This window comes from Melanotaenia boesemani, chromosome 22 (assembly GCF_017639745.1).
Source record: "Melanotaenia boesemani isolate fMelBoe1 chromosome 22, fMelBoe1.pri, whole genome shotgun sequence".
NCBI lineage: Eukaryota > Metazoa > Chordata > Actinopteri > Atheriniformes > Melanotaeniidae > Melanotaenia > Melanotaenia boesemani.
Genome location: NC_055703.1, coordinates 4,141,811 through 4,391,978, shown reverse-complemented (window position 1 = coordinate 4,391,978; position 250,168 = coordinate 4,141,811). Strand labels below are relative to the sequence as shown.

The window sequence follows — 250,168 nt, the reverse complement described above, 5'->3', positions numbered from 1 at the left end:
TCAGTAACAGATGTGATCTGTAGTTTAAACTGACCAATGCTCTCTCCCTCTCCTCTGGATGACTTCTTTGCTTTACTGAATTCAGAAAACCTGGAGATGAACATGGAAATTATTCAGATTAGTAAATATGTTCTTAACATAATTTATCTAAGAGTTTTAATGTGAAACAAATTCCATCTTGAACCAGAGAAGTTTATAATAATAATACAGCGTTTAATAGCAGTTTTTCCTGAATATAGAGAGGAGGGTCAATAGGCTGCACTTTAGTGCAGGATCTGTCTATCTATCTATCTATCTATCTATCTATCTATCTATCTATCTATCTATCTATCTATCTATCTATCTATCTATCTATCTATCTATCTATCTATCTATCTATCTATCTATCTATCTATCTATCTATCTATCTATCTATCTGTCTGTTTGTCTGTCTGTTTTGTCATCCTAGTTTAATGTCATTATGGTAAACCCGCTGTTTATGGAAACTGCAAGGCAGAACATCGTCATTGTTGACACCAGGGGAGAAGCCACACCAGCAGCCGAACCAACCAGGACGCTGCACAGAACTGGAAAATGAAAGTAAAACTGGGGAGGCAGCTCAAATCCCTGGAGAACATCACAGTGATCACTCAGGTATTCTACTCAGGCCCTGTTTACACAACACCATTTCCAGGCAAAACGCAAATAATTTTCCCTTGCGTTTCTGAAAATAAAACTGCATTTACATAACAAAACCATGTCTGTGCAGGAAAAAACACAATGAGGACCAGAAATGATGTAGTGCGCATGCCAAGCTTCTAGTGGGCAGTGAAACTTTGAAACGACACCCAGGTGTGTACAGCATCCTCACAAGACCCCAAAACACCACAGAAGCATTACAAGTCAGCCGCTAGTTATCTGAACCAGAACCAGGGTTTGCTTCGACAGACCAAATAAAGATGTAGCAGCGCCAACATGACATGGAGGTCCACCATTTCTTTGTGCTTTTTGCAGGTCCAGCAGGTTCTGAGTGTGCAAATGCAAGATGACTTGAAATATGTCATTGTTGCCAAAAGATTCCACTTCCAGTTTACAATAACGGGACTCACATTGCAAGAAAATTTCACCCCGGAGGCCGTTGTTAAATCTTTGTGGTTTTATCCACTGAAAACTCTGTTACCATGTAAACAAGAGGCCAGAACTCAACAAAATGTTTGCATTTTACTGTCTCAATGTAAACGAGTCCTGACCCTGTCCCTCTCTGTGGAACCAGCTCCCAGTTTAGCTTCAGATCATCTTCTAACTTTCCTTCCTGATAAATCTCATAGTAGGTTTGACTTGGTGACCCTGATCCATCCTTTAGTCCTGCTGCCATAGGCCGAGGCTGCTGGGGATGTGTCCCATGATGCACTCTGCTTCTTTGTCAGCAGGAATCCCTGGATTAGAACCCCTCTTTCCTGTCCTCTCCACTCCCAACCGGTCCAGGAAGATAGACGTCCTTCCTGGTTCTGATGGAGGTTTCCCATCCTGGTTCTGGTTCTGATGGAGGTTTTCCATCCTGGTTCTGGTTCTGATGGAGGTTTTCTTTCCTGGTTCTGGTTCTGATTGAGATTTTCCTTCCTGGTTCTGGTTCTGATGGAGGTTTTCCATCCTGGTTCTGGTTCTGATGGAGGTTTTCCATCCTGGTTCTGGTTCTGATGGAGGTTTTCTTTCCTGGTTCTGGTTCTGATTGAGATTTTCCTTCCTGGTTCTGGTTCTGATGGAGGTTTTTCATCCTGGTTCTGGTTCTGACGGAGGTTTTCCTTCCTGGTTCTGGTTATAATAGTAAAGAAAAAACCCTGAATGAGTGGATGTGACATTTCACAACACAAACGTAACCCTAAAGCCATGAAGTCTCCGTCTCTGTTACCAAATGTGTTGCTCTAGTTGCTCTGGATGATTTATACTTTGATGGTTCTACACCTGAACTCTATGTAAGTACATTTTAGCATCCATGACCTTTGACTTCCTATACACAATCCTGCTATTCACAGGCAATCTTTGCACTGGAAGGAACCATGTTCACATAATTACTTTTGTAAGAAGACAAAGACAGTAAAGACATATGGACATGCATCAGTTCTTTCAGTGTGAAGAAGCTGAACTAGACAGACTTTGTTCATCCTCATGTTCTCCTCTAAACCCTGTTGTAGTCATGCTTCATGAAACATGGCTGATGTACAGGTGGATGGAGAGACGGGGGAGCTGAACAGATCAGGGCCATGGCTTGTTTGCTGAAAAGATGAAAAGATGAAAAGATTCAGCGTTATCCTCTGCCAGCCATTCTTCTCACGCTGCCATGGACCTGACTGCTAATTGCTCCATGACGTCAAACAAATATGTATACTGAGAAAAAACTTTGTTAATATCAGTTTCTGTAATGTTTACAGAACATTTAAACCAAGTCAGCCAGGAGATAAAGTAGTAAACAGATATTCTTAAAATATCTTCTCACTTTCATCAACAATATATAACATTTTCATTTTTGCCTGCATGTTGGAGTTTTGGTATGAGGGACCGTTTGGGATATTATTCCGAATTACCCTCTCACTGACACATGAAATTGAAGTTATTCACACATTATACTAAAACCTCTCATATAGCATCCTGAAATCAATCACACACTATAGTGTCAACCGTCTCAATGCGAATATCAGCATGCCCTGCAGATATCTACGCATGGATGAAGGATCGCCACCTTCAGCTAAATCTGTCCAAGACCGAGCTTATTGTCTGTCCAGCCAATCCTTCCTTACCACCACAGATAAGCGTGCAGCTTGACTCTATCACGCTTGTGCCTAAGTCTTCTACCAGGAATCTTGGTGTCATGGTAGATAACCAGCTGACCTTAAAGGACCGTGTTGTCTCGGTCAGGACTGGAGGATCAGACCCTACCTGACTGAACACACGACCCAGCTCCTGGTCCAGGCTCTGGTCATTTCACGCATTGACTACTGCAACTCCTTACTGGCTGGCCTGCCTGCATGCTCAGTTAAACCTCTGCAGATGATCCAGAACGCAGCAGCACGTCTGGTCTTCAACCAGCCCAAAAGAGCTCATGTCACTCCACTGCTAATCGCTCTTCACTGGCTTCCAGTTTCAGCACATCAGATTCAAAGCTCTGCTTCTGGCTTACAAAACAGTAACCCAAACGGTTCCTGTCTACCTCCACTCCTTAATCCAGAGCTACACTCCCTCTCCACAGTTAAGCTCTGCCAGTGAAAGACGCCTAGTGCTCCCACCACAAGGTGGCGCCACATCAGTAGCTAGACTCTTCTCCTCTGTTGTTCCCCGGTGGTGGAACGATCTACCAAACTCCGTCCGATCCGCACAGTCCTTATCCACTTTTAACAGCAAGCTAAAGACTCAGTTGTTTAAGGAGCATTTCCACACTTAGCTTAACTAAATGAGTTAGAAAGGTTTGTCCAGCTCTTTGGCTCAACCAAGTACTGAAGAAGCTGTGTGCACTTATGTCCAAGATGATATTGTTTGAAGAAATCGTGATGTTTGTATTTAAACAAAATGACTTACAAAAACTACAAAAAAAAAAAAAAAAAAAAAACTAAAAAAATTATATGCACTGCCTCTAGCCTACATGACAGCACCTGGTCCAACTAGACTCAGAGCAATCTGTCACTTAATGATGACGTCCCATCTTGTTTGAATTCTTGCTCGTGTTGTTCTTACTCTCAAATGTAAGTCACTTTGGATAAAAGCGTCTGCTAAATGACTGTAGAATAGAATAGAATAGAATAGAATAGAATAGAATAGAATAGTGAAATTTCTGAAATCACATTTCACTTGTGTGTATGGAAGGAATTCTATTAGTGTGTGTGTGAGAGACAAATTTCTCCTGAAAAGGAAGTAATTTCAGTTGAAACGGAAGTAGAAAAAAACAGGAGCGCATTTTCATAACAAACTGAAGAGGAAGAAGTTGGAGAACTCCGTGACAGATGCTGTATTAATATCTGTTCAGTTGCCTGGAAGTAATCTCAGTGAAGCAGCTGGCATCTCCAACACTATTCTGGCCTCTGCAGAGAATATTAAGAGTTAACGCGACATCAGCCGGACAACCGACAGTATTAAGTCTGAATGAGGACATGCTAACTAGCCACCTAGCATAACTCTGCCATTAGGATAGACAGTGCTGTCAAACGAAGACCTGGACAGCACTGTGAGTCATATCCTGGAGAATACTCCAAACTCAGGTGAAATGTATGTTGTCCAGTACTGTCCAGGTCTTCCTTTGACAGAGAGGGTAAGTCTGAATAATGTCTCAAACGGCTCCTCATATTTTGGGTACAGCTCATTTACAATGTGAGACTACTAAAACATAATTGTTGTTACCAAAATAAAATTAAGTTTAATTCAGTTCAGTTAAATTCCTGGCTCGCTAAGCAGATGATGAAGCATCTGGCCTCATCATGCAATAATATAATTTAACCCTTAAAACTCCACTAAGTCACCAACATCCCCGAGGTCCATCTCTTCTACCATCATCAGTGTCTCAGGAGCAGTAGTGTGTAGCTCTGTGGGATAATGGATAGCTACCCTGTAGCTGATCTACGGACGTTTTCCAGGCATTTCTATCCTGTCCAGGAGGTTTACAGTCCAGCCACTAAATGTAGTTTTATTCAGAGACTCTATTTGGTAAATCCACAATGATCCATGATAACAATCTCAATCAGATATCAATCAGACAGCTTAGATTGACGGTAACGTCCAATCAGGAGCAGCCAAAGATCAACCAGTGAGCAGAAAGTTCTATGTGTGTGTGAAAAGAAGAAAAATAATGCTCCTCTATGGCTGGAATAAAGCCAAGAAGAGGTTTCTGATGCACGGTGGCGCCACAAAGTAGCTGAGCTGGAGTTGGTTTAGTGAGGATAGCAGGTAAATAGTAGCAGGAATAACTGGAAATGAGCAAAAAGTGGAAACATGGAAATAGTTTCTGTTGTGTGTTTGTTTCAATGCCATTTTTTTTCTTCTGAAATCCAAGACTTAAGAGAATGATGAGATGAGAAAAGGCTTGGTGACTGTTGATCTGTGTGTTATTTCTACAAAGTTCTGTTAGTAATAAATTGTGCTTTCTTCTTCTGGTCGGCCTTTATGCTGCTATATCTATTCATACATTCATTTTACATCATTTTAGCCTCATAACCTGACAGCTGAGGCTGTTTTGTAATGTAAAAAATCCCCTTAATATTGCATGAAGCATGATCTTCCAACTCTTTTCTCATCCAGTGAGTGGGAATCTATGAATATGTTACTGAGCTCTACCCACTGTGCAGCCTCTCAACGCTTCCTTGAAGTCTCCTCTGAATCTGCAAAACACACTCCACTTCACTCATGGTAGAAAGCAAGCAGTAATAAAACAATAACCAGGGCTGCTAACTCAGTGCATCTCTCATAAGCTGCAGCAGCCTCTTCCTTCCTCTCCAGCTACACCTGTACAGCTGCACAGGTCTCATTGACTTTCTGCTCAGGACTCATCGTACCACAGATGGATTTGAGAGAAGCCACTTCTGCAAGAAGACCATGTGTCCTGTAGTGTAAAAAAAAGGTAATATTCTCGATTATTCATTATTCATTCATTCATTAGATTACAAAATAGACAGCAAATTACATGTCTAGTGTCACAAAACGTGTAAAATCTGTAACTGTGAGAACATAAAATGTCTAGTATTTATAATATAGTATAATCTAATATATATATATATATATATATATATATATATATAAACTATTTATTATAATACATTTTCTAATTCATCATAATTACATTCATACAGTGTTGGCCCAGAGCAGGGGTGCCAAATGCATGGCTCAGGGGCCAAAACCAGCTCACCAGAGGGTCCAAACCCAGGATGAATTTGGTAAATATAAAAATAACATAGAAGATATTAACTGTAATAATTAATTAAAGTTACTGTAATATGTTTTCAAAGGTAACTATAATTCCTAATTTGTCCATGTGAGTTTTCATTTATGTTTAACCCTTTAAAGCCTGACCCTGACTAAAAATGCTAAGAAAAGTCAAGTTTTAAATTAAATAATGCAAATAATAAACTGAGGTGAAATACTGTTAAAACTGTACTTATTTTCTCCATAAATTTACTGTTGTTCATAATTCTTTCTAAAAGCATTAAAATGAGTACCAGTACAAAAATGTACTGGTACTTCTTTGTACTAAGATAAAGAGAAAACTTGTAGGTTACTATGCTGTTATTTTATTTTTCAGATTGCTCGTTCTCTTCAACTAAAAGGACATTGAACCCCTCACCCCGAGGTTCAAGGGGTGGACTTGGAGCTCATGGACCCAGGTTCAAATATCTAGACTAGCAATGAACTAAATTGTTCTTATACATGCTAGTGTCTTTCAATAAACATTAAAAAGCTGAAAAAACAAACAAACAAATAAAAAACAAAAGAAACAAAGCCAAAGAAGAAGAAGAGAGAAACACTGCACTAGGGGTCTGTAGTTTTGTGTGAATGTTGGTCTAGAATAATGAGCTTTGGTGATTAATTAGTCCGTATTTGTGTGTATGTAAACTTGTGCGAGTGTGAGCATATGCATGCAGTGTAATAGGCCATGAGTGCATGACTCCTGGCCTGACTTTGTGTCCCAGTCCAGCCTACATGTGGACTGACTTTGCTTGTCTCATGTCTTGTAACACATCAGAAACACCATATGGACATGAGGAGAAAGCTGATTTTACAAGGTCCTTCTGTAAAACGAGCAGTCTCTCCTGAAGAGCAGACCATGATAAGAAAATGAGATGTGAGAGCTCAGGATGGAGGGTTGATCAGCATTCTCCTGTCTCCTGGAGGAGCTGACATCAGGCAGGTGGGAGAAAGGGCATCTCTCTTTACATGATTGAGGTGAGGCGGGGTGATCATTGGACGTGAATGTCATGTATAAGAGATCAGTGGAGTGACAGGAGCCAGCAGAGAGCCGTGGCATGCTGACAGCTCCACCATGAATATTTACAGCCTCGCCCTTCTCTGTGTCTGTGGGAGCTCAGCTCAGCCTCTCGTCTTTGACTTTGACATCGATGTGTGTGTCATTGTGTGTGTTCTCACAAGCCCGTCAGACCAGTGTGTACCGTTTGTAGTTCATTATCTAAAAACCAGTTTGGCAGAATAAAAAAAAAAAACACAAAAACCATGAAAATTAAAGTGAAATATGATTAACTTTTAATTTAAACTAGTTTTGTTTCCTTATTTTACAACACACATATTATCTATACCTGCTTAATCCCGTTCAGGAAGCCAAGGGGCGGGGCTTATCCCAGCTGCCCATTGGGTGCCTCTCACCTGGTTTGTGACGATAACATTGGTTCAGTTTCAGTCTCACCCCCACTTTCATGGCTCTCTTTAGCTAAACATGTTCTGTTCTACGTTGCTGATCAGTTTCCTTCCTCACTTTTTGGTTTTATTGGTGATAATCAACCATCTTATAGGCTCCCACCAGCCAGTGGACAGGAGGGTGCTGATACACAGCTGGTCCTGTGGAATTTAACAGGCCCTTTAAGAACACTTTGGCTGTCCACTAATAGCGATGTCATGGCTGCCGGCAGACTGGGATGCGCCCTCATGGACGATGGATGCACATTTTATGAACACGCTCTGCTCATGCCTTCCCACCTTCATTGTGATGTTGTGGTTTATTCATGTATGAAAAGACAGCAGCCGTCCAACCGGCCTTCTCAAGGTTGATGGACACTTCAATAAAACACAGAGAACCGTACCAGTGAGTTCATAAGTTTCTCATCACCAGTTTAGTTTATATATCTTCTCAGCTAATTTTCACCACAACACATGACCCGTACATGTAACATGACGAACGATTTAAAACGTCTCAATCTGATCAAGAACTATTTTAATTCAGTGGAAATCTGATGTTGAGATGCAAAAATAAAGATGTGAAAAGCTGCTGTGTTTGGTTTGTCCTCTCGGAATTGTGATGTGACATGGTGTGCTTCGTGGAAGAGGACATGTACTGTATTTTGCTTCTGAAACATGTTTCTATATATAAAAGATGAAAACAGATAAAAGGCCCAACTTTTGTCTGGACTACTTTAACTGGACCTTTGTTGATGTAACAAGTGTTTCTGTTGCAGTATCATCTGCTACTGGAGTACAGTTTGGCTTCTAAAATAAACTGCATCTGCAACTGGTCTGAAATAAGTGTTTACTGAAGCTACAGTTCTGATTGTAGCCTGGATGCTATACATCATTCACATCGCAAAAATCTGAACTTTCTAATAGTGTATAACATGTGGAGGTACTTCAGGGAGACTGAACCGATCCAAGACGGTGGAACTTCTCCCTTCATTTGCTCTCCTTTTTTTCTTTTCTGGTAACCTGATTTTCCTTTCTTGGGGAAAGACGTGACTTTTCCCTCCTCCTGTGGCTGTTCATCGTAGGATACCTGCAAGATACTTAGCTCAGGTGAAACAACCAGTGCAGGTGTGGACTAAACCATTGTACACTGTTTTAAAGGGGTTAGAGCTAAGGTATTACAAACACAGTTGATCCTAATTCATATTTGGTTCTACACTAAGAAAAACAGGTGGGAAAACTATATTCCTTTTCTAACAATAGATTCCTTAATCCGGTCTTAAATAACCTCATTTCCCAGAGACTCTTGTCATGTGTAACAGGTGTGTTAAAATACTATACATTTCACTAAAAATCCCCCTTATATGCCTGTATATATACATATATATATATATATATATATATATACATATATATATATATATTGAACAAAGACTATATATATATATATATATATTCTTTGTTCAGTATTATTTTATTATTTTTTATATTTCTTTAAAGCACTTATTTTATTAGAGGGCTTTTATTTCTTTGTTTGATCCCAGTTTCCTTTGGTGATGTCACTTCCTGTTCGCGCTTTGCTCCTCAGTTTGCCCGCAGCCACGTTGAGGAGAGGTGTGCATGGTGAAGCCAAGTTAAACCGAGTTGCTGTACTGATCAAAGCTTATTTTGTACAGAATAAACCCACCAACCAGTTGCAAGATTGCAGTGGTATCCGCCTCTTAATTCTTCCAACTACCCAACGCAGATAGACGGTGCCGAGTCAGACCAGTTACACATGTACATTACAAATATCAGTATTACTGTGGGTCAAATGAAAAAGACCAAGTGGAACAGGAAGATAGGTGATGCTTTGTAAGAGAATAATGCTGCAGCACCAAAGGTATCCATCATATGGATTATATTCAGGTGTTTCTTGTTTAAATGGGCAGTACTCCCTTTTATTGCCATTTACTGTTTTTAAATAAACTCACATTCACTTTACTTGTCCACCTGTTCAAGTGCTGTTAGTACAAATATCTAACCAGCCAATTGCATGGCACCAACTCAATGCATTTAGTCATGTGGACATGGTCAAGACAACTTGCAGGAACAGGGAATCAAATAAGCACTAATTCCAAACAAGGTCTGGAGGATATGGCAGAAACGTTGCTGGTCTGATGAGTCTCCATTTCAGCTCCACATTCAGATGCTCGACTCAGAATCTGGTGGAAACATCATGAAAACATGGATCCATCCTGCCTTGGATCAACGCTTCAGGCTGCTGCTGGTGTAATGGTGGGGGGAGATTTTCTTGGCCCACTTTGGGCCCCTCAGTACCAACGTGTCCTGGTTTAACCAGCACAGCCTACCCAAATATTGTTGCTGACCATGTTCATCCCTTTATGACCACAGTGGAGCATCTTCTGATGCTACTTCCAGCAGGATAATGCACCATGTCACAAAGCTCAGATCATCTCCACCTGCTTTCTAGAACATGACGATGAGTTCACTGGACTCCAACAACCTCCACAGTCTAGTTAAATGTTTCATGGAAGACCTTCACAAACAGGACAAACTGTCAGAAAACAAACTGTGTTGTTTCAAATTATCTTAAATCTGTAGTGTTTCATTTTTATTGACTCGAGTTAACAGATAGGAATTATTATTCAGATGAAAGTAGGGCACATTTTCTGTAAAGATATCATTAAGCGCCATTAGTGTGAGGATATCATGCAGGTTGTTCTGTAGAGTACATAGCTACCTAATAGACCTCATGTAGAAAGATCCTCATCTATTATTGAAAATGAGCCTCTTGTCTCTGTGCTGTGTACAGGTAGGACATACCTCTTGACTCAAAATGTCCTGTTAACCACTTCACATGATAAGATGTCTCGGGTGTAATTTTGGAGTGATTCTCAGTGGAGGAGGTGTGCTAGAGAGATCAAAGCTGGATGGATGTGGCACTCTTAGGGTTGTTACACCACACACCCTCCACATTAGCTGGATTTCTTCATCGTAATATGAAAGGAAGCACACAGATAAACACACACACATATTCGGACCACAGGTGTGTCAGTCAGGTCAGATTGTTTCAACCTTGACGAGGTGAGGCGGGTTTTAGCTGAAAGCAAATGAAGGAGGCATGAAGAGAAGCTAAAATATGGATCGTCTATCATTTTTTAATGTGGTGATATATATTATACAGCAGTATTTTGTAATAGCAGTGTAAAGTGACAGGAGTTATCTTGAGAAATTATGGCTCCCATCATGATCCCTGCCATCAGTAAAGCTTCACTCTAATATCACTAATAGCCAGGACGGTAATTGTGGCACATTAAATGAAGCACATTATGTCTTCCAGAGAATTTATGATCGTGTTTTGGTTTATAGCTTCTTGTCCAACTTTAGTCATTTTCATAATTGTGTTTGACACAGTTTGACTTATTGTGATGAATTAAAGAACGCCACAAACGGATCGGGTGTATCTATTAAAACAGCTTAACGGCTTGTTTTCAGATGCTGTGTGCTCAGCATTCACACATAAAAGCTGAATTGGGTGAATAATTTATGATTCTCATCCCTCTCTGGGAGATTATAACACACTCTGAGTGTGATCAGAGAAAGAAGAGAGTAAAAATGTTTCATAGCTGCAGTAAACCATGAAGCTGAATGTGGTGTTGCGTAACCCAGTCGTGCCTCTGCAGCTGCTGGTCGCGCTCATCTGCTGGTGTTCCCCTGTGCAGGAAAAGGCCAGCCAAGCTGTCTTACACATGACAGCTTCAATCTGCTGTGGGATGGCTGAATAATTCAAAGTTTTAACACTGGACCATCTGGCAGCCCAACGCAGAAGCGAGACACCAGAATTCCTGAAATAGTCTCTGTAAATCTGGTGGTGGATGAAGCAGCAGGACCTCGGCACAGGCTGCCTTAGCTGCTTACCAGCTAACAGAAATGTGCTGTGTCAGACTAATGGCTTATTTGAGAGGATACAGGAAATCAGAGAGGGAGCTCAAATACTGTTGATGTGACATAAAGGCAATTTTCACTCCACACTCAGGCTGTACATCAGCTGGAATGTCAAACCTCCGTCTGCCTCCTCTCAGGTCAGGAGTTTACAGCCTACCAGCACAACAAAATCATCCTGGCTCTGAATGCTTGACTTTTTACTGACCTCACAAAGCCAATCTTCTCTTCCTTTTCCTGGAAAAAATAATCAATATTTCTACATGGCCTTACAAAATTTTATCCAGTCCACATCCTTAAATCCTTCATTTGCGAGCAATCCTCACAACTGTTAATTGTTTTATAAAACACTGACTGCTTCCCGTACAAAAACCCCTGGATTTAACTAAGCAAACAAGAGCATCCCATTGGATAATTTCTGCATGGATGATGTTTCAACTACAAGTTATTTACGTCTATCTGATCCAGCGAACAGCGTCTCATTTCTTAAACAACCATGTGGGAAGACACATCCTGTGGGCAAAAGAAGTTCATCAGTCTCAGAAGAGTCAGATCATTGGCATCAATCAGAGAAAACATCTAAGGAGAAGCAGAAACTACTAGAACTGGGTTCAGAACTGTCCAACCATTATTAAACAATGGAAGGTGGGGAACCATTGTCTTCCAGGAAGAAATGTGATCAGAAAAACATCCTGAATGATGGTGATCAGTGACCACTTAAACGTTTGGTGGAACCAGATGGAAGAAAAACAGCAGTAGAACTCGGGACAATGTTTAATAGTGAAAGTTAGAACATTTCCACATGAACAATGTGAAAAAACTCAACGGACTGAACAGCTGTGTAGCCATGAGAAAGTTTACTTTTAACCTTTCGCCGGGAATCCACCTCCTGTCTGTCCCATGTGTTTGTGCACCTGCCCGCTGCAGGTTTGAAAGGGGGTGTGTGAGATTGGCGGAAGAGCTGAGGAGGAGGAGGAGGAAGAGGAGGAGGACAAAATCATATCATATAATGATATGATATCATTTTTGTCTCATCTTTGTTTGTGAACTAAAATGTCCATAGATTTTAGCCCAGCTTTTATTTAGAAAACTACATTTTTGTCTCGTCTTTATCAGTCCATGAAAATGCATTCTGATTTAGTCCCAGTTATTGTTCAATAATGGGGGTTTTAGTCTTGTCTAGTCTAGTTTTTGTTCGATGAAAAATGTGCGTTAACGAAAATATTTTTGTTTAGTTTTTGTTAACTAAATTAACACTAGCAGACACCAGTAAGCAGCAATGCTAACATGTAGCATAGCAACATGACAGAGAGAAACTCAGCTAAAAGACTCTACCAAGCATCGGCATCCAAACCAAACACAGTTTAAACCCCAAGCAGTTATATGTGAATGTAGAAAACCAGGAGAACAGCTCTGTCCACTTTAGAGCTTCTGCTAATTTCTCCACACAAACAAGGAGTCACATGACAGCAGAGACTCTGCTGGTTACAGAGACGTCTGTCTCATCACGGTGGGACAGAAACTCTGGAGCTAGCAGCCAGAACCAGAAACCAGGTCTTACTGTTGCTGTTTGTGGTGAAAAGTTTGATTCCAGCTCTAAAAACTCTGCTAATGTTTCTCCTACGACTCTGCCTTTGTTTGAAATGAACCATGAAGGTCCTCCTGGTTCCATGGAGATGAAGGAGGTTTTATAGTGAAGGATTCACTCTTCCTATCATAGACTATCTTGGGCTTCACTTCTTTCTGGACCCTCATGGTGTTTCTAAGGTGAATGTAGGGCTATCCCTGGATCCTCCTGACTCTGACCATTGATAGAGGTGTCCATCGTCATCATCATCATCACCGGCTGATATTTACCTGTGATTCTGACACGTCTGTAGTAATCTCACATGTCTCCACTTTCTTTTAAGACCAAGATTATTTAAACAGACCTTGTAGTCATGGAGATATACTTAATTTAGGTATTTAATTTCAGACTGGAGGCAGAAAAAATATGCCTCATGAAGAAGAGGTTAATAAAATCACATTAAGCAAAATAAGGATGTTGGCTACTTGAGCTAAGACAATCAAACATGCCAGAACCACAATTTATGTAAAATGTTTTATTTAAACTGATTCAGAATATAAATGGACTGTGTCTCCACATAGCTCCACAAAATATCTTACTGTAAAATTATTATGATTTTATGGTCTGCAAGTTTAATGATTTAGCATTTAAGCTGTAGCTACTGAACTTTGTCAGATTCTCGTAGTGATTCTCCCCCAACCACGGCTAATCCAGTATCATCTTCGTCCCGTCTCTTCTCTGAGATGAAGTCCTCAGTGTGCCAACAGAGGTGAATCGCTGCGCTGCAACATGGCAGCCCTGAATTAATAAAATAATTATTGTTATTATTATTGACAGAAACATGGTTGTAATATCCTTCTAGTAGTGAGTGAGCAAGCAGCCATTTGTTTACATTTAAATCTTAAACTGCACAGTCTGTGAAAATCCCCCCCCCCCCCCCCCCCCCCCCCCAAAAAAAAAGAGGGCGAGAAGGTAAAACTAGTGGTGGGATTTCCCCAAAGTATGAGGAGAAAAGGAAGAAGCAGGTCTCTACAGCTCCTATCCCAAATCAAGATGTCCTATAGACAATACTGACCAACAGTGTGTGACTAAGTGAAGATGCAGGACTCCTGGAACAACAAAAAGGACGTGGTTAAAGTGTAAAATGTATTTTCTGACAACAGCAGAACTAATCTGTGAAGTTTTACTCTGAGTCGCAGAGATGTCACAGCATGGGAATGAACACGACATGATGACACTGGAAACCTGAGAAGGCCTCATAAAATCATGTTTCGGGTCTGTCTTGTCTTATGATCGTTTAATTGATCACTTTCTTTGCTGGTTCCTCTGTTGCACAAGACACACAAAATCTTTTCGATTAAATCTTGGCTAAACAAAATAAATAATGAGTTAAACAAAACAGTCATTTTCATCATGCACGTGTGCAGTGGAGGGATGAAAACAAGTTTCACTTTCCAAACTTTTCGTCTGTTTCTTCATCTTTATTCGTCCCTCCTCCTCTCTCTCCTCCCCTGCTTGGTGAACACGCCCAGCTCTCCTCGTGCAGCCTTCACCTCCAGCAGCATCAGCAGCAGTGCAGCCGGATCCACGCGCCACCGCCGCGGACCTGCTGGAGGAGGTTTCTCCGGGACATGTGGACTTCAGAGACGGCTTCTGCGTGTTTCCTGTTGACCTTCAGAGGAAGCTGCGTCCGCCGGTAGAAGACGTGACGCAGACTGCCATTTTCTTCTTTTTCAAATTTATTTCAAACGCACCTGGTTCACGGAGCGCGCGCCCTTCGTTGAACGGAACATCCAAATCGGAGCCCACGTCCACGCGCACACCTGCCTCCAATTTGTCCTGCGTTTTTCAGCTCCGCAAACATCAGATGCGGACCAGATCTCGAAGCTCCGGCTGAGTCCCGCTGCGTCCCGCTGTGGGGAGGATGCTGAACAGGTAAGGACGCGCTCATCAGAGCTGGTGTTTCCAGGCTGCAGCCATCCTGTCACCATGTTCCACTTCATCTGCTCTTTATGAATTCAACATGCCTGCTGTCTCTGAGCTGTGGAGTTCATGCAAAAAGAAGTTTGTTCATTTCTGAGAAGATTGTTTTGATGAAGATCAGAACAATAAACTTGCAGAAAAACTAAAACATGGCTGTTTGTCTGCAGCTTTAGCTCAGTGAAACCCTGATAGATGTTTCATCCAGAGCTGAGTTCAGTCTTTGGTGAGGTTCAGAGAAGGGAGGCTTCGTCCACAGGTATAACTTTGTCACCTGAGTTAACCCTCATTCCATCAGTCTTGTCTTTATCATGGTCTCAGGTGACAGATGGGATTTTCCCTGCAGCTGCTTGTCATCATTTCTCTGCATTAATTCTGTTCTGTTAGTTAAGCACCAAACTTTCATGTCAGCCTTTGAGAATGAAGATGAAATGGGTCGCTTCAGGAGATCTGCTTGCAGTTTTTCACCAGCACTGCTCATGTGATTCCCCTTGGTATTCCAGCTTCTCCCAGTTCAGCAAAATATCAGTTCAACTCTGAACCTCTGAAGGCAAAGAATGATCAGGGATTAAAGGATAGACAGTTTTATTTTTGCTATAAATCTTCAGAAGTAGATGAGAGGAGATTCAGGTGCACCCACCTGAATGGTACTTTTAGCACCAAAACAACATTATATATCATAATTTTCTCATCTGAACTAGAGTTTAAAAGAAATAAACAGATCTTCAAAAGTTCCCAATGTTTAAAATAATTTGTTATATGAAAAAAAAACAGCCATTCTAGGTCATTTTATTAATATTACAACCTGTATAAATACCAGAGGAGGCTGTAATGCCCCCTGAAACAGCTGCGTCTGTAAAAAACACAGGCTACAAAACTCAGGTCTTCTTGTTTGTGTTGCACTTTAATGGACCAAAAATGTTGAGTTCACTTTGCTGTTAAAGCACATTTTCTTTGCTTTATGATTTATTATGTCAGAGACTTAAATTCTCAGCTGAGGCAGTGGTCTGTATTTGCAGGCTTTCAGAACGCTGGGTCATAATATGAGTGATGATAAATTTTATTTTAATCTCTGACACTGAAATGCTGCAGGGGGGAGGACACTGTGCTGGTCAGACAGCGGGTGTGATTCTTTGGAACATTTTTATGGTTCAGAATGTCAGTGCTTGGAGAATTAAAATAATGTTTCCAATCATGTTTTAACCATATTTATTGCTTCATTGGACATTCTGCTGTACAAGAGCCAGAGAAACAGGACAAACTGGTCTCTCTGATCATCCTATATTAAATGCTTTAATTCCTGATGTGATAGATGGAAGCAGGTGGTGGAAACCTTCCTCAGAGGTTTTCTCCATATTGGCATGACAGCATCACACAGTTGCTGCAGGTTTGTCGGCTGCATCCATGATGAGAATCTCCCGTTCCACCACACCCCAAAGCTGCTCTACTGGACTGAGATCTGGTGGCTGTGGAGGCCATTGGAGTCCAGTGAACTGAAGGCTGTGGTGGTTAAACCAGACCACGTTGGTACTAAGGGGACCAAAGTGGGCTAAGAAAATGTGTTTCAAGAGAATAAAAACACAACAGTCATTTTAGTGAAGTGATTTCAGTGAGCAGTAGAACCACAGTTTTTAATGATAGATTTAATCCTAGATTTTTCTGGTATTGATCTTTGATTTTGTTACACGCCCGCACCTCTAAACAACAAAAAAGGGCCTAAAATGTTTTTGATCTCAGTTTAAAACTGTCAAGGTTGTGATAAATGAAAAGGCTGTTGCCTTTAATGTCTTAAAGCATTGAAAACAAAACATTTTGTTGTTTAAATGAGTACTAAAACAATCAGTTAACATATTTTTGTCAGTTGCAGGTAAACACAAATGATCAGGTAGAGAAGAGAGTATATTTACCATGAAGTTTTACTGTAAATGGAAACACTGACGTCTCCTCAGTTTCCACCTCTGGTGCCGACAAAGTTTGAATATTTGTTTACACTCAGTTTCACTTCTAGCAGGAACTTGTGCATCACCTCAGGGTGACAGCCATGCATTGCGATCTCTTTGTGGTTTAACAGCAGTTTTGTTCCGGAAAGTCTAATCTGAGCTATCAGAGGTTGTGATATCGCGTTGCTCCCTGCAGCCAGGACAGCACACCAGCCCATTCATCTTCCTGACTCCTGTTGGGAGGGCTGCAGCGGACGTTGGGAAAGACCTTAAAATACTGTCCCATGACCTTCTGAGGGTAACGAATGAAGCGCCTCATTCCTGGCAGACCATCCACCCGAACTCGGCTGCCAACTCCAGTAAAACTGAAGGGAAAGAGAGTCAGTCGCTCTCCCTCGCATCTGAGCCACTTACTGCATTTCAGTCACGTTCATCTTTGCAGAAGTGCTAATTGAATGCATCCAATATTCAGGCAAAGACCCACTAACCTGACCTTGGTTACTGCTTCCTGATAACTTTAGCAAGCAACACACTTCAGTGGAAGTGGGGCCTCATGGCATGCTGTGTCATCACTCAACTTTCATGATGGTCAAACTTGCTATGTCCAGTTTACACAGGCATGTTTGTGTGGCTGCGACCTGGATTCATTTCTAGCTCGGAAAGCAATTATTAGAGGCGGGAGGGGGCAGATGCAGGACGCAGGGGGGTTGACCGTGGGATTGAAATCTGAGGATGGTGCAGAAATTTGTCAGGCCTCTGTGCTGACACCCTATCCCTGTTATCTTCTTACGGATGGTGATATATGACTAAGGTGACCGTAATCATTATTCACAGAGCCGTCCTCTGCCTCCCCCTGGCATCCTTTCCTCCCAGGCCTGATCAGCTATGTTCTATTTTCCTGCAGTAATGATTTGTGGAGTTCTGTGTTGCTGTAGCATCTGAAGGACACCGTGTTGAGGAGCTTTCCAAAACAATATCATAACCCACATCCATTAGCCATATGGGTTCCATTCCCCAGATTTGCCTGATGTAATTTTGACATCCTTCCACGGCAGAGCCATGGTGCAAAGCTGGGATTCATTTAAATATTCCTTCTTTTAACTTTCACACCCTTCTGATGCCATCGTATGGTTTCTGTTTGATATTTATCCAGAGGCTGAAATAAAGCTGGGTATAATGTGCTATTAGATTACTTAATTAATGATATGGTTCAATCTGCTTTTATAATAATAAATAAATAATAGTAAAATAAAATAATGTAGTTTAATTTTTCCTTTTTCCATGAGCAAGTTGGAAAATTGATCAGTACACTGTAAAAGTTTATTTTGTTGATGACAACAATTTGTCACCCAATGAAATAAATTTAATTAATAAAAAATTATATATGTTAATACTATTCAATATAGATAATAATAATACAATAATAAAGAAATAAATGAAATAAATAACAAAATAATGAATAATTACAAACAGAGTAATAGTTATACACACCTTCACGAGGAATTAGTGCCTGTTTTGTACAATAAATGTATATTTTGATCTGAATTTGTTGGTTTAAACAGTCTGATCAGCGCTGGGAACATTCAGCATCAGGAAACTCTTTGAGGGGGGATCGTTTTTATTGCTGCACCATTAAACAAGCATGCAACAGAGCAGCTGTTATTGGAGATGTTGAACCATCTATTCGACTCTGGAAAGCTGTGGAGACTGGCGGCAGGTTGTGGCAGCTGCAGGAAGAGTTGCTGGAAGTTGCTGCTTCTACGATTAGAGCTGCTGTCTGTCGCCAGATGAGAATCAGCAGGTAAAGAATAAAGTCCGGTGTTACTTTCACACCCCTCAAAAGCACAAATCTGTCCCATTGCAGGAATATTTCATCAGAAACTCTATGAAAGCCTGGGATCCTCCTATCAGCTGCTGAGCTCCCTGCGTACCACGCTGGGATGCTGTCTGCAGGGTGCTCTCTGTGGTGGCTCTGTAGTATGGGGTGCCAAGTGTAAAAATTCAGTATAAAAGTTGTAGCTGACACATTTTCATTATTTATCTCACTTTTCTCACATTTAGCACATTTTTCCAAATTTAAACCACATATATATAATGGTCAAATAGAACATCTAAATTTAAATTTTAAATCTAAATGTCATGTGTTATATCTAAATGTTAAATCTTAAATATTATATCTAAATCTTGAATCTGGGCCCGTCAGGCCCAATGTAGAGATGCCTTTTTTCTAGCCTCACCCCATTACTCTCCCTCATGTTATCTTTTCCATCTGTGAAAATGACGCGTTGCACGGCGGCTGCTGCCTCAGTCTGCCTGATCCTGTTTGTTTATATGTTGTTGTCTACTCTTGGACGGGTTTGTACAGGAAAAAAAATTAAGTGGAATTATAATTAAGTAAACCTTATAAATCTGAGTTTGCTGGAAGTTCAGGAGGTTGTGGAAGAAACTTAAATTCCTCATAAATTAAAAAAGAAATTTAAATTTCCACCTACATGATGATTCCAGTCCAGCTTCCTAAAAGTAAGCAAAGAGTAAATAAATGCTGCTTTGCAGCAGGAAGTTGGTGTGGACATGGGATGGACTGATGTCCCTGAATGCAGCAGAAAGTTGGTGTGAACATGGGATGGACTGATGTCCCTGAACGCAGCAGAAAGTTGGTGTGAACATGGGATGGACTGATGTCCCTGAATGCAGCAGAAAGTTGGTGTGAACTTGGGATGGACTGATGTCCCTGAATGCAGCAGAAAGTTGGTGTGAACATGGGATGGACTGATGTCCCTGAATGCAGCATGAAGTTGGCGTGAACATGGGATGAACTGATGTCCCTGAATGCAGCAGAAAGTTGGTGTGAACATGGGATGGACTGATGTCCCTGAACGCAGCAGAAAGTTGGTGTGAACATGGGATGGACTGATGTCCCTGAATGCAGCAGAAAGTTGGTGTGAACATGGGATGGACTGATGTCCCTGAACGCAGCAGAAAGTTGGTGTGAACATGGGATGGACTGATGTCCCTGAATGCAGCAGAAAGTTGGTGTGAACTTGGGATGGACTGATGTCCCTGAATGCAGCAGAAAGTTGGTGTGAACATGGGATGGACTGATGTCCCTGAATGCAGCAGAAAGTTGGTGTGGACATGGGATGGACTGATGTCCTTGAATGCAGCAGGAAGTTGGTGTGAACATGGGATGGACTGATGTCCCTGAACGCAGCAGAAAGTTGGTGTGGACGTGGATTTTAACGTCAAACCAACGGCCTCTCTGTTACACTGCAGCAGCTGTCTGGATAACTGGTTTCAAACTCAGGGATGAGCAGGAACTGGGAGCAGTCACATGACACTACCATAATTAATTATGCATCCTTCATCAACATCATCATCATCATAATCATCGTTCTAAGTAAACTGTATTCTTATGTCTAGAGCATGTCGTCTATACACTGAGACTCTGGGGAAAGGTTGATTATTGCTGATATAAGGTCAGCATGGAGACCAGACCGTAGAACTGGTTTTCTCCCAGCAGGAGATCTGGAATTAGAGATCAACAAGGAGGCATGCAATTAATTTTATAATCCTGAATAACTTCAAATTATTCATCATAACAGAGAAACAAGAAGATAAAAGAAAATGAGAAACTTTAGACCAAACTACTAGTTACTGAAGATGAAGTCCAGATAAAATCTGTTGCACCAGCTTAGCTGCTACCAGATCAGGACCCTCCTCATCATCAGGTAAATCTGGAAAAGATGGAGGACATTCCTGTCAGATGTCACTGGTAGATGTGTTTACTCGAGGAACGGACCAACACCACCACGGTCAATACAGCCAAAGACCTGGTTCTAGTCAGTTCTAAGGAGAAAGAAAATTCAGGATGAAGATTAAAGTTGTGGATGTGAAACTCTCATGATGATAGAACAGACTATTCTTAGTTAGTGTACTCAAGTCATTCTTATCCCCTTTGGCTGTATGCCCATCCCGCCTCACTTTAACCCCTTCGCAGCAACTTCAGTCCAACAAAGAACAAACAATGCTGTGGTCCAGGAGGAGGACGTGTTTTCTAATAACACATTATCTTCCATCTGTCCTTGAAGATTGTTTATGGGACCATGTTGCTCAGTTCAGATCGAGGGTGAGAAGTTAAATTCCCACCGGGGTCACTCATGCTCAAAGAGCTTCACAAGGCTCAGCTGGCATCAGCTGCAGCTGGATGGAGTTTATTCATATCTGAGTGTGTAAAAGTGAATCAGTTCAGTTTATCCATTTGTTTACATGTACATAAACATGAGGGGTGTATATCAACCCATATGAGCCTGACGTGACATATTTGTCACATATAGTTTCTAAGACATTTTGCTTCAATTTATGATATAAACTTTGCTCAAAATCCTGTTGAACACCATCTGATACTTGTCTTCTGTCCCCCAATAGATACCCCGAAGCAGAAAACCATATTATAACATTTTTAATATATCACATGGTAATAAATGGTAGATATCCCTTTTTTGTTACATTTTGTTAAAGGGTCAAATAAAGACCTCATATTTAAAAAATGGGCCTTTTCTTACCATTTTTTCATGGGCCAGGTCTTAATGGGTTAAAAATGTGATGAGGATGCAGTGTCAAATCAGTTTAGTGGATTTTTGTCTGGATCATAGGCAGGATGATTCACAATTTCTGTTCGACTGGATGGATATGAGATGATGTCACATAACACAGTCACTTCCATCCGTTTCAAATCACATCAGTGGTCATTGAATCGACGTCTCAGTGCAGACCAACAGCTAGTTACAGCCAAACTGGACTATGTTTTCTCGTGAGGGAATTTACTGGAATTCGGAAATCCCATTAAATGCTCTGTGAACATGCCCGGATGAACGATCGAGCCCAGAGTAGTAGACCAGTAGTGGTAGTTTTCACCAGGTGCGTGTGCGCTGCGGTTTTGTTCCGACTTCCATGGCACGACATGGAAATCCATTTGACTGGTTTTAAACTTGTTTTAACAGAAATAATTTCCTGTAACTTAGTGTTTCACACATTTTAAATTAAATTTTTGTCATAAGTGGTGAATTAACCATTTTTTCATTCATTCTTCATTCATTCTCTCCCTAATATGAAGTAACAGTGTCTTATTTCTGTGGTAAGAATACATATTTCAACTTGTCCCAGGATCAGTTCTGGTCTACTGTCTGGTGGTGGTAGACTGGATCCTGGTGTGGTAGTAGGGGATCAGTTTTGGACTACTGCCTGGTGGTAGTGGTAGTAGACTGGATCTTGATGTGGTAGTAGGGGATCAGTTCTTCTGGACTACTGTCTGGTGGCGGTGGAAGACTGGATCCTGGTGTGGCTAGCTCTACATTGGGAGCTGTGGGGCTGCTGATACTGGGTCTGGGGTCTGTCTCCTCCAGATCTGTGTCCTTCCTCTTTACTAAAAGTCAGAAATATCTCCTTCCTCTTTATTCTTATATGTTCCTCTACTAAACCAGACTGGTTACAGGATCATTTTCTCTATATGTTTATGTTGTAGCTACTTTAAAACCAACTAGTTGCCTTGCTAGCCTCCTGTTTACATGAAACTGGATCATGTAGTGCTAGCTTAATCAGCGCTAAGTAACATGAATGCTGACCTTCTCTTTGAGCATCTTTATAGTTTATTTTCATCTCCAGTGTGAAAATGTTGATGAACTGAGTTGATGTGTAGACCCTAAATATACTCACTGAAAACTAAGTATGGCCTGGTTTCCCCACATTATCTAATCTAGTGCTAGCATTGAACTAGATTAGCACTGCTACGTAGCTTCATGCTAACATCAGGTTAATAGCCTTAAATGTTCTTGCACAGGGACAAAACCTCTTTGAGAAATGTGCAGCCACATGCTATTTTTTTTATAGGATGAATAATTAGGAAACTACTTGAATATGACCTTAACTGGTGTAGAGTGACTGTTGATCCATGCAAGGCTGTTTCTGTCCTTCTCCAGTGACCTGTCAATCACCTGAAGTGGCACCTGGAGTGTCCAGATTTCAGATGTGACCATTGTCACCCTGGACATCCCTCTAGCTCCACCGCTGTTTGTACAGTACCAATTCACAACAAAGTCATCTCAAGTCCCTTTTACAGATAAAGTTCAATTATAATCCAGTTAAAATAAATCCATTCTATATCCACATCAGTCCAGTTTATAATCACAATACAGTACAATACAATAACAAGTACAGACCAAGTATAAGTACCAAGTACAGACCATAGTAACTGTCTTCACATAAACAGTTCATAACAATAATGACCTGCTAAGGAAACCAGTGGATTAGATCTAATCTCTTTGATTCAGTCCTCCATCCTGAGCTGCATGAGAAGACAGTGGAGAGAAAAACCTCCATCAGAACCAGGACCAGGAAGGAGAACCTCCATCAGTTATCAGACTGATCTAATTTCTTACCAGCCACCATCAGACCCAGAGCAGCTGCTGTTCTCCAGCACCGAAAGCTGCTGCAGACGTATCAGACTCACTCTTCTCTCTCTCTGAAACCTTAGAAAGTTATAACATCATCACAAGCGGAGGGAAAGCTCGCTGATCTAAATTTGATTAAATGAATGTTGTTGGGTTTTTTGGGGGGTCTGACAAAGCACCCAGCTGTAATAATAATAATAGTAATAATAATAATAATAAATAAATAAACAAACACATAAATAAATAAAATTAATTTAACAGAGACTAATATATTAAGAGAAAAGTAAAGTTACTCATGATGTAACATTTAGTTATTTTTTGGGGGCACATGCAGCAGTACGACTCAGGCAGATGCTTTTTTCTTCTTTCATCATCTGACATCTTATGCAACACCAGGAGGGAATAAGAATAAATGTGTGTGTGCAGAAAACTCTCGCTCGCTCTTCCACAACAGTCCCAAATTTCTAATGAGTGTGTAAAATCAGCTGGTGTTCTCGGTTTGAAAAGCAAACTCCTCCACAGATTCTGGCATGAACATTCTCCCTTAATAAAACGCTCATTTTGACATGAGCAGCATTTGTTGGAGAACCAGCGTGAACATTCAACAAACTTTAAAGGTGGATTTTCTAACTTTCGTCTTCAAAAATTCACCACTAGGAGTCAGAGTTTTACCAGGTCAGGTGTATGTTTTCCTTCCTGCTCAAGATTAATTTACTCAAGAACGAGTTTTGGGTTGTCCATTGATTCACCCTGACCCCTCATACTCATAAACAGATGATAAACAAAGCCTCTTTCATCACCATTAAAGGTACAATTCATATGTAATATTTTACATTTCTGGAGTATCTCTCATCCCTCAAACTTTGTCGTCTTCTCTGGCTGTGGAAGCTTTTCCAGCCAGCTGTGTGATAGAAAAGCTGCTGCAGCTGTCTGCAGACAGACACGTAGAGCAGCTGAGGAATCTTATTTTTCCTTCATGACTTGAGCTTCTGTTGTATCACGTCTTCATCTCGTCTGAACGTTGCTGGTGCTGTGAGAAAAGACTTGTTTTATTGACATGCAAGGACATAATGCTGCAACAGTAAATGCAAAAACCCTTCTACAGAAGTCTGAGATCCTCATTTCTGCAGAGTAACGACCTCTGTGAACTGAACGAGAGTCATGTTCATCACATTTTGCTGGAAGGGCTTTTCCTTGGTGTCTCATTCAAACAGAAGAAACATATTTTATGTTGAGGAGAAACAACTCTGCTTGTAGAATGAGTTTATTTGTTGGAGACGTGTCCCAATGGAGCGAAACATGGATTCACTCTGTCCGGCCATCAGGGCCTTTGTCTGCAAGGTGTGATGCTTAATTCCTCGCTGCTATCTGCTGGTATCAATTAGAGCTTTTATGGGGAGGAACTGTCTGTTACCATAGCAACCAATGTTGGCTGTGCATTGCATCCCATGTGAATGCTGTGAATAAGTATCACTACACATTTAAAGATGTAAAACCTGAGCATCAGATACTCAGCAGCCTTCCTGGACCTCGTTTTTTCCACTTCTAGATTTTTCTGGAACTTGCTGGGTTTACTTTGAATCTTAACGGATGGTTTGGACGGCTTAAGGATGCTGCAGACGTGTCCAGCAGGCAGGAATAGTGATTTAATGGAAGCGAGCCTGGATTATACGCCATCCTGCTAATAAATTACCTGCTCCCACATTTTCACCAGCAGCTTTAGGATTGTGTTGAATGAAAATGTCTCACATTCTTCCATAAAACACATTATGAGCCATCGTGTTCTCTAAATGTTTTATTACACTGTTGCGTTTCATGAGTGTTAAAAAGAAAATGTTGGCTTTGTTTTTTCAGGAACTTGAGGAAATGAAGTTCTTTTATTTTTGTTCATTTCAAAGATAAAACTCATGATTTATTTTCTTTCAGGGAAACAAATGTTTCAGTCAGAATTTCATTGACGGATAAAGTAGTCTGTGTTTTTATGGATCTTTAAATGAACATCTCTTGCTTATGCTGGGCTTCATTTAGTTTATGATTCAAGATGTTAACACATTTACCGCCCATCTCTTTTTTCATGAATTTGCTCCCAAATTGAAAAACCCACATGTTTTCACAGTGATGTCCTGATGTTTCATACAGGCTGAGATGAAGAGTTGTTGCCACGACACCCCAGCAGAGGAAGTGGCTTTAAGTCCCAGGATCCGAGGGTCTTCATTTGCCTCTTGCACAGAAAAACAGGGTGAACCTGCAGGGAAATGAGGGGGTGTTATGTATCCAGATGGCCAGCGGGGAAAAACTTGAACTATCAGTCTGAGTTGTGGCTGCTGTTGTCTGCCTGGTGTGGGTGGGAGATGTCTCTGTGGATGTTTTCATACCTTTCGTGGCATCAGTATCCTGCATCCTAGTTGCATAGTGTGCTGCCACATTTCGATGTCTGGGGAGTAGGTGGGGATTAGGGGCCTTGCCCAGGGGCCCAGAAGGTTTTTTTGTTTTTGTTTTTTATGTTTTTGACTGACTTAATTAGTTTGTTCATGAAAAAAACAAACACAAAAAAACTTTATACTTAAATAAGAGTCATGCAGGGATTAGGGTGAAAGTGCTAGTGAGCTCCACCCACAGACCGCCCTCTCCACACTCACCTTGCTGCTAGAATAATGTCGGTCGATATTAGGGCTGAGCCATTTATCAAACTCATTAAAAGCGTTTTATTTATTTATTTATATGAATGAATGACAGCAAAAAGAACGTAAATAGCACCCTAACTTTTCAACCATATAAGCAGCTTCATATCTTGCATTGAGAGATGCAACACAACTGCATCGGGGATCTCTTTCCATCCGGATACTTATTATATATCCACTGTGGAAATAATTCCCTGAGAGTTTGTGGGCTAAAGCTGTCTTCTGCACCTCGTAGAGAGCAGCATTTCTCAATGCGGATATACACACAGCTAAAAGCCCGCTGCTAACTAAGAGAAAAATCCAGATTTTTATAAAGGTAAATCATCAGAAATGGGAAATTTGATTTATAGATTGTACTGATTAATCGCCTCGCCCTAGTCTCTATAACAGGTTGTCCAGCTATGTTTAGGTTATTGTTGTGGAGAGAGAAGTTCTGGTCTGAATAAGAGCTCCACGTTGCTTGTCCTGGTGAGAGTCTTTATTATTCTATTAACGTCAGGCTGTGAGGATCACACCAGTCTGAGGCTATGTTCACATTTCAGGTTAAAACAGCCCAAACCTGACTTTTCTGACACCTTCATGTGTGGTCCTACATCAGATCCATGGGTAATGTTTCTCTTAAGGGCTACGCCAGTCTGAATGATGTCACATTTTATCCAAATTTTACTTCATCAAAATGAGATAGATGTCTCAGTTCTGCACCCTGACTGTTCACACTGGAGTCTGATGGAGTCTGATAGAGGCTACATTTCAATTATAATGTGGAAAACCAAAAACAAAAAAAAAGAAAAAGAAATCAGAAGTGAGCATTAAATCCTGCAGTGTGAGCACAGCCTCAGTGAAACACTCTTGTGGTTCATCTGTGGAGAGGTGGTGGAGGCCCGGCACCTGTAGTGAGACCAGACAGATGTTTTTAAACAGACCATCAGCCCGACGTTCTGTACATGACAGGAAGAACCCTTCAGACAGAACAAATAGACCGACTTTCACTCTGGCCAGACTTCAGCTTTTCTGGTATTTTGTTCCAGATATCAGGACCAATGATCCAGATGAGAGTAGATATATATTCTGGACCAGAACCAGGCCAGACCAGAGTCCAGATTAAAAATGGAAAAACTGAACAGAGGCTACAGCTCCTTGGAGCAGCCAGTCGGGGTTCGAGTCCCGGCCCAGGACCCTTTGCTGCCTGTCATTCCCCACTCTCTCTGACCCCATGTCCTGTCAAGTTACTGTTGAATAAAGTAAAAAATCCTTAAAAAAAAACAAAAAAAACAAGAAGGCATGGAGATGTAGTATTTATCTGCCAGCGGAGATGCTTTTAACTTTCTAAATCCAGGGTAGAAACGTCTGTTCTCATGTGCATGAAATCTGCATAGCCTCTGTTAACTCATCTGGACTGTTGCTGCTTTTAATAGTTTTTATTTATCATTCTTTCGTTGTTTCATTCATTTTTTACAACGTTTACTCCAATCCAGGGTTGCGGTGAAGCTGGAGTCTATCCCAGCAGGAGGCAGGTACACCCTGGACAGGTCGCAAGCCCATTTAATTAGATTTAGTTTCTCTTTATATTCTTTTACGCTTCCTCTGCCCCCTGCTGTGATGTTCTATGTGAAGGACTTTGAATTGTCTTGTACATGAACTGTGATGTATGAATTTAACCCGCCTTGGCTTTGGTCTTTGAGCAGCAGTGACCTTCGGCAGTGAAGGAGGATCAGCCCGTCATCGTGTTGATGACCGACTGATGGTTTATGGTTTAATTTTAGCAGAGGGGGGAGCTTAAAACAAGGTGGAAATGAATATTTCCTGAACCTGTTTTCCAGGTGGATGGAAAGATTTTGCACAATGATGTGAGCCGGCTAAGAAAAGGACGTGATCATTTCTACAGGCCAAGATCAGAAAATTAGATGGAAATAAGACGTAAATGTGGTTAAAATTAAGCAGAAGTCAGATTTCTGTGTAAAATCCAGCAGATAAAGAGGAGTCAGCTGTCCAGTCAGAAATCTGAATGTTCTCTGTGGTCGATAAAATCACCACCAGCCTCCTCCTGTTATCTCCACGGTACTGATGTGCGATACCATTCATTTTCTTTCCGATCCAACACCAATTAAAATACAAGCCAGTATCGGCGATACTGATCCCATACCGAGACTTTGTACAGAAATTTAAACTAAAAATTGCATAAATAAATATATAAATGCCAGAAAAGTTACATGTTTATCAACAACTACATATAAAAATGTTTAGCTACCATCAGTCTAAACAAATGAGAGGGGTTGATGTTATTGTCTTTCTATCCTGTTAAATATTTTTCATCCATAATTTTATTTTTAAAATCCCTAAAATGGCTGTTTTACTGAATATTTAATGACAGCAGCCTCTGCAGCATCCTGACCCTCTAAATCTAGGCCTGTGAGCTGATGTGAGCTGGTTTAGGGATACTTTTCACTCCAAGCTGAACTCATACTGATATTTATTGCAGCATTTTCTTATTTCATATCCACATATAATGCTGTACATAACTAAACAGTCTTCAGAATGAGGGGAACTCCTGTTGTTAAAACATCAACACAAACCTGAACCTAGCAGACAGATGAAAATTACTTTGCCATAATGTAGCATCAGTGGTCCACAGCTCCACATTCCTTCCTCTGAATAGTGGTTAGTACCTGCTGCAGCATCAAAGGACTCCAGGAGTGACGTGTCTCGCTCCTGCAGCAGCTGTCCTGCTAACTTCCTCCTCTTCCTCATCATAATTTAATTATATTCTGTGTTTTTCAGATGTTTGAAGAGGTTTGTGGTGTTGCTACAACATCTCTCTGAATGAAAGACGCTGCTGTGCCCTACGCTGGGCCATTTCACATGTGACTTTGACAGGCGGAAGAAAAAGTAGTTCCTGCCAACTGGGTATAATTTAGAGGAGAACCTGATATTATAGCTACTTTCCACTGGAACTGCATTTTTACCCCAAATCAGTAAAATAGATATTCTAACATGAAAATCAATTATAGAAAATAAAAGTATCAGTAGTATCGATATTTTGATATCGATCTGCACGTCACTACTCCACGGTGAGTTATGGTCCTGCCTGGCTCACTTAGTCTGCAGCCCAGCCTTGTTTTCAAGTATTCTTTTCACTTACGACCGATCGATCGCTGCTGCCAAGTGTTAATGATGAGTCATACTATTAAATGTGATGACCTGCAGCCGTATTCTATTACCTTGCTGTCTTGCACAGGCAGACTGCTGTAATTAAGGTTGGAGTAGATGCTGCTGGAGAAGCAGGTTGGCGCCAGAACTCAGTTATAAATAGCCTTTCATGCATGCCACCAAAGAAGAAGAGTAAATGTTTTGCTGGTTTCTGTCACCAGAGGAGACGAATCTTTTCTTTAAACTGATTCTGAGAGGAAACAGTCGTACGATCATTTACAGGAACGAATGGCCAAGTTGTGTCCTCATTTACACTGTTTTCACTTTTTATTGAGTCTGTTGGTAATGTGAGATGGAGATGTAATGCAGAGGACAGGAGGTGTTTATACTGCGGAGTGATGTACTATAACTACGCTGGACGTGACAGTGGTGTGTAATTACTGCTGGGTAATTTTAATGATCTGTTCTTTAACTGACTGAAATGTAAAGGAGTATTTCAGGTTTTAAACACCATCATTGCTGATATTTGGGCAAAATTACCCTCTTGTGAACTGATAGATTGTTTTTACTTTGCTTTAATTTATCTGTTAAACTGTTTCATTACATTTACCCTTACATCAGTCATCCTTTTTTATAATTTGTGCTATTTTTAAACTAAATCTGGAAATTTTAGTTTGTATTTTAGGAAGCGTTTATTTGTGTGATCTTTATATCCTGCTCTTTTCTGTTCATGTTATTTTAATGTATGTGTTTTATGTCACTTACTACATATTTATAATATCCATGATTCATTTACTTTTACATTTCTCTTATGATTCCCAAACAACATACAATTAGTTTTATTCAAATTTAAAGACTATTTATTTATATCAAAGCACTTTTTTTAGTTTATCTGGCTCCTCTGTGAACACCTCCAGAAGCTGCTGCAAATCTACACCTGAATGATAAATATGTATTAGCAACATTTAGACCAAGACATTAGACCTAAAACTGATCCTTACTCCACATGTAAGATTATGGAGTCTGGACTTAATATAACCTTTGTCAAGGTGGATGTTCTGTTTTTCAGTGGTGTTGGTTTGTCTGTCTGTCTGTCAGCAACATAACTTAAAGAGTAACGGGCGGATTTTGACTACATTTTTAGAAAATATTAGAAATGGAATAAAGGAACAAGTGATTTGATTTTGGGGGTGATCCGGATCACCGTCTGGATCCAGAAATTTTAAAGGATTCTTTACTGTATATTGCCATTAGACTGACTCATCAGATGACGCCCAGAATCACTGGCAAAACTGGTGGAGGTCTAAGTGCTAGAACCAGAGGACGGAGACCTTTCCGCTGCTCATGGATCTTTTCTCCACCTCAGTTAATCACACAATATTCTCGGACTCACTGTATTTGACTTTCGTTGCTTTGTCCATGACTGGGTGGTCACCACATTCCCCAACTGTTTGAGGGAATTGCTGCAGTAAGTCCGACGGTTGGGTTGTCATGAGATTTTAACATCCACAGAGTCTTGATCCTCCCCCTTTCTCCTCAGAACTGATCAGGACCAAGTCTTTGTATGGATTGTGGTGGTGCATCAGTTCTTCTAGAAAACACGTCTACCAGTGACATCTGACTGGAGTATCCGCCATCTTTTCCAGTTTTACATGAGGATCAGGAGGGTCCTGATCTTAGTTTCAAACATTCATGTTAGCAGCTAAGGAGACATTGTGGTCCAGGTCTGACCTCTTAAAACCAAAGTATCTCTAGACAGCAGATACGTCATCATGTTCAACGTCTGCTCCAGATTCTTTTTTGGGATTTTGTCCATTTTCACTGCTCAGCATCTCCAGTAACACGTCTGCTCTGCTGCAGGTTTAATGGTGCAACAGTGAAGGAGCTGGTATTTTATTATTTATATCATCAGAAAAAAAACAGACATGTTCATGTCAAAACACTAACAAAAAGATAAAAATAAGTCACTGTAGAGCAGAAATTATTCTTTCAGTTATTATAATCACAATTATCCTTTTTCCATAGTTTTTTAAAAATAATTTATTCACCTTTTTTCATTCTTGACTGAAGATAATTAAAGAAAATTAACTACAAACTGTATTTAATTACTATTGATGCTCATCTTTGACCATTTAGAAACATCTGAGGAGAAACTCTGGCCTCCCTGCAGTGCATTCAGCTCTCAGCTTGCAGCCTTTCCACAAAGAGGGAGGTACTTCTTGCAGGGTTATTGCTTTCATTCCTCCAAGTCTGCATCCAGGTCAGTTTAAAATGCTCAAAGGGATTTAATAAAAAATACCCGTCAAAGTCCATAAAGGCTGTGAAACTGGAATTATTCTAAAGTTAAAATAAGAAAATTCTATCAATATTTAATTTGTTCAGCTGTAACAGAACTGGGTTGGATATTTTTACCCTCTTTGCAGGATTAGACTCTCAGGTCTTCTAGACTGGGAGATAAATTTATACAAAATGCACAATAACTTCCATCCATATACCTTTAGTGCTTCATTAACCAGATTTCTTGCCCATAAATTCTCTAACTTTGCATTCTTAGCTTGACTGTTTAGCTTAACTAGACACATTTTAATTTGATAATTAAAGAAAGAAAAAAGTTCTGTTTTAATTTTCAGCCTGGTGACACTCAGGAACCCATCATGACAGACTGAGCTGCTCTAAGCTAAATTATCTGCATAACCTTCCGCTGTCTTGCTATCTTTTTGCTTTTTCTTTTTCTTTCTTTTGTCAGAAAACTGCTCTCTGTGCTAGTAAACCTGCTCACCACTGCAGCAGGATGAGAGGTGGGGGTGGGACCACTTTAGGGAGTTCTCCGCTGTCATTGCAAACTCTGCTCATTTTCACTGCTCTGTAGGCCCCCTTCTGGCTCAGGGCCTTAAACATTACCTCTGTATGTAACGCATGGTCTCTCTGAGTGTTCAGAGCCAGAGAACAAGCTTTAACTGATGCTGTCTCCACATTAAAGCAGAGTATTGAAAAGTCTTCACCACTCCACAGAGCGGCCGGTTGTAACTGGCAGTAGAGAAGCAGGAGGAGTTTTACTCCCAGGATGAAGCTTTTACCTCAGAATCACACACAATACATCAAGAGGTTTTGCCACGGGATAGAATGAGGTGGAAATGTGCTTTAAGTCAGAGTACAGAAGCTCCTTCGGGATGTAACCTAGATGTTTTTATCTGCTGTCGTGCCTACTATATCCCTGTCTCAGTACTGCTGCTCTGATGACCTCAGGTGGCACAGAAGAAGGTAGACACATCTTGCATATCATAAATAAAAGTCCTCATACCTGTTGTGGATCTTATTTATCGACTTTAGGGGAATGGTGAGGACAAAAGCAAAACTTCTTCTAGGAGGAGAAAAAAAGAAAAAAAAAAGAAAAGTTTTGATCAGTGAGAGGTAGTCATTTATAAACAGTTCCCTGGAAATGTAAATGTTAATACCAGTGGTGTCTCTCAGCATGTCGCAGAGAGATCCTGGTCACAGTGGGAGTCCACCACTGAGAGTGTGGACACCTGGAAAAGAGAAATGAGACAATGTGGTGTGTTATTAGTCGGCCAGGATGGAAGACATTTTTTAGGTTCACCCTTTTTTTTTTTTTTTTTTTTTTTAAATAAACCATTCTGTAGAAGCTGGAGCTTTTAATCCCAGTCAGCATCACACATGATGTTTCCAGCCTCAGCTGTCAGGTTATGAGGTAAAATGATGTAAAGTGAATGTATGAATAGATATAGCAGCATAAAGGCCGACCAGAAGAAGAAAGCAGAATTTATTACTAACAGAACTTTGTAGAAATAACACACAGATCAACAGTGACCAAACCTTTTCTCATCTCATCATTCTCTCAAGTCTTTCAGGAGAAAAAATATTGTTATTGAAACAAACACACAACAGAAACTATTTCCATGTTTCCACTTTTTCCTCATTTCCAGTTATTCCTGCTACTATTTACCTGCTATCCTCACTAAACCAACTCCAGCTCAGCTGCTTTGTGGCGCCACCGTGCATCAGAAACGTCTTCTTGGCTTTATTCCAGCCATAGAGGAGCATTATTTCTCTTCTTTTCACACACACATAGAACTTTCTGCTCACTGGCTGATCTTTGGCTGCTCCTGATTGGACATTACCGTCAATTTAAGCTCTCATCACTGTTCCTGAGACACTGGTGATGATAGAAGAGATAGACCTCGAGGAAAAGTGGAGTTTTCCAGATTAAAGGAAGAGTTTGACCTGAAATTTGTCTCAAGTAATATTTTTCTTATAATGTAACCTGTAAAGGAAGGCGCGAGAACCTCAGTTTGTGTGTCCTTCATGAGAGATTCAGCATTCAGACCTGGGTATTGCATGCAACCATCTGTTGCTTGGTAGAAGTAGGAAGATGAAACCATTAAATCGAAAACCAAGTTTTCAAACTTTAACTTCAAGGTTAACAAATAATTCATAAGAAAAAAGCGTTCTTATCCTCAACACTGGCATTCTCCATGATTAGATGCAGTTTTTTCCTCTCAAGCACAATAAAAAATGGAGAAATAAAACAGGTGGGTTGGATGTGACCACGGGGGCCCATCCATTCTGAAATGGCAGCGAGAGCCCAGATTAGTACATCTAAAACCCACATATTGTTCCAACCCTCAGTGGTTATTTGTAGAGACCGCTGACCCTGCACATCACCCTGCTCATCATAGAGGTTTGCTCAAAGCTGCCCTCTGCAGGACTTTTATGCAAAGATAGAAACATTTCTACCAAATTGAAAGAGGAATGGAAGGTTTCTGAAATTAAATTCCTATTGCAGGCATGAAACATGTTCATTAAGGATGAAATCTGGGCCGATGTAGTCCTCACTCAGCCCCAGGAGTTACAGTTTGTGCCAGCGACTTCTACTTCTAATGATTCACTTCCAACAACTGTTATTTTTTTTTCTTTTCTTTTTTTATTTACCTTTGACTGACCTCTTTCTGGTTCCTGCCTACCTCTGTAGAGGACTGCAGAGTCTCTGGTAAAGTCTCCATTAACTTTCTGGTAATCCCAACTAAAGAGCTGCTCTTTTCACATACATTAATAATATGATAGTTGGTCAGCATAATGTAAACTCTTGGCTACAGCGTGAGATTTTGCTGCATATTGACATGACCGCATGACACAGTTGTTGCAGATCCATAATGAGAATCTCCTGTTCCACTACATCCCAAAGCTGTCAGCGGCCTCATTTATAAAGCTGGCATATTACCAACAGCTGGCGTACACCAATTATAGCCAACTTTTGGGATTTCTAAAAACCAAACTTTGTGGGAGAATGTACCTACCCTACCTCCACGGCAACTCTGACCCAGGCGTATGTACAAAATCTGGAGAAACGGGAAACTAGCGGTACAGAATGAAATCCAGGAAATGATGTGAAATGTGAGACATTTGTGCAAAATCAAATATTACCTTTGACACCACATGTTATACAAGTGAAACTAAAAGAAAAAATAGACTATCATGCAAAACGTAACTTCAGCTTAAAAAGGTGAAACTAATATATAGACTCATTATATGCAAAGTGAGATATTTCAAGCATTTATTTGTTGTGATTAAGATGATCATGGCTTACAGTTTATAAAACCCAAAAATCACAATCTAAGAAAATAAGAATATTATATAAAATCAGTAAAAAAAAAAAAAGAAAAAAAGAAAAAAAAATGGTTCCTGCCTCCATGCGGCGTGGCATGGATGTGATCAGCCTGTGGTCCTGCTGGGTGGAATGAAGACCAGGATGCTTCAATCCTTCAGCTCTTCTGCAATGCTCGGTCTAATGTGTCTCATGTGTTTTGATGGTTTTTTGTGCTGCATTTCCTTATGTACACCACCTGTAGTCATCTTTGCTATGCATGGTTTTTTAAATGAAGCCCCTGGTGGCTGTGGAGGCCATTGGAGTCCAGTAAACTCATTGTCATGTTCTGGAAAGGGGTTGAAGATGATCTGAGCTTTGTGACATGGTATGTATCTTTTTGCGTTTACACAGGCAGAATCTGGGAAGGGTGGACCCTAAAGGGTGGAGCTTGACATGCTACAATCCACTGATTGGTAGAAAGATTTGTCACTTACTGTGTGATAAGTAATAAGAACAAAGCAGGACCAGCTCCTCGTATATATATCAGGCCTTTGTGGCCTGTGGGACTCCAGAGGCAGCTGATGGGTATCGGTGGGCTAAGCAGAACGCAGCTTCGGCGGTCGCTTAGGCAAAAACTCGGGCATGGGAGGAATTTGGAAAGGCCATGGAGAATGACTTCCAAATGGCTTTGAGGGGATTCTGGTCCACCATCCACCGGCTAAGGAGGGGAAAGCGAGTGCTCCGTCAACACTGTGTACAATGAGGATGGGGGGTTGCTGACCTCGACTCAGGACGTTGTGAGGCGGTGGAGGGAATACTTCGTAGACCTCATCAATCCCGACAACACGTCTTCCGATAAGGAAGCAGATTCTGGGAATCCTGGTGTTGGTTCTCCCATCACTGGGGCTGAGGTTGCTGAGGTGGTTAAAAAGCTTCTCAGTGGCAGGGGTGGATGAGGTCCACCCAGAGTTCCTTAAGGCTCTGGATGCTGTAGGGCTGTCTTTGATGACACACCTCTCCAGCATCACTAGGCACAGCCGAGGTGTTGAGGGGATCCAGTTTGGTGGCCTCAGGACTGGGTCTTTGCTCTTTGCAGATGATGTGGTTTTGTTGGCTTCACCGGGCCGTGATCTTCAGCTTTCACTGGAGTGATTCGCAGCCGAGTGTGAAGCGGCTAGGATGAGAATCAGCACCTCTAAATTCAAGACCATGGTCCTCAGCCGGAACATTTATGCATGAGGCCCCAGGCCACGTTCAAAGTCTCTGAAATCCTCTTTCTTCCTCATTCTGATGCTCAGTTTTAACTTCAGCATACCATCTTCACCATGTCTACATGACTACATGCTGCCATGTGATTGTCTGGTTAGAATTCCGTGTTAACAAGTAGTTAAACAGGTCAAGCTGATAAATGAAAATGTGCTGAAACACCAAGTTCTGTATAAAACCAAATATTTTTAACATAGATTTCAGTCTGAATTTTGATATATTTTATTCATCTTAGCATTGGCCTCAACATATCATATTAAAGCTGACTAACATGTCTTTTTTTTCTGTTTGTGATAAATTTGTTGCATACTGAACAGATATGGTCCCAGTGGTGTGATCATTTTCCACTCCATTGATCTGACTTCTGTTTAATGAGCCTGACACCTTCACGCTCCACATAATGAACCCACCTGTGACTTTGCTAACTTAAAGGTCCCATATTATGCAAAATTCACTTTTTAATGGTTTTGGAACAGTCATACTGGTCCCCCCGCATGTGTAGGAGACCCGTAAGTGTGAAACTCTTTCAGGCGCTCTCTCTCCCCCCTGCTCCACCTCTAGGGAAGTAAGCGCTGAATTGAGCGAGTTTGAAAGCCTGTACGTTAAGACGTCATAAGGGACAATAACCACTCCCCACAGAGCGATGGACCCGTCTACCGGCTCTCAAAGCCCGCCCTCTAAAAATCACCTAGCGCCCAGTGTTTTTCCCTCTTCGGCAACCCTCGTTAGCGGACATGGCTAAGCGACAGAAGCACTGTTCTGTTTGTGGCTGCATAAATGAACACGAAAACGTTTTTTTACTTCCATCCACTGAACCCACGAGGACTGAGTGGATTAATTTTATTTTTGGAGGAAATGTACCCGGAAAACTTCCAAAGGTTTTGCATGTCTGTGGCCAGCATTTCAAAGAGGACTGTTTCCACAACATGGGGGCATGGAAAGCAGGCTTCGCCAACCGTTTGAAGCTGAAGCCAGGTTCAATACCAACTGTCCGTGACACAGCTGGAGAGGTAAGAGCTGGCAGTTATTTTATCGTTTCGGCCTTATTAGTCTGATAGCTTGAAAATATATTAGCACTGTTTTAAATGTAGCCAAGTCACTGTTTCTACTGTTTGTATCCGGTGCCATTGTGCATCAGATTGATGAGCGTAGCTAGCTGTGTTCTCCGTGCGTCGCGGTTTGGGTCGGTAATGGGGGCTTCAGGAATGGGTTCCGGTGTTCCGGCGTTTGTTTATCCTTCACTACGCTGTAATCAGCGTCTAGTTACCGCTAAGGCCTAACCTGTCAATCACCTCATGACGGGCGATGCGATGGGCGGAGCCAACAGCTGAGCTGCTCCACCAGGGTTCCGCCCACCATAAACGGCACATTTCTGAAGCTGCTAAAAAGAGGGAGGTGAAGAGAAGCCGCTGCACTCAAACTGAGGGTCGATTTGTCCATACCATGGCGGAAATATTTCATTTAGATATTAATGAATGGTCTCAGATTGGGAATAAAGTGTATAATATGGGACCTTTAAGCAGTCTCAGCCTTCACGTGGGGGTGGAAATGCTTGCTGCTGATTGCACTGGGGTTGCAGTGTATCTGGGGATGTGACTCTGCAACATCCATTAGAAGCTGTAGTTTTTGAGCTTCTGATAGAAATTTGTGCTTCATGTTGGTTTTTAATTTCTCTCCGTGGGAAGGATTTTCCTCCTCATAAAAACCCTGTTCCTCATTTAAATTAGAGAGGTGTAAATGCTGAAACTCAGAAGGAGAGTTTGTGTAACTTCATGTTGTATCTGCAGCCTGAGGCCGCTGTCCGTGGTGCTGAATCAGCCCGTCCTGCAGGATTGCGCTGCATGCTGACACATAATGAGAGGAGAGCTGAGGGCAGCCAGCTCATTGCTGTTTGTCACAAAAATTACTTTCAATGTTTATGAAAATTAATGTGATGATTCTTCACTTATCTGGGTTCACTAAAAAGATATTTATACCCTTGATGAAAACATTTTTAGTCCGTAGTCCCTTGGATTTGGATGGCTGGCAAATGAAAAACTTGTATGTGTTGTAACAGTAACTTGGGATACAATAGCTTGTTAGTAATTTATTTTCTTTTATATGTGATATGTACAGTTTGTTCCACATATTCTACCTTCACAAAAAAACAGTGGTTCTCAAACATTTTCTGCAGGGCCTTCCTTTCATATAATATAATATCAGCCCCCCATTCCCTGGTCATGACCAGGGCAAAACATTTTCATGTGGTTATCAAAAGGTTTTGTGTAAGAGATGCACCAATACTTGTATCAGGTACCGGTCCAATACTATGTGCTTGTTCTCGTACTCAATATTCCGATAATACAGAACATAATACCAATATGACAAAACTAGGGCTGTCAAAATTTACACATTAATGGAAAGAGCTGAATTAACATGTTAATTTGTTTTATTACTTATTACTCATGCTATTTAAAACTCAGTTAAAAAATTTGGCATTATTTCAGTTGGGGGAGCTCATTTTTAGCATGCAGGTGTCTTGTCCCAGCTCTAAAACAAATCCACCAAAAACCACTTTATGCACTTTATATATTAAGATTCTAATAGTTTTCAAGCCTTGCATTTAGAGGATGGCTGCAGGATTACCATTTGCAGCCATTAACCAGGAAGGAAAACCTCCATCGGAACCAGAACCAGGAAAGAAAACCTTCAGCAGGACCAGGACCAGGAAGGAAAACCTCTATCCGAACCAGAACCAGGAAGGAAAACCTCCATCAGAACCATGACCATCTTCCAGGAGTAGTTGGGGGTGGAGAGGACAGGATAGAGGGATCAACCAGCAGCAGAACTCTAATCCAGGGATTCCTGTTGAGAAAGAAGAAGACATACACAAATGAATGAACAACAATGTCAGATATTTCTACATGGAGAGTAAAAAGAGCAGATAGGAACCCAGTGCATCATGGGACGTCCCCCAGCAGCCTCGGCCTAAAGCAGCAGGACCAAAGGATGGATCACTGTCACTGAGCCAGTAATGCTAAAAGATTTGTCAGGAAGGAAATTTTGAAGATAATCTGAAGGAAGAGAGGGGGTCTGATACCTGAAGCCATGTCTGTCTCCAGACCTGAGCTCAGTGAGCACCTGTGAAGCATCCTCAGGTGGAAGGTGGAGATGCAGAAGGTGTCTGACATCATCAGTTCTGTGATGTGATAGAGGACTCCATCACACCTGTTACTCTCTGCAGCTCTGGTCAACTCCATTATGATTTGTGACCATCCATCTTCATGCTAATGTCTTTCCAGAAGTTTTTAACAGATCTGGAGGTTGAAGTCACCGTGACAGGCTCTTGATCTGGTGGTCCTGCATCTAGACCGTAGTTGTGGCCTGTGTGGCCTGGAGGATTGTCCTGCTGTGACCCTCTGAGTTGGGGGCACAGGCTTAGCATAAGGAAGCAAATCTTTTTCTGCTTTATTAATACATGCTTCAGAAGACACATCTGCCTACACACAGACTAAGGAGACAAACTCATCCTCCTTATGTGTGGCGTGATGTTTCACCATCTCAGCTTGGATGATCAAAAACAACAAAAAACTAGCTAATTGTTGCCCTGGAGACCAGGAGATAGAGGATAGATCCACTCCGACTCAAAACACTAACAATGTTCTCTTAGAACTGATGCAATGACACAAGAAAACAGAAGAATATAAAACATATTGTCTTCTCACTAGTTTTTGTTTAAATGCTTGAAGAATTCAAGTTAACAGTCAGAAAAATGTTCAGTCTGGAAGAGAATAATGCACCAGTTTGTTCCACATAGTTTAACTGGGCCTTTGGTTCAGAACCTAGTCCTGAATGCAGTCCAGTCCAGCCTCAGCATCCCTGTCTCACATTGCTGCAGTGTTTCCTGCTTGTGTTTGCTGTGTTCACTCTGAACTGAGACATCTGTCCTCCACAGCAAGCTGCTTCTCCTGACACATTAGCAGCTGATGAGGCATAGAGCTATAAATCACACGTTTGATCAAGATGTGATCAGTGAATGACCATTTGATCCTTAATGATATCAGAAAATCTGCCAACACTCACCTTTCGGTGTAGACATGTCCTGATTTAAACATTGATTAAAAGGACAAGTTAAAGAAGCTGGACGAGCTGGAAGGGTTTGTAATCTCCTACTCAACACACCAGTTCTGAAAGTTTTTCTTGGATTAGCTTTTTTATTATTTATTTTGAACAAAAAATAAAGATGAAACAAAACATTTGATCAAATTAACAATGTCAACCATTATTGTGGGTAGATGTCTCCAAACCTTCTGGTAGTGTATACATTTATAAATAAATATGAAAAAACTAAATATACCTCTGTGTGTATTCTGTATGAACTATCATCATCATCATCAAACTTTATTACAGACTCGTAGTCCAAAACAACACACAACACAAAACAAAAATACAAGAAAATACAAGAAAAAAAAAAAAAAAAAAAAAAAACTTACTTAGGGCAGGCCTTGATAAATGTACACCACACACCCTACAGAAGACATCTATACCAGTGTCTCCATAACTGAGACTGATAGCGTGTAACACTGAGTCTTATATTAGTCAGGCACATTATGATAGAATTACAACAGTCATTGACACGACAAATAAATGTATACATCAAATTCCTTAAAACTGCCTGAAAGGTTTTAAGCCCTGATGACACAAACAACTGACTTGCACTCTCCCATCTCGGTTTCTTCAGTAAAAGTCTGAGACAATCATTATACGCCACATTCAATTTGCGCATGCTTGCTCTTTTATAATTTGACCACAGATGTGAAGTGTATAAAGGTGTACAGTAAGCTTTAAACAATGTCTTTTTCACCTCATCTGTACATGGACCAAACCTCCGGATGAGCATGTTAGCCTGTGCATACATCAGGCGACACTGTCTATAGATGTCCGCACCATCAGTCAGATCATCAGTAATAACATGACCTAGATATTTACATTTGTTACAAACAGACAGAGTATTCCCACATAATGTAAACTGGGGAAATGTCAACCCTTTATCATCTTTTGTTCTACTGATCATAATAACACTCTTACTGGCATTATAAATGATATCATGTTCCATGCCATACTCAGAGCAGATGTTGAGAAGGTCTTGGAGACCAGCACTACCAGGACTGAATACAACAAGATCATCTGCATACATTAAATGATTTACAAGAGTCAGGCCAATACTACAGCCAGTTTTACATGCATTTAGTCTCTGTGACAGTTCATCCATAAACAGGTTGAAGAGACCAGGAGATAAAATCCCTCCCTGCTTCACTCCATTACTAACCCCGAATGGAGCTGACCGGTTACTCCCCCAACTCACCTGCATAACCTGGTGAGTGTACCAATAAGCCAGTATTCTCAGTATGTACTGAGGGACACCTCGCTGACTCATTTTAATAAACAGCTTCTTATGATTGACACGATCAAACGCTTTGGACGCATCAATAAAACACATAAGCACAGTAGAGTTCTGACTCCTATATTTTCTCACAATTTCTTTCAAAGCAAAGATACATAAGTCAGTACCATGTTTAGTTTTAAATCCAAATTGGTTATCTGAGGTATTAATTAGCTCTTGGATCCTACTTAACAGAATCTTTTCCAACACTTTGGACAAAATACTAGCCAGGGCAATAGGCCTGTAGTTGTCTGAACTACCCACTCGACCAGCTTTGTCCTTAATAACAGCCTCTGGAGGCTCTCAAGATCCCCACCATAAACCTACTGGGCAGTCTGGTTCTGGTACTGCTGGCTCTCCGGGATTTTACTTCATTCCATTCCATTTCCATTCTGTACATTTCCATGCCCATGTAAATACCTATATATACACATATGTACAGTATACAGACTTACATGGATTAACACATATACACCTACATGCATGCATACAGGGTACACATGTGCATGCACATATCATATGTGCATATTTGCATTTTTGTATTTTTGTAACATATATTTATACACCCCCCTCTGAAGCCAGGCCTGGAGGTGGGGCAAGGAGGTCGGGCCCGGTCGGGCTCAGTCCGAAAGGGTGTCATGCGCCTCTCTTCCCGTGGGCTCACCACCTGCAGGAGGGACCATAGGGGTCGGGTGCAGTGTGACCTGGGCAGCTGCCAGAGGCAGGGACCCTGGCGATCTGATCCTCCGCTGCAAAAGCTAGCTCTAGGGACGTGGAATGTCACCTCTCTGGCGGGGAAGGAGCCTGAGCTGGTGCGCGAGGTTGAGTGCTTCCAGCTAGATATAGTTGGTCTCACCTAGCCCTCTTCCATTCTGGAGTTGCTCCTGGTGAGAGGCGCCGAGCAGGTGTGGGCATACTCATTGCACCCCGACTTGGCACCTGTACCTTGGGGTTTACCCCGATGGACGAAAGGGTAGCCTCCCTCCGCTTTCGGGTGGGGGGACTGTTCAACTCCAGACTGTTGTTTGTGCTTAAGCACCAAATAGTAGTTCAGAGTACCCACCCTTTTTGGAGTTCTCGGAGGGGATGTTGGAGAGCATTCCTTCCGGGGACTCCCTCGTTCTGCTGGGGGACTTCAATGCTCACGTGGGCAATGACAGCCAGACCTGGAGGGGCGTGATTGGGAGGAACGGCCCCCCTAATCTAAATCGAGTGGTGCTTTGTTGTTGGACTTCTGTGCTCATCATGGACTGTCCATAACGAACACCTTGTTCAGACATAAGAGTGTCCACATGTGTGCTTGGCACCAGGACATTCTAGGCCGCAGTTCGATGATCAGCTTTGTAGTTGTGTCGTCTGACTTGCGGCCGCATGTCCTGGACACTTGAGTGAAGAGAGGAGCGGAGCTATCAACTAATCACCACCTGGTGGTGAGTTGGCTCAGATGGTGGGGGAGGATGTCGGTCAGGCCCAAGACCCAAGCGTGTTGTGAGGTTCTGCTGGGAACGTCTGTCAGAGTCCCCTGTCAGAAAGAGTTTCATCTCCCATCTCCGGCAGAGCTTCAACCATGTCCCGGGTGAGGTGGGGGACATTGAGTCCGAATGGGCTGTGTTCCGTGCCTCTCTTGTTGAGGCGGCCAGCCGCAGCTGTGGCCGTAAGGTCATCGGTGCCTGTCGTAGCGGTAATCCCCGAACTTGTTGGTGGATACCGGCAGTAAGGGATGCCGTCAAGCTGAAGAAGGAATCCTATTGGGCGTTTTTGGCATGTGGTACTCCAGAGGCAGCTGATGGGTATCGGCGGGCTGAGCAGAGCGCAGCTTCGGCGGTCGCTAAGGCAAAAACTCGGGCATGGGAGGAGTTTGGAGAGGCCATGAAGAATGACTTCCAGGCGGCTTCGAGGAGATTCTGGACCACCATCCGGCGGCTCAGGAGGGGAAAGCAGTGCTCCGTCAACACTGTGTACAGTGGGGATGGGGGGCGGCTGACCTCGACTCAGGACGTTGTGAGGCGGTGGAGAGAATACTTCGAAGAACTTCTCAATCCCACCAACACGTCTTCTGATGAGGAAGCAGAGTCTGGGGTAGCTGGTGCTGGCTCTCCTATCTCTGGGGCCGAGGTTGCTGAGGTGGTTAAAAAGCTCCTCGGTGGCAAGGCCCCGGGGGTGGATGAGGTCCGCCCAGAGTTCCTTAAGGCTCTGGATGCTGTAGGGCTGTCTTGGTTGACACGCCTCTGCAGCATTGCGTGGACATCGGGGACAGTTCCCCAGGACTGGCAGACTGGGGTGGTGGTCCCCCTCTTCAAAAAGGGGGACCAGAGGGTGTGCTCCAACTACAGGGGGATCACACTCCTCAGCCTCCCCGGTAAGGTCTATTCAGGGGTGCTTGAGAGGAGGGTCCGTCGTATAGTCGAATCTCGGATTGAGGAGGAGCAGTGTGGTTTTCGTCCCGGTCGTGGAACAGTGGACCAGCTCTACAATCTCTTCGGGGTCTTTGAGGGGGCATGGGAGTTTGCCCAACCAATCTACATGTGTTTTGTGCATTTGGAGAAGGCATTTGACCGTTTTCCCCGGGGACTCCTGTGGGGGATACTCCAGGAGTATGGAGTGCCGGACTCGCTTGTACGAGCTGTCCGGTCCCTGTATGACTGGTGTCAGGGCTTGGTCCGCATTGCCGGCAGTAAATCAGAATCGTTTCCAGTGAGGGTTGGACTCTGCCAAGGCTGCCCTCTGTCACGATTCTGTTCATAACCTTTATGGACAGAATTTCTAGGCGCAGCCGAGGTGTCGAGAGGATCCGGTTTGGTGGCCTCATGATTGGGTCTCTGCTCTTTGCGGATGACGTGGTTCTGTTGGCTTCATAGGGCCGTGATCTTCAGCTCCCACTGGAGCGATTTGCAGCAGAGTGTGAAGCGGCTAGGAAGAGAATCAGCATCTCCAAGTCCATGATCATGGTCCTCAGAAGGAGAAGGGTGGAGTGCTCTCCCCGGGTCTGCAATAGGGTCCTGCCCCAAGCGGAGGAGTTTACTTTTTTAGGGGTCTTGTTCACGAGTGAGGGAAGGATGGAGCGGGAGATCGACAGGCGGATTGGTGTGGCGTCTGCAGTGATGCGGACTCTGCATCGGTCTGTCGTGGTGAAGGAGGAGCTGAGCCAAAAGGCAAAGCTTTCGATTTACCGGTCGATCTACGTTCCTACCCTCACCTATGGTCACGAGCTGTGGGTAGTGACCAAAAGATGAGATAGCGAATACAAGCGGCAGAAATGAGTTTTCTCCGCAGGGTGGCCTGGCTCTCCCTTAGAGATAGGGTGATCCGGGAGGGGCTCAGAGTAGAGCCGCTGCTCCTCCACATCGAGAGGAGCCAGATGAGGTGCCACGTCCCACCAGAAAGAGGCCCCGGGGAAGACCTAGGACACGCTGGACGAACTACATCTCTCGGCTGGCCTGGGAATGCCTTGGGATCCCCCTGGATGAGCTAGTGAATGTGGCCGGGGAGAGGGAAGTCTGGGTTTCCCTGCTTAGGCAGCTGCCCCCGCGACCCGACTCCGGATAAGCGGCAGAAAATGGATGGATGGATGGATGGACATTTATACACATTATACACACCTTTATACCTATATATGCAGTTAATTGTATGGATTAACATATTTCCTTATTCTTTGTACTTTTTAAATACCATTTTTCCTTGTTTATCTTTAACTGAATGATTTTTGGATTTTGACTTCTGTCTGACACATTTATTTTTTTCTCAGATTATATCACTCTTCATATTTTATATGGAGTCAGGTAATAAATTAATTCTTGCTTTGCATTATTATTGTGGTTTGTACCTCTACCAAGTCACTGAACTGTACAGTTTTTAACTTCCAAAATAGTGTGTTTATGTTTCAGATATCCCAGTTCACAGGCAGCCCTTTTTGCTTTTCTATGTTATATGTATAATGGTTGCAGAGAACTCTTGTGTTTCCCCATACCACCATACAATATTTAAAAACATGGCTAAATAAGTGAACAGCACAGATCCAGTGCATGTTTTGTTTACCTTATACTGAAAAATCTGTTGAAAATGTTGAATGTTTCATATTTTCACCATCATGGAAGCACGGATGAAAAGTTTGTGCTTTTCCACCAGAAAAGTGAAGTGTTAGACATGTTTTTGAGACAAAAGCACCAGTCCAGAAGGAGCAGAACGGCTCCTCTACCCATGTTAACCCAATGCTACGGGTGCCCGGTGCTTTAGGCTGTTCAACTCCTGATATTTCTAAACTGTTGTTTATTGTTTGAACGTTTAAAAAAAAGGCAATGTCTCCTGTGTCATTTACACATGTAATTGGTGCATTTTCAGGGACCTTGTGGATTCATTGCTTGACGCAGCAAACAGAGCAATACCACTGGAAACTGCGGGGGCAGTGTTGAGCAGTATAGCTAACATGACCAGTGAAAGGAAATAACCAGAGAAGAAGAAGAGGAACCGGAGGAAGCAGAAGAAAAAGACATCTGTAGAGATGCATGAGCTTTGGAAGAAAAGCTGTGTGAGTGTGTTGGGCGTGTTGGAAACAACTTTATAGCAGCACATTACCACCACCAGTCTGAAACTGATGTCAGAACGCAGGAGGGAACTCTGAACTCAGCACTGCCCACTAGTGGAGGAATTGACTTCATAACCATGGCAACGTACGTAAGGGCGGATAAATGGGCCTTAAATGTTGCAATTTGCTCATGCAATCAGCATGTGGAGAACATAATGGTGGCTTGAGGCTAAATGACTGGTACGGACCCAGGTGTCACTCTGAGGGCAGCTCGGTGACGTTCAGACTGCCAGGAGACTTCAGAGCGCGGTGGAGACACGTGTCCTTTCTGGTTGATCAAACAGCAGCAGTTCCACTACTTCCTGCACCATCTGAAGGACGCTGCATCCTCAGTGACCAGCTTAAGGAAGAGAACTGCTCATCAATCATTCAGTCATGACACACAGGTTGCACACACACACAGAATCAAATGTATGGTGACAGGACCTCTAACATTTTCCTTCTTTTAGACAAAAAGGCCTTTAGTTGTTTGACTTGATATCTTCATCAAGATATAAAATGAAAATGGTTCATTTCAGATATTTGCAACTGCATGGACACACATGTACACAAGCACACGCACACATACTCTCTATTCTTTTGACATCATCTGTAAAGTGTGAGAATGTAGATGTTGTTACGACTTTATGAGTCCTGCCATCATCACAGCCTGCAGCTTCATGTCATTTACTCTGTCAGAGATCTAACAGTCAACAGGTGAAACTCTGGAGGATCTGGAACTCTGATCATGTAAATTTAGGAGGGTGAGTCTGAAGATGAAGACCATCTTGTGGGACAGTGGCTGAGGTGTTAGAGCAGCTTGTTCGATAACAGGGGGGGACGATTCGAATCCTACTTCATCCCAGTCGGTCTGTTGTTGTGTTCCTGGGTGAATCACCATTGCACTAAACATGAACTGGAATGGTTAATGATAGAGTTAATAATGAGAGATAAATAATTTTATTGGGATTTTTTGGGGGCTGCACGGTGGGGTGGTGGTTAGCACTGCGGCCTCACAGCAAGAAGGTCACTGGTTTGAGCCTCGGCTGGGGGAAGGTTCAAAGATGGGGGAAGCGTTTCTGTGTGAAGTGTGGAGTTTGCATGTTCTTCGCGTGGGTTCTCTCCAGGTTCTCCGGCTTCCCTCCACCATCCAAAGACAAGCAGTCACTCTCCCTAGGAGTGAGTGTGTGTGTGAATGGTTGTTTGTCTCAACCTGTCCAGGTGTACATGCCTCTCACCTGTTAAATGCTGGGTTAGGGTCCAGCTGTCCCATGACCCTTAATGGATGAAGCGGTTCAGATAATGAATGAATGGAATAGTTTTGATTTCTGATACTTCTGGATTCAGTAAACAAAAGATCAAATTTGTCCAAAAAAGGCAGATTTGGATACGGCCACAGCTGTTATTAAAGCACAAGTTTAGAAAGAATTTTCCGATGCTTAAAAAGTTTCACATCAGTCCTGAAGGTGGCTAATTGCGGAGGGTCAGGGGAAGCAGGACACCATCCAGTTTCTTCTGCACTGCTTCAGTCAGTTTTTTCTTTATCTTTTTTGTTTGTTCACGGCTTTCAGAATTCAGAGTTCCTTTCTATGAGCTGTAATTTCATTGTCTGCTCTCTTAAACTTTTCCATCACTGGTGAAAAGTGAGAAGATACTGTAGACTGGTTGGGAGAACACACGTATAATAAAGATTAGAAAGGGATTGATTTCCAACAGCTGTGTCTGTTTTCATTCATTCATCCTAATTATGGTCATTCAAGTGATAACACTTTGTTTTCTCTGAAACATCAAACTGTATCAGCAAACAAGCCTGTGGAGAGCAGACACTAAAGCAAACAAGGAGACATACTATCCTAACTGCTCTGACTGCTGGCATCTCTGCAGCCTACAGAGCGAATAAGCTGAGAAGATCAGCAGGAGTCGGTGTGGAAGCCTGACGCAGCAGAATGTAGGATGGTTGTGGGGAATGTCGGAGCAGACCCATCTCTGGTGCACTGATCCCAGGCTGGAGACGAAGAGCCTGTGGTGTTGATTCTATATGAAGAGCCTGAGTTACTGCTCGTTTAATAAGTCACCTGACTCTGATGGTCTGTCTGTGCACGTGTGACTGTGGTGTCTGAGATAACATTTTTCACTAAAGCTTCACACGGCCGCCTGGACTGGAGGCAGATCTGCGCATCAGCCAGAGATTGCTTCGTGTAATCACATGTCAGTAAACCGCAAACAGAACACTCACATTTCCAAAGAACACAGTGAGATGATAGGTGGAAGATCAGAGCCTGGAGAAGGTCTCTGTTATGTAGCAGAAAAACAGGATTAACAAAGTCTGCAGCACCAGACTCACTCAAAAAGTATGAATGAACATAGAAAAATCATGGAAAGGATTTCCTGGTGAATATAAATGTATTGTAATATGAAAACTGTGTTTTTTCTTTCAGTATAAAAGTTTAGATGTTAATGAGAAGTTTTTAACACGCAACATAAAGCGCCTCCTTAAGGGATGTTTGTAAGGTAAAATCTTTCCCTCCACTCTTTCTGTCATGGAGATGTCCCGGAAACGGCTTGTTTAGCTCTGTTCCTCCAAGTATCAACGAAAATCCAAACAAACCTCCTGACTTCTGCACATCTTTGCAATTTTGTCCAGTAACCACAACTTAATGCAGCTTAAAAAATGACAGTGCTTCTCCTTGTAGCCTGATATACACATGACATCGTTTCTGATTATGAACATGGAGATGTACGTTAATTAATGTGATCAGTCAATTAACAAACTTTTTTTTACAGCACAACATTGCCAGAGAATGTTTCAGTCGTCCCCACCAGTTCTTCCTGGCAAACACACACTCTGGCAACTTGTGAGGGTAAGCCATCGAGAGATGCTTCCTGGCAGTGTTCATTTAGCCTAACAGACCATGGTACTGCAAAGGATGCGCTGGGAACTGAACTGCCAGATTCTAGATCCTAGAATAACTTCAGCCATTCTGTCCCTGTTTTCAAAGTGTCTTTGCTAATCTGTGCAATTCGTCCATAGTAGTTATTGTCCATCAGTGAAGTGGAGAGTTCCTCATACCGTTCACCACAATGTTGAGGTATTGCAGTGTAGCCTTATGCATCCACATAAAGCTGCGACAATGTTTGCGATGAATCTTTTCCAAATGTACAGAGTTTTTGGAACAGCAGGCTCTGTATGTTGTCATCTGTCTTTGGCATGCCACTTTCAAAAGGAGCCATAAACAGCAGCCCTGAAACCAGATTAAAGTCATCATTTATGTAGTGGAAAGTGCTGGATATTAATGATGTTTTGTGGTAATCTTCCATCCATATGTCCGCTGTAATAGCACATCCATAATTTTCACTGATGGGTTTCATCTCTGCTGCCACAAGCACCTGCTCCTCTTTTTCTCAACATGTCTTGATAGAATTGTTGGATGAGGCAAAATGTCTTTCACATCAAACTGGCCATGTTTAGTTATCGACGTGAGTATGTCAGCAAAACCATCCCCGGCAACAACATCATAAGGATTAATGTCCTTATAGCACAGTTCAACACATGTCTCAGTGGTTTCCTGCTTGACATTTGCATGAAGAATTGCTGTTTTCTCCCTAAAAAAAGCTTCCTCCGACCAGGCAGTGTGGAACAGGTGTGTTGTCTCAACAACAAAGTTCCAGATTTGTGCCCGCTGTATACAAACACCCAGGGGACACCTAGGGGTGTCATTCATAAACATGGCATACGCAGACCCCAGATTTTTACCTTTTTAGTTTGTATCAGTTTTAAAGTTTTTCCTTTATGTCTGATTTTCCTTTATTTTCTTTAATTTTATGTTCTCCAGCCTTAATTTTGTTACACACCTCAGTTGCCCTCTCCATCAGCTATTAAATTCAGGACCAGATGTTTATTCTTAGTTGCCCGCTCTGATCCAATGCAGCCTTAAAACTGTCCACTCCTGCAAGATTTGCTTTGGGTTCCATGAGATGGACCCGCAAAATCCCAGTCCCTGTGCAGGGCTCTACCCTGATTAGCTTATAGTAGCTGAGGCTAATTTATTCCAGTATCATCCTCCTCCTCTGCTTATCTGGGGTCGGGTTCTGGGCGCAGCTGCCTAAGCAAGTAGGCCAAACTTCCCTCCCATTTACTGTTGCCAAGGAAAGTAGCTATTGGCTGTCCTAGAAGTCGCTAGAATTCACAACATGACGTCATCATCTAACTTGCATAATTGTCATGGTACATATAATTGTAATGGGGGCTGTAGCAGAGAGGAATAATGTCGTAGGAGAGGCATAAAGTGAAGAAAAGATACCCTAAATATGTTTAGAACAGCAACAAAAAAACTTTTTTCTGTCATTGATTTCTTTGTTTTAAGTTTAGTTTTTATTAAGTTCATTCATATACCATGCCTAGGAGGACCAGCCCTCCCCCCAGACAACCACCCTGCGTAGGCCAGCACACACCCCGATGTTCCAGCCGCACACCCCGGGAACCAGGGCGCCATCAACCCCCACCCTCCACCTACTTCAAACTGCACCCCATATAACCCCACACTCATGCCCTCCCCTGTGCCGTACCCACAAGCACTCACTATCACACAGTCACGTCACACATAACCCACCCACCATGCACCGTGGGGGACACCCAGAGGACAGCAAGCCCCAAGAGACCCCCCCACAAGTGCGGAATCCCGGGGAAGAGGGGTGTGAGGTGTCCCCATTGTCCTCCTCCTCCTCCCCGCTCATGACTGTTTGTGGTGAGTGTGTTTTTTGCAAGTAAAACTGGGGAGCAGTGACCATACCGTGCTGGGAGCAAGGTCATATTAGTAGTCCCGATCTCCATGCATCACATGACACACCCCCCAGAAGTTGTTTGTGTGTTGTGTTGGTGTTTTGATGTCATAGTGTAATTTAAATTGAGAGGCAAGTCGCCACAGGGTGCAGCCAAGAAAGCCACTTGGATGGCCCCCCCGGCTACACCCCGCATGACATGCACGCCTCCCAAATCCCTACGTGTGTGTGTCTATGTGAGTATGTAAGAGAGATAGAAAGAGTGGGGAAGAACGGGGGTCCTGGGATGTAAGTCTGAAGGGAAGAGAACCTTCCTCCGGATGGTGAGCTGCTAGCAGCGCTAGGCACCCCTGTTCCCCAGGATGCCCCCCAGGGCAAGACAGGCCAAAGGCAGCCTCCCCCCACGACCAGGCCACGCAGCGACTGCAGCCAATGAGCCGCCACCGACCCCAGAAGACACCCACCCACCAGACACCCAGGGGGGAAGGAGAGGAGCAAAAGGAGAGTAGCGGGAGAGCCCAGATCCATGGCGCACCACCCCCAGGCCCACCCAGCCCCCCCCACAGGGTCATGTCATCCCTCCCCACCCCACCTACTCACCTATGACCTTGCACACTCCCACTCATCCTAGCACATGCATACACACACAACACACAAAACACACCTGCTCTGATTTAGGCTAAACCATTTCCTTAAGTTACCCACACCTGTAGCTCTGAAGTGCTGGGTTGGCCACTCCCAAACTCGAAGCCTGTAATATGGGTTCAAACACAGAACAATGTTAAACATGAGTCTAACATTTTTTTTTTTTTTTTTTGTTTTTTTTTTTGTGGCAACTTAATTTTCTATCAAACTTTAATGTCCTTCATTCTTTTAATGCCCATACATATAGCTCAATAACAACACACTAGAGTCCCATTAAAGTTATCTAGATATAATATACCTTATTAGCACTACTCATCTTCTTCCTCCTCCGTCATGGCCTTCAGATCAGACATCGCCAACATGCCATTTCTTTTTCCCTTCCTGCTGCTGTTCCATTCCTCCGTCAATCTCTCCTCAATGAGTTCCTTCTCTCCACACTGCACCTGAATACCCATCTCCCTCAAAGTGGCAGCTGCACTGTCAGGGTGGGAAAGGTGCTTTCTCCCGAGACCATCTTAAGTTTCAGTCCTGCTGGATATAGGCATTTTGCCTGTATGCCTTTTTGCTTTAACGGTTTTACAATTGTGTGAATTTTAGCTAGGTTTTTTTTGCAGTTCTGGAGAGTAATCTTGATCAAAGAATATTCTTTTGTCTTTAAACTTCACCTGCCTTTGGCTCCACGCTTGCTGCACTCACGATAACTGTTCTTGGAGGAGCAGCTGTATTTGCTGGTCAGGACTGGGGCGAGCGCTGTGCCCTTTCGATTTTAATATCCAGATTGGGCAACAGTTTCAGCACTTTGGGCAGCAACCATTTTACAAACGTAACCAGATCTCCTTGTTCACTGCCTTCCGGTATTTGGAATATTCAAACTTTTATTCTCCTCAGCCAGTTTTGTAGGTCATCACAAACCGCTGCAACTTGTTTGTCACGTTGCAGTAGAACCCGGAGTACTGAGTGCTGCCTTGCTGTCGTATCTTCAATCCCACTCGCTCTACCTTCCAACTCTCAAATCCTCGGTTGGATATCACCCAGTTGTCTCTTAATTTCAGTCACAGCCTTTTCCAAGTGCTCCAGGGTCTTTGTAGTTTGTTTATGTCCCTGGATATGTTCTTCACGAAGTTTTCTCATTTCCTCTATCATTGAACTCTTGGCCTCTTGGTTAGTAGCATGTAAGCTAGCACTGTCTAAGGTTGATAAATTGTCTATTTCTTTCAAAATCCCCTTCTTCCCGTGTCTTTTATTTTTTGAGGAGGTTGCCACCCCCCTCAGAAGTTGTTTTTCTAGTCTGACATTCTTAGATATCTATAGTTGCTACTGTCTCCTAAGTTTTACTGACGGAGCTTTCGTTTCTAACCTGTTGGTCTTACCATGACGTCACTGGAAGTCATATGTTACTGCTTATCGTAGCATGGAACATCCAACTACAGGCAAAAGTCGAGCAGAACTCCCAGAAAATGAGAGGAAAATTATTGGACAATTGTGAGACAAAAACTACTGCTTTGGATTTACGCGACAGAGATGCTGAACAGCAAGAAAAGTGTAAGGTTAATGCTGATGTGCGGAGAGGAGCTCAGTATTCAAAAGTGGACATAGGAGACACACTACTGGTTCAACAATACAAGACAATGACACCTGAGAGATTTCATGATTTTGTAATGAAACAAGGAAAACCAAATAAATATAGTGTGACGGAATGGGGTTGCTGATGTTTTAAGTGACCAGTAAATGGTCACACGGAATAGTTGCATGACAATGCCACCCAGAGGGAATACTGCCTCTGGGAACACCCCTAACTTCCAAACAGTGGTTAGGCACACCAGGTTTGTTTTACCACCGGGCAGAGACAGTTCAGGTTATAAACACTGTTTGTTTGGGCACCATGAATCAAAATAAAATCAAGAAAACTCAAATAAAACCACAGCTAATTAAAAGTATGGGGCTGGAACCAGCAGCAGCACTAAACCAAAACCACAAACCACCAAACCAGATCCTCTCAACACCTCGGCTGTATGAGGCCAGATCAGTCTCAATAGGAATGAACTCACGCCAGGTTTTTCACAAATGCACATGCTCTGGTTTGCATTTGTATTTCAGAATCGGAAATGCACACTTGCTGTTTCACAAATGCACATGCTCTGATTCACAAATATAATTTTGAGGCACACTTGTAAGATTATACGAATTGCTGAACGTGCATTTACGAACTGCTTCTCATTTGTGAACATCTCTGCATTCGTGAGAGAATTCTCTGCGGTGGATTTTGAGACTCCCCTGACGTCGCAGGGTAACGAATGTCACCATTGGTTGACTAATCTGTCAATCAAATTTCCGAGTGTGATTGACAGATTCATCAGTCAATCAGGTGTGTTTGCATTCAGCCAATCATACTGCTCCTTACATTTTCTCCATACTTTTAAACCTGTCGCAGAGCTATTTGAGCATGGTAGTTCAAGTCCAACTAGCGGGCAGACATGGAGGAGACGCAACAATCACAACCTGTAAGTAACACATTTATCTTACATTCCCTCGTTGTAAATCATGTAATTGTTAATTCGATAACATTACATGATTTACCGGGACCAAATCCACACTGCTCCTCCTCAATCTGAGGTTCAACTATCCGACGGACCCTCCTCTCCAGCACCCCTGAATAGACTTTACTAGGAAGGCTGAGGAGTGTGATTCCCCTGTAGTTGGAGCACACCCTCCGGTCCCCCTTTTTGAAGAGGGGGGCCACCACCCCAGTCTGCCAGTCCAGGGGAGCTGTCCTTGATGTTCACGCAATGCTGCAGAGGTGTGTCATTCAAGACAACCTCCGGCCACAATGGTTCTAAAATAAATTAATAAATAAACATGAAAGTACGGGGTATATGGTTATAAAAGAATATTATACATGTTGTGAGGCAGTTAGAAAGATAATTGTTAGAAAGTAAGACAAGAAGATGATGGAAATAAGAATGAATACATGTAAGGGTAAACTTTAATTCTAAGGAAAATGGGGTGTTCTCTACTGATATCAGGTGTTACGTCCTACGTGATAACATAAAGAGAAAATAAATCAAATCAAACTATATTTATAAAACATTTTTCATGCTGAAGGCAACACAAAGTGCTTTACATGAAAAAAGCAATTCATGCATATTAAAAATAAATAAGCCTTTACACACATAGAAAAATATTACATAACAATAAATTATATAAAAAAAAAAAAAAACACTCAAAGTCTTTCACAGTCTGACACCCATCAAACTCCAAGCTGCCTGTAGCTGTAAGAGCTAACCGCGGTAACCTGGAGTTATCAGTAGCTAATCAGCTAATGGAGGTAGGCGGGCTAAAGCTAAGGCGCACTGTTAGCCAGCATAAAACTGCGGTTGTGCTGGCAGAAGGGGCGTGTTCGCAATCAAAAGGACACGCCCCTAATTATGCCGAATTTCAAGATTAAATAACATCCAAACGGATGAGTTGGAAAAAAATCCACCCCCCTCATAGTTGTCATGAAGGTAAACTTGACCTATTAATCCTAAAATGGATATTTGTACCAGGCTTTAAACATGTTTATTTCTGCTGTGAAGTTGGTCTTTTTTAACATGGAAGTCTATGGAGATTTGCTGTTTTGGAGCCCCTAGCGGATGAGGGGTGAAATGCAATTTTTTTACACTTCGCATAGGCTTCACATTTTACTGCGGGAGAAGAAGCTGGACAAGTCATCAGGAAGTCCAGCTCTGTCCTGGGCTGTTCTCTGGACTCACTGCACGAGGGAGGTGACAACAGGGACCTGGCAGAACTGACCTCCATGCTGGACCATGAGTCCAGTCCACTGCAGGACACCCTGTTTGCTCTGGAGAGCAGCTTCAGGGACAGACTGATCCATCCTCGCTGTGCGAAGGAGAGATACTGCAGGTCTTTCCTCTCTGCTGCTGTCAGACTTTACAATCAACACATGAATCTGTCTTTACATTCTTATATACTGCACATACTCACCCTGTCAGACCATATACTGTACGTATTATATTTTATTATTTGTGTGTGTGTGTGTGTGTGTGTGTGTGTGTGTGTGTTCGTTCTTTTTGATATCACCTGTGTGCATCTGCTTTCTGCACTTGTACTATTGCAACAAATCAATTTCCCCACTGAGAGACTAATAAAGGTTTTCATATTCTTAAATCTTGATTTTGTATACGAGATGCATTAAACACATGACCGGCCAAGATCATGGGTGTAACAGATGCGTGGGACATGTCCTGCGCACTTTCCGTATCTGCACCCTGTCCCCCGCACTTTTTTCAGCCGTAACAAGTGTTTGAACCGTTATTAACATTAATGTGTTTGTCTGAACCATCTTTAAATACAATGTGAGCACCAGCGGGAGACGTGCTGCTAAGCAGTCCTGCATGGTGTATGTCAGAATCATGTTAAGTAAACCCGCAGAGCCTCCTCTCTGTGCAATTCTGGTGCTTTGGAAAAATTAGAACCGGTTCCTGAGTGGAACCAGATTTCACTTCCCATCAGACGGACAACTGGACACAAAGTTAGCACTGCAGACAGGAGTATTGCCTTCCATTTTGCACAGCTGATAGCATAAATCCAAACTGCTCGCTGAGGTTTCTTGATGGGAAATAGGTGAAAACTTAGTCACTGTTTGCATGACTTCTCACCTCACCGATTTGATCAGTCTGGCATTCATCTAATTTCCTCAATAAAGATGAACACATAAACTAGTACCTCACCAGGAAGGTGCCCAGGATCTGATCTCCTCTTAGATGACCGATATTCTCCACCATCTCCTCCATTGTCAATACATATGGTTTGAATAGCTTATGGTGACTAATGCTGAGTTACTCCTCCATGGAAAATGTTGGAGAAACAGGGCTGGTTCCACCCTCAGGTGGAAGGTGAACCAAAGACATTCTGCTAATTTTAGTGTGTAAAGTATTAAATATTTGGTTACCATGCAGCATCCTGGTGCACGCAGTTCAAGTTAAGAGGTCAAGTTAATCAATTTGAGTTTAGTGCCAAATTTTCAGAGACAGACAGACAGACAGACACATTTTTTTAATATAAATGGATTTTAATGGACAACTGAATCAAATATTAGACATTATTATTGTAAACTCAAGCTCTAGTAATAGGTTAGAATAATTTTCTAATGTAAATAATATTTCTCCCGATTTTTTGAGGAAGACGAATAAATTCTCAACTCAACGATGGAGTGGATTTGTTTGTTTATTTATTTATTTACTTAGTTTTCATAATTCCATGACTGAGATTTTCCCACAGTGACCAACTGCAAATATCAGATCTGGATACATTCTGCCTGGCTCTGTTCATTAACTACATGATACAGTGAGGCTGGTTTGATAAGAAGATGTTTATTTATTTTATTTGAAAGGGACAGAACATATTGGTAAATGGTAAATATGCTGGATTTAGCCGCTGTCCCTGGCCAGATCTTACATAGGCTCCCTGGAATAAGGAAAAACCGTTATCCACAGTTTTGTGCATCTGAGTCTCTGCTTTGGTTTATTTTCTATATTGACCAAAAATTGAGCCATCCTTGATTAAAACAACAGGAAGCATCACTTCTCACATTTTTACGGGTCAGTTTAGCAACTTCGCATCAAACCTGCTGCACAACAAACATGGGAACACTCTTTTAACCAAATGGTATGAAAATGAAGGTTATAAATCACACTTTGGGTGTTCAGCAGATGAAGGTCCTACAAGAGCAACCGAATGCTTTTTGGTTAACTACTGCTCTGCTTCATAAAGTAGAATTGGAATATAAGAGTCAGACCGTCCCCTGTGGACCACTCTGTCTGATCACTGCTGTCATAATCCTGATTGGAACAGCCTGTGAAAATCATGCCAACCTATTTTATTCTATTCTATTCTATTCTATTTTATTCTACAGTCATTTAGCAGACGGTTTTATCCAAAGCGATTTACATTTGAGAGTAAGAACAATGCAAGCAAGAATTCAAACAAGATGGGACATCATAATTAAGTGGTAGTCAGACTGCTGTGAGTCCAACCTTACTCCTTCCAGGGGATTTAGGGAAGAAATCTGAATAATGCTGACATTAAATATTTGAGTGGCGCAACCACATCCATGTTTTCATGACATCTCCTTTGACAGTAGTGGGCTGCACAGTGATGTGGTGATTAGCACCGCAGCCTCACAGCAAGAAGGTCGCTGGTTTGAGCCTTGGCTCTGGGGAGGTTCGAACCTGGGGGGACGTGGCCTTTCTGTGTGGAGTTTGCATGTTCTCCCTGTGTATGTGTGGGTTCTCTCCAGGTACTCCGGCTTCCTCCCACTGTCCAAAGACATGCATGTTAGGTTAACTGGTCACTCTAAATTCTCCCCTAGGAGTAAGTGTGTGTGTGTGAATGGTTGTTTGACTATCTGTGTTGGACCTGCGATGGACTGGTGACTTGTCCAGGGTGTATCCTGCCTCTCACCTGTAAAATGCTGGGATAGGCTCCAGCTTTCCTGCGACCCAACAAAGCGGTACAGAGAATGAATGAATGAATAGTTCTTTCATAAAAAACCTCTAAGACCTGCAGAGTAGTCATTTCATAAGGTATCAATAAACTCAGATAAGGTATCAATAAACCCCTCCTGCCAGGGGCCAAACAAGACCAAATCAGCCCTTAACTTCAACCTTTTAAATCTTAATAGTAGCTGACAAGTAACTGGCTGTTTCCAGTTATGAGTCCTCAGCATATCTGCCTGGAGATTGGCCTTTTTACTGGCCCAACCTGAAAAGGCCTTTACAGCAGACGAGGTCACGCTGCCTTCTGAACTGGATGCCGACATGACGGGCAGTGTGACGGGCCGATGGATGAAGGCTCAGCTATTGCTGATGAGCTGGACCGGGCCTGTCACTTTTACAGCTGACCTTGAACAGAGATCCTCTCTGTAATTTATAGCAAATAATGTTCTAAGGAGTCCCATTTCCAAGATTCACTGTCGCTTTGCTTTGAACCATCACTCTGCCTCACAAGTCAATGTGCACTCCTGACATGGCGCTTCCATAAAAAAATATAGCCCCCTACCTTGGTGTCCCATCCAATTATGTGAAGAGGGAATAATACTTTTAAATCAGCTGTTTTTCAGGCTCGAGGCTTCATTACATTCTGTGTTGTTGCTAGAGTGGCAGTAAACTGATTTAAAAAGCACTGAATATTAAAATCCTCTCCCGTAATAATCTTTCTGTTAGCAGCATGCTATTACTGAAGCAAAAGTCTGTTCAGAGACAGGAATGATGCTGGGAAGTGTGGATAGGAGGTGAAGGTGAGGGTAGAACATCCAAAGCACACTCTCAGGAAAATCACCAGAACAACAAAATCAGTCAAACGCAGCTGAATCAACAATGTCGACGGGGCAGAAAATGACTTTTTAAATCTTTTAGAACAGTTACACTTGGCCTGCATTTTAGTTCACAGTAAAGGATTTTGATAGCGCATCTATACTCACCGTCCTCTTCATCAGGTCCACCTTCTAGTACCATGGTGGACCTTTTTAATCCTTGGTGTGATAGATGGAAGCAGGTGGTGGAAACCTTCCTCAGAGGTTTTGCTCCATATTGACAAGACAGCATCACATAGTTGCTGCAGGTTTGTCGGCTGCATCCATGATGAGAATCTCCCGTTCCACCACATCCCAAAGCTGCTCTACTGGACTGAGATCTGGTGGCTGTGGAGGCCGTTGGAGTCCAGTGAACTCATCGTCATGTTCTAGAAAGCAGGTGGAGATGATCTGAGCTTTGTGACATGGTGCATTATCCTGCTGGAAGTAGCATCAGAAGATGCTCCACTGTGGTCATAAAGGGATGGACATGGTCAGCAACAATACTCAGGTAGGCTGTGCTGGTTAAACCAGGCCACGTTGGTACTAAGGGGCCCAAAGTGGGCCAAGAAAATCTCCCCCCACCATTACACCAGCAGCAGCCTGAAGCGTTGATCCAAAGCAGGATGGATCCATGTTTTCATGATGTTTCCAGCAGATTCTGAGCCTAGCATCTGAATGTGGAGCTGAAATGGAGACTCATCAGACCAGCAACGTTTCTCCATCTTCTATTGTCCAGTGTTGGTGAGTGTGTGTAAATTGTAGCCTCAGTTTCCTGTTCTTAGCTGGCAGGAGGCACCCAGTGTGGTCTTCTGCTGCATTCTAGTCCAGACAACTGCTGCTCGCTGGATATTTTCTCTTCTTCAGACCATTCTCTGGTTCATCCATGCAGTGACTCTGCAGTTTTTCACCCAACTGGTCTCTCTCTCTTTCTTTCTTAGAGTGATTGCAGCTCATGCTATAAATAAAGGCATTAGCAGTCTGTGAGGCTGTGACCAGATAGAATACAGGCTGTATGTGTGTCTAATTCTGTTTATCTGCGATGTTACGATTGTCATGAAAAGCGACACTGTATCAAAAAGATAACTTCTTTTTTATCTAAAGTCAGATAGTTTGTGTTGGTAACTAAAGATCTACTCAAATAGAAATAATATGTAGAGTTCCCGGAGGCCGTGTTGGGACCCCTATTCAGTATTTTGGAGTCAAACTCTCTCTAAAGAACTTTCAGAATAATCCCTTGTATGACTGAATCAGCAATGTCCACACCCCTAACGGGGAATGAGAGGATGGGGACAGCGGCAGATCCACGGCCCACCACCCCCAGGCCTGCCCAGGCCCCCCCCCCCACAAGTGCACTTAACCCCGCCCCAACCACACACAGAAACACATGCACACACCTATTTCCTTGCACACTCCCACTCATCCTAACTCATATATGCCCTCTCAGCCCCACCCAAAAAATATAAACACTCACACAGCATCCAACCCTCCCACTCTCACTCCCCAGACACACCCCCACTCATCCTAACACATGCATACGCACGCACACAAACATACCCCCCCATTCACACAAACATCCAAAGTATAGACACACACGCAACATACAAGCATCCCTGCCTCACACCCCAGCACCTCCCCCTATAATCCCCCGAATCCCACTCAGCACTCCTTCAAACCCCTACACCCCCCCTGCCCCCGGGCCATACCCTGGGTCCCAGGGTGTCAACCAGACACCAGGGCATGCACCAACCCACACCACGGCAGCACATCCGGGCTGGCCCAGACCCCAGGCACATACGGAGCCCACCACCCCGGAGGGAGGAGGACCACCCCCGGGCACCAGAGTCCAGAACCCCCGCCCAGCCCGCCCCGGAATAGCCCGGCCGCCCGGCCCAGGACCGACGCCCACCAACCCAGGCACCACCAGTGGCCAAACCCCCCGCCATGAGGCGACTCCAACCGCTGGCCCCCACAGCCCCCGACGGGGCCAGACCCAGAGCCACCCCCACCGCAGAGCAGCCCGGTCCCGCACCACGGGCAACCACAAAGAACCCGCAACCACCAGTCACTCCCGGCCATTTCTCAAACCCCCATAGCAACGAGGTCACAGTCCTCCACCTACACTAAGTGATGGAACTAAGCACAGGGGACCAGAAGCAATGAGATTCAGCCAAATAGTTCTTTGAGGAGGCAGACATTGTCTCACTACTGATGTGGTCAACTAAGAGATTCCTAAACTGCTGAATACACAGATTATTTTTGTTTTTCCAGTTCACAAGGATAGTTTTCTTTGCGATGCATAATGCTGTGCGTATCATGTGTGCAGAGTTAATTGCCATATTAATGTCACCCAAGTCACCTAGTACACATAGTGCGGGGATTGTAGGAATATTACATTTAAACCATGTTGACATGTCCACACATACCTGAAGCCAGAACCTGCGGACAGGTGTGCAGGACCACAAGGCATGGAGGTAGTTGTCTGGTGTGTTTTCACTGCAGTGTGTGCAGATGTTTGATTGTGACAGACCCATCCTGAACATCCTTTGTCCTGTATAATGAGTTCTATGCAGAATTTTGAATTGTATTAGTTGCATATTTGAATTTTTAGTCATTTTAAAGGTGTTTAAACATATTTGTGACCATTTATCTTTATTAAAGTTACTGGATAAGTCACCCTCCCATTTTGAAGTTGGAAGACAGATTGAGTCTTCTAGTTTAGATAATAGTCTATATGTTTTTGATAATAGCTTTGGGGCATTGAGATTCATGAATTCTGCCACCCTAATAGGTAGCTGTAAGTTTAATTGATTAATGGTATATTTTTTACATATAATAGATTTAAGCTGGTGATATTCTAAAAATGTTTTGCTACTGATTCCATATTGTGAAGTGAGAATATTAAATGATAAGAAGTTTCCATTTTCTATTATATGTTCTAACTGTTTTATTCCTTTATTTTTCCATTGAGTAAAACTGATAAGCTTTTTGTTTTGCTGGATGTCAGGGTTGTTCCAGAGGGGTGTAAACTTACATGGAAAAATTGAGGATTTGGTTATTTTTAGAAAATCCCACCAAGCCACCAAAGAGGAACTGATATTGATGCTTTTAAAACACTTATGTGTTTTGATGGTTGAGCTGATGAATGGCAGGTCAGAGATAAACACATCCTCACACAATGCTTGCTCTACATCTAACCATGTTTCAACCATGTAACATCTCAAACTCTAAAATGGACACATATATAATGAATTAACATTTTGAAGACTCAAATCTTTTTTTTTGTTTTTGTTATGGTGTCCAGAGGGGAAGTGTGCGAACCCACTTGCAGAAAGTAGAGGACAGGAGGCAGAATAGTGCAGACGATAAATGGTTTATTCCAAAACTCAAACTAAGACTTGACATGACATTGACCAAACAATCAGAATAACTCATGAAAACTGACCAACCATAACAGGGAAACCAGGTGAAACCATGAAGAAACCACGAGGATATGACAAGGAATGACTAGAACCACTGGGTATAAATACACATCAAAGGCAATTAACAGCAGGTGACATGAAAGACAAATCAGACCAGGTGTACCCGTCAACCATGAACAGAAAATAGTGCACATGGAGGAAGACTATCACCCAGGAACCTGCTGAAGGCTGAAGGTGTGGCTTTTTCAGTAGTTTTTATTTAATATTTCTATATATTGATTTACAGCAATAAAAAATGGACAGCTCTTTAACTTTTCCAGGAAATCCTCAGTTATTAGAGGGTTTTAGTAAAACAAGCTAAAGGCAGAGAGGTGAAGACAATGTCCAGTCATTTTTTGTGAAGGATTTGATCTGTACAGGGTAGAAAGGCTAATAATGATTAACCAGCGTTTGTTCTGTCCTTGAGAAGTAAAAGCTGTTCTGTCCAGTGACTTTCTCAGGGTGGAAACCAACACTTGATGTGATTGCATGTAATAAAGTTTCCTATTGTTACCAGTGGGAGCCTTTTTTTAATAATGCAAGATCTGCATCATCACAATAGACTCCATTAGAGCACTCTTCTAAATAAAGTGTTATTGTGCAGCTGGAATGTGTGTTGAATTAATCTCACTAATGCTTTTCATAGTAACAGCAGGCATGCTTTTCTATTTTTGTGCTGTATAAGTGAGCTTATTTTTCATTGGGAGAGAAGAACTGTTTTCAGCAGTGCAGAAGTGCTTTTCTTTTCTCACGCTTTATCTCTAACCCGGCTGCTGCCTCTTTCATTTATGGTGCTTTGATATCAGCAAAAATTAAACTTAGCCATGGGACAAAACTGAGCACTCAGATGAAATCGTGAATGAAGTACAGATAGAATTTGCATCATTTAATGGACCATCTTGGTTCTTTAGACAAAGAAAATATTTAGCAGGATAGTAACTTTATATGTCTGCTGTTTGGTGCTGGAATACAAACAAGTCCGGAGCAACACACTGAAACAGTGCATCTCTGCAGGAACAGAGACTACAGTCAGTATATTTGCCACGTCTCTTCAAAACTCCAACATCCACCTGCATTAGAAACATTCAAATTTGCATTAACAATAGAATTAAAACTAAATAATAAAAATGAAATAGAAACAGAACAAGTTAAAATAGAAAATACATACCGTGGGTTGGATATGATACAGACAGCCATCAGTAGAAAATACATCATCATCATTATCATCATCATCACCACCACCACCATCGCTGTCAGTGTCAATATGGAATAAAATATATTCAAAATGAAAAAAAAGCAGTGGCAACTAAAACAGTTATATCAGGTTTAGCAGAACTCAGGTTTGGATCAGACTTCAGGTTTTCTGGTAGTTCCAGATGTCAGGAGAAGAAAAACTACATGTTTAGTCTGACTTCTCAGGATGGAAAGCAAACTGCACCCAGATGATTTTAGATGTCTTGGTGGCTCATATGGCGTCAGCAGATCACCAAAATTTAGGATTCACCAAAATCTTTGAATCTTGGATTTGATCTTAGCTGAGAACAAATTGGACCAACACTCAGGAGTACTCTTACGAACATCTGAGCGCTGACATGTTTGAACAAAATCAGCTTGTGCGGGTTTTTCTGCTCTTTAGTTCATTGAAATATAATGATAAATGTCTGTGGCCATTTACAAATCATTTCATCACATTGAAATAAATACACTAACACATTAAGCTTATAGGAAACTAGAAGTTAGTGGATCCACCCTTTATATAGGCTAACCAAACTGGTCTTCATCGCAGTTCTGCAAAGAAAAAAAAAGAAAAAAAGAAGCATATCTATGTCCCCTACGGAGGGAACAAATCTTTTGTGAGCATGTGGATTTTTTTTTTGCAAAAAAGGATGAATATTTATTAGGACGCTTTAGTTTGTCTAGAGCTGTCCTCGTAGATTTAATGGTTTGGAGTCATTCACAATGGTCCAACCCTCTTCCACCACAAGTGCAGGTTCTGTCAGCTTTGGGCTTTTTTGCAGCTGGAACATTTCAGCAGGACTTGGGAGAGACGACAAACATATCACAGCCGTCCATCGTGCCCCCAAAGTCATGGATGCAATAAATCAGCTGGCCAAACAAAACATATACAGCTGAAGTTGCAACCAAGAGGGGATTTAATGCCTTTGCCAGTCTTCCTAACGTCACTGGTGCAATAGATCGCACAAACATGGACATTAAAGCACTCTTGCCAGATCCAATCCCATACTTACCATACTCCCATACCACAAGCAGTTTCACTCCATAATTGTACAAATCACCTGCAACTCCCAGAACCATCTACTGGTGTGGCCTCCGGCTTCCCTGGAGGAGCACACAGCTCATTTATTTAGTTTAACAGCTCTGTGGGCGTGCACCTTGAACAGGGGGCAGCTGGTGACGCTGGGCTCATAGGCGTGTAACCCACACAACTATGACAACAGTGACTTCATCTTGATTTGTTTCATTAGGAGATGGTGTATATTCCCTGCCCCCCTGGTTAATTACACCACTGACCAACCCTCAGACTCACCTGCAAACTTCATTTAATCATATGCATGCACGCACTCGGTCCACTATCAAGTGTATGGAAGGATGTACGCTGGATGTGTCTGGACAGAAAGTGGGAATATGTTTTATAGACCAGAAAAAGTACCTGAAGAGAGCGAATTTGCAACAATACATTAGTCTGCTTCAGATTGCAGTCTCTTAGCATTTCCAAATTCATGACACTCCTTCATTATAGACCTGCTGTGTACTGCACATCATAGCTCAGCCACTACACCATGAGGGTATGGTGGGAGCACTCACTCTTGAGAGCAGGCTGTAGACACACTGTTCAAGTTCGGGCACAGTTATTTGCTCGTCTACAGCCTCAATAAAGCTGATTTAATATTGTAATTCCTCCAGGTACCGACAGACACAAGATGCTTTCTCAACTGATGAGTTTATTGAGTCCATCCTCATTTAGCCTCATAAACACACTATTGCGGTGCACCAACTTTAACCTTTACCTTAAAACGCCGCGACAGGCTAATACTTGAGGACTTGTCCAAAATGCGTCACGCTAAAACAGTGCACATGTCACAATGCTTTATTGTTTTACATCCATATCACAATCTCAAGAAGCATACACTTACTTTGTTTGATGAGCTTCAGGATGTGTAAGGTTGTATCAAAACAATGCATTTAAATGATGTTAATAATTTACAATGACAGTGACAATGATAATAACAATGACGGTTAATAGAAAGTTTCACCTCAAGCTCACCCTGTCTCCATGCTCCAGGCCCCAAACCAGCACACTCATTAATAACCTCAACACACACACGGTGCCACCCACAATCACCGGTGGTGTCACTACGCATGTGCACACATATTTCAAGTGGGAAATAAATAACTTACATATGGCTCCTACACACACCATGAAAACTAAAAGGCACAGATAATACAATAATTAGCTTAAAGGAAAATATGTAATTAACAGATGAAACTGCTTTTACAAAATAAACAGACAAAAAATATTCCGTTAGCTGAGTACCGAGAGAGAAATGAACCTTGGTTTTCTTCTTTTTTTCTTCTTTATCAGTTTCTCAAACTTTGGGCGCAGTGTCCATGCTTTTAATCATGCTTTCTTTACTCTTCTAGAGCGCTTCTTCCAAAGATATTCAGCCTCTACTCAGCTTACAAAGCATACGTTTGCTCCACAGTGGTGGCACTCAACCATAATAAAAATTAAATGCACAGAAAATATACTGAAATGAAAATGTGGCAGTTATAAATATGTTTTGAATGTTTCCATGTGAATTATAACCAAACATCACTATTTTATTACTTTTTTAGATTATCAATAATTTCCTTTAGTGTGTTTGATATAACAACAAGTGTTAAAGCAATTTGATGAAGTGTGGTTGCCATTTTTCCTTGATTTTCCAAAACTAATGGGGGCTGTGGGGCTGAACGGGACCTGGGAATATGGTTGGAGGTTCTGCTGCAGGACTTTTCCAACTCTGCCTCACAGGGCGGCCAGCAGGACCTCATCTCTGATAAAAAAAAATAAAATAAGCCAATGATGCAGCACTATCCATTTAATATATTACAAAAGAATAATAACAATAATAATAATAATAATAATAAACACAGGACTTTAGACATGTTTTAGTAAGACTACAGGCTTATTGAAACATGATTACCCTCTGATTCCTCTGGAACAGCAAGAGGACAAGGGGGAGGTGACCCAGTCCTCTTGTTGATGGTACGCCTAAGTAGGACATTTATAGGCCAATTTAATTTCCATTTCCATAATACAGGTGATTTTGATTTTTACTGTAATCATCCAGCCTTTCCCAAAAGTGCCATCTTCCCAATGACGACCAAACAAAAACAGAGGAAGCGTTTTAATCTGGAACCTCAGACATCACTTTTCCTCACAGAGATAAAAGACAAGAACGTTCTGAGAAACGTTCATCATGACCAGAAACAACGTTTTTTTCATGGTGGCTGGAAGCAGGTAGAATCAGGTGGAGCTCCTCCTGAGGAGGAGACGGAGACGACCTCCAGCAGCCTGAGATCAGCGGCCATGATTTTTCTGTTTATTTATTCCTCCGGGTTTCTATTTCATTCGTTAGTCAGATCTAATATTCGGTTTTATAATGAAGAAATGATGATGCAGATGGATTTGAAATTTTGTTAAAGAGAACATATTTAAACATTTTTTTAAAAAAGTAACGGAATAGTTACTTTTCCGAGTAACTGATTACTTTTATAACGCTGTAACTCCATTACTAATGCTGTTACTTTTTGCATTAAGTAATTAGTAACTATAATTAATCACTTCTTTAAAGTAACGTGTCCAACCCTGATTATTGCTTATCCAACTATTGATCGCAGTGACTTCAATTTTAACATCAAACCAACTTTTGTTGGAACAAATTTCACAATTTCTGATAGTCAGCATTCTGGTAACTGATGGTGTTTAAACAGGAAACTACCTCCAGGTGGGAAACTGCCTGAACTGAAATAAAATTCTTGCATTGAATTTCATTTTTCTTCTGATGGACTGGAAGTCGACCCCTCCTCCCTCTTCCCAGAAATGGCTAGCCGATGTGGCTTAAATGGAAAGACTCAGATCTGTGAGGACTTATTTACTTGGAAAGTTCTTGCCTACCTAGACATGACCAGGGCGACGTGAGGGCTCCATGGCCACGCTTCCTGGGACTTTAGACAAAGTTATGTTTCTGTGTGACTGGTGGTTTGTTTTCCTGTGTTGGGTTTTTTGTGTTTTGTTTTGTTGTATATGTCTGAACTGGAGTGTAGTCTGTTTATTCTCTTCAACAAGTGCTTTATACAGATTTCTGTATTTCATATTCATCACTTTATTATTTTATTTTAATTTATACTAATTTGATAAAAAATGTGTGGGTTTATTGAAATAATGTCATGATGAATGTTTGCAGAAATCAAAGTTACAGGTGGTCCAACAAATTGGTAGAGTGTGTTTGTTGGGTTTTATTTTCCAGGCTGTGTATTTCTGTGAAGAACCAATACCAGAGAGGCTCATCAGGAGCTCTAAGGGGGACCCAGCAATCGGTGGAACCCCAACTAATATTTACATTTTACACACAGACCAAACGTTTTTGGAACTGTGGATTAATATGTTTAAGTTGTTAAATCAGTAGTTCAGAATTGGTTCAGAAAAATAAATCCACATCCAAACAATGAAGCAGTGATAAATAAAGGCAGCAGAGAAGTAAAATAATAATAAACTTTTATCAATAAATCTTAAAGGATAGTAGGAACTGGTGAACTTTATTTTATTCAGTGTCCTCCACATCAGAAAGAATCAGAGATGTGGCCTCACTCCAAGCCTGACTGCTGCAGGGAATCATGCTGAGAACTAAAACAAACACTGGGAACGAGGCTTTATAGATGCAGCCTTCCATGATAATTATCTTTGAATACGATGATAAGAATTTATTTTATACTGTTTGAACCTCCATACAAAAGGAAGAGAAAGATGAGTGTTTATCTTTCCTAATGTTACTGTGATGCCATCATGGACTCAGCAGGAATAACAGAAACTATGAAAGTGAAACTACTGGAATTATTTATATAATTAAAACCAACTTTGTTCTTCAGAGTGCAGCAGGTGGACTTAAAGATGAAGAGAAGAGAATCACGGGCAGTGAGATCACAGCATCAGAGTGAGAGAAAAACACGGAACTCTGTGTAGATTCCTGCTGTCTCCATGTTTCATCCCAGAACAGCACCGCTCTGATTAATTAAAGACAACACATGAGATGCCACTGATTCATCAGCTCAGCGATCTGTTGCACACAAAGCTGTCTCATTTCAGTGATTAAAATTAATCTGTTCTCGTGCATATTTGCATGAAATCAAATAAACACTTGTTATGTGAGACTTAGTTAACATATTCCCACTACTGGAATGTTTCAGCCTAGAAACATGTTAGCTGTGGAAGCAGGAGCCTGCACACGGTGGCTTTACATGGAGCACTTCTGATCCAATCAAAGGTCCAATCAGAATATTAATGGATCAGACAGCCCACCCTGATGCTTTTTTTATCTTTGCCTCTCTGATGTGACCTGTCACATCACCTGTGGCAAGGGATGCAGACAATCATGGACTAAAAGCCCCCCCTGCAGACCTGTCACAGCTCCACCTCTCTGCTAAATGAGCTACATGACTTCTTGGCTTGTTTTGAGGCACACAGCTTCACACCTGCACAGAAGTCTCCACCTCCTCCTGGCGAACAGGTGTTGACGCTGTCCCCGGACAGTGTGAAGACACTCAGCAGGATCAATGCTCGCATAGCTTCTGGTGCTGATAACATACGTGATTGTGTGCTGTGGGATTGTGCTGGGGAGCTCACAAATGTCTTCACAGACACCTTCAACATCTTGCTGAGTATGGCTGTCGTCCCCAACTGGCTGCTGGACTTCCTGACCAGAAGACCACAGGCAGTTCGGGTCGGCAGGAACACATCCAGCGTCACCACACTGAACACGGTGCCCCTCAAGGATGTGTGCTGAGCCCCCGCCTCTTCACTCTGCTGACGCACAGCTCCAACCTCCTCAAGTTACTGTGGTGGGTCTCATCAGCAACGACGATGAGACAGACTGCAGGAGCGAGGTGAGATCATGGAGAAGACGAAGGAGATTCATGTGGACTTCAAGAGAACATCAGTATGCACCTCTGACCATCAATGGTGCTACGTTGGAGAGAGGGAGCAGCACCACGAACCTGGGTCTGGACGTCACAAAGGACCTTTCCTGGACCATCAACACCACATCACCGGCCCAGAAAGCCAACCACCACCAGTATTTCTTCAGCAAATGCTTAGATAGCTGGTTAGATATCTGTGTGAGAATCTTTCAGTGGGATTGTTCAGACATGTACATGTAGTAAATAGTTTCTCTGCTAGAATGGAAATCAGTAACTGAACTTTTGGCTTGACTTCAAGTTTCTCTTTATATCACAGATCCTGGATCTGCAGGTCTGCTTGAAGAAGTATCCAGGTGCTGAACACCACCTCTGGTAGTCATGAGGAATAGAGGGTATGTACTGATCTTTTCTCAGTGTAAAGTTCCTCTCATCCTGTTGAGGGACCGGATGTTCCAGCTGATCACACACCTGCCAGACACTACCTTACAGGACAACACATGAACTTCACATGTAAACCCTATGTGATTAAAATGTGAAAAACATGTAAAACACCTTTGAATCACATCCTTCACAAGTGAACCATATGAGGATGTGTGTTTCACATTTTTTTTTCACATTTTAATCATATGCGGTTCACATGTGGTTTACACGTGTTTGTTTGCACATTTGACCATTTTGTCCACACACGTGACACTTGTAATTCACATGTGGTCCACATGTTTGCACTTTTGATCTACATGTGCTTCTTACGTGGATTATATGTGGTCTGCACATACTTGCACATGTGGATGACATGCAAATGTTCCCAAACCACATGAGCTCCGCTTGTGGGTTTTCTATAATGGTGCAAACACAAAACAACATCAGAGTTTTCACAATGTTTAGGCTAATTTAATATTGATTAATTGGTGTAATTTGTAATCTAAGTGCTTGTCCTGCTGCTGCTGTTAGCTCAGCTCAGACCTCAGCTGGATGGAGCTGAGCTGAGTATAGGTAGGCAGTAAATCTGGAACCCCATCCCCCCCCCATCCATCACTGTGGCCGTGTCTCAGACTCCCTGCCTCTTTCCCTTCAGCTTAGCTGAGCTCCGTTCCTGCTTATACACATTCCATGGCACATGATTAATCCTGCCTCTCATATCTCTTCTTATGTGTCAGCATCTTCGCTGCTTTATAGGCTCATTCTGAAACGAAGTGACAGGTCTGCCCTGAAATATCACCAAATTAAGAATGCTGGCATGTGTAAACAACACAAATATACATCAAAAACCACAAATCAATGTGGGGCAATGTCTAGCTTGCCTGTTAAAACTTGGTTGACCCTGTAATATTTAAAGGTTGTTTTGTGTAGTTGAGCCTATTTAGCTGATTCGTCATCTCTCAGCTTCTTTCAGCAAGCTGATGAATTATTTCTCTGACGTGCATTCATCATTAAAGAACAGCATTCATTAATCCCAGTAAAGTAAAAATAGGACCTGGAAAATTCATTTGACAGATAATTCGTGCAGTTTACTGCAAACATGCGCCCTAGTTACGATCATATGTGCTTATTGTCCTGCTAGCATTTAAAGACGTCTGTCTCCAGACATCCCATCACATATAAGCCTGCATTAAACTAACAAAGGTTTTATATCTCAAAACAACCTCTGCATCTGAGCCTAACGTTGATTGTTAGGGCAGTCTGACTTGGCCTGAAAACTGCTCACTATTAAGGGAAATAAACAGGAAGTGATGATCAGGAACATGGTTGTGGTTTCTGGCACAGATATTGGGACAGGTCTGCCGGGTAAATTAACAAGTGACCAGAAAGAGTCCAGAAAAAATGTTGATGGGAGTTGCCAGTTTTGGAGGTGATCTATTAACACTACACAGACACAGCCAGCTCATTTTTAACAAAGAGCCAAGAATGTAATTGGATGAGAAGAAATTAATATAGTATTTATGTCAATGATCAGGAGCCAGACATAACCTGCTTCCCTAAGGAGCTAAAACAGTGAGAGCTAATACTGGTGCATGTTATGACCCCAGCTCAGTTAGGGAAACACAGGTAGTTAAACCCCAATTCCAGAGAAGTTGGGACGCTGTGTAAAATGTAAAAAAAAAACAGAACCCAACGATGGAAAAGCTCATCCTGCATGTGGGATAGAACGATGTGAAGCAACAATCTGAGGAGCTGAAACAGGACTTTACTGAACTGCTGGATACGATCAGCTGACAGCTGTCATCAGTGTCCAATCCCTCCAATCAGAGGAAGAGTGAAGAGATTCAGCAGGCTGTTTCAGCTTCTTCTGGGACTGCAGGCACTTTTTAAGCCAGGTGGATTCTGACTGAACAGGTCAAGAGTGAGACTGTTCGCCTCCAACCTCTTTTATTTTCTGAACAGACCCTCTTCCCTCGGACAAGGACACCAGACAAGAGAGACCAAAACAATGTGATGAGACAGAGCCTAGAGGAAACCTGTAGAAAGACTACCTCAGCCCCCTCCTGAAGAAACCCCCAAAGCTTCCAGCGATGACCCACCCCCTTCAATCTCATCATACTCCATCCAAGTCACCCTCCCTCTCCCCATCCTCCCCACCCCTCCTGGACTTCACCTCCCAGATGAAGGAACTGGTCACTATTGCGACCCAAATTACCCCTTGCCTCAGTCAATCTTTTCACCCCAAAACATCCCACATCATCCTCCCCCACCAGTTCCCCAGCGAGCTCTGACTCAGTCGTCCCAGCCTTATTACAGCGTTATTGATGTCACTGCTCCCACCAAGGTGGAAGTGATCACTGCCAAAAAGAGAGCTCCGTGGAAAAATGCCACACTGGCAAGAGCTGAAAAACCAGAATGTGGAAAAGCTGAACGCTGGTGGCAGAAAACAAAGCTGCAGGTTCACTTTCAGATCTATAAAGAGAGACTGAGGATTTATAACCTAAAGCTGAGAAATGCAACACCATTTTTCTTTCTAACATCATTGCTAAGAACAGCAATAAAGCTTGCGCTTTGTTCATTACTGTAGACAGACTAACTAATCCTCCTGGGTCAGTAATACCAGAACTTCTATCTAACTGGGCTGGAATGAGTTTGCTTCTTTCTTTACTGGCAAAATTCACAAAACCAAGCAGTCAGTGCTTCCATGCCAGGGGCAGGACTTATATGTCCCTGTGTCCACTCAGAGACTTGAACACCATGACACACTTTTCTCCAATCAGTCCTAAAACCCTGGATGAGATCATTGGCCATCTGAAAACCACCACTTGCTGTCTTGACGCCCTGCCAACCGGGTTTTTAAGAATGTTTCAGGGTGCATGGCCTTATCTTACAGATTGTAAACACGTCTTTGCTTTCAGGCGTCTTCCCACACACCCTAAAAACAGCCGTCATCAAGCCACTACTGAAAAAGCAAAACCTCGACTCATCACTCATGAGCAGCCACAGGCCGATATCAAACCTCCCCTTTCTTAGTCAGATTATAGAAAAAGCTGCACAGCTTCCTGACTGGTCTGATGTCTGCTGTAACGCTTGTTTAATGTAAAGCACTTTGAATAGTCTTGTACATGAAATGTGCTTTACAAATAAATTTGCCTGTGTTATGGAATCATTGTTGGCATGCAGTTAACCTCTGTGAGATGGGGGGGTGGGGGTGGGGGGGTAGAAGAATATGAAGCTGCATCTTGTTATTGTGGAGATTTTTTTTTATTTACACGTCTTTCTGAAATTATGGCTGGAGGTTGAAGGGTTTAAAAGCAGCGTGCCCCTCAAGCCCACCCCGAGCCACCAGAACAGAAACAGAGCAGATACTGAAAATCACCTTCACTGATAATGAACGTTTAACAAATAAAAACATTGTCAGCATAAACAGAAGTTTAAATTCATTATTACTCTCACAGAAAATACACAGATGGAGCACGTGTGTGGGAAATTTTCATGTAGGTCACATGTTCAGTACATACTAACCCTAACCCTCAATAACATGCTCATTCAGTATATTCCGGTAGTCAGCTGACCTTATTCTTTGGACTCATGATTGATTTACTAAGAATCCTGGTTAAAAAGTAGGAGCAAAATTGCATACGCAGGCAACCAGATTGCACATCTGGTTTTTTTTTTTTATGGTTTGCAGGTGATAAACTAAGAAGCTAAGCAGTAAATGCAGTCGGCAAAACCACAAACACCAGATGAGGTTAAGACAAGGAGACAGGACATAAGACCAAGTTCCAAAACAAAAACGTCAGTAAATAAGACATGCGGGGGCCAGTACAGGAGATGCTGCTGACCAATATTTAGCAACTGGTGCAGCTAACTTACTGGGAGGAGCAGATGACTGATGTACTGGGTATGACACACCAAAGCTGTTTGCAGAGAAAGGTTTGTGACAAAACAATAGTTTTATTGAGGAAATAAAACTTTCCACCCAGGACGTATTGATCAAACAAACGTGCCGCCTATGGCACCTTTTATTACGGACGAGGTGTGTTCTGTGTGCACTAATGAGGGCGCATTGCAGCGCACACTCGGCAGCTGGTCAGTGCTAGATCTGGGCTGATGATGGTCATTAGTGCCGTTAAGAAAGGGATGGAAGATGGGGTAGAGGCGGTGGTGAGGGCTCTGAATGCCAGCAGACCCAAAGCGTAGCAGCAACAGCCCATCCTGTGTAACAGCATTCAGCACATTAACACAGCCTTATGTTTCAATAATCTTTGCTTCTAGGACTCCAAAAATATTTACCCAATAAAAAAAGACGTGTTCTGTCCGTCGCCTTTAAGGTGTTGCCTCCTCCTTGCAACAATAACTGCAGACATTTCTCTGTAAAGTTGTGCCAGTTGATACCTGCCTTTCAGAAGTGCTAAATTTAGACACAAAAACAGCCAGTGCAACCAGTCTCATGTTTGGTAAACCACACTGCGCTTGCTACGTTCTTCCATTGCTCCAGAGTCCAGTCTTTGTGCTCCCTAGCAACCTGAAGCCTTTTTCTCCGGTTAGCCTCACTGGTTAGTGGTTTTGTTTTGGCTACACAGCTGTTCAGTCCCTTGAGTTTTTTCACATTGTTCATGTGGAAACATTTTAACTTTCACTATTAAACATCGTCCTGAGTTCTACTGCTGTTTTTCTTCCATCTGGTTCCACCAAACGTTTCAGTGATCATCGATCACCATCATTCCGGATGTTTTTCTGATCACATTTCTTCCTGGGAGACGATGGTTCCCCACCATCCTTCCAGGTTTTAATAATGGTTGGGCAGTTCTTAACCCAGTTTTAGTAGACCCTGCTTCTCCTTAGATGTTTTCTCTGCTTGATGCCAATGATCTGACCCTTCTGGAACAGACTAACATCTTTTCTACAAACTCAGGATGTGTTTTTCCACATGGTTGTCTAAGAAACGAGAAGCTGCTCATTGCATCAGTTTAATCAGGGTTAAATATCCTGTTGCAGCTGGAAAATGACCACTCGGCAGGAAATATCTAGTAGGAGTCTCCAAGCTGTTAGCTTAATTAAAACCAGGTGAAATTTATTTATTATTTATTTATTTTTGACAGGGAATGTGTTTGTTGCCTTTTAGCAAAACAGTTAATTCCTCAGACTGGATTTTTATTTCTTTTATTTATTTATTTTTTGCATTTTATTATTCTCTATTTTACCTTTTTGTTTAATGTTTTTTTTTTTGAGTATGTTTTTAGTGTACCCTTTAATGCTTCTCCTGCACCCCGCCGTAGTGCTTTAATGTTTTATGTAAAGCACTTTGAAAAGTCTTGTATATGAAATGTGAAATAAAAATAAACCTACCTACCTTCAAATAGAGTTTTGGCCAAACATTTAGACCAGTCGAAGTCATCATGTTTGTAGAAATTTCACTGCAAAGACCTTTTTCATCTCAGTGAGACTTCAGCACCATCATCAGACTTTGCTGAAACACTTTTTAAAGAAAGTTGTTCATTTTAAGACAAGGACAGCTGCAGGATGGGAGAGGATGTGGAATTTGGAGGAGGAGGGAAGGAACATCTCTGGAGCTGTGAAGACGTCAGTATGCAGCCTCTGAAAAGCCTCCTGAAGCTGACTCCTCTGCATATGCATGAAGTCAAACAATGTGAGCAGATAGAAAGGAAATGTGACAGGCACACACACACACACACACATACAGACTACTCGACTGTGAGGTGCAGCTTGCAAACCAGCTGTTCTACTGTGTTTAAATTATTACCTGTCAGCACAAATTCAGCCTGGTCTTGAAGGAGCTGGAATTTAAATTTTCAGATCAACTACAGAGTAGAAATCCCCTCCACCCCTCCCTCTGCTGTCATCCATCACAAAGTACAAGCCGTGGAGGTCTAGCTATTAATTGTCCTCATTTCCTAACTTCAGTTTTGCTCAGGCAGCACTCCATAGACTTTAAAGATGGAGTCAGGAAAAATGCCATCGAGCAAAATCATGACGAAGATAACTGCATCATTTTATGTTTACTTCGTGCATGAATAAGAAATGTATTCACCCTTCAACAAAAACTGTACTGACTTTAAAGGTGAAATAAATAGCATTGACACCTAGTGTTTCAAATCAGAACTTGAAAGAGAAAAACACGGAAAGCGTTCTTCCTCCCAACCCCGCTTTCCCCCCTTGAGAGTTTCAGCAGGTTGCTGTTTGGTGAGAGGACGGTTCTTTTATACAGTCTATGAAGGACGGAGAAAAAAGCGCCAGCAAACATCATGATGACGAGCAAAGATGATTCACACAGTAAGTTGCTAAGCTTTGTAATGCTAGCGCTAATATCACACGCTAATTTACGTTAGCAAGAAACAGAGTGTAAATAAAATCTACATTAATCAACAAATGCCATGCAGTGGCAGTTTTCCCCTTAGTCTTACTTAATAAATTAATTTGATAGTAATTTCATAAGTTTACCTGGACAAAAACACACCATTCACTTGGTCCAAACATCATTACATTTGTTGTTGTAAACTAACAGGCCACCAATTTACTCCACTAATACGTCCATACAGTCACACAAATTCATTTAATGAGTGCCGAGAAATAAATTAAGCTAAAATCTTTGTAAATCAAAATAAACTTTTTGGTTAATTTAAGCAAAATTCCGGTGCTTATCTTTTTTTACTGGCTTCCATACCTTCACGCTGCTGCTCTTTTGCCGACATAAAATACAAAACGCTGCGTTGTTTGGCAACCGTGGGGAGTTGCATATGATTGGTTAAGAAACCAGGAAGTAGGAAAAAGCAACACAATGCACCGAAGTTATTCCGGCACGGAACTCTTACTTTGAAAGGAAAAAACTTGACAAAAACTTTGTTAATGTAGAAGCCAGATTGTTTATAGGGAAGCTTCCTTTTATCCCTCACAACAAATGAGGACATTTTAAATTATTTTTACCGAAAAAAATCCTAATTATTTTGGCCTTTAACTACAACTCATACACGTTGTTTAAAAATCAAGGAAACTGTGGAGCCATGTAGTGAGATCGGAACATATGAACCTGTGGCCTGTTCCTAATACCTGGGAATGAGATAGTTACTTGGGGCCACACTGTAATGACTACAGCACACATTTTACATTGATAATTTAGATTTAATTTAATCTTAGAATTATGTTTCTAAGCTCGCTGTGTTCACCCAGCTAAACAGCTTTCTACAGACAGGACACCAGGTACACCCTGGTAACCCTGAAGGGACATAGTGCAGGGGTTAAATTGGGCTGGGGCACATAAACCGGGGCATCATCATGGCAATAACATTTTCTCAGGAGGTTTGATTCTGAATATTTAAACAATTTTCTTAACAATGAGGATTATGAAATTTTTTGGGTTCTTTTTCTGTAGTGAAATACCTGATACAGAACCAGTCAGTAAGTCATGGGAGAGAATCCAGTACATGCTCGCCACGACTGATGGCCTCTCATGATGAATCTTCTCTGTACGTAGACACCGAGTTGTTCCCTCAGTACAGAAATGCCTCCTCATGATGTTTGTTTTTACTCATGGTTACTACTCAGCCATAACACACACTGTGTGCACACTGAGTTTAGGCCATAGCTATGTTACCAACAACCAGTGCAGAGTCAGTTGATGGACTCCTGGATCATTTCAATCTGAAAATCTTGAATGTAATGGATGCTGTTGCACTGATAAGAATTAAGAGCACCTTGAGCAAACAGAAAACACCATGGAGAAACACCACTGTGGTCACCAGCCTAAAAAGAGAATGCAGAAAAACTGAGCGGAAATGGCGGAAAAATAAACTTCAAATTCACTATGAGCTGTACAAACAAAGCCTGCGTAACTATAACAATGAGCTGTGAAGGCCAGAGAGCTGCATTTATCTGGAATGATTAACAGGAATGTCAACAATTCTCGCATCTGTTTGCTATGATTGAAAAACTTACTAATCCTCCTACACAGATAAGCCCAGAGCTCCTTTCCACTGAGAAATGCAACCAATTTGCCAACTTTTTTGGCCAAAAAATTAAAACAATTAGACAAAATATTAATTCCACACAGTCACACAAGAAAAGTAGTCTGTGTCTAAAATAATTCTGATGTCATGTCGTAATTTAAAATGGTGAATTTAAAAGTCCTACAAGAAACACTTTGGCATTTGAAATCAACAACATGCACTCTGGACATGATACCATCCGACTTTTTAAAAACAGTTTTTACCTCAGTAGAAAGTGATCTCCTACTGATAGTTAATAGCTCACTGGCATCAGGCATTTTTCCCCAGTCACTAAAGATAGCTGCTATTAAGCCACTCCTAAAGAAAAGGACTCTAGACGCCTCTATAATGAACAACTATAGACCTGTCTCTAAACTCTCTTTTATTTCCAAGATTATTGAGAAAGTTGTATTTCACCAGCTTCATGACTTTTTAAATGAAAGTGGAAATCTTGATAAATTTCAGTCCGGCTTCCGACCTCATCACAGCACTGAAACAGCTCTGGTCAAAGTGTTAAATGACACCAAGGAGGAACACTGGCCAATCAGAGAGCAGAGGAGAAATTACATGCTATCATAGCCAACAACTTAAACACGGTAAATCTTGGTAAACAGTTGTCAATCTGAGTCTAAATTTTACATTTCCATGTTGTTTAACACGCAACGGGTAACATTTGTTATGCTACTTAATGCTAACAGACTAAGAGACAAAGAGTTGCAGTGTTGAGTTCGGAGATATTGCTAAATATAACATTATTTTCTCTTATCAAGGCAACGTTGTGGCCAGAAAAAATAAAAATAAAAAAAACACTCAGTAACACAAACATATATATATATATATATATATATATATATATATATATATATATATATATATATAGGAATGTATAGGAATGTATAGGAATATTTCACCATAAACTCTGTGAAAGAATAGAAGTCTGAAACTAGCAGATCTACACCAGATAAGTTTACATCCCTTTATATGCGTTGGTGGGCGTGGTTTTCTATGCCTGCAAGGCGAGGACCCGCCTACCTGCATCTGGAGGGAGGGGCTGTGGGGTTTTTAAAAAATTTTCTTGATGTAGAGACGGCTCTACACCATGAATAAAAAAAAACTGGTTTTGTCCTGTAAGGGGCACATAATCCTGTTTTTTTTAAAGAAATTTAAAAAATAGAAATTTTATCAACAGTATATACGATTTTCATCACAATTGATAATCCTGTGTTATTTACAGCTCAAAAAACACATTTTTTGGTGCACTTTCCCTTTAAAACCACCAAAAACAACACAAATCTTCACAAAACTCACTCTGGTCTACAATCAGCTGGTTGAGCACCACTTCCTGTTACTCAGAACCAATGAGGAGGATGTGAACGAAACCCAGCCAATAAAAGAGTCGCACATTAGGACAAATGAAAGAAGCTTCAGGGTTTCAAGTTGGAATAAGAACAATCCCACTCGTCCTCCCAGTCTCCAACATCGGAGTACCAAATTTGAGTAAAAATGGATAGTTTCTTGTTGGAAAGTCTTCCTGGATGATATTGTAAATTATTTAGTTACTCATGTCTATGTCTTTCAAGTTATTTATTTTATTTTCATGTGCAAATCAATGAACAGATGATTCCTCCTCATAAAAGCAACATCCAGCTCTGCTGCCTCAGGCTTTGCTGCTTTTTGTTGCTGCATATCACTGTTGGTGTCCACGACAGGCTGCTGGTGTTGGGCCATAATTGAGGTTGACGTTAAAAGACAGGAGGCATCTGCAAGTCATAAAGCTACGCAGCAGGGTCCTCGCAGCCTAGCAACGCATCACAAACTGCTGCGCAGAAAGCGCTGTTCTTTGAGACGCCATCGCTGAAGATGTTCTTACAGGACCATGACATGAATGACAGAGTCAAACAAGCACATTGAAGAGTAGCTCCCTGTCGGCCATTAAAGCACCCATCCATCATTGTTCAGCAACATTCATTTTTGGCCATGTTCTCCTCAGCCTGCATCATACTGGCGACATGACTTCTACCGAGTGGGGGGAAAGGGAAACGAACAGCAGCACAGCAGGTTTACAATGACGTGTCACAGAGCAGTTCAACTCCTGAAGGTGGAAATATTTAGCATGCAAAAGTCTCTTAATGATTTTTCTCCTGGAAAGTTAAAAGCAGGATTATTAAATCTGATCTAATTTTGCAGCCTGTTTTAAAATGTGATTAAGGTCTTTGTTTTTTTCTGTTTTTAAAAAGAGGTTTTGCACGCGTCTAAATGGCAGTCCTAATCCAATTTCCAGCTGTGCTTTATATCAGTTAATGCTGCAGAGCAGAAATCTGGACATGACATCATCATCCTCTTTGATGCTCCAAGCACCTTCACCCTCAACAACAAAGCCAGAGCTTTCTTTACAAACAGGCTTACAGAGCAGAATAAAGTTATAATACCTGTTTTCTAAGTTGATTTAAACTCTAAAACTCATATTCCAGCAGCTGGGGCACCAGAAACATATCACACAAACATAAACAAATCTTGTTTTTTATGTCAGCTTTTTTATATTTAATGAATGAGGGTGTATAATAACAATTAAACTCCCTCTAAATACGGTCAAAGACAGATGAGTCAATAGCAATATGAATGAATGGCACAGGACTGGGATGCAATTTATCAGGAAGTGCATGTAAATAATGCTTACAATAAAGTATTGACTACATGTACTTCATTATATGATAAGCACTGTCTCATATAAGAACGGTCTGTCGGTAACTAAAGGTTTAGGAAAGGCCTGTAAAAAGATAAATTTACTCTACAGGAACTTCATAAAGCAAAGAACAGTTGATACAGTAAACTGATATTATACGATCATGCAAAACAAAATCAAATATAAAGAAATGAGGGGATAACATAGAAATATTAAGGGGATATGGATTATAATGAATAATGTTATTAGAGATGGTGTTAAATCAAAGCATTTCCCTAAATATTTTGTTATAAATGATACTGAGAATTATAATATGGGTGGGGTGGCATACAGTTATCTAGTCCAGGCCGGATGGGGACCACATGGATAAACTAACAGAAAGGAATCCCCACGCAATGTTTTTTGAAAGCAGTCGAGGAAAACTAAATTATTAACTCAGTAATAAAGTGTAAAAATAAAACTTCTATGGACTACAATGGCACTGATATGTCATTAATTAAATGGGTGATTGAGAGGATAGCAAAGCTATTAGCATGAGACTAAAAGTAATTAAAAAATGATCTATTACCATGATGCGCACAGCATTAAAAGAAATTCTGATAAATAAAAAATGTATTATAACAGTTTTAAATGTGAAATTATTATTATTATTTTTTTTTAAACGAAGGTTTCGTGTATTTTTCCAGTTAATGTCTGTTTCCCTTAGACATTTAAATTTATAGTCTTTTTGTATTTAAAACGTTCAGGAAAACTTAAATAATGCAGAAAAAACTGCAAAATTACAGTTTTTAACGGGATGGGGTCGCATTTGGGGAAAAGGTGGAATGAATTTTGTGCCTGTGTAACCTTAAATATTTATTTAAACTCTTAACATTTATAACAATGTGAGATTATAATAATCTCACGCTAAAAGTCTTAGATGATGTAAATCCAACCTCAGATGAAGAAAAACATAACACATTACACCATCTCATTATTTATTCGTCAGAAAATGAAACTTCAGATCCAGTGAGTGAAAATTTTAGTCTACTATCATTAAAGGCAGATGGCTCACATCTGGCTCTGATATCCAGAAGAGTTCATGGTCCACTCACTGACTGCCAGGTGTCAAGACCATCATCCCTCCACCACCGTGCTGACAGCTGCTATGAGGTGTTTAAGGACCAAACACTTTGGTCTGGTTTGTCCAGAAGGACCTTGTTCCAGAAGTCTTGTGGTTTATTCAGATGCAGTTTGCCAACCTAAGCCGTGCTGCCATGTTCTTTTTCTTCTGAAATCTGCTGAACTTTAACATTTAACCTGCTGACTGAGACCTGGAGAGTCTGGGACTGAGCTCCAGGGGTTTTTCTTAGATTCTGAACTTGTTGGGACGTCCACTCCTTGAAAGTTTTGCAGCTGTCTTAAACGTTTTCCAGTCTGCAGAACGATGGACTGCAGATATGTTGGAAATGGCCTGAGCCTTCCCAGACTGACGAGCAGCAACAGTTGCTTCTCTACGATCTTCACTGATGTGGTTGTGTCCAGAGCTCAAAGGTCAAAGCCGCTTTGTTGGCAGGTGCTTTCCATGCGTCGGCTGATCAGTGCATGTATCTTGTATAGCAGGCCACGTATAGTGGACACTGGGCTCAGATATTAAATGACTTTCATTCAGTAAGTCCCATGTATTATTCATGGCCTGTGCACTTGCTGCAGTCTTCATTGGCAGTAGGAACCCCTGTGGCTCCATCTTCTCCGGCTCAGATGGTGGTGGCCCTAGAAACACACACATACACCCCTCACACTCCATGCCTGTCATGTAAAATTGTGGCTTTCACCTAGTTAATGAAGTCATATAAATTATTAATCGTAATAAGTGACGCTTCCAGGCTCTGTGCTTTATTACGTCCTCCTTCACAGCTCTGTGACTTACAGAAATGGTAAATGTGTCCAAGACAGAGAGAGCCATTAATAACAGCGATGAGCTTTGTTTCCTTCATGACTCCAGATGTGGCTGTGTAGGATCTGGAGTATTTAATCAAGTCCTCAGCAGCCCATGTGTTATAGTTTTATATTGGTTTATATGCAACATATTCTCATTCCCTTTTCGAAGAATATTGTACGACAAGTTAGGCCCGATGTTTTGTGCATTTTCATTGTTTTCAGCTTTTTCATTGTTGTTTTGATCATAGTCACAGTTTAAATGTCTTCATTTTTTTGTAGTTTGTAATGAAAATGCGACGTGTTGTGGAGGATTTGAGGTCTGACGGGATCGAACGTCTTTCTTTATCAGTGCTGTTGAATCGGGATCCCCTTATTACCAAAATTACTGGTGCACAGATAAGAAGAGAATAAAAATATGTTTTTAATCACGTAAATGAAACTATTCAAGAGTCAGTGGGTTTCATTTAAAATGATCTGATTATGTAAACACACACACACACACACACACACACAGCATCACACAAAAATGTTATTACAGAATAAAACTTTTATAGTATACATGTTTGATATAATATATGATAAAAATATTTTTTTTAAAAAAATTAGCATTTTTTGTTGTTGCTTCAGAACCAGAAAAGTCCTGCAGACAACACGACAGAGCTCCTCTGTTGATTTGTCATTGCCCTGATGGGCTCAGGATTTCGTAGGATATGTACGAATATCTGTGCATCATTTTCATAAGAAATCATATGGACCAAAAATGAGAGCAGCCTGTTATATGAGGGCAACAAAAATGTTATAAAAACAGTTATTTGCTCCAGATAGAGGCCCTGTGTTGTTGTTTTATCAAGGTCTGGACATGTGACCAGATGGTGATGAAATGATGGGCGTGCCATAAATAAATAAATACATACATAAAAAATAAATAAATAAAAAAAATTGGGTATGTAAAGAAATAAACCATCAATGGTCCACTAATTTTTTATTATGTAGTCCATTTAATCACATGCAGACATGATGTTTCCAGCCTCAGCTGTCAGACTATGAGGCTCAAATGATGTAGAATGAAGGTGTCAATATAGAACCGGAGGTCAGGAAACTGTCTGCTCATTGTATGGATAGTTTGATTTTTCACCAATCAGATAGTAAGTAAAAAAGTTATGGACATAATTCTCAACTTCAGTTTTGTGCTTTTCATCTGTGAACAGGGTTTTTGCTAAAGAACTTTATTTTTATTTCCACAAATACAAATCTTTTTTACAGCCATGCAAATTCTTTCTGCACATTTGCAAACTTAAATTTTTCCAGCAGATTGTTTTTACAGGGTGACCAGCTGGATTTACTGAAGTAAACTCTGAAATTATGTGCAAACATTTATTTACAACTGCAAAATCTGGATGGATGGATGGATGGATGGATGGACTGATGGATGGATGGATGGATGGATGGATGGATGGATGGATGGATGGATGGATGGGTGGGTGGGTGGGTGAGTGGATGGATGGATGGATGGATGGATGGATGGATGGATGGATGGGTGGGTGGGTGGGTGAGTGGATGATGGATGGATGGATGGGTGGATGGATGGGTGAATGGATGGATGGATGGATGGATGGATGGATGGATGATGGATGGGTGGGTGGGTGAATGGATGGATGGTTGGATGGATTGATGGATGATGGATGGGTGGGTGGGGGGGTGAGTGGATGGATGGATGGATGGGTGGGTGAGTGGATGGGTGGGTGGGTGAGTGGATGGATGGATGGATGGGTGGGTGAGTGGATGGGTGGGGGGGTGAGTGGATGGATGGATGGATGGGTGGACATATTTTCTGAAAGCTGAGGCTCTCAGACTGGAAGAACATTTCTGGGACCCAAGCGGTAGACCTGGTGGTTGATGAGTTGGGGTCTTTGTGGGTTGGGTTTGCTTTAGATCTCATCAGACGGATTGAGCACCTCAGACTCTTCATCACCTTCTTCCCATCGAGAATCCTGTCTCTCACCACTTTTGTGACATTTAATTCCACATTGAGCGTTTCAGTAACAGAAACTCACTGGTAAAATCAGGTAAAGTTTGCTGTTGTATCTGAAGTGAAAGGATATAATAAGTTACCATGAACTCAAAATGTCATTAAGTCAACAATGAATATGCACAAAAATAAGCAATTTAACTTCATAACTGCAGCTCTTTTATGAAAACGTTAAATAGATAAAGGTGAAAAAGATTTGGTCACCTGTTTTTGGAGACTTGATCTTTGAATATTTAAGACTAATTGGTTGGTAGCTCAGCTTCGTGAGTCTGTAAAAGTTCCAACATGTCTGTTTTCACACAGAGTCTGAAGAACTGGATTCTACAGCCAGGTCAGCTGGACTGGAAACCAGTAGAGAGGCTGCTATTCTGTAGCCGTGGCACAGATTTTACATGAAACCATATCAGCTGCTTAGATCTGAGGCACATTAAATGAGATTCAAATTAAAACCACTCTTCAGATGTTATAGCTTGTTTTAGCTCCATGAAACAGTGAAATGAACTTAAGTTCAAGTCTTTATATGAGATCAGGAATCAGAAAAGCAACCACATGCTGAGGTGTAGAAATCATTAATCTGAGTCACATCTAACATGAGGGAGGATCATTCCACGAAGGTCTGTGATTTGATTCCTTAGAAAACTAATCTGTGTGTGTCCTTGAAGAGGCTGCAGCTCCTGTTAGCTTCCGGACGTCCCTCCTGCAAGTGCAATTGCGATTTGCAGATGTTTCCAATGAATAGTGTTTCACGCATTAGCCTTTATTCTCGTAAAATCTCGTCCCTCGAGACTCCGCTTTGAGGAGGACAGAGATTTATAAATCCTTGTAAAACTCTGCATTTCACTGTTGTTTGCTATCAGGGATGACGATTATATTTTTTCTTTAATTATTTTTAAAAAGATCTTCGTCTCCTTCGCCTACTCATACTGCGCCATCTTTATTTAAAATAAACTGGTCAAGCAACGAAAAATGTTAATGCGAGAAAAGTGTTTCCATTACAGTGTTTTTTTTATTGCGATATTTAGCTTTTGCACAATTTTTGGGGTAATGGAAACACACCTAATGTCTCAAAGTTTCTCTTGTTTAGTTTCCTTTATCTTCTAGATTCTCTGTTATATTCTAATAAATCAAACAGTTATTTAGGAAGAATAAAATGCCTCAGCATCATCTCATGTCTCCTGGATGATTTCCAGCTCCGAACCTCCCGGTGGGAGGAAACCAGTAATCATATCCATCTTTCCCCAGAGTCTCAGTGTTTAGACATATACACATAAAAATACAGTTTACTTGTCAGAATGATGATGATGGTGAAGATGAAGGATGCATAATTAATGATGGTATTGTCATGTGACTACTCTCCAGTTTCCATTGTTTAAAACCAATTCTCCAGTCAGCTGCTGCAAAGTAACAGAGAGGTCGGTGGTCTGACGTTATTTTAGCGAAAACCACATCCACACCAACTTCCTGCTGCATTCAGGGACATCAGTTCATCCTGTCCACTCCAGCTTCCTGCTGCAAAGCAGCAACTATTTACACTTTAATTGCTTTTAGGAAGCTGGACTGGAATCATCATGTAGGTGGAAATTAAAATTTCTTTTCTATGAGGAATTTATCAAGTTTCTTCCACAACCTCCTGAACTTCCAGCAAACTCAGATTCATTAGGTTTATTTAACCATAATTCCACTTTATTACTATCTCAGCTTAATGAAAACTTTATTTTCTGAGGCAATGACTTTGTAGATTTTCCTTTAGTGAAGCCAACTTCTTGGATTGGACAGTGTGGGCTCATGTAACGACTGCGGGTTGTTTATAGATGTGGTGTCATGCTTTCTAGGCCTTCCATATCCTCGAGTCCAGTTTACTAAACAGGTTTAGTTTGCTTCCTGTGTCTGAGTTTGCTTTGATAAAACTCCTAGTTTTTCTCTAGCTTTTTTTTTTTTTTTTAAGCTCACCATTTATTTTATTTTTTCCTAAATGGTGAACTGGATTTGTGGGTGTGAAAGTTTTTTTTTTTTTTTATGGTATTATTTCCAAATTAATGGCCTCTCCCTTTTCAGATGTCACTTTTATCCAGATAAAAATGTTGTGCTATCGCTACTGATTGTAGAGAGGACTAGCACGTCATGATGGCTGGGTCCTGCTACGCTGGATGGCAGTAAAATGTGCTCTAGCACTCGAGTGCAGGGTTACGCCGTTGTGTTGCAGTTTCTCTTTCACAGTAACCACACTTCAGCCATAACTCCAGAAATCCGGAAGCACGGAATCACAAACCGACCAATCACAAGGGAGCGTAACAGCGCTGAAAGCAGGGGTCTATGTCAGATCTGGAAAAGGAGCGCATCGAGCCTCCGCGGACCTACGTGGCAATGCCGTAACGGTAACCAGATGCCATAACCGTGTGAGTGGGGATTATGGGAATCTGCTGAAGAAGGCAGATGAAATTTTTAACACACACGCTGGTGGGTTTATAGAGAGCAGAGCAGAGGGAATCACACAAGGCTTCATGGTTGGAAACAGTTAAAAGGTTTACTGCCTAATTATCTCTCTCCTACACCTACATCCACCTCCAGGCCTCATCTTCTGTCATCCCCATGATGTTCACAAAGGCTGTTGAACCCTGCAAACATCCTGGACGAGCATGGTTCCTGGATGTGCCCTACCCCTCTGTTCCAGCGAAGGTGGAAGTGTTGCTGTTCTGCAGCTTAACGGCTGGTCACATCTAGACAGTCATCTAGTCTAGTGCTTCCTCCAGGCACATCGCAGCTTTTCTGAAGCTTTTCTGAAGCTTCCCCAACAATAAGCAGCTGTTCTATTTTTTGTGCTTGGAAACCGAGTCAGAGCGGATAATTCAGGCAGGATGTCAGTCAACTTTATTTATAAACCATCTCTAAAAACCAGAAGGGACCAAACCAGTGATTTAAAAACTAATAATACATCAAACTCAGATTCATCAGGTTCTTTTAACTTCAACTAACTCACATGATTCTGGTTAATTAGACTCAGACACTGAACTTAATAAAGCCTCATTATTTTGAGGCGAGTTTGCAGTTTGTTTTTAGGTTGAGTATAGTAGTTAGATTTGTGGTGAGGAAGACGAGGGTATTTCTCGCTGGCTGCAGAATGTTTGAGACGTCTCCGACCGGTTCTGACTCCCTGCCTGGAAGGGAGAAGCAGCTAGGCATCATGTGAGGGTGGTGCAGAGAGTCCTGGGAACTGAGCGCAGAAGTGGCAGGCCTGAAGGTTCCCGCAGCTCCACCTCTCTGAGGGCCACATCCAGGCTCCTGCAGCTCCCCTCAGAGCTGGATGGCTGCTAGGCTCCTCCGGGTGGTGCATGTTTAACAGCAGCAGACACACAGACCTCACTTCCTGCAGGTGTTTATACCTGATGTGTTTCTGAATTGGCCCAGAGGTGCAGGGAGCCCAAAGCCCCTCTCATAACACACACACACACACAATCACACACACTCACGTTTCATTTGCCCTCTAATAAATCCCATTAGCAAACTGAACTGAGAGGATAAAAACAGCCATTCTTTCTTGATCCTGTTAGTTATCGTGGTGTAAAGGGAAGATGTGACATGAAACACAACCAGGATGAAAACAGACCTGCTGGAAACGGTTTGTAACGGATTAAATCTGACACGCGGTCGTCTTCAGCCGGGTAACTGCTTCCTTTCAGGATGTTCAAGGCTTCATCTCACAGAAATGTGGAATAACTCTAGATTCATGAAAAACAGCAGCTTGATGGAATAATTTAGATGAGGAAACATAATTCTGCTTTAGCCTGAGTAAGTAAGTAGTTTCTTCATATGTAGAGCAGCTTTTAAGCTCTACTGCAACGCAAAGTGTTTCACACTGTTTTAGAAATACAGTTAAACTTTACAATAACAGATAAAGGTTAATAAATACAAACAAAATATAACATTATGATTCATTAAAATCATATTTAAAAGGTAAAAGATGTCATCTTACTACAGAATTTACAAACTGTACATACATATTATTATCTCTCATTATCATTATAATTATTATGATTCTAATATTAGATATTATTTTCTCATACCATTGAAAAGTCTACTCTTCATCCACCCATTTTCTATGTTGCTTATTCCAGTGCTGGCTTTTGAGATAGCTGGAGTATATCCCAGCAGCCAGTGGCATCAGACTGGGTACCATTTACCCAGGGCCCAATGCAGGGTGAGGGCCCTTGAAAATCCTGAAATTAAGAGTCTTTTCAGTTCCATATTGAACGAAGGTGCAGAGAGAATGAATTTAGGTTTAAACTGGTTTAGTCCCCACCTGTACCCACACACAGAGCTTTCCAAAAGAAAGTGAAGTCTGGAGAAAGAGGAGAGATAAAAACAATACGAAAATGAAGTGAAGAGCAGCAGCTTCTTAGAGGAGAGATGAGCAGAACCTGAACTAACCCACAGTGATATCAGCAGCAGCTGTCTGTAGGCAACAAGTTAGGATTCATTTAGGGACACAGATTGATTACCACCAGAAATTCATCGAAGTTATTGCTGCAAATCATTTGACTTTACGGACCTCCCGATAAAAAAAACAGACACATATATATATATATATATATATATATATATATATATATATATATATATATATATATATATATATATATACTTTTCACGCATTATGAAAATAAATCAATACATTTTTCAGTAGTTTTTCACAACTTTTTCACTGTTCTGTCATCTCCGACACCTCAAAGTTTTGGGACGTGCTTGCTAAAGTTGGCAACATTATCAGTCTCATGTAAATCAGATCCGTGTCACTGTCACGTGAAGCTGAAGATTAAAACATGCTAATATCAGCAGCCTGTTTCTGTTAGACATTGTCATTATTTCATATAACTTTTTTTATAAGTTTTACTAGTGAAGCAGTAAAATCTACTAGTCATCAGGCAGCCAAACACACATCTATGAAGATAGATGAATTTATACTTCAGCTATGCAGGGGCGGGTCTAGAGCGGTTTTAATGGGGGGCCAGGCAGGGTTACTGACCGGAAAAAGGGGAGCACAAATGAAATAAATACTTTTTAAGGTCTTGATTTTAGGTAATATTGAACTGATTTTTTACAACTAATGTGATCATCCAATGTAAAAAATTGAAGAAAAAACTCACATAAAGGTCAGAAAACATAAAATATTTGGCTTGCTCTTCATGTTGATGTAATACAGTAAAATGGGCAGATTGATTAATTTATGTTTAATGTGACTAATCTAATTAAAAATGTATAATTTGACAGCCCTAATATATAGATAGATCGATAGATAGATGCAGAACAAATGCATAGAATAAGTGAATACAGGAATGAAAAGATGAAGCTAATGTTTTTTTTTTTTTTTTTGCCTTGAACGTGTGAATATTCGTAGTTTGTCCGGTTTCCAACGTGCCCCCCCATCTGTTTGAATCTGTTAGAATATTTTGTGTAACCAGTATAACAGTGACAGCCCACTGAAACAGGAGTCTCAGTGAGTTATGTGAGGTGTAGAAAATGGCATTGATCTGATGGATCTTGGCACAGCATGGCACCAGTCCCTACCAGACCCTCTGCTCCACAGCTTCCAGCTGATGTGTTAGACAGGTAATCCAAAGGGATTAGTGTTTTTCCTGCAACAGCAGTTCTTTCAGTGACACAATGACTGAACATCGTAGAAGAGAATCTCCACAGAACTAAGCTGCAGTGGCGCATCTCTCAGTGATCTCAGTGCACATTGTTAGCCAAGCCCAGCAGTGTCTGAATAACTGGACACGTTTTCATGTTTATTAACATAAATAAGCTTGCATGTTCTGTTCCGCTATATTCAGAAACTAATTATACTTGTTGTGGTGCCTGTAAACAGTGCTTTAATTACACACACCATCCCTCGTCGTTCTACAAGACAAGATAAATCTACAGCTAACAGTTATCGTCATGCTTGGTTTTCTTTGTCCTCATCAAATTTACCTCTGTCTGGTGACCTTTGTGGTCAGTTTTGTTTTATGTCCATACACAACAAACTGCTATAAAATCATTAATCATTTTTCAGTGTTTTCATGAATCACCTCAACAACTTCAGACCTGCTCAAATCTATCAAACATTCAATAATAGTTTTAGGAATTTAACCCTTAAAATGCCATTTTACTGGTGATTAGTCTTGGACATGTCGGTTATTAGCAAATAAATTGATTTGATTAACATAGTATTTGTATGTGGTGTCCCCCTCTGGTGACCTTCGTGGCAAAAAATGTACATGCATTATGCAAAATGTATGTTAGACATAAGATTTATCAGGAAGGTAAGTTTGAAGCCAAACTGGAGCTGCAAGAGGGTCCGATAACTGGAGGTTTTGCCTCCCATTCTACTGTTAGAACTTCTAGGAACCACCAATAAACCCGATCAATCTGAGAGTGAAGCTCTGATGAGAAAATCTGGAACTCTGAGATCTTTCAGATCCAGTGGATCTTGGTCACTAATAACTTTATATGTGAGGAAAACAGTTTTAAATTATATTCTGGATTAAACGGGAAGCCGATAAAGAGAGGGTAAAACTGGAGAAATCTCGTCTCTTCCAATCTGGATGGAGCAAATCTATGGACTAGTTTTCCTGCATCACTCTGAGACAGGATGCTTCTCATTCTATGAATGTTATGTAGGGGGAACCTGGTTTATATGTGAGTCCGAGGACAGATCCTTTTCCAGAATCACTCCCTCACTGTAATACTGGAAGCAAAGGTAAAACCTTCCAGAGTAATTCCATAGCTAGATGATGTCTCCCTGAGGTATGATTGTCCATTATGAATATAGAAAGAAAAAATTCTTTCATGACCCCTATGATAAGGGAAGGAAATGGGACTCACATGCAGGAATCAAAAGGAGCAAGAGTAATAATTTTTCATAAAGCAATAGACACAGCAGGGAATACATGAACTAAACAAGAAGTAGTGAGAATAACTAGAAAGCCTGACAAACTGCATTTAAAATAAAATAAAATAAAATAAAATAAAGTGAAGTGAAGTGGAAATGAACAAAGGTAAACCTGGAGCACAAAAACTGAGGAATTAACCACATGTGAGAAGCAGGTGCAACAACTAAGAACCAGAAAACAGGAAGTCAAACAAACAGAATACACGATGGACTCAGAACAACAAAACACAACCAAAACCCACAGACCATGGCAAAAATGTAAATATTCATCATTGTGGTGCCTTTCATGTTTAGTCATTAAACAGTAATTAGACATGGGTGTCGTTAGGCCTCTTTTAGTGGCTCTGGACCAACCCTAAAGTGTTAATTAGCCTGCTTAAAAAATCATTAATTCATTGATTGAACACATGTGTGTTCAAATGCACACACAAATATCTAGAAATTACAAAAACATCTACACATTCACAAATTACGAAAATGCACAAACATTATTACTTTGCACAAATGTAATAATTTTGTGTTGAAAAAGGCTTCTACGCAGACAAGTCATAGTTTACATGCACACGAACTGCTACGGACAAAACTGCATAGAAAGAACTCAGCTGGAGCATGTCGTCATGGTAACTCCTCATGTCCCACACAGGTTTGTGACATTACAGTAACTAGAGCTCATCGCAACAACTGCACTCCGTCGTTGCTTTTAACGTTTTGTTTACCTGAATTCACTGCTGGCTGATAGGAGCAACTATGAATGTCTTCTCCTGAGGGCTAAAATCCTAGAGACGTACCTGTCTTCAGACGTTCATGAAGTTCTAATCTCATCCTGGGACCTAAAATAAGAACAGAGTGGACTGAGATTGACAGAACCAGAGGGAGCAGAACCCTGTATGGCTGCTGCAGCTCCCTGAAGTCTCTGAATTTAACTCAGGCAGCCGTGGGCAGCCTGGGGACTTTAGTGAGTGATGTAGTAATGTGACATTCTTGGCTGATTAACACCAGACATGATGTTGTGTTCTGGGCCAGCTGTAGGGGTTTTACTGTGTTTTTCTAGGACACTGCAGTGGTCATGTGACAGAGAAGAAGCAGATATACCGACAATAAAATTAGATTAATTGTTTCCTCAGATTATTTCATCAGTGTATCTTCGACAAAGTTCATCATCAGGAAATTATATATTATATATATGTATATATTTTAAAAGACTTTCACTCCAGTGAATTGCATTTTCTGTCTTTGTGTCAAAGGAAATGAACTTGTGGATGTTTGTGCTCTCAGTGAAGCTAATGTGGAAAATGTCCAGGAGATTTTAGTATTTGGGTCTGTGAGGGTTGTGTTGTGTTTTCTAACGTCTGATATAACCCCAGCAGGTTACACCAGACTGATCTCAGCAGTTGATTTAAAGCTTGTCAGCACTTTGTTTTCCTCTTCTGGTGTTTGCCACATTCCCGGAAGCCTTCCTGGAGAAAAACAGCGAGTTTATTTAGGTCATGATGGATGACAAGATAAAGAGGCAGGAGCAGCAGGAGCACAGGTGTTATTATAGAAGGCAGGTGTTTTACTCCCGATCAGAAGCATAGGGTTATTTTACTGCTGACTTTTTCTGAAGTATCAGGTTTTTGTGTAACTGTGAGGCTCACACAGCCAGAGCTGAACTTTTTATAAACAGAGCTTATGAACATGAACTTCATGATAACTAATATTTCTGTGCAGGTTCCTTCTTGTGCTCAATGCCTAGCACAGCTGCTCCTGTAATTCAGGCCTACGTCTGCTTATAAATGAGTCATAAAGAGCGTGCAGCGCCTTGTGTTCATTAGTACTTTGTAGTCTCTGTCCCTGCAGGTGACAGACTCGATGGAGTGGGAGCTGTTCCACAGTTCTGCATTCCCGCACAGTTGCCATTGTTAATGCGCTTGAGTTTGTAGCCTGTTACATTCCTGTTGTTTTCTTTTTATGTTGTTTTGTATGCATATTTTTGTTATCAAATAAATTAGCGATATTTTGTTTTTTTCAGTGTCCGACTCACTATGTTACCATCCTTTTACCCCTAGACAAACGGGGACGTAACAGCCTATAAATTAGCTTGGGTAACAGTTGACTGTACCTCCTGTGATCTTAAGAGAAAACTATTACATAACAAAACTGATCATGCTGGAAAATGTAGCTGCTGTAGGTGTGTTTATGACTCTGTTAGGAGTGTTTTCTAACTTTCTAACATGTCTGTCCATCTGTCCTCTTCATTAACCTAAGGTGCTCCGTCTGTCTTCTGCCTCCAACATAGCAAATGCAGTAATACCCCTGGATACCATGGGGGCAGTGTTGAGCAGTATAGCCGATGTGCAACCAGCGAAAGGAACAAAGAAGAAAAAGTGGAGGCAGTTCTCTCAAACCCTGTCTAAGCTTGTCTGCTTTTTTATTCACCTCATTCAAACAAACCACTATCTTCCTTATTTATGAAGATTTTGACAATTTCTAAGCCTTACATTTAGAAATGTATCATTGGGTTCCCAGATACAAAGTTATTAATGGTGCTATTTTAGAAATCTGAAGATTTTGGAAGAAGGTGACCATGTTTGCATTTAAGCCTGCAACACATTCTAGAAAAGTTGTTACAGAAGCAGTTTAGGGCAGGTAAACGGTACCTGTCCAGATTATATGTGATTTTTCATCTGATGGCAGCTGGGATGCAATGCTGAATTTGACTAAAATGGGCGATTGGATTTGGTTCAAATGCAGTATCCATCAAAGAGGATCAAAGATGTTTAGAGGATCTCCAGTTTTTCTTCACATGTTTTAGGGAATCATTGAGTAGTTTAAAAAAGGAATGATGGAAGAATTTCCATATTTCTCCCTTTACAGTGCAAAACATAATTAAAAAACATAAACAGGAATTTCAGTGCATAAAGGACAAGGGAGTAAGTCTGAGCTGGCCACGGTGATCTCTGATCCATCAGACGGACCTGCATCAAGGACCATCTTTGATCAACAGCTGATAGAATCCCGTGAAGAAGGATTACCATAGAAGCCTTCATCAGCGCTACGATACAGTCACAAAGTAACTTCAGGCTTTACTGAGCAGAAAAGAATCCACACGTTGACCTGGTCCAGCGTTCCAGAGGCGGCATCAACTTCCCCCATCTCACTGTGGGAATGATTGTGGTCAGACCAGTCAGTAGCTGCGTTTCCATTACAGTATTTTGCTAAATAAAAACGATATTTCTAAGATTTCAATAAAGTGCAGCTGCGATTTGCAGGTGTTTCCTTTGAACGGTGTTTAGCGCATTAGCTGTTATTCTCGTAAATTCCCGTCCTGCGAGACTCCACTTTGAGGAGGATAGAGATTTCTAAATCTTATAAAACTCTTGCATTTCACCATTTTCTGCTATCAGGGATGACGATTATATTTATTTCTTTAATTATTTGTAAAAAGATTTCCGTCTCCTCCTGCGTCTACTCTGACTGCACAATCTCTATTTGAAATGATTTGGTCACGTGACCCGCTACGTCACGTCCGGTGAAGCGTAAATGTGAAAAAAGTGTTTCCATTACACTTTTGTGATACACTTCTATATCGACACGTCTGAAAAACCACCTCATGACACTGTAAAAACTTTTTAGCGATATTTGAGTTTTTTTTTAAATGTAGGTGTTTTTTTCCATTACTGGTTTTTTTATTGCGATATTTAGCTTTTGCGCAATTCTAGGGGTAATGAAAGCGCACCTAGTATTCCCTTGCTGGTTAGTAATAGTTTTCAGTTATTAATCCCAATCTGGAAATTTAGCTCTGTGTTAGACCCATCTCTGGTACATTTGAGAGAAATGTTTTCCAGCAGTCAGGAGATTTTGTGTTTGTGAAACTCTCTGCAGAATCCTCTCCATTGGTAATAGTGGTCCATTTTAGAAGCTGGATGAGAGTCAAGTTAGCCTTTTGATAATCGTGTCATTATGGAGCCGTTTTACTTTAATCTGATTAATTCAGTCTCAGTGTATTAGGAATGGAAAAAAATCTCCTTTCATCACAATGAGATGTTTCTGTGTTAGTGTTTGTAAGGTTGTGGTGCCCTCTCATGGACGAAGAGATTAAAAGCAGCACCATGATGTTAACTTTTATATAATAAGTCTCCTTTTTGTTGTGTTTTTAATAAATCTAAGATCTCATAAGAAATAACATGTGGAGCAGGTTCTTCTGCTCATTTAAGATCATGATTCTGTTTCATTTTTGATAGATCAGCCACAAAAACACTGTAAAAAAATTTAAATAATACAAATAAAGAAACAACTTCCAATTCAGTTTTCTAACATTCAGAATCAGTTCAGCTTGGTGGGGGCAGACTCACTGATTACAAGTTTGAAGACACACACACACACACACACACACATATAAATGACCAACATTAATGAAGAAAGTCTGATAAAACTGATGATCTGGATAAAAACAGCTTTTTCCTGTTATCACTGAAGTGTGCGTGTTTGTGCAGCAGTGATAAAAGTCCCACAGCAGCATCTTCCAAAGTAAACACCTGCTGATAAAACACATCATTGGCTGTTTGTTTTACTAGTTTTATTCACTGTTTCACATTAGATGATCACTATAGTTGTAAAAATCACTTCAATATTTCATAAAATCTAGACATTAAAAAAAGTTCTCATCTGTGCCCCCATTTTCCTGGTCAGTGCTCCTGCCTGGCCCCCCCATCAGAACTTTTCTAGACCCGCCCCTGCATAGCTGAAGTATAAACCCTGCCTACCACCAGCCAGCTGCTGTGTTAGAGAAGATCTTGCTCAGAACCTGTTCGTAATGTCTATAACCACATTCATGGCCACTAAATGATCAGACTTGTGTCTCCAACATCTGCACAGCACCAGTGATCTAGAGAAGACGTCTCCTCGCTTCATTTTGCTGTTTCACTCTCACTAGAAATCTGAACCTGATCATCTTCACAGATGTGTTAATGGCTGTCTGATGACTACTAGATTTTACAGCTGTGTCACTGCAAACCTCATTTATACTGACAAGTTATATGTTTCTCTTTTATTTTATTTTACAGAAGCTTGGTCAGTTGTTATGTTGTTTTTAAAGTGCTTTAGAAACAAAATGGTATAGTAGATGAAATAAAGAAAAACATATTTAACTGAAATAGACTGCTGTTATTAACATTTTTTATTCTTTAGCTTCACATGACAGTGACATGGTTCTGAGACTGATAAAAGTTACCTAGTTTTGCTGGCGCATCCAAAAAATAATATTTTGGGGTAAATCTGTGCCGGTTAATTATTCTCAGCTGAGCAATTAACAAAGAGAAAGAGAAAAACTGATAAGCTGATCACGACAGCCGTCATGATTCACGGAACAGGAGGAGGCAGCGCAGACACAGATGACCACTCGAGCAGCCATGTTTGTGCCAAACAGCGGGAAAAGTTTTTTTTTTTTTCAAATGTAGGAAATGTGTGGGTCCACAGGTGTGTCGATCATGTGTCGATCCATTAATGTTCTTTTTTTATACTTAAATCCACCCATGGAGCCGGCCGGCTCATCTTGTTCCATGTTGCCTCTCGACGCCTCCATGTCAAACAGAGAAGTGACGTATGGAGCTTGTCATGCTGCACATGTGTTAACACATTATCTTTGACAGCCTTAATACACACACACACACACACACACACACACACACACACACACACACACACACACACACATGAGACGGCCCCACCACCTCTTGAGTTTGTGTTGCAGGTGCCGTTTGGTGATAGGTGGCACGAGCCACACCTGGCCTGGGGTGTTCTGCCTGCTATTTAAGAGCTTCAGCCTGAACCCAGGATGTCTCCCAGGCTTGGGCTGGGAGATCACCTGGGTTTTTGTTCAGGAGGCACGATCTGTTCTATTTTCTTGTTTGGTTTATGTTCTCACTAGGGCTGGGCGATATGGCCTAAAAATAAAATCTCAGATTTTTTTATAACCAAATCCATTTTCCGATTTTAATAGATTTTTTTTCTTTTACAAAACATAAGTAAACTTATTAAAAACACTTATTTGTTTATATAGATGAATGCCAGCAAAAATAGAGCATATAAGCTTTTCCACCATATATACGACTCTTACAAAGAAATATGCAATAACATGATGCATCCGTGATCTCTTTCCATCTGGATCCTTATCATACAGGATCCACTGCAGAAATAATTCCCCTGATGAAGGTTTTCTCTTAACTAGGGTTTGTGGGCTAAAGTTGACTTCTGCATCTCGTAGAGAGCAGCATTTCTCACTGCAGTTATATGCACAGCTAAATCCCAGGCATGAGTGAAGGACCACTTCACTGAGAATCTGTCAGACAAACAGTTCTGGTGTGGAGGGAGGGCTAAGTCTGCTGCTAACTAGCTATGGAAAAAAAATCCAGATTTTCATAAAAATAAATCTCCAGAAATGGAAAATTCAATTTATCGATTTTATCTATTAATCACCCAGCCCTAGTTCTCACATACATTTCCTTACATGTTTCATTGGTTTTGTGCCTGCCTCCCCTTATTTGCTGCAGCTGGGCTCTAACAATGATTAGAGTAACACTCCAGAGCTAGAACAAGACGTAGCGCATGCACAGATAATGACATATCTGCTTGCACCTGCAGCACTGTGTTGTCAAAGCCGTACATTTTGGTGCTAAAGCTGTACACAAGCCAGGACTGACTGGAGCAGCACCACAACACAGCTGGTCGCAGATACCATCATTGTTGTTGTGTTTGGCGCACACAACCCCACGGCCTTACAGGATCAGTGGTGAAAATGTTGACTTCCCTATCCTCACCACCTGGGGCCCAAGACTTGTAAGACTTATTTGTGTGTTAATAAATATTAGGTCCTCCCTGGTGATCGGTGGTTTATGTGCTCTGGTCCCTGCAGGCTGATGACGCAGTCCTAAAGATTGATGGAGGGCCATGCTCTTCAAACAGCAGGCATTGCTGAGACAGAAGCTCTTTGTTCTGGGCAGCCTCGCTATTGGTAGTGTCCTGTACCTCGTAGCCAGAGTTGGGACTTTGGATAGGTAAGTCATGATCTTTTTCCTTTTTTTTTTTGTCTTTATTAACTCGTAGTAACTCGTCCTCCAGTTAGTGCAGCTCCTCTGTTTTAAGATGTCCACCTTCCCATGATACATTTGCACTTTTGTTAAACTGAACAACTTAAGGTCTGGTTAATGCAGATGATTTATACTCTCTGTTTAAATAAAATAAAAAAAACAAGCTTCCTCAGGGACCCAATAAAGGCCAAATTTCCTCAATGTGACAAAACAGCAGTTCATTAGAAAATTGCATTAAAATATCAAATTGATGATAAAAATAATTTTGTGTTTGTCAGTCGGTTTGTTGAGTCTGCTACTTTGCTACATGGTAGATGAGATGCTGTTTTTAACCAAGACAGAAGTTTTTCTGCCTCAGAGCTTGAGCATATAATCTGCCTTATATGCTCATGCTCTGTGTTGTGTGCATGATACTGCAGGTAACTAAAGGTACTGTGTCGTATGGAGCAGACAAACCTCCAGGTTTTCTTCCGCTGAGAATTGACCTCCTGAAAACAAACTCGTAGCAACCGAACGCTAAAAGTAAATCAGCTTTCTGTGCTGATCTGTGAAGCTGCCGCTACAGTTTGACTTGGTGCTTGTAAATTTACAGAAAACCACAATTAAAAAGGGAAATTGGCTTTTTCACCTTCAATTACTGCGTGATGTGATCAGTGAGAAACCATGTGGACTGATGCTCATGAATACTGACCTCAGAAATAATGATACAATTTCTATTATAACTTAGAGACCTAAATAGCAGCATACCTGCAGTGGTGTGATGAGTCAGAAAGAGTGATAGAGGATTCGGGTCTGTTCAGTTTTTATTCCTTCATCTTTTAATCCACAGTAATTACAGGTGAAACTCAAAAAGTTTGAATATAATGCAAAACTTCAGTAATTAAACTTAAAAAGGGGAAACTAATATATAATATAGACAGACTTATTACATGCAAAATAAGATATTTGAAGCATTTTTTTTCATTATAATTTTGTTGATTATAGCTTACAGCTTATGAAAACCATCCAGCATGGATGTCTGGACTGGCGACAGTTACTGTTGAGGGAGTCTTATCTGCAGCTCTGTCAGACATCAATGCATTCTGATTTTAATAACTGACAATCCACACTAGAATATAAAAGGTAAATCTCACCATAAGTCCCTTTTCTCTTAGTTCATTAGCTAGAATAACAAACGTTACCCATTGCACCACATTAAGTTTGACAGTGACATGGATACGCGGAATTAGTGTCAGATTGATAACCAAAGCCCCATTTCAACATGTCTGGGTTTGGAGGCTTGGAGTTGGGTTAAAAGACTGCTGCTGAGCATGCGGTTTTCTTCTTCTCTCTTTCAGGCTACAGCCCATTTGCCCGATTGAGAGCAGATATTTATCCCCCGAGCCAGAACAAATCCCTCTCCGGAACCTTCAGTTTAAGCGTGGGCTGCTCCATGAACTACGGAAGGGCAATGCCACCAAAGAGCAAATACGTCTGCACAACCTGGTCCAACAGCTGCCTCGAGCCATCATCATCGGGGTGCGTAAAGGGGGCACCCGCGCCCTGCTGGAAATGCTCAACCTGCATCCGGCAGTGGTCAAAGCCTCGCAGGAGATCCACTTCTTTGACAACGACAGAAACTACGCTCGGGGCATTGACTGGTACAGGGGGAAAATGCCCTTCTCCTTCCCTCATCAGATCACCATCGAGAAGAGCCCCGCCTACTTCATCACAGAGGAGGTCCCTGAACGCATCTTCAAGATGAACTCCTCCATCAAGCTGCTGATCATTGTCCGAGAGCCCACCACCAGAGCTGTGTCCGACTATACCCAAGTGTTGGAAGGCAAGGAGCGCAAAAACAAAACTTACCACAAGTTTGAGAATTTGGCCATCGACACCAGCACTTGTGAGGTGAACACCAAGTATAAAGCCGTGAGGACCAGCATTTACACCAAACACTTGGAGCGCTGGCTGAAGTACTTTCCAGTAGAACAGTTTCACATTGTAGACGGGGATCGCCTCATAACGGACCCGTTGCCGGAGCTGCAGCTCGTTGAGCACTTCCTAAACCTTCCCCCCAGGATCAGCCAGTATAACCTGTACTTCAATGCCACCCGGGGGTTTTACTGTCTACGATTTAACATTGTCTTTAATAAGTGCCTGGCAGGCAGCAAGGGTCGGATCCATCCGGAGGTCGACCCATCTGTAGTGATCAAACTGCAGAAATTCTTTCATCCATTCAATCAGAAGTTTTATCAAATCACAGGTAGAACATTTGACTGGCCGTGATGACATTTAAACTTCTCCAATCAGATTCCTTCTGAAGGTGTGTGTGTATATATATATCTATATATCTATATATATATATAGATATATAGATATGATAAAATAAGCCTTAAGTGCAATGCTCTTATTCAAGACTAGACACCTTTAAGATGAACAACAAAACAACAAAAATCATGTTGTTTACTTGATCTAAACTGCATGTGAAATACAGAGTCCATGACATCAGAGTCGACTGTTGTGTTAGTTGTTTTCTGTTCAGTCCTTCATTTAAAACCTTCTATAATTTGTCTGTTAAAAAGTGTCCTCCATTAAATCTCAATAAAGTCCCCAAGTTTAGACGGGGTTTTTCAGAAAATGATTGATTATGTCCATATCAGGCAAACCTCAACCTGCAGAAATTAATAAAAAGTTCTCTGATCATGATGATATGATGATGATCAACATTTGTCTGTTTCTGTGCAAATATTCATCCTGTATCATAGTGTGTTGCTAAAAATGTTCAATAAAAACAACATGTAAACATTATCAGATGACTTATTGTGTTGTTTTTAACACATTAAGGATTAAAATTTGTAACTTGTTGCCTGCACATGCTCCCACCCAGTGTGGACTGATGTGCCACGGAGGTCGGTACAAAACCGTGGTGCATCACTACAGACATATGATCTCAGGAGGACCAGAAGAACCATTTTTACCCAACAAAGTAAAACCCTAAACCAGATCCTGAACCTGAAACTGGATTATACAGCGGTATAAGATCAGAAAGATCATCCGGGCTGTTATCACAGAAAGCTGTGATGGTTTGGAGGACATCAGCATCCATGGAGGACGTCATCAGTGTCCGTGGAGGACCTCATCAGCATCCATGGAGGACGTCATTGGCGACCATAGAGGACCTCATCAGCGTCCGTGGAGGACTTCATCAGCATCCGTGGAGGAACTCATCAGCGTCCATGGAATCTTTTTATCAGCGTCCGTGGAATCTTTCATCGGCGACGGTGGAGTCTTTCATCAGAGTCCGCGGAAGACGTCATCAGCATCCGTGGAAGACGTCATCGGCGTCCGTGGAGGATGTCATCAGCATCTGTGGAGGAACTCATCAGCGTCCGTGGAATCTTTCATCAGCGTCTGTGGAATATCTTTCATCAGCGTCCGTGGAATCTTTCATCAGCGTCTGTGGAATCTTTCATCAGCGTTCGTGGAATCTTTCATCAGCGTCTGTGGAAGACGTCATCGGCGTCCATGGAGGACGTCATCAGCATCCGTGGAGGACGCCATCGGCGTCCGTGGAGGACGTCATCAATGTGAAGATACTACTGATGTGGATGTGGATGTTGGAGTTCTAGGGACATTTGCTCTCTTCAAGGTGACATCATGAGGAGGAGAATCAGGAACTGTTGATAAGCTGAAAACAGCTGTTCAGCAAAGCTGGACTGAAAACTAAAACAACCAGTATCCTCTATTCCAAACATTAAAGTCTTAAAAGGAAGCTGGTTTTGAGTGAATTCTATTGACATCGTGTTTTATATCAGTTTAATTCATTCATTTTATTTCTAGCAGATAGTGTTCCAATATGATGCAGAGCAGTAGCTGTAGAGTTAAGTCCACAACTGACTTAAATCAGGCGATACGAAATAAGAATCATACACTGACGCTTGAAAAGGAGTGGGGAGAAGTAAAAAGTAAAACTTATTGAACCCCACCCCTATCTGCAAAAGAAAATACATATGTAGTGGTGAACACATGACTTCCTGCATCTAGCTCAAGAACTGGCTCCTCTTCTTAATTAGAGCAGCAGCATATAAAGCATCTGTTGACCTCTTTACTCTCTCTGTTCCCTGTAATTGCTGTTGGTGGTGGTGACTGCCTTTTGAGCCCCTGGCTTGTCGTCTGCTTTTGCCTCTAATAAGTAGTGGTGAGTAGGGTGGCAGGCAATATTTATTAAAGCAACCTTTTGGGATTTGCACCGATTTGTTGCTTTTTACTTGCAGGTTACCTGCTGCTGTTTTGTGCTGCTTTGTTGTGTATTGGTTATTTTGTTTTGTTTGTTTCCCTTGTTTTGTTAGTAGGAATTGTGTTTAGTTTATATTTAGTAGTAGTTTTCTTTTTCTGTATAAGTTGATTTAAGTTGGATTTATTTTGTTGTGGTTTTAACTTGTGCTTTTCTTTTAGACTGCTGGGAGCCATAAGGTGGATGGGCTAGGCACTCGCCATTGGAGATCCCCACTTTATACATGGTTTGGCGTTTTATTGTCTTATTGTTTAGCTACTTAGCTTTAGCCATTGTTTTTAGCTGGAATAGAGTTTTAATATTTGTATGATTTCAACTTTAGACACATTCTTTTGTATTAAATAAACATTTACTTTGCACCCCACGTCTCTGTTTATTCAACAGGAGCAAGCCTGCGTCCTTCTATTTCCTGGGGCCTAACACCCTAGGTGGTGTTGTCGGACTTTCAAGTCCCACCATTTTAAATAAAGCATTAATAACTTTAATCTTTCATCTCTTTATTTCTTGGCAATACCACTCATCACCCCATACTACTACGCCACACATACATTCACAAAAAACAAAGAGCAGCTTCCCTATTCAATCATCTACGAAAAAATCGGCAAACCAGACACACATACTTACTCATATTTATACACTGATATTGCCACATATATCATAAATATAGATATTCTCCATACCACTTTGTCTAATTCAGGATCACAGGGGCTGGAGCCGATCCCAGCAATTAGCAGGCAAGAATTTTTAGCTTGTCTGTTAAATAACTTTTATCTAGAAAAGGAGTTTACAGGTTTGTATGCTGCACAACACAAATTAATTTTATGGTTTCAGTGGAAGGCGCTTTATCAGTTAAAATCAAGGAAGTTTGTGGAAAGTTTTGCAGCGGCTGAGTGTAAGATCTGCAACTTTACAACACAATGTTCTCCTGAAACCTGGTTCCCTGGAGACCGTGACCTATTTCAGGTAGGGCATTATACCAAACAAACACAGTTTCAAGGACAGGGCTTTGAGTAAACCAGGACCAGGCCTTAATCTGAAAGTTGAACTGAATGTGAAGTTGGAACAGAGAGATGTGATGCAGAAAATAAACAAACAGTAATGACACAAACTGGTTAACCATCATGATGGATAAATATACATTTTCCTATCTAAATATTCATTGTTTCAGTGACTCTAAACTACATTTAAAATTAGCCTTGTTTAACTCTAAAGTCTCACACTTTTATTTTGTATATAAGAAACACAATTAAATACATTTTATTGTATATTTGATTAGAAAGTAATAAAAACAAGCAATACCTTCCACGTGTGAATTCTGCTGATCTAACTGCAGAGCTGCATTGTGAAAACATCTCTGAATCAAGTCTTTGTTGATCATTGCTCAAGAAGAGATTTTAGCTCGAAAGTCCTTTGAACACATGCAGGTCACCTGAAGTTTTACACCCCCCACATGATTAGACATATCCCCCCAGAAAACTGTGTCCTTGGATCCAGACACGTCCCCCTCCTTGCCTCCAGTGTCGCCATTGCTGGTGTGTTGTGGTGGTTGGAGAGGTCGTTGATCTGATTGGCTGCCACATTTCCCTCAGTCTGCCCCGGGACAGCTGTGGCTACAAACATAGCTTACCATCACTAAGTCTGATGAAGAGTCAATGAAAAATGGATTCACTGTAAAGCACTTTGAAAACCTTGAAGAAGTGCTGCATAAATCTAACCCATTATTATGATTAAACCATGGAACTTAGAGTATATGGCCCTTCAAATGTACATATGTCAGAGAGCCCTGGTTGGTAAAGTTCTCTTCACTGTCTTTATTTTGTCATTCTTTTCCAAGAAAAAAATTACTGAGATATATTTTGTATGTCATCAACTGTAACAGTCTGTTACAGTAGTTTAACTCTGTCATTATATTTTACTAATCACCTGCCATATAAACCCAAAACATAATCTGTCTCATGTTTAACCTCGACAAGCACAGATCAACTCGTGGAAATTATTAACTGACTTGCAGAGGTGAGGCTGTTCTCAGTGCTGATACCTGGTCATCTCCATACCTGAGCAGACAGTCAGCTGACCCGCAGGTGGGACAAAGCTTCTTTGTAAACATTTTAGTAAATTTCCAATCTCATTAAATCAACCACATATTTGTATGTAATCCTGCCATAACTATCAACCCAAATTTGCTTTGCAAAATATTTCTGAACCCTCCAGCATCTGGGGCCAGTTGGTCAGAAAATTTATTCCAGATTAAAGCTACACTATTGAATATATATTGAATCCAATGGCAAAGTGACCCCAAACTTTTGAATGGTAGTGTATCTGGATTTTTTTTCAGGACGGCAGATCACATAATCCAGCTTACCTTTACCCCAGTTGTTCAAAAACACATTGGATTGGATCACCCTGATCCAGCATCCCTTTTTCAGGGTCGCCAAATCCGGATTTCCAGCATGTAAATCAATGTGGGCTTCTGGCCATGTGAAGAACCACAGGTAGAAGAGCCGGCATGGGGTCACTTTTTTCCTTTGTGACAACACACCGGAAATCATGAACATCCACTTCTATGTAAATTTTATGACTTCTCATCGGAGCCACAACAAATAAAAACTAATCCATTAACAACTACATTGTGGATATTTTGAGAATATCTTAATTAAAAAGCACAATGTCCCTCTTTGTGACGATGTTAATGACGCACCTGAGCCCCATGTTGAGGACCAACCCCTGGGACGGATGAGATGTGTAGTGAGGGATGCAATCTTCAGACTTTATTTCTGACAGGTCCTTTTCTGATCATTCAGTGCTCACTGACAGGAAGATTGATTATTGTATGTGTGTTTGTTATAGAATTTGTTTGGGGTTTATTTCCATGGGGACAAGGTGATATATTTTATTCTTGCTTTACTACACTGAAAAGCTTAATAAGAGCATATCCCTATGTTAACCACTTTATTACTGTAATGGTTAAACAAGTCAGGTGCAAAATACAAATAAGCATATGCACCAAATAAAAAGTTCTATTATTTGATCAGCTGTTAGGTTGTACCCATGTTCTTCCTGAAATCCGCCTTGTATCCTGCCCTCTGTTGGGATCAGGATAATCCTGTTTTTGTGGATCAAAGTTATCTGGATTCTACTCAAAAATTTTGAACAGCCCAAACTGAGAGTTTTATCCTGATAACAATCAGGATTGGATTACGTAGTCCAAGCTGATTCGGAATCTGGATTTCCCTTTTGAACAAGTCATCCTCAAGTTTTCATCCTATCTGAAAACCGAAAAACGTTCGGCTTATGTTTGAACAACCCTGAGCATCAGTGTGAGCAAGGTGGGATGAATTTTTAATTCATATAGTGTCACTCTGAGTGTGTTAAAATATCAGCATATCGTACTCACAATTAGGCACAATTTATAAGAAATAACCAAACTTTCCAATGGTAGAAGATTTATTATCACAAGCATTGTTACAATAAAGAAATAATCCACCAAACACTTATTTACCTATTTTTTCTGCTAAGTTTAGTAATAATTTTTTGTCTATAAATAAATAAATAAAGGCTGTTTCTCTGGGAATTTCCAGCCCCCTTTGCCGTCTCCTGACGTGTGTGTGTGGACTCCATGGGGCCAGGGGCCACAGCACGTCGCCGAGCCCCCATCCAGGCCCCTCCCCGTCAGCCTTGTGCCTGCCATTCAGCTAGGCTGTGTGGATGTCGTTCATCCCATTCTCCGTCTGATAAAACAAATTCAAAACAACTTTGTTTCTGTCAAAGTGCTTCCAGTATGGCTTACACGGCTGCAGGGGGGACCAAGAAGAAGGTCTGCTACTACTACGACGGTATGTGGCGGACTAAATGTGTGTAGGGAGCTCAAACCGCTGCATCTGGAAGGCCAACGTTAGCCGCATGGCTAATGTTTAGCTGTTGTAGCTGATTGTTGAATGAAAGCTAGCCAACTAGCTAGCTCGCGGCTAGCCTAATTATCCAACGTCTGAATGGCGCTTAACGATGTTATATATTGCCAACCTAATAAAGTTTTAAAAACTACAAAGCTAAAATTAAAAGCACTTTACATAGAGGCATCAAGTGTAAATGAAATACGGCAATAGAAAAGTTGAGGACAATTAGCTAGCTCTACTATATTTATCATCATCTCTGCGGAACCATAATTAAACGCATGGATCTGGGTTTTGCGTCTGATTTTTTTATTTTTTATTTTTAAACTGATGCACAAAACTGACAAGAAACTTATGCATATTTTAACTCAAGTATAAATTTTACAAACTGTGAAGAGGAATGAACAACTGTTTAATTCACAATGTGCTCAGGCCTGATTGTTCGGCCGAGGATGACCCTGTCCTCATCCCAGCACCAGGTTAATAAGAATATCATAATGTGTGCGGAAGAGGCTGCCCTCCTCTTATATTACGCCAAAGTGTGGCTTAATGGCTTAATTTACATTTATATTGGCAGCAGATTTTTACAAAAATGACTGAATTAGTGAATTTACGTGTTTATTTACACATTATGTTGATCTGCTGCCACACAAACACCTCAGTCTATCTACAGTATGTACATCCATTTTTCCTGCCATATCAAATGTGGTCCGGGTGGCAAAATATTCCACATAATATCCTTATTCAATTTATATTAAAGCAAAAGTTTCACAAATCATAACTGGTTTGTTAATATATTTAATTCCTCTAGAATAACGCAGTCCAGATTTAATCATACTAAATCTGGTAAAAAAAAAAAAAAAAGACCAAAAAACAAAAGACAAACAAACACACACACACACATATATATATATATATATATGTGTGTGTGTGTGTATGGTGCAGTGTCTGTATATTTCAGTATTTATAATTATTTTACAAATCAGAAACAGTGGTAATTAATTTACTTTAAATAGAAAAATACAGTGAACCAATCTGCAGTGGAATTGCCCTTTATGCAGATCATGAATTGGAAGCTGAACTCAGCGTAACCATGTTGTTAATGCTTGCAAATTAATATGTAAAGAATGAGCAGACATTAGATCCAATGTGCCATTTGTCAACCTGTGAAGATAAGCCTGGCTTTATTCTACAGCTTGGATAACTGGAAAGTAAGAAAACATCCAATCAGAACTTTATCCAACTAAAAAGTGTTTCATAGCATAAAATGTATAATTTAAAGTTGCTGCTCCAACACAAACTGCACTTCGTCCCTATACGCTCTCCATTTTTATCCACCGCTGAAAGTAGAAACCTGATCATCAAACCTAAGTTTTCACTCACAGCTGTTTCAGGACGTTTTTTAAGTCTATATAAAAATGAAGAAGTTATGATCCATGCAGATTTTTTAATAGTATGAGACAAACCACTAGCAGTCCATCACTGTTGACGGCAGTAGGGATGTAAGACGAGTCCTCCTCGGGTCATCTCCATGGTCTACTTGGTAAAACAGCAAACATGGTGAAGATAAATCTAAAGAGAAGACAGGAAGGGTAAAGTCTGTGCTGTCAACGGTGAGTGCCCCCTGCTAGCAGCTAACTCACGGTCCTGTAAAATTCATGCACATGTTCTTAATTTATAATGCAATTAATAACAGTATGTTGCATGTCAAGGCCTGTAAGTCTTCAGATGTTGGGCTTCATCAGCATCTAAACAGATGGTGGTATAGCTAAACCAGTGCAGACAGAGGAGGCAGATAATGGTGGAGGACGATGAGGAAATGGTGATTAAACTAGTTCTGGGGTTCTGGGAGTTAAATGTGAACACAGATTACGCAAACATAAAGCAAGTATTTATTTACTAACCTAATTAATTTGCAGTCTGATGGTTGTGTAATAATGGTGACAGACTTGTTGCTTATTGATCAGGAAATTCTCATGGTAGGTTCTTATTTCAACAGTTACCACTAAAATATATGTGAATATTAATATATTTAGTCGAGAATCTTGTGTTTTTTCTTTTATCATCACCTGCAATTTGCAGAAAGTTCTTCTAGGAAGGAGTTTGTTTACACGTCCCACTTTACTTTGCAGGTGACGTAGGAAATTATTACTATGGACAAGGACATCCCATGAAACCGCATCGTATCCGGATGACTCACAACCTGCTCCTGAACTACGGACTTTACAGAAAAATGGAGATTTATGTAAGTTTCAACAACACTGATTGGTTTGGCCTCTGAGGCCCTAACACCATGGGGGCGATGGAGGTAACATCTGGTGTGACAGGGTGTAACATCAGGTCTGGTATGTTAATATTAACTTGTAGGATCCACTGGAAGTCCAGAATCTCAGCTAAACGCTCATTAAAACCATTTCTATCACCACCAAACACAGTTCCGACAACAAAGAATTAAAAGAGTAGGTAAACACAGATTATGGCTCCATCTGTTCCCCCCACAGCATGAAAATGGACCAACGGTTTCTCTACTGAAAGCAGAACACTGGAAGTTTCATCTCCAGCAAATATTTACTGAACCGGAGGAAGCAAAATTCTGCTTCATCGTCACGAATTCTGTCTCAACTTTTCTGTCAAGCCTCCAAAACTTCTATCCACTGGGAAAAAACCAAGCGGCAAGCTCCACCTGTAAAATGTGAAGCCTCTGCGGAAGTGCAAAAAATTGCAGTTCACCCACCAGGGGCTGGCTCCAAAAGAGAGCAAATCCCACAGACTCCCACGTTAAAAACACCAACTTCACAGCAGAAATAAACATGTTTAAAGCCTGGTACAAAAAACATTTTAGGATTAATAGGTCAAGTTGCCTTCATGACAACTGTGAGGGAGGTGAATATTTTTCTAACTCATCCATTTAGATGTTATTTAATTCTGAAATTTCGGCATAATTAGGGGCGTGTCCTTCTGATTGACAGGTATCCAATATCCGCGGCAAGAAGGGAGAGTGCAGCACAAGCACGGTTTTTAGCCAGCTAACAGCGTGCCTTAGCTTTAGCCCGCCTACCTCCGTTAGCTGGTTAGCTACCTTTAGCTCAGGGTTAGCTCAGTTAGCTCTTAGCTACAGGCATCTCAGAATTTGATGGTTGTCAATCATCCACCCCACCTTCACAGTTCTCCTCTCAGCTCCGCCACTTTGCCCGTTTTTGGATTTTCCGGGACTAATGCTGCCAAGATGGCGACGTTGGGAACCGCCCAACAAGCTTCACTTTTGCTCTTCAGAAACCTACGGGTGACATCACGGAGGCTCTGTTCATCTTTTATATAAAGTCTATGGATAAAACCACATTTACTGGAAAACTCCTTTTCCCTGAGTCCTCTGTAGTTTCTTTCCAAAATCACTATTTAAAGGCCCATTAATGCTACCTTTACCTTCCTAAACTGGTACGTCCATTTCAGACGTCACTGTTCTCATACTTCCATGCGTCCTTTACATTGTCTTGGTTGTTAGGCAGAGTTCCGAGTTCACCTCAGAGTTCCAGCGTCCATTTCAGACAATAACCAACATGGTGATGATGGAGGCGGTCATGATGATGTTCATTCTTAGAAAGAGACATAAGAAGAGGCAGCGCAGTGACGAGGATTGTTTGTGCAGCCATTACAGGTTCTTGTTCTTTCTTCGTTTCGTGGAAACCGTGGGGGCAGTGTTGAGCAGTACAGCTGACATGTGGTCTGTGAAAGGAAGAAAGAACAAGAATGAATTATACAAGTAAATTTCGCAGAAGATGGACGAAATGCTCGTATCCATCTATTGCATAGAGTTTAAATGGATCTTTAGGACTCATTCAAACCAGCACAGTTTAGCCCAGGTGCATCCTGGTCCGCTTCCACGTGTAGTCCGGTCTGTTGGGAGTAGTGTGAACTATCATTCAGATTCTGCTGCATCCTTTGGTCTGCTTAAAAACCAGGGGTTACAGTCCGTTTGAAAGTGAACTCTGGTCCGGTGCACTGACAGCGTGGAAGCAAGCAGTGACCAGAGACAGGAAGTGACGTAGACCAACATGGTGGATATCTGGCTGCATCTTCTGCTGCTCATACTGGAGACATTCTGGTGACAACTGGATCAGGTTTGAGCACCAAAGTAAAACCATAAAACAGACTTCAGGAATTTATTGTTGCTACATTGTTTACTAGTGATGAACGAGACGTTTTTGGTCCTGGCCAATCAATGTGCTGGATTTTCTTCTTCTGTCTTCTTGGTCAGTGGTTGTTTCAGGTTAATACCTCCCCCTAGCGAGCAGCTGTTGTGACTGCGTGACATGGTCGAGGCGGTTTGGTGAAACCAAAGCTAACAAAAAAAAATCTGCCAGACTGTCCTGGTGCGAATGTGCTCTTACAGCATTTATTTGTTAGGAGGGCGTCTCTCTAAGCCATTCTTCCAGTTTTTCTCCTCAATCAAAGCCCCTGGTTTAGCTTTAATAGCAGCTGTTAGCACTGAGGTCAGTGTAGTTCAATGTCAGTTAGTCTGGTTGTGACTTGTAGGTCCGGGTAGTTCTAAAAGCTTTATGTTCCTACAGCTTTATTTGTACTGGTTTTTATCGTCCCAGTTTCCATCCAACTTGTTTTGTATTTTAGAGACCACATAAAGCAACGGCAGAGGAGATGACGAAATACCACAGCGACGACTACATCAAGTTCCTCAGATCCATCCGGCCAGACAACATGTCCGAGTTCAGCAAGCAGATGCAGCGATGTGAGTGTCTCTACGGGACATTGCACGACACTTTTAGTACTGGGACGCTAACATTTTCTGTATTTGTGCATAAATATAACTTTAAACATGAAAAGCAAAGTATTAACGAGGTAAATATTGCTAATATTCATCCAGAAATATAAAATATTTGCTCTTGTTTATATATTGTCTGAATTTAGATGCAAACTTAAATCTGAATATTGTACTTTGTGAAAACTGTCTGGTCATGAAAAGGATTGAAGCACTTTATAAAAGCCTATGGTTCATGATCCATTTAAATCAGTTAATGTAACTTAATACTTTGTTTTTGTTTATTTTTACAGTCAACGTTGGGGAGGACTGTCCTGTGTTTGATGGGCTGTTCGAGTTCTGCCAGCTGTCTGCTGGAGGCTCTGCTGGTAAGTAAAACACTTAGAAAGTTGATAGACTTTTTACCAGGAACCTACATAACAAGTACAAACAATATTCAATTTTTAACAAGAGGTTCTTAGTTGGTTTCTTCCACTCTTTAGCATACAAAATTCAAAATAAGAGTTCCGTGCCGGAATAACTTTAGTGCACTGTGTAGTTTGTATGGGAGTACCGTTGGCGGCCTGTGGGGGGGGGGGGGGGGGGGGCTTGTCCCCCTGCTAGAATGTCCAGTCTAGATGCAGGCAGGACGCTCCTCTGCGCACCGGTGTCGCACAGAAAACGGCGCCCCGAGATGACGTCATGGATGAACAGCAGCCTGTCAATGGAACCGGCACTCATGGCTACTACTGAGCTCCGGCTCTGGCATTTCCCGTCCCCGTGTAGCCGCAGGGAACATGGCAGCGCTTGGCCTTGGATCCAAAACGTGCATGATAATAACACCAACTCTGTCCGGAGTGGTGGCGGGGGGGCACCGTCGCTGCATTGAGCGCCATGTCGCCGGAGACCGTTGCAGCAGCAGAGAAATCCGTGTCTGGTGCCGCAGCTGCGAAGGTGGCGAGTGCAGAAGGAGCCGGTTCGTGGTGTCGGCTTGCCAGAAAAAAGCGATCGGCTTCTTCAGCCAGGGCACGGCAGTCCGTGATGCTGGTGTTAGCCAAAGCGGCTCGTACTGGGGAAGGCAGCTGTCTCAGAAAGAGTTGGACGAAGAGGAAATCGGGTGCATGGTCGTGTTATTTTATTCAAAACAGAAGAAGAATAGAGTGTTTTGGAAAACAATATGGAGGTGCCCGTGGAGAGAGAACACAGGAAACCCCAGATACTGTCTTGGGGTTACCGGGCAACAGTGAACAACCTGCTACAACGTGAAACACCAGTCTATATTATTGCACGGTGAATAATGTAATTAAGAGTCCACTACAATCTTATTTAAACAAAATTACTTTAAAAAAAATATAAAATAAAATTATAAGCACTGCCTCTAGCACTACATGACAGCACCTGGTCCAACTGGACTCAAAGCAGTCTGACTACCACTTAATGATGATGTCCCATCTTGTTTGAATTCATGCTTGTGTTCTTACTCTCAAATGTAAGTCGCTTTGGATAAAAGCATCTGCTAAATGACTAGAATAGAGTAGAATAGAATAGAATAGCCTGCAGGTATGGAAGCTAGTAAAAGAAACGGACCAGAAATAGTTTCCACAAAACCAAAAAAGCCTCGGCATCCTGCTAAAAAAGTAAACGACCAAAAACGGAATAAAACGAGGACTAATACTGGAGAATCTTTTGAAAGGTGGAGAAGTCTGAGCTGGCAAAGTTTCTCCTCGACAGGTAAACACCGGAATTTTGCTTAAATTAACCGAAAAGTTTATCATGATTTACAAAGATTTTAGTTTAATTTACTTCTCGGCACTCATTAAATGAATGTGTGTGACTGTATGGACGTATTAGTGGAGTAAATTGGTGGCCTGTTAGTTTACAACAACAAATGTAATGATGTTTGGGTCAAGTGAAAACTGTGTTTGTCCTTATAAACTTATGAAATTACTATCAAATTAATTTTTTAAGTGAGACTAAGAGAAAACTGCCGCTGCGTGGCATTTGGTAATTAATGTTACGTTTGTTTACACTCTATGCTAACGTAACTTAGTGCGTGAAATTAGCGCTAGCATTACAAAGCATAGCAACTTACTGTGTGTGTGAATCATCTTCGCTCCTCATCATGATGTTTGCTGGCGCTTTTTTCTCCGTCCTTTATAGACTGCATAACAGAACCGTCCTCTCACAAACCGGCACCCTATGCAAAACTCTCCGGGGGGGGGGAGGCACTCTCCGTGTTTTTCTCTTTCAGCTGCAGTTCTGATTTGAAACACTAGGTGTCAATGCTACTTATTTTGCCTTTAAATGAGGCGAGTGTTGTTGACCCATTAACCTCTTCATCACAGACCTCCCTGTACAGCGGCAGCATGAGATCCTACAGTCCAGAAGATGTTTGCAGACACCAGGAAGCAGCAATGCTAACATGTAGCATAGCAACATGATGGGGAGAACTAGTCTGCATATCTGACCACTTTCAGTCTTAGTACTAAGTTAGTCTTGACACTCATGCAGGCGTGTAGATCTCTCCTAACAGAGATGAACCAGAAGCACCTCTACACGTAAAAGGAATAGAATACGTTGTGTTTTCTTTGGCAACGCATGAAGAAATGAGGACTTGTTCAGGACTGTAGTTCTGAAGTTTTGAGGTTACCTGTACGAGACTTTCCTTGATACTCCTGCAGCGAGCTTGACTTGAACTTGAAAGAGGCATTTTTGCTAGGCCAGCTGACTTCAGGAAGGAAACGAGCTTTCAAAGACTTTGCCTGTTAGCTGCAGTGATCGCAGGACTCGAGCCACTTTTCGTTTCTCCGAACTCAATCACTCTCAGTCATTTCCGTTGCTCCTCCACCGTCGCCTCATCCAAGTTGTTTGTGTTTTATCACAGCTGGAGCAGTGAAACTGAACCGGCAGCAGACGGACATCGCAGTCAACTGGGCCGGAGGACTCCACCATGCAAAGAAGTCTGAAGCCTCAGGCTTCTGCTACGTGAACGACATTGTGCTGGCCATCCTGGAGCTGCTGAAGTGAGAGGCGTTACCATGACAACAAACCCTAAATCCCAAGCTGCGGGAGGTCTTACTGTTTGTACTTCGTTGGCACTTACCCCAGCTCTGTCTGTGTCCAGGTACCACCAGAGGGTGCTGTACATTGATATAGACATACACCATGGAGACGGAGTGGAGGAGGCCTTTTACACCACAGACAGGGTCATGACCGTGTCCTTCCATAAGTATGGGGAGTACTTCCCTGGAACTGGAGACCTCAGGGTGAGAATCATTCAGAATGAAAACTTCCAGACATGCTGTTTGTTGTTTAGTTTTCCTTTTATTTTCATTTATTTTAATTTCTTTTTTTTTTTCAGTTTTATTCTTTGTATTTTATTTTCATTTAAATTTTATTTAATTTAATTAATTTTTTTTCCCCCAAATTAGTGTTAATTAACTAGTTAGTGTCTGTGTTGTACTTTAGGATATCGGAGCTGGCAAAGGCAAATATTACGCCGTCAACTTCCCTCTGAGGGACGGCATCGATGACGAGTCTTACGAGCAAATCTTCAAGCCTGTAAGTAGGAACCAGAACCATCTCAGACCTTTTTGAAGAAGAACAGTCCAATTTTAACTGAATGATCCTGACTGTGTAGCTTATTAAGTATTGCTTCACTTTTACATGCTTATAAATGTTGTTTTTCAAGTTTAACCCTTAGAGGTCTGAGTCCCAGGTCAGCACGAACTAACCTGATAGGATCTAATACTTATTTTATCCTGTTAACCTGCTTTTTTAAAACATATTGAGCCTAAAAAAAACAGAAAAATAATAAAATCCAAATTGAACTAAAATTGACAACTTATTGAAATAAAAATCACAAACGTGCTCAATCAACATTTTTCAGAGCTTGAAAAAATAAATATTAGTTGCAAGTATGAATAAAAAAGTCAAACTAAATATTTCCTGTAAAATACATGTATATAAGGAGTAAAACAGATCAAACTATATACAAATATTTCAGAATATGAGTGATTAAACGTCTTAATCTCTGACTCTACAACGTAAATACTCAGTTTGCAGATGAAAATTTTACAAGTAATATTAGAGGAGGTGAAAGAAAACATAAATAAATGAGAGAAGTGCGCTGCCCCTGAGACCTGAACCCGGACAGGCGGAAGATGGATAAACATCAAATCACTGCATCATCTGTTGAGCAGATAAAGGAGGAAACGACTGAACATTTAACATCTCAGTATTTATTTTACTCCTGATCTTCTGAGCACATAAAGGTAAATATAGAACATTATATCCATATGAAACGACTTCACAACGTTTACAGTCCAGTAACACAAAACAAAAGCTATAAATGTTCATGTTGGCCTCGTCTCACATCACTAATGATGACAGGCGGATCAGTCACCTCATCATCCTCAGCAACTCTCTCATCTCATGATGAAGATGAAACAGTCACATCCTGTGTTTTCCTTTCCATAAAACAACTCAAAAGGTTTGTTGGACGTTCATTGAACGCCTCATATTTATATATCCCATCACTCCCAGCTCAGATCAACATTTTAACACAGTCTGATTTGGACTGTCCTACCTTTTGGTTTTACGTGGTTTATCAGCATCAAAAAAACTGCGAGAGAGTTTCAGATCTTCATGTTTGGGTGAAGTTGACAGCCGCGCTCCATGTCACCTACTTTCATTTTTTAATACAGTGGTTTGAAAACATGGCACAATCACAGAACTCTTAGGGTTAAAACCAAAAACAAGACAGTTTTTCCTGTTCTTGTACTAAAGACGTGCCTATCAGGACACAGTAATAAGTCATTTTCTTTGTGGAGTAATTTTCTGCTTTGATCCTGCAGGTGATGGCCAAGGTGATGGAGATGTACCAGCCCAGCGCGGTGGTTCTCCAGTGTGGTTCAGACTCGCTGTCAGGAGACCGCCTCGGCTGCTTTAACCTCACCATCCGTGGTACAATTAACAGCACAGAGCGCAGCCATAACGATGCCTCAGAACCTGTACGGGACGTGCTTCAACATGCTTCTCTTTGTACCAGGACATGCCAAGTGTGTGGAGTACATAAAGTCTTTCAACCTGCCGCTGCTGATGCTCGGTGGAGGAGGATACACCATCCGTAATGTGGCCCGCTGCTGGACCTACGAGACCGCCGTGGCTCTGGACACAGAAATCCCTGATGGTTTGTCTCTTGTTTGTGTTAGTGTTAATTTTTAGCAGCATGTGGTTAAACTTGGCGGTGACCGTCCAGCTGCTGCTGTTCATCCTGTCTCAGCTTCAGTGTAAACCTTCTGCAGCTGTCTTCATCCTCTTTCTATTGCAGAACTGCCATACAACGACTACTTTGAATACTTTGGGCCTGACTTCAAGTTGCACATCAGCCCCTCCAACATGACCAACCAGAACACACAGGAGTACATGGACAAGATCAAGTATGTACCACAGCCTCATATTCAACAGAACAATCATCAGGAATTACAGGAACCCTGCCCATAGACAACAGCCTCAGTCTGTCTGAATTTAGATAATTCAGTCATCCAGGTCTTTATGTCTTTAACACATCCTTGTGATCTAGCAAACTGATTGGTTTCATCAGGCTTCAGAAGTATATCAGAATATCATCTGCCTGGAAAAGAACATTTATACCATGTTGTCTAATGATATTACCTAAGAGAACCATGTATAACTTAAAAAGTACAGAACATTGAGAAACTCCATGACTTACTCTGGTGTGTGAGGACATTTACATCAACAAACTGAAATCCATCAGGTAAATGTGGCTTAAACCAGCCTAATGCAGTTCCTTTAACAATAACAAGTTCAAGCAGAATGTTGTGATCAGTGGTGTCGAATGCAGCACTGAGATTTAACAAGATGAGTCCAGACAGGAATCCTTTATCCGAGGCCATGAGGAGATCATTGGCAACTTTTACCAGGTCTGTTTCTGGGCTATGATGAGATCTAAATGCTGCCTGAAACTTTTCAAATTATTTCTGCTCAAATTGGCACATAGTTGAAACAATTTCTTTTTTAAGAATTTTATAAAAGAAGTAGAGCTGTGCATCTTCAACTGTCTTACGATTCAGTTTGATTACGATTATTTTGTCAAGGATTCGATTCAATTCAGAGATGCATTACTGTGTTGCATCCTCAGTTTTCTTAATCACTGCATATTGATGCTTTCTTCATCTGTAAAAACAAGCTGATAATTATGAACTCAGTTTGTTTAAAATTATTTCAGGAATCAGTCTGAATGTCCTGATATTGACAAAGATCAGTAACATGTAAACGATTATTTTCAATGTCATTATTGAACTTCATTTTCCATTTTCGAAAAATCAAGAAACGTTGCTTCAATGTGACATTCTGTTACCAACATCTGTTGTCAGTTCAGAGAGAATATGGACTTTAAGAGGTTTTTCATGTTCTCCTTTATGGTCAGAAAACATTCTAGTCAGTTTGTAATTCAACACAGAGAATTTTGGTACAGACAGTCTGGTGGAGGTGTTCAGGAGAAGGTACAGACAGGTAGGTGGAGGTGTTCAGGAGGAAGTACAGACAGGTTGGTGGAGATGTTCAGGAGGAGGTACAGACAGGTTGGTGGAGGTGTTCAGGAGGAGGTACAGACCGGTTGGTGGAGGTGTTCAGGATGAAGTACAGACAGGTTGGTGGAGGTGTTTAGGAGGAAGTACAGACAGGTTGGTGGAGGTGTTCAGGAGGAAGTACAGACAGGTTGGTGGAGGTGTTCAGGAGGAAGTACAGACAGGTTGGTGGAGGTGTTCAGGAGGAAATACAGACAGGTAGGTGGAGGTGTTCAGGAGTAAGTACAGACAGGTAGGTGGAGGTGTTCAGGAGGAGGTACAGACAGGTTGGTGGAGATGTTCAGGAGGAAGTACAGACAGGTAGGTGGAGGTGTTCAGGAGGAAGTACAGACAGGTTGGTGGAGGTGTTCAGGAGGAAGTACAGACAGGTAGGTGGAGGTGTTCAGGAGGAAGTACAGACAGGTTGGTGGAGGTGTTCAGGAGGAAGTACAGACAGGTAGGTGGAGGTGTTCAGGAGGAAGTACAGACAGGTTGGTGGAGGTGTTCAGGAGGAAGTACAGACAGGTAGGTGGAGGTGTTCAGGAGTAAGTACAGACAGGTAGGTGGAGGTGTTCAGGAGGAGGTACAGACAGGTTGGTGGAGGTGTTCAGGAGGAAGTACAGACAGGTAGGTGGAGGTGTTCAGGAGGAAGTACAGACAGGTAGGTGGAGGTGTTCAGGAGGAAGTACAGACAGGTTGGTGGAGGTGTTCAGGAAGAAGTACAGACAGGTAGGTGGAGGTGTTCAGGAGGAAGTACAGACAGGTAGGTGGAGGTGTTCAGGAGGAAGTACAGACAGGTAGGTGGAGGTGTTCAGGAGGAGGTACAGACAGGTTGGTGGAGGTGTTCAGGAGGAAGTACAGACAGGTAGGTGGAGGTGTTCAGGAGGAAGTACAGACAGGTTGGTGGAGGTGTTCAGGGGGAAGTACAGACAGGTTGGTGGAGGTGTTCAGGAGGAAGTACAGACAGGTTGGTGGAGGTGTTCAGGAGGAAGTACAGACAGGTAGGTGGAGGTGTTCAGGAGGAAGTACAGACAGGTTGGTGGAGGTGTTCAGGGAAGTCCAAACCACCGTGTCTTTTTTTCTCTGGTAGGCAGCGGCTGTTTGAGAACCTGCGGATGCTGCCTCATGCTCCAGGTGTTCAGATGCAGGCGATCCCTGAGGACGCCGTCCCAGACGACACGGTGGACGAGGACACCGAAGATCCTGACAAACGCTTGTCCAGTATGAACTCCCCTGTCTGGTCTATACTGAAGCTGTGGGCATCACTGATGCTGAAACAGGTGTTATGTTATTGTTTACAGTTCGTGCTACAGATAAGAGAATAGCCTGTGATGAAGAGTTCTCAGACTCCGAGGATGAAGGTGAGGGAGGCAGGAGGAACGTGACCAGTCACAAGAAGGGATCCAAAAGGCCTAGAGTGGATGAAGACAAGAAGGAGGTAGAGGAGAAGAAAGCTGGTGGGTAACTCTGAACTGGAAAGTAGCTGAAATGTTCCTGGATGTGGTTTAACTGCTTCTGTTGTTCCAGATTTAAAAGAAGAAGAAAAGATGAAGGACAGCAACTCTGAGAAGACGGACACCAAGAGGTGATTTCTGGTTTTCTTCACCTGTTCAAACACAGTCTCTTCTCTTACAGAAACGGTGTGTGAGGTTGTTTAAACATTTGACACACCCACACACACACCCTTACACACCAACGATGATTTTACAGGGAAGATAAAACCAGTTACTGAAGTAGTTTTTCATTGTTCATACTAACTACAGTCTCAGTAGGTCCATCTTTGTCCTGAAACCATCATTATAAATGTGTGAAACCACATGAACGCTCCTCCTAGGTTTTATTTATTTCTGTCTTTTGATGCCAACATAAAATAAAACAAAGTAGATTCCATCTAAATCTCCTCTGCTGTGTGCAGAATAGGCGAATCTTTTGTGACGTCAGTGTTTACCTTTTGCCGCATTGCATCACGGTATTGGGTGGCAAGAAGCTGCATCTGTTAGCTGGATTTCTTTGCGTTTGGAGTTTGAGGGCGATCTACTACATGGTTCACTCGTGTTGTGTGATTGGCTGTACGGCTCGTTGGGGGCCCAACAAAAAGTTTTTCCGCATTCCCACCGAAAAAGACCCCGAAAAAAGAAGGAAATGGTTACGTGCTATGATACGTGCTTTGATACCTGCAAGCCTCACTGGTACACGCAGCTGTTGTGAGTCCTATCCTGACCGCTGTTTCTACTTTAAACATTAAAGCTGCTACATGACTGCATGTTTCTCCTAGACTGGATTTGAAAGAAAAATTTTGTAAGATGTTATTATCGTTTTTCACGATAGACCAAACGCCATTTAAATTATAGTTAACAGGACCAATAAAATTGAAAAACAGTCATTAGATTTAAAATGAAAAATTCAAAGGCACTGATAAATAAAGCCTTACCCGGCTTTGCAGTCGCAGTGACATGTGATTATTTCACCGTTTTCTTGGGCGATCACCCACGGAAGATGCGAATCACGCTGTGACTCTGCTTGGCCGGGTCTGACCTCCGCTTTGAGCACGACCACTGATTTTTGTTTCACCGAAAAGATTGGCCCAACCTTTCTTGAAACAAAATAGTTATAAGCTTCGAGGCTTTTAAAAGCTTTTAACCTCTCGTGGGTGAAGGGTCCAGGGCTTTCAACTAAATAAGAATAAATATCTCCCCAGCACATCTGTGGCCAAGATGCAGGTGAGTCAGACCAGTATTTTTCGTCATCCCAGACTTCATATGGGCTTTGTATTTGTTCGATTTTGTCTGCAACACAAATTTTTAGTTTCTCTCTAAACCTCCTCTGGTCTTCGGAGCTTAGCGTACTTATATAATTTGGATTTCGCCCGCTTACTTTCTTGTTTATGCTAGCAGGTTCCGCCATCTCAACAGGTCTTCTTGCCACCCAACCACACGCGCATGCGCAAAAAGATGTAAACAAAGATTCGCCTATAAATAAATCCTACGTTTTAACTCTGGATTTGTCTCAGAGAAAACAGGTGAAAAGGCTCCAGGACCTCTACCTGGACTTGGGAGGCTTCTTTTTGGAAGCTACATTATAAAAATGCTTTTGAACATTTCTTTAGAAAGCAGGAAAACATCCAGCTAGCTTTGACTAGCACTGACCACTAAAAAGCACCAACCCCACACTGAGTCGGTTTAACCAGTTACTGAACATTTGTGCTACAAAGCTGCTGCTTATCCTGCAGGAGGTAAAACATGGTGGATGGATTTTCTGTTTTATGTCCTGCTGAGACGTCCTCCACCATCACACCTGCCTCATGTGTTCTAGTAAGTAAACAAGTAAATATTTATTTATAAAGCACCTTTCAAGATAAAAATTACAAGGTGCTTAACAATAAAACAGAACACAAAATAACACAGTAACACAGAGAACATAAAAACAAATAAAACTAAGTAAAAGCAAGTTTAAAAAGATGCGTTTTTAGCTGCTTTTTAAAGAGATCATGGAGTCCAAAGATCTCAGGCTGAGAGGAAGGAGTTCCAGAGGGAAGGAGCCATTGCTGCGAAGGATCTGTCACCTTTAGTTTTCAGCCGTGTTGGCTTAGCAACCAGCAGACCTTGATCCCTTGATCTCAGCGACCTGCTGGGAGTGTAGGGCTGCAGAAGGTCTCTGATATAATCAGGTGCTTGGTCATGTAGTGCTTAATAGGTTAAAACCAGAATTTTAAAATGCACTTTGTGGGAAGCCAGTGCAGCTGGATTAGTAATGGAATGACACGAGTGAATTTGGAGGATTTTGTTATCAGCCTTGCAGCAGCGTTCTGAACAAGAAATCCCACCAGGATGATTTAATCCTTTAGTTTGGAGGGAATAACTCTTCCTCTGCCGTACGTTCCCATGAAAACACAGATGCAAAACAAAGCAACACATTCAGGGATGTTTATGGTTAACACTTAAATCTCCACTAGTTGGACCTCCCCCTCCAGAAACTTCTATGTGTGTGAAAAGAAGAAAAATAATGCTCCTCTATGGCTGGAATAAAGCCAAGAAGACGTTTCTGATGCACGGTGGCGCCACAAAGCAGCTGAGCTGGAGTTGGTTTAGTGAGGATAGCAGGTAAATAGTAGCAGGAATAACTGGAAATGAGGAAAAAGTGGAAACATGGAAATAGTTTCTGTTGTGTGTTTGTTTCAATAACAATATTTTTTCTCCTGAAAGCCAAGACTTGAGAGAACGATGAGATGAGAAAAGACTTGGTCACTGTTGATCTGTGTGTTATTTCTACAAAGTTCTGTTAGTAATAAATTCTGCTTTCTTCTTCTGGTCGACCTTTATGCTGCTATATCTATTCATACATTCATTTTACATCATTTAGCCTCATAACCTGACAGCTGAGGCTGGAAACATCATGTGTGACGCTGACTGGGATTAAAAGCTCCAGCTGCTACAAAATGATGGAGTTTAAAGGGTTAATAATTGTGACGTTTAATATTGCAGATAACTCTGAAATTAAATTATGACATGAATGATGTGGAAGTTTTTCTGGATCCTTTCATTAATTCATTGGACCCAACCTTCAGTTTTCCTTTCAGCTGCTTCTCCTTCGTTACTATGACAACATGGAATGATGGAGAAGATGATGGCAAAGAAAGAAAAAGGTGACCAAGCCCGTCTTTATCAGGGTGATAAATCCACCATTTGTCCCAGATGAAGGCAGCGTGCCGCACCAGTAGGTGCATTTTGAACTTTTCTATGTATCAGCCACTTTTAATAAAGGCTATTTCCTTTTTAAACTCAAGACTGCCTGGATCACCTTTTCTTTCTTTACCACGGCGTTACTGTTGTACCAAAGAGCATCTTGAAGGTTTTGTTGTTTTTTTCCCTCATCAACCGAACGGAAGCACTTCTTTTTTCTGTTTTTCTCTATGGAGAGGATGACGTTGCACTGCATCCTGCAGGCTTGACAGCAGCGTGTCAGGCAGTCCGGCCTCATCTCTGCTCCTCTGTGACGTTTCTGTCAAATTCAGAACCTCCATTTGTTCTGGACTCATTTCCTTACTGCAGGAAGTGTGTTTAATTTGACCATTTTCATAGCTAAGTTTGCTTGTCCCTCAGCAGTGTGAAGACGGAGCAGACCAGCAGTGCCTGAAGTCTCCATGCTGTCCACCCCCCAGGATTCAACCTCCACCCAGATGCTGTCGCAAGCCTCGTATTTATTGTGATTTTCTATTTTTTACCTGTAAATCTCTGTGATCTGTCTGTAGCGTCGGCTACAGCCATGTTTGATACTATGAACTATGTGTCTACAAAGTGCTCGTTCTTCTGAGGGAAATGTGAGATTATTTGTTTTAGGAAGCTGTGGGTGAATCCGTAGACCATCCTGCAACATTAATGATTGATTTTTTTATATATATATATATCTTGCATTTGTCAATAAAACTTTTTATACCGTTTCCATGAGATGAGCGATGTTCTTCATGCTGTAATGAAAGAGTTTGACCACACAGGGGTGCACAAACCTAAGAGGTACTCTAAGAGTGAGGCAACGATTCAGATACAAATACTTTCCTAATGAATTTAACATCCTTAAGGCCTCCTAGTGTAGAGCGTTCTCTAACAGGCTTGGTTAGGCGATCTGTTTTTAACCCGTTAACGCTGCAGGCCGGTCATGTTGGGCAGCATGTGCCTGACAATGATGGGTCAAAACGATTCATTAAACTTGATGCAGTCATAGAACACAAACATTAAATGGTTCAATGGTGCATTCAGGAACAGTTCGTCAGGTTAATTAACCACCTTCTTCAGTCATGTCCACTTCCATAAAACTTCTCCAAGAATTCAACAGGTTGACTTTTTTCTCTAGAAATCTCTTGAACAACTTCAGCCCTGCTCGAAACTTTAAAGATATATTAACCCTTAAAATGCCAGTTTAATGACTTCACTGTATTTTTCCATCATCGGCCTTTAAGGGGTTGAAATGCCAATAATCAGACGATATTTCATCGTTTTGATCAGGTCTGAAGTTGATCAAAATATTTGATCCAAAACAGCAGAAAAACTTGAATCTGTTAAGTTTTTAAAGCAGTTTCTGAAAGAGGAAAATTTTGTCCTTAGACTTAAATTTGATGCAACAGAAAAACTAAAGCAAACATTTAGATTAAAACCTGACGTATCCAAGCCTGATTTAAAATAATTCACCAATTATCAGAGTAAAAAAAAAAACTCACTTTTGTGTTTTCCATGATAAATATTTGCACCATGCAACTGAACTGGCATTTAACGAGATAAAATCCTGATAATTGTTCAGTATTTGATCAGGACTGAAGTTTATAGTTTGTGATTGTGTTTTAAGCATCAACACTGACCAGTTTAACAGGAAAAATGTTCCCAAATGGGTTAAAATGTCTGTAGTGATGCAGGAGGGCTGCTTGCTTCCTGCGTGCAGAAATGCCCCAGCTTTTTTTTTCCTGTTTGCAATGCAGATTTTAAGATGTAGCCCTCATCAACACATCTGAAGCACAGCAGCTGTTTGGTGTCAGAAAAACTTTAATGTGGTTTAAAGTTCAGTTTTCACACCTTTTTATTTGCTTCCTCTTCTCGTGCCTGCGTGAAAATAACTTTACATCCGGGATTCTGACTCGAAGCTGAAATAAACACAAACACGAGACGCAGCTCAAATTTTATTCACATTTATTTTTGCTTTTGGTGTGCTCACAGAAAATCCGAACACCCTGAAGCAGGAGTTTTAATAGCAAAGTTACACCTTCTCTTTAGTCGAATCCATCAAAGCTTCTCCAGTATTTACAAAAGAAAGAAAACAAGATGCTACACAAACATCTGCATCTGAAAGACGAGTTCAGTCTGGGGCAACAAACTGGCTGCTGGAGTGGAGAGAAAACCACAGATAGAAACAGTTTATCACAGCTTGCTTCGTCAGACTGAGGGTCTGGTCGTCTCAGTCATCGTGTTGGTTGGTATCTTACAAAAAAGACAAGTTGGTGGAAAAAAGCTGCAAATTTTATGTGCTTTTTGAGATCAAGATTTTCTTTTTGTACAATAATCACAGTTAAAAAAACACCCCGCCTATACATACTTACATTTTATTAACCAACAATAAACAGTAAAGCCTATACAACTGCTCTCTACTGGATCACTGACAGCTAATGAGAAGTGAAAAGCTGGTTTCCTAACATCTATCTGTGGGTCTGTTCTGGTAAAAATGACTTAGTGTTGTCAGCCACGAAGATCTCCTTCCCTTTTTAGACTCTTCTGGTCTTAACAGTGGCACATTTACAGCTCTGTCTCCATGTCGAGGCCACATCCATCCTATTTTGTTTACATTTTGTATATTAAAAAAAAACTAATAAAATCAATAATACTGATGTAAAAATATATGGCAGAGTGTGGATGAATCCGATCGCTGCTCATGTTGAAGCCACCCACCTCCCGAGCTGGTATCAATGGTCTGAGATGGGTTTTGTGTAAAAGGGGATGGAAACCAAAAGAAAAAAGGAAAAAGAAAAGCTTTAAAATATCCCTGCTTGTAGACAAGTCCTCTGTAGCCAGCAGGTGGCGCCACTTCAACGTACAAACAAGGAAATGTTCTCTGATTATCTTTTTATTTCAGGTGTTATTCAGCAGCTTCGGGGGCCTCGGCCGGGGCCTCTGCTGATGCTGCTTCCTGTGGGGCCTCCTCTGTTTTGGGCGCATCCTCTGTTTTGGGAGCCTCCTCCGCCTTGGGTGCCTCTTCCACCTTGGGTGCCTCCTCGGCCGTGGGCTCGGCCGGTTTCTCCTCCACCTTTGGCTCCTCTGTGGCTGCGACCTCCTCAGCCGGCTTCTCTGCTGCTGGTGCTGCCTCCTCCTGCTTCGCCTCTACCTCCTCCTTGGCCTGCTCCGTAGCAGGCACCGCCTCCTCCTCGGCGGGCTTGGCCTCCTCGCCGGCAGCTGCAGCCTCCTCTTTGCCCTCAGCCTTGGCCTCCTCTGTAGGAGCCGCTGCTGCCGCCTCCTCCTCCTTCTCGGCTCCATTGCCAGTCTCCTTTTTGGTCTTCTTGAAAGAAAAGCCACTGAGCTTGAACGACTTCTTGAAGGAGAACTTCTTTTTCTTCTTCTTGGGGGTCTCGTTGCTGGTAGAAGGTGTAGCTCCCTCCTCCTTGGCTGCAGCCTCTCCCTCAGCAGGAGCTGGAGATGTTTCTATCTTTTCCCCATCTGCAGCCTCCTTTTCAGCAGAATCCGCCCCAGTCTCCTCTGCTGCTGCTGCCGCCTCCTCTTTGGGGGTCTCCTCAGTCGCAGCGCTGCCGTTGGCCTGCACCTCCTCTTTGCCATTCTCAGCCGCTGCAGGAGAAGCATCTCCGTTGGCTTTCACATGCCCATTTTCCTGAAAGAAAAGAAAAAAAACGGAGGCTGTCACTCCGAGTTGGAGGTGGACAGTCCCACTGGTGGACACCGGGGGCAGCAGACACCAGAGGAGCGAACAAAAAAAGAAAGAAAAAAACCGAGCCCTCCAGTTCAGTTTATGCTTTTCACCTCTAATCTGCGCCTTACATGGAAATGATACCACAAAAACAAAATTACCCAGAACTATAAACATGTTCTGTGACCTTTACTCTCCAGTTTTGACTAAAATCCGGATAGAAAACCCTCATTAGTCTCACACATCACACCTCAGGTGATTTCTACACATCACAAATGTATAAATTAAAACATTTAGACGGTTCCGACCCGTCATCTCTTCAAAGTAATCCAGAATGGAGCGCCCCTTCCTTCCCCGTCACCCCCCGGTGTGATAACAGGCTGCCATCTCCACTTTCTAATCAGACATCTGCAACAAAACGCGCTCCTACAACTTCAATTAAAACTCAATCTGGCGCTCCACCTCATCCAGAAACGAGTCCTCTCAGCAAAAATCTCATTAACAACTTCTTTTATTTCACTTTATCACCAGATGATCCAAACAAAGCGGGTCCCTCCTTCATTTAATCATGTCTGGCCAGATTAACGTCCAGAAGTCCGCGCGTAACTCTGATAAATCAAACAATCAGCTGTTGCGCATCAACGTGCCGAAAAAGAAGAAACACGCGTCTTTCCCTTAAGTTTTTCCTTAACTTTAAGTGTCCACAGGAACCCACGGATCCTCCACAGTTTGACGGATGGAAACAGATGCGACTGAATATTTTTTTTTTTTACCTGTCCGTTGGTCTTGGCGGGGGAAGCAGCAGCTTCTCCGGGCTTTTCAGCCACGGTTTCACCCGTTGTCTTGGATAATTGCGCTCCCATGCTTCTTCCCTCCAACAAAGAAACCAACCGATCCGAAGCGGGAAGAGAGAGGGGGGGTAAAAAAAAAAAAAAAAAAAAGAGAGCGAGAGAGAGAGAAAGCGAACAAAGACCCACGAGTCTCTTTGTTAAAACGCGAAGCTCTCCGCCGCCGCTCCTCTTTCTCTCTGCACAAAAAAAGTTGACAGACAAAACGGAGAGCGGAGTCCGGTGACAGGCGGAGGATTTTTCAGAGAAGCGGAGCGAAGCTGGAAGTTTGGAGAATGATAAAATCCCGGGCTGGTGGCCGCGTCGCTGCAAAATGGAGCAGTCCCCCCGCTTGATAAAAAGATGCGGAGTCCAACGCCCAACTGAGGAGATGAATGGCGCTGCGAGCAGTGACGGCACCGCACTTACATTCAGCCAATCACAGCACCCGTTCAGGGTGGGGGCGGGGCTTAGGGAAAGGCGTGAACAGTGCGGCAGATTGTAGAGTTGCGTTCAGAGAGCGCAGGAAAAACAAGTTTCGTTAAGGAGGAAAAATATTTAAAAAATACAGTTTCCAGGATTTAGTACTGGTAATCGTTATTTTAAAGTTTTTAGTAGTAAAATATTCTAATTTTTCTTACTCAGAACTTTCTCTCTCTCGACTCTAAAATGCATTCAATTGCATTTCAGTTCAAAACCGCATAAAAAGAAATAGAAAATATCTCTGGTTTAAAATGAGCAGACATAAAGTTAAAGCAGAGCTACTCAATTCGGTCCTACGAGGGCCGCAATCCAGCAGGTTTTCCATGTATCCCTGCACCAACACACCTGAGTCAAATTAGGTGGCTCTAACAGCCAATCAGGTTCTACACAATGACTCGTTAATTTGACTCAGGTGTGTTGGTGCAGGGATACATGGAAAACCTGCTGGATTGCGGCCCTCGTAGGACCGAATTGAGTAGCCGTTTTGAGGACTTTAACTAGCAGCTCCATCTGTTCTCTGATTAAGATTCTAAACATATTACAGAACTTTTAACTTTTTAAGGAGCCGTCCCCATGACGCAGAATTGCATTGAAACCGCAAAAGTATTTTCATTCCCACAAAACCAGGGATTAGCCTCCCTGAAACCGATCATATCTGAAACCACGTACCAAGGTGGATAGGTTTAAAACCTCCACCATCTGTGTCATTGTGAAGACAGCGTGCCCACACCACTAGAGGATATGAGGTCAGTGTGATGAATGCACGCCAAACACAACAACAATAATGGCGTCTGTGACCAACTGTGTTGTGATGCTCCAGACGGTCCTGGCTTGTGTACAGCTTTAGCACCAAAATGCTCGGCTTTTACAACACAGTGCTGCTCTACTGTACCAGCAACAATGAGAGCAAGCAGACACATCATTAACTGCACATGCCCTACGTCTTGTTCTAGCTTTGGAGTATTACTCTTTAATCATTGTAGTGCCCCCTACAGCCTTGTAGTATATACTACAGCGGATTCAGTGTTATAGCCTTTCTCCTAGTTTTCAACACTGTTTTCACTCCTGAACCGGCTTTGGTGTTGTGTGGACATAGCCTGAATGTTTCCTCCACACTCTTCATTAAGAGAGCATGGCAACGTGACGTTACGATACTAGCCGTGGCTGGTGGGAAAAACAGACATTGTTGGAGGCCAATGAGGAGGCATCATGATCGACATGGGGAGAACTTGTTGAATAGTGGGTTGCAATGCACACAATTGACAGGGGAAAAATGGCAAACAGACTCTTTTTTATTATCTTCCAATGTGGATAGTTTTTCTGATATGCCAAGTTGGTTGAAAGTCTGCTCAAGGCATTTTCATTCTGGTATGGTGAACGTTTCGCTTAGTGAGTTTAACAGTAGGTTCCTCTGCATGTTTTAACCTAGCATGAGTCGACAAAGCAAGCAAGCAGGCTAAGGAAGGCTAGTTCAAACATCATACGATGAATGAATGGAACCCAAACAGCACTCAGCTGAGCTGTTCTTGGCCCACGTTGGTCCCCTTAGTACCAACATGTCCTGGTTTAACCAGCACAGCCTACCTGAGTATTGTTGCTGACCATGTCCATCCCTTTATGACCACAGTGGAGCATCTTCTGATGCTACTTCCAGCAGGATAATGCACCAAGTCACAAAGCTCAGATCATCTCCACCTGCTTTCTAGAACATGACGATGAGTTCACTGGACTCCAACGGCCTCCACAGCCACCAGATCTCAGTCCAGTAGAGCAGCTTTGGGATGTGGTGTAACGGGAGATTCTCATCATGAATGCAGCCGACAAACCTGCAGCAACTGTGTGATGCTGTCATGTTAATATGGAGAAAACCTCTGAGGAAGGTTTCCACCACCTGCTTCCACCTATGACAACAAGGATTAAAAAAGAGGTCTGACCCGGTACCCGACCAAATAAAGTGGAAGTGTGAACTGGCTAATGTTTGTTTGAAAAGCCAAACTGTAAACATGTTGGTTTCATGTGAAAAAACAATGATAATGTGATGAAAGTTCAGCTGGACATAATTTCTATGATGTAGATGAGTTTATGAGGGTGTTTCTGCTTATTATTTGTGTCCATATGATTGAACTCTCAGAGGAGACTGAGGCGTGAGAAGAATCAGACCAAAGTGGGTTTTTTTAAAAGATAATTATCTGGTCCGGGTGGTTTCAAGAGCTTTCCTAACAAAACCACCACTGTATGTTTCTGGGTGTGTAACGGTTGAAGGCTCGGGGGGTGAGAGTGTGTTGGGTTCAGTTTTGTTGATGACCATGAGATGTGCCCCTGGGGGGGATTGCATGTGTTCAAACAGGTCCCACATTTACAATGCAAATTCCTCAGAGGCAGAATCAACAGTCCTCATCTGCCCTCAGACTACAGCAGAACCAGTTCTGCCAGCACAGGTGGGCTTCCCGGAGACGTTTCACATTCCCTCCCTCCTTTAAATGTTATCAGGTGCCATGCAAAGCAGCTCGGCGGGGCCGATCTCACCTGGATGCAAAGTGCAGCGTTCAGTCAGCCACGCTGAACTCTATTCAGAAAATAGAACTCTTATCCAGACTTAGATCAACATAAAAAGCTGCTGGAAGTCCTGAAAACTAGATTCTTTTCAGATTATTATTCAATTCAGATCAAACTTTATTTATACAGTACCAATTCACAACAAAGTTATCGCAAGTCATTTTACAGTCACAGTTCAATTCAATCCAATTTATTACAGTCCAGTTATAATCCAGTTAAAAGAAATCCATTATATGATCCACATCAGCCCAGTTTATAATAACTATGTTCACATAAACCAGTTCATAAAATAATGAGTTAGCTAAGAAAATCAACGAATTGGATCAAATCTCTTTGATTCATTCCTCCATCCTGAGCTGCACGAGAAGACAGCGGAGAGAAAAACCTCCATCAGAACCAGGAACCATCTTCCTGAACCAATTGGAGGTGGAAAGGGCAGGAAAGAGGCTCATCAAGCAGCATAAATCACTTGTTCCTTTATTCCATTTCTGACATTCCCTGAAAATTCAATCTAAATCTGTCCACAACTTTTTGAGTTATGTTGCTAACAGATAAATGCAGCCAAAAACAAAACCTTCGCCTTGGAGGAGGTAATTAATTACAAGAACGTCAGATATTTCTACATGGAGAGTAAAGCGAGCAGAGAGGAGCCCATTGCATCATGGGATGTCCCCCAGTAGCCTCGGCCTATAACAGCAGGACTAGAGAATGGATCAGGGTCACCAAGCCAGACCTGCTATGAGATTTATCAGGAAGAAAAGTTTGAAGATCATCTGAAGTTAGAGAGGGGTCTGATACCTGAAGCCAGACTGCTAGCAGGGCCTCCTCCCCTGATACCTGGGTCTTTGGTCTTCCAGGAAGACCAAATCACCTGTTTGAATACTAATTTGGAATATGGAAAAATTACATAATCCAATTATGAAGAAACATTGTTCACAAAATTTTTCCAGACACTTAATCAAGAAAGGACTCTTAGGGACCCACAGCTCAAACCCAAAGGCCTACTGGGTGGACAAATGAAAAACAAGAACAAATGGAGCATTTGTTGATACAATCTAATGTTGACTTTATTGGATTTACAGAAACCTGGCTGGTGAGTTCTTCACCTGAGGCAGCCATTGATCTGACAGGATGCAGTGTTTTTAGAAAGGACAGGGATCGATGTAGAGGAGGGGGGTTGTGATCTATGTAAGATGATCTTAAATGCTCACAAATTCTGTGGCTTGAAGAAATTACACTTGAATGCGTGGGAGTAAATATAGAGCTTTCAAAGGAAATGAGCTTCAATTTGCATCTATCAAAGACCCTCAACTAATATACAATTATATGATCAGTTTAAATTACAATAAGAGAGAATAAAGATTAAAATGAGAAAATATTAAAATATATAACTGACCTTTTTAACATAATCAACATAAAACCAAATTAGATCCATAATTTACAAATAAAGCTGAACGAATCATAAAAACATACAGACAATGGGTCTCTCTGACCATATTGCCATCTTTTTCACAAGGAAATTAACTTAAAGGTGTTTTGAAAGGTATCGTACGTCTGATGAGAGCTCATTAAAATTGAACTGAACTGAATTTAATTACTTTTTTTTTTTAAAGATTCAGTATCTGAACTTTCAAAACTTTTACGTCATACGAAAATGTCACCTATCCGGTGAATGAGTCATTTCCTATTTTTACAATAACAGAAATTAACAGACAGAAGTAGACTAAAATAAAAACTCTGAAACTAAGGATGTATATGGGATAGATACCAATTCTATAAAAGCTCACAAAGATGCCCTGGTATGTTCAATCACTCATTTGATTAATCTGTCAATTAGGCATTCTGTTGCTCCAACAACATGAACGTTACTGCAATTACTTCAGTGTTTAAGTCTAGGAACAAAGATAGTGTAACAAATTATCGGCAAGTCAGTATATTGTCCACTGTTTCAAAAATGATGAAAAATGGTTTGCTAAACAACTGATATTTCATTTAAACAAGGGCCATACGGCCATGTATACCATGCAGTTTAGTTTTCGTGCCAACATTGAACAGAAACAGCAATAAACTTCTTAGAAAAAGTAAAACAGGATTTGGATAGTTGTCATGTTGTTGGGACTGTCTTGATTTTAAGAAGGCATTTGATAAGATTGACCACCATATCCTATTGGCCAGACTAACCAAATTACATTTTTCAGAACAAGCACTTTTCTGGATGAAATCAAACAGGTTGAACCGAACTCAGTGTGTAACAGTTAGTGGTGTTAAATCTCCTTTTCTAAAGTACCAGGTTGGAGCTCCTCAGGGCTCCATACTTGGACCCATTTTATTCTCATTATATATTATTGACTTACCAAATATTTGCCAACACATCAATTTCCAGCTTTATGCAGATGATGCCGTCATTTATACTAAGGCAAATTCTGATGTGGAAGTTTACAAAAAAAAACAAACTTTAGTATTGATGAGTGGCTCAGTAAGTCATGTCTTTTATAAAATTCAAAGAAAACTGTCTGCATGATATTTTCAAAATGCCCAACAGCAAAGTCAAGCCCATGTATTTTTAAGAAGAGAGGCGCTATAGATTGCAGATGAATTTCAGTATCTGGGTGTTGCACTGGACTCGACATTATCCTTTAAAAATCTTGTTAAAAAAAAGGTAAAATTGTAAATTTTAATCTGTAATTTGAGACAAATTAGATCAGAGCTCTTCATTTTATAACATTGTCCCAAAAAAAATGCAGCTAAAATGTTTCTTCATTGTATGATTTTTTCACATAATGAATATTGTATTACTAACTGGTCACTGACAAACATGGCTACTTTACAACCAACAGAATCTTTATACAAAACAACTTAAATTTTTTTGATAGAAAACATTTTGAGTTCATCATTGTCTAATGCTTCAGAAATGCAATAGTCTAAGTTATGAAAATATTTAAAATGTTTGATTAATAAGATTTTGCATGAACTCTCTCCACCATCCTTGAATGTATTTATTAAGTTCATATCCAGTATAACTGGTAAAATAACCAGAGCCAGAGGCGACTGTGTAGAGCCGTACAGACGCACAGCATTCAGTCAACAGCTGCTACCAGTTAAAGGAACTGAAATCTGGAACAGCATCCCAGCCAATATTAAAGACCGTACCACATCCAATTTATTTAAAACAAAACTCAAATGTTGGCTAATGAGGAACCAGACATGTAACCACCAATGACTTCTTTTACTTATGTCTTATGTCTAAAGTGTTGGATTGTGTGGATGAGTTTTTTTTTTCAATTCTCTGTCATTTTTGTTGAAAACTGTTTTTATATTTCCTTGATCTGCCAGGGACTACATATGGAAAGTAGCCACTGGCTAATTCTGGTATATTTACATTTTTTATGTTCATTAATATGCCTTGTCCCTTTTAAAAAAATAAATTGAACATGGTTGGTTCCACAGAGAGGGGTCTGATAACTGAAGGTTCTGCCTCCCAGTATAGATGATAGAAGTATTATAGATAAATCTGATCTTGTTTAACTGACAGCTGTTTCCTCCTCTTACAGGATTAATCAAACAGACCAGCTCAGGAGGTTATCGTGATTTATTAGAATATTTTACTTTCTTCCAACATGTCCTGCAGAAATCTGGAAAAAACGTTTTAAACCTGATGTTTCCACATGAAGAAAACTCTCCGCCTAGTCAGTAACAGCGAGGTATCTGTGAGGCCCAAAGGAACAAACTTGGAGGGCAAATATCAGCAGATCTGATATTCTTCTTCCTGTTGCCTCAGTAAATCTGGAAATCTGTATCTTTTAGGAGCTTTAATCTAAGTTGTAACCTAAATGTTGTCTAAATCCTTTATTTTAACCTTCAGTTTCTCATTTTAATTAGACTTTAATTCAGGAGATCAACAGGTGGTTTGCAGTCTGGAAAAGAAGAATAAAAACTAATTAGAAATTAAACAAAGTGAGAACAAATGTGTTTACAAGCCATGGGCATCCTGCTTGTGTGTTCACATGTAAACATCCTGATTTGCATTATTTGTAGTTGGGTTACATCATATTGGTGTCACTGGCTGTTTAGAGCATGTAAATTCCTGTAAGAGCTGGAGCTATTAATCCCAGTATAAACCAGTTTGTAGCAGCTGGAGCTTTAAATCCCAGTATAAACCAGTCTGTAGTAGCTGGAGCTTTAAATCCCAGTATAAACCAGTCTGTAGTAGCTGTCAGGTTATGAGGTAAAATGATGTAAAATGAATGTATGTATACATATAGCAGCATGAAGGCCGACCAGAAGAAGAAAGTAGAATTTATTACTAACAGAACTTTGTAGAAATAACACACAGATCAACAGTGACCAAACCTTTTCTCATCTCATCATCCTCTCAAGTCTTTCAGGAGAAAAAATATTGTTATTGAAACAAACACACAACAGAAACTATTTCCATGTTTCCACTTTTTCCTCATTTCCAGTTATTCCTGCTACTATTTACCTGCTATCCTCACTAAACCAACTCCAGCTCAGCTGCTTTGTGGCGCCACCGTGCATCAGAAACGTCTTCTTGGCTTTATTCCAGCCATAGAGGAGCATTATTTTTCTTCTTTTCACACACACATAGAACTTTGTGCTCACTCCTGATTGGACATTACCGTCAATCTAAGCTCTCTGATTGGTGGAAAGTTTGACAGGAAGTGGTTTCATTATCATGTCCAGGTCTGAATAGAGGTTTAGCAGACGCTTTTATCCAATGGAACTTACAGTGGTTAGGCAGTAGCATTAGACCAACATGTCTTCTGATGAGGAAGCAGAGTCTGGGGACTCTGGTGTTGGCTTTCCCATTTCTGGGGCTGAGGTCGCTGAGGTGGTTAAAACGCTCCTCGGTAGCAAGGCCCCGGGGGTGGATGAGGTCCGCCCAGAGTTCCTTAAGGCTCTGGATGCTGTGGGGCTGTCTTGGCTGACACGCCTCTGCAGCATTGCGTGGACATCGAGTACAGTTCCCCAGGACTGGCAGACTGGGTTGTGGTCACCCTCTTCGAATAGGGGGACCAGAGGGTGTGCTCAACTACAGGGGGATCACACTCCTCAGCCTCCCTGGTAAGGTCTGTACAATGATCCAATGCACTTTGTGGCTGAGGGAGGGGCCTGGCCCCATGCTGTCATGCAATATGATATCTGTGAGAATATCATAGCATGCATGTAAAGGAGAGCAGCCTGGTCTGGCATATAGTGCCTGATTAGTTTAAAACAATTTAAATAGCATTTTATTGGTTTTGAGATTTTCCTAATGTGTTTATCAAATTTCAGTTGGGGGTCAAGAACCAACCCAAGATATATAAATTCTGTTACAGATTTTATGTTTGTTTTGGAAATGTATTTGGAAACTGCGTTCCACATTTTGTTTTTTAATAGAAAAACACATTACTACTGTCTTGGTTAGATTCAGTACCAGCTGGTTTTGAAGAAGCCACCCACCCACCTCAGCCATACAGGAGGACAGAACGTTTGCTGCCTGAGCCATGCGCTCCTCGGCACGCTGCTCTAAAATCTTTAAAATCTTATTTCTATGGGACAGTGATGGCAGAGTTTAGGGGGCCTTGACACGGTCATTAGTAGTGTCTGCGTTCACTATATTTGCCTTGGTTTACGCTGAAACAGATGTGACCCCTGGGCTGGGTCACACCATCTTTAAATTAAACATAACCATAGGTAAAAAGGATCAAGTGGAGAGCAGCACTGTAACATGAAGGAGGCAAGTAGAGCATTTAGCCAAGTTTATTGGTGCAAGAGAATCCAGAAGAGTCTCACAGTAGCCAACTCTTGGTCCACGTGTCGTCACTAAAGACCCCAGGGGGGGAAAAAAAAAAGAAATCAACCGGCTCCTCCAGTACTGGCGCCTCAGTTTGGCTCCACTACGCGTCTTCCTTGAGGTGTCCCTGAAACGTGAGCTGATGGCAGTATCTGGCTCTCTTAAGACATCACAAGATGTTGGAAAGCAGTACTCACATGGCCATGCAGGGTCCCTACCCTGCTCGTACACAGCATATTGCATCATTTCACTGCCATGGCTATAGGTGCTTGTTGCTGCCTTCTTCCAAACCTCTCCATGTCACCCTCTGCCTCTGGGTCAGATGCAGCCCTTGGATCACCACTCTCTTTTTCGTGTTACCCAAAACACGCATTCTTGGACACGCCGCTCTCTTGCACCCTGCTCGGGCTCTCTGGGCCCTCTGCCTCTTGCCTCACCCCCCGGGCACTTCCTTCAAATCCTCTGCCTTGTCACCCTAAATCTGCAGGTAAAAACCTGAGCCCCTCCTCTGCCTGGTGCACATTGGTCAACTGCCTCACACTTCTTGGGCCATTGGCTATCTGAGCCGTCCATCAACATCCTAACACCTGCATTCAATACTGCAATCATGTCACAGGTGGAACCAGGAAAATGATTGTCATACAGTTAAAAAAAACAAACAAAAAATAAACAAACAAACAAACATGCAACTAAATTCAAGATAAAAAAAAAAGCCAGTAAAACATGCCATAAAAGAAAACCATAAAACAATAAAAACCTAAAATGAACCACTTTGTGACACAGACATCTGATGGTCTTTCAAGGGGCGGGGGACCAGGAAACAGTGAAGTAAAGAAACAGCAGAGGAGTGATCAAATATAAAAAGGGAACAAAAGTTATGCAGAGGTCAAACGATGTCGTGACACAGACACAAGATCTGCACCTACAATGTAATAAAATAAACTGCAAATAAACAAATCTGTGTTGGGATGGTGGAGGTAGGAGACTCATAACATTATTAAGGTACATGAGCTGTCATTTCAGTGATGACATCATGGCAGCAATGCATAATGTGCAACATGCCCTCTGTCTGATCCTCCAAGAAGAGGAAGAGGTTGGTAGTGATTTGGAGGAAGACGTGTCAGAGTAGGGAGACAACATGGAGAAAACTGTGCTATTTGTTTGTCCTTGCTTCACACAAGAAGCCAACACAAGGGGACAGAGGAGAAGGAGATGCAACTTCTGTCCTTCAAATGACTGGAAAAAGTAAAGAAAGTAGTTTGTAATAAGCATTTTTATTAGTTAATGTTTTGTGTTTAAGTGATAAATATTATATTAATATTGATAATCATGTCGTGTTATAAACCTTAACTGGTTGAACCTCCGCCTCGTGTATGGAGGCTACAGCTCTTTGACATGGTGCTGCGCCCCACCTGAGGCCCTTTGCTCCATGTCTCAACCTCTCTCTGATCCCCTTTTCTGTACACTAACTGTAAAATAAAGACCACTAGAGCCAAAAAAGGAGACGATAATAATGATTTCTTATGATACAACAGTGGAGACAGTGTTTAATGATTCCAATGGCTAATCATGGTTATAGTATAAATTCTAACATTTCCAGAAAGTTAATGGAACTATTAAATTAAGTAAAAATAATTTAAGTGAGAAATAAATTTCTACAGTTTTGGTTAGTTAAGTAACTCATTGGGTGGGTTATTTAGTATGATTATTGAAGAGCGGAGAGGCACAGAATCCACGTTGTGTAAGGTGGAGTGTAAACTTTCCACAGTCAGTGATGGTTTGGGGTGCCATGTCATCAGCTGGTGTTGGTCCACTGTGTTTTCTTAGGTCCACGGTCAACACAGCTGTCTACCAGGACTAACTTTATGGAGATGCAGATTTAATTTTCCAACAGGACTCGGCACCTGCACACAGTGCCAAAGCTACCAGTACCTGGTTTAAGGATCATGGTATCTCTGTTCTTAATTGGCCAGCAAACTGGCCTGACCTTAACCCTGTAGAACAAGGGTGCTCAAGTCCGGTCCTCGAGAGCTTCCATCCTGCAACTTTTAGATGCAACCCTTCTCCAACACAACTGAATCTCATGGTTATAGTATAAATTCTCATATGCTCATATGGGCAAAGACAGTGAGACCTGGAGGGGCGTGACTCGGAAGAACAGCCCCCCTAATCTGAACCCAAGTGGTGTTTTGTTATTGGACTTCTGTCTTGTCACAGATTTTCTATAATGAACACCATGTTGAAGCATATAAGAGTGTGCACATGTGCGCCTGGCACCAGGACACTCTAGGCCAGAGTTTGGTCATATCGGCAGACTTGTGGCCACTTGGGACATGTCTCGGACACTTGGGTTAAGAGAGAGGGGAGATTGCTGTTCAGGCCCAGCAGGCCCAAACATGTTGTGAGGGTCTACTGGGAATGTCTGGTGGAGTCCCCAGGGAATCCCTCATTCTGCTGGGGACTTCAATGCTCACGTGGGCAATGATAGTGAGACCTGGAGAGGCATGACTGGAGCCTGGCAGACCCAAGCATGTTGTGAGGGCCTGCTGGGAACGTCTGTCAGAAAGAGCTTCAACTTCCACCTCCGGCAGAGCTTCAACCATGTCTCAAGTGAGGTGGGGGACATTGAGTCCAAGTGGGCTTTGTTCTGTGCCTTTATTGTTGAGGCAGCCAACCGGAGCTGTGGCCGTGGTCAGTGTCTGTCTAGACGGTAATCCCCGAGCTCGTTGGTGGACACCAGCAGTGATGGATGCCGTCAAGCTGAAAAAGGAGTCCTGCCGGCTTTCGTGGCCTGTGGGACTCTGGAGGTAGCTGATAGGTATTGACAGAACGCAGTCACTGAGGCAACAACTCTGGTTAAAAAGCTCCTGGAGTTCCTTTAGGCTCTGGAGGGATGTCTTAGTTGACACACCTCTGCAGCATCGCATGGATATCAGGGACAATGTCTCTGATATCTACTGGACCTACTGGACTGGGGAGGTGGTCCCCTTTCTTTAAGAAGGGGGACCAGAGGGGCTGTTCCAACTACAGGGGGACTTTACCAGCCTCCCTGGTAAAGTCTATTCAGGCGTCCTAGAGATGGGGGTCCATCAGATAGTCAAACCTCGGTTTGAAGAGGAGTAGTGCTGTTTTTGCCCTGGTTGTGGAACAGTAGACCAGCTCTACATGGTTTTGGAGGGGGCATGGGATAGTCTACATTAGTAGACACATCCAACCTAATGACAAGAAAGATAGATTTAAAAAAATATTGTAGCCACGTATTTAGATGCATTGTGGAAGGTCTCGAGGTTCCGGAGTCGCAGATTGAACGCCCCTGATTCAGTGTTTGTAAACCAAAATTTACTGCATTTTCTTTATATAGCTGTAAGCCTTCTTTTAAAGGAAAGAGACATTTTATGCATAACAATGCGATTAATTGCAATTAATTGCAGCATGTCATGCGATTAATCGTGATTAAAATTTTTAATCGTTGCCCAGCACTAATTTATATATATATATATATATATATATATATATATATATATATATATATATATATATATATATATATATTATGTTATTAACTACCCATCAAATGACTCTCCATGTTCCTCTATACAGGAAACATGGATGAAGGGTTCCTTCTTTTGTCAGCTCAACTCCTCCATCTGTTTTGAATTGGATCCGAGAAGAGAATATGAACATTTAGCCTTCAGATTCATTTATAATGTCCTGAGACAAATGTGGTTCATCTGGCATCCTGATGTTGTACTCAGTGGGAGGAGCGGATGTAGTAAAACACCTGCAATGAGAACTCTGGGTTCCACATGTTGGTTTTAAGCTTCTAAATGAAGGGAAGTGGTCTCAGTTTGGATTACTGATTAATAACCAGTGATATTTAACATGCACATTAAAATGACTTCCAGCCTTGTAAGCATTGTAACATTTGTTATGTTGACTGGACAGCTTTAGTTGGTCTGAACCTTTTCATTCTCTGAGCCCTGAACCTGACCCTGAACATTTTTGCTGGCTGAGGAATGCTGAGTGCGTTTGTCCAGCATCAGTGCTGTCCAGCTCAGTGAGCAGAGGATGAGGATGGAGGTTGTAGTCTGAAATGATAGAGCAGAGTGAAAAGCCCAGCACAAAACATGGGGGAGGAGCCCAGTGACCGGCCTCAATGAGACTGGGACAGGGGCAGAAAAACTCAATCCTTCCTAACAGAAATGTTTGTCCACAGCTTTATGCTATTGGGAATGCTAATCAGAGGAATGCTATTAGCTTGGTCTATTGTGCCTTGTGGGAATAATCTGACTCAACCTGGCTACTAAGACTGGAGATTTGTCTACATCCCTCCTATACAAAAAGTATAGGAACCAAATACTCTGCCCCACACAAAAGCTGCAGAAATCTGATCTTCTTTTCATAAGGATGAGTTTTTTGTAAGCAGGGAGAGGAAGCAGCTTCTGTTGGCTTGTGTAATTGCAGGTCTCCACTCCCCACTGTGGATCTGGCCCTTGTTCCTGCTCCTGCCGCTTTGTTTCTTCCTCAGCTCAGGTCCCCCGCCCTGGCTGGGAGCATTCAGGGAATATCTCCTTCTGTTTTGGGTGTGCCTCTGTACCCACACAGATGGCGACTCCTGCACCCTGCAAGCCAAACACCTCTCCATGGTTAACGGTCACTTCATGTTCAGCAGGAATTCTCTCTGTTTTTATTTTATTTGCATACACCCCATGTTTGCATGTTTGAACAAAGCAGGGACTGTGGAGAAGTCTGATAAGAAACTGGAGAGTTTATCGAGTTGATCTTCCCCCTTCACTTCTCTGCTGTAGCTGTTGTCTCATGATTAACCAGGAAACGGGCAGTGTGTGGAAGTTCACACGGATTCAACCACCAAACCTGCTCTCAGCAGATCTGACTGTAAACAGCTGCAAATATCACCGTTATTTCACATTTACATAAATGTAGTGCTGTATTTGTCATTATGATTCATAATAATAATAATAATAACAATAATAATATATAATTTATTATGTTCTAATTGTGGGTCTATCAGACATAGTCTTTTACCTTCTTGGTGAGCATGATGGCCCTCTTCACAGTATAACATATCTTACCTGTTTCTTTGTTTCCGTGTCCTGTCTTGTCATGTTTTACATCATCTGTAAGACATGCCTGGATCAGGTAGCTTCAGTATGTTTCAGGTAGTCTCAGTCTGGATCAGGAATCCCAGTCTGGGTCAGGTAGTCCCTGTTTCTTAGAGCCACCGGGCTCTTAGAGCACTCAGGAATAGAAGAATACTTGTGTGTCTAAATCAAACTGTTGCAGGTTTGTCAGGCTAGATCCAGGCTTGTAACATGTATGTAGGAATATGACATTACAAGTTAAGAGGTTCTGATGGAGATTTCTGATCTTTTACATAAATTAAAATACAATTGTGTATAAAAATGGCTGTAAAAGTTTTATGTTTTTTGACCTGTTTAACTTTGGAACGAAGTTTCTGTGTGAAAGCATGCTTGAGTTGCAGAGTTCCAAAGATGGCTGGTTTATTCTCATTTCGGACGAATCCCATTCACGTTCAAAAGGACAAATATCACAGTTTTTTTGTGATTTACATGCCTTAAAATTTTGTATAGCAAAAGTCAAAGCCCACTTCATCTGATCAAGATGAACGTTTTGACAAAACCTTTGTGGGGGCTGAGTCAATTCAGTTTAACTTTATTTGTATTGCGGCAGATATAATCAGGTCAAGCCAATGCACTGAGATCCATTAAGTCAACACTGCAGCATGGCAGAGACACTGAAAACTGTGATAGAAACTAGAAATGTTCAATCAGAATAAGTATACAGAATAGAAATATGTGTGCCTTAATGCTTACAGCGTTGGCACCCGTAATTAGATGAGCAGTTTGTGAACATCAAAAAACGGGAACTTTTCCTGCATGTGAGTGGGAGCAGCCACATCCGGAGGAAACTCTGCAGATGCTGTTGCTCCTAAACCTTTTCTGTGAATGGATCAGCTGGAAATAATAGTGGCCCCACATTCCAGGGCCGGCGTTAAGTGTTTCTCATTAGTGTTGGGAAAAGTCCCTCATGTTCAGAGGGCGGGCATGGCTGCATTCCTTCAGCCCATCCTCAGGCTAAACACCTACTCCAGTTTTTTCACTGTTTAAATGTTCATCCAACGGCTTCATCTCTGAAACAGCAGGTCATAGCATGATTCATGTAAACCTCCATGTTGTCTCTGAGTGATCGAGGGCTTTGACAGGGAGATTAAAAGCAGAGAGTAAACCCTTAGCTGATCTGTGAGATGCTGCTTGTCACGTATTCGTAAGCTTTTGCAAGTTGATTAAATCTTTCCCTCTTTTTAAGATTTAGCTGGAAGCAGGTTCATATACGCAGAGGCAGAGGCTGAATGGAGGTGTCTGTCTGGTCTGTGCTGCTGGTTTTGTGGGGGTTGGTGGGTCAGACTCTTGTTTGTCTGTGTTGATAAGACTTTTGTTTGGGCAGATTGCTGTCTCAGCACAGGCTGCAGCCACGGGGATGCCACTGGCCGACAGATGTGTCTCATGGAGTAGGGCTCAAATCCAACCAAAATAAAGCCCAGATCCTTCACACAGCGATGCTGTGCTGTTCATAAAAGAGGCTTCACACAAATAACTTTCCTATGCCAAGATTTCTTTGTCAGTATTAAAAGTGTTTACAGGTAATGTTTACTGTCACCAGGAATAGAAATGAAAAGCTAAAACAGTGATGAAATGAAAATACTTTATTTATCCCCTGAAAGTAATTATAATGTTGTAGGATTCTCCAGCTCCAGATCTGCCCTAGAACAGAACCAAAACTACGAGATCAGTGTGTTCAGTTTCTTTAAGTCTCTGGTTCTGCTGCCGCAACAGATGCTGCAAAGCAGATTAAACTCTCCACCACAGACTGAGAGAAGAAATGAAACATCTCGGTTCAGCCATTGAAGGATCTAGAAGTAGATTCTGCTCTGTTCCTTCTTCTAGGTCAGGGGTGCCCAAACATTTAGCCTCCAAGGGCCCAAGTGAAAATATACTGCAGGCCAAACACAGCTAAATTAAGGATGAAACACAAATAAATGTAAATCATAGTTCTTTTAATCATTGTTCATGCATGCAAGTGCATTATTTTCTATCACTGCAAATAACACGCAGCAAACATCAATATTGCAAAAGAGCAACAAAGGGATAGTTAGAAGGATAAAAAAAATGCAGACACTAAATTGTAACCAAATAAAGTGCAAAATGTCATCAACAACAAATAATGCATGTTGAACAAGGCAAATTTCTAACACTAGCGGGACACATGAAGCTGATCTGTGGACATTACAGCCTGTCAACAGGTTGCAACCTGCTCACTGATAAGGTGAGTATGTCACTGAGGTGTGACTCAGTCTTTTAAATGTGACATACTGGAAATATTATCCCAGGACATAGACAGTGTTTTGTTTACTCCTCTTCCTCCTGAAGTCAACAGTCTTCTCTTTTGGTCTTTTTGTGTTCAAGATGATTGTTTTTGCTGCATCGCACAAACTGACTGACCAGTTCTCCGGACTCAGCTTCTCATCCATCACTGATACTCCACAAGTACAGAGTAATCAGAGTATTTCTGCAGATGACAGGACTGTCATGGCCTGTGTGTTTTTGGTTTTGTCTTACTATCATGTGGGTTCATTCTCTTGTCTGGCTTTATTTTGTAGTACCTTCCCTGGTGGGCTGCATTCTGTTTTGTGTTCCTGTTTATTAGGACACCTGGTCTGATTTGCTCATTTGCTTCACCTGCCCCCGTTAGTTCACCTCTGTATTTATACTCCTTGGTTTCGGTGTCCTTTGTCAGATCATCCGTCTTTTTTCCCCGTCATGTTTGCATAGTGTCTTTTCATGGTAATTTCTGTTCCTGGATTAAAACCTTTGTTCCTGCATTCCGTCTGCGTCCTGCTTTTACATGCTGCATTTGGATCCTCACCTCCGCCGCATCATGACAAGGACTGAGAGTTGGGTTGGAAGTCTGAGGTGTTCAGTGTGAAAATAAATGGGGAGAGTACAGTCCCTTGGGGTGCTCCAGTGCTGCTGACCACCATCTCTCTGAAGCAGGTAGATGACGGCATCTTCAACCCAGAATATTACAATAAGCAAACTGTAATGGGTCCTGAAAGGTGTTGACTTGCTTATTGAAAGAATAGGATGTGCACCGGTGCTTAAAACTCTGAGACAAGACACATCCAGAGTGCCTTTTTATTCATCCTCAGCCACCAAGCTGTCCAAGCTGCTTGTTTAACTCTACTCACAAACTGCTATCATCCTTTAACTACTGAAAATTTACTGTATACCACACGGCCAAGAAGAACTGACAAACATTTGCCAACAAACTCTCTTAAAGCTGTTAAACCTTGTTAAAATGCTCAAGGAGTTTCCTTTTAAGAATATGAGATTTGAAGTCCTTGATTTGGTATGAGGTCCTCAGCTTGTTAGTGTGGGATTCCAGCCTCCCCAGCCTGGACAGAGTTTAAACTTCCACAGCCGGCCCTTTGATCATCCTTTGGGCCAGTTGCTCCCAATTAAAGGCGAATGGATAGTGAGAATCTTTGACCTCTGGCTTCAGTAAACAGGACTGCTGCTGTGTGTGCAGCGTCAGATCTACTGTGTTTAAAGCAGGACTTAAAGTCTCCAGAGGAGCTGGACCAACATCACACAAGTCTGAGCAGCAGCTCAGTTTACTTGAACTGTAAGATATTCTCCAAACATCAGTCCATCCATGTGGATGCCAGCAAGGACAACATCTTTTACCGAATTCAGGACAACTGATGTTTAGCACTCAGAGCAAGGCTTCATTTTATCTAGGTTCCGGAACAATATACTTTCTGCATCCATTTGTATTATGTTTTTACATACAAAAGACAGTATAAACATAACAAATGCACAAAATTTGAAAAAAGAAATGAAGTCGAAAAGGAAGAAAGCCCAAACAGTACAGATATGTGGGAGTTACCTTCTGTACCTTTATAGTCATCTTAATCAATCAGTTGTCCCTCCTTTAGTCTTCGGCACTATTCTGCTTCGAATTAAGTCCCTATTTTCCATTTTTCTTTAAGCTGAGCTTCTTGTACTTGCAGTATGTGCATCAGCTTTCACACTAAATAGATTCCCTCAATAATCTGTACCCACTGATCATAGGAGAATCTGGTTTACCATATTTTCTTGTAATGGCTCTTTTGCCAAATATTACCCCTTAAAACTTTTAAAACTTTTGCTATATTTGGTCTGCTTGTTTAATTTTTCTATGTAAAAATGCATGTGGAAGCTCACCCTTTTAAATCCTTGTCAGCATCAAGACATAAAAACTGATAAAAATAAAAGAAATGAAGTGAGAAAAAATATGTTTACAAGCCGTGGAAGTCCTGGATTTAGTTGTTTTTCACATTTTAACATCCTGATTTAAGAAATATTGATTAATGAATGATCTAGTCTGGAATAAAAAGAATTCTTGATAAACTCTAGCCTCTATCATGACCCCGTCAAACAAGTCAGCAGGTCCGGCCGGATATTAGGGGCCTCGTGCCTTTACATGCTGCATTTGTAAAGCCACCTCGGCACCACTGATTATTTCATGCACTATAAATCTAACACACCCACTCGTCTGCATTGTTTGTAGTCGGGTTATATATAAACCAGTCTGTAGCACCTGAAGCTTTTAATCCCAGTATAAACCAGTCTGTAGCAGCTGAAGCTTTTAATCTCAGTATAAACCAGTCTGTAGCAGCTGAAGCTTTTAATCCCAGTATAAACCAGTCTGTAGCAGCTGGAGCTTTTAATCCCAGTATAAACCAGTCTGTAGCAGCTGAAGCTTTTAATCTCAGTATAAACCAGTCTGTGGCAGCTAAAGCTTTTAATCCCAGTATAAACCATACTGTAGCAGCTGAAGCTTTTAATCTCAGTATAAACCAGTCTGTGGCAGCTGAAGCTTTTAATCTCAGTATAAACCAGTCTGTGGCAGCTAAAGCTTTAAATCCCAGTATAAACCAGTCTGTGGCAGCTGGAGCTTTTAATCCCAGTATAAACCAGTCTGTAGCAGCTGAAGCTTTTAATCTCAGTATAAACCAGTCTGTAGCAGCTGCAGCTTTTAATCCCAGTATGAACCAGTCTGTAGCAGCTGAAGCTTTTAATCCCAGTATGAACCAGTCTGTGGCAGCTGAAGCTTTTAATCCCAGTATAAACCAGTCTGTAGCAACTGGAGCTTTTAATCCCGGTATAAACCAGTCTGTAGCAGCTGAAGCTTTTAACCTCAGTATAAACCAGTCTGTAGCAGCTGAAGCTTTTAACTTCAGTATAAACCAGTCTGTAGCAGCTGATGCTTTTAATCCCAGTATAAACCAGTCTGTAGAAACTGAAGCTTTTAATCCCAATATAAACCAGTGTGTAGCAGCTGGAGCTTTTAATCCCAATATAAACCAGTGTTTAGCAGCTGAAGCTTTTAATCCCAGTATGAACCAGTCTGTAGGAGCTGGAGCTTTTAATCCCAGTATAAACCAGTCTGTAGCAGCTGAAGCTTTTAATCCCAGTATAAACCAGTCTGTAGCAGCTGAAGCTTTTAACCTTAGTATAAACCAGTCTGTAGCAGCTGGAGCTTTTAATCCCAGTATAAACCAGTCTGTAGCAACTGGAGCTTTTAATCCCAATATAAACCAGTCTGTAGGAGCTGGAGCTTTTAATCCCAATATAAACCAGTGTGTAGCAGCTGAAGCTTTAAATCCCAGTATAAACCAGTCTGTAGCAACTGGAGCTTTTAATCCCAATATAAACCAGTCTGTAGGAGCTGGAGCTTTTAATCCCAATATAAACCAGTGTGTAGCAGCTGAAGCTTTTAATCCCAGTATAAACCAGTCTGTAGCAGCTGAAGCTTTTAATCCCAGTATAAACCAGTCTGTAGCAGCTGAAGCTTTTAATCCCAGTATAAACCAGTCTGTAGCAGCTGAAGCTTTTAATCTCAGTATAAACCAGTCTGTAGCAGCGGAAGTTTTTAATCCCAGTATAAACCAGTCTGTGGCAGCTGAAGCTTTTAATCCCAGTATAAACCAGTCTGTAGCAGCTGAAGCTTTTAATCCCAGTATAAACCAGTCTGTAGCAACTGGAGCTTTTAATCCCAGTATAAACCAGTCTGTAGTTGCTGAAGCTTTTAATCCCAGTATAAACCAGTCTGTAGCAACTGGAGCTTTTAATCCCAATATAAACCAGTGTGTAGCAGTTGGAGCTTTTAATCTCAGTATAAACCAGTCTGTAGCAACTGAAGCTTTTAATCCCAGTATAAACCAGTCTGTAGCAACTGGAGCTTTTAATCCCGGTATAAACCAGTCTGTAGTAGCTGAAGCTTTTAATCCCAGTATAAACCAGTCTGTAGCAACTGGAGCTTTTAATCCCAGTATAAACCAGTCTGTAGGAGCTGGAGCTTTTAATCCCAATATAAACCAGTGTGTAGCAGCTGAAGCTTTTAATCCCAGTATAAACCAGTCTGTAGCAACTGGAGCTTTTAATCCCAGTATAAACCAGTCTGTAGGAGCTGGAGCTTTTAATCCCAATATAAACCAGTCTGTAGCAGCTGAAGCTTTTAATCCCAGTATAAACCAGTCTGTAGCAACTGGAGCTTTTAATCCCAATATAAACCAGTCTGTAGCAGCTGGAGCTTTTAATCCCAATATAAACCAGTGTTTAGCAGCTGAAGCTTTTAATCCCAGTATGAACCAGTCTGTAGGAGCTGGAGCTTTTAATCCCAGTATAAACCAGTCTGTAGCAGCTGAAGCTTTTAATCCCAGTATAAACCAGTCTGTAGCAGCTGAAGCTTTTAATCCCAGTATAAACCAGTCTGTGGCAGCTGAAGCTTTTAATCCCAGTATAAACCAGTCTGTAGCAGCTGAAGCTTTTAATCCCAGTATAAACCAGTCTGTAGCAGCTGAAGCTTTTAATCCCAGTATAAACCAGTCTGTAGCAACTGGAGCTTTTAATCCCAATAATATGCATCATTCTCTCAAGGCTTTCAGTAGAAAAAATATTGGCAATGAAACAAACACACAACAGAAACTATTTCCATGTTTCCACTTTTTCCTCATTTCCAGTTATTCCTGCTACTATTTACCTGCTATCCTCACTAAACCAACTCCAGCTCAGCTGCTTTGTGGCACCACCGTGCATCAGAAACGTCTTCTTGGCTTTATTCCAGCCATAGAGGAGCATTATTTTTCTTCTTTTCACACAAACAGTCATGCTTTAGGCGTGGAATGATATAATGATATAAAGTCATGCTTTACTGCTGATGCAGCTAATGCTAATGGTAATGCTAAGGGACAAGCCTAAAAATTTAACCCCTGCAATATACAAATGAGCCCTGTGTTTTCTTCTTTATAAGTAGGGTGAAATGCTCTGCCACATAAATCTTTGTAAGCGTTTTGTTGTAAATGTATTTCTTCCACCATCTCGGTATCTTCACTCTCGGCGTCTGGTTCAAACATAAATGGCTGAATTCTGTAAGCTGCTGCTCGGTCAGGTTCACTCGCCATCACTAAGCTGTTGATGTTTTGGAGTCGGACGCACTGTACATGCACTGGGCCATTCCCCCTTCCGACTCTGGCCTCCCTGCAGCCAATCAGCGTGCACCTCATTAACATTATTTAAATTAGTCAAAAGCTTACATGAACTCTCACAAGACAAAGTTGTGGTATGAGCAAAGGGTCAGAACAAGCTTTATGTTTGATTTTTTTATTCTAATAACTTTTCAAAAAAATATTTAAAGACCTTCAGAAGACAGTGGATACATGAAAAGACCAGGTGATGACACCTTTAACAATAAAAGTCCATTTCTGGAAACTCTGAATTGAATAATAACTTTTGGAGAATCACAACTTAAACTATTTGGATTGTTTTTCATACGCATTATTTTATTACTACAGAGTAAGAACATATATATGAAGCCATCAGAGTTAATGTGTAGCACCAGATCCTCCCCTGCCTTCCATCAGGCTGGAGGAGGAGAAGGTTGATGTAGATCAGAGATACATGTTAGTGCTTTTGAGCAGGTTTGTGTTTTCTGTGTTTTTATTGGCTGCTGATGATCCCAGAGAGGCCAGCAGGGAGGAGAGAAAACTAACTGTGGCTGAGGGCCAGCTGGCAGTCTGCTGACCTGAGTGGTTGTTCTGACTGCTGGAGGCAGCAGCTCCTGGATGTCTGGTCCAGGCCTCAGCAATGCTCTGATACACAAGGTGCTTTTACACCTGTGATTCAGCATGTTACAGCAGTTAGTCCAGAACGCTGCTTCTCAAGTCCTCACTAAGACAGGACAGGAGATCCTAGAACTCCAGTCTTCAGATCTTTACACTGGCTTACTGTCTGGAAAAGAACTGACTTAAAAATCCTGCTGTTAGTTTCCAAGACCTGAATGGTTTAGGACCAGAATCCATTCAGGATCTTCTGGTTCGTTATGAAGCAACCAGATCCCACAGGTCATCAGGGTCAGGTCTATTTTCTGTTCCCAGAGTCAAAACTAAACGTGGAGAGGCAGCGTTCAGCTTTTATGCTCGTCACATGTAGAACAAACTCCCAGAAAACTGCAGATCTGCTGACTCAGCAGTTTTACATCAGGGTTAAAAACTTTTCTATTTGCTGCCTTTTATCAGAACAGCTGTTGATTCCCCACACTGGAACTTTATTTATGGCGTTTTAACTATTTTATTAAGCTTTTTTACTTTCTGTTTTTTTTATTTAAATATTTTTATTTCTTTTTAAAGTTAGTTTTTAATGCACTTGCTTTTGCTTCCAGCACCCTGCTGGAATGCTTTTAATGCTTTATGTAAAGCACTTTTAATTGCCTTGTACAAATAAACTTGCCTTGCTTTACATCCACAAAACATAAACTATTCAAAACTAAATGTGTCAGAGAGAAGAAATGTAGGAAAAAAGAGTGCCATGGACCTTGTTTCAGTGTTTAAAAGTAGGGAATAGAGGTACATGGTCATCATATATACCGATCTAATAAACTGTGGATACTTCTACAATCCTGTTTAAGCCCAGTAGGTCAAGTGTGGCAAGTCTGCAGACAAACACAGACAGCAAGCTCAGATCTAATCAGTTCAGTCTGTGGTGACTTGTTAAATGTCATCTTCAACTTATCCATCAGTACGTGCACCATCACCTTCAGTGTCCTGAAAATTAGCAACACTCATTCAGTTACAGCGGATTGTTGACCCATTGAGCTGCTGTCCTGCAGATTTTACATGCTTACCTGCTGCAATACACCTGAGTGATTAATGGTTCATTAAGATTCTTATGCAGAACTTGACAACAACTTGTCACGTTGATCAGGTGTGTTGCTGCTGGGAAACATCTAAAACCTGCAGGACAGGTGGTGATCCTACACTAAAGTGCAGCATATTGACCCTCCTCTCTACATTCAAGAAAAGATCAACTGCACTTTTAGTATTTTAATTTTTTTCCAGTTCCAGATGGATTTTTGTTTACATTAAAAACTCTTGGATAAATTATGTTAAGAATATATTCACTAATCTGAATAAATTTCCATGTTCATCTCCAGGTTTTCTGAATTCAGAAAAGCAAAGAAATCATCCAGAGGGGGACAGAGCATCGGTCAGTTTAAGCTACAGATCAGAGCTGTTACTGACTGCTGGTAGACAAAGGTTGAGGACGGATTTTACATTGCTTGGATATTATAATGCATCTTCCAAGCAGACCACACAGCAGATTACTCAGTACCACTAAAAGTCACTTGCTACTTGCAACGAAGGACTTGTGGACATTTCTGATAGGAGCAGGACTAAAGGATGCAGATCATGGTCACCGAGCCAGACCTACTTTAAGATTTATCAGGAAGGGAAGTTAGAAGATGATCTGAAGAGAGGGGGTCTGACACCTGAAGCCAGACTGGGAGCTGGTTCCACAAAGCGGGGTCTGCCTCCCGTTCTACTGTTAGACCCTCCAGGAACCACCAGTACACCTGCTGTCGGGGAGTGAAGCATGATGGGAAAATCTGAGATCTTTAAGATCCTGTTCAGAATGTGCTTGAATTCCAATATGGCCTCAATTTAAAGTCATAAAGAAGTTGCTGTTGTAAATAAATATTTTAAATTATTTCAGAGTTTATGTTTGCAAATCAAGTTTGTCATCCTGCAAAAGAAATTTGCCCAAAAAAATTCAAGTTAAAATTTACAGAAAAGGATTTGCGTGATTGTAAAAAAGATTCATATTATTGGAAAATAATCGAAGTTCTTTTGCAAACATCCTGTCCACAGATGCAAAGCACAAAACTGTGTGTAAGACTCTGAAGTTGCAGTTGTGAATTTTGTCCCCGTTTCCTGTCCTTCCACACTGCTGCTGGCTCTTAAAGGGGAGTAGATCAGTTTTAAGGACGGGTGATGGTGCAACCAGAGCGATTTATTAAATGACACTGGGTGGGATAATTTCTGTGACAAAATGAATGTGATGAAGTTTGTAAAATTATGAGACAATATTATATGATTTATTTCATGTGTGGAGCTGTGGTGCTTTAAATATTCCTATCAATGCGTCATTACACAACATCGACTTCAGTTTTCTTTAACTAGAACAACCACAAAAAGCAAGGAAGCCGATCTTCATGTTGGAGGTAAAGATTGTAATTCTCCTTGATGGAAGGAAAGGAATTCTTCCTTATGGGACACACATCCCAGCCTGGATGTAATCCCACGTCTGGAGCTACTTAGTCTTTGTCTAGTTTATGGGAAACAGGCAGAACATGTGCCCCCTGCCACACACATCAGCTCATTCAGCTATCCAGAATCAAATTGTAAATCTCATTTGGACTTTTTCAAACTCGACAGGACCTCTTAGACCTCTTTCTCTTGTACTCCATAAGTGGTTAATTGTTGAACTGCTGAGAATGTGAACTCTTCCACTTCTTGCTCCGGGGCATATGTACATATTTTCTGTGCAAGCAAAGCATTGTTGAGTCTTCTCAAAGTTCCTCTGAGGTTGGTGAATGTTATGTTCCCAAGTCCTGTAGACGTAATTGCTACAGCTATAGGTTTGGAAGAAAAAGACATTTCAAGGATGTGGCCACAGTTGCTTGGGATCTGGCTGGAGGTATGAAGGCATCAGTGAGCATGTTCAGAAACAAGAAACAAGTTCTTTCTTTGCTCTTAGCATTTTACAGATTTATAACATCCTATAAATTTGATAAAAATGTAGCCTCTCAGCTAATTACAGGCTCTGTGGACCTGCCACTTAGTGAAAATCCATCCCGAATGTCCTCATACTATTACTTAGTTTTTAGACACACTTTCCCAGATTTAATGAGGACATATCTTCAAACTTTTGACTGGTACCATATATGTATCAGAAAAAGTAAGTAATGAGTGTTTGGTGGGTGATTTCTCTCTTTAATTGTCCCAGTTGGTGTGGTATTCAACATGGATGGAAAGCCTGATTTATAACCAGTTAAAACTGGTAAGGATGGCGCTTCTGTGGAATGATAAACACTCGCTCTCACTCTGTGAACCAGAGTGTTATATCGAGTCTGGTTTTTCAACATGTAGGTAGAGAGATTCACTTTGTTGTGAACTGGCGCTGTACAAATAAAGTTGAATTGAATTATTTCAGTAATCGCGAACAGTTGGAAAACTGTGTTTGTGATAGCTTGGATTACAGTCCGTCTTTCATTTGTAACCACGTTTTACAGTGTTGTAAATGTTCTACTACTGCAGGACCACAATGGCCTTCCTACCTTATGTACTCTTGTACGAAAGCTATTTGGGATATGGATTAAATGTTGTTTGAAGTTTTACTAAGATATTTGATGAGGGGCGATGGTGGTAGGTGAAACCCAACATACGGAGTGTGACAATGGCAGGTGAAACCCAAGACACGGGGGGGGCGACGGTGGCAGGTGAAACCCAATACACGAGGGGCGACAACAGCAGGTCAAACCCAACATAAGGGGGCGTCAAAGGCAGGTGAAACCCGGCACATGGGGGGCGACAGCGGCAGGTGAAACCCAGTACACGGGGGGTGACAACGGCAGGTGAAACCCATCACACAGGGGGTGACGGCGGCAGGTGAAACCTAACACACGGGGGGCGACAGCGGCAGGTGAAACCCAACACACGGGGGGCAACGGCGGCAGGTGAAACCCAACAGACGGGTAGCGACTGCGGCAGGTGAAACCCAACACACAGGGGGCGATGGCGGCAGGTGAAACCCAACACACGGAGGGCGATGGCGGCAGGTGAAACCCGGCACACGGAGGGCGATGGCGGCAAGTGAAACCCAGCACACGGGGGAGACGGCGGCAGTGCCCCGCATCGTGCTCTTGGGTCGCTTTTCTCCAAGAAATTTGATTGGTTATGATACTGTTGGGAATTTTGACATTTTCCAAGCAGTGCGTGACAGACAAGGGATGAAGGATGAAGAGTCAGAAGATTTAGCTGGAATTGACAGAAATCTTGCTGTTGACTCTACTGAACCAAAGAGAAAGACAACCCTGGGTTCATCCTTTGTTACAAACTAGGAAACAGCATGATGAATATCATCATTTGATGGCGGACCTCAAGGCCGATCCAGATAAACCCAGGACCTTCGTTCAGACAAATTCACCCCGGCGCCATGCAGCTGCTTTTTATTTATATAAACAATACTGTACATTTATTTCTACTATTTCATTTATTTCTACTGACGGCCTTACAAAGTAAAGTCCGACACAGCCGGCTGTGCTAGATTAAGTTTTTTTCTATGCTTCCTGTTTTACTGTAATGAGACTTGGATGCGGGAGCAGCTTCATACTACTCAATGGAGGGGTTGGACAGTCCAACTCCACCTTCAAATCAATCAAATTAAACTTTATTTATAAAGCACTTTTCATGCAACTAAAAACACAATGTGTTTTACATAATCTTTCCTTCTTTAACCGTAGAGAACTGAAGAAGGAAAATGTTTCTATTTTATGATTGTATGTTTTTTTCTATGTATTTTTTAACATATTATCATATGTGAGTGGGTCTAGTGGCCTCATGTGCAGTGATGTAACTACTTCAACATTGTTTACATGTGTACTGTCTTCTTCTATGGTGCTTCATTCATAGCTGGAGTCTATCCCAGCAATGAGCAGGTACACCCTGGGCAGGCCGTCAGTCCATCCCAGAGAGACAAATAACCACTCATTCCTTGGGAGAATTTAGAGCGACCAGTTAACCTAACATCATGTCTTTGGAAGGTAGGAGGAAGCTGGACAACCCACGCATACACGGGGAGAAGATGCAAACTCCTCCACTGTTAGAACCTCCCCTGAACTGAGGCTCAAACCAGCGGACTTCTTGTTGTGAGGCTGCTGTGCTAACTACCACACAACCGTGAAGCCCACGCGTCAGTCTAAGAGAATAAAAACATGACAGTTATCTTAGTTAAGTGATTAGATACCAATAGAAACACAGTTATCATTGATAAATTACATTTTTCTTTAATTGACATTTGATTCTTTGGTTGTAAAAAATGAACAAACTAAAAAATGGTTTGACAGAAATAGGATGTCATTAAATTTAAGCTTTCTAAAATAATGCTGTTTGGTAACTCTACAATTAATACACGGTAAATAATAAAAATAGATAGTGTATAAATTGAAAGAGTTCATGAAATAACATTTTGGGAGTAATTATAGATGATAAATTTAACTTTTATATGTCAAATATAAAATTTAAATTAATATTAAATTATTATTAAATATAAAACATGTAGAAACTAAAGTTTCAAGAATTACTGCAATAATAAGCAAAGCAAAGAAGGTTTTGGATCAGAATCACTCCACACTCTGTTCCCTCGTCTCAGCATATTTACTGTGCTGAGGTTTGAGCAACAACTACAAAACATCCCTACGGCCACTGACCAGCATTCAACCATCGCTAATAACTGTCTCTAAAAAAATAATAATAATACAATGAAAACAACTGGCTTGACTCTGCTGTGAGGAAACAATATCTTGGCGATCAGGTCACAATGGAAGCCAGCCCACCCATGACCAGAGGGTGCCACCACAGGAACCACCCAGGTGAGGACAGCGTCCACACCACAGCCACAGGGCTGCAGAGCAGGATCCCCAGCCTCCCAGACAAGGGCAGTCACCATGGCTACATCTCCGCAGAACGGAGATTCCTTTTCTTTTTATCACAATGATGCAGTCAGGTCCAGAATTATTAGATTCTCTGGTAGAGACAAAGAGCTGCATCAGTATTAACATCTGGACTGAAGTGTAGGCTGAATAATAAACTTATTATTCTTATTTAAACTTATTAGACTCTTATTTATTGTCCATAAACATCTACACAGGCGCTGCCTGTAACACATTTCAACCTAAAAATATCTATCAGCCCACAAACAATAATCGATAATAAAATCAGAAATCTGCTGAGTCACTGCTAATGTTGATGAATGATGGTTAGAAAATGTTTATACTTTCAATAAGATGATTTAGTTTGAAAGACATAAAAGAGCTAAATTTAAGATCTGATCTTTTAACCAGTTAACACTACCAGTTAACCACCTAATCAAACAGCCGTTTTATTGGAATGTTTGCATCACTTCATCATAGCTTTGTAGACAGCTAGCGAGTTCACCGTTGTTAGCGAGTTCACGTCTGTTAGCGTGTTCACCGCTAACAGATCTACTGGGTTTGGTGCATCTCTTTACTCAGAACAAAACATCAATGATGTGAAAGCAGTGCAGCTTACCACAGCTTCTACCATCATCATCATCATCATCCACAGCAGCTGATGAAGTTCCTGCTGTGGTTGAACTGTCAGTCATTTTTGAAGGTTTACCAGCATATTTTTTTTTTTTTCGTAGTTGTGCTGCGCCTCCTCTTTGTTTCCCATCCTCATGCCTGACATGTCGCTGCATCAACTGGCACAGCCAGATGGGGTTTCAAGTTTTTTTATGCTACCTGGGCAGCATAAAAAACTTCCTGGATTCAGGGGGTGATCCGGATCACCCCCAAATTCTAATTGCTTGCTCCTTATACCATTTTGAGATTTCCTGAAAACTTAAGCAAAATCATACCTTTGCTTCTTGAGTTATGTTGCTAACAGGCAGACAGAGTTTGCCACTGAAGGCATAACCTCCACCTTGGTGGAGGTAATAATACTGAGAGAAGGTCTGATGAGTTGTTGCATGACTGGGTTAGTGTTGGAGGATTTCAGCTTTCTATTTGTGGGATCGATACCTGTATTCTCCAGAAGACTTCCCACACTTCATGGAACACACCTGTTAATGGTTGCCTCTTTGGTACAGTGACAGATGTGGAAATGATGACTTCTATGAGAAGGAAATAAATAACCTGAAATTTGACGAAAGTAACTAAAAACCATCTTCAAGCTGGGCAGTAGGAATATTTTGAAGACATCCCAACATTAAACATTGAGGAACCCCAAGACTGTTTTTAAATAGTCTGCTGTGTAAGAATCTTCCTAACTGAGAGAGATAAATGCTATACCATGAATAAAGAAAGGTACTGCATAATTCTGAAACTATTTACTTACAGTATTTACTGTTTGTGATTTAAGACAACGTTCATAAAGTGCAAGATCAACTGTCTATGGGATGCAATAATAAAGAGGATATGAACGCTTTTATGTTAAATTCCTCAAGACTGCACAGAAAATATGTCTTTGCACGTTATTTATACAGGTTGGCTAATCAGAAGTTGAAATTATTGAGTGTAAATAAAACTTTAAAGGGCACTCATAAATAAACTAAAAATACCTAAGAAACTAACAGCAAAAAGACAGATAACAGATAAATAAGTCCAACCTTCACGTTTTATAATTTTTTATTACTCGAGGAAAGTTTTTGTTGTAACAGAAGCAGAGTTATAGAAACCCAGAAGTGGTTTGTCACATAAAGACTGAACAGAAAGATGATGTCAGGTTAAACATGATTTAAATGCAGCTGAAATACAAACAACATGGAATAGCCTGAAGTTTTCTATCATGTTAAACTTTTTTGGGGACTATTGTAGAGAACATAATTTCTTTGAATTACTACATATAAAATCTATTAAAAGACCCTGAACAAAATTGTTCCATGTTTTTTCATCATGGCCCTCTGTGTATTTGAGTTTGACAGATGATGAACAAACAGGGCGTCTTATAAGTAGAGATATTAAAGAAATGTTGTTTTCCTGCCTTTCTCCTTTAAAACTGACTTCCCAATTTGCTCCCATAATTACCTACCAGTGGATTCCAGCCTGTCAGTGGTCTGCTCCCTTCTTCCTAGACACTTACATCATTTTAACTTATCAAAAGGATTAAAGTTTAGTTTATTCCTGTTCCAGTGGAACACATTCAGATGTTTAACTACAGCCAGGGAAGCAAACAGCCACAGCAGCAGTTTTTTCACCTCTCGCACAGCTAGGAGCAGCTAGTTTGGGTTCAGCTTGCATTACAAAGTTGGCCCAGGCCAAGACACTCCCCCAGAATAAGGCTGCTGTTTGATTTGATCACAAAAACATGCTGTGGCTTCACATTCGGGCTGGGGAAACCTGCCCGCCAACTCAGATAACAGTGATGACAACGCTGTCCGTCTGTCTCTAAAAACCTGCCGCAGCACTTTAGGGATATTCACTAAAGCCGGGGTCCCCAAAGATCACAGGGGTTTTGACTGTACAGAGCCTGCATGACTGTGTGTCCACATTAAGACTGTAAATGTACCCACTTAAGATTTTTGTCATTTGGAGGTTTTGTTCACATAAAACAACCAAACAAAGAAAGAAAAATCCTCAGTTAGAAATAAAAAGCCTCAGCTCTATCATCCAACTGGTCTATGTGGGGTTCAGTGAGGTCAGTGAACAGGTGGAGCTACAGTTGAGCTCATGTCTGAATCCTTTTCCATCCAAAATGTTATTATCAAACATGAGAAACACTGAAGTGCAGAGGATTGGTCCTCAAATGTCCCTAAGATGATAGTTATTCTATTTCGGTTTAATCAAAAGACTCAGTCAGGATGAGAAGCAGGTTTCAGCACGGGGTGTGGGGGTCATGGCTTAGTTTAGTTTAGTTTAGTTTAGTTTAGTTTAGTTTAGTTTAGTTTAGTTTAGTTGATTCATTTTGATCTTTTGATGCAGTCTGTTGGTTTTCATTAACTAGGCTGTTATTTATTGTAAATTGACTTGAATTGATTTGTCAGTAAAGCCCTGAGTTGACATTGTTGTGAATCAGCGCTATACAAATAAAGCTGAATTGAATTACTTAGTTTGAGCTTCAGCAAGTCGTCGTCACCATGTCTGGTGATTGGTTAGATATTTGTGTTAACAGGAAGTTGAACAGGTGGAGCTGATGAGACTGGTTGGTGGATATAAAGAGACAGAGGTTGTCAAGAAATGTATAAACTTGTAAATTTTTAGAAAAAAAAAAAATTAATTGCAGAAAAATATAAAATTTCATTGTCAGACTAGAAGTACTCGTAGAGCACAGATCTCCACCAAGCCATAGGGTCACTCACCTGAGACAAAGCACAAAAGACCAAAGAGCCCACCCAGGACCCCGATATTTTGAACCTTCTAAATAACCAGATCCAGAACATGACCTGGATCAAACTATGTCAGATCTTAACATCTACCATGATGTCATTTTTTTTATTCTGGACATTATCTGATGAGTTAGAAGCTATAATAGCAAAATGATTTCTATCTCCTAAAAGTAAAGAATCCCTAAAAGTTCCCAGATCCAGGCAGTGATCCCGATCGCCCCCAAAATGTAACGACTTGTACCGTTAATCCATTTCTAAGATTTCCTGAAATTTTTTTAAAAAATGGTCCAAAACTTTTTGAGTTATGTAACTAACAGACAGACAGACAGACAGTAGGCCACTGCAAACATAAGCTCCACCTTGGTGGAGGTGATAAGTTGAGGTTTGGAGCCTAGAAGAGGAAATGAACGTGATAAATGTGCTTCAAGCTGCAGCAATAAAGAGCTGTGGATGTGTTGTCTGGTGAGTGACGTGCAGCTGTTTGTTTCTGGCAGTTCTTGCCTCAGGCAGGTTCTTATCATTGTTGTTTCCATGTAAATTTCCCAGAAAACTCACTAAGTTAGCCCTACCCCGCCTTGGCCTGGGGGGTTGTTAGTCTGATTTTTCACCACCACCTCTTTCTGTCCTAAACCAGCTTTTCCAGTCTGTCAGATTTCTTCAGTGGCTACCAAAGAAAAGGAGATGAGCCAGAAAAAACTCCAGCAAACTCAATGTGGGAAAAGTGTCCTTGTTTAGTGTCAGAGACACATTAGGAGTGATAACTCATCCCCAAGAGCCATTTCATTCCACTCACCTCAGAAAGCGCTTTGCGTACTTACTGTTGTTTTCTTATATTTCACTACTTAACTGAATGAACGAACAAACGGATGTTTTTATTGTCATTATACATATACAACAAAATTAGATGGCTTCTTTTCCGGTGCCACAACAAAAGACGAAAAAGATAAATACAGCATCTACAATCATCTAAATACACACACAAACATATATATATATATATATATATATATATATATATATATATACAGACAGACAGATAGATAGATAGATAGATAGATAGATAGATAGATAGATAGATAGATAGATAGATAGATAGATAGATAGATAGATAGATAGATAGATAGATAAATAATTTCGACTAAATCAATAAAATAAAAACGAAAAAGCTTTAATACACTGGAAACCCTTGCAGACATGATGAAGCGAGTGTCAGACGGTCAGCTTCCTCTACGTGTGTGATTGGTGGTGTATTTCTTCCCAGCCACTCCCAGCACCTCCAAGCCTTGTGATGAACCCAGACTTGCCAGCTGTTGTGTTGAGTTACCATACACTGATGTGTGAGCTGATGTGAGCTCAGGCTGAGGGCCAAACACACCAGTTTCACACACAACAAACCACCCAGAACCTTCTTAAGTGTCTAATCCTTTTCCCACCATTGTCCACAAATCTTTAGGACTACAAATGACAACTGTTATTCATATGATCCGTGTTTAGCTTGCCAGTGCTGTGCCGGGGAGTTGTTTTGACTGCTCTGGTTTAGTTTCCCTGGTAATTTTGTTTGAGCCCAAGAAAATGCTGGCATCTTTCACCGTGTGCAGTGAGAGCCTCGACTTGATGTGATTAATAGTAACTGTCTTCGCCTGCCAGACTTTCTTTTTGACTAACCCTACTGTCACTGTTGTCAGAGTCCAGGCATCCAGATGATCTGAAATGTGCCCTGTAGACTAAAAAAAACTCAGCTCTCCTCTTTTGGAAATTCCTCACTCAGTCTGTGAGGATTGTTGTGTGTCCAAGCCAATCAGCGGTACTGCTTAAAGATTTTAAAGTTTTTTCTAAACAGTTCATTAATTATTTCTGCAGTTTTAAAATTTTTTTATTTTCTTATGTAAAAAATATTGACTGCTACTCATCAGCAAACCATTCAACAAAGTCTAGGTTTTCGCATCTGCTCAGAGAAATGTGTGGGCAGGTTACAGGATAGTCAGTCGAGGAGGTTGTTCCATCCGAAGACTGTTTTCACCGGGAAAATCTGGGAGACACGGTTCTCTTTCCTTTGGTCGGATTTGCTTTCACAGTGCACTTTACTTAAGTGAACCAAGCCACCTGAACAATGTCATGCAGTTACAACAACTGCTCACTAGGGGTGATTGTCCCCATAAATGAGCATTGACCAAGAAAAATAAGAAAAAAATCTGGCTCACTGATTGGCCAGGACTAACACCAGCAAGTGTTTCCAAGCCTGCCACTTAAAAAGAACTTCGAGCTTATTTTTCTGTGAAGTTGCTTGAAAACATTTCCAGTCACAGGTTTTTGGGCTTGTTTTATTTTTTTGTTTGTTTTTTGTTTTGTTTTTGTTTTTTTTTTTTGTGTGTGTGTAACCTGTCCTGTCCAGCATCATGACAGCAAAATGATGGTCTGGATGCTGTATTGTGCTGAACAAATCTACTCTGTTAACAGGAGCCTTTTGAGTAAGTGGCTGTTATTCTTTATTATTATATTGAAATGTGATTTTGCTAAATCTGGTTATAACTGCTGGACTGGACCGGATAAACAGCAGAAGGAAAAAGGTGGATAGAGGAGAAACAGGAAGAGAAAAGATAGAAAAAAAGGGAACAGAATGAAAGGTAGAAAACCAACAGAACAACAGAAATCAAAGCTAAACAGCGAAACTAAACAGCCAGCCAGTCCTGGAGCCAGGACACAGTAACCAGTCGTGCAGTTTTTCACTGTGAAAGTTGAATTTATAAAAGGACAAATTCCATATCAGTAATTCAGTATTTGGTATATTAAACATGTAACGGTGCGCTGCCCTGCAGCTGCTGCCTCGGTCTGCCTGATCCTGTCTATGTTTATATGTTGTTGTTGTCTACTCTTGGACGGGTTGTACTGGAAATAATTTCGTTGCACTTGTAATGACAATAAAGATCCATTCAAGTTCATCTGTGACTTACTACACCTAGTAAGGACGAGTCAGACTGAATTTCATCCAGCTGCAGACGATGCTCCGGAGAGAAGATGGTACCCATGCACCTGTGGTTGCTATGGTTACTATTTTGCTAGGTCTCGTCACATTGCTGGAATTATCCAAACTGCTGGAAGTGGTTGATTCTTGCAGTGTGACACCTGACACATGTTCCTTTCTTCATGTTATCATTGGACCGTTTTTTATATCCAGTGTCCAAAAAAATCAGTCTGCTACACCTTTACTGAAGCTAGTTTATGACTTCCACGTATCACGATAACTGAAGGATGCATTTTGTTCTTTAAGTTATCGCAGGATTTGGTGATAACATACACATGTTAGCTGTGTCCCAATGCAGGGTCTACGCACTTTGAAGTGCAGGTTCACGGGCTGCATACATTATCATTGCGCCAAGCACCGTCCCATGTGGAAGGCGTCTCCAAATCCACCCTTCAAACCCGCTCTTTGTTTGGCCTGTAGCGAAGGCTGCTGGTTGTGCATCCTTTACGGCCTCTTTCTCCCAGGATTCACTGCGCTAAAGATAATGACGAATAAGTAACAAACCTCTGAAGAGTTTACACTGACGGGACTCTAGCAGAAAAATACATTAAAAACATGTTTGTTAAATGGTGACACTAAAAGGAACTCCGACTATCAGCACAAGTTGGTGTTAATATGTTGTTATTGTTCCGTTTGTCTTAGCGTAATGGTTATTGGCATGTAAAAACCTCTAATTACTTTAAAAATCGCATTTGTTTAGTATGTTTTTTACCTATGGTGGTCGCCATTTTTCTTTTACCTGCGGAACGCTTTTCAGGATGTGACGTAGAAGGGTTGTTGGTGAGATGAGGAGATGAAGAAAAAGCATCTAGAAAGACTATATCTGTTCTATTTCATTTAAATATATATACCAAGAAAAAAATGCCACACCGATGCTTTGGATGTTTTAATGAAAATAAAAGGAAAAAGGCCTGTGGGATACACACAGCTACCTCAGGACCCGCGGTTATGCTCTCGATCCCTGGCATGTGGTAAAAGGACTGTCCAAAAAAACTGTCTGTGGCAGCCAAGACGAAGGACTCCGAAGGCCTGGCAGAGTGGATTCTATCCATTATTAACCATTTCTGGTGGAGTACACAAACCTGTGAGGGCGAAGCTGAAGTATTGAAGGAGAAGTGGATGTCAATAATACATCACGTCTCAAACCGACATGACTGGCCAGGGAACAGGCACTATCGTGCATGTCCTCATGAACCCCATGACGCGATGAGCCAGAGAAGTAAGCTCTGGCCGAGGCCCACAACGCTCTTGTGCAGACTGTGAAAGACAAGAGGCTCTTGAAGGACCTGGAACATCTGACAAAGTGCATACACACAACCTTATTAGAATAATGTTTTTATGATGGATGGATGGATGGATGGATGGATGGATGGATGGATGGATGGATGAATGGATGGATGGATGGATGGATGGATGGATGAATGGATGGATGGATGGATGGCCTTTATAGAAAGTTAGAGTTCTGGGGCCTTTATAAAGCTGGCACACATACAAAAACACCAATTATAATCAACTTTTGTTATATGTAAAAAACATGGCAGGACAATGTCCCTAGATCCACGGCATCTCTGACCATCCCATATGCACAAAATCTGGAGAAACGAGAAACTGCGACACCAACGGTGCAGAATAAAATCAAGAAAATGATGTGAAATGTGAGACATATGTTCACAATCAATTACCTTTTTTACACCACGTTATATATTAAAGCTATTTGCAAAAATGATTGAAGGCATGTTTGATACTGATACTCCTGGGAGTACTTGTGCTCACACTCAGAAAAAAAAAATTATTAAAAAATCAGGATTTACAAGAGAAACAGAGATGTTTGCTATTAATCAGAACCTCAACCGCTAAAACATGTTCTGTCAAAACTTACATGTTATAAATTCCATTCAGGCTAAATAAGGCGACATTTGACAAAGACTGTGAACCAGTATTTACAAGACTACAACTAGATTCTTCATAAATGACCTGCATCATCGTGAATATTTATTATAGGTGTTCACCTGACCTTTAATAGCCACCATGTGGGTGGGGCAAGGTGCTCCCTTACGTGAACTAACTTGATTCTGATTTATAAATATATTATTTTGTGCGCTGCTTTTCTTTGTTTCCCTATGTACGCCACCAATCTGCTTTGCTATGCTCAGGTTTAGAAATGAAGCCCCAGATTATTGCACCAAAACCATGTTGATATAGTCATTATCCTTATCCTATTACAGAGTACTGACCCCGCCTGTCGCCCAACAGCAGCTGGGATAGGCCCCATCCCCAGCGAGCCTGAATAAGATAGCAGGGTTATAAGCTGGAGCGAGAAAATAGCCAGAGGAGACAAACACTAGAGGACAAAAAAGGATTCTTATTCAGAAATATCTTCAGAAAGTAGATTTTATTGGAGTTGCCTTGTGATGACAATCAGACAGCTCTCAGCTAAAGTTACAGCCACAGTGTATGTACAGTGTCATCAGATTTCTACCATGAACATCCAAAGTACTGCATATCACACATAAACTGCTTTAGTCATCTACTGCTTTCTTTCTTGCTGATCATTTAGTAGTAGGAGTCCATGATGCGCCTCATGCTCATGAACCTCATGCCGCCCATGCCCATGCCCATGCCCATGTGCATGAAGTTCCTGTACTCTCCAGGCCTGAAGTACATCATCCTTCCTCTGTAGTTGGGCTGGTCGTACATCAGCCAGTGGCCGTCCATCACGTTGCAGGACATGCAGTTGGACATCCTGTAGCGGTCCATGATGTTGTCGCAGTCATCCATCATCTCGTGCATCGTGCCCATGAAGTTCTCCCTCTCGTAGATCCTCATCCTATAGGATCCTCTGTACATGGGGATCATGCGGCAGGACCTGATGCAGTCGTTCATGCCGAACATGCTCATGTAGTCGGCGTACTCGCCCCTTCTCATGAAGTACTGATTCCCCATGTAGTTGGTGCGGTCGTAGACCATAAAGCATCCCCTCTCCACCCTACAGGAGTGGCATCGGCTCAGGTAGGAGGACATGTCACCGCAGTCGCCCATGCACTCATAGGAGCGGCCCTGGAAGTTCCTGTCCTCGTAGAAGACGATCCTGCTCATCATGTTCATGTCAGTGGAGGTCATCTTTGCGGTGTTGTTGCTAGAGGCGATGCTGCTGCTGGTGATGCTGCTGCTGCTGCTCTTGGAGCTGAACTGCTTGTCAACTTGTTGGAGACCTTCCTTTTTATACCTGACATCCAGAGGGGCCCTTTGTGCAAACAACCTGAGCCAGCAACACACCATAGAAGCCCACAGAGTGTTGTCTCCCTGAAAAGACCTTAGAGTGGCAATTTCACTCCATATGCTGTCAGACAAACCCCTTTTTAAAGGGTTAACAAAGGACAATAGCACCTTTGTGACACCTTTAAATGCTCACATCATTGTAGTGCACAAAACCATCCTTAGCTCTGGAATTTTTCTTTTTCTTTTTTTTCCTGTGTTATATCTTCTCATCTCCTCATTATGTCAACTTGTCACACAAATAGTCACAAAAGGAAACTCTGCGTCTGTGAAATTCATTGATGACAAAGCTTTTAGTGACCAAGCTCACTGGATCTTAAAGATCCCAGAGTTCCAGATTTTCCCATCAGAGCTTCACTCTCAGACTGCAGGTTTGCTGGTGGTTCCTAGGGGTTCTGAAAGTAGAAAGGGACAGTTATCAGACCTCTCTCTATGGATCCGGCTCCCAGTTTGGCTTCAGGAAGCAGAACCTCCAGTTATTGGACCCCTCATCGCAACAAGACAAGGGAACGAGCATGTGTAAAATGACCTGAATTCATTTAAAGTAAAATGAACATATACATGAGAGAGGAATTATTCAGTTCAGATTTAAAATCAGAATAAATCAGCCACTTAATTTGGAATTATTACAAAACAGTACCACATTTTTTAAAATAAAATATTTTACTTCTACAGACATGCACACTGATGTTTTTCTGTTTTTTAATATTTAACTTTTACTCAGTGTATTGATTTTTCTATTTGATCTATGAAAATATTTATAAAATAATATCTTGTCATATTAATATAATATAAATTTTCTATAAAAACACCTGGATCATTTTCTTGTCCTGTTTATCACTGAGGCAAACTTGGTAATTACAATGTGTGTATATATACTATATCAAATATAGTTATTATTTATACATGGCAGAGTATTGGTGACTCACTAATTTGCTAATGTACGATCCACACCCATGCATACATTTAAAAACAGCCTTTAAATATGTGTTCACTGTAGTTTTCATTCAGGATTTTTATTCTGAATTAAAGGGGAATTAAAACTCTCATGTAAAACTGGACGTTGTTGTTGTCTTATATTTGTGTTTCTCTTCTTCTTTCTTATCAGGAATCCCTGGATTAGAGTTCTGCTGCTGGTTCACCCCTCTTTCCTGTCCTCTCCACCCCCAACCGGTCCAGGAAGATGGCCGTCATTCCTGGTTCTGATGGAGGTTTTTCTTCCTGGTTCTAGTTCTGATGGTTCTGGTTCAAGATTCAAAGATTCAAAGTGTTTATTGTCATCTGCCCAGTAAGGAAACAAGTTTCCCTGATCAATGAAATTCTTACTTTGCCATCCGCACTGAATGATTAAAAAATTAAAAACAAAAAAACAACTGAAAAAAAACTACATAGAAGATGAAGATAAGATAAAAAAGATAAAAAAAAAAAAAAAAAAAAAAAAAGTTGAGTAAATAATCTATTTTGTCTATCTATTGATCCGAAACCAAGTAAACACAGGGAAAGTATTGCTGGTATTGATATGATAATGATACTTTTTGTTTGAAATTTCACAATCATTTAATGATTTTGCCTTTAATTATTAATCAGTATTAAAGTCATAATCAAACACAATACAAATATTTTCGTTAAATAAAACATTTTTATTATCAAACGTAATGGCAGAACTGAGAAATCTAAATTCAAGCTTTTTCTTTGTAAACAATATAAAATAACAATGTACCAAAATAATAAAATACTTTTTATTACCTTTTATCACACAATCATTTGAGAAAAATAAAGTCAAAAGTGCAAATTAGCTAAACTAAAGCAAAACCTACTGATTGGCTCTCACTTACATTCTTTAGCTTTCCCCAATGCCCTCTTCAATAAAAATATCGATCTCATCACACTGGTATTGAACAATACCGATACTAGACTCTGTATCGATATAATTAATATTTGGATTGCTTCACCCAGCCCTACTCTCCACTGTCTTCTCCACCTGTCGTTCTGTTTGTGAGATGGTATATATGAACACAGTTTTTATACATTTTCATATATATATGAATGAATGAAATGAATGAATGAATGAAAAATACTTTATTAATCCCAAAGGGAAATTCAATATTGTAGTAGTAGTAATTTTTTAGTAAAACAATCACATTAATTAATTAAGGGCTTTGTTCTTCAGCCTGATAGCTGCTGGAAGGAAGGATCTTCTGTATCTCTCTGTCTTGCATCGGACTTGAACAAGCCTCCCACTGAACACACTCTGTTGTTTCGTCACGGCGTTGTGTAGGGGGTGTGAAGGATCTTCCATTATCTTCGTCAGCTTGTACAGAATTCTTTTTTTGATGATCAACTCCAGCGGCTCCAGAGTTACTCCAAGCACAGAACCGGCTTTCTTGATCAGTTTGTTAATTCTTTTCAAGTCTCTGGTTCTGATGCCGCTGCCCCAGCAGATTGCTGCAAAGCTGATTGCACTTTCAACAACAGACCTGTAGAACATTTGCAACATTTTGGTGCAGACGTTAAAAGATCTCAGCTTCCTTAAGAAGTAGAGTCTGCTCTGACCTTTCTTGTAAATGTACTCAGTGTTGCTTTTCCACTCAAGTCTGTTGTCCAGCTGAACTCCAAGGTACTTGTATTCCTCCACCACCTCCACCTCCTCTCCCATGATGGAAACACTTCTATGTGTGTTCTTGTTCCTCCTGAAGTCAACAATCATCTCCTTTGTTTTCTTGGTATTCAAGATGAGATGATTGTCACCGCACCATTTCACAAACTGACCGACCAGTTCTCTGTACTCTGCTTCTTGTCCATCACTGATACACCCAACAACTGCTGAGTCATCAGAGTATTTCTGCAGATGACAGAACTCAGAGTTGTACTGGAAGTCTGAGGTGTACAGCGTGAATAGAAATGGTGAAAGTACAGTCCGTTGTGGTGTTCCAGTGCAGCTGACCACCATCTCAGACACACAACCTTTCAGTCTCACAAACTGTGGTCTGTTTGTGAGGTAGTCGTAAATCCAGGTGGTTGTGGAGGGATCCACCTGGAATTTCTGCAGCTTCTCACACAGCAGAGCAGGCTGAATCGTATTAAAAGCACTTGAGAAATCAAAGAACATGACCCTCAAAGTGCTGCCTGACTGGTCCAGATGAGAGTGGGCTCTCTGAAGCAGGTATATGATGGCATCTTCAACCCCAAGCCCATTACGGTATGCAAACTGTAATGGGTCCTGAAAGGTGTTCACCTGCTTGCTGAGGTGAGCCAGTAAGAGTCTCTCCAGGACTTTCATGACGTGAGATGTCAGGGCGACTGGTCTGTAGTCTTTTGGTTCAGCTGGTTGTGGTTTTTTAGGCACTGGAACAAGGCAGGATGTTTTCCACAGCACCGGGATTCTTCTCTGGCTCAGGCTGGTGTTGAACAGGTGCTGGAGAATCGGACATAGCTGTTTTGAGCAGGTCTTGAGAACTCTGGGACTGACACCATCTGGACCTGCAGCCTTGTTCTGGTTCAGTTTCACCAGTTGTTGCATGACTTGGTTACAGGAGACAGACAGAGTGGAGGTGGAGGCAGAGGAGGTTTCAGGAAGTCCTGATGTGGAGGGAGATGAGGTTGTGTCCAGGTCCTTGACTGAGCTGCAGGGTGACAGAGTGGAGGTGTGACAGGAAAGCTGTGGGCTCATGAAGGGTGTGTGGCTAGTTGGGGTTGAAGCAGGAGGTGAGCTAAACCTATTGAAGAACATGTTCAGTTCATTCGCTCTGTCCAGACCTCCATCAGTCTGATCCTCCTTTATCCCGAAGCCAGTGATCTTCTTCATTCCTGACCACACATCCCTCACATTGTTTTTCTGAAGCTTACTTTCCAACTTCTTCCTGTAGTCCTCCTTGCACTTCTTCAAATATATATATATATATATATATATATATATATATATATATATATATATATAGTCGGCCACCGGTGATGTCATCCAAGACCAGCCACAGCAGATGGAGCAATGGGTGGAGCACTACTCCGAGCTCTACGTCACAGACAACGTGGTCACCGAAGATACCCTGAATGCGATTGAGTGCCTGCCAGTACTCGAAGAACTCGATGAGGAGCCAACTGTCCAGGAGCTCAGCCAGGCCCTGGATTCCCTTGCCAATGGCAAAGCCCCAGGGAGGGACAGCATTCCTGCCGAGGTGCTGAAGTGCTGCAAGGACATTCTCATCTCAGAGCTGCACGACATCCTCTGCCTGTGCTGGATTGAGGGCAAGGTACCACAGGACATGCGAGACGCCTACATCGTCACTCTGTACAAGAACGAAGGCGACAGGAGCGACTGCAACAACTACCACGGCATCTCGCTTCTCAGCTTGAGTCGCTCTGAAGAGACTGCAAGTTCTTGGTGAGCGAGTCTGCCCAGAATCACAGTGTGGATTTCGAGCCAACAGGTCCACCATAGACATGATCTTCTCTCTCAGGCAGGTGCAAGAGAAATGCAGAGAGCAACAGCAGCCACTGTTTGTTGCCTTCATCTACCTCACAAAGGCCTTAGACCTGGTGAGCAGGGATGGCCTTTTCAAGATACTCCCAGGATCCAATACCCACCCAGACTCCTCAGCGTGATCCAGTCCTTCCACGAAGACATGAAGGGCACTGTGGTCTTTGATGGCTCCACGTCAGAGGCCTTCAACATCAATAGTGGAGTGAAGCTGGCGCCGACCCTGTTGGCATCCTCTTCGCTGTCCTGCTGAAGCACGCTTTCGGAAACGCCACAGAAGGCATTTACCTCAGAACCAGGTCTGATGGGAAGCTGTTCAACCTGTCCAGACTAAGAGCCAGGACCAAAGTCCAGATGAAGTACCTGCGCGACTTCCTCTTCGCAGGTGACACTGCCGTTACAACCCACTCTGCTGAAGAACTCCAGCGGCTCATGGTTCGCTTCAGCAAGGCATGTCAGGCCTTCAGACTCACCATCAGTCTGGAGAAGACGTAAGTCCTGGAACAAAACGTGAACCACCCGCCACAGATCACGATCTCAGACCACGAGCTGGAAGTCATCCACGACTTTGTCTACCTCGGCTCGACCATCTCCAACTCCCTCTCTCTCGACTCGACAAGTGCATCGGCAAGGCATCCACCGCCATGTCCAGATTGACCAAGAGAGTGTGGTCCAACAACAAACTGACGGAGCACACTAAGATCCAAGTCTACAGCACACTCCTGAACGGCAGCAAGTCTTGGACCCTGCGCACTCGACAGGAGCACAAACTCAATGCCTTCCACATGCGCTGCCTCCGACGCATCCTGGGCATCACCTGGCAGGACAAGGTGACAAACAAAGCTGTCCTCGAGAGAGTTGGAATCCCCAGCATGTTCACCCTGCTGAAGCAGCAACGTTTGCGCTGGCTTGGTCAAGTGGTGCAGATGGAAGACGGGCGGATCCCAAAAGACCTCTTGTATGGATAACTGGCACAAGGGCACCGCCCAACAGGCAGACCCCATCTGCGCTTCAAAGACGTTTGCAGGCGGGACCTGAAAGTCCTGGGAGCAAACCTCAACACCTGGGAAGCCATCGCCTCGGATCGGTCAGCTTGGAGGGCAACAGTTAGAGCAGGTCTCGCCAAGTTCGACGCCGTGCTTGCAAAACAGTCCGAGGCCAAGAGGCAGAGATGGAGGGCTGCAAACCAGACCAGCAGACCATCTACAGTCTTCCTCTGCACCATATGTGGAAGGGACTGCCACTCCCGGATCGGACTGATCAGCCACACCTGAAGTTGTACCACCAAGTGAGACACCAGCCAGAGCGCAGTTCCATAGTCCCTCGAGACTGATGGAGGCATATATATATATATATATATATATATATATATATATATGTATATATAATCTTATTTCTTTATTTTGAATTATGGAATTTACATAATCTTGCTGGACCTCACCGGAGGGGACAGAAAAAAGAAGAATAGTGAATAGAAGTAAAAAGGAAAATAGAAAAAAGAAAGAGGAGACAAAAATACAACAGATAGAAATAATATACAGCAGATAAAATTTATTATAAACTGGACTGATTTGGATCATATGATGGTTTTGTTTTTAACTGGAATGAGAATATAACTACAATGACCCTGTCCCCAACTGCTTTTGGTAGTGTTCAAGTTTCAGTTGTTTCCCTGAATGTCACAGTTTCTGCTTTTTTGCTGTGTTTCTGTTTTAGACATTTTAAGTTCCACATTGTACTTCCTGTTTTATTTTGAAACCAAGGCCAAGTGTTAGTAGCTGTACCGCTCTGCCCCGATCATTATTTTTCAGGTTTTAGTGTTCTGTGCAGACTTCATTGGGTCATCTTATACATTAATCATTAAAGTTTATTATTGCTTATTATGTTTTTACATTTGGAAACACAAAGAGGTGATGTAAACTTTGTTTATTATTATTAAATTCAATTTTACCAATAGTTTGATTTAATGACAAAAGTCCAGGTTTAAACCATCCTGACATCAATATTGGTCTGAGTCAGGAATAAGGTTCCTGTGCTGTCGGGGGTCCTGCGGACATGTTCTTGTCCCTGGGGTGCCTAGCCTTGGTGTTGGGTTGGCGTGGTCGGCGGTGGTTTTGCCTGGGGCGGTCGGGCCCCCTCGGGTTCCTGGGCGGGGCTCTACTGGGGGGAATGGGTGGCCCTTGGGGCTGTGGGGTGCCTGCCCTCCATGCAGCATGTGAACGTAGAAAAGGAGAGAACAGCTCTGTCCACTTTAGAGCTTCTGCTAATTTCGCCACACAAACAAGGAGTCACATGACAGCAGAGACTCTGTTGGTTACAGAGACGTCTGTCTCATCACGGTGGGACAGAAACTCTGGAGCTAGCAGCCAGAACCAGAAATCAGGTCTTACTGTTGATGTTTGTGGTGAAAAGTTTGATTCCAGCTCTAAAAACTCTGCTAATGTTTCTCCTACGACTCTGTCCTTGTTTGAAATGAACCATGAAGGTCCTGCTGGTTTCTATGGAGATGAAGAAGGTTTTATAGTGAAGGATTCACTTTTCCTATCAGAAGCTGCATTTCCATTACAGTATTTCGGAAAATAAAAGCGATATTTCTAACATTTCAATAAAGTGCAACTGCGATTTGCCTGTGTTTCCATTGAACGGCGTTTAGCGCATTAGCCGTTATCTCGTAAAATCTTGTCCCGCGAGACTCCACTTTGAGGAGGATAGAGATTTCTAAATCTTTGTAAAATTCTGCATTTCGCCATTGTTTGCTATGAAAGTTGGCGATTATATGTTTTTCTTTAATTATTTGTAAAAAGATTTCCATCTCCTCAGACTGCACCATCTCCATTTGAAATGAATTGGTCGCGTGACCCACTAAGTCACGTCCGGTGAAGCGTAAATGCAAAAAAAAAAGTGTTTCCATTACACTTTTGCGATATACTTCTATATCGACATGTCTGAAAAACCACCTCATGAAAGTGTAAAAACATTTTTGCGATATTTGAGAGTTTTTTCTAAATGTAGGTGTTTCCAGTACTGATTTTTTATTGCGATATTTAGCTTTTACTCAATTCTAGGGGTAATGGAAACGCACCTATAGACTATCTTGAGCTTCACTTCTTTCTGGATCCTCATGGTGTTTCTAAGGTGAATGTGGGTGCTATCCCTGGATCCTCCGGACTCTGGACAGTTTCTGCCCTTCACCAGAAAATAGACTGCACATCCTGCACTGCACAACACAATGAGGAAACAATGAGTGTGCTCAGTCAGAGGCTTCTTCAAGTGAGCTGCAGGCAGAAGGTAGAGAAGGTCATCCCTGCCAGCAGTCTGCTGGATCAAGGACTCATGATTAGTTAATTATTTTTTTAATAACAAAAAAAAAAATAAACTTTACAACATTACAATTTTCCTCTGGGAGTGAATAAAGTATTTTTAGAAGAAGTTGGGGGTCAGTGAAGCAGACAGTAGTTTCATCTGTCTCACTTTCACTTCTTGGTTTCAGTATTGCTTCACCAATGAGTTTTATTTCTCTTTAGCTTTGTGGTTGATTTCTTTTCCTCCTTGAGTCACAGATGGAAATACTTACATTTCTCAGTCATGCAGGACTTGCTTCAAGTGAGGCAGATCATGTTTTTAAAAAACAAAAACAACAACAACAAAAAACAAACAAAAAAAAACTTTTTACTGAGGATTAAAGAACTCCCTTAAGTCCCCAAAGCCCCGCAGGTGAGCTGGGAGGAAAAATAAGAGATGAAATAAGCTGACCGAATCATAACCAGCGGCTGCTCCATTATACTCACTAGTTAAAATGAGTTAGAGTATCTTTGGCGGCTGTTTCAGGTTGAGCAAACAGCAGAAGACATTACTATGTTCCTGTGGTTTGTCCACAGAAAGAATGAGATGTGGAGGAGATTCAACGCAGCTGAGGGATTCCTGAGTTTCATCATGTAGGTTTAGCTCTTTAAATGGATCTAAAGGAACTCAGAGGAACTCAGAGACCCTTTAAACTTGCAAAGACAGAAAAGAGGAATGAGAATTATATCGACATCAGTTTTGTGGTAACAATGCAAAAACTTGTGTAGAATCACATGTTTACTCTTGAAAACAGAAGTGAGAAGAAGAAGTGAATTACAGGATCCTCAAACGCTACTAACAGTTTAAAACCAGACATGCAACTTTAGCCAGATAAAATAATATGTGACTCCACATCTTACAAAGCAATGACTGGTCTGATGGGACTGTCAGGTTAAAGTGTGGATGTACAACTCCACCAGCCTGCACTGGGAATGCTGGAGTCAGTGGTTGATGCAGTTTTCATTACTGCCCACACCTGAGAAGGTTCACATAAACCGGCTCCCTGCAGAGACCAGTTTTAATGTGGGTGTTGTGGGAAATGAAAAACCCAATCAGTTCTTCAGACGACCGTTCATTTCCACATCAAGTCAGGGGTGAGGCCGACCCCATCAGCCTGCTGAGTGGGGTTGTGTTGGGGGGTGGATCTCAGATCTAATTCTTTCATACCTGCGTTCTCACACAGGTAGAAAACTTTATATAACACATCCTTTTTCAAATTGTGTGAAATAATTGAATTAATGCAACATAAATCTGCTCATCCAGGTGATTTGGTTTACGTAACTTTTGAATCCCGGGTTGATGGAGTCAGGGAAGGTAAAGTGTTGATTCTTCAGTCAAGAAATAGATGGGCAATAAAAGGTCGAAGCAGCCATCAGAAAAAAAGAAGAAAGGGAAGAAGAGGTAGAGAAACAGGACATGAAAGGCAAGGCAATTTTATTTGTACATCTCATGTTATGTACAAGACAATTCAACTTGCTTTACATAAAACATTAACAGCTTTACAGTGGGGGGCAGGAAGCAATAAAAAGAAACTTTAACAGAATTAAATACAAATATTTTCATACTATCTTATTGATAGTTGTGTGAAAACAAGATTATAAAAGATGAAGTCTGGAATAGAGAAAACTGGATTTAGGTCAGAAAACCAGCAGAAAGAAACTAAGCTAAAAAACTAGAGAAATATGAGTATTATTGGTGTAATAAAACCACCTAGTATGAATTAATGTGTGTTTCACACTCTTGCTGTGTTGCTCCCACCAGCAGGATGCTTGTATTTGGTGTTTAAGCTCACTGAACTAAAAACTGTTTGAATTTAAGACCCTATGCAATTAAAAATGTCATCTTTTATTTCCAAGATTATTGAGAAAGTTGTATTTCACCAGCTTAATGACTTTTTAAATGAAAGTGGAAATCATGATACATTTTAGTCCAGCTTCCGACCTCATCACAGCCCTGAAACAGCTTTGGTCAAAGTGTTAAATGACTGATTCTGGTCTAGTATCAGTCCTGGTTCTGCTGGATCTCAGTGCTGCGTGTGATACTGTAGATCACAGAATCCTGTTGCACAGGCTGGAAAACTGGGTAGGACTTTCTGGAGCGGTACGTAACTGGTACAGGCCCTATTTAGAAGACTGGAGGTATTTAGTTCCGATCGGCAGCTGAAATCTACGCGTAACTTTTTAACTTATCTTGCTTTTAATCAGTTTAATGTAATTTATGATTTTATTGTGATTCTTGCTATTTGTTGTTGCCTTTTACTATTTTTTTATTTCTGTAATGATTTTGTTTTATGTAAAGCACTTTGAATTGTCCTGTAAATGAAATGTGATGTACAAATAAACTGCCTTGCCTAATTAATTTCCCCCTGGTAGTTTGTGATCATAACACAACACTGCAGCTCCAGGTTTTCAGCTAACTGAATGCCCTCTTTTCAGAAAAATCTCATTTTCATTGCTAACTGGGTCTATGCTAACCAGGACCTCCATGCTTGCTTCCTGATGTGTTTGCAATGCACCCTTGTATTAACATATTGTAAATTCTAATTAAAATCTCATTTTATGTTGTAACTAATGCATCTGCTGGACTTTGTTTAACACTTCAGGGTTCTGAATGAGTGTTTCAGCCTGCCATCTTTCCACTCTAAAAAATGACACAAACAGCCATTTACACCAGTTGCGTTTTGAGGCAAACAGCTCGCTAATTACTTGAGCTCTGATCTGAAAATCACTTCCTTCTCTGAAACAGCACAGCAGCGGCTGCAGGAGGCTTCCATGCTAACTTGTCCTACTGAGCAGTGTTGGGGTAGTTACTCTAAAAAATTAGTTACTAGTTACTCGTTACTTCTGTAAATTGGAATGAAATTACTAGTTACTGCATTTGAAAAGTAACTTCACAACCTTTTTACTTTACTTTACCATTTCTTAATTCACCATGTAGACATGGACAAACATCATAGCCGAATCATCACTGCCTGTCTGCATAGTGTTTACTGTGTATTGTAAAAAATGTCTTGAAAACCATAAGAACAACATCCCTGTCTGTGGGAAGAAATGGCCACACTTGTCTCATCATCATTTTATCTAGTATTTTTCTAAACCTGGGCGATTCAATAGTCGACAGGGGGAGCATGTCTCCTACAATGAACCTGCAACTAGCTTGTTATCTCCAGGAAATGTTGAAAACAGCTTAGCTTGTTTAGCTGGGTCGGCTGCTTGTTTAGGCGGGTCGGCTGCTGAAGGATCTTTCACCACAAGTTTAGACTAAAACTGGACTGAACTGAAAATAATGCGAATATCACCACTGACGAAAAGCCTGTATCTCCGTCTCCAGCTCCATTTTTCTCTTTCTTTGGTTGGCACACAACAGCTACGTCAATCAAATCGATCTCTACGGCAACGTGCTCAGACAAGCACACACACAGGCAGCAGCATGCGTGTACCACTTAAAACAGATCAGAACTTTACACATAGGCAAACACGGCCCAAGTAACGCAGAAAAACATGTTACTGTAGTCCAGTAATTTTGTTACCAATATTTCAAGTGTAATGCATTACTTTAGTTTGTTACCCAAAAAAGTAATATTGTTACTGTAATGCGTTACTTTGTAACATATGTTGTAACACATTACTACCAATACTGCTACTGAGTAATTGCTACTCTTCACACAGCTGGAGACCAGCCTGTCTGTGGTCTGTGGACCCCATGTTCCTGTTTGAACTGCAGTTTATGCTTCACAAGTCATTTTAAAAATGACCTTTGTAACACAAAGGCACAAATGAGCACTCGTGCTCATGTCTCCATGTGTCTATATATATATCCAAGAAGGAAGGACAACTGAGGACAGACTAGTTTTATTATTTATGTTTTTCTCAAAGCGTCTTGATCATGTTGAACAAAAAAGGAAGTTCAGTGCAGGAAAAGCACTTCCTCTTGCTGCCACTGTGCTTTGTGTTCTTACAAAGCTGATTTAAGCAGAAACAAAAACTAAAATTAGTTTATGTTTACTGTTAAGGCAAGGCAAGGCAAGGCAAGGCAAGGCAAGGCAAGGCAAGGCAGTTTATTTATATAGCACATTTCATGTACAGGACAATTCAAAGTGCTTTACATAAAACAAAGATATTACAGATAACAAGATTTTATATAGCTAAATATTTCTATTGTTTAAATTTGGGAAGCAATTAACATTTGTAATTAGAAAACAAATGCGCTGACTTCCACTTAAATTCTTTTTGCAATAAATCTAAATATAATTGGGTTTCTTCAAAAATATATATAATAGATTTGTTTTATTATTTTGACATTACAAAACAAACCAAAAAAAAAAGGTATCCTTGGTTTTACTATAATACCTCTTTAACCCTTAAAACTTCAAGCCATTTTAAAATATATTTTTGGTCCACACAAAATCCATAAAAGTTATGAACAAAATCTGTGACAAAGGGCAGCCTTGGCAGAGTCCAACCCCCACTGGCAACGATTCTGATTTACTGCTGGCGATGCGGACCAAGCTCTGACACTGGTCATACAGGGACCGGACAGCTCAAACAAGAGGGTCCGGCACTCCATACTCCCGGAGTACCCCCCACAGGAGTTCCTGGGGGACACGGTCGAACGCCTTCTCCAAGTCCACAAAGCACATGTAGACTGGTTGCGCAAGCTCCCATGCCCCCTTCAAGACTCTGAAGAGCGTGTAGAGCTGGTCCACTGTTCCACGACTGGGATGAAAACCACACTGCTCCTCCTCAATTTGAGGTTCAACTATCCGACGGACCCTCCTCTACAGCACCCCCGCATAGACCTTACCAGGGAGGCTGAGGAGTGTGATCCCCCTGTAGTTGGAGCACACCCTCTGGTCCCCCTATTTGAAGAGGGGGACCACCACCCCAGTCTGCCAGTCCAGGAGAACTGTCCCTGATGTCCACACGATGCTGCAGAGGTGTGTCAGCCAAGGCAGCCCTACAACATCCAGAGCCCTAAGGAACTCTGGGTGGACCTCATTCACCCCCTGGGTCCTACCCCTGAGGAGCTTTTTAACCACCTAAGCGACCTCAGCCTCAAAGATGGGAGAGCCAACACCACGGTCCCCAGACTCTGTTTCCTCATTGGAAGATGTGTTGGTGGGATTGAGGAGGTCTTCCAAGTGTTCACTGCACTGCCGGATCGCAGCCGACCCTTCTCATCCTGGTCATGGACTTTTTGAGCCACTCCCCTCAGGCAGGAGGCTACGGTCCATCCGGACCAGAACCTCTCGCCACAAGAAGAGTTTCTACCCCTCTGCTGTTGGACTCATGAACAAGAACTCTAGGCCATAAACGCTCTGTCTCAGTCACAGGACCTGTGCTTCATGCAAAAAGAGACAAACATACCAAAGCTACTTTACTGTCACTTTAGCATACTTTCTGGATTATGCTCTAATTCCATACCCATCCTGTATATTTTGTAATTTTGTGTTAAAGTGTAGAGACTTTATTTTGTTTTAAAATTTTTATTTTATATTTATTGCATGCTTAAACTTATAACTTATATTGTTTTTATGTCTGCACCAAGTACCGCAGCATTTTCCTAATGATGTGAACCTGTTCACTCATATGGCAATAAAAAACCTTTCTTTCTTTCTTTCTTCTTTCTCTTAGCCACTGGATGGTGGTCCAGCATCTTCTCGAAGCCATCCGGAGGTCATTCTCCATGGCCTCTCCAAACTCCTCCAATGCCCGCCTCAACAATAGAGGAATGGAACACAGCCCACTCGGACTCAATGTCCCCCCCCCCTCACCTGGGACATGGCTGAAGTTCTGCCGGAGATGGCAGTTTAAACTCTTTCCGACGGGGGACCCTCCCAGATGTTCTAGCAGACACGCTTGGGTCTACCAGGCCTGACCGGCATCCTCCCCCACCTTCTTAGCCATCTCACCACCAGGTGGTGATCAGTTGACAGCTCCGCCTCTCTCTTCACCCAAGTGTCCAGAACATGCGGCTGCAAGTCCGACGACACAACTACAAAGTCAATCATCGTACTGCGGCCTAGAGTGTCCTGGTGCCAAGTGCACATGTGGACAATCTTATGCCTGAACAAGGTGTTCGTTATGGACAATCCATGAGGAGCACAGAAGTTCATTAACAAAACACCACTCGGATTTAGATCAGGAGATCCATTCCTCTCAATCACACCCCTCCAGGTCTCACTGTCATTGCCCACATGAGTATTGAAGTCCCCTAGCAGAACGAGGAAGTACCCAAAAGCCCTTCCAAGGGCTCCAAAAAGGGTGGGTACTTTGAACTGCTGATTGGTGCATAAGCACAAACAACAGTCAGGACCCTTCCGCCCACCTGAAGGGGGAGGGAGGCTACCCTTTCATCCACCGGGGTAAACGCCAACAAACAGGCGCCAAGTCGGGGGGCAATGAGCATGCTCACACCTGCTCAGCACCTCTCACCGGGAACAACTCCAGAATGGTAGAGGGTCCAGCCCCTCTCAAAGACAGTGGTTCCAGAGGCCAAGCCGTGCGTTGAGGTGAGTCTAACTGTATCTAGCCGGAACCCCTCAACCTCACGCAACAGCTCAGGCTTCTTCTCCGCCAGAGAGCTGACATTCCACATCCGTAGAGCTAGCTTCTGCAGCTGAGGATCAGACCGCGAGGGTCCCCGCGTCTGTGCCCCACCTCCAGGCCTGGCTCCAGAAGAGGCCCCGGTGACACACGGGGGGAAAGGGAAACCTGGGTCCATGGTTTGTTGTCATGATAGGGGTTCTTTGAGGCGCACTTCATCTGGTCCCTCCGATAAACACCTGTTTGCCATGTGTGATCCTACCAGGGGCATTAAGCCCCTGACAACATAGCTACTAGGATCATCAGGACGCGCAAACTCCTCCACCACAGTAAGATGGCGCATCAGGGAGGAAACTATTTCCATATTTCCACTTTTTCCTCATTTCCAATTATTCCTGCTACTATTTACCTGCTATCCTCACTAAACCAACTCCAGCTCAGCTGCTTTGTGGCGCCACTGTGCATCAGAAACGTCTTCTTGGCTTTATTTCAGCCATAGAGGAGCATTATTTTTCTTCTTTTCACACACACATAGAACTTTCTGCTCACTAGTTAATCTTTGGCTGCTCCTGATTGGACATTACCGTCAGTCGAAACTCTCTGATTGGTGGAAGGTTTGACAGGAAGTGGCTTCACCATCATGTCCAGGTCTAAATAGAGGTCTCTTAGCAACATAGTAGTGATGACAGTAATCTTTTTATGATGGAAATGTTATAAATAATGCTGTTATCTTGGATCATTATGGATTTACCAGATGGTCTCTGAATAAACACTACATTTAGTGGCTGGATTATAAACCTCCTGCACGGAATAGAAATGCCTGGAAAACTTCCGTAGATCCCCTAAAGGTTAGCTATCCATCACAGTTTACCCCACAGAGCTACACACTATCACTGCTGAGACACTGATGATGGTAAAAGAGAAAAGTGATTTAAGCGCTTGGGAGATGAACAGGCTAATATCATGTTAGCACTGTCTGCACTTTTGGAACATCAATTATCACCTTAAACCCAACAAAACCCAAACAAGGAACTTAATCTATCAAGTAGTTTCAAAGTCTTGCTGAAGTCACCTTATACTTATTGGATATCCTTGAATGGTGAAGTTTTCCAGCTAAAACATGCACATTGTTCACATTAGCCACCATGACCATGGTAAAGGTTTTTGCGTAGCACTGCTGCAGGCTGAGGTTTGCCGAGCAGCAGCTGCAACCAGACTCCATGTGCTCAGTGTCGGGCTGAGAATGGAAACTCAGTGGGCTGTTCTTAATGACATCATCGAGCGAGGACGTTGCTGATTGTGCAGCGCTTCTCCTGTCAGGGTGGAGAATGAGGGTTGACAGTTACATTGTGCTCTGAATGCAGGCTGACCCTTGGGTGGGGCATGGGGGGGAGGAGCTGCACCATGATGTCACAGGTCAGCACATTAATGCACATGGAGGAGAAACTCAATGTAAGTTTTTTTTTTTTTTTTTTAACTTTTGTTAGAAGGAATCTGGCGGTCTGGAGCCATAACACTGTGATAATGAATCTGATGACACTGGGCCTTCCCAACACACCAGCCATGGCCTTTCTTTATCCCAGTCCTGATCACTATGTCATATTTACTGATGTCTCCAGATTTTGTCCCCTAGAGAGAAAGGATCTTTCATGATGAGGACTTATTTGGACTCTTTCTTTCTCTCTCTCCATATATATATATATATATATATATATATATATATATATATATATATATATATATATATATATATATATATATATACATCCATAGCTGTGAGAAAAAGTTTGAAGTTTTCCATAAACAGCTAAAAAACAGGTCTCAATCAGGAGGCGATTCAATTCTGTGGCTGGTCTTCCTCACATCTTTTTGGTGAATGAGGCTCAGTCATGCTGAATGTTGTTCAGGTTTTCTCACACACCACTTCCCTCACATCTCTGTTGGACCTTTTAAAGCCAGAAAATTCAAAACGACATTTCAACCTTAAATGATGTGCAGAGTCCTGTTCCATGAGATCTGTCAGTATACCAGGCTCCTGCACACAGATAAACATCTACTATGGATGTGTTTCCACCCTCCCATCAGCTAGTACAGCTCATTACACTGGAGGTATTGTTTGTATGCACACACGTACATGCAAACGAGAAAGTCCACCAATGTCAGTTCATTGCATTTTGTTGATAGCTTTCTCCAGCTGTTTTGAGGCCAAGGCAGGCAGCAAGGATAATTATACGGCTTAAAGTCTTCCTGAAATTGGCAGAGATGACGTGGACTAGCTGTGGACACTCAGAATGCCTCACAGGATGAATACTTCTGATTATATTAAGTGTTCGCACTGGGAAACTGATATTTTTTTGTTTTATTCATCCTTTAGTTTTATTTCATTCCTGCTAGGTTTGGTGATTGATAGAGAAAAAGAGAAAAATCTAACATTTGCTTTGGGTCATATAATGGATTAGTCTGAATTGGATCATAGATCTGAGTCTGTGCACGCTGCAAAATATGTCAGTGAGTTAACTTTGTTTTAAGAAATCCAAGGAGCAGGAGGAGTTTTGGTTTTCTCTGATTTAAAAGGAGATAAAACAACAGTTAAAGTAGTCTGATCAAGACCTTTTGAGGACATTTGATGGAAATGTTTAATATTTCCATGGCAAAACCTGACAATCCAGAGGTTGCTGCTACATGGAGGTTGACTGTGGGGGATAAACAAACTGTTGTGCTCCTCTGCTGCTCCTAATCCTTCCCTTGGTAACTGTAATTACATCCCACATCCTGATGCGGAGCAGATATGCACCAGGCGCTTTTAATAGGCTCTTCTGGAGCAGCAGCCGTTCAGTGAAGGCGCTGAGTGTGCAGGAAATCTTCACCACAGCTCTTCATGCTCCTCATGCTGCCATCATGGCCATCGTTCTCTGACACCAGAGCAAAGTCACACAATGTTTACTCAGATCAAATGAGGAAAAAGCTGGAAAAATGGGCATGACACTCTGTTCAAACTTGCCTTTTGTCTTCTGTTTTTACAGAGATAATATTCGAATGTTCTCCTACAACATCTGTTGAGTGAAGCAACATGGTATTAAAGTTTCTTTAGTCAGACTATTTAAAACAAAGCAGGAGAATGAGAGTCAGTGAGCTGATGGTCTCAATGACCTCACTGCTTTTACTCAGAGTTGTCTCGCTGTTTACCACTTTACGCTCTGTATTTATGTTTTCTTGGTGTTGACAAAGAATGCTGAGCACTCACAATATTTCCACAGGGGGAAAGCTCAGCCATGCGAGGCAGAGTCGGGCTGGCAGGGCTGACTCCGTACAAAACCACAGACATGTAGTCATGGCTTTCATTTTCCCAGGCTACGTTCAAGCTGGAGAAATTTGTTTCTTTACACTCACAGAGCTATTTGTGAGTTTTCACTCATTTCTGCTGCAGTTCAACTGGAGGTTGATGTAATTGGTGATACTTTAGCAGCTTCTGTGGCTATTGGCTAACGTTTAACACATGATGGAACAGGTAACTACAAATAAATAACAAGAGCATCTTAAAGAGGTTTGGTTTTCATAAATCCCAAAAGTTGATTATATTTGGTGTGCGCTGGCTTTTGTACCTACACCAGCTTTAGAAATGAGGCCCCTGGTGACTGTGGAGGCCATTTAAAAAAAGGCCGCTCCCTCACAATAAATTCTGCAAAATAAAAATCAAGTACTTCAAATGTCCAAGCTCCCATCTTATCCCATCACCCATGGCTAAAAGAAGCAGAGCAGCTACCAACTCCTGACCAATGCAGACTCCACCACTTCACCAAACTTCCAGCCAACTCTGAACAAGCAAAATGAATAAGTGAATCTATTGAAAGATCTTGGTCCCTACAGTGTTGTGGAGGATGAAGGCTTTAGATTTATAGTGGATATGATTCAGCCTAAGTATGCCATACTGTCACAGTTTTTCACAGAGAAAGCCATATCACAACTTTAAGAAGAGACTAAAATTAAAGTATAGAAAGCCTTGGCCAAAGCCCACAGAGTAGCGCAGAGTAGCCACAAAAACTTGAAACGTATTTGACTGCCTTACTTTCATTAAGCGACAAAGAAATGTTAAAGGTCCAGCGTGAAGCTTATTTGTTTTTTTGTTAGCAAAAATCCAGTATTGCTATCATAAATACGTATTTTACCAAAGTCTAATCACAATCGCATCCAAATGGAAGTGTTCTCGTAGCTTAGAATGAGTTGTTTATAAATACATAGGTGGTGGCACATGGAGGCTGCCATGTTGCATCGACATCTTTGAATTTGTAATACCAGTTTCTCGTTGTGATTTAATCACTAGAACCGCAAGTCGCTCACCTCCCTTGATAAATCAGCTGAAAAACATGTTATTAAACACAGAGTAATGTTACAGCAGGGGATCTTCCTCTTGCAGCGCTGACAGGTCCACCGCTCCTGCTTTGACTCCCTGTTTCTCTACCTCTTCATCATATGATCTCTGCGTCTGCAAGTCACGAAAAACTCTTTCACACAATAACACTAGCTATTAGCCGTAGCTTGGTACCAAATACATGGGGGGCATGCGTCCAACTTATCGGCATTAAAAAAAAAACAAACAAACAAAAAAAAAAAAAAGCAGAAATATGTATTGTTCTGTACTTTATCACCTAACGGGACACTCAAACTTTTACGAGATGTTGACATGTTCACATTTATGACTCTCCACAGCTTCCGTAGTTGTAATAACGCATTTAAATGATGAGGTTCCAGTAGAGCACCAATCGGTTGCTTACATTACATTAGCGCACCACTAGATGGGAGTAATTCTTACACATTGGGGCTTTAAAGTTTGCAAGGTAAGGAAAAATAAATTTTTTTGCCTCTGTGTGTTTACAATTTTAGAATCACTTGGCTGAACCTTGTAAATCTGCATTTTCTTGAACATAACCACTGCTCTTTAAAGTAATAACGTCTCAGAGCTCTTTCTAGCTTACAGAGGAATGTAGTTAATCCTGGAATTGGCACCCTTTGTTACTAAGAGTATTGATTGTGAATCGAGATGGGTTTAAATTAAGAATTGATTCTGAATTGAATCGTCACGCCAAGAATCAGTATTGAATTGAATTGTGAGTTGTTGTAAGATACACAACCCTCTTGCAAGATACTGGCAGGAAAAGAATATGTGGAACGTCATAAGTAGCTGGCATAGTGTACAGAAACATCTGTGCAGAATATGGACTGGAGACCCCTAGGTCATACCTTCCAAGGTGGTGGAAAATGAGAGGGCTAAGATTTTACTGTATTTTGTATTTTACTGATATAGATGTGTGTCTGTGCATATATGTATATGATATATATAGTGGTCATTGGAGCACTGGGGGCCTTGTCCCCCACACTGGAGAAGTGGCTCTAACAGATACCTGGAGAACCATCAGACATCAGTACAGAAGAGATCAGTCCTAGGGACAGCTAAGATATTGAGCAGGACTCATGATCCGAAAATTCCAGTAGAGGACCCGAGCTGGAGATGAACAGCCACCCACCCAGAGGAAACATTTCCTGACTTTAAGCTCACTCTGTTTAAACTGTGAAGGACCAGTCTGATAGCAGCTGGGATTGGTTCAAACTGCTGCAACCTTGAATCGGATTAAACAAACATGAAAATAGATAGACGAGTAAATTATCATACAATCTCTAAAAAAGTTAGGCTGGTTTTGTTTGCCTTCTGTTTAGATGGTAGCGATCAACCAGTGGAGTCAAAAGTTTTTAAATGTCTTCTAAATTATGGTTTTTCTCTCCTCTTTAACTTTAAAATGCCACATCTAGGCTGGAAAAAAGCAAAACCCAAGTAGAGATAAAGTCAGTTGGTCTGATGTGGCAGCCTAAAACTATGACAATGATGTGACGACACTGGAAGTGAAATTTGTGAATATCTTCATCTTACTTGGTATTTTCCCAAGACATTCCTCTTCCAGTGAAGAAAAACAACATGTTAAGGCATGTGTAAAATAATAATATCTACTTCTAAATCTCCCACACATTCTTGGGAAATGCTCTTCTGAAGATAGTGTTTGGGTAGGAACTGTTTTGTGTTTATATATATATATATATATATATATATATATATATATATATATATATATATATATATATATATATATATTACTGCTGTTGGGATATTTGTTTGCTCTATGACAAAACATAGATCTTCATTGCTCAAGAATTTATTCTGTGGAAATCCTAAATGTGAATTTTTTTCCACTACATGTTATACATGGATAAATTTAGCAACTTTGATAAGTAATACCCTTTTGTGTAACTAAAAACTGAGCTATAGTGGTGGTGAGTGAGTGGTTCATTTTCTTTGTATCCGTTTGGTTTCAGCTTTAATGGATTCAATGTAGTTATTGCTCTTCTTTTTTTTAGAGTTGTCTTCAGGGTAAGAGAATCTACTTTAACAGCTGAAAAGAAATGAAATGAAATGGGCACTTATTTTAACTGTTTGTCTTCCACCCACTCATCAAATATAACTATAAGAAAGCTGTCAGATGGTGACTCCTTTTAACTGGGATCCTAATTCCATCAATGATAAAGCAGCCTGTGGCTGAATGAATAATTAGGAAGCTGCTGTTTAATGACGTCTCTAACTCCTCAGGATGATTTCCCAGAGGAACACTGATTAGGTAAGATTAAGTAACAGTCCCCCCATTAAACGATGTCAGCAGATATCAAGCTAATGAATTTGGCGGGTGAATGCTCAGGGCGTTCCACTGCTGTCAATCTGAAGTGCCCTTCCAGACTCAGCCTTTGAAAGTCATGCTTGCAGCTTGATTGCAGTGAGTTAGTGGTCGCTCCTGGCTGACTTTTCACTATACAAACATATATAATTTGGTGCATTTTTGTACCTTGACAGGACACATGAAAAATCCTCTTAAAGGGCTTTCACACAGACTTTGTTCTGGTTCTGGTTCTGGCTCTATTCTGGCGTCTCACAACCTGGGTGCTTTCTAGCAAATCGGCCTGCGTTCACACTAGTTTGACTAGAACCAAATAGGGAGGACTTTACTTCATGGAAGTAAACAAAAACATGTTGGACATTTGGTACTAAAATTTGGTGGTTAAGTCATCAGGCTCCATTATAATCTACGTTTTCTGAGAGAACTTCATCAGTCATTAGGATGTCAATATGAGCTAAAGGGCTTTAGATGACAGGCAACATAACAATGCAGCAACATTCAGGATTTACTCTAAAATTAATTATTCCAGTCTTTGCTCAACCTATCAAATAGAAGCTTTATTTTTAATAGTCATCCTGCCATCTTTCTCTGAGGAAGACCCTGTGGTGGAGGAAGTACTCGGTCAGCTTCTTCTTCAGTGGTGTCTACTACAGTGGCTGTCCAGCAGGTGGAAAAATGGACATGTAACACCACATTCTCCTCCACTTCTGCCCAAGTCTTTTTTCTGTCGCGGTTTTTGTTTTCTTCTTCACTTTCTAAACATTATTTGGTTTGATGTTTGTTTTAAAATTTATAGAAACTCATGTACTAAAGTACTTGTGTGAATATAAACAGATGGTATTGATCTAGCTAATGTTTTACTTTTTTTTTACTTTTGAAACATAAAGCAGTTTATATAGCAGTTTATATTCATAAAGCAGTTTGTTGATCGAGCAAATCTACCTTTACCCACTGATGATGTCACAGTTTGTGATTGAGAACCACAATTTTTTTGGTTTCCTGTTGAGAAATGACTTTTTTTCAGTGTGAATACTTCGGCTTGTTCAAAATTTGGTCCTGGAACAGGAAGTCAGCCACTTTGGTTCAAAGATGCCATTGTTACAATTTAACAAACTACGCCCATCAACGAATAACATGAGAGCCTGGATTACAGCAAGCATTTTATAGGCCAGAAGTGATCTTAACACGGGACATATATTGTGGCAGTTTTCTTGTGGGCCACATGTGGTGGTCATGTGGCTGAACTCTGGCAGCCACATTAACATTTAGTCAACGCCATGTGTCAAGGCCAAATTTGGGCCAAACAAAAATTCACATTTGTGCTATATTTGAACCAAATCTGGGATGTACACTTCTATTTTTTTCATTAAATTAATATGGTGTCTTACAGTCATGATCAAGATCACTTTGAAGGGTCATTACTTGGTGTTCTGTAGTGCCATATAATTTAATGAGTTGATGTATGTCTTCTGCTTGTACACTCAGTTTCAGGCCACATTTCTGGATCCAGTGGTGGACTGTATTGATAGTTTTCCAAGGTCCCCATGAGCCCATGTGGCTGCACTAATTATGGTGACTGTTTGCAGTGCTGTTTGAGTGCTTGATTGTCACACATATCCAGCAGTAGTTTGTGTCTTTGGTCTTTATGTTCTGATATTTCCCCAACAGTCTTGTCTTCCTTGAGCTTAATTTATGCTTCTTTTACAACAAATCCTGGCACCATTACCTGTCACCCATTAATCTTCTGATTGTAGATTAAACTTGTCCTTCAACAATCTTTACAGAAGCAAAGCTGTTTTCAGAAAAAGTCCTTCATCAATGGCTCTGTCAGGATGGTTTGATAAGGTCTCAAGAATCCAGCCCTCCAGTCGATTTAAGGCAGTTCAAACAGACATGGATAAACAAGGTACATATGGGTTTGTTTGTCAGTCTCCTGCTGAGGATCCTGACAACATGTTGTGCTTTTCTGCATTGTTACCTGACTACAGCCTGCCTCAGGTTTATTTTTACCACAGTGGCAATGAATTCAGCCTGCTTCACTTGGTTGCTAGAAGGGGTGTGTGTGTGTGTGGGGGTGTGTGTGTGTGTGGGGGTGTGGGGGGGGGGGGTCATTAGTGATAACGGTGGCCATTTTTACAGACTCAGCTGCATTTGATACGATGAATAATCACATTGTGTTGGTCATATGCCATTCTAAAGATGCATTCTTCCTTTGGTGAAAGGGTAATTGTATTATTAGACCTTTCATTTAATTGATTCCTGAAAATTAAATAGGAGGCTGCAGAATCAGTGTTTAGAAAATAACGTAGAAACTCAATTTAAAGGACAAAATATACTTATACACAAACATTACACTGGAAGTGACGTAGGGAGGGTGGCAGGAAGTCAAAGGATCCAAATGGTGGTTCAGACACCAGAAGATGCTTAAAATGTGTGCAACTACATGTTTGATGGATCACAACCCTACCGTTACAAGCTGGCTATGTCCCTCCAGAGAGCCGGGAGAAAATTAACCCTTAAAATGCCACTAATTCTCCGGTCTCTTCTACCATCACCAGTGTCTCATGAGCAGTAGTGTGTAGCTCTGTGGAATAAACTGTGATGAATAGTTACCCTTTAGGAGATCTACAGATGTTTTCCAGGGATTTCTATCCCATCCAGCAGGTTTACAATCCAGCTGCTACAGACTGGTTTATACTGGGATTAAAAGCTCCAGCTGCTACAGACTGGTTCATACTGGGATTAATAGCTCCAGCTGCTACAGACTGGTTTATACTGGGATTAAAAGCTCCAGCTACTACAGACTGGTTTATACTGGGATTAAAAGCTCCAGCTGCTACAGACTGGTTTATACTGGGATTAAAAGCTCCAGCTGCTACAGACTGGTTTATACTGGGATTAAAAGCTTCATCTGCTACAGACTGGTTTATACTGGGATTAATAGCTCCAGCTGCTACAGACTGGTTTATATTTAAAATTAAATTAAATTAAATTAAATTAAATTAGTTTTAAGGGTTAATGGCCAAATGAGAGAAATTGATCTTTGGTCTCTGGAGAATCTTAACAAATGGAAAGACCTCTTAGTAAATAATAACACATTCTCTGGTCTGGCATGGAGAAGGAGGCCTTCCATGTGAAACAGCTTCATCATTCCAAACATGCTATGCATTTCCCTGGAGACCATTTGGGGTTTGTGGAATGTAGGAAGCCATTATGATCACTAACATGCTGCTGGCTAGAATTCTGCAGACAGTACCGCTACAGCTGGAATGCTGTTAAACAAGCACACTGATTGGACTACGTCTTCTATAGTTACACATAGACATTTTATATCTGACATTTGCCCATTTAGGTGGTGATTCAGTGTAAACCACTGCAACAGAGACCTAAATATTTTATTAGCTGAAGTCATCTGAGGACTCATTTGACATCACCTTGTAAACACGCGCTCTGATCATTAGATTAGACTGGAGCATCCTTCCAACTTGCTGCTCTTCATGGAAACAAACAGTGTGGTATAGTCAGAGACTCGGTTTATAAAGGTGATGAACTCTTCGTTTTAGTTTTCACAAACAGAGCACTTTCAGCATTCAGATAGCCATGCTTGTTCCTTCTGATGAATTTAAGTCTTGTTTACGCTCCACAGACCCCTCAGGGGGGTTTCTGGCCTCCGTACGTGCTCGTTGTGTGGCTCACTAATCCCTATGCTAAATTTGATATTAAATGCTGAAGTTGCTAAATTTTATGTGACTTTATTTTACTTTTTCTGAACTTGAAGTTGATGAGAACTCGGAGAGTGAACCAAACAGATGTTTTTTTTTTTTGCTGCAGAATAAAACTACATAATGCTCTGAAAGATGCCAAAGTGCTGGGTAGAAATCAGCTGGTTGATGATTCCTGTATAAATTCCAGGTTTTTCAGGAAGTGCATGTTTAACGCCTTTATGGCTTCAGGTAAATATGTACGATGTTGTGAAATGATGCTACTTGGTTTGATGATTCAAGCTTATAAAATGAAGACAGGGTGAGGATTCAGTGCTTAAAAAATGTGATGTTACCTCTGTAAACTTCAGAGGCTTGGAGATGGTCCTCTGAGCTGTGAGGCCCAGAGGTCAGCTACAGCATCATGGCGATAGTTTGCATCCTTCACACTGATCCTGTAACTCTGCACTTAAACATCTGGTTTCTTTGCATAGAGAACTTTCCTTTCCAGATGTTGGATTGAATTTAATGTTTATCTACATTTTGTAAATGCAGTACATGTTTTAGCTTTTGCAGCCGAGGATCAGACAGCCAGGATCTCCACCTCTGGCAGCCGCCCAGCTCACAATGCACCCAACCCCTATGGCCCCTCCTGCAGGTGGTGAACCCACGGGAAGGATGCAGCGGGAGATCGACAGGCGGATCGGTGCGGCGTCTGCAGTGATGCGGACTCCGCATCGGTCTGTCGTGGTGAAGAAGGAGCTGAGCCAAAAGGCAAAGCTCTCGATTTACCCGTCGATCTAACTGGTCGAAATGAGTTTTCTCCGCAGGGTGGCCGGGCTCTCCCTTAGAGATAGGGTGAGAAGCTTGGTGATCCTGGAGGGGCTCAGAGTAGAGCTGCTGCTCCTCCACATCGAGAGGAGCCAGATGAGATGGCTCGGGCATCTGGCTAGGATGCCTCCTGGACGCCTCCGTGGTGAGGTGCTCCGGGCACATCCCACCGGAAAGAGGCCCCGGGAAAGACCTAGGACACGCTGGATGGACTACATCTCTCGGCTGGCCTGGCAACATCTCGGGATCCCCCCGGATAAGCTGGTGAATGTGGCCGGGGAGAGGGAAGTCTGGGTTTCCCTACTTAGGCAGCTGCCCCCGCGACCCGACTCCAGAAAAGCGGCAGATAATGGATGAATGGATGGACAGTACATGTTTTATATAACAGAGCTGATATATTTATGGTTGTGTGTACGTATCTGTTGTTATTGCTCTCACTATATGCAAAGTGAGATTCTGGGTTTGCATCCAGCAGAGATTTCCTCACCAACAGGACAGCTAGTAACTTGAAAGTGAACCACTGACATGAAACTGTTTTTTTTTTCTAAAACTCTCCATAAAGCTGTTGCGATGGTACTCCTAGCAGAGATTTAAAGCCCCTGTCACATTTGCACAGGCTGATAAATGACTGGTTCATAAAATAGTTTTTAGATATTTCCTGTTAGCCTGGGATCTGCAGATGGGAGGGATGAGTGAGAAACATGTGTTTCTCACCCGATGTGTTACGTGAGTATTTTTCTTCAGCAGGATACATAATGGTATTAGCACCAGGGTGTGCCTTTTTCACTTTGTCCTGTGACCTACAAGGGAAATTTGAGAATAAAGAAAACAGGGCAAACGAAATCGAATCCCGAGCCCCCTCCCCCAGCTGCAGGACTCCTCCCTGCTTGTCTTATTTAACTCAAACATATATGGAAAGTCTATCATGCAAACTCACTGCAGAATGGGGTGAAGAGACATGAAAGACATTGTTGCATTGCAGAAAATGTAAGCAGGAGTCGGCATGTTTGTCGCTCACCAGGCTGACAATAAAACTTGTCAGCATGTTAATGAGGCTGCTGTCAGCAGAGACGGGAGCGTGTAAATCTAAAGCAGTGACAGGTGTCGTACAGAGGCACTCTTTGTCTGCTACATGCGCTGTACATGGCACTGCATCCTGCTCTGGGAAAATGGAAAGAGGAGCAATGCCGTTACTGTATGGGCTCATTTATTCCTCTGGAATGTGGAGGGGAAATCTCCATCTTCTCAGCTGAAACTCTTTCCACTGTACACACAGTCCCTTGCATATCATAAATACAACAGAAGGCATTAAAATGGTATTTGTTGTTATGCAAATAATAGGAATACGTTCCTGCGGAGATGTTTTCTGGACTATTGCAAAAGTAACAGAATAAAAATATTTTCTCCTTCTCCACTTAAATTCTACACCAGTTTTAGTTCTGAATACCATTAGAATCTATTTTACTAGATAAACTGGGCCCTGGGGAGGTCTCATAATTGGATCCATAAGCAAAGCAGGATTTTATAAATATTTTAGATGTGGTCACCATAAACTATCGTGGTGACGCCCACATGAGAACGCTTCACAGCAAAGGGCAGATCACGAGTAAATCATCACTCACCAAATATTTCTACGGAGTCTGTTCTCCTCATTTACTGCTTCTCTGACTGTCCTCCTCTACAATGTGATGCAAAGTTCTGGTAATCAGTCTCTTCTTCACCAGAGGACAGCTGTTCAGTCGTGATGTCCAGGGTTTCTGGTCCATACAGAAAGTATTAACCAGAAACTCTGGACGAGAATTAGTCATTTCTACCTTTCAGGTTCACAAGTCCTGTGACAGACCAATGCATAAAATGCTCTTAAATTTAAACTGAATTCTGAAGTTAGCTGAGAGAGACTTTCTTATAAAAATAGGTGCCATACGCACTAAAACAACCAAAATAATGGCCAGTATTAGAGGAAAATTTGCTTAAATGAACAAAAATAGAAGTAGAGTTCCAGACAGTTGTCTTTGTGTTTTCCATGCGTATGGAAAGAAGTTGGAGTGAGTCGGTATGGCTGATGTTACAGCTGGAACTCGGTGTATGATGCGTGTAATGGGAGCTGCGGTTCTGCCCCCAAGCTTGCAGGGTGAATCCTTGTTGGACAGAGCAATAGTGAGTCTTATAGCCAGAGGGCAAAGGTATCCGCTTCTTCTTGTCTGGTGGTTTGGCTGAGGCCCATACTGCAGACAAAACAAACCATGGTTCAAATTACAGGAAAGCTAATGGGAGCTCGGCTCCACCTAAAAACACTCACCGGAGACTCCGATAGTGAGCTCTTAAAAAGCCCACTTTCCAGTTTTATTTCATTTTTATTTTTTTTTTATCAAGTTCCTGATATTTCTTAAACTAAAAGATGAGCATTTATTTCACAGTGTTGTGTTAATTAATTTAACCCTCTAAGCACCAAAGTCACAAACGTGGCCATGTCCTGTCCGGTCCCTGTACGATCAGTGTCAGAGCTTAGAGAACAATTTCCAATGAGGGTTGGACTCCGCCAAGGCTGCCCTTTGTGACCGATTCTGTTCATAACTTTTATGGACAGAATTTCTAGGCGCAGCCGAGGTGTTAAGGGGATCTGGTTTGGTGGCCTCAGGATTGGGTCTCTGCTCTTTGCGGACGATTCGCAGCTGAGTGTGAAGCAGCTGGGATGAGAATCAGCCCCTCCAAGTCCAAGACCATGGTCGTCAGCCAGAAAAGACCCGGAGAGCTCTCTCCGGGTCTGCGATAGTGTCCTGTCCCAAGTGGAGGAGTTCACGTATTTTGGGGTCTTGAGGGAAGGATGGAGCGGGAGATCGTCAGGTGGATCGGTGCAGCGTCTGCAGTGATGTGGACTCTGCATCAGTCTGTCATGGTGAAGAAGGAGCTGAGCCAAAAGGCAAAGCTCTCGATTTACCAGTCGATATACGTTCCAACCCTCACCTATGGCCACAAGCTGTGGGTAGTAACCGAAAGAACAATACTGCGAATACAAGCGGCCGAAATGAGTTTTCTCCGCAGGGTGGCCAGGCTCTCCATTAGAGATAGGGTAAGAAGCTCAGTAATCCAGGAGGGGCTCAGACTAACCCTAACCCGACCAACCCCACTGCTAGATGGCAGACATGTAAAAACAGTCAGCCGCCGTGCTGTACCACCTACTAGCCCAAAGCCAAAAGACCTAGGGAAAACAACCATTCACACACATACTCACTCCTGGGGAGAATTCAGATTGATCAATTAAGCTAACATGCATGTCTTTGGACGGTGGGGGGAAGCCGGAGAACCTGGAGAGAACCCGCACACTTCAGAGCTTGGGCGCTGTGTCTGTTCCATGACCAGACTGACACAATGATGTTTAAGAAAGAGTCTGTGAGTAAAATATGCATAAACAGGATGGTTGAGGTAGAGGTGGAGGACCTCCCTTGTCTTGTTGATGTTGAGAACCAGATTATTCTTGGAACACCATTTTGTAAGACTACAAACAACCATGTTGGTGGGGTGGATGGCAGAGCAGTCCTGTGTGAAGAGGGTGAAGAAGGCGAGGCTGAGCACACAACCCTGCGGCATTCCAGTGTTGAGGATTGGTGGTGAAGATGTTGAATTCCCTATCCTGACCACCTGGGGCCTGTTGGTGAGGAAGTCCCTGATCTAGGTGCAGAGTGATGCTGGCAGACCCAGTTTGTGGAGCTTCAGGGCCAACATCATAACACAGGTGTTGGGATGCTGCAGGTGAGTCAGAGTTGTGTGAAGTGTTGTGAAGACAGCATCCTCCATAGAACTCTTCTCCCTGTAGGCCAGTTGCAGGCTGTCCAGGCCGGCAGGGATGGTGTCCTTGATGTGCTTTAGGAGGATCCGCTGGAAACACTTCATGATGACTGGGGTGAGAGCGACGGGGTGGTGATCATTGAGGCATGTAATAGTTGCTTTTTGGGGCACAGAGACAATGCTGGAGGACAGGCAGAGAGATCAGTGTCCTCTTTGAACACTCCCTAGTCTGTGTGCTCAAAGCAGTCCTGTAAGGCTGAGGAAGCCTCCTCAGTCCAAACCCGAACGGTTCTGGCGGTGGGTTTGGTCCTGCAGATCAGAGGTCTGTAGTCAGGGATCAGCTCCACAGAAATATGATCTGACATCCCCATGGTAAGGAGCCGCTGGAACCTTGTATGCTCCTGGAACCTTACAGTGCACCTGCTCCAATATAAGAAAGTCTCTTGTTGGAGAGTTTATGAATTTGTGGAATTTGGGGAGGACAGATTTTAATTCCACGTGGTTAAAGTCCCCAGCCACGATCACACCCGCTTCGGATTGGGGTTCATCTGCCTGGTGATCAGGCAGTACAGCTCCTCCAGACCTAACTTAGCATTAGCTTGCAGTGGTACTGTATGTAGGCCGCTATGATCAGGACCGAGCTGAGTTCTCAAACCAGTTTAAATGGTCTGCAGAGATACTAAACCTCCGCCTTTGGTTTTACCAGAAGGGGCAGTCTGGTCGGTATGGAGGAGAGAGTGCAGTTCGGGTGGAATAAAATCTGACTTTGGCGATGCAGAAAAACCAGATAAAGGCTTCTTAAAAATGCGAGTGAAAACATGAACAAAAACATCAAAACAAACGTAAATAGTTGTGTCTGCGCCGCCATCTTCCTTAGAAAAAAAAAAGGGCCATGGGGATGTCTGGGCTACCTGCTTGCCAACATGCTGCCAGAGCATGGATGGGGTTGACACTATGATTCATTTTGCTTGCAGTGAATGAACAATGGCATTTTTGTCATTTTTATAAACTTGAAAGGAAATGCCTGAAGTAGCAGTGCATGTCATCATATGCAGCTTGGGAATTCTACAAAGAGGCCCTTCCACAATTCCTTCCTTCTTATCAGTTATGAGTCTTTTGTTCTTTGTGCATATACTGCGCCTCTGGGGTGGACATGCCATTACAGAACTATTTGTATTGCTAAAAGGAGGGTGCAAAGTTAATGAAATGCCTTTTTACCAGCCAGTGTCCTTCTCCAGCCACAGTGAGAAAACAATAACTCTGTTATGTCCTCTGGTTTTAAGATGGGACACAGGCAGTGGTGTCTGTGGAAGTGTCAGAGGTTTTGCACTCTGTCAATGTACTTTTGTGACAGCTCTTCACAAAGAACCTCACATCATGTCAAACAGGGCATGTACAATGAAAGAGCATTATGCTGTAATGTATAGACTTGTACCATCTGGATTCTTGGCCAGAGACAGAAAGATGTTGTGGGAGCAGAGACTTTGGGCTTTGTTTGATTCTTTGACTTCCACGAAGGATGAGGCAGGATTTATGTGGTTCGTAGCCACTGGGAGTGATGGCACTCATGAAAGTACAAGCACTGTACACACAGATATCTAGACACTGCCAGATATAGAGATGAATTGTCTCTTTGAGTCTGCAGGTGTTGTGTTGCACAGCCAGAGTAAAATCAGGTCAGCTTTGAACTTCCTCTGCAAAGCAGTAGACAAGTTTCAGAGAAGAATAGCTGCAGGATCCTAAAAGTAAACAGCTGTAATGTTTGTAATGCATGCAAATTAGCACTAGGGACAGCTGATACTTAAGTGTAATTCCACTGCCGAGTCATGACAGGAAGACATCAAGCCTTAATAGACTGAATTTTACTGCAGATCCACATTGGGATCCTTCTTATCAGGCCCAGATGTAGAAGTCTGCAGCAGTGCCAGACAGGAAGCTGAGAGATAACAACTCCTCAGCTATATGTCAACGCCCCCAGTATTTCAAACTTGACCAGGCTGCACAGCTGGACTCAACTTGCTCTGCATGTGCGTCACACAGCCACACGTTTCCCTGCAGCGCTGGCCAACAAAAGCACAGCATGAAGCTTTATGTGTTAGATTGTTGATGGGACCATAAAATTGGGTGTGCTCCTTTCATGTGTAATTACCCTCCTCCTCAAAAAGATAAATGTTATGAGTTAAATGTATTGTGGAAGGAGGCTTATGATCAGATCATGTAGAGTTTACTGAAGCTCTGAGGAGAGAAATGTCTCCTGACACATAAAATATTCTCAATATTTATCCTTATCTGTCTTATCTAAACTCTGTAGCTTCAGCATATATCTGCTTTTGTCAGAACTGAGGCGTGGAAGGTTGGTGTGGACCTAAATGCAGGCACAAGGCTTTAATAACAGTAATTAAACTAGAGTACATGGCATTAAGACTATGAGACTTGAACTGTTGGCGACATGGGCCCTGGAGCTGGTGGAGACATGGGCCATGGATCTGGAGGCGCATGAAGCTGGCAGCGACGGTGCAAGGAAAGGTTTTTTGGAGCCTTGCCTCTTTCTTGCCACTGCAGTTGTCTATGCAGACCCATACGAGCTGGGTTTCCAAAAAGGTGTCCAGACCATCAGTCTGGACCCTCAGAACGGCTACTTCACAGGAGTGTGGTCCATCACTGCATCACGCCCCTATAGCCACCTCAACAGTTCAGCCGAGGTAATGTAGACATAGCCTGCTGGGTCTGTGGGTAGCCAGTCCATTCAGTCAGGACCGAGGCTTGGAAGGTTGATGTGGACCCAAATGCAGGCAGACGAATGCAAGAACAAGGCTTTAATAACAAAAACTAAACTAAGAGAGGCAGGAGGAGGGGCAAAAAAGGTGATCCCAACCCGGAACCCCTTCAGAGATGTAAACCTTATGAGGCGGAAGAGGAGCATCCTGACCAGGGACCCCATCAGAAACAGGAATCAGGGGTGGTGAAGCCATGAGTACCTCAGAGCTGGACGGGAACTGGGTAATGGAGTGGGATGCTGGAGAGCTGGAAAAGACCTTGGCATCAGACGCTGGAGTACAGGAGAAGACCTGGGTGCTAGCCTCGGATGATGAAGCACTGGATTGCACCTGATGATGATGGAAAACCACTTTTTAGAAAGATGATGCTGCCTCTGTTTACGTTTCTGGTCTGCAGTCAGAAATGCTCTTCTTCCTGTTCGCTGTACCTGTGACCCTGCGGCTCAGGAAACTCTTTGCAGCTGTACCACTTTCCCAACTGTGACAGCAGCTCTGAAAGGCAGGATGTCCTGTTTCAAGTTCCCCTGAGAGACTCTGTCAGAGGTCAGCGCCCTAGTAAGGTTCATCAGCCACAGGAAGGATGAGCAGTGATGGGTGCACATACATGTTGTGCTGTCTGCATCGATAATTGTTGATATAAAGAATAATACTACATGACTTAGACAGCCGGAACAGTTTGCAGAGATGGAAACTGTGTGGTTACAAATGCACTCAAACTCAAAGGAAACACAACAAAGTGAAAACAGAAAACTGCAGAAGAAGAAAATGTTTTGCTCTAAGGTTGAAGCATTTTCAGGACATAAAGCTGCATTTCTATTTCTAATTTCGTTTAATTTCTACTGTTGTTCCATGAAAAGATATAATGCAATATTTGCAAAAATACGAGGGGTGTACTCACTTCTGTGAGATACTGTATACTGTAAAGCACTTTGGCTAAAAGCGCTATATGAATACAGACCATTTACTTATAACTCAAGATTCTAGGGCAGAGCTTTAACCATGGACTTTTATATGAAAATAAACAGATATGCAGTGAATATACACACCACAAGGTATGTTAAATCAGTATTTAGGCTACTAAAACTCAGCATACAGAATGACAACATTTACATTCTCTTCAATGTCTGTAAAATCTTGGACATAAAAGTGACATTTATTTGGAAAACAAAATAGGTACAAGATTGATACATATACATCCAGCAATGCAGCTTGTTGAAATCCCCACCCTGTACAGAGAACTACACTATTGTGGAGATATTCACATGAAGATATACACACAAACAACATAAAAAACATGGCTTGGCTAAAACCCATGTTGTCCCTTGCCCACAGGGGTCCGCCCGTAGCGCTGGCTCTACTCCTAGAGTATGAATCTCAGCACAGTATGGTGGCTATTGATTCAACTCTATTCCAAATGCAGCTTCTTCCCCAAACGGTGGCCGAAGCAGAACAGTAACTGAAACCCCTGCTGACTGTAAACACCATGTAAGTTTGCGCTGAGTGTGTGTGTTTTGGTGAAGCATCTGTTTCCTTGTAATGTGAGTTGATGCAGGAAATATGCAAAACTCATCTGCTGGATTTTCCTGAGGACAAATTGCCATCCTGCCTGAGCTGGATTTCTACTCCAGCTCAGCCCTGGTATAAAGGTTTTGTTTTGTTTTGTTTTATTTTTTGGAACGTATATTTACAAACTGAGTTCTCATGGCACCAGATGAATCTATGGCATCATTTTTAAGCAGACGACATGACTTTTTAGATGCATTTCAGGGACTGAGACAGCTCTCAGGATGACACGATGACTTCATCCCATCAGAATGTCAATGTCCCTGCCCAGCTGAGTTCAGCTCACTTCCTGTGGATCAGGGCTTTCTCTCAGACACCACTGAATGGAGATGGTGTGACAGCTCTGAATCGGGTTCCTGTTTTTGCTCTTCATTTGAAAGTGGTTTGCCTGACAGGGGTCTCCCAACTTTTCAACTTTCTACCATCTGAAACGGACCAAACAACTCTGGTGCAAAAAGAAATGAGAAGGAAACCAAACAGGGAGTCACAGGAAAACCCCTGAGCTCTGGGAATTTATACACTGATCAGAGACTGAACTGGTTCCTGAATCTGCTCTTCACTTGAAAGTGGTGTGTTTAGCAACACTCGTCCCACTTCTGATTTTTCTAATCACCTAAAACAAACTGTTATGAAAAGAGAAATGAAACTGAATGAGAGGTTTAAAAAAAATCCCCTGAGCTCAGGGATTTTCTGTCTGACCAGAAAAGGTCATTTTAGTTTAAGATTTAAAGATTTCTATTGTCCATTCACTATACATGTAGTACACAGTAAAGAGTATTTCAGCATTAAAGTATTTTTTGTGCTGGACATGGACATGGACATGGACATGGACATGGACATGGACATGGACGTGGACGTGGCCATGCATAGCAGCACAAATGATAAGATATGACAGAGGTAATGCACATGATTTTAGTGCAAAGTTCAAAAAGTGAGCAGCAGATGCAACAACTGAGTCTTAATGAAGAACAGCTGAGGTCAACTTTTTGTGTGATGAATGGAGTTATGGTCCAGGGGCGGGGGGCAGAGTTCAGCCTCTGCCTGGTGGACGAAGCTGATCAACTGTCTTGTGGAATGTGCCCCGAAGCCCTGGTATCTTTTCTCTAAGGGCAATAGGATGAAGAGAGAGTGTGATGGGAGGGGTCACCAACGATGCTGATGGCTCTGTGGATGAGGCAGATGTGGAAAACAGCTGTAAGGAGAACAGCAGGGCAGCCATGATGTTGCTGGCTGTATTCACCGTATGTTGCTGAGTCTTGGCAGGAGACTAAGGAGACTAGACGGTGGCTCTTTTAGCGGGGTGATATACTAATAAAGGAAATGATTGTGTTGCTCTCCAACACTGATGTCATAACTGTGGTCATATTAAAGAGACATGAGAAATAAAACACCTTTACAGTAGAAGCATGCAGAAAGTGAAGGTGTCCAACAAGACTGACATTGTTTTTTTTTTTTTTTTTCTGCCAATGATTGTGGGCATTACAAAACTATCTCTACCTCTCCATTGTAAACAATCCTTTTAAAAATTCCTGGATCCAGACGGTGATCCGGACCCCCAAACTCTAATCACTTGTTTCTTTATTCCATTTCTGACATTTTCTGAAAATTTATTAAGAATCCATTAATACATTTTTGAGATATGTTATTTAACAGACTGACAGACAGACAGACAGGCAGGCAGGCAGACAGACAGATAGACAGACAGACAGACAGGAAGAAAGGAAGACAGACAGAAAGACAGACAGACAAACAGGCAGGCAGGCAGGCAGAAAGACAGACAGACTGACGGACAGACTGACAGACAGGAAGAAAGGCAGACAGACAGACAGACAGACAGACAGGCAGGCAGGCAGACAGACAGGCAGGCACGCAGGCAGGCAGACAGACAGACAGACAGACAGGCAGACAGACTGACAGGCAGGCAGACAGACTGACAGACAGACAGACAGACAGACAAACAGGCAGGCAGGCAGGCAGACAGACAGACAGACAGACAGACAGGAAGAAAGGAAGACAGACAGAAAGACAGACAGACAAACAGGCAGGCAGGCAGGCAGAAAGACAGACAGACTGACGGACAGACTGACAGACAGGAAGAAAGGCAGACAGACAGACAGACAGAGAGACAGGCAGGCAGGCAGACAGACAGGCAGGCACGCAGGCAGGCAGACAGACAGACAGACAGACAGACAGACAAACAGGCAGGCAGGCAGGCAAGCAGGCTGACAGGCAGGCAGACAGATAGACAGACAGACAGACAGGAAGAAAGGAAGACAGACAGAAAGACAGACAGACAAACAGGCAGGCAGGCAGGCAGAAAGACAAACAGACTGACGGACAGACAGACAGGCAGGCACGCAGGCAGGCAGACAGGCAGAAAGACTGACAGGCAGGCAGACAGACTGACAGACAGACAGACAGACAGACAGGCAGGCAGGCAGGCAGGCAGACAGACAGGCAGGCACGCAGGCAGGCAGGCAGACAGACAGACAGACAGACAGGCAGACTGACTGACTGACAGGCAGGCAGACAGACAGACAGACAGACAGACAGACAGACAGACAGGCAGGCAGGCAGGCAGGCAGACAGACAGGCAGGCACGCAGGCAGGCAGACAGACAGACAGACAGACAGGCAGCCAGACTGACAGACAGACAGACAGACAGGCAGACAGGCAGGCAGGCAGGCAGACAGACTGACAGACAGGCAAGCAGACAGACAGACAGACAGACAGATAGACTAACTGAGTGACAGACGGGTGGGTGGGCGGTGCTGCTGGAATTAAAAACCGCCTGGACAGGAACTGGGACAACAATAATTTTTTTTTTTTTTAAAGCAGCGTGTAAGAATAAATAAATAAAAGGAAATAAAATAAAAGGAGACCTGTGTGTCTTTATTCATATCTGCAAACAGCTTTAATATCTAACATGTGGTGTGAAAGGTAATAGTGGATTTTACATGTCACATCATTTTCTTGATTTTATTCTGGACCGTTACCGTTTCTAGATTCTAGATTCTGTGCGTTCGCCTGGGTCAGAGTTTGTGTGGAGGTAGGAACATTTTTCTGTCAAGTCTGGTTTTCATAAATACCAAAAGTTTTTTGTATTTGTGGTACGCTGGATTTTCTTCTTACCCCAGCTTGATAAATGAAGCCCTTGGTCTACAGTCTGGTGGGGGCAGTAGACTCCTGGTGTGGCTAGCTCCACACTGGGAGCTGTGGGGCTGATGATACTGTGTCTGTCTCCACCTGATCTGTGTCCTTCCTCTTTACTAAAAGTCAGAAATTTCTCCTTCTTCTTCATTCTTATATCTTCCTCTACTAAACCAGTCTGCTTCCAGGATCTGTTTCTCTACATTTTCATGCTGTAGCTACTTTAAAACCAGCTGGCAGCCTTGCTAGCCTCCTGTTTACATGAAACTGGATCTTGGGGCAGGACCTCATTCCCAACCTGAAGAGGACACTCCACCCTTTTCTGACTGAGGACCATGGTCTGTGATTTGGAGCTTCTGATTCTCATCCCAACTGCTTCGCACAGTGAACCATAAAAAAAAAACCTAAGCAGATAATCAATAAAATAAAACTGTATAGCAGTTTTACTTCATAATTCTGTGCGCCAACACACAGTGTTTCCATGCCAACCTCTGAACACGTAGCCCAGCAATGTTGTAAACTCCAGCCCTCTTCCATCTGATAGACCCCTCGTTCGAAACAGAAAACAGGTGAGTTAATGATGGAAACTAAACAGTCTGGATTATAAATGAACCAATCACATTCTCTTTAAAAGAAGATCATTTATGCACAGCTGTGATGTTGACTCCAGATGTCCTGTTTAAGATGTCAGAGGTGAGAAAACACCAGAAACTGCACTTTTCATTTTCACTTCCCCATAAGCATTTTCAGTAGAAATGTTTGTCTACATCTCTGCTGCTTTTGTGTCCAAATTTCTGCTGAATTGTTTCATCTCCTCATGGGATCTATCCAAATTCAGCATAAACTGACTTAATGAATTAGAACTAATGGAAACTTTTCTTGAGCTTCACTGAAAGAGAATACCATTTAAAAAATTACCTAAAATTTTTCCTGCTTTGCTGCCGTGCGGACGCTTCCTGCTTTGCTCTCCTTTCTGCTGCATTTTTCTTCTTTTTTTTCTTCTTTTTTCTTATCCTTACCGGCAAGAAATTTAGGAACAAGGACTCCTGGTCACTTATAAATCACTGGAACGAATATATTTTTGATAAATTTAGTTAAATTGCCATCGGAGAACTAGTGGAATGATGTCTCCTAACCCTGCAGTATCAGTGAGCTGCACTGAGTGTGAGCAACTTTCTTTGAGGATAACACAGCTGGAGAAGAGGATTGAAACACTGCAAGACATTCGTGTGAATGAAGAATTTATTGACTCTGTAGTAGCTTCTGTACATGCTACTGAGTTGTCAAATGGATTGAGTCACATCTTCATACGCGAAGGCATGTCGAATGTGGAGCCTCCCGCTACAGACCTGGCTGATACACTTCCCTGGATGTGTTCAAATGACATTGGAATAGCTGAGGAAAATCCCAAACCGGACCATCAGACTGATCTCTCCTTCTGGAACACTGTTGGTGCCAGACCAAAGTCCTCAACCCCGGCCAGAACCTGGTCTGATGTTGTTCGTCGCAGAGGTAAATCCAGCAGGAAATTTAAAGCTCCAGCACTCACTCCACCATCTGAAGTCTCACTGCATAATAAATATGATGTGTTGAGTCATATTAAAATGAATGATGATGAATGTAATGCAAGGATTTATCAAAATTCAAGAAATAGCCCTAAAACTCAGCCCAGGGCTAACCAGACCAGGAGGAGAGGCCAAAATCCCACAAACAGGAGGACTAGAGAAGCTATCGGCGCCTCCACACAAAAACAAATAGACACAATTCTGATTGGGGACTCTATAACACAGCATGTGAGGATGGCAAAGACGGAAAATTTAACACTTTTTGATACATCAGTCAGAGAACTGACAGAGATGTTGCCTACCATTCTGTCTTCACATCCAGATGGTATGAAGATTATTGTCCACACAGGGTCTTTTGATATTCTGAGGAGGAAAATTGGCTCTGAGATCCTTAAAAAAGACTTTTCTCTGCTGTTGGAGAGACTGTGTCAGTTGGGAGCACACCATGTTTACATTTCAGGACCCATTCCTACAGCGGGTAAAGGAATTGAACTTTTCAGTAGACTTCTTGGCCTGAACACATGGTTATCAAACGCATGTATCACCCATGGGATAAAGTTCATTGATAACTTCAATATCTTTTGGAACTGTAAGGAGCGATTCAGACCTGATGGTGTGCATCCAAATCTAACTGGATGCAGATTACTTGGTGCACACTTGCGTCATGCTGTTGGGACGGCAAACCCAAACATGAGTGTACAGATAAGAGCGAAGGACACAGCAGAGAAGCGATCAACTGCCAGCTCTCCCCCCTCACCAGACCCTCTTCTCCACATCACTCAAGGTCTTAAAAGGATGTCTCTATCCAGGTCTGAACCCCAGCGACCACCATCTACCAAGAAATACAGGGCTCCCCCTCCTCCCCCTCCTCATCCTCCTATTAGATCATCTGTCCTGACCGAGCAGGGCATGGTAGGAGGGTCCCAGAGCAGCAAAATTCACAACAAAGATAACATGCCATGATGCGTTCAGGGTCCTTGCTGTAGTTTTGCTACTACTGACAGCTGTTCTGAGATCAAGCCTGGACCCAGTAGGATTCCTGTGTTAGTTAGTAAAATAAGGAATCGAACACGGTCAGCTTGTGGGATGAATCGATCTAATCTGTTAACTGTACCTTGTATAACTCAGAATACAACAGAGACCAGTGTAAACTTCATAAAACTAGCTGTACTAAATGTTAGATCTCTGTCCAACAAGTCACTGTTAGTTAATGACTTCATCATTTCTCACAGTTTAGATTTTCTTTTTCTGACAGAAACATGGTTAACAGAAGACACAAGTGCTACAGTTCTTAATGAAACAGCACCCCCTCATTTTAGTTTCATGAATAAATGTCGAAACGGGAAGAAAGGGGGAGGAGAAGCTGCCTTATTTAAAGATTCATTCCAGTGTAAAGAAATGTCATTTGGTGATTTTACGTCTTTTGAATATCTTAGTTTTATTTTAAGGGGCATTCCTAAAGTCCTATTTCTAATCATCTACAGACGTCCAGGACACTGTGTAAATTTTATTGATGAATTTTCTGAATTATTGTCGGTTATCTCTACTGATTTTAACCATTTCATCTTAACTGGGGATTTTAACATTCACATAGATAACATGACGGATGGTAATGTCAAGGAATTTTGTTCCATATTGGACATGTTTGGTTTGTGGCAACATGTTAAACAACCGACCCACATTCGAGGTCACATTCTGGACCTGGTTATTTCAAAGGGTGTTGATATTTCTTCTGTTGCAGTCACTGACTTGGCCTTGTCTGACCATTTTTGTATTTTGTTTGATTTACTGATCACTCAGAATGTTCAACCAACCTGCTTCTCCGTTAGGAAGAGGTACATTAATGAAAGAACAAGTGCTAAGTTTGTGGAGGCCATAGCGATGTTACCAACAACCAGTGCAGAGTCAGTTGATGGACTCCTGGATCATTTTAATCTGAAAATCTTGAATGTAATGGATGCTGTTGCACCGATAAGAATCAAGAGCAACTTGAGCAAACAGAAAACACCATGGAGAAACACCACTGTGGTTACCAGCCTAAAAAGAGAATGCAGAAAAACTGAGCGGAAATGGCGGAAAAATAAACTTCAAATTTACTATGAGCTGTACAAACAAAGCCTGCGTAACTATAACAATGAGCTGTGCAAGGCCAGAGAGCTGCATTTATCTGAAATGATTAACAGGAATGTCAACAATTCTCGCACTCTGTTTGCTATGATTGAAAAACTTACAAATCCTCCTAAACAGATAAGCCCTGACCTCCTTTCCACTGAGAAATGCAACCAATTTGCAAACTTTTTTAGCCAAAAAATTAAAACAATTAGGCAAAATATTAATTCCACACAGTCAAACAAGAAAATTAGTCTGTGTCTAAAACCCGGAAATAATTCTGATGTCATGTCACAATTTAAAATGGTGAATTTAAAAGTCCTACAAGAAACAGTTTGGCATTTGAAATCAACAACATGCACTCTGGACATGATACCATCCGACTTTTTAAAAACTGTTTTTACCTCAGTAGAAAGTGATCTCCTACTGATAGTTAACAGCTCACTGGCATCAGGCATTTTTCCCCAGTCACTAAAGATAGCTGCTATTAAGCCACTCCTAAAGAAAAGGACTCTAGACGCCTCTATAATGAACAACTATAGACCTGTCTCTAACCTCTCTTTTATTTCCAAGATTATTGAGAAAGTTGTATTTCACCAGCTTAATGACTTTTTAAATGAAAGTGGAAATCTTGATAAATTTCAGTCCGGCTTCCGACCTCATCACAGCACTGAAACAGCTCTGGTCAAAGTGTTAAATGACATTAGGTTGAATACCGATTCTGGTCAAGTATCAGTCCTGGTTCTGTTGGATCTCAGTGCTGCGTTTGATACTGTAGATCACAGAATCCTGTTGCACAGGCTGGAAAACTGGGTTGGACTTTCTGGAGCGGTTCTTAACTGGTTCAGGTCCTATTTAGAAGGCCGGAGTTATTTTGTTACGATCGGCAGCTATGAATCCGAGCGAGTGGCCATGACTTGTGGAGTCCCCCAGGGGTCAGTCCTTGGACCTCTTCTGTTCAACTTGTATATGCTCCCTTTGGGTAAAATATTACAAAACTATAGCATTAGTTATCAAAGTTATGCAGATGATACACAACTTTATGTGTCTCTGTCACCAGATGACTGCAGTCCAATAGACTTAATGTGTCAGTGTCTGGAGCAAATAAACACCTGGATGAGGGAGAATTTCCTACAATTAAATGAAGACAAAACTGAGATTATTCTGTTTGGTAGCAAAGAGAAGAGGGTCAGCATTGGCAAACACCTGGAGACTCGGGCTCTTAAAATTACCAACCAAGTTCGTAACCTGGGAGTGTTGATAGACTCAGATCTGACTTTCAGCTGCCACATCAAAGCTGTCACTAAGACAGCTTTTTACCAGCTCAGAAACATCAACAGAATTAAAAATTTAGTTTCCCAGAAAGACCAAGAGAAACTCATCCATGCATTCATCTCCAGTAGACTGGATTACTGTAATGGTCTTTTAACAGGACTTCCTAAAAAGAGCATTAAACATCTGCAGCTCATCCAGAACGCTGCTGCTAGAGTTTTAACCAGGACTAAGAGATCTGAACACATCACACCAGTTTTAAAATCTTTACACTGGCTTCCAGTCAGTCACAGAATAGATTTTAAAACCCTTCTGATCATTTACAAATCCCAGAATGGTTTAGGCCCAGAATACATCTGTGATATGTTCAGAGAATATAAACCTAGCAGAGCTCTTAGATCCAAAGACTCTGGTCAACTAGTCCAGGCCAGAGTCCAGACTAAACATGGAGAAGCAGCATTTAGCTGTTATGCTGCAAACAAATGGAACAAACTGCCAGTGGAGATTAAACTTTCCCCAAATGTAGACATTTTTAAATCCAGGTTAAAAACTTTTCTTTTCTCATGCGCCTATGCATGAAATCTGCACGGTACCTTTTTTTTAACTTATCTTGCTTTTAATCATTTTAATGTAATTTATTATTTTATTGTGATTATGTGTTGATTATGAGTTGATGCCTTTTACTATTCTAAATATCTGTAATGTCTTTGTTTTATGTAAAGCACTTTGAATTGTCCTGTACATGAAATGTGCTATACAAATAAACTGCCTTGCCTTGCCTTGCCTAAAGCCACAAACCCTCAGAGATGCAAAGAGAAAGAACATATATTTAATTAGATGCACATTGGCGTGGCTGGGAGTCAGATTCCACCATCAGAGCTGTAATGTGGTGGAAAACATCTCTTGGATTCCTTCCTGCTGCTGTCATTAACTGTTCCTACCTGGCTGTCCTTGTCTCCACTGCTTCAGACGAACATGTGATGTAGGCTTTGGCAGACTCTGCTACAGGGAAAACACATACAGTATTAGAATTATTCAGAATAACAGAGAACTGAAAGCTGAAAGCTTCTGACAGGACTTTTATCTTCCATCGTGCCCAAACAACCTGGAATCCATGTGGAGCTGCATGTATTTTGAGTCCTTTTATTAACTTTTTAGAGAATCTCACTCCATTGCAGAAGTATTTATTGAATCTGGTCCTTTAGGATGTTACTGCCAGTATGATTGGGAAGGATCTGCAACAACCACATGACCACAGGAAAAAAAAAGGACTGACCTCACTGCAGCTCATCAAACAGGTTAAGGCTCGGTTGGGAACGTTTTTTGAGTCCCATCGTCTCCATGACAATCACATGATGAACGGCTGTCTATAAAATCTGCCTGCATGAACTGAAGATTGAAAGATGAGAAACAGCTCCAAGGTAGAGGTTATCAAAACATTAAGTGGGAAAATAAATGAAATGCAGTCGGTTTACACAAATTACAAAACAATGGCTTTATGTTTAGTCCTGAAATACCCTGAAACATGTTAACACCCCATCAACATTTGTAAATAGAAACTGAACAAATCTGTTTCATTGGAAACTGCAGTCATGTCTGAGATGGGTGTTTGAGAAAGGGGATGAGATGATGGTTGCATCTTAGCTTGACATGTTCATCTGCAGTGACGTCAGACGCAACTCGCAACATGAGACTCATGAACAATTTCTTATTTAGATCAGATATTATGATGAAAGGATTTAGAAAATCTGGAGAAATCTTACGCAAAGAGCAGGAACAAGATCTGGTAGTGTTGGGCTGGCATCTTTGTGATGTCTGGTGGAACTTTACCAAAAGCAGGCACGAATCTCTAGCAGAAATCACTACAGGAGCATTTCTGAAATCCACTTCTGATCCTTGCTGCATCAGCAACGTTAAAATGATGTTTTATGAGGTTGGAAAAGTAAATGAGTGCCTGGTGATGCAGTGAAATGTTCAGAACAGCAGCAGATTTGGATCTACAACACTAAAATAAAAGGCTCGGTTAATTACAGTCTTTCTCAGAAGGTCTCATTTCATTGTGTTTCTGCCCTGGTCTGTCATTACTATCAACACTTGGAGATCCTGCTGACAGGCTAATGGCCAGAATCAAAGTGTGACTCATCCTCTGGATGGTACCCTGTGTTCTGGTCAGGATGGTTGGCGACCAGCTCTGGTGGACCAACTGTTGTAAAGAAAACACCTGATTCAAAATTTGATTTGGCTCTTTAAATGATGCAGGACGTTAGTATGATCAGTCAGAATAGGATGTTCTCCACTGCTTGATCCCTTTTCATAAACATTTACCATCCATTTTATCAGGTTCACCTCTTCATCTTCCTGTTAACACAAATATCGAACCAGCCAATCACATGGCAGCATCTAGTCACGTAGAAATGGGAAAAATGACCCTTGTGGGTCGTTTCAAATTCTTACCCTTTTAGGCCATTACAGGACAAAAAGTCTTCTCCCAAAAGCTGTTATACAAACATTTATGGTTCCTTTTCTACTTCTTTTTTCAGATCTTTCAATAAACTTCCATCCTCATGAAAACTATCAAATACGTAATCATTCAAATTATTTAAACACTTTAAATGCTAGTTTGATGGCATCATGGTACTGTTGTTATGGAAAAAATATAAACATAGAACGAGTTACTTTTCGTGTAATACATGTTGAGGAGCTGATTTTTTTTAAATAACATTTAAATATACTATAGTTTAGCAACCAGATTTTGATGCACTGTTAGTGTTGTTTGCAGTGTTAAAATGTACCACACTTATGTGTCCTTAGAGGACAAAAACATCCTCCCACATAAAAAACTTTAAAGTCAATACAGAATAAATGTTTTATAAATTTAAAAGAATGAATAAAAAAAATAAAAAATAAAATCTCCAGACCACAAATGTGTTATATGGAAAATAATTCATTTTATGTGCATTCTGTTCTTTAATAACAGTGACATCATGTGATCCGATTGACATTCATAAGGTAAAATAATTTGAATATTTACATATTTGTTAACTAAGTACTGAGATCTGCTTTGTTAAAGAGGCATATTAGCTAGAAAACAATACTACGCCATCTTCAAGTATTTCAAAACTTAGTGTAAGATTACGGTAATTGTTATGGTAATTTTAGATGCAGCAGTTTTTCAATAATTTCAAAATATTATTACTTTGCATAAAAATGTAATCATGTGATCTCTAGTTATGTAGTAGAGTGACAACAGACAAATGGTAACACACACTTTTGTTTCACATTAGGTGAAATTATAGTTAAAAAACAAAAGTTTGGGGGGGGCATCAAAGAAATGCAAGAGGACACCATCGAAGGAGGAGAGAAAAAGCAAGAGACAGAGGAAAAGATAAGACTGGACAAGCAAATTTGGCCCTAGAGAGCTGCAGTAGTGGACATTTTACAAGTTTCCCCATTGCTACACAATTGATTTAAATGAACTACCTATGGAGCAGAACTTCAAGAACTCTTACATTCATTTATTTTAATCGGGTGTGTTAGAGTGGACAAACGTCTAAAACCTGCAGGACTGCGGCTGCCTTGCCCTGAACTAGAGTCAACATCAGACTGACTTTTACTATGTGGAGAGATCTCAGAGAAGAGACGGGATGAAGATGATGCCGGATTAACCGTCGGTAGGGGAGATCTCAGAAAAGAGACGGGATGAAATGACTGTTCCACCAAAGGTGCATGTGTCCCATCTTCTCTTCATCTTCTGGAACATTGAACTGCAGCTGGGTTAATCTTAGTCCGACTCGTCCTTTCATGATGTAGTAAGTCGCAATTACATGTTCAGTATGTCCGGTTTCTGTCTGCTGCAGATGTTTCCTGATGTTTTAGAGTTGAAGTTGCACTAAATGAACCAGGATCAGTTTGGTTGAGCTCTAGCTGCCTTTCTCTAGACAAACTTATGTAAACTTGTGCAGGTTAGTAGCTTACTGACTGCTCCACCACGGTTCCTCTTTGGCTCGGATGTGGAAGTTTGCTGAGCAGCCTGAGCCTGATGGAAACATCTGCATTGTGTTTGTGTTGTTTTGTGTGAAATCTGATCCATGGATCCGAACATCTCTCACATAATGTTGCTGTTTAGGTTTTGTGATGAACAGATCTCGACCTCTGACAGTCTGTCGTCTAATTCTAAAGTCTGATTATTAGTTGAAATGACTAGACTGTCTTTGTTATTTATAAAATAAATGTTCTATTTTCTGTTAAATCTGTCCCGTTACATCTGATTTCTGTTGGATCTGATTTTAAGTTTCTGAAGTTTTTTTTTTAGTAGAGGAATATATTTATTTTTAATTGTGTTCTATACCTAACCTGCTTCAACATAGGTCAAATATTTAATTATTAAACTAAAATTAGTCCTCTTATAAAGTCCAAATTCATTAGATAAATGGGGCAGGCCCACAGTGATCAATTACCCGCCCTGGTTCTCTGTCCTGCTGCTGGGACTGATTTCTCCACATTTTCATGCTGTAGCTACTTTAAAACCTACTAGCAGCCTTGCTAGCTTCCTGTGTAAATGAAACCAGATCAGGTAGACCTAGCTTAGTCAACACTCGGTAACAAGGATACTGAGCTTCTTTTTGAGAATCAATTCAAGAGCTTTACTGTCATTATGCATGTGTGACAAAATTTTGAGCATCTATATAGTTTATTTTCTGCTCCAATGTGAAAATCTTGATGAACTGAGTTAATGTGTAGTCCCTAAACACACCCACTAAAACTAAATACAACATGGTTTCCCCACATTATCTTAAAATTAAATTAGTCCTATCATAGAAGTAGATTATTACTGCTATGTATCTTCATGCTAACATCTGGTTAATAGCCTTACATAACATTAGTAGTTGTATCTAAACAGGGACAGAATCTCTTCCAGAAATGTGCAGCCACATGGCAATATTTTTAAAGGATGGAAAATTAGGAAACTATAATTGACTTCAAACTGGTGTAGTGATACTGGTGATCCATGCTGTAAAGATGTTTCTGTCATCAATCCCCTGAGGTGGCATCTGTGGTGTCCAATCAAGTTTCTATTGTCTCTATATTTATAATGGATAAATGCCAAATTAGTCATATTAGAAAGAGAAATCCCCTTTAGTTGAAGATTTTACCCTGAGACCATGAAGGCAGCTGCAGCTGAAAAGAGGAGGCCAAGGATATTCATGGCCTTAGACGACCATTTAAATGAAGCAGTAAAACTGAGTTCATGCTCATTATTTCCCTCTTTGAAATTGCCAGAGGCTCTGCTTGGCATCTGCTGTCCTCTGGTCTTCCAGTTTGGCAGGTCTCTGGTAGACGGAATCTCTGAAAACCATGACAGAGGCAGAATTGTAAACTCTTGACTCGACAGCCTTTGCAGGAGTTCCAGCTGATGACTACTCTGCATTCAGATGGCTCTGAAGACACATCTGCCATGATGTCTTGTTGGCTTTCTGTGGTAATGTGACTGATGAGCAGGAATTAATTTAACTCACAGATGGTTTTTACTTCTTCAAGCTGCAGTAAGTAAATTAAAACTTGTTTTCAGTCACTCTTTGGTTGGGCTTTGATGTGGAAAACTGGTTATTGTTCAGCTAAAGACAGAAAACTGGCTGGCTCAGGGGAAACTTGGGCTCCAGCATGGTTATGTCTTGTTATAAAATGCTTTCCTATCCAGATCATTCAGTAAGCAAGTTCACACAAGAGAAAATTAGCACCTTCAAGGACAGATCAGACTAAAAAGTATTTTTGTCATCTAATAAACCCTTGAGTTTCACCTCTGTGTTATTGGAGATCTATTTTCACTTAGAGGGAGTGGGCATCTTGGATCCCATAAACCATTTAACATCTATTAACTGTAGTTTCCGACTAAATGAAAGCTTGTGTGGCTGAGATGCAGCTGCAAGCCCACAGCTGGTCCACACTAATAATGTGACCTGGTAAGATGAGAGGGTCATGACACCGATGCAGATACCTCTTAAATCATTGTTCCTTGAAACAGGGTCAAATATATATATGGTCCAAATGTTGATGACTCCCCCTGTTTTCAATCCCTCTTCACTTCACTCTACGGTCACTCAGATAACACACTAATTAAGGGAGGTGATTTTAACATTATATTGGACAAACAGTTCCACAGGAAGTCATCGAGTCTGGAAATCCTCAGAAATTGTAAAACAGTACATGAAGGATTTTGGTCTCTGTGATGCTTGGCGCTCTCACCAACCTACACTCAGATAATACACCTTCTTCTCTTCAGTTCACCATTCCTAAACTAGATTAGATTATTTCTTAACTAGCAGCTCGCTGATGAATAACATGTCAGAAATCAGAATCCATCCTATTTCCATCAGCAATCACGCACCAGTATTTTTCACTCTGAGAAGTAAGAGCAATAAACCAGCAACTAGAAACTGGAGATTTAATACGTCATTACTTAAAGATCCTGATTTATCAGCTACTTTAAAAGAGAATGGTCCTTATATTTAGAAAACAACGTGCCAGAAACTTCAGCGTGTGTTCTTTGGGAAGCAGGAAAAGCAGTAATGAGAGGTAAAATAATTTCCTTCCCTTCCCATAAGAAAAAGAAGGAAACTTTGAGAATTTCAGAATTAGAACTCAGAATTAAATCCCTGAAGGACACTTACCATGTCTCCCCAGAAAAACACACACATAAGGAAAGCTATACTTGAACTTAATGGAATAATAGAAAAAAGACACACTTCTTGGTGCAAAGACTTTTCTTGGAGAACTTTGAACATGGAAACAGGGAAAAGGGAAAAACAAAAAATACCTTCAAATATGAACCTAGCCAATATTACTCTACTATTAAAACCGGATAAAGACCCGACACTTCCATCCAGTTACCGTCCAATTTCATTAATAAATGTAGATCTTAAAATAATCAGCAAAGCTCTGGCCAGAAGGATAGTAAAAATAACCCCTCTAATAATACATCCTGACCAAACAGGCTTTATTAAAGGTAGACATTCCTCTACTAACATGCGTAGATTAATTAACATCATAGATTATTCTACTCTACATAATCTGGAATCCACAGTAATTTCTTTAGACGCAGAAAAAGCATTTGACCGAGTAAACTGGAAATTTTTATTTGCAACGTTAAACAAATTTGGGTTTGGGTCATCTTTCATTGATTGGATAAAAATATTATATAACAACCCAAATGCATGTGTGAAGACCAATGATCAAACCTCTCCAAGCTTCTGTTTGCAGAGAGGCACCAGACAAGGCTGCCCGCTTTCTCCATCACTCTTTGCTATTTTTATTGAACCCCTAGCTGCTGCCATAAGACAAAATAAAGAGATTTAAGGAATCCATGCCAAAATATAGAACACAAGATAAGTCTTTATGCTGATGACGTATTACTTTTCCTCCAGAACTCACCGACATCTCTCCCCCAGACAATCACACTCATTAACACATTCTCATCAATATCTGACTACTCTATTAACTGGTCTAAGACTATTATTATGCCCATTAACTGTGACCTACAAAACACACCCAATACTACAATACAGTCTGGAAACATTAGATATTTAGGCATAAACATTTCCCCCAGGTTATCAGAACTAATAAAGCTAAATTATGTCCAGCTACTTAAAACAATAGAGGATGATCTCTCACGATAGAGGCGCTTACACATATCACTCATGGGGAGGGTTGCCACCATTAAAATAATGGTTCTACCAAAAGTCAACTACCTGTTTTCAGAGATACCCACTAAACCATCCTCCAGCTGGTTTAAGTCACTGGACTCACATCTAAATTTCTATGGAAAAACAAGCCATCACGTATCAGTCTAAAAACTTTACAACAGACTAAAGATAGAGGTGAATTGGAGCTACCCAACTTTAATCATGTTTTCTTAGCTAACAAGCTGCAGTATATCTCCAAATGGCTTAAACCTAGCAGTCTGGATGAACCTTGGTTAGATGTAGAGCAAGCATTGCGTGAGGATCTGGTTATCTCTGGTTATCAGCTCAGCCATCAAACCACGTAAGTGTTTTAAAAGCATTAATATCAGTTCCTCGTTAATGGCTTGGTGGGATTTTCGAAAAATAACCAAGTCTTCACTTTTTCCATGTAAGCTTACACCAATATGGAACAACCCTGAGATCCTGCAAAACAAAAAGCTGATTAACTTCACTCAATGGAAAAATAAAGGAATAAAACAGAACATATAACAGAAAATTGAAACCTCTGGGTCTGGGCTCTACCGCTGTCCTCCTCTACCTCCTTTCATTCCCCACTAGGCATGTGGGGGTGGGTGCCTTCTGGGATTGGTGGCGGCTCATTGGCTGTGGTTCCTGTATGACCTGGTTGTGAGGAGCGGCTGCGCCTGGCCTGTCTTGCCCTGGGGGACCTCCTGGGGTCACTCCTTATTCCTCATACTCCGCATGCTGACACAGTCACTAAGTTGTCCAGTGTGTTTATACACTAAGAGATCATTTTTCTTTTTTTCTTTTTTTTTTTTTTCCTGTGAGTTTGTATCTCTTAATCACCCTTAATCACTGGCAGCTCTGTTTTTCACTAAAAGCCGTAGGAAATCTTTTGGTGTGTTTATGTACAAGTATAACAGTTTGTTGTCTGGTGGTAGTTTGGATTGAAGGGTCGTTGCCTTCTGTCTGTGGTGTTTTTGTCTCCTCTTTCTTCTTTCCTTCTTCTTCTTTTCCTTTTGCTTCTTTTGCTGTCTTTCTTCTTTTTCTGTCCCCTCCAGTCAGGTCCAGCAAGATTACATAGATTCCATGATAACATTACATGGTTACATAGATTCAAAGGAAATAAATAAATAAATGAATCAGAGTATCAAGAGGAGCATTAAACCCATAGGCCTCCTCTTGGCAGAGCAAATTTGTTCAGCACAATACAGCTACGACACTATCATTCTGCTTGCTATGATGCTGGACAGGACAGCTAAAAAAAAAAAAAAAAGAAAGAAACAGCCAGGTCCAAAACCAGCCCACCCGAGGCATAATCATATGGCATCATAGACTTTCTTGGGCTTTTCACTATTTTCTGGATCCTCATGGTGTTTCTATGGTAAATGTGGGGACTATCCCTGGATCCTCCTGACTTTGACGATTAATAGAGATGTCCATCATCATCATCAGCCGATGGCTTCCTGAGATATTTACCTGTTAAACACCTCAATTAAAACAAGTCTCCACATTCAGATTCTTGGCTCAGAATCTGCTGGTAAAAACATCATGAAAACACCCCATCTCCATCCTGCCTTGGATCAACACTTCAGGCTGCTGGTGGTGTAATTGTGTGGTGGATATTTTCTTGGCCCACTTTGGGCCCCTTAACACCAACGTGGTCTGATTTAACCAGCACAGCCTACCTGAGTATTGTTGCTGACCATGTCCATCCCTTTATGACTACAGTGGAGCATCTTCTGATGCTACTTCCAGCAGGATAATGCACCATGTAACAAAGCTCAGATCATCTCCACCTGCTTTCTAGAACATGACAATGAGTTCACTGGACTCCAACGGCCTCCACAGCCACCAGGTCTCAGTCCAGTAAAGCAGCTTTAGGATGTGGCGGAACTGGAGATTCTCATCATGGATGCAGCCGACAAACCTGCAGCAACTGTGTGATGCTGTCATGTCAATATGGAGCAAACCTTTGAGGAAGGTTTCCAGCAATCTATCACACTAAGAAAGGCTGATGTGCACGAATCAGATTTCATCTGTGTATGGATCAGCTCACGTGTGCAACGCCTCCAGAACATGGTGCATTTAAGAAAGCTGTGTCATCTGGTTTTTCATATGGGTGTAATTTCCTACTATAGGTATTCTTTAGAAAAGAATGAAGTTTTCTTTCTATCTATCTATCTATCTATCTATCTATCTATCTATCTATCTATCTATCTATCTATCTATCTATCTATCTATCTATCTATCTATCTAACCCAGCTTTACACCAGCTGATCCTGCACGTCGGGCCAAGCATTTGAACACAAAAATCTGTGTGTAAAATAGGAATGTTTATGCAGTTTGTCGTGTGTGTGTGTGAGTAAAGTTCATTCTAGTGTTCAAATTACTTGATATCTGTATAGAGACTCACAGTTGGTTTTACACATCTCATTCATGTCAAACACATTTATGTCATAAGTTATGAAACTGAATTCTCTCCATAGATTACACACCCATGACACATTTTTATTCTATTGTTGGAACACACATATATGTATTTAGTATGTTGTATTTTTCTTTTGTTAGCAAGATTGAAACTGGTTTAAATCAACTACTTATTGATTAATAAAATTATTAAGATATAAGAGGGACAGATACCAGAAGAGTGACCACAGTTAAAGGCTTACTGGTATCAGACCATCTCTGTCCTGCAGTGATCAAGTAAAGAAAATAAATGTAAATGGTCATATTTACATTACTGCTGTTGCCCTTGTGACAGGGTAGCTGGATTGGAGCTGTAATGTTGTGGTTGGTTGGTTTTTATCTGAGTTTTTGTTTTTCGCTTGTTTAGCAGGAGCCTTTTCTTAGTTTAATTAATTTGGTCGCTTTCCTCCCTGTTGCCTGCAGTCCGTTGTTTAGGTCCTTCCTCTCTGGTGATAACCGAGGAGTGTGACGGCTACATCTTTTTATTGTTGCCATCCCAACCCAACCTCTGAGGTATAACAGTGACAATGCCGTATTTATCTGAGCTGATCTTTTCCATTTCAAGTGTCCTGCTGAGTTTTCTCACAAGCTGCAGAAGGTGCTATTCTTCTCTATTGTGTGATTTCAGTAAAACTTGTGTGAGAAAAGTGAAAGCTTGGTGGTATGTGGTGGGAGGAGGCTAGAGAGCAATAAATTAACTCCCAGCCTCCAAGAGAGATCCTTTGTGCACTTGTCTCCAAGGACACCTGACTTATATTTGACCAACAAAAAGCCATTTTGTACAATAATGGGAAATAGATGAAGCTCTCAGTGATTAGAGAGCAAGATTTGCCTTTTGGGCACACAGAAGCACAAAAGGTTGGGAAATTAATGGCAGCTTTGTGTTCTGTTCAGAACTTACTGAGATCCTCAGTTTTCAAGTAAAGTCTGTCTTTCAGAAAAGGAACAGGAAAAAAGTAAAATAATTATTATTGTGCTAAAAAAAATGTGCCCTGCGGGAAAGGACAGGGAACCACTGAAGTAAAACAGTCTCCTTTAAACTAATTGACAGCTTATTTTCCCTTCTGTTAGTAGGTAAGATGACTCTACGAGCGTGGGCTCCATCATGTTTAAGACTGATCAAATATTTGTAAATAACAGGAAGTGACATCACCACGCACATATGTCCTCCCAAATAAATCCTATAATGGATTGGCAAATCTAAACATGGATTTTTCTAATATTACATTTCAGAAGTGCATGCAGACACATCAGGTCAGATTATCATAATTATTGCATCACTCTCAGATATGATGTTGATATTAATGTAAACAAGCTAATCCTCTGCTAGCGGAGTCACTCAATCAGATCTCCCACACAATTTACGGCTCAGCAAACAAAACATTGCACCAACAAAGTTCTTGAACCATGAAAGGTCTGCCAAACACATAGATGTCATTTTCATCATTCTACTGTCCTCTGTGTAGTTTTATGACAAGTTAAAAACATCTTTCGCCTCCTGAGTTGAAGAATAAAGCTGAGAAAAAATATAATGAAAGTAAATGGAGCCATAAGTGGGGATACTCTGCACTTTGAGGTTGTTTGATAGAAAACCGTGAGACCTATCGCAATGATGATTACGTTGGATGGACCCGATTTAGAGAGTGTGATGTCACACACAAGAGTGCCATCCATCCATTTTTTGTACCGCTTGGTCCAATTCGGGTCGCGGGGGAGCTGGAGCCCATCCCAGCAATTAGAAGGCGAGAGGCAAGGTACACCCTGGACATTATATATCTATATATATATATATATATATATATATATATATATATATATATACATATACATATATATATGTATATATATATATATATATATACCTCTGCCTCTGGTTCCTGTTCCTGAGGAGATCGCTCCCCCTCCGTCTTCTGTGGTTCCTGACTCCGAGGAGGTCGCACCTCCTCCGTCTCTGGTTCCTGTGTCCGAGGAGGTCACTACTCCTCTGTCTTCTGTGGTTCCTGACTCCGAGGAGGTCGCACCTCCTCCGCCTCTGGTTCCTGTGTCCAAGGAGGTCGTACCTCCTCTGCCTTTAACGCCAGGACCTGTCTTGGAGCGGATTCTGCTGGACTCTCCAGAGCCAAGTCTGCTGTTGTCGTGGCCTCCAGGCCACCCTCCGGAACTCTGTTACCTGGACTTTTTGCGTGGGCCTGGTCTCTCCTCTGGGCCCCCTCTGTATCTGAACCCTAATCTTTGTGTTTCTCACATTTAAGTCACTTTTAACAAAGCTAAACAATATAATTTAAAAAAAATACACATAAATGCAGCTGAAGTAAAGGATTTTTCTCTTTTTTTTTTTACTTTTTCTTGGAATCAGATTCCAGGGAAAGGTTTTTGTTCTTACCAAATATTTCCAGCACATTGTGTGTGCTGTGTAGTAAATAGTGATAAGCAGACACTATCTTCCGTCTGAAACTGTAAGCAGTCATTCTAAGAATTTGGCAGATTCCTGGTTGAAAGCAAAACAAACCAGACAACATAATCACAGTGCACAATGTTTAAAGCAAGAAAACAATATTTTGAGGTCATAGCAGGGACCTTGTCAGCCCAGTGTGTTTACTCTTGGAAGAGGAAGAAATTGCAAGCGTAGCTACAGCCAAAAGAATGGGTGTTGATTGCTATCTTGCATGTCCCATATACACTCCGCGTGGAGGAATGTCACTAGTTTTTCAGCTAAATGGTAACAGCTGTTTCACAGTGATCTATTTGATAAAGGTCTAGAAAGGGGTCTGATTCTATTTACTTTGGCCCAAGCCGTGGTGGGGAACACTTCAAACGGGTGCAGACTGCCGTCAGACGCCAGGCCCAGCAGTCAAACATTTTTGTGTTTCCTGTGGCTTGTTACCCTGGGCGTTGGATTTCAGTGGGAAAGACCCGGTTTGTGTTGGGCGCCGCAGCTGAGATTTTACAGGTCAGCACATTTCAGGATTTATGTCCAATTATGGGAAGGAAAAGGAAACAAAACAGATTCACCTCAACCTGAGAGAGAATGTGCTGAAACCTTAATGGATGAGAAGTAATTTGTAGTTCTTACTCAGTGTGTTTACATGACGTTTAAACAGAGTTTCATTTCAGTGTCAAACAGGGTTTAATTCCTGTAATTACCAAAGTGGATTAAAGAAATTTTAATGCCCAGTTAGATTCACTGAGACTGATTCTTTTATCTGCGAGCAAAGACTTTGTTTACAAAAATAACAGTAAGAATACAATCGACCTTTTCTGATTAATAATTAGTCAGATAGTTATTAATCCATTCATGCATAGTAGTCACTATAGTCAGTCAGTCAGTCATTATCTGTACCACTTCATCAGGGTCGTGGGGAAGCTGGAGCCTAATCCAGTATTTAGCAGGTGAGAGGCAGGTTCACCTGGACAGGTGACCAGTCCATCTCGTGGTGACTACAGTTGACACATATTAAAAGCTGTTTTCTAGTGTAGAGGAATAAATACACATAAATGATTTACCACATTTAAAGAAGACAACACAGTTATATCTTTATAGAATAAATTAAATAAATCAAATTAAAACAGGCATCATTGTACATGTCTGCAGAAGAAAATGTGAAAGTAGTTTTAAACAAAACTAATGTTACCTGCTAATGTGAGCATAGACATGCAGAGAGCTCTTTAAATTTCCTCTTAACAACTGACATTTCACAGACTGTATTTTCTTAAAAAAATTTCTAGCCAATACATTAGTTTTGTATTGCTTCTGTCTGTTAACATAGCTCATACAATCACTTACAATCATACAATCTGTTTTCCAGCAATTAAAGGCAAAATAAGTAGCATTGACACCTGGTGTTTCAAATCAGAATAGAATACTTTTTAAGGGAATTGTAGTGATTCTTTTGACTCATTTGATTCAGCTCCCTTAAAAGAGCTGACTCTTCCAGCTTCCAAATGGTTCTTCATTCAGAAACACTGTAAGCTTCTGTTTTAATAATTGTGACCTGTTTGTATTGGTAAGATTGTTTCATAAAAGCTTTATTACAGTTTTTGCTAATTTTTTCACTTTTTTTCTGACATGTCCGCATTTAAATCTGTCTCCTTGTTTTTCTCTCTCTGTCAACATGGTCTGTCTTCCCAGCGTCTGCCCCCCTTCCATCTTTTACATAATGGTATGATCCAAGTTTTCCTGGCATGAGACTGGCTGCATGGCATGTCCATCAAACTGAGTTGCAGGTTGAAGATTTTCCTGTTAGCTTAGCAGAGAGCTGATATAATTAGTAATCTATAAATAACATGGGTAGTTCTACCAGTTTACACTGCTCTAAAACCATCCTCACCATAGAATTTACTCTGTAATTCCCCAAATACCCAGTGGATTTAAAAGCTTGATTTCCACCGGGTGTGTGCATGGCACATTATGGCTGCCCTGCAGCCTCCGGGGCTATTCACAGCCGTTTTAGTTAACAGTTTGGTTTCCACCTGGGTACGTTGCAGCGCGTATCAGAAGCATCCCAGAAGCGGATTGTCATGGCTCTCCATTAAATATAAGCACCGAGTCTATTTTTGACAGAGCACGCACCTAGGATGTGTCAATTTCTGCAGTTCAGATAGGTGCAGACAGGAAGTCAAACACTGGAGCAGTGTAAAACCATCCGGTATTTTTCAAAATAAAAGCCCCCATGCTGATGTGTGCTGCTAAACCATGTAAACATTACGTGTTTCACTGGTCAGGGGGTCTCAGTTTTTTTGTTTTTGTTTTTTTTCATCATGGACGACGAGACATTCATCCTCGAAGTGGAGAATCACAAGATTCCTCGATTCTCTTGTGATTTTGTGATCTTGCGAACCCTGCTAGGTGGACAGGACTCGCGGATACAGTCTCTAATTAAATACTACATTTAGTGGCTGGATTGTAAACCTCCTGGACGGGATAGAAATGCCTGGAAAACATCCGTAGATCATCTACAGCAGGGGTGGCCAACGTCGGTCCACCAACACACCTGACTCAAACTAATGAGTCATTGTGCAAATCCTTATTGGCTGTTGGGTCCATTTAATTTGAGTCAGGTGTGTCGGTGTAGGGATGCATGGAAACCCTGCAGGATTGTGGCTCTTGAGGATCGACGTTGGCCACCCCTGATCTAAAGGGTAGCTATCCATCACAGTTTACCCTACAGAGCTACACACTACTGCTACTGAGACACTGATGATGGTAGAAGAGATGGACCACAGGGGTAAATTTGCAGTTACAAAGTTTAATATAAAAGTCTGCAAATAGTCAGACAACTTTCTGTTCTCAGGTGTCTTCAGAGAGGATGGATTCAGGCTCGGCTCAGTCAGACTCATTAAGGCAGCTCGTTCATTTAGCAGAAACCAGACTATGATGGCTTAAGTCCCACAATGTTACTGTGGTGGGGCAAGCTTCATTTCCTGGTTGATGAAAGGCGTGGCAAAGGGCTGAGAAGAGCCTTAAATCTGGGCGCCGGCTCGTCAGGCTCTACCATGTGCTGCTGGCTCATAGGGGGGTTTTCAAGTTTAGTTGGTTTGGAGTCTTTGTCTAGTTATTGTCTTCCATTTTGTTTTCCCCTGTGTGTGTTATTTGGTTTGGCCAAACCACTATAAGTTACCCTCATTGTGTCATTGTGTTAAGTCAGTTTTTGCCTTAGTTAAGTTTGATTTTAAGTTACACTTTTGAGGATCGTTAAATTTAGTTGACCTCTTTTGGCCGGCTAGTTTATTAATTCTTTTGGATTTTTGTATTATTTAGGTCAAAAAAACCCAGTTTTTGAAATTACTTTCTGTCCTCGTTGCTTACTGCTTGGTCCCTGACACAGATATACTGTTTAATGAAGGCTGCGTTAGTTTCCTCCTGCATGCAGAGTTGAAGTTGAACTTAGTCAGCCATGGCAGTAATCTCTTCTTCCCACACTGTCCTCACCTCCGCCCCGTCTCCTTCATTCCCTCCGAGTCACTGAGAAGACAAGAGCGAGCTGAGGAATGCACTTCAGCGTGAGCACATTGGAAGCCTTTTGTGGAAGATGAAAAGAATATTAGTCACCACTAATGAGATTTGATGTTGGACTGCCATTGTCAGTTCAAGCCACCTACAACAACTAAATTTTGGCTAAACCAGCTGACTAATCTAGTGCTAGCAAAGAACTAGATTAGCACTGCTACTTGCTATAAAATGTCATTATACTTACATGACAAGATCTTGAACGTAGCTTCATGCTAACATCAGGTTAATAGCCATACATAGCAACAGTAGTTGTTCCTGCACAGGAACAGAATCTCTTCTAGAAATGTGCAGTCACATGTCAATATTTTCAAAGGAAGAATAATTACTGGTGATACTGGTTATCCAGTGCAGGTTTGTCATGGACAGTCCTTGTAACCGGACACAATAACCCAGTCGTTCTCAAACTGGGGGGCATGGCAATATAGAAGAAAAAGGAGGAGGAGGAGAAGAAGAAGAAAAAGAAGAAGAAGAAGAAGAACTGCAGACCAGAGATCAGGGTTTACTGAACACATCAAAGGGAGAAAAGAAAGAGAGAGATGTGGAGAAACAGGTAACTGGGATGAAAGAGCGAAGATATCTTGCTCTTGGTTTAACAGTAAATGTATTTCTTGTTACATCTTCCTCACATCTGTGATGTTATGAGTAAAGTAAGTTACATAGTTACACATAGTGGGGGGTCGGGGTCGGTGCTGGGAATGTTTATTCCTCCAAAGGGGGCACGGTAGAAAAAGTTTGAGAACCACTGCAGTAACAGGTCAGGCCATGGATGGATGGATGGATGGATGGATGGATGGATGGATGGATGGATGGATAGATAGATAGATAGATAGATAGATAGATAGATAGATAGATAGATAGATAGATAGATAGATAGATAGATACTTTTATTGATCCCAAAAAAGGGAAACTGATTGCAGCAGCACACATTGGTGCAAAGATAACAAACAAAAATAAAGCAGCAAAACAAAGAAATCTATAAACCAGATAATGAACAAAATATACAAATCTATGTAAAACATATACAAATTAACAGGGAAAGAGAGAAATTAGAAGAATAGGCTATAGAAGTATATAAATTTAAATAAGGATTTGCACATTCAAATGTAAGGAAAGCAATGAAAAACAACATAGAATTTAAAAAGTAGAATAAAAAGGTAGGTGAATAGAAGCAGCAGGTAGAGCCTGGTGTTTAAGCAGCGCTTCCCCGTCTGCCAGAGGGGACTGAACAGAGTGATGGAACATGGCAGGAAAGATTTCATGTATCTGTCCGCACGCCAGCAAAGTGTCTCAGTCTGGTAGAGAAGGAGCTGTACGCTGATGAGGGTGGTCGGGGTTCTCCATGATGGAAACCAGTTTGTTCAGCCACCTCCTCTTCACCACACTTTCAAAATTTTCCAGTTTGTACCCAGTGACAGAGCCAATTATCTGTTCTCTGTGTTTTTCTCTTTCAACTGCAGTTCTGATTTGAAACACTAGGTTTCATTGTTACTAATTTCACTTTTAAGGTGGGGAGTGCCACTCTGTCCATCCCTCTAGCTCCGACCCTGACAGTGTACGTGGACCACTACACCACGAGGAGCACTCAGTACCACAGGCAAGCAAAGCGAGTCAACAGGGACACTTCTCACTATGGTCACCACTGCTGATAAATGGAACAGATCACTAAAAATGTGCACAAACAAACTGATGAACACGTTCTTTCTATAAGCCAAAATTAATCTAATGAAGAACTTACGATGACTCTGTCCATGTTTATCCCCATTCATGAATGATTTCTGAACCTTGTATTGTATACTGTGATTGTGCACTACTGCAATTTATGCTTTCATGATCTATATAATGTCATTTTCTACCTTGAATATTTGTCATTTGACAACTTAATTCAACTCAACTGCTTAACAAGTTATGTCTCATGTTTTTTGTTTGTGATGGCAAACGCAATGTCGTTGTATATTTGTATACAGTCACATTAAAAGCATATATTCTTCATCCTGATGCGTTCATGGGTCGGGACTGCAGGCTGCTTATTATTATCTGTTTGTACATAAAGCTGCTTTTATATGATCTGAATTTCAAAGTGTGATTATTTAGAATCAAGTTATCACTTGAAAAATGAGGACAAACAGGTTTTATGTTTGCTAAATTCCCTGGTCTCTGTCTCAGTTATGACCCGTTAAGGGTGTTTTCTGTTGTTTATCTGCAAAGTAGGGCCAGCTGGTTCTTTAACACACAGAGAGATTAATAGAGATTTAAAATTACGGACGTCTTTGTGGTCTATGAACACATTCACAAATCTGACAAAGGGTTTCTTTAAATAACCTGAGAACTTAAGATGTAAAATTTAAGAGTAATTGTGGGAAGATATTGGTGAATGAATGAGGCCCGATGTCCGAGTCATCTGACATGTTGACATCATCTGTCCTGTTTCACTGACCTTGCATGTTGTTTTTCTCACACTCTCACCTGCTTCAGAGGAAGGTGAAACAAACTCATGTACCATGTGAAATATTGATGAATAAAATTACTTTCTAGGTTTCTAGTTTTTTGGGCTCAAGCTTCGAAGCCCTATGTGTACCTATTCTCTGCCAGCCATCTGTATAGGGGAAACAGAGGGTTATATTTAGATCTGCCTGGCAGTGATGTATAAACACCCACCAGGGGAATCATAGTTTCTATCAATACGCTTTCTGTCTGTGCCATTCACAGGCTTTTTAACAGGTCGTTGTAACCTGTGGAGACCAATCATAGGAAAAGAAAACAGTCAACAGTCTGAAGATGGACTGAAACAAGTTTTTGTTAATCATGACATAACTTCTATCTTGCAGGATATAAAGTTTTAATAGCAGTTCTTTATGTCTGTAATCTATCTAATCTAAGGCACCACGTATTTCACATTTATGCCAACTATGTTTTACACAGGATGCAGAAGTATGTGGACATGTAGCCAACATGCAAGTTGGATTTATAATGTAATTAAGATCAAGGATATTGTTAAGGTTAAATTCCAGCTCTTAGAAGCTACTGCAGCACTCCTGATCTGCTAGGAGGCAATCCTTTTGAGTCACCTCCTTGCCAATTGTTCCCGGGGCTTTTGAGGGGTTCTTTCATTCCTTCCCTTGGCTGAGAGGCAGTGACATCCACAGCCAAGTGATGTGCGCTGCATGTACTGTAAATCATGGATCCCAGCTGCACACACGGATCAAATGCAAGACAAGCAGCCTTTTGTGAAGTATCTCTGATTCTGTGGTGTCATGAACACACTAGTAAACCTCTTCTACAAAGCATGCTCAAGCCACGTTGATTTCCTCAAACTTTCTACAGCGAGGTCAGCGTTCTCTTGAACACCTGTTGCAGTGCCCTCCACATACCTTCATCAGCGCTTGTAGAGAACATCATTTTATATATGTGGTTATATGCACATGTGGGTAAATGCCATACTTGTGTGTGTGACTCGTTGGTTTGTGGTCTGGGGTACTTAATTAGTTAAAAAGGCTTTTTGTATTTTTTTATGTAAAGCAGTGTGCATTGCAATTTTTATGAAAAACGTCACACTTTCAGCTGTGACACATTTATTAGGACACTGTAAAATCTAATATGGACTTTAAACCTTAAAACTCCAAGACATTTCTTGCTATTTTTGGTCTACCTGTTTTTTTTTTTTGTTTGTTTGCATGTTTGTTGTTGTTTTTTTTTGTTTTTGTTGTTGTTGTTGTTTTTTGTATGTTTGTTTGTTTTTTTAAAAATATAGAAAGACAGGTAGACACTAAACTTTTTAATCCCAGTCAGCATCAGACATGATGTTTCCAGCCTCAGCTGTCAGGTTATGAGGCTAAAATGATGTAAAATGAATGTATGAATAGATGTAGCAGCATGAAGGTCGACCAGAAGAAGAAAGCAGAATTTATTACTAACAGAACTTTGTAGAAATAACACACAGATCAACAGTGACCAAGCCTTTTCTCATCTGCACATCATTCCCTCAAGTCTTGGCTTTCAGGATAAAAAATATTGGCATTGAAACAAACACACAACAGAAACTCTTTCCATGTTTCCACTTTTTCCTCATTTCCAGTTATTCCTGCTACTATTTACCTGCTATCTTCACTAAACCAACTCCAGCTCAGCTGCTTTGTGGCGCCACCGTGCATCAGAAACGTCTTCTTGGCTTTATTCCAGCCATAGAGGAGCATTATTTTTCTTCTTTTCATACACACATAGAACTTTCTGCTCACTGGTTGATCTTAGGCTGCTCCTGATTGGGCGTTACCGTCAATTTAAGCTCTCTGATTGGTGAAAAGTCTGACAGGAAGCGGCTTCATCATCATGTCCAGGTCTAAATAGAGGTTTCTTAGCAACATAGTAGTGATAGTGATCTTTTATTATGGAAATGTGATAAATAATGGTGTTATATAATGAGTTTATTTACAGTTGACTGTATTATTATAGATATTTTCTATCAGCATCAAGTGGAAATGTTTGTTCTGAAAATAACTGAAAGCTGGTACCTGTTAACCCAAAATATTATCATCAGCCTCTAGGTATTGTCTTGTATCAACGAGAGCAGCTGAAGCCTTGTTAACATGTTAGATCTGTAAATTGCCAACACTTCGTATAATCTACAACTCAAAAATTACACAAACACCAAATATAACTAATATATATATATATATATATATATATATATATATATATATATAGGTCGTCCTATACCTTATATATATATAATAAGTAAATTATGTTAGTCATGTAAACAGGGTTATGGTTAATAGAATAAAACAAAATATGATACACAAGATCTTTATTGCATCAGTAGGTCTGCAGAAACATTATTATGAAACTATCATCTTGTCTTTGTCCATCACATTGACAGGATCATCAATAACTTTGACTAAAAGGACTTTAATTACTTCAATTTCTGCAGTTACTCTCAAGTCTCAACGCCCCCCCACACCCCTTTCAATGAAACAGAGATCCTTCTGATCCAGAGACTCTTTCAGTTCAGGAGCAAAAACGTTATTTTTCAGAGGAACAAACATGGCTGTCTGCGGTGATGAAGTATGTCCTTGTAATCCAAACGTTTAATTACAACATTTTGTAAAAGAGATATACTGTGAGTGAGCAACAAGCAGAGCATTCTCAGATGTAAACCACCACAGTCAGTAATGATCACTTCCATCCCGCAAACAGAGACAGTGATCTCTGGACTGCACCAACACTGTGCACCATCATTCTTCAGTTCGGAGCCACAATCACTGTCAGTTATCATGGGATGCAAGTTTGACATGGGGAATAGTAAAAAATACTATTTATGTATTCTCGTTTACTCTGATCAAATTTTGACATATTGATGTGTGAAGGAATATTCATCATCACCATATGTGGTGTATTGGATGGGACTGTTTGCAGTTAGCGCTGAGTCAGATTTAGCAGAAAAAACTTTATATTTTACCACCTACAGAAACAGCTATGCTCATGATGTGTGTTAAAAATTTGTATTTTTTGAAAGTGCAAATATGTGTGGAGGTGAAGTTGAGATGAAGTGTGCCTCTGGAGCCAATGCCTTATCTCTGCCTTTAGGCTGACAGATCTAACCGAACTATTTGCAGCTTCAAGTTCACAACTATTCATGTAAATAAAGAAAGGTGTTTTTAATCTTATTTACTTGGGGTCAATTCTTCAACTACAAAAAGGTCCAGGGCCCATTCAAATACTAACACTGCATTAGTTTAATTGATTTATCTCCATCTATCCATCCATCCATCCATCCATCCATCCATCCATTTTCTGCCGCTTATCCGGAGTCAGGTCATGGGGGCAGCTGCCTAAGTAGGGAAAGCCAGACTTCCCTCTCCCTGGCCGCATTCACCAGCTCATCAGGAAGGATCCCAAGGCGTTCCCAGGCCAGCCGAGAGATGTAGTCCGTCCAGCACGTCCTAGGTCTTCCCCGGGGCCTCTTCCCAGTGGGACGTGCCCGGAACACCTCACCAGGGAGGCGTCCAGGAGGCATCCTAACCAGATGCCCGAGCCACCTCATCTGGCTTCTCTCGATGTGGAGGAGCAGCGGCTCTACTCTGAGCCCCTCCTGGATCACGAGCTTCTCACGCTATCTCTAAGGGAGTGCGAAGCCACCCTGCAGAGAAAACTCATTTCTGCCGCTTGTACTCGCAATCTTGTTCTTTCGGTCACTACCCACAGCCGGTGACCATAGGTGAGGGTAGGAACGTAGGTACATCGACCAGTAAATCGAGAGCTTTGCCTTTTGGCTGAGCTCCTTCTTCACCACGACAGACCGAAGCAGAGTCCGCATGACTGCAGACGCCGCACCGATCCGCCTGTTGATCTCCCGCTCCATCCTTCCCTCATTCGTGAACAAGACCCCGAGATACGTGAACTCCTCCACTTGGGGCAGGATTATATTGCATACCCGGAGAGAGCACTTCACACTTTTCCGGCTGAGGACCATGGTCTCGGACTTGGAGGTGCTGATTCTCATCCCAGCCGCTTCACACTCGGCTGTGAATCGCTCCAGTGTGAGCTGAAGATCACGGCACAATGAAACCAACAGAACCACATCATCCGCAAAGAGCAGAGACCCAATCCTGAGGCCACCAAACTGGATCCTCTCAACACCTCGGCTGCACCTAGAAATTCTGTCCGTAAAGGTTATGAACAGAATCGGGGACAAAGGGCAACCTTGGCAGAGTCCAAGCCGCACTGGAAACAATTCTGATTTACTGCCGGCAAAGCGGACCAAGCTCTGACACCGGTCATACAGGGACCGGACAGCTCGTACAAGCGAGTCCGGCACTCCATACTCCCGGAGTACCCCCCACAGGGGTCCCCGGGGGTCACGGTCGAATGCCTTCTCCAAGTCGACAAAGCACATGTAGATTGATTGATGTCCCGAGTCATGGTCAGCAGCCCCCCCATCCCAACTGTACACAGTGTTGATGGAGCACTGCTTTCCCCTCCTGAGCCACCGGATGGTGGACCAGAATCTCCTCGAAGCCGTCCGGAAGTCATTCTCCATGGCTTCTCCAAACTCCTCCCATGCCCGAGTTTTTGCCTTGCCGAAGCTGCGCTCTGCTTAGCCCGCCGATACCCATCAGCTGCCTCTGGAGTCCCACAGGCCAAAAAGGCCCGATAGGACTCCTTCTTCAGCTTGACAGCATCCCTTACTGCCAGTTTCCACCAACGAATTCGGGGGTTACCGCCACGACAGGCACCGACGACCTTATGGCCACAGCTGCAGCTGGCCACTTCAACAAGAGAGGCACGGAGCACAGCCCATTCGGTCTCAATGTCCCCCCCCTCACCTGGGACATGGTTGAAGCTCTGCCAGAGATGGCAGTTTAAACTCTTTCTGACAGGGGACTCTGCCAGAAGCTCCCAGCAGACCCTCACAACACGCTTGTGTCTGCCAGGCCTGACCGGCATCCTCCCCCACCATCTGAACCAACTCACCACCAAGTGGTGATCAATTGACAGCTCTGCCCCTCTCTTCACCCGAGTGTCCAGAACATGCGGCCGCAAGTCGGACGACACAACTACAAAGTCATCAACTGCGGCCTAGAGTGTCCTGGTGCCAAGTGCACATATGGACACTCTTATGTCTGAACAAGGTGTTCACTATAGACAGTCCATGACGAGCACAGAAGTCCAACAACAAAACACCACTCAGATTAGATTAGGGGGGGGGCATTCTTCCCAATCACACCCCTCCAGGTCTCGCTGTCGTTGCCCACGTGAGCATTGAAGTCCCCCAGCAGAACGAGGGAGTCCCCGGAAGGAGTGCTCTCCAACACCCCCTCTGAGGACTCCAAAAAGGGTGGGTACTCTGAACTGCTATTTGGTGCATAAGCACAAATAACAGTCAGGACCCATCCCCCCACCTGAAGGCGGAGGGAGGCTACCCTTTCTTCCACCGGTGTAAACCCCAACGTACAGGCGCCAAGTAGGGGGACAATGAGCATGCTCACACAGTGGTTCCAGAGCCCAAGCCGTGCGTCAAGGTGAGTCCAAGTATATCTAGCCGGAACCGCTCAACCTCGTGCACCAGCTCAGGCTCCTTTCCCGACAGAGAGGTGAGCTAGCTTTTGCAGCCAAGAATCAGACCGCCAGGGTCCCCGCCTCTGGCAGCCACTCAGCTCACACTGCACCCGACCCCTATGGCCCCTCCTGCAGGTGGTGAGCCCACGGGAGGAGAGGCCCATGTCACCCTTTCGGGCTGAGCCCGACTAGGCCCTATGGGCAAAGACCCGGCCACCAGGCACTCGCCTCCGTGCCCCACCTCCAGGCCTGGCTCCAGAGGGGGGCCCCGGTGACCCACGTCAGGGCAAGGGAAACCTTGGTCGTTGCTTTCTCATCACCATGGGGTGATTTGTGTCACGGTGTTTGGCTGGGGTCAGGATTTCCCAGCCGTCCCTGAAGGCATCCTCCCTCCAGCTCTGCCTCTGATTGCTGATGCGCTCCACCTGCGCTAGTCACTTTATATAACTGTGAGTGACAACTCTTCCCTGCCAGATCGTCTCGGTTTACCCTGCACGTTTCCAGCCATTATTTTCTGCCTGCTAACCTGTGTACCGATCTTTGACCCGTTTTCTGACCTGGATTCCCTGATACTGCCTGCCCCTGTCTGTGAACTCAGTTTGTCTGTCATTAGGATTCTGCCAGTACTCTGACCCTTGGACTGTTTGTTGGATTTTGGAAACTGGAAATCGGATATTGGATATTGGATTTGGATTACAGTACCTGTTTCTCTCCCGTTTGGATCATTTGGAGGATTTACCTGGTTCTTTCCTGAGGTTTTGTCCAGAGTGGACATCTCCGCTCCTATCACTATCAGATCCAACTAATACTGATTTGGTTCAGCACTCTCCACAGCCCAGCGGAGACCCATCACAGCAGTCTCCACAGCCCAGCGGAGCCCCATCACAGCAGTCTCCACAGCCCAGCGGAGCTTCATCGTAATCATCTCGGTTCCTGTAACCTCCTGGCCGGCTTCTATTCCCTCTGCGGGTACGTGATCTGCTGTTCGAACATTATCTTGCCTGATCATGCCTGTCCTCACTCTGATCTCCTGTTCTCTCAGGCAAGCGGACCTTGTGACCGGACCCTCCTGGATTACTCGCATCGTTACAATAAAAATCCTTCATCACCCAATCCGTAGTACTGACTAATATTTGTGGTCCAGTTTGCTAATCCGTTACAGATTTGAACCGCACTTCGTCTGGTCCCTCCCCTAGACACCCGTTTGCCTTGGGTGACCCTACCAGGGGCATGAGCCTCCGACAGCATAGCTGCTAGGACAAACCAATGCAAAATCCATATCAATGCAGATGCTGCACCGATCCGCCTGTCGATCTCCCGCTCCATTCTTCCCTTACTCCTGAACAAGACCCTGAGATACTTGGACTCCTCCACTTGGGGCAGGACCTCATTGCTGACGTGGAGAGGTCGGCAATCAGCCCTTTTCTGGCTGAGGACCATGGTCTCATATTTAGAAGGGCTGATTTTCATCCCAGCTGTTTCACACTCAGGTGCTAATCTCTCCAGTGAGAGCTGGAGATCGCCGCCTGCCAACAGAATCACATCATCTGTAAAAAGCAGAGACCCAATTCTGAGGCCACCAAACTGGATCCCCTCAGCACGGCTGATCCTCGAAATTCTGTCCATAAAATTTATGAAAAGAATCAGTGACAAAGAGCAGTCTTGGGGAAGTCCAACCCTCACTGGAAACTAATCTGACTTAGGTTTCAGTGCTGGTTAGTGTTAGCTTACTCTCCATTGCTTTTGCTACAGGCTAACGACTAGCTGAACATCTTCTTCTGCTTATTGGAGTTTTTTAAATGTCTGACCGATGCATTACTGCAGCCATGTGGTGGGAAATTAAATTGCAACTGAGCATCTCATGTAGATTATAATGTCTCTAGTGTCTTCAAATGATAACTTATAAGGTCATGCAGCCATCAGGTGTAAAAATATAAGTTTTTGCTGCCGTCTTGGGGGCGCTTCAGACTGGAGCATGGTCATGGCTAAGAATCATCACACTAAGAAACAATTCAACAGTTTTCTTTCATCCATTGATGAAGAAAAATTTAAACAGCACAGTACAGCCACAAGCGATGTGGCCAAGCCTTCTGGCAACACTACAGCCTAATTCATTTTATTTAAAGCAACACAACAGAAGCTTTGAAAACTCAAAACTTTGTGCTTCTAATTCCTTTAGGGAACACCAACCTTTGCCCAGACAGCACAAAATGTTTTGTTTAAATATGGTCAACATCTGCAGTTTTGTTTGGCCCATATTTGACCTTGACTCCATGTGAGTGTGATTATCAAAACATAGCCACATGACCACTACATGTGGCCGACACAGCTTACTGTAATCTATGTTCAGACCAACTCCTCATATTTGGACACATCTAGCCCACATAACACTTTCCAGTGCCGTAACCGACCCATGAGTGCCAAAAGTAGCCCGAATTAGGCCCTAACATGTCTGCTATCTGGGACAGGGTGACTGTGACTGATGTATGTATTATGTTAGTGCGCAACTGGCAATGTCAAGTTTTTATGACACACAGGGTGGTGATGGGTGCCATCCTGTCATGGATCAAGTGGTTACAGCAGACACAGGTCTGTCTGCTTGGGGTGGATGCGTGAACTGAAGTCTCCAGCTGTACTAAAAGGCAAGTACACCCTGGACAGGTCGCCAGTCCATCGCAGGGCCAACACCGAGAGGCAAACAACCATTCACAATCACTCTTAGGGAGAATATAGAGTGGCCATTTAACCTAACATGCATGTCTTTGGATGGTGGGAGGAACCTGGAGTACCAGGAGAGGACCCACATGTACACAGACAGGGAGAACATGCAAACTCTGCACAGAAAGGCCACCCTTCGAACCTCCCCTAGCCAAGACTCGAACCAGTGATCTTCTTAGTGTGAGGCTGGCAGTGGCTTATTTCATTTAACTGGGAAGCTTGTGTTTTGTAGTTGCACATGGCTGTATGCAGAGTGATTTTATGGGACAGCAATCCAGGTCCCAGGGTCTCTGAACCAAGACGAGGATTGGCTGTTGAAAGGCAAACTGTTATAACCAACTATTGTGGAAAAGGTGTGGATTCACTTCAGGTATGCCACCATGGATATGTTTGCATCAAAGGAGAATAGGCACAGCCCGCAGTTCTTCTCCATGAGGGATCTATTTGCGCTCCTCCGTGTGGACACACTGGCTCACATTTGGCTCCATGTTTTCCAGTACACCTTTCCCCTCCCAGCCCTAATCTCTCCTACTTTGTCAAGATTGAGAAAGCATGGCCACATGCTGATTATTATAGCTCCATACTGCCCAGCAATACATTGACTGGCTTCTGTGTAGACAGCTATGGCAGGTCCCACTATGCAGGGACATGGTGTCTCATGCAGGGAGATTGCTAGTCCACCCGGCATGGCTCGGCAAGGTAGAGTGGTCGTCTTGTAACCCGAGGGTTGCCGGTTCGATCCTCTGCCAAGTCAGGTTCACGTTGAGGTGTCCTTAGGCAAGACACTGAACCCCTAATTGCTCCTGATGGTGGTTGAGCACCTTGCATGGCAGTATGTGTGAATGGATGAATGTGATGTATGATGTAAAGCGCTTTGGGTATCATCCCAGGTACAGCAAATTGCTATATAAATACCATTTTACCAAAATCCTGAAATCCTGGCATTAAGTCACAAGCTGTTGTAGTTGTGGAATCTCCAATGGTGCCTGTAATTAATCTTTTACATGAAACGTTTTTTTTTTCTTTGTGTATGTTTTTATTTGTCCCAGAGATGATAAAACTCAGTCCAGTGAGGATTGTGATCCAGTAAATCACCCTACAATTCTACAGTTTAATTGGTTGCTGTAAGTGATTTTGCCACCCTCTTCACCATGAAAATAAATTTCCTTGTGTCCATACGCAGGGTGTTCCATCCCACAACTGTCATCACATTTTAAAATCACTGGGGACATTAGAGAGAGAAAGTTACAGTGCCAGAGATAAGTCAATATCAGACTGATTTACTGGCTGGAAAGATCTCAGTGAAGAGGCATGATGAAGATGATGATGGATTAGCCATCATCAGGGGAGCTCTGAGAGAAGAGAGGAGATTAGGATGATGCTGGATTAGCTGTCATTAGGAGGCGTCAAAGTGAGGAAATCTGACACAGTAGAAAAGCATCACTTCAAACCAATTTATGGAAAGTTTGTTTTGGTAATGTTAGCTTCTTTCATACAGTCTCTAGTTACAGGACATCAGCAGCATGAATATATAGCTGGCAAATCAGCAGCACTGATGTCTAGTGATCATGCGAACATGGAGAAGAATCTCAGTAGAAGATTCCCAACACTTTGTAGATTCCATAAACCCAAGACCTGAGAGCAAACAGTGGACTGATTTTATTTAGACACATTTGCTTCTGTATTTTAAACAAATCTTTAAAGAATATAAGAATGTAACAACTAAATGTAACATGATAATCAGAAATGATGTTGGCACAGAAACAGTTATTGAGCATTTAGGATTGTTTTTATGTAATAGAGATTCTTGGGTCTCATTTACCTCATTTATCTGTACAGAGCCATTAGCTTGGTCAGTGTGACCTGCCCACAGGGCCGTATGTCAGCTGAAATAAAGCCAGCTTCCTTCATGTGGACATGTGTGTGTGTTACTGTTATCTTGTTGTTGTTATCTCAAGCCTTGAGTTGAGCTTGTTATCTAAAAACTGTAATAAAAATAACACAGTGCAGAATTAGAGAGATGCTGTGGCTTGGAAATAGTACTAGTCAGGAAGGAGAAGGTTACCAAGGCAACTGGTTACTCAGCGACAAGCTCATCATCAGTGTTATTACTCCATCCGTCCCCTCCCCCATCACTTCATACTGAGCAGAGTCAACACTGACTGGGTCCTTATGGAGACTCTAATGAAACAACACACGGGAACTTAAAGAAAACACAGCTCTACTATCAAACCTAAGTACAACAACTGGTTAATTTCTTCTTAGTTTTATATCAACTGGCAGAATGGATCATGTGAGACTGATTAATTCTTGCCAGCAGTTGTTAAAAAGAAGTTGCATTTTTGACATTTTTTGTTTTAAAGCACAAACATCTGCAAAGGACTGCTTTTCTTAAGGGCTGAATAGTATTTAGGTAACCATAGAAACATTGGGAGCAAAAGTGAAATAAAGACAGGGAGCACAGCAGCTCTTTTTGGGGGCGACAAGGGAGTGATACTCTCTTTGTAAAGAGAGGGAACGTGAAAGGCAGTCTCATTTGTATTCAACCGCATGGCCCAACCCAGTGACGTTGTAAACATGATGGCTGCAACCCGAGGCTGCTTTACATGTGGAGGGATTCTGTTTTCTCTTTTTGCTTTGTTTAAGCATTTCAGCAGTCCATCTAAACTTATGTCCCAATGTGGACTTCTTCCTGGACATTTAGTAGATAAAGTAACAGTAAAATGCATAAACCTGAAAACTGTTGTGGAGTGAAAAACTGCTTCTCCAGACGTCCCGGATCCAAGCCACTGAGTGGAATAATGAGCTGTTCCAGTCCATCCCTGGAGTCTCTCTTTAGCTGAGAAAATGCAGTTACGTGGCTGGACGGTGCTGACGGGAGCCTGGACACATAATTGGAACATGGAGCAGAGCCATTATTAGCTGAATCTGAGTCACCATCATCTCAGTGCTACGGGAGCACAAACACGGAGTGCTCTGATTGGACGATGGGCTGCATCATTTTAATTTGCACAACGGTAAACTGTCAAAACATCTTACCGTGCCAAAACGCCTCGCTTGTTGACATAATTAACATTCTGTTGCATTATTAAAACAGTATTGCATCCTCAGATGGCTTGTAGTCTTTCATCTGCCTCACTTTTGTGTGTTTTACATTTTTTTATTTCAAGTCTTAATGCATTTCAAATTTAGACATAAGCACATAAAAAATATTGTTTATGATGAAAAAAGTTTTGTCTCTAAGGCTGGAAACTGCAGGGCTGAAATGGGGTTGTTGTAAGTTACCCTGATTATATTATGAGGATCTTGCTGTATGATAATGAGGAAATTTCTCAGAATGATGTTGGAGATACATGACGTTTCTGATGAAAGAGGACACCTTTGCATGTCAGTGGCAAAAAACACATCTGTGGTATGTTTGACACTGTTGTTGGTTGAGGCCTTTGCAGCTGATTTTTCATCAGCTGAATCCAAAACATTTAGATTTAAATGGTATTTAACTTTTCTTTCCACTGGAATCGATCATTAAGTATTATTAAGTATTTCATACACTTAAAAGCAAGATGCTAAATTATTTTCATCGTGAATGTTGGAGTGGAGGCAGAAATCCACAGGCAGTTTGAATCCTGAACAATCTGCAGGTAAAATATTCTTTATAACATGAGAAGTTTAAGCATTTAAACATCTCTGCTCAAACAATGAAAGTCGGACAGATTTGTCATGTTACAGCTCATTTCAGGAAGAAACACATCTGTAAGTTTTGGACTAAGTTTGAGTGGAACGGACACAGGAATGACAGCACACTATAACTCAACCTTCATTTCATTATTCAGACAAGCCCTCCTTCCTCACGGAAGCCTTCTGTCAACGAGGAAAGCAACAAGTTTTACTGATGCTGCAGATGGAGTATTACTTTCTGCTCTCTTGACATCAGTGTGCTGCAGACAAACAAAAGCAAGCTTTAGTTCTGTGTTATCCTGCTGAAATGGGAACATGTAATAAGCCAAGATAAACAGGCAGGAACCCGAGCCACTGGAAACCAGTAATTGTCCAAATCTGTGGGCTGCTGTGATCTTTGCCTTGCAGCTGTGTTGCAAACCACTGAAACTTCATGAATGCATTAAACTCAGTCACTGGGTTGGACCTCCTTTTTCCTTTAGAGCTGCCTTAATTCCAGGTGTGACAGGTGGAAGCAGGTGGTGGAAACCTTCCTCAGAGGTTTTCTCCATATTGACATGACAGCATCACACAGTTGCTGCAGGTTTGTCGGCTGCATCCATGATGAGAATCTCCCGTTCCACCACATCCCAAAGCTGCTCTACTGGACTGAGATCTGGTGGCTGTGGAGGTCGTTGGAGTCCAGTGAACTCATCGTCATGTCCTAGAAAGCAGGTGGAGATGATCTGAGCTTTGTGACATGGTGCTTTATCCTGCTGGAAGTAGCATCAGAAGATGCTCCACTGTGGTCATAAAGGGATGGACATGGTCAGCAACAATACTCAGGTAGGCTGTGCTGGTTAAACCAGACCATGTTGGTACTAAGGGACCCAAAGTGGGCCAAGAAAATCTCCCCCCACCATTACACCAGCAGCAGCCTGAAGCGTTCATCCAATGCAGGATGGATCCATGTTTTCATGATGTTTCCAGCAGATTCTGAGTCTAGCATCTGAATGTGGAGATGAAATGGAGACTCATCAGACCAGCAACGTTTCTCCATCTTCTATTGTCCAGTGTTGGTGAGTGTGTGTGAATTGTAGCCTCAGTTTCCTGTTCTTAGCTGGCAGGAGGCACCTGGTGTGGTTTTATGCTGCTGTAGCCCATCTGCTTCAAGGTTAGACTTGTTGTGTGTTCAGAGATGCTGTTCTGCAGACCTTGGTTCATCACAATTATTATGTGTGACATTAAGACACACATATTCCAACTGGTCAGACTTCCACTTCTTCTGTTTCGTCATGAATTTATTCGCATTACTGGCTGCACTGTTTTGAGAAAAGCCCCCAAAAAATGTATTAAAATATGCAACATGATCGGGATAAGTCTGATACGAGTTTTATGTAATAATTCATCTTACGGCTTTTATGACAAATTAATAGCAAAACTTTACAAGTTATTTCCCATTGAAAATTAATGGAATTCTGATTAAATAAAACAAGCCCATTTTTAAGGCATAAAACTTGGACAAACTTTCATTTAGAAACTTCATTCAAAGTTTAAACAAGTCATGAAAGGTAAACGTTATAATTCATGAAAAATAATTTTAATATCTTTTACAGTTTTGACAGAATCGTAGTTAAAGTTTTCATAATAGCTGAAATTTCCCTCTGGAGAGAGGAGAGTCCACCCACTAAAGCCTGGTTAACATAACAATATTTGGGCTGTTGTCCCAATTTTGCCTCTTCCCAACCTCGGACAGTAAACGCCTGATCATCGTGAGATTTCCCTGTCCAATTATCATTTGGTGTGTGGTGTGTTACAAGCAGATAATCCCCTCCAAAACGGGCCGACAATGTTCAATGTTCAACGCAGTCGTGCATTGTGACTGCGTGGATGGTGACGTGGTACGGAATGTAGCCAATCAGAGAGCGAGCTGGCTGGAGAACAAGGAAGTAAATAAAGTCTGTGTTCACGCCGTCTCCAGTCCAGTTCTGGCATTTTCTTTTAACAATAGTCCCAAAACCACCATCATTCCCTCGTCCTATGTGTCCCCTTCCATGCTAGGTGTTGTGTTTTCTGGTTGTTGCTATGGTTCTTCTTCTACGTTTTTGTTAGATCATGTTTGCTCATGTGGGATGTCCGGCTCGGAGGACCAGATTGTGGATGAGTTGCGGGACAGCATTGTTATGTATGTGTTATTCTGTGATTAGATTATCAAAACACACTACACACATTATGATAAAAACTGTTAAATGCCTGATTTTTTATCTTCACGTGTGATGTCTCGAACAGATAAAAAATCTCAAAAAAGTCCTTATGTGTTTACCAGGCTTAAGTCTGACTTCCTGTTGCCTTATATCATCTCCAACCAGTCTGCCCATTCTCCTCTGACCTCTGACATCAACCAGAAATCCTGGTCCAGACCATTGCTGCTCGCTGGATGTTTTCTCTTCTTCAGACCATTCTCTGGAAACCCTAGAGATGGTTGTAGGTGAAAATCCCAGTAAATACTCAGACCCACAACCATGCTACATTCAAAGTCTTTCAAATCCTCTTTCTTCCTCATTCTGATGCCCACTTTGATCTTCAGCAGGTCGTTTTCACCATGTCTACATGACGACATGCTGCCATGTGATTGGCTGGTTGGATATTTTTATTAACAGGAAGTTGAACAGGTGGACGGTGAGTGTAAATTGCTGAGATGCACAACAAATCTAGCCTCACCGAAAGAGCCAGCTGTGAAAGCTTGGACCCAGACAGCAGACATATGTTCTGGATTCCAAATATTTTCATCCAGCCATATAAACTGAATCCACTGACGTCAGGGCTCCATCACTTCTCTCCTCCTGTACAGGGAATGTTTCCCCACTGCCGCCTCTGCTTGTTCAGCTCTGTCCCAGCTTGTGGTTGACCCATGGGGGGTAAATGAGTGACCCCTCCATTTGCTCCGGACACAATAGCCTTTGATTCTCAATGGTGGGAAAGAGAGCAAAGGGGTCTCAGTGCACATTCAGCCAAAACTGGAAAGCTGCAGCCGGAGCGCCGGCAGCCCTTAAACGGATTGATGGTTAAATCAATTTGGGATGGTGACAGCGTAGCAAGGCTTCAGACTGTAACAATTGTAGATTACACAGTGCTACACCCCTCCCCCAACAAACCCCCCTCCCTCTTTTTTCCCTTCGTGCTACCTTTTAGATGAAGTGTGTAGACTTAAGAAGGATTTAGGAGGGGTGGGGTTGGAGAATGAGGGGCGGGGAAGGTTTAGGATGACAAAAGAGAAAGATCTCCAGTGAAAGTGAAGAGAACAGACACATACGGAGGAGCTGAACACATAATGCTGCTTTACTCCTTCCTGAAAGGGAAAATGAAAAGACAGAGCTTAACATTTGTCAGTAATGAGAGAGAATCGCTCCACTCAGCTGCTCCCTGTCCTCCTCCTCTTTCACTTTCCTTCTTGCTCCTTCACACACTCATTGATGCATGCATACCAGCACACACAAACAGGATAAATTTTTCTCTGTAGGTTATTTGACGGGTGGGGGGTGAAGGTCAGGGAGGTTTAAATCCCAGCCAGGGACTTTTAGTGCTGGATGGGTGGTCCTAAATTCAGCATGTGGGTTGTGACACAGCAGGTTTGCATGGAATTTTTTTTTTTTTCATTGTGGTGATAAAGTATCAACAGCGCTGCAGGAGAAAAGGCTCAAGGCTGCCCTCTTCAGACCAAAACCATGGAGACCAAATGGGAACTGTGTGCTGCCATCTCGGCATTCTTCTGTCTGTAAGGAGGACGGTGACGTGTTGTAGGAAAAAGTCAGAAATCGTGGCGTTAAGATTTTAAACCTTTGAAAAGAATTTTTTTGTGCAGATTCATGTCATAAAGAAAAGAGATGGCGGGGCAGGGGGGGGGGGGGTTCACTGACTGGCAGATGCACTGGAAGCCAGAGGTGGTCCGTGGTTGCTATGGCAACAACGTGGGCTAAAGGAGCCAAGAGTGAGTATGCAGAAAACGGTATCCATGAGATCTGCGAGGGGATTTAGGATCTGTAGAGCGGACGCAACTTCATCTGACGGAAAGAAACGATGAAGGGACGTTTCTTTTATCTAAAGACGGCGTGTGTGTGTCACTGACTCGACTCTTCCTAAATACTGCCTTCCTCCAGACCTCTGTTGCCATGGTCACCCTAACTGCATGATGAGCTAGAGAAAGTGGATATCTTCTCCAGATGTCTTCTTTTTTCTGGACAAGCAGGAAATGAAAAGCAAATATTTTAAACGGGATGTTTTTCTTTTTTTCTTTTTTTTTTTTTTTTTTTTTTTTAATGAAATAGAGAGAAAGCTTCTCTTAAAAAATGTATTGTTTTTCTGAATTAATTGAATATTTTGTAATGTAGTTTTTTAAATAAAAAGAAAATCTGTTTTGTATTAATTAAAAAGTATTTTCAATAAAATAGTTTTCTTCTCTGAATTTCTTAAAATAAATACATAATTTTTCAGAATTTTTTTTCTGAAATAATGAGACCATGTCAAATATATTTTCTGTGTTCTTCTAAATCTCTGAACATCACCTCAGCAAAGTAAAACTCTACATTGTCTGTAAAATGTGCAAAATGCAATCTGCATAAATGAGGTAAAAAGTTAGATAAACCATATATTATTTGATCTTTTCCACCTTTCATTTCAAACTTGTGTGTGGTTTAGTGCCTTAAATAAATCTTCATGTCATTACACAGAAAATTTCCCAGCACTTTAAAGTTTAGTGAGAAGCTCTCTGCCATGTTCAGGAATAAAAACCTGAATAAATGTCATCTCTCTGTCATATCATGTATCTTCCCGGAGGATCCTTCAGCTTCATCAGACTCTTCATCTTTCTACAGTAGACCTAGACCTCTGCAGGAGGAAAAGACTGCTGGTCCAGTTTCTGTAGAACCAGAGTCTCCAGTTTCAGGACTTTCATTTTAATATGTCACTTCTGAAACCTTTCTGCTGTTGTTATAACACAAAAATGGTTGGAGTCATGCTAAAGAACAGAAGATGTTTTCATTCTCCCTGAACTCTGCATCACTCTGTCTCTCTTATAATGAGGTGGTGAGAATTTATAAAACTAAAGTATGTGAAAAAGAAGACTGGAAAAGCAGAAACGAAAACAAAAAACACAACAAAGGTATTTTTCATGTCTGCTGAATTCAGTCATCACATAGTTCAGGTCAGATGTTTGTCAGCAAAGGCTCAGAAGTGCCGTCCCTCTCTGACTGATCCAGGCTGTTATACTTCTGGGTTCATTCATTTCCAACCTCCACACCACTTCACACGTTCTCGGGGCTGTTTCCATCAGAACGGATCCATGTATGAAGCGTGTGTTCTCTCACTGTGAACAGATGTCGTTGGCATTGAAAATTGTGCCAATTAATATTCAGTGGTTGGAGTGTTGGATTTCTTTTGCTGGAGGAGAAATAAGCGAATGGTTGGAGTCCAGCCTACGAGGATTTAGGAAGTCATAAACCAGGTCTGAGAGTGAGAAGTTTAGAGAAGCTGCCTCCTCTGGTGTCGTCCTGTCTGTTATTATTAAACCACATGTAAGAAAATATGCAGTGAGAAGCTTGGTTTCAGTCAGGTTACTGTTGTTGAAGTGTCCTCTCTCTGAGGTGCAGCCCACTTTCCTCCCCAGCATTGTGTGCCAGCCCAGGCCACCTGGATCTGCCTCCCCAGAGTTCCAGTCTGCTGCGAGCAGCTGTTTTTATTGCGCTCCAGGCTCATGAAAGGGGCCTTTCATCTACAGGACCAGCCTTGAACATGAAAAAGTTGTATTCACACTCCTGTGCATTGCTAAAACAGCTGTTAAGTCATGCTTTTGTGTGAAGGCTTTTTTTTTATCATCTCAAAGCTCTCGGACACAAAAGCGCACTTTTCTTTTATGCAGGATTTGAAAGAAACTTATCGAGCTGAGAACCTTGAATCCTTTTCTTCCTTCCGTTCGTCTGCCCTGTTTTCCTGTTTAATTATGGGAATGTTGCTTAAAGCCTCATTCAGTCCTCACAGAGCATTATCACCGTAGTCTTGTTCCTGGAGAATAAACCTTTGTTCTCATGTTCATCACCTGTCACTGTGTCTTTTCGAGGATTATTAAAAGATTACTCCTCTAGCATAAGCCTAACCTCCCAACCCTCCTAGGATATACTGTATGTGGACTTCCTTTCTGCTTTCTGAAGGGTTGGCATATCGGTGCCATCATCTAAACTCTTCAAGGTGAATATATTTACTAAGATGTTGTTTAGGAACCTTGTATCATTTTAAAAATAAGGGGGTGAAACTGTTCAGTTTGAGACTATTATCGTCTCAGTCCAGCTTTAAATAGAGAAAAACATTCAAACTTTCCAATGTATGTCGTCTGAAACTTTAAAATGTTTTCTTTTTCTTTTATATCCAAAACCAAAACAATCACATGGTGTGTATATAAAAGACTCAGATAATGTTGATTTCATATTAGTTTTAACTAACTTTGAAATATCACCATGTCTACATTTTTAAACCTTGATTACCTCATTCAGTTACAGGGCGCCTGTACTTAACCTCCTCTTGACAAGGTCTATTTTTGCTGCCTCTTGTCTGAAATGACAAACCTAGAATAAATTAAGTATGTCTCCACAACTACCAGGGCTGCATGTATAATCCTGGTCTCTACAGAAAGCTGAGACATGTGAGATTACTACCGAATGAAAATGTGTTAGTATTAATGGGTCAAATAGTCCTAGGAATGAGTGAAGTAATCCTAGGAATGAGTAAAGTAATCCTGTTAATGAGTAAAGTAATTCTAGGAATGAGTAAAGTAATCCTAGGAACATACCTTTCTAAAGAAATGTAACAATAACTCATTTTAGGATAGGTGGTTTTCATCACAAATAAGTATTACTGTGTTGTTTACAGCACATTTTAGGGTGCACTACTCCTTTAGTAGCTGTTTCTGTCTGGTGTTATCCTCGTTTAATTTACCTGGAGGCCGCCTCATAAGCACATACAGACTAGATTCAATCCTGAGGTCTTCCCGACCCACTTTCTTTATTGCTGAACAATAAAGACACTAGAGCCCACACAATGGTAAAAATATAAGAAAGTAAAAGAAAAGTACTCTTGGATGGAACACACACATTGCACAAATAAGATCTCACACATTTTATTTATATATTTAAATAATTATAATTTGGACCCACCATTCAGTTGGTCAGAAAAAATATGGCCCCAGGCCAAATGTACTTGCAGACCCCTGTCCTAGAGTAAGCTATCCATCACAACTTACCCCACAGAGTTCTGTTCATGAGACACTGATGGTGATAGAAGAAAGAGCAGTCTGGGAGCTCTAGTGGAGTTTTAAGGGTTAATCACTGCTTCCACAAATTTCATCATATTGTGTAAAGCCATGCAGAGATGTTTATGACTTCAGCATCTCTATTTCTGTGCCGTTATGTTGTTCTGTGATGGACAGTGAGGACTTCTTAAAATCAATCATGTCTTTAGTTATTTCCGTGTGCAGATGTCCTCCATCTCTGGCCCATGCTTGTCTTCATCACCAGCAGCAGACTGACAATAACTTCATATTCATCAGATTTAAGGATGTGCAATTCCTGCAGCTGCTGGTATACAGGATGTGCAGCACAGGTAACAGGACTCATCCTGGAGGAGAAACAACTCTGACATCATGCCTCTCATCCTCTCAGGCCTGTCTGTTGGAATGGACAACCAAGGAATGGCCCATTGATCATTTTCTCTTTTATGAGATGAAAACATCACAGAAGAGATCCACAACAAACTGTCCAATCTGTGTTCAGTCAGGAAAAAAAAACACTCCACCTCAAACTGCTCCAAGATGAAGTGGATCTGTTCCCACTAACACTTCCATTTGGGTGAACATTCCCAGTATTACAGCTGCTGATGATTTAATTACAGAAAGCAGCATGTGGAACTGATGCCTGCAGATTCAGATTACTGATAGAAATCTCCAAAACACTGGAGTGTCACGGTTTCTAGTCTGGCTCCCTGGTCCATGCCTTATTTGGTCATGTTTCCTGTCACTTCTCGACCCTCTCTGTTCGCGGCAATCAGCCTCTAATTACCCAAACCAGTTTCACTTGTCATCTCCCGGAGAACCAGCCTTAGTTCCTTGCCAGACTGCCTACTAACCTGTTTTCAGCTAGAGACTCTCCTGCCTGCTGTTTTCTGCACCTGGATGCCAACCTGCTCTGGACCTGACCCGGATCTCCGTCCCTTACATCCCTGATGTTATGAGCTTTGATATCTGACCCCTGAATGTTCCTGACCTAGGATTTGTGGATTGGTGATCAACATTGTCGTCTAGTGTGAAACCTGGCCTGACCATGAGTACTCTATGATTCAGATCTGGATCATCTGTTTCTGTCTGCTCTGCCTGAGGTCAGTCTGGGAATATCTGAGGTCAATATACTGAATCGGGGGAGAATCTTGCAATATCTGTAGGGTATAAAGGACGAGAATGGTGTCATCCACCATTTTGTGTTCTTTCTTCTTGGTGGAACGTCATAACATTTACAAAAACATGCAAGTGAAGAGTAAAGTTCTTTTAACAATAAAACAATTTACATTTCTACTCAGTTAGTCTCTTCATCCTAAGTCTGACCAAGACATAACATCCATGGGCCGGTAGTTCAAACGTAATCCTGGCGGATTTCGTTTAACGGATAGGATCAAATCTTGAAAATGCGTTGTTCAAAACGAAAATCCGGATTCCGAAATCCACTTGAATCACGTAATCCAATCCTGGTTGTTATCCGGATCAAACCCTCAGTTTGGGTTCAAAACTTTTGAGTAGAATCCAGATAACTTTGATCCAAAAAAGCAGGATTATCCTGATCCCAACAGAGGGCAGGATTACGAGGCGGATTTCAGGAGAAACTGAGGTACGACCTAACAGCTGATCAAATAATAGAACTTTTTATTCAGAAAATATGCTTATATTTGTACTTTACACCAGACTTAACTTTTACAGTGATAAAGTAGTTAACATAGGGACAGGCTCCTATTAAGTCTTTCAGCGTAGTAAAATAACACGAAAAAAAGTACAATGTAAAAATAAAAATATGACATTATCACATCCCCACGAAATAATCAGAAGAATAATCTGTAGAGTTTGAAGAGGTCAAAGCAGGTCATTTCTCGCCTCCTTCCCCACAGATGAAGCTGCAGTTCACTTCCAGGGCCTCCCTGCTTCCTGACCCCGGGTTCCAGGGACCTCCACCGCCTGGGTGGAAAGAAAGCATTCACCCACTGTGAAATATCTGCAAGGTATTCGTATTGCTCAGCCACAATGGCAGAGGCCCGCACACAATGCTGGGAAGTTCTGCACAGCAGCACAAGATGACACATCCGGAGTGGGTCAAAAGAACACATCATCCTATTGTACACTATCATTGTGTGGCTGGGGGGGGAGTTGCTCTCAGGGGAAGAGAAGCAGTGAGTCCCTTTTGTCTTTATTTTCATCTGTCTTAATCCTTGCTCTTTTCACAGAAAGGTTGTAGTTCACGCTGGAATTACTGAGCTGGAAAAAAACCTGACAGTTATCAGGCAAAAACGTGGCTCTCGGTCTGCTTGGTCCCTGTCATGGTCACCAGCATCGTGAATCCGAACAATTACTTTTTTTTCACAATTAATGGCGGGTATTTAATGCCACAATTAACTGATAGTAAGAATCCCTCAATATCCTGACTTTCCATGTGGACTCGTGTGTGAACCATGATCAGTACAGGAAGGACAACAAAGGTAAACAACATGCGTGTGTTAGCGCTTTGTTTTCCTTCCGTGTTTTCATGGGAAAGAGGAAGAGTTATTCCCTCCAAACCAACCGATTAAATCATCCTGCTGGGATTCTTCTAGGGAGCTTCTAGAAAACATGAGGCAGGTGTGATGGTGGAGGACGTCTCGGCAGGACATAAAACAGGAATCCATCCACCATGTTTTACCTCCTGCAGGATAAGCAGCAGCTTTGTAGCACAAATGTTCAGTAACTGGTTAAACCGACTCAGTGTGGGGTCGGTGCTTTTTAGTGGTCAGTGCTAGTCAAAGCTAGCTGGATGTTTCCCTGCTTTCTAAAGAAATGTTCAAACGCATTTTTATAATGTAGCTTCCAAAAAGAAGTCCAGGTAGAGGTCCTGGAGCCTTTTCACCTGTTTTCTCTAAGAGAAATCCAGAGTTTAAGCAACACTACTGAACTTTATCATATTTTCTCAGTGAGTTACCCCAAAACAACAGCTCATCCAGCATCATCTTCGTCACCTTCACCCTGTCTTTTCTCTCAGATCTCTCCAGACGGTAAAAGACAGCCTGACAGGCTCATGTTCTCTTTTCCTCTGTCTTTCTCTTTATTTTCCTCTCTTCTACTGATAATGTTCTCATCGGTTTGGTTGATGAATCATTGTGTGTGTGTGTGTGTGTGTGTGTGTGTGGGTGTGTGTGTGTGTGTGTGTATAAGTGCTGTGCAGCGATTACTAAATTTAATCCAATTGTTACTCGCAAAATGTCCCTTTTCTCTAAAAGAAGGACTACTGCTTTATGAAGAAAATGCAGTAAAGTTTGGTTTACAAACACTAAAACAGGGGTGTTCAACCTGCGGCTCCAGAGCAGCAAGTGGCTCTCTGGACCTTCCTCAATGGCTCTTAATACACGGCTAAAAATGCTAACTAATGTCTTTAAATATAACTATAATAACAAATGCAGGTTTATAGAAATTCCTAAGTTTGTTTCATGGAATAATTGCATTTAATTTTTACAAAATAATGACACTAAAAGTACCAGGAATATTTTTCTTTATCTATTTTTCTTGTCATTGGGTTAAAAACTAATGAGCTTTTTGTTTCTACAGCTTTTTTCACACAAATCTACATTCCATGGAAGAAAGTCTGTGTACAGCAAAGGTTTTATGTTTTTCTTTATTTTAGAACCTAAAAATAGAAATAAAAATGTGGTTCTTAAAAAAATGGCAGCAAATGTCCCACAGTAGATATTCATCAAAAATATTAAGTGGTCTTTTTTCAAAAGTCTGGTAACATTTGCGTCTCTAAAGGAGTTTTATTTAGCTGGCTGAGGGAAAAATGGCTCTTTGGATTGGAAAGGCTGCAAGTGTGCTACTGATACACTAGCTCCTACTGATACACTAGCTCCTGCTCTCAGATGCAATTACATGTAATAAAAATGTTTCTTATCAACTTTAGGTCATGAATCGAAAGAATTGCTGTAAATTTTGTGAAGGAGAAAGTGACTGAGCCTGGAATTTCTCAGGTCCTGCTTTAAAGACATTACATATGCTCATATAGTCGTAAAAGAGGATTCTTTTTTTCAGTTTTCACCACCTCCAGTGTGATGTGTTGTAAAACATCTCCCTTCCCTCTCCAGCTGCGAAAATATTTTCCCTGTCAAACATCTGTTGGAGGAATGTGGGGACGGTGAGAGGGTCCACTTCCTGTCAGAAAAGCTGGTACCCCCACCCTCTTCTGCTACTTCCCTATAGACTCCCCCCCTGCACCACTGACCTCCCAGCATCCACATCCACTCAGCCAATTTAGGAATCTGCCCCATTTTTCACCATCTTACTTTTGTCTGCATTTACTTTGGAACAACTGAGTGTATCTGTTGGAAAAATGAAGATAACTGCTCACTACACTCGAACTTTAAACTGAAGAAAATGTAAATACTGAAATAAGCTCAACTTCCCCAACAGGAAACATGTTCAGAGGTCAGGACCTGATGATGACCTCAAAAGTCACCACGTTCAGAAATATTTCAGGGATTTCCATGTTTGATCTGACAACTTAACTTTAAACTTACCCTAAGTGTGCTTCATCATAAAACCTCAGTATGTTGGGGAATTAATTCAGATTTATTTAAACAGCATCATTTCTCAACAAAATCCTCTGAAGTTACTTTTACAGACACAGACCAATTCAATCCAGTTCACTGTAGTCCAATTATAATCCAGTTCAAAGAAATCCATTTTATGATCCACGTTAGTCCAGTTTATAATTTGTAATGGGGAAGCGTGTTGTGGTAAGAGGAATTAGCTCAGTTAGCCGGATAAAGCTGCCACAAGGTTGACAAACTCACAGCGACACTGGTATTAAAGATTTCACAGCACGTGCTCTTTAATAAAAGGACATTCATCAACCATTTAAAGCCCGGTTGGACGGCTACTGTCTCATTATACATAAATAAAACAGTGCCACACAACACGTCCGTCACAACGAAGGGGAAAAAGACATGAATAAGAGTTGAGCTCCCAAAATGTCCGTCTGCAGTCCAAGCATGCACAAGACGATCTCCTCTCTTCTCAAAGCATCTTGCTGACGTCATCATTAGTAGACAACCAAAAGTAGTTTTAAAGGGCCATTCCACAAAAACAACTGTTACAATCTGTGTTCATATACCTACCTAGCTAAGGAAACCAACACAATGCATCAAATCTTTGATGTGATCCATCATTCTGAGTGCATGTGGAGACAGTGGAGCAGAAAATGTCTCAGAGACAGAAAATAGAACCAGGAAGGAAAACCTCCATCAAAGTAGACTTAGAAGTTATTAAAGTAGTCCTTGGAGCCAGTCACATAATTCAACAAATTAAAAGTTCTAATAATGAGTAAATTAGCCCTAGGAATGCAAAAAGTAGTCCTAGAGAATTCTATTCTATTCTACAGTCATTTAACAGACGCTTTTATCCAAAGCGACTTACATTTGAGAGTAAGAACAACACAAGAATTCAAACAAGATGGGACGTCATAATTAAGTGGTAGTCAGACTGCTCTGACCCAGGTGCTGTCATGTAGCGCTAGTGTGCAGTGCAATTTTTTATTTTTTTTTAATTTTTTTTATTTTTTAAGTCATTTTGTTTAAATACAAGATCACGAATTCATT

The 250,168-nt window shown here is 41.7% G+C and overlaps 4 protein-coding genes and 2 long non-coding RNA genes across 7 annotated transcripts; 4 read left to right on the top strand and 2 right to left on the bottom strand.

The window, feature by feature from the left end:
- The first annotated feature begins 14,427 nt into the window (after positions 1-14,427).
- LOC121633202 (heparan sulfate glucosamine 3-O-sulfotransferase 5) lies at positions 14,428-101,038 on the top strand. The gene is made up of 4 exons (XM_041975021.1): positions 14,428-14,806; positions 69,672-69,747; positions 98,234-98,375; positions 99,746-101,038. The coding sequence occupies exons 3-4, from the start codon at positions 98,269-98,271 to the stop codon at positions 100,674-100,676; spliced, it is 1,038 nt and encodes a 345-aa protein (XP_041830955.1). The 5' UTR covers positions 14,428-14,806; positions 69,672-69,747; positions 98,234-98,268; the 3' UTR covers positions 100,677-101,038.
- A 5,284-nt stretch (positions 101,039-106,322) lies between these two features.
- On the top strand, positions 106,323-123,354 carry LOC121633947 (histone deacetylase 2). 2 transcript variants are annotated; one of them, XM_041976296.1, is made up of 14 exons: positions 106,323-106,517; positions 108,707-108,819; positions 111,201-111,318; positions 111,642-111,716; positions 114,212-114,350; positions 114,452-114,593; positions 114,796-114,888; positions 116,184-116,292; positions 116,378-116,518; positions 116,660-116,768; positions 119,008-119,138; positions 119,219-119,374; positions 119,445-119,502; positions 123,020-123,354. In XM_041976296.1, exons 1-14 carry the CDS (start codon positions 106,463-106,465, stop codon positions 123,048-123,050), a joined length of 1,470 nt encoding a protein of 489 aa, XP_041832230.1. In that variant the 5' UTR covers positions 106,323-106,462; the 3' UTR covers positions 123,051-123,354. The 2 variants fall into 2 exon arrangements, with proteins under 2 accessions (XP_041832230.1, XP_041832229.1); XM_041976295.1 differs by having other exon boundaries at positions 123,017-123,354.
- LOC121633948 lies at positions 122,305-122,793 on the top strand. Its single transcript, XR_006009155.1, has 2 exons — positions 122,305-122,559; positions 122,701-122,793. It is a non-coding gene; the product is annotated as an uncharacterized LOC121633948 (long non-coding RNA).
- A 1,220-nt stretch (positions 123,355-124,574) lies between the features above and the next one.
- On the bottom strand, positions 124,575-127,538 carry marcksa (myristoylated alanine-rich protein kinase C substrate a). The gene is made up of 2 exons (XM_041976379.1): positions 127,085-127,538; positions 124,575-126,275 (listed from the first exon to the last, which is right to left on the bottom strand). Exons 1-2 carry the CDS (start codon positions 127,172-127,174, stop codon positions 125,532-125,534), a joined length of 834 nt encoding a protein of 277 aa, XP_041832313.1. The 5' UTR covers positions 127,175-127,538; the 3' UTR covers positions 124,575-125,531.
- A 31,085-nt stretch (positions 127,539-158,623) lies between these two features.
- LOC121633378 lies at positions 158,624-161,212 on the top strand. The gene is made up of 3 exons (XR_006009055.1): positions 158,624-158,702; positions 160,469-160,474; positions 161,201-161,212. It is a non-coding gene; the product is annotated as an uncharacterized LOC121633378 (long non-coding RNA).
- A 2,878-nt stretch (positions 161,213-164,090) lies between these two features.
- On the bottom strand, positions 164,091-164,688 carry LOC121633806 (gamma-crystallin M2-like). The gene has a single exon (XM_041976069.1). The coding sequence runs from the start codon at positions 164,655-164,657 to the stop codon at positions 164,091-164,093; it is 567 nt and encodes a 188-aa protein (XP_041832003.1). The 5' UTR covers positions 164,658-164,688.
- Between the last annotated feature and the right edge of the window lie 85,480 nt (positions 164,689-250,168).

Excerpts from the sequence above, each read along its gene's own strand:
- LOC121633202 (XM_041975021.1), top strand. The coding sequence starts at position 98,269 with ATGCTCTTCAAACAGCAGGCATTGCTGAGACAGAAGCTCTTTGTTCTG. Across the intron at positions 98,376-99,745 it reads AGAGTTGGGACTTTGGATAG|GCTACAGCCCATTTGCCCGA; the intron begins GTAAGTCATGAT and ends TCTCTCTTTCAG.
- LOC121633947 (XM_041976295.1), top strand. The coding sequence starts at position 106,463 with ATGGCTTACACGGCTGCAGGGGGGACCAAGAAGAAGGTCTGCTACTAC. Across the intron at positions 116,293-116,377 it reads CTTTAACCTCACCATCCGTG|GACATGCCAAGTGTGTGGAG; the intron begins GTACAATTAACA and ends TCTTTGTACCAG. Across the intron at positions 119,503-123,016 it reads GAGAAGACGGACACCAAGAG|CAGTGTGAAGACGGAGCAGA; the intron begins GTGATTTCTGGT and ends CTTGTCCCTCAG.
- marcksa (XM_041976379.1), bottom strand. The coding sequence starts at position 127,174 with ATGGGAGCGCAATTATCCAAGACAACGGGTGAAACCGTGGCTGAAAAG. Across the intron at positions 126,276-127,084 it reads CCGCCAAGACCAACGGACAG|GAAAATGGGCATGTGAAAGC; the intron begins GTAAAAAAAAAA and ends CTTTTCTTTCAG.
- LOC121633806 (XM_041976069.1), bottom strand. The coding sequence starts at position 164,657 with ATGACCTCCACTGACATGAACATGATGAGCAGGATCGTCTTCTACGAG.